The sequence below is a fragment of the Cydia pomonella genome, chromosome 7, assembly GCF_033807575.1.
Source record: "Cydia pomonella isolate Wapato2018A chromosome 7, ilCydPomo1, whole genome shotgun sequence".
NCBI classification, from domain to species: domain Eukaryota; kingdom Metazoa; phylum Arthropoda; class Insecta; order Lepidoptera; family Tortricidae; genus Cydia; species Cydia pomonella.
The window spans coordinates 6,674,420-6,962,777 of NC_084709.1; the positions used below are offsets into that span (position 1 = coordinate 6,674,420).

General features: G+C 35.5%; 8 protein-coding genes across 12 annotated transcripts; 6 read left to right on the forward strand and 2 right to left on the reverse strand.

Moving 5' to 3' along the window:
• Positions 1 to 9,297: 9,297 nt before the first annotated feature.
• LOC133519708 (cytochrome P450 4C1-like) lies at positions 9,298 to 22,889 on the reverse strand. The gene is made up of 10 exons (XM_061853767.1): positions 22,631 to 22,889; positions 21,993 to 22,082; positions 21,635 to 21,748; positions 14,123 to 14,308; positions 12,127 to 12,323; positions 11,907 to 11,961; positions 10,983 to 11,187; positions 10,251 to 10,402; positions 9,727 to 9,903; positions 9,298 to 9,530 (listed from the first exon to the last, which is right to left on the reverse strand). The coding sequence occupies exons 1-10, from the start codon at positions 22,785 to 22,787 to the stop codon at positions 9,343 to 9,345; spliced, it is 1,521 nt and encodes a 506-aa protein (XP_061709751.1). The 5' UTR covers positions 22,788 to 22,889; the 3' UTR covers positions 9,298 to 9,342.
• Positions 14,277 to 33,532, forward strand: LOC133519712 (uncharacterized). 2 transcript variants are annotated; one of them, XM_061853776.1, is made up of 2 exons: positions 14,277 to 14,333; positions 29,516 to 33,532. In XM_061853776.1, the coding sequence occupies exon 2, from the start codon at positions 29,516 to 29,518 to the stop codon at positions 30,443 to 30,445; it is 930 nt and encodes a 309-aa protein (XP_061709760.1). In that variant the 5' UTR covers positions 14,277 to 14,333; the 3' UTR covers positions 30,446 to 33,532. The 2 variants fall into 2 exon arrangements, with proteins under 2 accessions (XP_061709760.1, XP_061709759.1); XM_061853775.1 differs by lacking the exon at positions 14,277 to 14,333 and adding an exon at positions 26,992 to 27,393.
• A 5,673-nt stretch (positions 33,533 to 39,205) lies between these two features.
• LOC133519690 (uncharacterized) lies at positions 39,206 to 57,689 on the forward strand. Its single transcript, XM_061853742.1, has 7 exons — positions 39,206 to 40,097; positions 49,113 to 49,165; positions 50,933 to 52,221; positions 52,427 to 52,721; positions 53,732 to 54,134; positions 55,814 to 55,910; positions 56,931 to 57,689. The coding sequence occupies exons 1-7, from the start codon at positions 40,068 to 40,070 to the stop codon at positions 57,095 to 57,097; spliced, it is 2,334 nt and encodes a 777-aa protein (XP_061709726.1). The 5' UTR covers positions 39,206 to 40,067; the 3' UTR covers positions 57,098 to 57,689.
• Positions 57,690 to 60,752: 3,063 nt separating this feature from the next.
• LOC133519691 (uncharacterized) lies at positions 60,753 to 85,302 on the forward strand. Its single transcript, XM_061853743.1, has 9 exons — positions 60,753 to 61,085; positions 73,661 to 73,755; positions 75,436 to 75,500; positions 76,335 to 76,438; positions 81,535 to 81,614; positions 82,829 to 82,914; positions 83,311 to 83,488; positions 83,593 to 83,699; positions 84,119 to 85,302. Exons 1-9 carry the CDS (start codon positions 61,071 to 61,073, stop codon positions 84,235 to 84,237), a joined length of 849 nt encoding a protein of 282 aa, XP_061709727.1. The 5' UTR covers positions 60,753 to 61,070; the 3' UTR covers positions 84,238 to 85,302.
• Positions 85,303 to 91,909: 6,607 nt separating this feature from the next.
• On the forward strand, positions 91,910 to 94,054 carry LOC133519714 (uncharacterized). The gene is made up of 2 exons (XM_061853778.1): positions 91,910 to 92,660; positions 93,180 to 94,054. The coding sequence occupies exons 1-2, from the start codon at positions 92,410 to 92,412 to the stop codon at positions 93,754 to 93,756; spliced, it is 828 nt and encodes a 275-aa protein (XP_061709762.1). The 5' UTR covers positions 91,910 to 92,409; the 3' UTR covers positions 93,757 to 94,054.
• A 307-nt stretch (positions 94,055 to 94,361) lies between these two features.
• On the reverse strand, positions 94,362 to 115,753 carry LOC133519716 (uncharacterized). Its single transcript, XM_061853780.1, has 7 exons — positions 115,574 to 115,753; positions 98,980 to 99,120; positions 98,224 to 98,331; positions 97,165 to 97,320; positions 96,625 to 96,788; positions 95,756 to 95,999; positions 94,362 to 95,368 (listed from the first exon to the last, which is right to left on the reverse strand). The coding sequence occupies exons 1-7, from the start codon at positions 115,604 to 115,606 to the stop codon at positions 95,222 to 95,224; spliced, it is 993 nt and encodes a 330-aa protein (XP_061709764.1). The 5' UTR covers positions 115,607 to 115,753; the 3' UTR covers positions 94,362 to 95,221.
• Positions 113,181 to 127,438, forward strand: LOC133519718 (uncharacterized). The gene is made up of 5 exons (XM_061853781.1): positions 113,181 to 113,407; positions 123,783 to 123,895; positions 124,830 to 124,972; positions 125,674 to 125,837; positions 126,274 to 127,438. Exons 2-5 carry the CDS (start codon positions 123,797 to 123,799, stop codon positions 126,402 to 126,404), a joined length of 537 nt encoding a protein of 178 aa, XP_061709765.1. The 5' UTR covers positions 113,181 to 113,407; positions 123,783 to 123,796; the 3' UTR covers positions 126,405 to 127,438.
• A 51,012-nt stretch (positions 127,439 to 178,450) lies between these two features.
• LOC133519711 (uncharacterized) lies at positions 178,451 to 244,977 on the forward strand. 4 transcript variants are annotated; one of them, XM_061853770.1, is made up of 11 exons: positions 178,451 to 179,217; positions 207,785 to 207,943; positions 210,363 to 210,561; positions 226,658 to 226,796; positions 231,177 to 231,293; positions 232,779 to 233,027; positions 233,932 to 234,036; positions 235,158 to 235,382; positions 237,955 to 238,114; positions 238,428 to 238,564; positions 239,755 to 244,977. In XM_061853770.1, the coding sequence occupies exons 2-11, from the start codon at positions 207,934 to 207,936 to the stop codon at positions 239,890 to 239,892; spliced, it is 1,479 nt and encodes a 492-aa protein (XP_061709754.1). In that variant the 5' UTR covers positions 178,451 to 179,217; positions 207,785 to 207,933; the 3' UTR covers positions 239,893 to 244,977. The 4 variants fall into 4 exon arrangements, with proteins under 4 accessions (XP_061709754.1, XP_061709758.1, XP_061709756.1 ...); XM_061853772.1 differs by having other exon boundaries at positions 178,452 to 179,217; positions 238,428 to 238,581; positions 239,809 to 244,977; XM_061853771.1 differs by having other exon boundaries at positions 178,452 to 179,217; positions 239,809 to 244,977.
• The last annotated feature ends 43,381 nt before the right edge of the window (positions 244,978 to 288,358 follow it).

The following is a 288,358-nucleotide window of genomic DNA, read 5'->3' on the forward strand; positions in this document are numbered from 1 at the left end:
TGTGATTTGGTTGTATAGCCGCTGATTCAAATTTTATTACAATTTAGGCAGGTACTGCCACTAAAACAAAAATCTAGTAGCAAAATCTTAGTCGTTCTTTTGCAGTGTGAATGTCAAAAATAGCAAAAATAAAAATTAGTTAGAGCTATAATATATAGAGCTTTATTGTTTTAAAATATTATAATAATGAAGTTATGAAAGGCGATATACTCGACGCGACTGGCGACACAGTGACAACGATACGTTCCAGTTGTCACACTGTCACGCATCAAAAGGAGCGGGAGAGGGAGAATTAACAGCAGGAGTCCTTTGCCAAATCCATACGACGCCATGTGCATAAACTCTATCGTTAATTAGCTTAAATTAGTATGGTAGCTTTTTCTGTTTAAATTTAAAGATACATTAAAGATACAAAAGCAATGTAATGTCGTCGATGACCTATCTTACAATTGCTGGCACAGGATATATTCGCAACGATTCCTTGGCTTGATGACAAGTTCCAAGTATTTGAGACGAAATAAATCCTCCAGTCACCTTTCTATCCGAATCACCGAATATTTTATGCAGCCTGTGGAAAAGTATATAAGTTGGTTTAAATTATAAAATAATTAAAAAACATTGCAAAATTCGTTACGACGGTTCTAGAAAATATTCTATGAAATAGAATAATGTTCCTAAAGGTTTAATCTAGGTGACAGTTTGTGAGTATTTCTTATGCCTGACTCCATACCTACACCTACGTTTGCGCTAGAGTCCTTAATCGATTTCTACCTATCCCTTCTTCTTCTCATTCTTTAACTCTTTCTACCCACTGTTTGGTAAGTATTTCTTCATCAGCATTTTGGCATTACCTCAGCGTTGGGCTCTTTGTATCCAACATGTATTTACCGTTGCCATTTTTTTCAAGCATCTAACCAACACTACAAAAACAGCATACTTACTGCTTTTAAACAGCTTCTTGGACTTTGGGATGGCGAGCGAGCGTGAGCAACGTGTGGAACGCTCTTATGGCTGACGTGTCAGTGTGCCTGCACCTATGATCACCTTCGATTCTCCTAAAAGCTCTGTGTCGTTTGTAGCCGTCTAACTAGAGCGGTACGAGTGAATACAGGTTGAATACAGGTTCTTATAGTAAAAAAATATAATAATAACAATATTTACAATAAAATTAACTAATGTCCGGCAGTATGCGAGTCTAAACCAATAAAATATCGTCACTGGCCTTCAGGTTCTCGAATTCCAATCTTCATCGAGCCGAACGATGAATCCCAGCAGCAGGTGCTACTGCGGGCTACTCGGGCTCGCCAGGCCCAAGCAGATGATAACTTCAACAGCAAATATCAAGGAAATAAATAGCTTCAATCATGCGTCTTCAATTTTAAACCAGAAGGAAGGGCTGCGTAAGGGGCAGCCCATTAAGTAAGAAGTCATTTCTAACAATAATATAGCGTTTAAGCTTGAAGCACTTTCTACACCGTCACTGCAAACTTTGGGTAGAATTAGCTTGCTCCAACGCTATGTACGTCATAAGTTCTGTCACAATTTTGACTGATAAAATGTAATACAAATCTTTTAATAAAAAAAAGTTTACCATGATTTGAAAGCTTGTTTTATACTGATCAAAACGTAATATAAATAGTTTCAAATTTAGATCGCGTCTTTATTTACTACTGTCTTTGTTTACTTTGGGATTGTCGTTAGACGCGAATATTACAAAATGTAGTAAAAATCAGTGTTACATTAATAGAATTATTTATTCGTATGAACCTACTTTATTAGAACGCTATTTTATCACCAGCATTTAGTTCTCCGACAACTCTGTACTTCAGCTAATATCCTTCAAACTTAGGGTACTTTACAGTGACATGCTTATTTTCGACTCGTTGGAGAGTAGGTTTGGTAAAACATGTACAGTTGCAATTTTGGCATATGAATTATATATTTTAAGAACGATAAAAGATCCAGCTTTTGTTTTATGTAAGAAAAAGAAAAAATAAATAAATAGGGATCAAAATCACCTTAAACAGGTCGCATATTTTTTGCATGATTTTTTTATAACATTTTTCCGAATATTACATAGAATTTTGCAAAACTGAGACAGCAAATTGTATTAAATTATATTGTAAGTAATTTAGCATTAAATAAGCTTTCAATCCATATAAATGAATAATAAGGGATCTGTACCTATAGCTTTTTTATCAGTTTAAGCTATAACCTGACTAAGTATAATCACAGCATAGTGATGAATTCCGGTAAGATTACGAATTTTGAATTTTAATTAAACCGTTTACCACAGGAAGTACTTAAGGTATTTAATTATTATCATGCAAACGTGGATTAACCTTGCGTATACCTTGTCCCGTATACGTCCCAGACGATTTGCATTGTAATTTATAATTTCAAGGTTATTGATCGTGTCATTCACTAAGACGCGTGCCTTGACTTGTATTACTATGTTATTAAAGGTTAGATTTGACAAATCTGCGCGTCATCGTGGATGACACCAACTATACGTACTATACTATTATTAATTCAATAGCAAATTATTGACGAGGGCATACGAATTGTTAATTATTTCGTAAACAAAATGTCAGCGATTTAAACTCAATATTTTTGTCTGAATTATTACTATTAGGTATTTAAGTTTTATTAAGAGTCAGTATAATATAATCAGATTCGAAATCTGTACATACTCGTATTACTCGTATATATTAAACAAGCATAAAGCTTGTTTTGCCTTGAGCGGTAATGCTTCTATTCGCAGTGAAAATGTGTACGATGCGCATGATGTTTTCATCTTTTGACAGGCAGTTTTTTAGAAGCAAGTCCGCTACCACAGAGTCCGCAACGCCTCAGAATTTAAATTTCCAAATTATAATTAATTTTTATTTTATCTACATCTATATTGTAAATTATAACCTCCCAATAATATATTCAGAAACGATAAACTAACGGCCTATATTAACAAACCTGTATCTGTAGGAGCATTGTAATTTAAACTTTACTTTATCAATAACCATTACCTTAATTACATTCAAATTTAGAACATCTCTGAGAAACGAAGAAATATGTGTATCGAACGATATGGCAGTCGGTCCCGACTTTAGTTGAATGGATGCTTGACATGCGCGAAAAAGTTAACATTACCGCCATTTTCACGTTTAGGCAGGTATAAAATTACTTTGTTTTGTTTGTTGAAGCTTATGATATTGATTTAGATAAAGCAGTGAATGTAACTGTACATAATAAGGCATTAAAACACTCGTGTGATTCCTTTATGAACCTCATTTCATTCGGTTCATAAACCCACACTCGTATTTTAATACCTATCATTATGTACTCGTAGCAGTCACATAAACTGCTATTACGTCAAATTGCCAAGTGTCCGAGCAAAGAACTACGTATAGTCAGCAACAAAAGCGACTAAAGTCTGTAATCTATTCTTATTCTCTTCACAAGTAACTGGCACTGTAATAGTACATTACGATACAAGTGCGAAAAATAGGAAATTCGAAACGAGTGGCGATAAATTAAAACACGACCGAAGGGAGTGTTTTAAATCGACACGAGTTGCGAATTACCTATTCGCACATGTATCGTACAACGTTTTACAGTACATATGGCCCTTTAAATGTTCGACACAGTAACATAATATGCTACTTCTCGCACTAGTGCTATAAAGTAGCCCCATATGTACTGTAAAAATGATTTGTTACTCACTGCCCCCTTTGCTACTTTTGCTGCTAACTGCAGGCTGCAGGTATACAAATGTTGGATTGCAAGTATATTCTTAGGAAAATAGGGGACGACGGCTTATCCATATAAAGGTAGTTCCCATTTTCCTCTCTGGATATTGATATTATAGAAAATATTTATACATACTTTGATGATTTTTATGTGAATATAGGTACATAGCATTGTCCCTTCACTAGATTTTTATTGGATTTTTTGGATTTTATAACGATTATAAGTGAAAAACAAATTCTGTACAAATTTTCTAAAGCTCCTAACTAATACTCAAATGCTATTATAAGCATTTGAGTATTTATAAATATTTATATATTATATATATATCGTTGTCTGAGTACCCTCAACACAAGCCTTATTGAGCTTTAAATGAGCATTAAATCAACAACAGTTTCAAAATACAGCTCAGATAAATTGATTCATCCCGGCGGCTTGCACAAATAGGTGAGAAGCGCTCAAAAATACCCCAGCGGCAAAATATTAAATAGGTATTTATAAGTATACATATATTATCAATGACCACGATAAAGAATGCTTATCTCATGAAACTCCTAGAAGAGATTTGTCAGGTATGGTCAATGCGGTCAAATCTGTCTGCGGGAAAATCCGTACAAGAGCACTTTTTTCAAACTTGTACACGATTGTTAACTTCATCGACAAAACAGCGATTAATTTTAGTTTCAGTAGTCGAATGCAGGTGGGCTCTATTTCCCACGGTTGAAGAAATGGGTAACACGCTCGTGTAGGAAATTTCCCGCAGACGGATTTTGCCGCATTGTATTACTTAATTGCATCTATCTTACACGCGCTCAGTGTGCGTGGTTATTGACAATTATAATTATAACACAATTAACTTCGGACCTGTCTTTCATAATCCTAAGTTAATTAATTTCTTGCAAAAATGCATCTTTCTAGTAATAGCATGAAATGTGCTACTTCCAATAAATAACTGTAAAAAATGAAACTGAACACAATTATGAATAGTATGCTATACATTTCACACGGGTGTGTATTGTTTAATATAATTATATAATAAAAAATAAATAATAATGGTATGTCGCCGTCCCGGAGAGTCACTCAGGTATATTACTTATTTCCGGTTGTTCTCATCTTGCTAACGGCGAGTGCTTGCACAGACATAATCTTGTAGCCAGGATCATTCACCAGCAACTTGCTCTTCTATACGGCCTTGCTTAAATTATATACGGGAGTTTAAAGGTCCCTTTTAGTTTTTCATAAATAACTCATAAACGGTAGCAAAAAATGTTCTTTCACGCTAATAATTGATATAAAATTGCCTATAAGAAAGATTCATGATTAATTTAATTTATTTTATAAACAAGCTTGTACAAAAGGATTCTTAAAACTAATTTCATAAACAAACTTGTACAAAAAATTCTTAAAAATAAACCAGAAGGTCTGTATCCTAAGTAGGCAACCTGTGATTTAGGTAGATTATTTACGTTTAACAACGTTTTTTGCTAGTGGCCACCGTTTAAGAGTCATTTACGAAAATATAGAAAAATGGACCATAAAATTAGTTAACTTTCCCGCTTTAATATCTTTTTAAATATTGTTCCTAGCGAAAATGTGTACTGAATCATTCTAATTATACGCTATTTTATATAAATTATTTGCGTGACAGAACATTTTTTACTACCGTTTATGAGTTATTTAAGAAAAACTAAAATAGGGAACCATTTTGCCGCAGATCCTTCGCCTGTTTTGTTAGGCTTTCCACTTATATATTAATTAAGTAACCCTTATCCGGCATTGTATATCGCTTTAATATATTTTCATTATGTTTTTTTTAATGTGATTGAACAAATGTATTTTCTTTCTTTCTAATAGCATTGTAGTGGATTCGGGTCATTACCCCAAAACGTTTTAAGTAAATTCGAAGGCGTTAATCTCGTGCCAATGGAATAATTCTGTTAACTCCATAATTTTTTAACTGAATTCGTATTTTTAAATATTAATAATAATAATAATAATTCAGCCTATATACGTCCCACTGCTGGGCACAGGCCTCCTCTCATGCGCGAGAGGGCTCGGTCTATAGTCCCCACGCTAGCCCAATGCGGATTGGGGACTTCACATACACCTTTGAATTTCTTCGCTTTTTTTTTTTTCTTTGAATTTTTTTTTAAATATTGTGACTTGATAAATATTCAGACAATCTCTAGCGCCTACGTAATTTAGTATAGCAATGCGGCACCCATGTTAACGTTGACACATTGCTTCATTATTATTGACCGCACATTGACCGAGTATAAAAACTAGGTACTGAACTGCAGTTCCCTGAATTCGTGTAAATGTTGATTGTAGGTACAGTCGCCTTCAGATATGTCGGAGCAGCAAAAGTGCTCACAAATATCTGAACACGCCTCTATTGTCAAGGCGTTAGAGTGCGAGTTCAGATATTTTTGAGCATCTCGGCCGCTCCGATATATCTGATGGCGACTGTACCTATTTCTATTGAATTGTTACACGTTTTATTAAAGGGCAAATGCCACGAAGTATTTAACACGGAAGCGTGATCTAGTTCCAAATACAAGGTGTAACACAAATAGTGGGGATTCTTGTTTTTCTTAATCAGCGGCGGTATTATGGTCGCATTTTAGACACTTGTCATGTCATGCGTCACTTTCGCGCTTATATACTTGTTAGAACGTGACAGGCTGACAGGTATGGTGACAGATGATAAAAAACTGACCATCTTAGCCCTACAGAACATGATACGGAATATGCCCCTAAACGGATTCCCGCTTTTTTTTACACCTTGTATACAAGGACAGACAATGACCAAAACCTTATATTATTAGTCGATACGATACTATACTGGATGACAATACGAGTATGTCTAATTTAGATTTATTTACAGTACATATGGTGCTAGTTTTCCTCACTAGTGCGTAAATTAGGACATTGAGTAACTATGTCGAAAATTTAAAGGTTATGTACTGTAAAACGTTGTACGATACATGTGCGAATAGGTAATTCGCAACTCGTGTCGATTTAAAACACTCACTTCGGTCGTGTTAATATGCTAACGTACGTTGATAATATGCTAATTTTCGCACGAGTGCGGTAAAGTAGCACCATATGTACTGTAAATAACTATTTCAGTAGTGTATCGTTGCCTTGTATGTATATCATATCATAGCAGTACACTTTAGTATGACGTGGTATGACATATAGCCGAGCGACGTCACTGGCACAAATTTAAACAGTAGTATATTTTCAGAGTAATTGAGGTACAACATAAACCTCGTGCCGCTCAATGTACATTACGATGTACACTCTGTTTCAATGTTTCAACGTTCATTAAAAAAAAATTGCATTGTAACATAACACCACTTTCAATACGGATAGTTTACCCAATTGCTCGCTAGATGGCGCTAACGTCGAGTTAGATCGCGCAAGCGTTAGTCTTTCACAGTTTCATGGCATGTATGAGCCATTAATATGCAAACCGTTCGCTAGATGGCGGTGGTGTCGAAATAGAACGCGCAAGCGTTTGTCTTCCATAGAATTGTTAAGTTTGATGTTTGTTTATAAGAATGATTTGAAAGGTGGCACAGTTATGTTAAACGATGTAAATTGCTATTCTGTCTGTGTAATCTCTATTGACACACTCATAGACTGATTACTGTGGTGCTGAGGGTGTTTGCTCTTGCATACTCTTGAGGTGTTTACACCTTCACACGAACCGTGTTTTGCCAAGTTATAAAATAAACTACTTGTCGTTAACTACCGTCTTTTGCGGATAGGAACGCCCCATGGATACCGCCACTTGCAGCATTTCTTTTGCCTTATTTTCGAACAAATCAAAATAGGTATATCTAGATTAGCTTCACCTGTTCCATTCCAAAATTCAAAATAGGTGCTCCAAGTACGTGTGTCCGTTAAGCGGCATTCTCAGAAAGTGTCTATGATTTTTTTTACTATTTGCTGCAGTTTTTTCGTTAAATATATTTAAGCAGACGCCCTATTGATATTTCTGTGAATACTTATCAGATACCACGTTAGATGGGAATTTTCAGAAAATAGTGTGAATAGTTAAGAAATGATAATCGCTGTCACTTTTCTGACGACAACTAAGCATGAAAGCCTTTAATATATCCTCGTAAGGCCCAAGGTCCTACCTATAAGACTTATTCAGTTCGATGAAATTTAAATCATATTCAATTAGGACAGAGTTGCATTTGTTTTGTTTCGTGCAATTTTCAAAATCTACTGTATTCCGTGTATAGTGCACGGTTCAAATTCCAGTGGCAAATTTTGGATTTTTCATTTCTATGGCTGGGCCTTAAGAGGATATTTCTTTTTCTTATGAAATGAACACCAAAACCAAGTTTATATTCAAGTTTAATGCTTAATTTCAATAATTAAATCATATAATTGCTGTCACAAAACTAACAGTGATTAAGTTTTCTTAACAACACACACTAATTGGGTACACTATTTTCTAAAAACTCCCAGCTATATAACACATTTTGAATTACTAATGTACCTAGATACACTGGATGTCTTTGGTTCCTTGAAAATTATTGGCAATAATAGGTATTCTCAATCACGACTTGTCATTATGAGGAAAGGAGACGACGTCACGTGACTGTTTCTACATATACACGAAGTCCGTAAATAAGAACGTAGTCCCTATTTATTTCTCAGTAACTTAGTTTTTGGAGTGGTAGGCCGTCGACTTCCGAGCGATTATGTCATTTAAATTTCAAATTGGATTAATTGAAATAAAATCAAAATTCCAATAACTCAAAAACGACATATGCCACTTAAAAAATAATAGTTTTTTTTTACGGAATTTGATGTAAGTATATTAAACACAGCTACCCTTTGTTTCATTCTATTCGATTTTTTATTATTAAAAGAGATAGACGCGTTTAATAATTTTATGACATTTGTTTTATGCTCCTGACTCTTATAATTGGTAATTATAAATAAAGCCAAGCGAAGGGTCATAGCTATGGTTAATATTCCATAAACCGTGAAAAAAGCATCTACAACGATGGGGACTGTATGGGCATTATACAATGGGCAAGCGGTCTTCCACCGTCGTCCTAACAGCCATACATTTATAGGTAGTGGTAAATGATTATTACTAATTACTATTCTGTTAAGCAATTTTAATCATACACACAGTCTCCATTTCAGGATTTTTATACATATTATAATGGAAGTATCTATTTCATAATACAAATAGGCACAACCAGGAACCACGTCTCGATTAACTGAATATGTTCGGAAAAAAAAACGCTCTTAAAGGACAAAAAAATCATCATCGTTGTATGATTCATTATTCAAAAGGAATAGGGGACATCCTCCATTCCTTTTGTATAATGAATCCTACAACTAAGAAGAAAAAATTAAAGTAAAGCTACATAAAACTACTTATATGGATTATGATCGGTTAACCGGTTTTGAGTTTTCGCAAACGATTTACCGAACCCCACAATGAGCTTGGCCCGACATGCTCTTGGTTATTTTTTTAATGTTACTTCAGGATTCCTGATTCCAATAAGAGTCACACATGATAGCATATATATATATTTAAAAAAAAGAAGACAACCATGCTCAAGACATCCACACTCTTTCCTTCAAACGCACCATAAAATTGTCCACATCCATCATCATGATCTTGAATCTGACCCTAAGTGGGTCCTCGTAGTGGGCTGGATCCAAATCCGCAGGTGGGAGCACTTGGTATCTTCTCAGGATGGTGGATGTTACCGTCTTCAAAGACAGCATTGCGTATTGGTACCCTGAAACAGATGTCAGAATGCAGACACATGTTTACCTGGAATTTGATTTTTCTTCACACATTTAACAGTAAAGAAGAAACGGTTTGTTCAAAATGTGAACGGTTTTTCCAGAATCTCCAGGAATTTAAATTAATGGTCCAGCAAATGGTCGATTAAATCAACCAATCTAAATTGATAATAAAGTTAAACCCCTCACCTAGACAGTTCCTCATCCCCCAGCTAAAAGGTATGAACTGGGCCGGATGCTTGAGGGGTTCAAGGAATCGCTCGGGTCGGAAACTATCTGCGTCATCTCCCCAATAGTGAGGGTTCCGGTGCACGGCCCAGATGTACACCACTATAGCGATTCCTTTCGTAAGGGTCGTTCCGTTTGCTGCACAAAAAATTACATGTAGGTACAGATTAGTCTAGGAAAAGGACGACATGATTATAATTTTTCAATTTGGAGGCTGTTTATTTTTAAAGTTCACTGCTACATACGCTGCTATTCTTAACTCCTTTACAGCTAAATTAGCAAAATGAACCAATTGTGATGTAATTTCCCATGACAAAATCTTAATCCTTGGTGACGGCCATAGGCAATAAAATGGACTTTAATAGAAGTGCTTTCCCAATTCTTTGCGCCTCTCTAATGTGCATAAACTCTATCATAAAGTAGTATTAAACCATTGTGTAACTAAAACTTTTGCTGCTTTAATTTAGTGAAACATTGATACAAACGTAATTTAATGTCGTCGATGGGTTCTCTTACAACTGCTGGCACTGGGGGATACATTCGCAAAGATTCTTTGATGACCATTTCTAAGTATTTAAGACGAGACAAATCCTCCACAGTCGCTTGTCTATCCGAATCACCGAATACTTCATGCAGCCTGTAGACAAATACATAACTTAATTATTTGGTTTATGTTTGATGACCTGTCTGGCCTAGTGATGATGATGGTCCTGTGTTCAAATCCTGGTAAGGGCACTTATACGTGTGATAAGCACGGATATTTGTTCCTGAGTCATGAATGTTTTCTATGTATTTAAGTATTAGTAAATATGTTTATACCTACAACACAAGCTTTATTGAGCTTACCGTGGGACTTAATCAATTTGTATAATACTCCTATAAGTAGAATAATGAAAAAATATTTCAAAGTTCGTATAAGACAGGGTTCTAGAAAACAATCTGTAAATTAGAATAAAATTTCTATATTTTTATCAAGGTGAAAGCTCGTGAGTAATGCTTAGGCCTGACTCCACATGCTACCTATATCGCTCTTGATTGCTTGATGATTTCTATCACATGACCCGACTTCTTCTTATTCTTCAACTCTCTTTCACGAACTGCTTGGGATTTCTTCACCAGCACACCATTTTATTCGGTCTTGAGCTCTTTGTATCTAACCTATATATATTATAATAATTGCCATTTATCTTATTCACCTACACAAACGGTATACTTACTCCTTATAAACAGCTTCTTGGACTTTTGGATGGCGAGCGAGCATGAGTAAAGTGTTGCACGCTCCTATAGCTGACGTGTCAGTGCCTGCACTTATGATAACTTTCGATTCTTCTAGAAGCTCCAAGTCGTCAAGCTTTCTTTCATTTTCTGGTGCGTCCATTAGCAGCTCCACTAAGGTTCGTGTCTTCTTTGGTTCCATAGCATCTGAAATTTAATTGTCTATGTTTTACCGCGTCTTACAAAATATAGACCGATTTCTATAGTTAATATCGATTTTTCAATAGGGAGTACTTCTGCAATGATCTGCCGCCAGAGCGCACTAGCACCTTTCGTAAGCCATAGAGTAACTTCTACATGCTGTGCCTTAAACTGTGTTTTGACAGGTTTTCACAGATAAAAAACATGACACTGATGCATTAAGGCGGTTTGTTTACAAAGGGCCTACCGGGAAACGCGAAAATCCAGTCAAATCTAACCTTTAGTAACATGAAAGTACGAGTCAAGGCACGCGTCGTCGTGAATGACACGATCTGTATATAAGAGCGAAATGTAGGCGTGAATAATAACAAAACGACATTATTTAGATACCAAAATGTATCTTCAAATTAGCCTCTAGGATAAAGTGGTGGTACAGATAAGGGCTCTAGGAAGTTGGTGGTCTAAGCTAAAACAATTAACTTACTAAAACACACCCAACTAGTCAATAGAAAAAAAATGGGACCAACTAAGGATATATTCAAACAAAAAAAAATATATCCAAATCGGTTCAGAAATGAATGACGTAACATACATAAAAAATACGGTCGAATTGATAACCTCCTCTTTTTTTAAGGTCGGTAAAAAAGGCCCGAAATAAAAAAAATGTGGGAAGTCAACCTATCGCGCCCACATTTTTTTAATTTGCAGCATTTGCTTTCACTTACCATTTTCAATTTTTCCACGTAGTCCATTTACTGCTTTTCTTTTTTCTGAAATGGTCTGAAAAAATATGTAAAACCAGAATCTAGGAAATAAAGATGGCATACGGCCTGATTTGAACTTTAAGAGTTATACGAGTGCAATAGAGATAGCAACAGTCAATGTACGAAAATCTATCTGGAAAGAGACTCTTCTTTAATGTATTTACGGTATTAAGTCACTCGCCTTGCCCACAAATTTATCAATGTAGCTAACGCAATCTTTACACTGTCTGTAACTTGGCACCATGCGATAGATAACATTTGGATGAAGCCAGGGCGACAATATTCGGGCGCCTATAAAACTGACACATTTATCGAATGCATCCAGGTATGGATGGTCCATATTCTTCTGCGAGTTCATCTTTACGCCTAAATTGGTTTCTGAAAAATGAAATAAAATATGTAAACGTGATATTTGTCGGCAACTGCAGCTGCATTACGTTGCGGCATTATTGTTTCAACGCTTTTACTATCAATTTGATATAATATGTAATTTTATTCTTTATTCGTAATTTTGGCTTCTCTGCCACCAGGGAACTTTGCCAACATCAAGTGTATTAGATATATATAACATTAAAGCGTCGATATTCAGTCATCCGTCGAGGCGTTCACTGTTCACGATGCTGGAACAGCAATACAAATCTCAAATCATAATGGCGGCCGAGACTATGAACCGTCGAATGATGTCCAAAGAATTAGTTATTCGCATTTCCAGAAGAATTTCCTTCATTAACTGAACCCATTGCGCTTGCCTTCACTACATAATATCCTATCAAAATTATACATTAAACAGCAAAATGCTAAAAATAAATAAAAATGTCTGGAGCACGGTCCGCCATGTTCCGTGTATCATTCGAAAGTTCAATGTGTAATTGTGTAACGTTCGTGTTCGTTACTTCATCAATCGTCATTTCATAATGTCACCTTTACTTGGGTGTGTATCATAATCATCCTTGACTTTGTAAGTTTATTTTATCAGTACCCGCTTTCCTATTTCCACTTCACTTTACTTAAAATTTGGAAGTTGGCTATATGTATGTAACTCAAAGGAATTTAGGTTTTCCTCATTTATATTATTAAACCATCGTGGCTTTGGTTTAGATATATTGGTAATATGTAATAAACTTACGTATGTACAAGGTATTGTAGACATTACACAATTTCAAAAGTTTTAGGGGTCGCAGTATCAAATGAAATAAGGAAATTAGAACAATAACTGATTACATAACAGAGTATAATAGTTTTATCTTAGAAACTGATCGCCATAAGAGAATAGAATGATTAGTTTCTCACAAAGAAAAAAAAAACAGGAAATTTATTACAGTAATTAAGGATTTTCTCATCATCCTTGTAAATTCCAATAAAACATGATATCGTCTATTTATAATGTCTTTGTTATATAGTGTTTATGTTCTGTTTAGTTATTTCGTACTTCTTCATGAAAAACTAAAACCTATTAGAAGAACATAATTATTACCTACACACGTTACGTGGGTACCCAAAAGCCCAAAGTTATAATAATAATCGTAGCAACGACTTGCAACGTGATTAAGTACACATATTTCTATTAAATTCGTTGCACAGTGACACAGTCACATTGGCGTCCTAAAAGATTTGTAGAGATCGTGGATAGCAGGCAGGTACGTAGGTTTTTTAGGGACCTCATATTTTTTGCAAGCTTTATATTATTCTGATTGTTTGCGACTGTGCAAATATGCACATATTGTTACCTTGATAAAAACACAGCGTTTGGTATGTCACCTCTGCGTTGATTAGGTTATTTGATTCCGCTACCTGAGTCATAGACAATTTTTAAAATGATAATTGCTGTGTGTGTTGTGTGTTTCAATCATAAAATTAGGATTACCTAAAGCCACCTTGCCTTGGGGCATAACTTGGCGTAGGTATGCCCCCCGTTAAGGCATGAATCTAATTGCTGTGTATTATCGACTTTAGATCGAGTCTGTTTAACGTTTACGATGGGGTCAGTCAAATACTAGTTGCTCTGTGAGTTGCAGACCTCGCAAATTTCCGTGGTTTTTTGAAAAATAAAAAATAAAAAAAGAAGCGACCAACAAAAAGAAGCTTAAAATTATCGAAGATGTGAGCATAAAATTCATCCAAAATCAGTTGAGAAATACTTTCGGCCAAATAAAGTAGCCAGATAGCCAACAACTAACCTGTCACAGCGTCGAAGGTGTACGTGGCCACGTATTTCCAAATGGAGAAGTCCCCGGCCGCCACCATAGGGCGTAGAAGCTCCACCATCGTGGCACTCTGTTTCGCGAATATTTCAACGAAGGCGTTTAGGTTCCTCGGGCTGAAGATTGGTGACAGGATTTTTCGGCGTGGCCGCCAAACGTGCACTATGGAATTGTTACAAGATATTAGGTAAATTCGTGGGTAAATTCCAGAACTGCATATACACTCGAGAGCAAAAGTTCCGGGTTACTAGCATATAGAAAACGAATAAAGTAGGTGTATTATAATAAATTGATCCTTATAGAGAATATAATAATTTTTAATTACACGTATAAAAACTTATTGATTGACGTAAAGTAATGGCATGAGAAAAAAAATGATCGGTTTTTTTTACAAATTAGAATTTCTAAGTTTGGCAACTATTTTTGCTTTTCTATTTATTCTGTCATAAAAAGTATTCATAAGAGGTCTACCAGGTATCCAGTAGTCATTATTTAAGTAGTAATTATGCCACTTACACTCGAGAAATGTACGAGAATCTTCACGATGCTGGAATATGGGAGAGGCCAGCGAGAAACAGCAAGAATAGTCGGTTAATCGTTGTCAACAGTTCAGCGTGTTCGTCAGCGGTTTCTACGAACTGGTTCGAACCTACGCAGACCAACAACAGGCAGACCCAGATGTACGACGGCACAGGAGGATCGATATTTAGTCAACACAATGCTGAGAAATTTCACATGGAACTGCATTGACTCAACATTTTTTAAGGCTTGGTGTAAGCAACCCTAGTACCTGGACTGTAAGATGGCGACTTAGAGTAGGCAATTTGAAACCATTAAGACCCCCAAATGGTCCAAAACTGACAAGGTATCTTCGTACAGCACGAAAAATGTATACACGCGAAAACTTGAATTGGACGACTGAAGATTAGTCAATTGTCATCTTCTCGGACGAATCAAAATGAAGTAATCCTAAATGAGCACGTCGGTCCATTTATAGCAAGACTCGGTGAGAATGCTATTTTTATGCACGATAATGGCCGTCCCGATACTGCTCGAGTAGTGCAAACCTACGTGGATGACATGGGTATTCATCCCATGGAATGGCTAGCGCGTAGCCCCGACCTCAACCTAATCGAGCATGCCTGGAACGAGCTTGGTCGACGTGTAAGGTAACGAAATCCTTCTGCAATTAAGCTTCGTGAGTTGAAAGATGCATTGGTAGAGGAATGGGAGAACATTCCCCAACAGTATTTCAGAAACTTGGTGTACAGCATGCCGAATCGCATTGCAGCTGTGCGAGCAACTTCCGAGGGGTTAATACCAAGTACTAAAATGTGTAAAAACTACATGCAAATATAAAAAGTTCAATATTTTCAATTTTGGTTTTGCAAGCAAAGGGACGCCATTTTTACTTTATCGTTTCAAACAAAATAAATAAACTATCAGTAATAAACAGAGATCGGACAAATTTGCGTCATTGCTCGCAATAATGTGGACATGACTCCAAAATTAATCAAATATATAATCATTTAATTAATTTCTTACTTGACTTAAATTTTAATTCCTAGTCAATAAATACAAAAGTTTGTTAAAGTATAGATTTATTAAGAAAATGATCAGTATTTTTTCCAAATTTTTTGCAGTCAGTCTATTTCTTTTTACATCAAAAATATACTTAAGTGCTGAAAAACTCCGCTCGCACTCCACTGATGTTAATGGGGCAAACTTAAGTAGTTGTGAAGTGTAGTAATGGAGATGGCGCTGTTGTGCCCGCGTTCATATCGAGTCCTTGTTATTTTGCTAAGCATAAATCGAATAGTAAGAAATCCAACATAAATCAGTGTTAAAACAGTGCGTCTAATAGTGAAGTGTATGCACAATTGTGGGGAGCTCGTTTACTTTATTATTTAGAGCAAAAAAATAAAAATAACACATCATAACGGATTCTACCCTACTCTTTAAAACAAGAAGATAACGGAAGAAAACTACACAGAACCGTTGCGAAAAGGTTAGTTCCACATAATTAGATATCAGTGTGACTATTAGAAAATACTCAAAAATAAAATAAAAGAAAAAACGTCCCGAAAATAGACAAAAACACACTAGCTTAATAGCACCATCTAGCGGAGCACTGAAGAACTACATCACCAGCTACTTTACGAAACCGATCGATATCATTGTAGTTACCCTACCCGCCGCAAGAGGGCTTAAAACTCAAAAATGGAGGAGATAAAGCAAATGTTACAAGCCATACAGGTTGATTTAAACGCTCAAAAAAAATCTATGAAAGAAATGGAAGAAAATATAAAGGAATCGATAAACAAAAACATAGACGACAAGTTTAGCATAATCGAAACACGAACAAATCAACTAGAAATTAAAGTAGAACAACAACAAAAAACGATAGATTACTTGGATAGACAAATTCGAAAGAAAAATCTGGTTTTCTTCGGGTTAAAAGAGACAGAGAAACACTACGAAGACCTGCTAAGAATGATTCTGGACATCATAAATACGAAAATGAAAATCGAATGCCGAAAATGGGAAATTGACACTGTGAGTCGATTGGGTAAAAGAGGTGGGAAAATCAGACCAGTGGTCGTGACATTCACGACGACAAGCAGGAAATTAGAGCTGTTAAGGAACAAAAAGTCACTAGAAAATTCCGGTATTTATATTAAAGAAGATTTTTCCCCTAACGTACTCCAAAAACGAAGAGCCCTCCAGGAAGATTTGAAACGAGAGAAAGAAGCTGGGAAAATGGTTGCTCTACGTTACGATAAAATAGTGACCCTTAATCCACGAAAATCAGACCAAACAAATGTAAATCGAAATTCAAATAAAAGGTTACTATCGAAATCGCCAGAGACAAAAGGTACAACGGAAAGCAGAAGCAATGAGGAAATTAAACAACATATCTTCAAGAGAAATAAACCAGAAAGAATCGTTGGGTACCTACGCCCGGCACAACTAAACACAGCACAAAGTAAACCTGGCACGAGCCGCGTTTCACAAGAAAAAAACTAAATAGCGCCTCTCCCTCACCAGCATCTGCAAGTTACATGTTACATGGAAAAGAACATTTACCAATCCCCAAGCCGGCCGGTCACCGTGGGGAGCTCGACCCCAACCCTCCAGCAAGCAAAAAATCAAGCTCACGGAAACTATATATATGCACGTATAACACCCGTACACTGTCTACAACACCAAAAGCGGCCAAGTGCGAGTCGGACTCGCCCATGAAGGGTTCCGTACCATTTATGACGTATTAAAAAAACTACTTACTAGATCTGGTTCAAACCAATTTTCGTTGGAAGTTTGCATGGTAATGTATATCATATTTTTTTTTTAAATTTTTCATTCTGTTATTTTAGAAGTTACAGGGGGGGGGGCACACTTTTTTTCACTTTGGAAGTGTCTCTCGCGCAAACTATTCAGTTTAGAAAAAAATTATATTAGAAACCTAAATATCATTTTTGAAGACCTATCCATAGACACCCCACACGTATGGGTCTGATGAAAAAAAATTTTTTTTTTAATTTTATGACGTATTAAAAAAAACTACTTACTAGATCTCGTTCAAACCAATTTTCGGTGGAAGTTTGCATGGCAATGTATATCATATACTTTTTTTAGATTTTTCATTCTGGTATTTTAGAAGTTACGGGGGGGGGGGGGGACACACATTTTTCCACTTTGGAAGTATCTCTCGCGCAAACTATTCAGTTTAGAAAAAAATTATATTAGAAACCTCAATATCATTTTTAAAGACCTATCCATAGATACCCCACACGTATGGGTTTGATGAAAAAAGATTTTTTGAGTTTCAGTTCTAAGTATGGGGAACCCCCAAAATTTATTGTTTTTTTTCTATTTTTGTGTAAACATCCTAATGCGGTTCACAGAATACATCTACTTACCAAGTTTGAACAGTATAGCTCTTATAGTTTCGGAAAAAAGTGGCTGTGACAGAATCGGACAGACAGACGGACATGACGAATCTATAAGGGTTCCGTTTTTTGCCATTTGGCTACGGAACCCTAAAAATGATAGAACTTCAAAACGCTCTCTCGGAAATAAAATACGATATTATAGGTCTGTCCGAAATTCGTCGGCAAGGCTATGGAATCATAGAAGATGACAAAAACATTCTATGCTATTACGGCGAAACACAAGGTATGTACGGAGTCGGCTTTCTAATAAAAAAACAATACAAAAATAATATAATAAGTTTCGATGGAATATCCGATAGAATAGCCGTTCTAAATATACGATTTGACAACAACCCGCTTACATTGATTCAAATATATGCTCCAACATCCGAAGCTAGCGAGGACTCTATCGACGAGTTTTACTCTACCTTGGACAGCATAATCTTACCAGCTAATAGACATTTGATTCTCCTTGGAGATTTCAACGCCAAGATAGGACAAACTAAACGCGAAGAAAGCCAGATAACCGGCTCGTACGGTTATGGTATAAGGAATGAGAGAGGGCAGAGACTAATAGACTTCGCAACGAAACACAAGCTAACTATAGTAAATACATTGTACAAAAAACGTCAAGGCAAGAGGTGGACATGGTTAGCACCTAATAAAGAAACAAAAAACGAAATCGACTATGTAATGGTAGCCAAAAGGCAACGAATAATAAACTTTGAAGTCCTCAATATAAAGTTCAACTCGGACCATAGATTTTTGAGAGCAACCTACATAACTAATCAGCCAAAAAGAAGCCGAGTAATGTTCACACAAAATACAAAACTCGTGCTTACACAAGAAGATGTGAAAACTCTTCAAACTAATTTACAGAGAAATTTATCAAATCTGCTAGTATCTCAGAACGAGAAAGTTCAAGAATTCTACGACGCTGTCGAAAAGTGTATCTTAAAAAGCAAATTTGCTCCCAAATCATTGAATAAATCTAAAACCAAAATCATTTCCGAGAGTACTAAACTTCTTATAGACAAAAGATACACCCTCCAAAAACATAACCCTCTATCAAAAGAAGACAAATCAGCACTCTCTTTGTTGTATAAAAAAGTGAACAAAGAAATAAAGAAAGATTATAAACAATATCGCTTGAATGTACTTGAAACACATCTCATTTCCACAGGAAGCACAAAACAAGCCTTCAAAGAACTCGATAGAGAAAAAAAACTGGATACCTAAACTAAAATCACAATCACGATACACAAAAAATAGAGATGAAATACTAGAGCAAGCGACGAAATTCTACGCAGATTTATATGCAAAAACAGACACCCAAAACTCACCTGATATAACAACACTAATAGAGCGTAACGAAAGCCAAATTGGTGAAGTAGAGTTGTTTGATGAAACGGAAATTAGAAAAGCTCTCGAAGCATTAAAACCCAGGAAAAGCCCAGGAAATGACGGTATTACAAATGATGTTCTAAAAGCTGCCGCACCTATACTAGTTTCTCATCTTGTACATCTTTTTAACCTAGTTTTATCTCAAAGAGTGGTCCCTCAACAATGGACAGAGTCAGACATCATAATACTCTACAAAAAAGGAGACCCGGCGGACATTTCTAACTACCGACCAATAAGCCTTATGTCGAGTATTTACAAATTATTCGCATCATGTCTACAGAGAAGACTTTCTTCTACAATCGAAAAACAGATACCCATAGAACAGGCAGGCTTTCGTAAAGGATTCTCTACAATGGATCACATCCAAGTCATCGAACAGCTTATAGAGAAACATATAGAATTTAACAGCATAATGTACATAGCTTTTATTGATTTTCAGAAAGCTTTTGACACTATATCACACAAAGCCATATGGAAAGCACTATCAGAGTATAACATTCATAATACATACAAAGATATCCTAAAATACGTATATAACAACTCTACAAGCAAAATCAAACTCGAAAATACAGGTAAAAAAATTAAAATAGGAAGAGGAGTCAGACAGGGGGACCCGATATCACCAACTCTATTCATTGCTGTCCTACACAACATCACGAAATCGCTTAGCTGGAGAAGTAAAGGCATCAAAATCGACGGAAAAAGATTAAACCATCTCTGTTTTGCAGATGATATCGCAATATTTTCGAACAAGCCCGAAGATATACAAGATATGATGCAATCACTTCAAACAACCAGCAAACGTATTGGCCTCGAAATGAATATCAATAAAACTAAAATAATGACTAACGGAAATAGAGTCAAAATATATATCGACACAAAAGAAATAGAATATGTAGAGAGCTATATTTATTTAGGCAAGAGAATTTCATTTGAGAAGGACAGAGGAGTTAAAGAATTGGACAGACGAATAACAAAAACATGGTGCAAATTTTGGAGCCTAAAAGAGGTCCTAAAAAGCAATCTTTCAACAAATGTAAAGAAAAAAGTTTTAGACACTAGTTTATTGCCGTGCTTGACCTACGGCTGCCAGACTTGGACTTACACCAAAGACTAAGACACAAGATTCAAACTTGCCAAAGAGCCCAAGAACGAAGCATACTAAACCTAAAAAGACTAGACAGAGTGAGAAATACAAAAATACGAGAGAGGACGAGAGTCATCGACGCATTAGAACACTGTCTGAAAATGAAATGGCAATGGGCGGGCCAATGCAAACAATTACACACATACAATTATGTGCTGATGTGATTTTTATGTATGTTTACTGTAGGCATAGCTTCTGCACTGTCAGCATTCCGCGCGCCTACGGAAACTCCAACACATGGCTCGCTCTTTAGTTGTCCCGGTCATCCGCCACCAGTGCAGTGTCACAGTTTTTTTTTTTATTTTTATACTACGTCGGTGGCAAACAAGCATACGGCCCGCCTGATGGTAAGCAGTCTCCCTAGTCTATGTACGCCTGCAACTCCAGAGGAGTTACATGCGCGTTGCCGACCCTAAACCCGCCCCCCCCTCGTTGAGCTCTGGCAACCTTACTCACCGGCAGGAACACAACACTATGAGTAGGGTCTAGTGTTATTTGGCTGCTGTTTTCTGTAAGGTGGAGGTACTTCCCTAGTTGGGCTCTGCTCTAGATCTGGAATGACATCCACTGGCTGTGCCCTACCACACAAAGCGAGATGACATTCACAATGCCCGTACCTCTCTTATGGACGTAGTTTAAGGACATACCCGGGTCCAAAAAAGTTTGTCATAAGTCAAATTCTCTCTATCAATATCTTAACTCTATGTATGAAACTTTATATTGACAAATCAAAATTGTATTGGTCTGTGGTCGGCTAGAGGATAAAAGTATTTTTATAGTAAAATCTCACGATACGATCGCATTTCGGTAACATGAAGGATTTTTCAATTTGAATTTTTGTTTTAATTGAGTCAGTAAGCTATATTTTTGCATGTTTTATGATATTTTATTTAATCAATATTGCTTTTTGTAATATTATTATTTCATATCATATTTTAAAATCAGTGTTTTTTTATCAGACTTTAAATCTGCAAATTTTTATAAGGACATTATGTCTTTACTTACCTGGAGCAGCTAAACTTCCATTGCCAGTGAAAATGCGAATGCAGTTCATTATTTTTTCATGCTTTGTCAGACAGTTTTTTAAAATCAAGTCTGCAACCTCAGGGTCCGCAACGGCTAAAAATTAAAATATTGCACTATAATAACGTTCACGTCAAACTGCGTAGTGCACGAGCAGGGGCCAGCAAAGTGTCTAAGCGGACGCGCTTTCCTTTTGCTGCTAACTATAGGTACAACGGTATTGAATTACAACAAATATTAATTAATAAATTAAAGGGGTGGAACTTACTTTGAAAACTTACCATTTAATATTCTCTAAAATAATATAATTATTTTGGAATAATTGGAAGATAAAACGTACCGATATTTAGGTCTTGGCCTAGCCAATATCCAATGGTCCCACCCTGTCGTATAGCATCTCGTCCAAACTTTTGGAGGCCTTTCATTCTGTCTGAAATATGAATTATCTTTTAGAGGTCTTACAGTGATACGATTCATACCTATCTTTCAAAGCAAGAGTGTAAAGCTATATATTACTGAACCATTGAGCTTCACTAACAGTATTTTTCTGTTAACAATCACATCTTCATATTGGATGCGAATTCGCATGCCGCTCCGGTGCGTGAGTGGGGCATCGCTATATAATCGGGCAACGTGCGATTTCGCATCGGTGTGATAAACTCGTAAAATAACATAGGAACAAAGACTGTATTTTATTAATACCTTCGTGTTGGTAAAACAACTCCTCGAAGGATAAAAGTGCAGCAGCGATAGGTACTGCTGATGCGTTGTAGAAGCGTCTCTGTCATTGTCACATTACTGTACTTAGCGATTGGAACGATCAGTGGCTCACTCAATTTATCAATGAAATTAAAAGTGACTTTGCCCCTTTCCCGCTAAGAACTACCATGCCACAGTAGTGATTGCTGCATCACGATATGAATGTCACCTTTAGACCTCATTAAATAAATCGTATGTTTGTCAAAATAACTTCCTTACCTTCATCATTCCCCATTAATATATACGCATGTCCAACCAACGGCATCGCTGGAATAGTTGTAGGCAGCTCTTTAGCTATTTGTCTCATTCTTTTTCTATATTTATATCCAGATATCCACCAAATCCATAGTCCCAGCAGTATAAATAACCACGTCATTTTTTATAAAATTACAATTGGTTTCAAAATTACATTAAATAAAAAATACAGCCAGTGTCACTACGACTAAACAGGAGCCTTACTTCGGGGTAAATGAATTAGATTAATTTTCTGATACTATTTATGTATTAAAAGCCCTATTGTAAGGCAATAGCGTGGGAAACATATAGCCTATTGCAAAGTGCAAACTAGAAATATGTCCATGAGGAGGCAAGGAGTGGTCATTTCTCCGGAAAAACTGTTTACTCCGTGGTTTTTGAAGCTAGAGCTATTATTTTTTCAACACAGATTAATATTATCAATATCTGTGTAGGACTTTTTTCTGTTTTTCTTAGAGCTATTTATTCAATTCAATTCAATTCAATTCTTTATTACAGATAACAAATGATCCATATTACAATAAAATGTTTAAAATTAAATTTAAATCCTATACAAATAAAAAGGTACATTTTAGCGTTACATATAATCACAAAATAAATTTTAATAATGGTTAAAATTATGCCTATTAATTAATTACATGCAGATTATTCCAGTGTCTAGCTATGGGAGAGTCTAAACTGCTAGCGATCACGTCCAGAATGCTGTTGTTACTCCCCCTCGCGCGGCGCATGATGGACAATAATATATTTAAGTTAAGCGCTAGAGCCCTTCAAAAATTGCCTAAAACGGTCAAATTGATTAGGCCCAAAAGGAGCATGGTAGGTATTTAAATATTAATTATCCCAAAACTCAAAACAATCCAACACTGAATATTTGTTTATTAATTCGATTTCAACATTTCATTACGATTAGTCGATTTTTGGAGAAGGAAACAGTCGAGTACAAAACCTAGAATTTGGGATTTTTACGCAGGATTTTTCGTTTAAGCTGCAGTTGTCCTTATCGTAGTGCCAAATTTTAGGGGCGGGGTCAAGTTTCTAAATGCTTACATAGACAGAAAAGTGATGGACAATAGTCGATATTAAATGTCGATATTCTAGGATTGTATTAATCTATCGATTATACGTATAAATTAGGAGTTTAACTAGCTATTTAAATGTAATTTGCTTGCTATAATGTACTGGTGGCTCTGTGAGCTGTAGACCTCGCAGCGTTTGCAAGGTCTACAGCTCTAACATTTTGAAAAATTACAAAAACTGAATCGACAAAAAAATCTATTTCATTCTTAAACCTGCTCACACAACTAAAAAAAAAAAGGAAAAAAAAGAAGTAAGTATATTTTTTATGCCGTTTCTTTTTTTAGAAAATGTTCTAAATTTAAGACCATTGTGAGCTTGCTATGATAATGAATGACTTAACAAAGTAGGTAATATTTTTTTTTTATTTTTTTTAAGCTTATGTAGCATATCGCGAGGTCTGCAGCTCACATGCAGAGTTCTAGTTCAGAATTGCAGATGGGGACTCAAAAATGGTTTTAAAAATTGCACGAAAGGGCTGCATTCTCTTTATTATACAGTAGTAAAGAGCACTTTGCAAGTAGATTTAAAACACAAAAATTCTTTTCAGGTACCACACTACCACAGCATACAACCTGATGAATACAGAGTAGTCAAGTAAAGTTATTGACCGTGAAATAAAAGTACAGCAAAGCTTTTTTTTTTAATATTTATAAATAAATAAATAGTATAGAACATTCTTAGAAAGATTGACGAAGTCCCACGGTAAGCTCAAAAAGGCTTGTGTTGTGAATACTCAGACAACGATCTGTGTAATATACAAATATTTAAAGACATAGAAAACACCCATGACTCAGGAACAAATATATAGATATTTGACACAAATAAATGCCCTTACCGGGATTCCAACCCAGGACCGTCGGCTTCATAGGCAGTGTCACTACCCACTAGGCCAGACCGATCGTCAAATTTATTTTATCGATGATCACGATCAAGAACCGTAGCCCTAAGAAATCCGTAAGAAAATATGTCTATTACCTAATTAATTGCATAGGATGGCTAGGTTAGACGCGACTCACGCGACCAAGTCCATGGCTATTGTCAATTATAATTATTACACTTCTGACTTGTCCATCAGACCACTTTAATGATCCTAGGTAAATTAATTTCTCATAAAAACCTCTTTCTATTAATTTTAATTGTAGCAGTCCAAGAAATAAGTGTAAACAATGAAACTGAAGACAATTACGTATAAAATGCAAAATTAAACACGTGTATTTCCTGAAGTTTTTATTGTTATATTTGTTAATAACAAAGATACGAGTATACGTACTAGGGGTTTTCTATTAATTCTACATGTTACGGACATATCTCAATATAATGCAGTACCTGGGTGGATCAACTTTTTTTTTTTATTCTATCCCGTAAGCCAGGCGACAACAGTAGCATAGTTTGTTCGCCGACGCTCAAAAGACGCTAGTGTGGGGTGGACACTAGCGTCTTGAGCGTCGGCGTCTAGTCAGCGCTATGGAAAATGGCGTCGCAGAGCAGTTGCGCCAACGTTGCGTCGAGTTGCAGCCATAGAGTCAAGTAGACGACGACGTGGTTATTATGAAAAGGGCTTAAAAATGTATCATTCGTTATTTTGAATACCTTAAAACTAGGGTTTTAAGACAGAAATAACACAACTCATTTATTATATTGTTATTAGTCTGCATATTCGACATTTATAATAATAATAATTAACGGTCAAATCCAAAGAAACAGTAGGTAAGCACAATGTGAAAAATTCACCATCACTCTTTATTATTTAAACATACATTAAAAGTAAAAAACAAATCCACTTGCGTAATTCCAGTGTTTACTCTAAAAAAACTAGTATATGTTCGATCGGTATAAAAAGCGTGCATTTATGGTTCAAGCTACAGGTAGTACAGGATACTTGTGCAGCGGTTCAAGCCGTCATAGAGAAGAAATAAGAGCTAATTTGCTGTGAACTGAATGTAACGTAAGGTTAGAAACAAGAGTTTGTTTCCGGATGGGGCTTAGTTCCCGGCTGGGATAGACTATTTTCTGTTTAATCGATCCAGAGATCGCCAACCTATGCCGGTTAAAATTTTGCAAAGTTAATACAACTTTGAAATAGTTACTCGTTTTACAAGGAGGCAAAGTTGTTGCTTAACTCCTCCTTTGACAGCCAACTAAGCGAAAGGTTCCAAAATTGAACCGTAGCGAGTGGTTTCTTTTTTTCAATGATAGTTGCGTTTCGTTCGCTACGAAGCATTAACGATTGGCATATTGGCTACGCGAGCAGGTATATAAAAATTCGGTTCCGAGCCTTGATTTTAACAAATAAATGATCAACGCCTATACTATATAAACAAGCAATATTTTAGGAAAATGTAAAAATGTGACATAAAAGTGCTTAGCAGGGGAAAATGTTCAATGAATGTAGGTAGTATTTTTAGGTATAATTTGTTTGTTGGAGTGAAACTCGGGCGAATTGCACCACGCACAAGTTTTCCTGAAATCTTAGAAAAAAATTCCTAGTTGCGATTTTCCATACAAACGCTCTCGACTGTTTCCATCGTGGATTTTTATCCTAGAGCAACGATTTTTTTCAAATACGATCAATATCATCAATATATGTGACGCTATGTTTTGCTTTTTAGGATTATTTTATTATGAAGAAACTTACAGCACCTCGAAAATCGCAAAAACAGCTCAATTAAATTGGCTGCAAAAAAGATGCAGTAACTATACAAATATGACAACAGATTTCCAAAAAATCTAAACATAGCGGCATAGATTATTCCTCTTGCAGTTTCCAAAATTTCAAAATAATTGGTTGCGTTTTGGAGGAGGAAACAGTCGAAAGCGAAACCTTGATTTTTGAGTTTTTTTTGCGTAGGAATTTTAGTTCGAGCTGCAGTTGAACTTAGCGCACGCTCGCACTCCCGCCTACAATAGCGCGACAGAAACATAGCTTCAAAAATTCGAGTTTTGAAAAGTTTCTCAGCTAGGAATTGCTCTTAAATACGAGTATTGTCGATTCACTTTGTAGGGGTATCCCCCTACTACCTTTACCACCATTGCGTGTTGATTCATAATATTCACTCAAAAATAACTCAGCGACCATTGTCAGGTGAATAGTCTATGAGAAGAATATACGTAGGTACAGTCAAGTCTAAAAATATCGATGCGGACAAAGTGACAAAAATATGTAAGAATACCTACTCTATCTTAATAAATACGGGCAATAAGATCGTGTATACATATTTTTGGCACTTTATCTGTATCGATATTTTCAGACGTGACTGTACCTAATCGTGAGACCTAACCACAAGATTTTCTACTAAGTAGCACTCGCAATCTGTGATGCTATCTTAATATGATTATTGATGTGGTGACGTGCTGTCAGTGTCAGATTGTATCCAAAATTGCGATTTTTTCTGATATTTTTGTGTGGGGAACGAAATTTTCCGTTTCCAAAGCGAAATTTTCCTTAATTTCCTATGAAACATTCCTGAAATTTCCGAAAATTTCCTACTTTTGTAAACGTCCCGGAACTTGCACATACGTAAATATTATAGCCAGTCGTGTCAAGTCAGGTTTTCTACCCCTGGTTTTGTCGCTCAAGTTCAGTAAACCCTAGTTTTGCGCCCTCCCGCAGTCGATCGGCTGGCGCGAGCGCACCTGACGTCGTCAAGGTTAGTTTTATTCATTTTATTTTCTTTGATTTCATGTAAAAATCCTAATGTATGATACTGCCATAACTTGAAAACTTTAATCTTAATTTCAAGTAATATAGGTGATAAACGGTTTGCCAACGTTTGCGATTGGTATTAGGCTGTCAAACGCAAGAACATTTAATACGTTAAATGGTTCTTATGCAACTTGGAAATCTCTTGGAAGTCTATAGATTATAGCAACACTTACTTATACATTATAACTAGTATTAAAGGCCAGGTTATTGACCAATTCCGGTGTAAAATGCCCGTAACTCTCGCGGTATTACCACGATAGATAGATCACTTTTGCCAAGTCATTTGCCTATTGTCTATGGTACTTAAAAAAAGAATAGGTACAGGATTTTTCGTAAATGAACGATACTACGACGACCGTACTACATTCATTGGGATGAACTACAAAGAAATGTACAGACTTCAATCTGGCCAATATAATTTATTGCATAACGAAATATCCGTATAAATAGTGTACGTAATTTTTTCCAGGTATATATAAGAATAAATTGAATTGTGGCCAAATTAAAAACTGAATTCATGCCTTAACTAATAGAACTAAAATCTCATAGCAATTGTCAGATTATTTAATAATAACCGGGCAAGTGCGATTCAGACGCCAACTGAGGTTTCCGTACATATAAATATACGGCTTCTAGATTTTTCTGTTGTGGACTAATTAGTAAAAGTTCAAAAAATCTACAATAAGTTTTGGTCGCCCATACAATTATGACCGCGCATAACGTTGCTTAACCTCGATGATTGAGTACGTACTTTAAGTAAAGAATATTTTTTTAAGCTTTAATTACAAATTTAGTTTTCGGATTTTTTGTAGACTTTTGATATAATACCTAGATCTAGATCTAGATCACCTGCCTAGTTCTAGATCACCGGAATGTACCCTATAAATTTTGATATAAATTTTTGTGTAAAGCGGTTAAGAGTCCGCAGTAAGCTCGGTTCTCCATACAAACGTAGTTACGCTCTCATTTTAAAACGACTAGCTAGATTGCTCTGGAACGTTGTACTTGCAATCGGATATATTTTTGCCTGTAATTAGTGTATGTAGCTTCAGATACTATAGTTAAAAAAATACAGCGAATTTAAGTTTTTATTACAAAATTTGTTTTTGCTCTATTTTGTTTGTTTTATAAGCTGGAGCTATATAAACTAGTTACATATATACCTCATGTCAATGTATGTGCAAAATTTCATTACAACACAATTCGTAGTTTTAAAATGAGAACGAAACTCCGTTTGTATGGGAAATTGAAATTCGACCGAGCTTACTGCGGATTCATAAATCTTACTTTTACAATTTGCTCACAATTATAATTTCAAATAGGTGGTGGCAGATTATTCCAATACTTCGTGGCAGCGTATTGGAAGCGTGATAATAGCTCCGATAATCCAAAATACCGTGGCTCCTCCTCCTCTACTACCTTTGAACCGGGCGTGTATAATAAAAATAATTCAGGAAATAAAGATTAATAAATACTTTTCACGAAAATAATTTTCAACATCGGTTGAGCATTAATGAGTGTATTTAACTTCCAAAACCTTCTTCCTATTATACATATAAATCCTGCATGGCGACAGAACGATAAAATAAAAAATAAATTTTTAGGCCACCTCCCATACAAATGTTGTATTTTTTTTTCAAAAATTGTTTTCGCTTTAAGCCAATGGTAGGGAATATCATTGGATCGGTATCTCAAAACGAATAAAGGTCTCTAACAACCATTTTTTGATAAAGTGAATATTTTCTGAAATAATCGTTTTAAAAGAAATTGCATTTTTTTATGTCAGGACGTTTATTTCATTTATATGTATTTTAATATAAATATATGAGCTGGAAATGCTCACTGATTTACTTTTGTTTTAGTATACATTCTCATTAAGTGAAATGTAAAATTTCTTTTGAGAAAATAAAGTTCTTTAAACATGTGCTTTAAGCGCGTCCGAAAATATAAAATATAATTATATATAGTATGTAGTTACTCACATTCGACTTTCTAGAAGTAGAATTAAATCGGTATCACATTTTACTTGTCCGAATGCCGCCTTCATCTTGAATTATTAATTTCAGATGCAGTGTTTCATTTGCGTGACGTACATGTTTTTCATCTGTAGCGCCTACCCGCGCCGCGATGTCAAGTCAGAACAGCGATCTCTCTTTCATGACGTCATCGAGTCTCTAAAGATCAGAGCCCAGCTCCCAGAAGACACTAACCGGAACGATGAAAATAATCTCGGACAAATCTACGAAAGGTATGGATATGAAAACGAGGACATACACCTTCCTAATGATGCCGAATTCATACCCAGAAGAAACGACAGAATTGCATTGCCATCCCTGAAGTACAGGCTTCCTAAAAGTTTGACAGTCAATGAAACAAGCTCCATTGAAAAATCTAAGGACAATGATCTGAATGAAAAACCTAAACAAGAGGAAATCATCATCTTTATAAGCACATCTGAGCCACCACCTAAACCAACCACGCAGAAGAATAAAAGAAAGCCATCCAAACAACCCGGTAAAGAAAAAAATCCAAATCTGGGATCATTAGTTGACGATGGAAATAAAAGTCTCAAAGTGCCAATAGTTAACACAATGGCTGATGAAAGTCACATAGGAAATAAAGATTATCATATGGTCGTTACGCCAAATATTGTTGTAAATTTTCGTACCAATGAAAATTATAAACAAGGAACTGTACGAATAGAAGATGGCAAGAACGCAAGCAGTATTATTCCTGAGATAGTACCTCAGAACGTTTTCAATATACACCAAGAAGTTAAATTAGAGAAAGGAGCAATAGACGCAGAGTTTAGGAAAGGTGAAGCGGAGACGAAGAAAGTCAAGCAGGACATAAAAGTGGTGGCTAGAGATGTGAAACCGAAAATAGATGAGGACATGATGATGTGTGAGACGGCAACTGTTAATGATCAACTAGATGATGATGATCGTAGCGGACGTTCATTTAGGAATGTATTTCAAATACTGTTTTCAATCTAAAATTATGAGACATGTAATGACAGATGTCTAACATTGATTTAAGCAGTATTTGTTCAAAAGAGCAGATTTGGTTAAGCTAGGTAAGTACATTTACAGCTTGGTTAGATTAGTTTGTTAAACTGATCTACAATGTTTCATGCTTTATCTTTTAGGTAACATTTTTCGTAATTATACTTTGTATTTATGATGGTAACGTAATATACAATACAAAAAGTAACGGCCCGATTCGAACGTGTCTTCAAACAAAAACGTCACTGTTGAAACTTGACATATCCAATCCATATCGTATCTTTAGAAAATTTTCGACGTATCTTAAAGTTCGTATCGGGCAGTGATAGAAAAAAAAACTCTTCTTATGAAGCAGTGTCACACTGGTGCCATATCCAGAAACCGCATCAATGTGATTACCGTCTTCGGGTCGAAAGAGCTCGTGATGTTTAACAGAATGTAAGATATAAATATAATGAATAGAATCAGGCGTTACTTTGCGGAAATCCATACTAAAAAAATATTACTTTGCTAATCCGCGTAAAAATAATGTGCTAGTTAACCAGTGCTAATGCTAACCCGTTATACTTACTTGCGTATTTTTACATGCAATTAATGTTACCACCATCCCACTGCCAACATAAATACGCAAATACATATAACACCACCACCAAAACACTGATTGACTAACACGTTATTTTTTCGTTCTCTCGCGCGTAATATTTTTTGTTTTTATTAGATAATATGAGTACCTACGTCAAATTTAAAAAAAGTTTGAAGTACTATTTTATAGAACGGCTCGTTAAGTAATGTTAATATAAAACTTATGATAAATAAAGCTGTGCAATTTAATTAGTTTGGATAAATATAACATTACTTAAATATGTCCTAATGTAAGTGTGTGTACGTGTGTGTGTGAGTGTATTCCTGCCTATTAATCACAAGCTGTTGCATGATTTAGAATTTAAGAATACATAGTAAAGGGACTTCAAGAACATTGATTTTTATTCATTGAAGTGGATATGCAATTTTAACAAATAATGAATTAGATAAGTAGATTTTAAGTAAATTTGAACATTTGCACGCTGTTTCGGCTGAATACTGTGACAGTATTTATACCATGTACTTAACACCGTGTATCTACGTATTCTTGCCAATAAACGCTTCTATTCTAATTTGTACTAAGACATTTAAATGAAATAAGGTAGCATACTGCAAGACATATCATCATGTGTTTATGTTCGTTAATTACGATATAATAATGGCATTAGTTCTTAAGGTTTTAAATGAAGATGATTGATAGATAACTCTTTTGAACTCTAGCGTCAAGTCAAAGTTCGGGACGTTTGAGTCCGTTTTTATAGTATTGTCAATCTGACGCAGGCTTTTTGATGTTAAAATAAAGTAGCTAAGAACATTCCATTGTAGTTTTATTGAAACTTTTTGGTGTAATGACAGTAAGTAGGTAACCTCTTTTTGAAATACACCTAGTAAAATCATTATAGTGATAAATACTACTAGAGTGAACTGGAACTAGATTAATTCGATTTTATTTTATTTTTTCCTTAGTTTTAATTTGAAATAGTTATTTATATATAAGGCATCCTTAGTTTTTTAACCATAACAACTATTTAAGACAATATTTTGTTCTGAATAACTGCGTCGATAATAATCAAAATGTGTATACTGCCTTAAGGATCATCATCATTATCTTCCTAGCGTTTGTCCCGGCTTGACAATTAATCTTAAGAATTGGCACTAGTTTTTACGAAAGTGACAGCCACCTGACCCTCCAACCCAGAGGGTAGACAGAGGGTAGACTAGACAAGGGTCTTTCAAGGGATTAGTCCGGTTTCCTCACGATGTTTTCCTTAACCGAAAAGCGACTGGTAAAAATCACATGATATTTCGTTCATATAAGTTTCAAAAAACTCATTGGTACAACCCGTGGTTTCAACCCGCGACCTCCGGATTGCAACTCGCACGCTCTTAGCGCTAGGCCTCCAGCGCTCTATCTCCCTTGAGGAGGATACAATTAGTATAATAATATTATATTATCAATTAATTAATTTATATATTTCACAGCTACCTTTACTGACGTAGGAATTCTTGTGATCATGCAAGAAAACCCTAAACTAAGCTAGTGATACTATGAAAACCAAATGCAAAATCGCATAAATGAACTCATAACACCTTAAAAAGCTTGCCCCGTTCACCTACTGTCTCCGCCTTAACTTTGTTACCGTTACTGTCCTACTGGGCCTACACTATTTTTGTATATGACATTATCCTCTTTGAAATAACGGCGATTTTGCTTTATCTTGAAAGTTTGCGACAAGAGTATCTTACGGCAATTATCACATTGGTTGCGATATGTACGTCGCTCCGATGTTTGAACGAGACAACGCTATCCACGTATTATGCGCCATCCCGCTCGCACATGGAAGCGACGTGCGAATCGCATCCAGTGTAATATAATCGCCTAAATGGAATTTATTGGATTGTAAAAAGCATTTTTGGCAACAACCGCATCTAGCAATGGACTTAGATAGTAGGTAGGTTATCTGAATTAACGGTGCATTAATTTGTTATTTTGCGAACGCCTTGAGATAAAACTAGAAATGGACATACAATAAAAACTGTTACCTAACTGTCTTAGACTACTTACAAAGGTTTGTAATGTAGGTACATGGTACGGAATAAGCTTACAAATGAAAGGTACGAATTCAATTTGATTTTAAAGTATTCATATTTTAAATATATACATTTATATACGCCTTTGTATACGCGTTTTATGGGACCGCGTTTAATGGGAACGGGCATACTTTGACTTTGAATTTTAGATTACGTAAAATAGTATAGATTCAATTTTTAAATACCTCGCTCAGTAGTTACACATATAGGTACATAGAAGCTTGTAATTTAGGAATAAGTTGATCCGTCCCCAATCTTTTAGTTGCTTTTATTGATCTATTGGTTGATCTGTTGTTATTATTTATCTAAATATAAAAATAAATAAATGATTGCACAAACAGATGGTAAAAAATACACACTCAGGCATAAATTAATACCAATAATGCGGTCAGCAGCCAATTGGAATTTTAAGAGAGGTATGGGCATTGTGAATGTCATCTCGCTTTGTGTGGTAGGGCACAGCCAGTGGATGTCATTCCAGATCTAGAGCAGAGCCCAACTGGGGAAGTACCTCCACCTTACAGAAAACAGCAGCCAAATAACACTAGACCCTACTCATAGTGTTGTGTTCCTGCCGGTGAGTAAGGTTGCCAGAGCTCAACGAGGGGGGGCAGGTTTAGGGTCGGCAACGCGCATGTAACTCCTCTGGAGTTGCAGGCGTACATAGGCTACGGAGACTGCTTACCATCAGGCGGGCCGTATGCTTGTTTGCCACCGACGAAGTATATAAAAAAAAAAATGGAAACAAAACCGGGACACAGAAAATCAAATAATAACGGACGCGATAAGTACTTAGTACTTACCTATAATCCCCGTTTACTTGGCTTTTATAAAGAAGGAATCAAGTGACAAAAGGTAATTTATAGGTATTGAAAAATAAACCACAAAAAAATCACAGTCTAAAAAAATATATATTTGGGGACATTCTTATACAGATCGACCCCCAAACTAAGCAAAGCTTGTACTATGGGTACTAGGCGACATATACATTCGTATATAGATAAATACATACTTATATACATCGAAAACACCTATGACTCAGGAACTATCTGTGTTCATCAGACAAATAATTGCCCATACTTCATTTCGAATCCGGGACCATCGGCTTCATAGGCAGGGTTACTACCCACTAGGCCAGACGGTCGTCAGTCTATCTCGATATTGAAGAGTAAAAATTATCTTAGGTACTTTATTTTACGGTATTGTACTTACCATAAAAAACATAACGGCACCGCCTTTTTTTGCCTTTAGGCAATGTGTTGTGGAGACGTCGGCGTCGATAAATGATAGGTTTTTTACACACTTACTTAAACGATCCGTTCAAATTCCGTACACAAAACTGTTTTTGTACTATAATTAAGATATTAGTGTTCTTTGTTATTATAATGCGGATGTACGAGATAAGATTATCTCTTAAATCAACGTTCGATACTGTATTAAAGGTTAAAATGAACTGTATATTTGGCAAAAAAACATGTGTTCATGAGATGGTGAAGTTTATTTGATGGATATGTATATATTTATTTTCTGGACTACATTTAGAGACTAAAATGTTTCTGTAATCGGTCTTGTTTTTAGAGATAATGATAATTCTTGTAAAAAAATGTTGTCTTTAATAAGTAACTCGGTGACAAGCGCCCTTTTGGCTGCGAACTTGGTTTCCGAGATGTAATCGAAAAACCGAAAAATAGGATTTTCAAACCCCCCTCTCCCCCCGCGGCTTAAGGGCAAGGGCCAGCGGGGACTTATGATATGTTCATCTCCTAACTAGTCCAAACAAAGTTACGAAGTCAAAAATTGTGTTCCAAGCAATTCCCTATATACTTACCTTTTTTTGAGCATTCGTTGCCTGACCTACAACTGGCAGTGTATGGGTGATTATAGAATATTAGTACCTACCTATGAACATTTTTAAAAAAATATTTTTGTTTTATACATAATTTGATAATTCTAGATTCGTTAGGTATTCAATGATAATCCATTAGAAATTAATTAAAAAAAAATTAAGGGTTAATCCATTAGAAATTAATTTAATTGTCAAAAAGCTTATACCTAAAACATCTTACGGATATGATGAATTACTTATTGCCATTTAAAAAAATAACATTGACATTCTTGCTGAACCACTAGCCTATTTTTTTAATCAATGCATAGACATTGGTACCTTCCCAGATCAGTTTAAAGTGGCAAAGGTAACACCGGTGTATAAAAAGGGTTCCAAATCGGATCCTAAAAATTACAAGCGAATTTCTATACCGACAAAATTATCAAAATTGCTGGAAAGAATTATGAAGGATAGGTTAACTAAACACCTATATCTAAATAAAATACTATCTGCAAAGCAGTTTGGTTATCAAAAGAGCAGAGGTACTAAGGATGCGATAGGTACTCTGATCGAGGATATAGTTCGTAAATTGAACACCAGAAGAAAGGTTGCAGGCTTGTTTCTGGACCTAAGTTCTGACTTTGACTTAGTGGACCATAAAATCCTACTGGCCAAACTGGAATCATATGGAGTCAGAGGCAACGTGTTAGCATTGTTCCGATCTTACCTTCAGAATAGATATCAATTTATTGAAATAAAATGGACACAAGAGAACAAAGATACTCATAGATCCAAGATGACTAGACTGACAAGGGGTGTACCACAGAGTTCCATCTTGGGTCCAATCTTTTTCATCCTTTTCACTAACGATTTAATTGACTACACGAACAGTCAACTCCCTCATAACCAACTAGTGATTTTTACAGATGACACCAATGCGGTAATATCTGCTGATAGCGTCACACAACTCAACGATAAAGTAAACAAGGCTTTGGAACCTTTTCTTACCTTATTCAGTACCAATAAATTAAAACTAAACTGCAGCAAAACAAATGCATTGCTATTCAAAACTACGGCAAACAGTAAAGATAAGCTGCACTTAGTATCTAATGGATCTAACATCCAGCAAAAGTGAAATTTCTTGGCGTATTCATAGATTCTAACTTAAATTTGAAAGATGAGCTATCTCGATTGGTAAGTTCAATAAGTTCAGCTAAGAGACGAAATACAATTGGCCCAACTCATTACGGTTTACTATGCGCTAGTCAAATCGAGATTAAGATACAGCATTAAGTTCTGGGGTAATAGCTACCAATACAATTGTCATTCGTATTTTGTCGCCCAGAAAAGGGCTATTAGAATCATAGCAGGAATATCGCAGCAAATGTTCTGTAAGAATTACTTCTCTGAGTTTCGTATTCTGACTGTACCCGGCCTGTACATTCTTATAGTGCTGATTGATATAGTAAATTCGTTGAATGAAATTGAAAGTTTACGGCAATAGGAAGCAGAGCTCGTCTAGCTTCAAGAAGAAAGGACTTGCCACTGACTGTCAAATCAAACCTCAAGGTATTTCAACACTCAGCAGGTTACCAGGCTATAGTCTTATTTAATAAATTGCCAATTAAATTGAAGTCGCTCACAAATGCCAACTTGTTTAAAAATAAATTAACGGTTTTTCTACTGAAAAAATGTTTCTATTCTGTAGAGAAATATTTGTTGGATGACGATACAAGATATTAATTGATTATTCATCTGGTATTGTTTAGGATAAATACGCACTTGTATTAATAATAATTATGTATGTTGATAATTTTAATTTATGTAATTAATAGTAGTAATTTATTGAAATAGCAAACATAGATTATTATGTAATATTTTTCTGCATTATGCTAATGTAAATATGTAAATTGTTAGTTGTAAGTTATTTATAGTTAGAATTTAGACACAATGTATAATGTTATATTGAATAAATTGAGTTGAAATTGATATAAGGGGTAAGGAAATTAACATTTTTCGAAAATCGTTCATATAAATTGCACGAAAGTGAAACTATTTCACCGTACAAAAACAAACAAATACAACAATGTAATTATTGCAGCTCATCTCTTGATTTTTAAACACTTGTTTGTGATTCTGGGTAAAGCGAATTACTTACAATAACTGAAATACAGAAGATAGGATTAATATGAGCTGTTCGTCGGTTCTTGTTATCTTTCGTTTTCGAGTAGTTAAACAATGCAATCAACTTCCTTAAACGAGGTTTGTAGAACTCACGTATAATCAGCCCTCTTGGAAGATGATGCGTTAAGATATAAAATGAATAATTCATAATTAAAGTACACCAATGTAACGCATGATCATCATCAATCAGCTAAAAGTGAGTATTTATATGTATTTGCCTACCATCATAGCCAGACTCGGGACCTATTTCACTTCGGGGACAATTGAGACCTACCATAACTGACTATTTCATGTCCATCTTATAATTAATTATTGTTGACATTTATTCTAGAGCTGAGCCTAGTGTGGGGATCAATGTACTGCTGCTCTTGTAATGCCTAATTCTTGAAATACATTTATTATTTTATTCTATTCATTATAAATTATTTTTATTGTATTTATTTTAATGTGTAGTATATTGTATGCTATTAGGTCTAGGAAGCCTGAATTCAACGATATTTTATTTCTTTATTTTAATTCTGGGTCAACTAGGTAACTATCACCGATCTAAAATTTCTAGCCTTCTAAAATTTACTTGTTCGACCAGAATTGTACGGCGAATTTTCACTGCCATGTGACAATTGTCACCGTTGTGAAACAGGGGCCAGACGACGCAAGGGACCCGCAGTTGTGTCGCCGAAATGAAAATAGTGTATAGAGATATTTTTTAGTAGGTATAATATTGTATTTCGGTTAATTTGAAAGATTGATTATAGGCCTTAGATGGTTGAAAATTTTGAAAATAGTTATGTTAGAATTTCGTTACTCGAAAATTTGTGGAAAACGGCGAAATGCTATTTTTGAAATACTAGCCATAGAAATTGGGATCTAGTGACCAGTGGTAGGTATTGACTACTTGTTTTCAGTTTGTTAAAGTTGATTTGACAAAAAAATACCCTGACATATATTTTCATAAATTTCTTGATAGAACCTAATTTTAAATCAAAAGTTACCTAGTAAATAAAGGATGACTCACACTAGAACGGTCTGTGCCCGGGACGAAGCTTCCAACAATTCTTTTTCTTTGACAGGTGATCGGTGATCACGGATGCTTTCTATAGAAAACTGAAGTGTCGAGCGTCCCGGCCCGGGCTCGGACCGGTGTAGCGTGAGTTATCCTTAACAGTAGCACCGAAAGCTGTAAAGAGTTAACTGCCAGCATATACTAATTTAATTGATATACAAAGTAATAAATTTGTCAAAGATTATGATCAGAGATCTAGTTTGATCGTTATTAGTTGTAATCGCAATTATTGTTCGTAAAACTAAAGTGTTCGTAAACCTTTCAATTCGTCTATTAAATAAATTATATGAGAGCTACAATAAATGCAAATCTATCAGCACAGAGGCGACAAATTACCGCCTGTCATATAGGTATGTCTGTACCCCTAGTGTAAATTCGATAGCGAAACATAACGTACGCGTTTGCGTTAAGTCTCATTTTGTATGGGATTTCGAGTTTCCAAAAAGTCCCGCTTGGCGCGCTGTTTCTAAATCCCATACAAAATGAGACTTAACGCAAACGCGTACGTCACGTTACGCTACCGAATAAATGTATACTAGGGGTTCTGATCAGCCATTCTTTTGCTAAAATGTAGGCACGGTCAAGGAATTAATTTTTCGTAACATTTCGCACCTTGCCACAGTGACAATAACAGTATGAGGTTCCCGGCGACTTTCATTTGATTGTACATAGTCTTACACAGCTTATTAAGACATAATATATTAAAGTAAAAAAGTCACATGTTTACAATTACTACATTTTTGTCATATATTATTTTGAAGCAATTTGTGGAAATATAAATTACAAATTTAATCGTTGCAGATGCTTCATTAGGTTTAAAAAACCGGTCAAATGCGAGTTCGTTTTACATGCACACCAAGGGTTCCGTACAAACTTTGAATTATCTCGTGTGGCTATAAAGGCAAAAGACTTTTGATCAGAAGTACTTATACTAAGTTTAATTGTGTACATCGCCATCTATCGGTAAATTGTCTAATTTGCGCGATGCAATGCACGTAATTATTGTGACCAAAAACGAGTTCGTGTATTTTGGAAACTTTTCACAAAAGTATAAATATAGACCGAATTAAGTATAATGAGTTGTAAAAGCTATTAATTGCCAGGATGGTTCAACTTTCACATTATTAACCCTCCTCTTACTATGATAACTCGAATGTTTTTCACCCATGGAAAATTACTAAAACAAGGCACTTTATTTCTAGACCAATTATTGTCATCAATATTTCCCAGAAAAAAGATATATAAGTAACTGATTAGTAAATTGGCATTTAATAAATAAATAAATATTATAGAACATTCTTACACAAAAACACCAAGCCCCACAATAAGGCTTAAGTTGTGGCTAATTAGACAAGGGGCAAAGTCAAAGTTGTTGTTTAACCGCTCCTGCTAATATTGATACTCGAGCAAGCGAATCTTGAGCGCTGCGAGGGTTTCAAGGCACGAGAGGTAAACAAACTTTGCCTCCGAGTGAAACACACATTTTTAACACGAAAATAATACTAATATATAGAAGAGTGAAGTTTTTCTAGTGGTACCTTTACCCTTTTCTTACTTAGCTTGTTATTTGCACAACAATTCGTGTTACATCCATACCATTAAAAAGGCAATATAAAAAATATAAAGCTGTATTTTCACAGACACGGTGAAGTATAAGTATAAGCCCCATAAAAGCGGTCCACAGAAAACTAACTCGTCCACCGTCCACACTTTCTCAAGTGACCCGTGGTACGGGCGCCCGCGCCGCTTAGCAAAAGCTGCCGCGAAGCCTCCGAGATCCACATTCGCGAGTGGACTGCGCTCGAGTTCTGACGCCGAACCATTTTACATACATTTTTATAATTAAATATTCATTAAACTAGTTTATAATGGCGCAGTACTCATGGATCATATTTTCGGTGAGTTATTTTACAAAGTTTTAAAATTAAAACACAGATTTTAGTTAGGTTTTTTTTGTTACAGTTTAGTGACATTTATTGTTTACTATAATTTGTACTTATAATGATCCAGGACTTAAGTATAGTCGACGTCAAAGATATGTTTAATTATACTTTTGCGCGTGATGCGTAAAATGTAAAAATACTCATGACACAATTAAATTCTATTCCCAGATTCTCCATGTTACCTATATAATTTAGAAATTACAAAATGTTATGTATCTTATACCTTTAAACGAGCAATTCTTGTATATATGTATGTATACATATATTTATATATTTTGGGGATCTCGGAAACGGCTCTAACGATTTCGATGAAATTTGCTAATGCTACTAATAACCTGTCAGCGTCCTATAAGGCAAGCGACAATGTGGTACCTTTTGCTCAAGAACGTCATATATAACTAACTCCGTATAAGATAAATAAAGTCAAATCCCCTTATTCATAAACATCTACTAAAGTTAACAAGCCGCTAATAATCGTTTGGCTCTTTCCATCATACCAATACGTCGGAAAGGGACAAAAGATTATTAGCGATTTTTTAACTTTAGTAGACGTTTATGAATAAGGGGGTAAGATAAAAACGTGCCTAGTAAAATCAAGAAAAAAATATGCTGGAATAGATGGCGATATAGCTTTGGCTTATACTCGAGTAGATGGCGACACTGTTTGATATTTAACACATATCAGTGACGTTCAAATAGCCATACGTCATTAGAGTTTTAGTCCTGTGTCGAAAGATGGCAGTAAATTCAGCTGACTACAAAATTTAATTGAACAATACGCCTCTATACTAAATTCTCTATGACTGTAGAGCAATATAAAACCGGCCAAGTGCGAGTCGGACCCGCGCACTAAGGGTTCCGTATCATTATCTATTATAATCACGTTTGTTGTATGGGAGCCCCCTTAAATAATTTTTTATTCCGTTTTTTAGTATTTGTCGTTATAGCGACAACAGAAATACATCATTTGTGAAAATTTCAACTTTATAACTATAACGGTTCATGAGATACAGCCTGGTGACAGACGGACAGACAGACGGACGGACAGCGTAATAGGGTCCCGTTTTACACTTTGGGTACGAAACCCTAAAAACGGGTCATGCTACATAGAAATTTCAATGTTTATTATTCCTTTTTGGTGTACTTCTAGGTTAATTAAAGTCATAAATTAGGAATTACGATCGAGGCGATGCTAGTGCAATATTGTTGTTTATTGGACATGAACATAATATACAAACTAAGTCACGAATAGTCGAACTAATATTTATATTGCTCTTTTTAACATTTTATAATTTACACTTAAATATGACTTGTCTCTCAAGACGAAAGTGGTGGACCTGGGCGAAATTGCTCTTTCATACAAACGTTGTCCTCATTTTCCTGTCTGGATATTAACATAATTGAAAATATTTTGAAATAATTTGTTGTATATCAACCACAGCTATGTTCCTACATTTGACTCTTTTCAAATTTTTAATGATTATAAGAGTTAGGAGCATTTAAAAATTTATATGAAATCAGTTTTTCGCTCCTAATTATTACAAAAATCAAAAAATCGAAGAACGAAGAGCCAAACGTACGGGCATAGCGATGGTTAATATACATCAAATTATGCAATAATTATTTTCCATAATATCAATATCCAGAGAGGAAATTGGGGACTACGATTGTATGGAAAATCGGCCGACCGCTTTCCTCTTAATGCGAGATGCTTATTTACATACACTGAAGTGTCATTTACGTCATAATAGGTCTAGGTACGATATCGATCGGATATGACAATGTAAAAAGTGGTGCCTGTTCGCATTCACGGTACCTAATAGCGAATATCCCTTGTATATAAGGTGTATTTTTTTTAAATAATGTGGTGCTCTTTGTAAATAGTTTTGCAATAAACGTTTTTCTATTCTAAAATACTAATTAGAATTTAGGTAGAATTATAATATATTAATTATGTTTGGTAAATGACAACAAAAAAAATGTATGAAGTTTTCTTAATTTATATTTAAAGTTAATTGTTTTAGTGTAAAGTACCATCTCTAAAAATATCGGTATCTAATTTCTTTGCACCTTATACAAACTCAAATTGTTCCCCAAGCACGAAATAATGCACCTGAACCCCTAGTGTAAATTTATTCGGTAGCGTGACGTGACGTACGCGTTTGCGTTAAGTCTCATTTTGTATGGGATTTCGAAACAGCGCGCCAAGCGGGACGTTTTGGAAACTCAAAATCCCATACAAAATAAGACTTAACGCAAATGCGTACGTCACGTTTTGCTATCAATTAAAATGTACACTAGGGGTACGAAAGTTATTATAAAAATGTCGACAGTAGTTATTTTTTGACACTAGGTATATGTTTCTATTTAATAAATCAGTACCCCTAGTGTAAATATTTTCGACAGCGAAACGTGACGTCCACGTTTGCGTTAAGTGTCATTTTGTATGAGATTTTTGACTTTCCAAAACGTCCCGCTTGGCGCGCTGTTCAAAAACCCATACAAAATGAGACTTAACGCAAACGTGTACGTCACGTTTCGCTATCGACTAAAATTACACTAGGGGTACTGTACTTGTACATAAAGTCACTTGTTCTGTTTTGATAGTTCACAAAAAAGGAACTGACTAGTCAGGCAATTACCCTATAACTTTATAACTAAGACGAATTCTGAAATATGTTGTTTTTGCTCATACTCCTCATTAACTTTGAACTCACCTATAAAATGCTGACTATGGTTTTTATCAAAAATTAAAAAAAGTCAATAAATAGGTCAGACACCATTTAAGACAAGTGTATATAAATTTGTTAGAATACATCTCAACTGTTCTAAAAACAATCCAAGGTGACTATATTATTGATCAGCTGCCATTCAGCTGATAATCCTGTCTTCAACTTTCCAGATAGCAGTTTGTTGTTTTAACCGTCGTGATTGCTTTTGCCTTATTTTTAATCCACTTTAAAATTTCAATAGCAGGAGGTTCTCAGTTTGGACTTCAAATATAAAATAAGGGGAACACTTACACAAATGCATTAGAGTTAGACCAATTCAACCAAGATAAGTTGGCAACGAATTTGATAGCCCCGACGGTGCAAGTGTCAAGTAAACGTCATAATTTCATAGAAGTGTGACGTTAAAAATAAATCGTGCACCGTCTGGGATATCAACATCACTGCTAACTTATCTTCTTTGGACTCTAATAATGAGAAACAAAATTTTAGCAAGTATTGTTTTTGAACCGCTGTATTTAATGACACGCATTACGCAACAAAAAACGATGTGTTAATAACCTCTCAACAGGTAAAGAGGAAAATCTCTGAGTTCATTGCCTTAAAATATAACTGTACCGGCAATATATATCATTGGTGCTTAAGGAGCCTATTGAAATTCACTCATTTATAAATTTAGAGTATTCTACTTTTTTTCTGTTGACATATTTGTGCAAATTCTCATTCTCTTTATGGGCATGAAGTTTAATACTAGTGATTTATTAGATTATCTTATACCTTAACTATAATATAAAATTAGCTTATAAGGTGAAGTGGAAGCTAAAGTAATATCATATATTAAGAGTTACACTGTTGTGGATGGAGTGATTTCCATGCATGTCGGTCTCGTGCCTTCTCCTTGACAGCCTGATACGACACCACATTGAGTTTTTTCTTTATTTGATCCATGTAGGTTCTCCTTGGTTCTTCGCATTGCTTCAACAAGTGATGTTTTTGATAAATTCGTCATGTCGTAGCAGGTGTCCAAACATCTTCCCCCTTCTGTTTTCTATAGTTCTCAACAAACTCCTCTTCCCTCTTACCATGCGTAAAACCTCTGCATTGGTTTTCTTCTCCAACTGACCTTTTCCATTCGTTGCCACCACCACATCTCAAAAGCCTTTTCCTAAGAAGCTAAAGTATATAATTACAAAAAAAAAACAACTACACACTTGCTTTTATTAGGTACTATCAGGGGGCATTTGTTAATACACCGAATTATAACTAGGTAAAAACGTAATAATAAACTTAAATTTAAAAAGAAAAGCTTGCTAGTCATATTTATTTACTGTTTAAAATTAATAAGGCAGTAATATTTAAATCCAAATAACATGTGGGCATCTGGGCATATAACGGTCACGGTCTGTTTTACCGCGGATGATCCATAACTCCTTCACATATCTGTCAGAAAGTGACAAATATTTGTCTAAGACAATAAACATTTCCAGCTCATTTCAACCAGAACTTTTACTCAAACGGGTTTTGAAAGTGCACGCTTCTATCGTTAACCTGGGTATGGCACTGTTCTTACATGTACCTCGGTTATAAGGCCCTAGTGTCATTGGTCATTTATGTCATTATGATGGTACTTTTGACCACAATGTTTGACATATTTGACCGAGATACCTATTGTTCTTAATAGATCGTGGTATGCAGTTTAATTTCAAAAAGATTAGGGGGATTACTGACTAGTGACAAAGTATTTACAATATGAGTGCAATCTGAAGCAAACGAGGTAAAACTATAATATAGTAAAAACATGAGAAAGTTAATTTATATGTAAATCCTACACAGCTTCATATGAATTGATACATGTTGTTAACTCTCCTTAAGAGGGAAGTAAACCACGTGATCGACATACGACATACATCATACAAAAGGAGAAAACGGTTTACCACATCTAAACATGTTCCATTCTCCATGATTTTTTAGTATATTATTGACACAATGAAAAACTAAGTTTATAGGTAACCCTTTTTTTTTCAAAATTTGCAAAACGTAACATATTTTCTTTTTTTTTTTATGGAGGATAGGCAGGCGTTTGACCACGATCACACCTGATGGTAAGTGATGATGCGGTCTACGGTGGAGCACGCTTGCCTATGAGATACCTATTTACTCTAGCCTTGAAGAGATTCAGATTGTACTCATACGGAAACACAGACTCGGGCAGGGCATTCTTTCTATGTTAAGCCCCTGAAGAACCATAGATCCGTCGTCACAACTTATCTGTCTGCTCTTAAGTGGTGTCACGCACACTAAACATTATAGATAAGGAAATAGTTGTTGCCTTCCGTTGTTGACGGTACTTTTGATGTTGCGCTGATAATACTATGTGCAATTTTTTGCACGGGAAGTTTTTTTGGTGTAAAAATAAATAGATAGACTATATACCCATATTGTATGCATTTTCTTATTGAAGTTTGGGGTTACATAGGCAGCAATTCATAATAATAATAAGTATGATTAATTTTAATCCTTATGCAGCCAAAATAAGTACGATCTGAACTGGACTAAAAGGAAAAAAGAGAAATTGTCTTTAATACCTGACCAAACTCGTTTTTATTTTTTGTAACACTGGGACAGGCCCTGTTCCAATTTAGTTTCTTGAGATTAACTTAAACAACCCTAATTATATGTGGCCTTTAAGATCATACTTACCAGCGAAACCTTAGTGTGTTAAGTGGTTTCAAGTATGTCCGCACGTTGCTCTTAAATATAACAAAGGTATTGTGAGTTCGCTATTTATGTCTTTAGAGTAATATTAACAAAGTTTTTTTATTTAAAATTGGCATGTGACATGGTATGAATATTACTTATGAGTTCAAAACTTTTAATACATACCTATACATGTTATTTTACTTTGCCATTGTTCGTTAATTCTTTTAGATAAACACAATCCTTCGGAATATTTTAAAAACTAAAATTAAATCTGATTTGAACCTGTGAAATACAAAGTTACCTGTCTACAGTTATAACAGACCCAGAACTATATTTAAATACGTAGTATAATATAGAACCTATGCGTTTTCTTAGAATGGAATTTTCTATCCCACTTTTGCTTTATATTGTCAATATTTACGTTTTTTGGTTCGCCGCCAACACTTGCCAACACACAGGTTGTAGACTTGACTCGAATTGGAAGTATTTATGTTGGTCAAACAGGGTCTTGGAATACCTATATACATACATCTACAGTTGTTATACTTGTTTACTTTGGCGATTTTTATAAATTTGTTAGCCAATACGGGACCGCGTTTCTTCGGGACCATGAATGCATTGTCGACCCAATGAAGAGGCACCAGCATTGGATTAATATCAATTTTAAATTAAAACCGGCATTAGATCAATATTTTTCAATGTCTGAATCAATATATCAACATCAACACTGCTTTACCACTCATAATAACAACGGAGTTTACCGTGTTCTCATACAATAAGTTCCAATTTGAAACTAATTTACTAGACTTACGGTTTTTATTATTGATGGGATATAACACATTATGGTAGTTTTGTAAAGCTATTTAAAATACGTGCTAATCAATGATTAGTGTTTGTTAAAAACAAATATTGTATTTTAAATGTTCGTTATCGATCAGCGCAACTGTTGGCCGATTCGACTCTTCAAAATGCCATGTTTTCCGTGGCTGCCACATATCATTATTTTGTTGATTTGAAGATCTTAGTCTTGGCTTTTTTGAGAATCAAAATTAGTCATGTCCACTTCTAGTTTTTTTTGTTGAGAACGAATGACAACTGACTGTTAGCTGCCCGAGAAATTAATACTTTTGTGCAACATATGACTACTGGTGTACTTTATTTTTCGAATTATCATACTTTATTTTTATTTTTATCGAAATATGGTATTCGGTCAATAAAATAACAGGGGCTTTATAGAATAAAATTGATTAAAAATATTTATGAGAAATTAAATATTTATTTACATAAACAAGTTGTAAAGGAAAGTGGAGTGAACCACTTTTAAACATAACATCTTTATACAAATATGGTAAATATGTTTATACTAAACAACGAAGTAGTAAACATATTAATTTAGGATGCCTATGGCAAAGACTGGGTTTCACTTTCTTCGCCAAATCCAGTTCAGTGCAGACGTGAGGTGCAAAAAGTTTCACTTTGGACAAAAAATTGATCACAAAATCGACATCTCTCGAAGCTAGCACTTTCACATCTCGACATTGTATAATTAGGATCGATAACAACATATTATTTATGTATTTCTTTTAATACTCGTATAACTTGAAATAAATATTTGTAATAAATATGTTTAAAAAAAAACAGGCACATACCTAAGTGGTAACTTAAATTCTAAACATAAGAAGTTTTAATGCGGTAATACTAGAAAAGGTTCTAATATTTTCTTAGTTTGTTGGTGGAATATCACAAAGTTGAATAAATGTGGATGTGGGCAGTGCAAGATGACTTCCCGTCCTTGATAACCAAATGCAGAGAAATCGAAGCCGGTTTTCTAAATTAAGGATTCGATGTATAACCTTTTTGTCGTGGAGGTTGATGAACTTTCTTTGCGTATCTGCATTACGAAAAATGCAACAATATCAAGTGAAACTACTGGAATTGGAAAAAGTTGGCACAAAATGTTTAGTTTTATGACATGCAAGGAGAACTTAATAATAAAACACTTTTTATAACATGTATTACTAAACGTAGCTTCGTGATTCATTCAAGAGCAATGAAAACTGTTTGCTATGAATTATTCCATTAAATTGACTCGTTTACAGCTCTAAGCTCTTTAGCATAAGGGCGCCGAGTTGCCCACGATAGTAGTATCTCGCGCGTGAAATCAACTACCGAGTTTTTTTTACTTTCTATATTTTTGTTAAGAAGTCTTTAGTAAATATAATTTAATACGAGTCCATTTTTTAGGACTCTCAATTCGGTGTTAATATATCGAGTGAACTAAATCAATTAATTATGAAGCGCTCCTGGTTTTCTATATATTTGCAGTTTCCTTCATTACCCCGCTTTCGAATAAAATGTATCGTTTTCAAGCAAAAGGTACCACATTGTCGCTTGCCATAAGGATGCATTGATTGGTCATTGGTATAAAGATACAAGCAAATTTCGCTCCTATAGTAAGCGACAAAGTGTACCTATTGATTGAAAACGTCACAAATAGTACCTAATAAAATATTATACACCATAACACTAACTCAATACTTATGTAGATATAAATATCACACAAAGTTTTTATATATTTTTGACATAACAAAACGTAGAAAAAGTCTGAAAATAAAACGGTATGTTTTCTAATATCAAATTTATCTTTAGCTAAGTACTATGTATTCACGTTTAAGCAGTTATCGGTGATATTCCTTTGCATTGTTTGGGAAACTGGGCCAGGTGAAAATTTACCGAATTTGCATTAATCGCAGCTGTTTCCGAAACAATAGATTGTGTGAACTGGAACGCTTTAAAAATAGCGGTCAATAAGTAGATCAATTTATTCGCAATTTGTACTTCTATAGTTACTATATAGTAGCATATATCCATAAAATGATCGCGATTATACGAGCAACATTTGTACAGATCTAGCGCCTTGACAATAGAGGCGTGTTCAGATATTCGTGAGCACCTTGGCCGCTCCAAATATCTGATGGCGACTGTATATATAATATATACTATATTTGTAAATCAGTTCACAAAAACCTCTCGTACCGTTTCGATTGAATATTTACCTACACAATTAGCAAAAATGCAAAATACACTTGGATAAAACCGGTTTCCTGGATTTTCTAGATGTGTCCACTATTGCACACAAAATAATTAACGATTTTGCTCAAGATTTGTATTTTTTATTTTGTCAGACAACCACATATGTAGATATAAAAAAAAATGCAAAGTATTTATAAAATATGTAAAATGGATGTTACTTTGTCTGTAAACTGACTTTTCCCACTGTATCTATTATTTTAATACTCTTTAGTCTTTTACTAGTTTCGAATACTCTTAGTCGTGTTGTTTTATGTTAGTGTTCATGAGGATGCTTGCTTATTACTTAACCAATATTATTCAAAAGTCACTCTTACTTAAAATATTTCACTAGAACATTATTACAATTTATGTATTGAGTAGATTATATTATTACAACAGCAGTTTAAAACAATTACTTCTGAAATACTAAACGAATAATGAGTAATATTTGTATTATTTTAAATTCCAGGTGATGCTGACATGCTGCCTTTTAGAGGTATCTTCGCGGCCTTCTGACAGCGAGTAAGTATACTTTTAATATGCACATTCATGTTTGATACTTTCTAACGATTCACATAAATAAATATTTGAATTTAATCATGAGGTATTTTAGATATTGCACTGAAGAATAAAGTATGAGATAGTCAGTAGTAATTAATTAACTGTCTTAATTGATTAATGTTTTGGGTTAGTGGGTGATTATTTGGTTGGAGTCTTAACAATATGAAAGATTTGAACGTTTTAAAAATTAGTTCTAGAATTTGTACTTAAGAGGAGAGGGGGCGGCCACTTCTCCTTACAAACGTAGTCCCCTTTTTTTCTCTGTGTATATTGACATCATGGAAAATATTTTTATATAATTTGATGTATATTAACAACAGCTATGTCTCTACGTTTGACTTTTTCGATTTTTTGATTATTGTAAAAAATAGGAGCGAAAACAGTTTACGACATTTTTTTAAAATTAATGCTCTTAACTCTTATAACAATTATAAATTCGAAAAAAAAATCAAACCTAGGGGCATAGGTGTAGTCTATATGTATACAACAAATTGTGTCAAAATATTTTCAATAATGTTAATATCGAGAGAGGAAAATGAGGACTACCTTTGTATTAAAAGGCGATTTTGCGCGGGTCCTCCACTTTCGTCTTATGCATTTACACGCTTGAAATTTTAGTATACCTTTAATAATAATGATCGTGTTGATTTCGATCCAGGTCTGAATGACAGACAAATAGTCAAATAAAAATATCGGACTGTGCTGTACGATGTCATACATAAAATAAATGGAAAAAATTATAATGTACAATGAAATGTTGTAAAAGTGTAAAAAGGTCTTGCGCTTTTATTTGAATGGTAGATCGGAAAATGCACACCCAATAAATCAAAAGCACAACTAACCAACACAAAACGTTGAGAATGTCTGTGAAGGAGTAAGAGGAACTTAAGAATAACTTCGCCGTTTCGTGTCAAAGTCGTTAATGTCGAAGTTCCACGTCAAAATCGCAAAAGTCAATCGTTTTTTTTTAATAGGTCTTATTATTTTAATTGTAAATGTGTCTCATTTAAAAATAAGTCTCGTGCAGTGCAGGCGATAAATGGTACAAGTTGCTCATAACTTGTGTGAAACTTGTAACATTTTTCACCTGCGCTTCCTAGATTAATGTGTAGCCCTTTCCAATAGACCCATAGTTATTTGTGTCATTGATTACTCAGTCGTTGAAACATTTACTACCTGGAAAATTAATGACTGCGGCGTCTTAATTTTTAGAAGTTACAATTTTGAGAATTTATTACCGGGTTATATGGGCTGTAATCTAAGCACTTTTGAATTTTAACAACTTTGATACAAAACGCTAATGAAGCAGATTTGCCTTGGATAGTAGTTTGCCTCTCTCCGTGGTGCATCTTACTCTTACTAACTTCTCATTCCTCTGCGTTTAATATCCATGCGGTACACAATATTTAATACTAGTGGACGGAGGTACTTCACCGGGCGTTGTCATGGTTCAAGTATTTATGGTGATTTTATTAACGCTTGACACTGCTTACTAAGTACAAATATAAAATAGCAAACATTAATATCTACGTAGTTAGTTGCGTTAATCAAAATTACTAAGTTTTGAAAATATTTAGAAGAGTAGAAGATTTGTCGATGAAATTAACGCCTAAATATAGCGTATGTCTTATTTGGTTTCACGCGGAATTAATAATAAGCTTGGGCAAGGTGTTTAATAAAATAATATTTATAAACAAGTAATGACCTCAATATGTTTTTGCATTCCAGGTCAGCATCTTTGCTGCGATTCGATATACCTGATGAAGTAACGGATGACATCAACGATGATGAAGAATTGCCACGAGAACAAATCAGATACCCTGAAATTGATAATAACAATACGCAAGAGATTTTAGACAAAATAAATGCTATTAACAAAGGTCTAATAAAACCCAATAGGATGAGAAACAAAAATTCACAAACGCATACTCTTGGAGACTACGTGTTGGATGCATCCACTCTTGAAAAAATACAGCAAATCATATCAGATAGTAAACTAAATGGCTACTCAGATGTTCAAAAGAAGCAAGAGAGTAATCTTGCAAATCAAAATATTAATCAGATTCGATATGACAATTCAAGAGCATTGCATTATGGAGTACTCCCAACTGATTTATCGGCTGTTAATCAAGCGCAGGGCACTACGGCACGTGTTCCATATATCACAAGTATACCTGTCCTCGTTATGCCTTCACCATCAAATGATTTATACGATCGATATGCACAAAACAATTTTAATACCATAGAATCAGACTCTCAATACCAGACACGACAGAGACCACCAATTTCACTTCCTTTTAATATAAATTGGCCATTAGCGCCATACTTTCCTATTTTAGTCAAAGATCCATTACTTGGGTTTCTTCATGGCGGTGGATGGAATAATTTCTTTGAATATGGCCAAAACGCTGACGTGTGTAACAGAAAGCAAAAATCGATAGAAGATGGAACTGAAGACATAACTGAAGTCGAAGTAGGAAATACAAATGATAATGTAAATTTGTTCGCATCAGAAACCAAAACTAATGCTAGAGAAGCGAGGGCGATCAGAAAAAGGACTGTCTCTACGGAAGCTCCCAAAATGAAAATTCCGGATAGTTCAAAGAAATTGAAGAAATTTTTCAGCAAACCTGCTGCGGACACGATTGCTGCAAAACCTGTCAAACCCGAAACACCTGCTCAAGGCACAAAAACTGTGCCAAAAGACGATGATTTGAGATTTCACATGGGTTCATTTTCGTTATTTGGAGGTCGGCCCTCTGTGCCTGCGTATAATCCTGGGTTCTTCATAAATAAGCTTAAAGTGAGAAGAGGAGGCGTAGCTATTGCAGGTCCGGGTGGAGTAGCAACTGCCGGAAAAGGAGGAGCAGCCATAGTTGGTCCTGGCGGCCTGGCCTACACGCAGCCAGGAGGCCTTGCTGTTGCCGGACCATCCTCTCGAGTAGTGGCTCTAACCTCTGACGTAGACCTTTCAACTATCGTAACTCGTCTGCAGCAGCAGCAAGCCGCTACCGACGGTTCGATCCCAAGATTATTAGAAGCGATACCAGAAGGAAAAGTTGTTGCTATAGGGCCTACAATTTACTACCATCCTGAATCAAACTAAACGCTTTTTCTTGCTTACCTAACCTCTCATCTTAACCATGTTTCTTTTCTTCTTTCCTCTTATTAAACTTCTTTTCTTTCTTGTTAGAATTTGGGGAGTCTGGAGAAGATTCGGAGGAGGAAGAAAATACTCTGGATACGACGCGTACAGTGGATACGACCAACGACCGGAAGAGTATCAATTTGATGGATTAAACTTTGTGCAATCGCCGGCTGTTAGAGACAGTACTTTCACTTTGTTTTTGAAACCAGTTGCGCATGCCGTAAATGGCCCTAAGGGAATGGCGGTCGCAAATCCAGTTTCTCATGTGATCATAGGGTCCGGGCAGAAGGGAAATGTAGTGTTTAACCCTAGGGCGTCCGCTATAGTTGGCCCTGGAGGCATTGCTCATGCCCAATCGGATCTCTACTTGTATGAACATAATCTTATATAAATAAAATCATACATTTGACATAAAAAAGACCGAAAGAGGCTAAAAGGAACTAGTTTAGGTACACAATTGATCGAAAGTCGTACATCATTTATCATTATAATTCGTATTGTTTAAGTAAAATTCAATGATGCTTTAATAGACTGAATAACCGATTTCGAAAAACACATTCGAATGATCTCTTGAAATTGTTTTTCGAATCGAATTGAATATCTAGTAAATTTAGGAAATATGTAATTACTAAGATTTTTGTGTATTAAATTTAATGTTAATTAAATATATTCTTTAATAAAAATCTACTTGTTTTATTTCCTATTAACTTTTATAACGTTAGCAAATTTTATGTTTAAAAAAGTAGAAGGAGTAATATCCAGAAAGAGATATTAATTAAGAATCTTTTAACAAATCCGAGCACCAATATTAAATTCGGTAGTTAATAATAATATCGTTATTAGTAAAACTCTTAAAAAAGTTTTTTCTCCTACTACTACCTCCATATCATCCAATCAGAATATGTTTTCCCAGATCCAGATGTTTTCGATCTACAGACGCAACTTCTGTGAAACTTTGTGCAGGCCCTCTGTGTTTATCTATATACCTACATACCTACAATATATTTTATTTGTACGTAACTTACAAATAGCCATACTTTTGACGTGCCCCTCCCCCGCAAAGATCGGCTAACTGTTTTGTACGGTAAATTACAGACGAGGCATATCCAGTTAGGCATCTGAATAACTAATATGTATACTGAGATTGAAAAGTTATCATGCTAAAATTGTTTAGTTTATAATTAAATTTAACAATTGATTGTGCAAAAAATATCACTCGTTAAATAAAACAGGCATGTGGAATTTATTCATATTTATGTCTAATTGATACTTAACCCCTTATAAATTACAAGTATCAAAAGTATTGTTCGCTATAAGCCACATCCAAAATAAAACAGTTGAAATAAAGAATTTAAATATAAAACTCCCTTTATTTATAGGGCAACAGTCCAATACCTACCATTTTACGGCGGCGGCAAGGGCCAATATCTAGAAGTAAAGACCAACAATCGAGGAGTCGTTATCAGCGAAGTCATAGTATCCGAGGACAAAATAAGCAGCGAAAACGTAGTTAAAAACATCGACGAGAGTCTGTTATCGAAAGTATTAGCTAAGAATCTGCAAAATCTGCAGTCTCTATCTAGTGGTTTGATCAAGCTTCACAATCTTGGGAGAAAGACTGGTGCTTTGACTAACAGTGACAAGGAAAGGTTTCGGTCCCAGTTGTCATCGCTGGGAGAGGCTGCCTCAAACACTATCAAGCTGATTGATGAAGTTGGAGCAAATGTTGACGTTTTGTTCAAAAGCGGATCGAAGAGGCAGTATGAAAATGATGAGGAGGATGTAAGTATAACCAACGCATATCTGTACATTTTAAGAGTACCTAAGTAACATCACGATTCCAGTTTTGCGAGGAACTGTTTAAAATTAGGTTAAATTGGACCATTAGGGTTGAAAGATAAAAATTTTAGAAATCTTAAGCTCGTTTGAATATGTATTGTGATAAACTAGCCGTAGGTAGGGTAAGCCGAGGCGAATCAGATCTAACTAAAAAAATAATTCATAAATCTCACTTTTGACAGCTGATAGATTCAATCCATAACAGTTTAACAAGAAATAAGTATATAAGCAGTATCGGCCTCCGGAGGTGTATTTAATTTTGAATGTAATAACAGGTTATGAATTTGATCTGGATTTATTAGGGACATGATCTGTCATTTCAAAAGTGACGTTACAGGTTGGAAAAAGGTTTATTATTATATCTCTTTATTTATTAATTATTATTATTATTATTACAATTTACAAATTCACAAATCATAATTGCTGTGAGCGACTAGTTCCTCTTCCATAAACAAGAAATACCTACATATAATTATAATCTTCAATAGTTTTTTCTATACTTCTTTTTTTAATGCTTTTTTAGCGCCATCTGAACATAGCTTTGCACGTTTATCCGCATTTGCAATTTATTGCGCGAGAATACGATAAGGCGGTCTTCACATTAGATGCGGATCAACACACCGCACCAGTGTGCGAGCGGAACAGCGTTATATACGTACATAGTGCTGCCCACTGGAGTGGCGTGCGTGTCCACATCACTGTGTGGTAACCGCGAAAACAATTGATCAATGCAGCATTTCCCAAACAATGCGCGCGACTTATTAACCTGACATGCTATCTGAGTGTGAGCGATATTTTATGCCCCCTTTTTAGGACGGCTGAGGGGTGGGGTGGGTCCCGAATTGGGCAGTTTTTGTTAGGTGGGCCAGAAGAGCCCAGTCAACTGTATTAATGGATGTCACAGCTGTTAGAAGAAACCACTTTCAAGGGCCCGATTTTTTTTAAATAATTATAGTGTATAATCTAATTACAGAAAATTTTTATAGTAAAACTATGTATACGTGTACACGGGTTTGATAATAGCGCAGCGCCCCTTAGTCCCCTGACTAATCAGATACCTAACTATTTATCAAATTGGAACTTGATTCCTTTATGGGATTGAATAAATAAAGGTAAATAAATAAATAAAATATATTTGGAAACAATCGTACATAGATCAACCTAGCCCCAAACTAAGCAACTAACTAACTAACTGCTTTGGCTCAGCGATCCAAAAAGAATCATGGCCTCCGAAACGAGAGAACGCCACCTGTCCCGATCCAGCGCGCTTTCCTGCCATGAATTGGCATTCAGCCGACGCAGGTCCGCCTCCACGACATCACACCAGCGATACCTGGGGCGCCCGATCGGACACTAAACAAAGCTTTTAATATTCTGAAATATTTGCATGTTGATAGTTTTTGGTCTATGGTCTATGACAATCGCGATGTAAATTTTATAATTTTGGCTCAGGTAAATTCCTGTTTTAACTTATATCATTAAATAAAATAATCTAATCTTGTTTAATAAACCGCCATAGTAGATTTAAATATGGGAACTCCTGCTTCTTAGCCAGGGTCACTACCAATTAGGCTAGGAGGCCATAGACACTTGATAGACGAGTTAAACTAAGACTGTTTCAGGTCGGTGAAGAGGGCGTTGGTATCGACTCGCCTGACGATGACGACAACATTGGGCTTCCAATAGCGGGCATCACTATTGCCGAAGCTAAACCTGTTGGTAAGTAAAATTACTTAATTGTGCATGTATACTCCTTTCTAAAGGAAATAGAGTAGATAGCCGCTTTCCCAGTGAACTCGAATTATCCCTAACTTCCAGGGTTTGACCGACGGACCTGAAATGTATGGGAAGATCCGTGGATCCGGATCCAGATCCGGATAATTTCATACGTTTCGGATCCAGATTCCAAATCCTACTAACTACTACTTAAATACAGTTGATTTATTCGCTTCGTACATGATTGCGGCGCCGCCCTACGTAGTGGATGTGGGATATATTGCTTACTTGACAATTGGCAGCTGGCAAATAGTATGTTTATTCACATGTCGTCCCACGAAAGTTCATATTTTCACCACATCGTGCGTTGGCGTTGCTTGTACTTCAACCATCAACAACTTCTCACATAGCCATTAGCGGACTATTGTAAAGTATGGCACGGTTGGGTCACGTTAAAAGGATCTGGTTGCGGGCTCAACTATCTGACATTTTGTATTCTACAGAAAGCGTCACGTGATCACCGTTCACCCGACATAGAGGCCGAAGTGTCGGACGCTTAGGCCTCGACCCGGACCTTATCTAACTGATATGAGTCATGACTAATATTCGATGCTCTGTCGAAAGTTCACAAAAAGTCTAGTGACGGTTTGAATTAAAACAACTTTCTTTGTGACATAGTTATTAAAATGACTAAAAATCGAATAAAAATATCTATTATAGTATGAGGTATCTCATACGGTTTTCAGAATTTTATTGAGGTCCTATATTCACACGTGACGTAAAACGATACGTCGTACCAATTCTGAACCCCTAGTGTAAATTTATTCGATAGCGTGACGTGACGTACGCGTTTGCGTTAAGACTCATTTTGTATGGAATTTAGAAACAGCGCGCCAAGCGGGACGTTTTGGAAATTCAAAATCCCATACAAAATGAGACTTAACGCAAACGCGTACGTCACGTTACGATATCGAATATCTAAATTTACACTATGGCTACTGATGACGATATTGTGTCTTACAGGTCTAGCAGTGATAGGCGAGCAGGGTCTAGCAGCTTCCCGCCCTCAAGCCACCGCCGTGGCGGTGTCAGGTGTCGCGCTCGCTCGCCCCATCGCCACCGCCATCGCGGGTGTCAACCCTGCACAACTGGGCATTAACTTCCAAGTTAATAAGGAAAATAAAGCATAGGCTTTTAAGTATTGGTATATTTTCGAAGCTGAACCACGTCTTACCTTACAAACGGCACTGTCAGTTGGTGACGTGTACCTATTTCATATTTTTCACACAGTACTGCAGTGGTTACACTTTTTTAGTAAGAAGAACGGCCCGATTCGAAAATGATTAAGACACGTTTAATATTTTGAAAAGATCTTTAAAAGATCGATAACTAAACGACATGTCAAAATTGACGTTTATTTTGATTCCGCTGTGATCCCAATAAGATCTATCTACGATATTTCTAACGTCAAAGTGACATTGGTTGCCCGAATCAAGCTGCTTCTGTCAATTATACGACAAACAAACGATATCTAAATGAGAACTTATCTAAACCAAGTTATCGTTATCGTATCTCATTCTTCGAATCGGGCCGAGAGTTAGGATAGTGTCTAATTTATGAAATTGTGATGGTTAATTTTTATGTGTCATGTGATTATGTTTAGTTAGTCTTTCAAATGTGCATTTATATTTTTTAATAAATTATTACCTTAAATGTAAATTAAATCGCCTTTACTTATGTATCTGTTCAATCTGTGGGCTATGTATCAGATGATTGCAATGGATGGCAATGGATGGGACTGACAATAGATAGATGAATGATGGAAAAATTGTGTCTACACCAATTATGTATTTGAGTTGCCTAAAGCAAACCCTGGGTTCCTTTTATTACGTAACCGGGAAAGCGGAAGATAAAGAGTTAGATTAGGCACAGGATACTCTGTAAGGAATAGCATTAAAACATCATAATCCCCTTGATGCAGTTCTAATTAAAATCACAGGAAAAGTACACTTTTTCTGTGACTTTTTCAAGTACTTAAGTACAGATGTGAAGATGGGTTAGCCTATAAATGCTAGAGTAGATAAATAGACGTTGTTTTTCCGGTTCTTCACTTGTATATTTTTTATAATAAAACTCTTAGGTAGTTTGCAAAGTTTATTGTTCAAGGTCCGAATGTCTAAAGAGACACGTAGGTATCAGCTACAAGTACCTACTTCGACTAAATGCGTATTACTCAGATAAAATAGCGCAATCTAGATCTTAACTATTTGTATTAAATTGACGACTTTATTTGTATCACTTACTATACCACGTGCTTATTAAATTAACATCGAAGCGCAAATTATGACTCACTTTACCTACAAGTTTATATTGAATTCCATAACGAGATTAGTTTCAAGCCATTACTTGCCACTTGTTTACAAGTAACTATTCACCCCCGCAACTTAAGGACTAACTTAACTTAAGGACATAGATATTATAGACCTTGGCAACGTGGGAGAGGTTAGGACATGTTACTAGCTATTATTTAAACTTGTCGAATAAAATCTAGAACTCTTAATAATATAAAACTAGTGTACCTACTGTAACCGCATAACAGGTATTCTTGAGTAATGTCCAAACAGGTTCAAGGAACGGAAACAAACCGCGGCGACATTCTAAGAAAATAATTGTAAAGTGGAAGCATTTAATTCTTGAAATTATGTTTGTCACGGGAACTTCCAGTCTTTGTGTTATCTTAATGTCTTACGTTAGGAATATATATTTAATTGTGGAAGTCAAAATTCGGCACTTATTCTGTTCTTACAGAGCAAAAGAGAGCAAGGTGGCTAAACGATATCATTATAATACGATGATCAAATGCCGAAGATCGTAAAGATTGGAGGCAAAAATGTCAGAAAGCGGACTCGTACAAAGCCGATGAATCCATTGAACCATTAAGTTTGTTTGCTGATATATTCAGTTTGTGATCATTTCATGTGGTCGTTTGGCTGGCGCCTACAAAAATTAGTTTTGTGATAACTCTCCATAATTCTATTGCTCAGGCGTTTGACATGTGCATTTTTTTTAAAGATTGATTGGTCTAACTCTAAGCATCCGAATACCTATAAGCTTAATTCTATTTATTTTTAGGAATATACCTAAGTAGTTTTTTATTGAGATTTGCTCCTACTAAAAAAGTCAGTACAATACAATACAATACAAATCCTCTTTATTGCACAACCTCTGAAAATAATGTACATGGAAACACATAAAAAACATGAAGATAGAGGTAAACAACAGGCGGCCTTATCGCTACAGAGCGATCTCTTCCAGACAACCTTTAGGTAGTGGAGAACTGAAACTTAAATTAACTAATTAGGAGGTGCAAAAAAACTAAATAGCAAACTACAGTACCTACTTGTCCCTACCCATATACATATAATTTACTTAACTAGATATATATTAGATAAATAAATGGAAATATAATAGTATTTTATACAACCGTGACATAATGGAGAGCTTTTCAGTCAAATATCGTGTTTGGGCTACGAAGCTTGCTGCTTGGCGTAAGTAAGGTACGCAGGTAGTACGACATTGAAAAGCTTGAATAAGGTAAGGTGGGGTAAGACCATCACCGGGACAAGACAAACACGTTTATGGAATCCTCGTACTGTTTGTCTTGCCCCGAGCAAAATAAACTAAGGTCTTCTTATCCCACCTTACCTTACATCACTATTTTATACAATACTTTTGTGCCAACGTAAATAATGCCTTTTCTACTATACAATCTGAATAATTGAACAGAATCATATAAGTACCTACCTCAATAGATAGAAGGATAGAACAAAATAGGTACATCAATCATCATCATCATCTTTTACATTACAAAGAAGCACATTGATGTCTTTTGTTCTATCCTTTGGTTTTGTCCTCTTGGAGGCAGCGAGACGTGATTGGTAAAATTCATTGTAGTTCACTAATTCGTTTCGTAATGAAATCATAGTCGAGTCGGGAGCCCATAGTGAAAAGTATATGATTATGGTTTGGTATAAGAAGTCAACCATTAAAGTCGACGAGTTGAAAAAAATATCAACGCCACCCGGCGGCTGCCCTTTAGTAAGTATATTTTGATTACTGCGAATGTAAATTTGGAAAGGTACCTAAGTCTAATAACCTTCTGTGTAAGTATGTTGTGAGGAGGTAAGGACTGGAAAAACTACACGACCAACCATTTTATTTATCCAGAATGCATATAGGTTTGAAATGTATCTACTAAACCTTGACTGCGACTATCTATTGGATCTTCGCCAAAGCATAACTATAAACAATAAATACCTTGAAAATACCGGAATCAACGATTCTACAAGCTCTATTGGTCTCTTCTTCTTCCTTGCCACTTCCCATTATTTGGGGTCGGCTCTCCTCGTTCTAAGGCGCCTGGACGGTCTGTCCTAGATGGTCGCATCTGTAAGTTGGGCTCGCTCCAAGTCGCGGGTTAAACCAAGTGGTTTTGGATCCTCCACTGCATTTTCTGGTATACATGTTATACATGGTATTGTAAGCGCCTTCCTAACCACGTGATCTTCGGGCCGCTAGCCGTAAAAAAATCTCAATAACAGATTCAATTACCCACATTCATTCACAAAATTTAAAGATCGTTTTTAAACTCGTTAATGTTCTTGTCCTTGATTATAAAATTAAAATCACTAATTAATTTGATGAAGGATGAAGATGAATATGAGTTGAGTTTTATTGATAATGTCGACTCCATAGCTCGCTAACGCCTTGCCGTGCGATAAAACCTCCGATGCCTGAATTTATACCTATTCTCTGTAAATATTTATTTTACACTTATAGGTATAAATAATTGCTCTAGGCCCTTGAACTTCTACTCGTAAGCTATAATTTTAAATAATGGTAGTTTGTGCGTTTCGTGTTGGGCACATATTTTGGGACCGCTGCTGCGGTCAAAGGGTTAAAGCAAGATGCACAAAATGTTCATTTTCATGTTAAGGTATTTTTACATATCAATGAACTGTGATTCAGATACATTTTACGCTCAAATTCCTAAGGATGCATCGTATTGCAGAGGAAAACGTAAAAAATACGTAGCGGGAAGTCGATATAAGCGAGGTGCGGACGAGTCCCGCGCATTTCTTCACGCGTGCGCCCGGGGACAACATGACGGTCTTTATTGTGAGTTTGATTTTGTTTCTTTTTATTTAAGTAGGTTAAATATATATTATTTGGCAATTTTAATTCGTAGTGAATGAGTAAAAAACATCATTATACTTTATATTCTATGCTAGTATTTAATGTACAAATTGTTTTTTTTTTTACATAAGATGTGTTTATGATTTTTTGTTTGTTTTGATGCTTATGATTCAATATTACTACTAAAAACCCAATGTTTGAAAGTTGGAAAAAGATAATTAGCACCAATAGGATAAACTTACATTAGTAGGAAAGTACATTTATAAAAACCAAACATTAATTAAACAAGTTTTTTGTTATAACTAATAACTGTTAACCTTATTCTTAATTCTATAATATGTGAACTATAGTAACCCAACATTGGTTAAATCGGAAACCTGGTTATATTGTGATGTGATGAAGTCAAACAAATTTTGATTAAGGTTATCATTCCAACGTTTAGCCACCCAAAGGCCTATTCAATTCAATTCAATTCAATAATTTAATTCAGAAAATAATTCCATATAACATTACATTCAAAATAAAATACCTAAAATAATAATAGAAATTAAGATTAAAATTAAAATAAATAACAAAATAGGCCTCCCGTTTCATTGTATTTTGATCTTAATTTTAAAATAATAAGAAAGATGCATTTTATCCATGAGTGGCAAAGTAATCTGATGCAAATTTTGAGATGATTTTGAATGATACATATTTAATAACGCCCATTTGAATTTGATTTATAATGTTTTACCGATAGTATTTTGTGTAGTGAAAAATTGTGTGTTTTACTCGGGAGCAAAGTTTCTTTTACCTTTGTGCTTAAACCCTCGCAAGATCCCACTTTTCAATTTTGGAATATTTCGCTTCGCAGATATCAATATAGCACGATGGGTTAAACAACAATTTTGCCCCCTTGTTAAACAAATAAATATTGTCTTGGTTAAAACGACGTAGGTACAGTCAGCAAAACTTTCATTTCTATGCAAAACTACGTAAAATTCATAAGCACAAGCTGATCAAATAGCAATAGCAAATCCTGGTATGATTGACTTTTATGTGATGATCTTTAATGATAAATATTTAATAACTTTCATTTGAATTTTATTTGTAATGTCTAACTGTTAGTATTTTCTTCGCGTTGGTGTGATGAAAAATTGTGTGTTTCACTCGGGAGCAAAGTTTGTTTAACCCTCGCCTCGTGCCTAAACCCCCACAAGCCTCAAGATTCCACTTTTCAATTTTGGAATATTTCACTTGCTCAGATATCAATAGCACTAGAGTTTAAGCAACAATTTTGCCCCCTTGTTAAACAAATAATTATTGTCGTGGAGTTTTGTTTTGTAGCCGGCTAGAGGTTAAAATGACGTAGGTAGGCACGTAGACAAAACTACGAAAAGTTTGATCAGCTTGTGCTTATCATTATCAAAGTCATGTTATTACTTATATTTATTAAGTTTAGTATTAAGTACTTGCATAACATAAGTATGCACAAATGGTTAGGAATTGCAGCCAAAAGGAAATAGTAATAGAGAAGACATTTATTTTACAAAAGTACTTGCTTTTGTGTTTAAATCTGTCTCAACAATATGTAGGAATATTTCAAATCTTATTAACTGGAATTAATAATAAATAATAAATAGATATAAATAGTAAACATTTCTAATTCAATAAATCTCTCCAAATTCTTGAAACGTACTTAGTATGCTACTTCATCATTTATTCCGTTTTGACATGCTTAACTGAAGTACTGTTATTATTTTGCGTAAAATTAAACGTGTTTTATTTTCATGTGCGGAGATGTGATGTTATTGGTTGGTTTCTCTCATCTCCGCCCTTCTTCGCCTCAGTGGTATAGTAGCCTAAAATCCGGTCCGCGTTACCCAAAAAAATGGCCTAACGAAAACGACTCCAACCTCCTATCCTTACTATGCTACCAGCGCTCAGCAGCATTGCCCAAGGGGTGAAATGACACGTATCCTATTGAAATAAGTCGAATCCAGGTCGTATGCGCGAACGCAGCGACGCGCGTCCCTCGGCTGTCTGCACGATAATTATTTGCAGGCGGTTTGGAAATGAAGGGATTTCGATGCCACATGTTAAAATGCGCGTGACAACTTGTGCAATGTGACTGCAATGGTCTAAGACACCGTTGGACATTCGTGACTATTTTGTCATTTATTAGTTTATAGGTACTCTATACGGGACCGTACTGTCTTTACTTATTTTTCTCCTAGGTCATTCTCTCATTTCTGTGCATGGTGACCTTCGTCTTCCTCGCATTGTCCTGCCTGGGGTCCGCTTGACAATTAATGCCAACTTTTGGCGTAGGCACTAGTTTTTACGAAAGCGACTGCAATCTCACCTTCCAACCCAGAGGCTAAGCTAGGCCTTGTTGGGACCATGTTGCAGGCATGGTGACCATATATCAAAATATAGGGACCACTGAAGAATACTATATTTAGTAACTCTCTTCGTTGTGTCGTTATAGTGCACTTTATGTTTCCTCTAGGCGATTACTCTCTAACTTGGGTTCTCTAGACATACATACACATAGGTGACCGAATATTTTGTTATTTCCTGTCTGAACTGATCAGTTAAGATTAATTTAAGTGCAATCAATAAAAGGAGCAAAGGACATGTCATTGCACTGACCGTTCAGTCCTTTGCATCGGTGAATGATATCATGATCTGGCCCTGTTTAACCTATTCTGTACAAGCTGCAGTCCCTACATCAGCAAATCACACAAAAAAGGCCTCCTGAACTATTGAACTATAGGTACTATTATTGTTTCTGGTGATAAACATTAACTAGGCTTTGTTATTTACTTTCTTACAAATATGTATAAAATATGTACCGAACTAATGATAATGAATAACGGTAATGAAAATAGGTAATGTGCAACGGATGTTTGGTTTATGCATGTTGACAAACTTTTTCGTCACTGTCAATTTACATATATATTGTTCACAACAATATATCCATGCTACCATTTAATTGGTAAGGATATCTTATTTGTATTGAAACACTTCACGGCTTGAAATCTTTGCCGGTCATCTCTTTTTCAATCATATGCATATTTGTTGTATAATTGGCAACGTTTTCTCCAGTTCGCATGATGATTGATACTAATTCATCAATGAAATTATTAATGCCACGCCATTTTCGACAGCTTAGTGCAAAGGCAAATACTAATTCTATAAATTACTCTTGCTACCGTACTAACATAATGAATGTTAAAAACATGGCCACATAAAATACATTAAATAAGTACTTACACTCCAAATATATACAACGTAATTCATGGTTCTCCTAAAACATAAAACTCAAAGGTTTATGTATCAATGCATAGTAATAAATCTAAGTTTGGCCAATTCAATATACGCAGACGTGAATCCAACGTACGAGAATTTGAAAACTAATCGCACTTGCTTTTGGTTTATATTGGATATGATCATGCAACGGAGTGAGGTTTGAATTGCAAATAGTGGATATATCAAGGGCATTAGAGGATAGGTAGAGGACATTAAAGCATAGAACATCAAGAGCATTAGTAGGTGAGCAAGTACATGACATGATACTACTTCAGTACTAACAAACTAGAATAACTAAAGAAGTCTGAGAAGAGCTCAAAAATGACCCCACGTGTATTGTGTAGCGAGTGACTCAACTGTTGTACTATGGAAGGTAGAGGCAAGGAACAGAATCGCCACATATCAAAAAGTGTCCGACAAAACACCATAAATAGGTGGCGCTACAATACCTATAATACTTGAGAAAAAAATCTAATCAAGTAATCATAGACAGCGCACTTCACTCCATCAATAACTCCTAGGTTCTTAGCTGCTCTAGCGCTACTCTGGAGAGGTGGAACTATTATTAATAGCTGACAGCTGGACACTTTTGCAACAGTTCTGCCTAAGGAGATTCTGTTCCTTGCCTCTACCTTCCATATGTTGTACAGCACGCAGTTTGACAACTTCAAGTATCGTGATGCCGCGCAAGAGGTTTGACATATTACATAACTTTATTTTGGTAAAACAAAACTTTCTAATTGTCTGGAAGAGTCTCTTTAGCGATAAGACCACCAGTTATCTGCCTCTACATTTAATCAATTGTTTCTTTTCTTTTCATGTATCTTTATACTGAAGTGTACCAATAAAGAGTATTCTATCTATCGATATAGCTTTCAGTGACCAATCACAACTTTTTTGAATAGCGGGAAATTATGGATCGGGTTAATATTCAATGCTGCGGTCGTTGAATGTGTCAGATAAGTCTCAGTTATATGGAGCGTTTTTCGAAGTCAAAAATGTACTGAGAGCTTCGTCTGTTATTCCGTCGCTGTTCAGTACACACAATAAAACTTTTCTCAGATGTCTACACACGCGCTATCTCTCACTCACAGATCATTCTTAACTCATACTACACGCTTGCTTAGCTATTATTGCTGCTGAGTGTACAAATTTACTTCCACTAATGTTATCGCATTCCTAAAATGATTCATTATACCAATGTCGTTGAGTCCACTTTAGAAACTGTCAAAGCCTTTGTCAGTCAGTCTTTTTGTCCCGCTGTCATCGCGGGTTCGTCGGCCGCGCAGAAAGGCACATTTGCATGCAACCGGCTCTGTTTTCGGACCACGTGCTTACCGTTGTTCACGAATTATTATGTATTTAGATGACTATCTGAGGAGTTATGCGATTTCAAGTTAAATTGGACAGGGTAGAAAAAGTAAACGTAACACATTTACTCCATACATACTTTTTCTTACGTATGTTAACCGGGAAACGTATAAGAAACGTGAAATATTATCCCAATTTCATTACAACGATATTTTGTCAGAACATTATGTACACTGATTGAAGCTTTCACGATTTTTACTCATTATTATTTAGCAAAAAAGGATTTAATCGCGTATAATTAAGTCTTTAAATGTACCCCTCTTCTCACGGTCTCGGTCTGAGAGACTATGACCACGGGGACAACGCCGTCCTCGAAATGTCAGAGGGAATTAAAAATAATAATTATACGCGATTAAATGCCTTTTGCTAAATACTAAAGAATATTCTTTATTCAAGTACATTTAGACCTATGATTGACATTGACAATGTGATTGCGATATACATTGTAAATTCAACACCTGAGTTTAGAAGAGGCAAAGACATATCCCGCAATACGAGTGGACACAAGAAAACAAGATAATAACAGAGGTGTTTCTGTTTACAAAAGTTGGGTTGCGATTGTAACAGCATTACGAAGCGTTAACACGGGCGATGTCACTGTATATTTTCTTGATAAACTTCGTTTCTATTACAGTCGCGATTTAAACATTCAATCCGCCAGTCCCTTTAATCAATCAAGCATCTTTTATCAAGGAGTTTGATAAAATCATTCAACTAATGCCCAATTAATTCGTTGTTAATCCTTGTCCGCCTCAACGCCTCAGCAGTAACGCTGCAACAGCAACCGAATGCTCCTGCAGTCGCTATTCGAATATAACCTTGTATTTTTTTCAGAGCTAGAAGACGACATCATACAAGCAACTTGCTTATTTTATTGCATTTTTAGTGTAACATTCATAAATTCTTTGAAAACATCTCGACACTGTAGTAGTAGTAATCACATTTTTGTACACAACTCAGATACCTACACCGTATTTTGTCCACTGGTTTAAGTATACGTACATAAACTTTTGATGAATACTCTCAGGCATCACAGGATAATCATTAACATAAGAGACAGGTTTGTAAGCAAACAAACGGATCCTTCAGATAATGTTCACATAATTAATGTAATTTGATAACGACGGAAGGAAGCCAGTGGGGATTGTTCTCGTATTAGTATGTAGTGGTCGTAGGGCCTTCACCCACATCGGCACACCATCGTTAAAGGCCGTGTGCGTGTGACATCACTACTCCGTTCAACAGGAGTGTCTTGAACACAATGCGTTATATATGTAATTATAGATCTAGTAGGCGTGATATGGTCAAGTTGATAATCCCTACTAATCCCTATATACCTTTTAGCCGCCCACACGACAAAACCTGCCTAGACAATTCGATTTTGATTTGTCAAAATAAAGTTTCAAACAGAATGGAATGAGATACCTTTTTATAGGCGTCTGGGAGGCTAAAGGTTAAAGTTATAAATGTGAAAGTAACTCTGTCTGGCTGCCTTTCTGTTATCTCTTAACGCTTCAACCGATGAACCGGCTCAGATTAAATTTGATATTTGAGTTTCAGTCCTAGGTAAAAAAATAAAATAGTTTTTATTACGGAAATAATCATTCTACGTAGGAAAAGTCGCGGGCACAAGCTAGTATAAATAAAAAGTGTTCCCCGTCTATTGAGGACGTTGTCAAAAATTTACGTATAAGCAATCTATCAGCAAGTGAATATAAAACAAGCGACAATCTTTAATACACCTAGAGGCCAAATGACAATCGTACATCGACAAATGCAGAACGAAAAGAAATATTTTACCGGGGTGACAGACGCTACGATAAGTTACGTGACTACTTCCATACAGTATTTAAGTTTATATTGGCATTTCCGAACAGGGGCCCATTTCTCGAACGGTATTAGTCTAATATTATTAGTGTGTTGCCATGGTGACCCATACGAGTTGACAGTTCATGGACTAATAATATTAGTCTAATAGCATTCGAGACATAGGCCCCTGTATTAGACTAATATTATTAGTCCACAAGCTGTCAACACACTGATAATATTAGCGTAAGATGTTTTGAGAAATGGGCCATTGTCAAAGGGGCAACACACTAGTAATATTAGACTAATACCGTTCGAGAAATGGGCCCCTGATGGAATATGCAAGTATCATCAAGGTAGCAATTGATAAGTCAATCTCGGTATTGATTGCATAATAGGCCATCTTACGAGTAGGCGCCCCTTAGAGGAATCTATTAGTTCTAGAACTCAATTAATTACGCTCTTATCAATTGTTTTCCTCCAGTGAACCAGCTTGTGTGTGAGCTTCGATTAGACCTAGTTATTACAGAACACCAGTTCAAGTAATATTAGAACTTAATCGACAGCCAACACACAACGGTTTATATATAAGGTAACTGGGTAATTCAACAAGCTTAGGAATGACGTGCTGCGATAGCTTTAATTACCATAGTTTACCCTAGTCCGCGTCTCAAAGAATACATTAGTAGGTATTAATGTTAATTTATTTTATTTATGGCTGTGTGATGACCACTTCCGGATGCTTTAGATTACGCATTAAAGGGCAAAAAAAGATAATCACGACTGTTGACTGAACACAGTTTGATATGGAAGTAAGATAGAGTGACTAATGGCGTCTATCTGTTTATCCATTAGCACACTCAGATCAAAAGTATATAGATCATGTCATTCATGAAGACGCGTGCCTTGACTGCTATTGTCATGTTTTTAAAGGTTAGATTTGACAAATCTGCGCGTCATCGTGGATGACACGAACTGTATAAGCGAGCGAGGTGATCAATATGGTTATTGACACATGTTGCATTTTATAAATAAATCTATTTAAAAAGATAGTTAATGAGCAATTTATCACAATTAATTGGAAATTAAAAAAAGGGGAAATATTAAAAAAAAACAAGACCTCAAAGTTTTAAATTTTTTTTTAAAGCACCCAAAAAAAATAAAAAAAATGGTTCCATTTAAAAGTATTGTATACGAACTATACACGTAAACGCAATATTTCTCCGACAAAATCGCAATTTCCTTGTTTTCCATATATCGAAATGGCTCTAAGCAATAATGTCGTTACATGGTAATGTCACGATGTATTGCCATTTTGTTAGGAGCGGTTCGTCAGTAAACTGCGGGTGACAGACTTTGACTATCATTTGCGACTCTCCCATATAGACATTTGATCCTCAAAATAAACCTGATCTATTGATACCATAAATTAAAATTTGTTAACTAGTACGAGTATATTGTGTGCAGGTCACACACGATCTTATTACGAAGAGAAATTCCACCAATCTGTATAGTATAGTATAATACGAGTATGTACCTATCTAATGATAAAATACGTAATGTAACATTAAATATTTGATAGAACTGTATAACATTAGAGTGTATAATCCCATGAAAATAATACTAACAAATTTATTAGCATGTAAGGTTTATCTATAAGTGCTGGTACTATGTATAACAATAAACAATCTTAAAATATCTTAGAATATCGTATTTTTAATTACGGGTAAAATGGGGTGAGTAGGTTTGGCGGGGAGAGCTGGGTTATGAGTGGGGAGAGAAAGTAGGATGAAAGGGGGGTGGGAAGGGATTTTAAGGCTACCGCTACAAAAATAATGTATTCGAATTTAAAATGGAGCATGTGTACAAATAAAATGTTATACATGTTTGAATGTCAGTTTTGACCCTACTCAGCCCATTTTACGGTATACATTTTTATTAGTAGACTAGTCATTTTCTTTTTCAATTTCGCTATATTAATTATTTATGTATACTAATATAAGAACATTTAACAGTATTATTGTGTCATTAAATAATTAATATTTCGCTAATGAAGTAGGAAATCATGTCATGTGAGACTTAAAACTTAAAATATATAAAAAAAAAAAACAAATCTATAAATGAAATAGTCTCGTAATACAAACAAAGCATTTCACTGAGAGCAGGATCCGCAAGATACACGATACATAATCAATGAATTGATTAAATAAATATCAGGGAACATCTTACACAGGTCAACCTAGCCACAAATTAAGCAAAGCTTGTACTATGGGTACTAGGCCATAATAAACACATACTTATATACATTTAAAAAAACACCCGTGACTCAGGAACCAATATCTGTATTTATCACACAAATCAATTCCCGTACCGGGATTCGAACCCAGGACCATCGGCTTCATAAGCAGGGTTACTATCCACGGGACCTTAATAGATCTTAAATAATTTCTGATTGCCCGAAATTTGAGTGAATGGATATCGTGACAGGAAAGTTGAATCAATAAAATTTAAAGTTTTTCTTTAGTTCCTGTTCGATAACATTCGCATAATTGCGTGTAACATGATTGGGTATACTCACATATGGTTACGTATTGTGTTAATTAACCGTAACTAAAATAAATATAGGTAGTAGGTATTAATTATAAATTAAACCGAATCAAGCGAAAACTATTATTTTTACTTTCTGTAAATTTTATGTAAAAATGAATATGATGAATATTTATGTAAGAAATAGGTAGGTATACTTACTTACCTATACAGTCTTTCAAACACCGAAACAACTTTCTCCCCTACACTTTAATATTTCTTGATCTTGGCAGCTGTTCATTGGTGCATGCAATACTGTATACAAGGTGTAATAAAAGTAGTAACAATAAAAAGGAAAAGGTAGAAGAACATTTTTTTGAAGCGAAAATTTTTTTTTTCTAAGGGACTAAGTGGAACAACTGTCCATATACTTAAAGGCCAAAAATGTTTTTCCTCCACTATTTCCTAATCAGAGCGCGATACCAAATATCCCTAAAAAGGATCCCCACATTTTTTTATAGTGGAAAAAATATTTTATTCAGATAACGTAAGATACAATACTCGTATACATAAACATGAAGACTGTAAAGAGTATATAGATTAGGTAGCAAAAGAGAGGGGTCTTGGGGGACTTCTAGTATATATGATTCCTGTAAGGTACCATCTTCGCACTCAAAAGCTTTAATGTGTCGTCTTGTGCCTCTGACTCATATGGAGACTGCTATTATTGTTACACCTTGTACCTATATAATATTAATTCCTTCCAAAAACGGCATCGATTGACATTGATAGATTGATACCATTTATTAATAGATAATAAACGAATAAATATTGTGGGACAATTTTTCACAGGTCGTACTAAACCCAAAGTAAGCTCAATAAGGCTTCATTTGTGGGTACTGGACGACGATATGTATAATATATAGTTACATACAAATAAATAAAAAAAACTTCCATAATTCAGGAACAAAAATTCTTGATAAACACACAAATAAATGCCTTTACCAGGATTCGAACCTAGGACCTGCTTCGTAGGCAGGCAGGGTCACTACCAGATAGGCTATAGGAAGATTAGGAAGCTGTCTAAAACATGACATATAGCGAATATTACGATCAAGCTGGCCTTCTTAATAAAACCGAGCATCGGTCCCAGACGTCCATTGTGATTCAAACACACGGCTCACCTTGCTCCTCGGAGGCCGGGCACCGGAAAACTGTGCCTCGAAAGTTGCGAATCTTCATAGAAAATCACAGACATATATCTAACTATCTAACTGGATCACTCAAACGAACTTGCGTGAAAATAAGTCGACCGGTTCAAGTGGGTAGTGACTCCTGTCTATGATGCCGATGGTCCCGGGTTCGAATCCCGATAAGGGCATTCATATTATTATATTCGTTTGCGCTAAATTGATAGACAAACTTTGTTGCATACAGAAATCACGCAAAAAAACCTTATATATGTATTTTATCAATGTAGCACCAAAATAACGTTTTTTACATGATTTCTGTATGCAACAAAGTTTGTCTATCAATTTAGCGCAAACGAATATTTGAAAGTAGAGAGATACGCACATATTTATGTAGTAATAGTGTGGTAATGACTTCATAAAACGCAATTGTTTTTTTGTATGGAAAGCGAACCACCTTAAGTAAACTGCGATACATACATAGTCTTATTAGATATGTCTGTAGAAAACCATTCAATTTGCTATGTGTGATGCACACGACGTCGCCTAGTAGACATCGATCTTGGCAATGAGGTTTACGGCCCGATCCGAAATTTAAGATACGTCAAATATTACGTGTACATACGATATTGATCGGATATGTCAGTGTCAAAAGTGACTTTTTGTTTGAAGAAAAGTCTATATCAATCCATATCATATCTAGACCTAATATTTGACTTATTGTAAAGCTCGAATCGGGCCGTTAGATGAAGTTAAATTACCCATTACCGACACAGAATACTAATCTTAATGAACGTGAGACCCATATTCGTTGTCATCATGTTGTCATGATCAAGTTACTAAAATAGACGAAAACAACAGGTTGAAGTTAGCTTGCTACTTTTTATTGAAAATAAAAAGTATCTTTTTTTTCTAATTTTTATTTATGTCAATAAATAGTACCCAAAAATAGAGACCCTCCTTTGAAAAAAAATTCCTATTATTCATAAAACTAGCAATCTACCTAATCTATCAACAGACCTCTTAAATTTTGTCTCTTTCTATCAAAAATAAATGTCATAGTGACGGATAGGGACAAACGATATCCAACGGTTAATTTGATTTCACAAACGTTTATGAATAATGTCATAGGTATATTTCTTAGGAAACCATAGAAAACCAAAATACTATGAAATTATGTCGTTTACTTAACACTTGCACCGTCTGAGCTATCACAATTGCTGCTAACTTAGCTTGGTCTGACTAACGACGTTGCATGTCAAAAGGTTCAAAATGCTCGCTGTATGATTTTATATGGCCACATGCTAGTTTTTTCATTACAAAACATTCAATTTATCTAAATATTTATAGAAAACTATACATGTACATACAATTAACTGGCATTCTTCTATTAATGAATATATTTCACCAACTAGGACTGAAGTAAGTATAGATCGTGTTATTCACAACGACGCATGCCTTTACCCTTATTGTCATATTATTAAAGGTTAGATTTGACAAATCTGCGCACCATCATGGATGACACGAACTATATTATCTATTTGCATTGTTCTTTAGCTGTGATAATGTGGTTTAATCACAATGAATTAAGATGAAGAAGATATGATATAAAACTGCTATTTAATTATGGTATTTTTCGCAAGACTGGATTTGCTTCCTACTTGTTGCATCGTTTTTCTACTTTAGTTTTTTTAACGGTTTGTGGGTCAATCGGATTATTAAATACCTATCCAATAGAACTAAAATTATTAAAAATCATATCTCTCTGCAGCTGACTGTACCATTTCGGTAGGGTGTGTTGTGTTGGTATTAGTGGCATTAATTTAAATAACGCATTCATTCGTGCATTCATAACAGGTATCTTAATAATACCCTGTATTTTATCCTCGAATACAAAAGAGTAGATATTTCTGCTATTGATGAATAATAAATATTAATACGTTCAGGACATTCTTATACAAATACGAATGGTAGTAAACAGCCAATACCAATAAAAATGATTGTAACAAAATCAAGTCTCATTTTCGTGTCGTGGTCAGGTGCCACTACCATGACACTCAAAATGCTGGTTGCGGTACTTGTATCTCTACTAGAATTATTTTTCACACAAGTACATCGTCACATTACTACACCGAGAGGACAATTCGAAGTTACGTTTTGATGTCAAAATGATGACATTCGTTCGTGTTCGTATGTGTATTGAAGCGACCGAGACGCACGGGAGAATGATAACAAAGTGACGAATCATTTAGAAAATATAAGTTCGAATCAGCATCCGACTTAAACCAGACCTCATTAATATGATGTAGCATCTAAATGTGGACCGACTGCTTATAATTTTAATTACCTATACGGTGTATTTTCCAGTGCATCACTGCAGCTTTGCTCGCGGCTGTCTCAGCAGCGCCCCCCGACCAGCCAAGATTCTACCAGGGGCCTGGGAATCCTAACTTTCAGCCCGGGTAAGTTGTAACTACATAATTAATATCTCTCTGATGAACTCTGATAGTAAAACTGTGGTAATCTAAGTGCGCAATTTTGAGGAAAAAACGGCGCCAGATTGTAATTGCTTATTTAAGAGACTAAATACCAAGAAAGAGAAGTGAAGAAAAGATCTTTATATAAAAACAGATGGGCTGTAATCCGATACCTAACTTAAAAAAAGATAATTTCACCTTGAATATGGTAACCTGGTTACTTTCCTAATATCGACACAAAATAGGTCAATGTGGCCAAATATTCCGTATTTTTCTTTTTTTTTCAACCCTAGGAATAAGAGCAAATCTGCCTTTTTACTCCTGAAACTAAAAGCAATAACTGCTTCGTTGATGACGTTAACAATCTGCTTAAAAAAAAAAGCGCTCTTGTGCGGATTCCCGCAGACGGATTTGGCCGCATTGAGCTTAGGTATTTTTATAATAATGCAATAATGCAGACTATAGTTTGTGTCGCGCAAATGACGGGCAGATCTGTCAAATCTACCCTTTAATAACATATATGATATTACGAGACAAGACGCGCGGCTTCGTGAATGACACGATCTGTAAGCCAAAAAATTACAAAACAGACCACTAAGTTTTAAAATGTTTCTACAATATTTATTATGTAATTCGGAGATTAATGTTGGAATTACAAAGGTGTAATTTGGAGACAATCGACGGTTTCGTGTTGGGAATCAGTGGGGCGATTTTTGAATTTCGAGCGCTCGATTTCATCACTCGAAAATCTGTAGGAAACGGCGAAATGATATTTTTAAAGTAAGAGCGATAGAAATTGAGAATCCAGTGGAATTTACCACTCGTTTTCAATTCTATTAGTAGAATTTTAATGCCTAGTAGTGGACATATTAATATTAAAGGGAGAATACGAAATCGAGGGATCGAAATTGAAAAATCGGCCCCCAGGCGCGACAATATTGAGACTTTGGTGTTCAAATTTATATTATAAAATCTGCTATTACAACGTAAAATAAATAAGTGAATAAAACAGAAAAAGTGGCTCTAGAAACTACAGCCAAAAGTTGCACACCATAAAACTACCCAATTATTATAGCCCACGAGTTTCACGCGTATACATGAATATCAAAAACAAAGTTGTATTTTAGTTTTTATTTTCAAGTTTTGTTCTCACATCTATTTTCTCTTAGAACTGTGTTATTCAATTCTAATAATAATAGCACTTAAACATATTCGAGTTAGTTTTGGTACCTACAAGGTGTAACAAAAATAATGGGGATTCGTTTAAGACAATCAGTATCGTGTTGTAACGAGGAAAAAGTAGCAGATTTTTTTTTGACACGGAATTTTTTTGGCCTTGATTTCTAATCAGTACCCCTAGTGTACATTTATTCGATTGCGTGACGTGACGTAAGCGTTTGCGTTAAGACTCATTCATATGGGATTTAGAAACAGCGCGCGAAGCGGAACGTTTTTGAAATTCAAAATCCCATACAAAACGAGACTTAACGCAAACGCGTACGTCACGTTACGTCATCGAATAAATTTACACTAGGGGTACAAAATACTTTACTAAATGTGCCCTTAAACGAATCCCCACTGTATAGGTAGTTTTGAGGTTTTGTTGCTTTTTTGGCAAATCTGGATGCCATTATAATATTGAAGACTTAAACATGTTTTTTTTAGGCTGGAGCAGTATTACTTGGATAACGCGGAAGTGAACTACTACAACCAGGCGCAACAAAAGCAAGGTAACCATGACAGCACAATACTAATTGTAAAGTTTTTTTGTTAGGAACACAATTTTGGAACAATAGCAGTAAATAGGCGACAACCGGATGCGAAATGAAATTATATTTTAAATTAGTGTGACATTTGCTTCCATCACAAGATCTACAAGGCCACCAAAAAAAATTGTACTTACGTTAACATTTAAAATATGTGTGAACTACGAACAATTTTTGTGACCTCTATTTATGTTTAAAACGTATAATGTAGTAAGTACGCTGCACAAATTAAATCTTAGAGGATTTAACTACTGGAGACGCCTTATCTGTAACTTTCTGTACAAAATAGTCTGTTGATTTTTGCGGGGGAGTGGCACGTCAAATGTGTGTCAGATAATCGTCAATCCATACAGCAAATATGACCATTGGCCGAGGTTTTCGACACAGAGGTAAACTCTTAAAACATCGACTCCGGTTGATAAACCCTCCAAGACTTAAATAGGTGAAATGTTGTATGAAAAGAACACATATCTCGTTGAAATTATCTTCGCCATCGCCCTACGCGACAACATTTCCAACCTCACCACTTAGATGGTTGGCAGTCCTCAACTGTTCACTTCTCCAGAAGTTTTCTGGCTCGCACAACTAAACTATGGAATGATCTGTTGCCTGCGGTATTTTAGGACCAATACGACTTTCAAACCTTCAATAAAAGAGCGTATTCCCATCTTAAAAGCCGGCAACGCCCTTACAACCCCTCTAGTGTTGCAGGTGTCCATGAGCGGCGGTAAACGCTTACCATCAGGTGATTCGTCTGTTCGTTTGCCTTCTATATCATTAAAACTAATATCATTCCAGGTCAAGTGAACGCGAACGCTCCGGCTCGGCTGGAGAACCTCGAGCCTGATAGTGAAGTGGAGCTGGTTCCAGGAGTGCAGCAGCCGCAGCAGCCTCCTCAACAGGTCAGTATGCGCCTAAATACCAAAGGTATACAGAACATCTGTCACATTCGACGGTTACAGGCAATAATTTTAGCAAGGTAGGCAGACAATCGTTATGAAGATGATAACTCGACATTTCGTCGCTACTGTCATCCCGAGATTTCACTTTCCGATTGCAATTTGTCAATAAACGATTTTCATCATGACGGCGGCCCCAGATGACCTAAAGTGAGTTTGAACATAAATTGTAAATAATGTAAACAAACCAATTTACCTTAATTTCCGCGTAATCTCGTACTTTTTGTGGACAACCATGATTTTATCAACAGTGTATATACTTAATTACCTAAACCTTTTATTTATATCAATTACTAGTTAAAATGTAGGTTAATTATTAATATTTGAATGAAAAAAAAAACCATCGTTTAGGTCAAATGCCAACTAAATCTGTATATATTTGTTTACATTATTTTAAAATTCTATTGAACCTCACTTTAGTGTTAACGTTCTTACACTTCTAGGCCAAGATTTTCAATCCTATCTACTCTATTTAAAGTACTTCCCCTCCATGTGACAAAGTCGTGGGACGCCCTGTATAATAATAAGTAGGTATAATTTTTATACCTTTATACAAAAAATATTTATGAACTATTAAACAATATGTGTCTAGCTTTACCCCTTCACATATGTATAAGAAAGGCCTCTAGCAAACGGAAAAATATCCAACGCCGGCGTCAGGATAGTAGCAAGCAAACATAATCTTATGTTAAGAGGCCTTATTCCTACAGACGAGCGTATTTTGTAAAATGCTTCCTTTTTCATTCAAGATTACGACGTAACTATTAGTATTTATTCAAAAACTGATAACGTACTTAAATAATCGTTTCCTAAACTAGGGGCTCCAACAGTTCAAATTTTCATTTTCTCTTTTAAACCTCTTTTTTAATGAGGTTTTTTGGGAGTCTTTTCCAAATTTTGCAGTGAGATGTGGCGTTTCGGTTCTCAATTTTGCTATAAACAAGAATCATTTGGTACATGAATGACTACAATTTGATTCAACATATCTCGTACGAGGGGCTGGAATGATTAACAATCGAAGATTCATTTGAAAAAACTGATAAAATACCTTCCGAGTTTTCTTCATTTTTTTGGCGAAAACAGGGTTTTATTATATTTTATTTCCGCAAATTGTACGCATATTTTGCTTTAAAAATAATATTATAGCAAACTGTAACTTTATGTTAACCTATAAAAAAAAAATCGTAACTATGGGACCTACATTGCGGTAAATTTATATTTTTTAAAACACGTATAAATCACGCAGCAGCGACGCCCCGCTCTCAGTCCGCGCGGAGCGCGCTTAGAGGACGGACCTGTGCTCGATTGTCAGGCATTCGTTGCGATCGTAATCAGCTACGGAGTTCCGAGAAGTGCTATATACTGCGATTAGAAAATCTTAATAAAAGTTCATTTTTTACAGTATGCCTAACAGACTTGCTTATTGATGGATTTTCAGTGTTACTTTTTTTTTAATACTAAGTCGGTGGCAAACAAGCATACGGCCCGCATATGTACGCCTGCAACTCCAGAGGAGTTACATGCGCGTTGCCGACCCTAACCCCCTCCCGCCCCTCGTTGAGCTCTGGCAACCTTACTCACCGGCAGGAACACAACACTATGAGTAAGGTCTAGTGTTATTTGGCTGCGATTTTCTGAAAAACGCATTTTCACTTGAAATTACGTTAAGGTTTGCATTATTATTTTTGACCCGGATGAAGTCCAAGTTCTCATGATGGAGTCAGGAGTTGGTCACCAGAACTCCTAATCTACTAATTATAATCCCATCGTGTTTGGGCTCAAAAGATTTGCCCTGACGAACACCATCGATCTAGATGAGGTCCAGGGTCTCATGATGGAGTCAGGAGTTGGTCACTAGAACTCCTAATCTACTCATTATAATTCCATCGTGTTTGGGCTCAACAGAGTTGCCCTGACGAGCACCTTCAATCTAGATGAGGTCCAGGGTCTCATGATGGAGTCAGGAGCTGGTCACCAGAACTCCTAATCTACTCATCATAACTCCATCGTGTTTGGGTTCAATAGAGTTGCCCTGACGAGCACCATCAATCTAGATGAGGTCCAGGGTCTCATGATGGAGTCAGGAGCTGGTCACCAGAACTCCTAATCTACTCATCATAACTCCATCGTGTTTGGGCTCAATAGATTTGCCCTGATGAACACCATCGATCTAGATGAGGCCCAGGGTCTCATGATGGAGTCAGGAGTTGGTCACCAGAACTCCTAAACTACTCATCATAACCTCATCGTGTTTGGGTTCAATAGAGTTGCCCTGACGATCACCATCAATCTAGATGAGGTCCAGGGTCTCATGATGGAGTCAGGAGCTGGTCACCAGAACTCCTAATCTACTCATCATAACTCCATCGTGTTTGGGCTCAATAGATTTGCTCTGATGAACACCATCGATCTAGATGAGGCCCAGGGTCTCATGATGGAGTCAGGAGTTGGTCACCAGAACTCCTAAACTACTCATCATAACCTCATCGTGTTCGGGCTCAATAGATTTGCCCTGACGAGCATCATCAATCTAGATAAAGTCCAGGGTCTCATGATGGAGTCAGGAGTTGGTCACTAGAACTCCTAATCTACTCATTATAATTCCAACGTGTTTGGGCTCAAAAGATTTGCCCTGATGAGCACCATCGATCTAGATAAAGTCCAGGGTCTCATGATGGAGTCAGGAGTTGGTCACTAGAACTCCTAATCTACTCATTATAATTCCAACGTGTTTGGGCTCAAAAGATTTGCCCTGACGAGCACCATCGATCTAGATGAGGTCCAGGGTCTCATGATGGAGTCAGGAGTTGGTCACCAGAACTCCTAATCTACTCATCATAACTCCATCGTGTTTGGGCTCAATAGAGTTGCCCTGACGAGCACCATCAATCTAGATCAGGTCCAGGGTCTCATGATGGACTCTGGAGTTGATCACCAGAACTCCTAGTCTATTCATCATAACTCCATCGTGTTTGGGCTCAAAAGATTTGCCCTGACGAGTACCATCGATCTAGATTAAGTCGAGGGTCTCATGATGGACTCAGTAGTTGGTCACCAGAACTCCTAATCTATTCATCATAATGGTAATTTGATGGTGCTTGTCGGAGTAAATCTATTGAGCCCAAACACGATGGAGTTATGATAAATAGATTACGAGTTCTGGTGACCAACTCCTGACTCCATCATGAGACCCTGGACTTCATCTAGATCGATGGTACTCGTCAGGGCAAATCTTTTGAGCCCAAACACGATGGAATTATAATGAGTAGATTAGGAGTTCTAGTGACCAACTCCTGACTCCATCATGAGACCCTGAACATCATCTAGATTGATGGTGCTCGTGAGGGCAAATCTATTGAGCCCAAACACGATGGAGTTATGATGAGTAGATTAGGAATTATGGTGACCAACTCCTGACTCCATCATGAGACCCTGGACTTCATCTAGATCGATGGTACTCGTCAGGGCAAATCTTTTGAGCCCAAACACGATGGAATTATAATGAGTAGATTAGGAGTTCTAGTGACCAACTCCTGACTCCATCATGAGACCCTGAACATCATCTAGATTGATGGTGCTCGTGAGGGCAAATCTATTGAGCCCAAACACGATGGAGTTATGATGAGTAGATTAGGAATTATGGTGACCAACTCCTGACTCCATCATGAGACCCTGGACTTCATCTAGATCGATGGTACTCGTCAGGGCAAATCTTTTGAGCCCAAACACGACGGAATTATAATGAGTAGATTAGGAGTTCTGGTGACCAACTCCTGACTCCATCATGAGACCCTGGACTTCATTTAGATCGATGGTACTCGTCAGGGCAAATCTATTGAGCTCATATACGATGGAATTATAATGAGTAGATTCGGAGTTCTAGTGACCTACTCCTGGCTCCATCATAAGACCCTGGACTTCATCTAGATTGATGGTGCTCATCAGGGTAAATCTATTGAGCCCAAACTCGATGGAGTTATGATGAGTAAATTAGGAGTTCTGGGGAGTTCTGGTGACCAACTCCTGACTCCGTCATGAGACCCTGGACCTCATCTAGATCGATGGTGTTCGTCAGGGCAAATCTTTTGAGCCCAAGCACGATGGAATTATAATGAGTAGATTAGGAGTTCTGGTGACCAACTCCTGACTCCATCATAAGAACCTGGATGGACTTCATTCGGGTCAAAAATAATAATACAAACCCTAACGTGATTTCAAATAACACTGAAACTCTATAGCACTAATGTGCGCAAACGATTGGCATCTTGACTAGGCAGCATGGGTGCGTAGCCACCATGCCAATCGATACGACAACGAAACACTATCTGTCTCTCTCTCGTACTAATATGCACAAACGATTGGCATCTTGGCTGGGCAGCATGGGTGCGTAGCCAACATGCCAAACGTTTACGATACGACAAGGAAACACTATCTGTCTCTCTATCGCACTAATATGCGCAATCGATTGGCTTCTTGGCTAGGTATCATGGGTGCGTAGCCAACATGCCAATCGTTTACGATACGACAACGAAACACTACTCTCTCTCTATCGTACTAATATACGCAAACGATTGGTATTTTGGCTAGGCACTAAGCAAGTGTGTGGCCAACATGCCAATCGTTTACGATACGACAACGAAACACTATCTGTCTCTCTATCGCACTAATATACTTTATTTATACCTGCAGTCATTTACTAACTTCTTCATTTTCCATTGGTGTGAAAGAGACAGAATAAAGAGCAAGGGTTATAGTACACTCTGTAGTCTGTACACTTAGTAGTAGTGTACTTAAAAAAAAAACTACTGTGCATATACAATAAAATAAAGAGTGCCCATATGATATCATATGACACTAAAATTAATGTTGCTTGAAATTATATTGAAAACTATCAAGATTATTCTAGTCTGCATTGAAACGCGCGTCGCGTTGCCGGCGCTCGCGTACCGAGCGCCAACGCCATCTATCGAGCGTTATTTCGTGAAATCGGAGAACGCTCCAAGGATTAAGGGCTCTTAACATTAGGCTTTTATTTTCAGAATCCAGTGTCTCCCAACTTACCAGGTTTGGTGCCTGGACAGCGTGTGTTCATTGTGCATATGCCAGTCCCGGGATATAGGTAAAATATACATCAGTTTTACTTTTTAGAAGATATTAAAATCTCAGTAAACAATCTTGTTGTTGTCATAAGCAATCATTTATTGGTTTTATTAAATGTGTTCATTCGAATTTGACAGCTAATATAGATATTATAGATGGCGTGTGTTCATTGTGCATATGCCAGTCCCGGAATATAGGTAAAATATACATCAGTTTTACTTTTTAGAAGATATTAAAATCTCAGTAAACAATCTTGTTGTTTTCATAAGCAATCATTTATTGGTTTTATTAAATGTGTTCGTTCGAATTTGACAGCTAATATAGATATTATAGATGGCGTGTGTTCATTGTGCATATGCCAGTCCCGGAATATAGGTAAAATATACATCAGTTTTACTTTTTAGAAGATATTAAAATCTCAGTAAATAATCGTGCTGTTGCCATAAACAATCATTTATTGGTTTTATAAAATGTGTTAGTTTGAATTTGACAGCTAATATAGATATTATAGGTGGCGATGTACGTCTCCTTACAGATCACTAATCGTCAAAAGTTTTGTAGAGTGTAATTATTTTTTTATCACACTTGCTACTGGTACTGAAGGTCTGCAGCTTCGATGCCTAACCTTTTAACAATTACAATATGGCGGACAAATGGTTGAACGGTCACTGTAGTTAAGAATGATTTCGCATACAATTTAGTTTTATCATCTCATGTGTGATGAAAAACATTGTGTGTCACGGGCGGTAAAAAAAATACGAATTCGTATTAATTAAGCCCTTGCCTTCGGCTATGGGCTTAAAATTATACACTATTATTATTTTAATTATACTTATAGGTTTACCTATCTTTTAGGAAATTAAATATTTTCTTTTATGCCGTTTAGTACAGTTTTGATGTCTACCGTTCTCCAAGTCTTCCTCAATTGCTCAAAGTTTAACTGGAAGAGGTCCCTGAAAGGGATAAGTTCGCCTTTGTACAAATGATGTGTGTTCTTTCCTGTACAATAAAGTGTTTTACTACTACTACTACTACTAAAATTAACACTTATTCGTAAATTCTTGTTTATCGCCCTTAATACACAATGTAATAATACGAGTCCTTTTTCTTGCACCTCAGGTGATCTGCTGCATCATGCAGATGATCTGCATTATGCAGTAAACGCACACAAATTAACATGAAAACGATAGGTATGGTATACCTTCTATGCTCATTGTATTTCATTTATTCTAGGCCTGGCACTGTTGGAGGGTACCAGCCCCTATATATTGTAGCTGCAGCACCTCAAGGGGGCAACGCTGGAGCATATGCAGCCAATGGTGAGAATAACACTTTGTTTCGACGGCAAACTCAAACTGGCAGTAGGCCATGTCGAAGCCATGGCCAGAACGATGGCATTATGACTAAGTAAAGTTGTCGTAAAATGTTTTATCTTCCAAAAACGTTGTGTGGGCAGCTTGTCAAAAATGCCACGCGATATCTTGTCTACATTGAAAATAATAAACTCAAAAGAATTGAAAAAATATCCATTAGTTAATCAGTGATCATCGACATCATCGTTATAATTGTCAGTGACCAAAAATTACCCAATTAAAAAAAATAAAAACATTTTTCTAAACTTCACTTTGGTGTTACTGTTATTATTATTAATGTTTAGTTTAACCATTCCCATGTCTTCCCAATCACAAAATTTATATCTATCCGTGTCTTTACAGGATACCAAAATGCTATCCTTCTTGACCCCTCCGGGCAAGCAGTGTTGTCTCCAGTGAACGGATATTACAGACCCGGCTTAGGACCTCAGCAGGCTAATCCTGGGCTACTACTGGGAGCACCTATTGGCTTGCAGCGACCTTTTAATCTAGCATATCAAGATCCTAACCTTGCATTCCAGTAAGTTATTTGTCATTACAAATTACAATTTACAAGCTTACTGTGTGGAATCATTGTTTTAGTGATTATTAATAGATTAATGATGTTTACCTGTGAATTTTCAGACAAGTCAGACCCCAAGGACCGGGCCAAGAAGGTCAGCAGATTCGCCTAGCTCCCGTGCCATTCCGTCAACCTGCAGTTGCCGCTAACGCTGCTCCAAACGCAAATCGTAAGTGGAAAATTACCAGGATACACACTAAGATATTTACATACATCAAATTAGGTTGGTTGTCTTCGACTGTCAGCAGAGTTTTTTATATCATTGCCTCATTGCTGTTAAGTTATTAATAAATAATGTATATTCAAATTAAATTTAAGTTACAAGAATTATAACTGCTTATAAAATAAACTAATATAACTAAAATGTACACTCCAACCCTTGGCCTCTTGGCAGAGTGCCCATCATACAGGCAGCATTCCCGCGCTGTATCGCAATAGCGAGTCTAGGCAGCTGCCTGCACGAGGGTCTCCTGTTGCCTCCCTTAATCGCTTCCCGAGCTCCTTGTGGAGCCCACGCGCACCTTTGCCCCACGGCCCGAGTGTCTCGACTGTTAAGTTAATTTGTTATTTTTCGTGTTATATTCACAGAATCAGCAGCACCGTCAGAGCAGAAGCGTGTTGGCCAATCATCGGAGAGCAACGAGCTGAAGGAAGAACCGAGGCGCAACGCGAGACCCGGGCCTACCCAAGCCCCGCGCAAACCTTAGACTGCTAGCAATATATCTGCACAGTAGATATAGTAACCGCTTTAGGGTTTAAGTCAAATTTGTAACAATGTCTATGTAGTAAGTTTGAAGTGATGTCACGCTAGCCGATCTTCTGACTTCTTAAAATAATCTTGAAGTTTAAACGTGAATTTCCTAATTATCATCTTAAAATCAATATCAATATGTATCCATGTTATAATAGTAGGTACAGTCAGCATCAAAAGTAGCGGATCAAACAAAAAGTATCTATCATTCTGTAACAGCTTAACAAAATGTGATGGTTTTATGTATATGTAGAATAATTAAGATGGTAAAAGATATACTTTTGAATGTAAATTTTAGAGATTTATCTTTTTTTTTTTAAGTTACCCGGAATATCAGAAGCTTTTAGCGCGTTGTTTCATCCGCTACTATTGATGCTGACTGTACTAATTTGAAATTTCGGATCATTGAGTTTGTGTTTAAACTGTTGTTGGTATTTTTACAAATTTGACCAAAACAGCTGAAGCGGAAAGACTAGAACTCGTCGATTATCTTCGAAAAATATTATCGAAACATTGAAAAGTGAAGATAATGTTTAAAAAAAGAATTACATAAACCAATTCAATCTACGTATACACATGATGAAGTGTAGATAAAATGTAGACATGTGATAATTAGTAGATATATGAAGATTCTGTGATTTGGTCTGCCAAATATTTACTAACCAAACACAAGTTTAGGATGAAAAGATTCTGCCCATTTCGACATCAAGAAATATGGCTAAATATTTTCCTCTTCAATTAAATTGTTTTTTTTTTTTTTTAAATGAAGAAGATAATATATCAGATGTAACTGCATAATTCCTATGCATTTTTTGCAAATCACTTAATTAGATAAGTTATTTTATTGATTTTGCAATAAAAAACGGAAACATTTTTATATTTTATTTAAAAACTGAGGTAAAAGAACTTGTATAAACAGATCATCTTTGATAGGATCATCGATTACGTTAGGATAATATATTATCTTGTACCTGATTGACCTTATTGTAGAGCATTGAATGAAATAAAAAATATCAATAAATTGCAATTGTCTTCTTTCTCTCTGCTATTTCTAGAAAGTAATGGTGCATTTCTAATGGACAAAATTAATTTGCCAGACATTTTACATTTTTTAATTATTTAACAATAAAATTCTAGTTTACTTTTCATTATTGAGAGAATACGTACACAGTAAAATCTTAATTATTCAAATCCGTCACATATAAACAAAATTAAGTGCATACTTTATTTGTTAATTAATTATTTAAATATTATGTATCACAATTAATATGATCATTTATAAAGAGCATTTTTATTTATACATAATATTTATTAAGATTACAAAATGGACTCATGTTTATCGAAATTTGAGTAGTCAGCAAATAATTTATCTCATTCTTCTTTTGTAAAATTATTCTAACGCTTCTTAGGAGCCCCTACTTTTCTTAAAGCTACCAGTTGGTGGAACCCGTTCGATATGGAGCGATAGCGCACCCAGCCCTAAAGATTCAAGACCTAGACTAGTCAAACTTGTCGTACCGGCTCAGAAAGCTTTCTAGTGTACTCTAATTAACTCTAATCGAATTATGTCGCACGAATGTACATAAGTATAGATACTGCGCTATGGAGGGCACAAGGCAAGTTCAGTGTTCACTTTGGAAAACTTGGAAAAGGGGGTTTAATACAATTTTAATTATCGTTACTAAGGCTGAGCGATGTACAGGAAATAAGAAAACTAGGACCTAAGTATGTATTAAAGGTTTCTCTATCCGAAGATATACATTAAGTGGAGCAAAAATATTCTGTTAAATAAATGTATTATTGTAGATTAAACGGATATACGAGTAAGACAGTAAAAATAAATCGAAATTCGTAAACAATAAATAACTTGCTTAAAAATCATCGGCTTAATCAGGTGGATAATAATGCATATAAGTAATGCGCGAAAAACAGCTGACAATCTTCAAAATCAAATAAAATAAGTAGTTATATTCTGTTTTTATGTTCGAAATTTAATAGACGAAATTGTTGATATCCTTTCTGTTTTAATTGTTAGAAATAAAGGTTAAAAAGTGGCAAGTATTGAGACAGTAAAGCATTTCTTGTCAACAAATTACTGACATAAGTATCTGATTCTTAACTTGTAATGTAATAAGTAGGCTTTTATATTAAGTACCTAAATGTGGCAGTTCGGATGCTATCTAATTCTCCATTTTCACCGAAAAAGTAATTGTGTGACCGTATTAATATAATAATAAGTAAAGTGTACCCCCTTACATTTCATTAAGGTGTCTAAAGGGCCTCTACGTGTTGGCTTCGGCTTCACGCACGCCTCCCAAAGGCCCGGAACACCATTGTTCCGGGACGGGAAACACATACAAGTAATAGAGATATTAAGGTCGAATCAAATCCAAGTATTTAAGTGAAACGAGGCAGTTTTCTGATCCATCTTTTACTGGCTACCGTTACCATTCACAGCCTAGCTACTAACGGGTCTCTTCCTGCCACCCAACCCGATAAACCATAACGCAACCACGTACACAGACACGTACACACAACCAGTAACATCAGAAACCTAAACTCCATACACATAAAGACGAAGGTGGAACAGTCATCGATGACACCAGTGCAGCACTTCTGGCAGACGACCAGGCGTAGTTAAACCTTCTAGTTTATTATCCTGGCTACATATAGGACATGAAATTATGGTCAGAGAAAACTAATGACGAATAAATACATTTTAATTAGCTGATTGACTCGAAATTACGTAAACTATTACACATTTAATGCCCTCAATTTCTCTGAGTTCATTTGCCAGTTCACCAATTATGATTTAATTCATTACGTAAGCTTCCAATACAGTTATATTTATGAAATATAAAAAAGGACAACAAATATTTAAAAAAAAACATCGTGAGGAAACCTGCATACATCTGCGAAGAAATTCAAAGGTGTATGTGAAGTCCCCAATCCGCATTGGGCTAGCGTGGGGACTATAGCCCGAGTCCTCTCGCATGAGAGGAGACCTGTGCCCAGCAGTGGGACGTATATAGGCTGAATTATTTTTTTTTTTTTAATATTTTTAACTTATATATCATACCGTCGGTATACTACCAAAACATGGTAACTGAAAAAATGGTTAGAAATCACTTGTATATACAGATTTGTCACAATTTTATTGTTTTAAATATAATTTTGTCATTTTTATTATATACAAAGTTACAGAGTGTAAAAAGTACTAACAGACAAGAAATGTAATGTAATGTTCACGTAAAAAATAATAAGGGTATTTAAAACTACCTATCTCATAAAACTGATCAAGTGATCACGCAAAATATATTAAGTAACGTTTACCTATTTTTGTCTGTATGTTTCTATAATTTATTACCTAGTTATAGCAACTGCTAAAACACTATAACAATATTTATTACTATTTACCTGTAAATATTTCTTTCAAGACGCAATGTATTATACAACTAGATAGTATTAAGTTCACTCAAAACTGATTCAAATATGCTCATTCAACGCTAAAAAAATGGTTATAACATCGTGTGAGAAAATAGGTTTTTTCAGTATCATTATTTTTAATCATATACAAATAGTTGTTATACCTGCTATAATATATTCAAACTTATACACCTAAATTAGTCCCTATTTTATACAGGCAAACTATGATAACTAACACGTAAGTACGAGTACTATGTTATTGTCGATCAATATATTAATTATTCCAATTTTAATATCAAAAAATGTATAAAGTAAAACTAAATTATTTAAAACGCGGTCCTTAAGTCCCACATTTGAGGATCCAACTTTCAAATCGCGTTTTTTCGAAACTATGTTTTAGTAGTTATCACTTATCATGTTTTAGGAGTATAACGACGATACGTAGGACCAATACTATTCTAAAACCGAATTTACAGTTCTTTCAAGTCAATAAACTACTCGTAAATCGCTGACCGATGCATTCGAAATGGAAGCAAATCCTACAAACCGCATTTTGTTTATTTTCTTTGACCTGCATCCGATGATATCAAGGCCATGCATCATTACAGCGGTTTCGCCACGCGTTTCCATTTAGATGATTAATGTCTATAGACATAAATATAAAGCTAATGTGCAATAATTTGCACAAAAGCTGAATGTAGCTCTAACAACAAGAATATATCTTATCGCCTTCAAAATAAGGTGATAACGGCAGCAGTTTTGATGAACACCTCTAGATTACTATCTTTACAGTTTTTTTGTAAGTGCTGTAATAGAAAAGCAATAATCCAATCAAACTTGAGCTCTCAAATAAAAAGCCAATGAACCGAAGATAGAAGAAAACAGAATTGCAGAATCGTAAAGAAAAGATCGTTGTTAATTGGCCGTCAGATAATGATGACTCACTCAAATTAAGATGGGAGCTTTCCAAACGAAAGGTGTTGAGAAGTCAAGCTAGCTGCAATTATCCCGGGCCGTAACTCGAGGCAATTATGATCTTTTTGCCGGAGACCCGTTATCTTAGCTTAGATGCGGGGCAAAAACGCAGTCCGCGCAGTGTGGGAGCTCTCGCGGTAGCAGGCGCACGCCGTACTCGTTCCCTGTCTTCTTGCACGATGGCTCCTCGCGCGCTCCTGTTGGTGGTCGCCATCGCTTGCCTACAACAAGCTTCAGCTAGACCTGTCCGTCGGACTCTAAATTTCAACATGTTTGTGCTGCGCCCGCGCCCTGATGCACCGGATCGCCTTCTCATGAGTACAGACGGTGTCTCCAGATTCGGACCAATTTTGGAGTACCTCGTACAAAGGGTTCAAGGTCTCATGTCGGTTCGGGTACCTCCAAAACCAGAATTTTCTGATCAAGTCGATGCCCCAGAAGATTCAGTTGTAAATAAAGAAGAACTGCCGGTGGCTGATGCTGCAGAGAACGAAGTGGATGGGATCCAGGAAGCCAGAATGCCGGGAGTGGTAGTCAGGCCTTCCAGGACAAAGCCTGGCACATACGAAGTAGAAATTGATGTGGTGGTTGACGATGGGCAGCCAGAAAAGGAAGAAAACAATGTCACAAAATAATAAAAAGTGACATAAAAATCACTATAAGACTCGTTTTGTTGATCATGTCATAATTACATAAATAATTTAGGAGTTGAAATTATGTTTTTTTTATAATTTATTACGTAGTGGATATTATTTATAACGAGAATATAGTGAATCTAGTGAATGGTTATTTATAAATTTTCGACGATTTTTTGTCGCGAAATAATTAGTATTAACAATTGTCAAGTTTGCATTTATAAGGTTTCGTATGTTCTCATGTTTAGTTTGTTAACACTTGCTCGTTCTTGCCATATTGATAAGGTTATTAAAATATTTATTTTTGTATTGATTGGTTTATCTTTCACTGTTACAATGTGCCTAAGTACTCGTAAGTAAGTACAGTGTTTTATTGTCTAGGAAATGTTGAGATATTGAAAAAAAAACCTGTGGTTTAATTACTTAACTGCAGTTTTTTTTAAATACAGAACATCATTACCATATACTTAAGCATGGTAATAAAATTTCTATCTAATTACGAGATATGATCCGATAAAATGATCCATTATTAAATATTATATATTTTAGTTCATTTAAGTAAGTCGAAGCTCTGGTGGTTTAGCGGTAAGAGCGTGCGACTTACAATACGGAGGTCGCGGGTTCAAACCCCGGCTCATACCAATGAGTTTTTCGGAACTTACGTACGAAATATTCACCGGTCGCTTTTCGGTGAAGGAAAAGATCGTGAGGTAACCGGACTAATCCTAACAAGGCCTAGTTTACTCTCTGGGTTGAACGGTCAGATGGCAGTCGCTTTCGTAAAAAACTAGTGCCTACGCCAAATCTTGGGATTATTTGTCAAGCGGACCCCAGGCTCCCATGAGCCGTGGCAAAATGCCGGGACAACGCGAGGAAGAAGAAGAAGCAGGTGAGTAAAATTTTGATGTACAGTCAGATGCAGAGAAAAAAAAAGTAAACATTATTACACAAATTGACAAAATCTATCAGCCTATATGTGAAAATAACTCAAAATTTGCTTCAAATGTCTTTGCCTCTTTGTGTATAAATTGCAATTTTTTCATCTGTTTTTGAAGAATTCAGAAAGCCTTTACAATCTTGTGTGGTGAAAAATATATCATGAAGACACAGGTAACTACGGAACTAAAGGAAAATCAAGAGGTTCCGGTTTCGGCTACCTTACAACTAACTTTACTTGAGAAAATATACTTATAGGGTAAGTAAGTAATAAAGAAAAATAGGCATCTTTCCTTATTGATAATAATTGTTAGAGTATGTAATAATTATGGAAACTGCCAGGTTGTCGATCGGTTGTTGCGTTCCTTCAGCCAAAATCTCTGGAGTTGGAACTGCAGGTTACTGTCCCGGTGGCATTCCCACACTATTTTCACAAATCTCGTTTTCTTGCAGAAAAGAAGGACATCTTTAAGTTCGACATCCTTTAGTTCAGTATCTTTTAATGTATACTACCGGACGTATTATATCGCGATGCCGCATACATAATATATTCTGCTAGTAAGTGTATAAGTGTAAGCTTAGCGCACATTACTATACCGTTACTATACCGTTCCACAAGGCCATCAGCGATATTCAATATTCACAAAATCGCTGTCACTTTGTGAGCACACAATGAGGGGTTTTACTTTCCCTTATAATTGATTACTCTTGTTTTTCGTCGTCTCGCCAGGTTAAAAAGCAAAAGCGTTCGCAGCTAAAAATAAATGCCTTAAAAAGATTCCTTTAAATAAAGCGGAAGTTAAAGAGAGCGACGTCGCAAACTATCTTGAACAAAAATCCTTTGGATGCGCAAAAATTTTTACGGCTCTGTTTTTGTTATGTCAACCTTTATGTTTTTGATTTGAGTTTGATTTGGCAATTAAGTAGCTGGGATAACATAAAACAGAGCATTTTATATCTTTTGTAGAAGTACGTTGAACGTCTTTTGTTTTGTATACCTATTTCAACAGGGTCGTGTAATACCATCGTGTCCACCGTATTTACTCAAATACATGTTTTTAAATTTAATACGCCATAGAAAACGAACGATCTATTTGTTTCTTGTCAATGCCATCAAAACACAGAAAACCGCCTAGGGATTGGTCTGTGCATCAAAACATTATGCATTAGTATTAAATACCTAACCTTAAATTCGGTAATACGTAATATACCAAATAATTGAGTAGATAAACTAGAGATGCAACGAATATTCGGCAACTGTTTGGGGTTCGGCCTATTCAGCCACTTTGCGAATATTCGGTATTCGGCCGAATATCGGCTACTATTCGGCCGTTTACCGAATATCTGTTGAACCTACCTAAAATGAAAAAATACACAATAAAAATAACCTAAAATCACTTATTTATGTATTTATTTAATACCCGTTTTTTTAGCATTTGTTAATGAAAAGTATTTTATTCTAAATAAAGGAGTTTTTATACAACTCAAAGATAGTAGTTCCTATTTATTACGTACCTACATGATAGTTTTTGTTAATTACAAAAAAATATATATTTATCATGGAGATATGATTGACTCTAACCACATTCGTGCGAACATGTTGAGTCAAATTAATTATGAAAACTAAATTAATTATGAAAAGTTCGATATCTCAACATGTTCGCACGTAATGCCGATTATTCGGCCGGGTGAGGGACTAATTATTCGGTATTCGGCCAAAACTACTATTCGGGGCACCTGTAATATAAGCATATTTACACATATTGATTATATTCATATCGTAATAATATTAAATCCTTGTGATAATTTGCCAAATCGTTTCATTTTCTTAGTAGTCTTGTCACACACACACAAATCTTTAACTCGTCTTTTAAAAATTTAAAGCACAGCCAATACAATTTAAATGTTTATAAATCTTCAGTGCGTTCAACTCAGGATCTTAAAAAAGAAAGCCGAAGCAAGGTCAGGACTACGTCAGTAGGTCACTGGGCCCACAACGCATAATAATGCTCACCGGATATGTGTCCATGTCAGAACTGACGCTACTTTCAAACTATACACACCCTGTATCGTCTAACAATGAGCCATTAACGTTGTTGCCGTAGACAGTGAAGTGTTAAATTTACGAAGAGATTGTGCCAAGGAATTGTGAAACAATGAAGTGTGACTTACTGCTAGTGACGGTTTTGATAATTAGTGTAAAAGCAGCGCCGTATATATCGAAACCAGAACCTTGGAAGCAAACAAACCAGCAGTTAGATCAATCGATGTTGAACCAAATATCTCAACAGTTATTGGAGCAATGGATTCTGCAAAATCAATACAATTCAATGCAGCAACAGCTGATGGCAATGCAGCATTTGCATGCTATGAAGAAACCTCAATACGACCCAGCACCATCCTTATTGTAAGTAAAAAGTAAAGTAATTTTTATTTCAGTACATTAATTGGTATTGGGCATAAATATTAGGCATAAAAGATAAGCAGGTACTCGAATAACATAAACAAGTAATGTCATAGTATGTTTATATTTTTTTGGGTCTCTTTTACGGTCTGTATCTTTAGCATATTTATAATGTTTAATATAAGTTTACTCTTTTTTGTGCAGTATGCATCACAAAATGAAAAAAGTATGTAGAAAAAAAATGTATTACAACTGAACTGAACTGTTGTTCATACATATCAACAATACAAATATTTATTCTTATTAAAAAAGAAAAATACAGAACAGACGTTTAAATATTATCATAAAATCAAATGCCTATTTAAGACTTCTTCTTCTCAAAACTCAAACTAAAGTAAATAAAGTATTCAAAACATTCATACATTATATCTTAGTCACAGGTTTTACTTGAACTCGACTCAAACGGGCCCACTTCAATGTGTGTGTTTACTTGACGTGCTAAAAAAATGTTTTCTTTTTCAGTAATGTACCTCAGCAACCGCTTTTAATATTAGTGCCCAGTACGATTGAGAAAACTACGAATCGAGTCGAAAACCACAACGAAAATAATGAACCAGATTTCAAAATTGGAATTGGAGATGCTGACTCAGTTGTAATTAACGCTGAGAACGAAGCAAATATCCCTGAAACAAGCATATCTCCCCAAAGAGCTGTTGTAGTGTTACCGAATGGCCAACGATTAATAATAGGTAGTATAATATCTGCTATACCGTTCTTACCGTTTGAAGTTAATGTACCAGATACCATTGGCTGGATTTATAATGGTATAGCTGGTATCATTGGAGGAATAGGTCAAAGGTTACCATTCAGACCTAAACCGACAACGGAAAGTCCAGTTCAGCAAAATCAGGAATCAAGAACACAAGAATACATGACACCAAATCAAGAGTCAATACTTGCTCCAGAAACAGGGATGACTTCAACACAAGTGACCAGAATGAAGCTGATGCAGAAGCTAATGTCCAGGAGGCCGAATGTGGGTATGCCGATATTAATGTTGCCTATGACACAGACTATTCCAATACAACTGCAACTATAAATAAAGTTATAGAAGTTCGTCAAAGTATGTTTTTATCCATTTAATTATCAAGTGAGATGCATTGAACATTAAGATGTTCTAGTGTTGGTACGTATAAATGTATTTTTGCACACCCAGCAGCACTTCGGAATTTGCAAATTATTAAGTCGTTAAAATTGTTTTAGTTTTGGGAGTCAGTCACTTACTTAAAAACTGTTGCCTACGCTAATTATTGAGACCCTGAATGGCTATGAGCCGTGGCAAAAACCGGATCAACTTTATTAGTATAACAGTTAGGTTATTTAATTTTTAATTTAATTGTTGATTTTTAATTAAAATGTTTATATTATTTCACTCCTATTTATTGTTACTACGGGAGAATACTCGTATTTTATCATGAAGAATTTAACAACTGGAGTCGCCTTTAAGAGCTTACCCCTCTGACGAAAACCTCGGCCAATGGTCATACATATGTATTGTATGGACGGACGTTTTTCTGACATGGCTATTTGTATGTTAAAGCCTTTTGTAGATGAAAAGGCATTAAGCTTAAAATTTTGTAATTGGGTAAACAAGAAATGGAACAAAAAAATAGAGAATCCTAGCGAACCTAGTATAATAAAACATTATTTTTTAATGTAAGTACTTTATTTGATACTTGTAGATACATTTCAAAATATATTTTGTTTTAATTTTGTATGGGATTACTGATTACATGGTAACAGATAAAATCTTATACTAGCTCGGGTTCAAGAGTGTAACTTTTGGTCAAAAATTAAAAAGAAAATACTATTTTTTTCTAATTTGACTCATCTGCAGGACATAAATTCAATTTGCTCGCATTTACTGAGTGACTAAAAAGACTTTTTGGGTTGTCAATAAGCTATTTCCAAAAAATCTAAACATAAGTACTTGAATGTAAAACATTATATTGCACACAGTTACACTTTCAAACGCCGACTATTATCATACTAATTTCTAAATTAACCTAAATCATAAAATGGCAACGACAACCGATTTATATCGATTAAAGATACGCACGTGGACAACGCACATACAAATCGACTGATTATAATCAGTTCACGGAAGGCATTTCAATCCAAAATGATTCCAATACCAGAAATGGTAGAGCATCGTTGGATATCCTTTGTTAAAGATTGAGTTTGAAACATTGTCAAAGCCACAAAATATGGCTTAGCGCTTAGCTTAAACAGAAATAACTTGTTCATGTGACAAATATTCAAGTATCACAGACCAATTACGAGTAGAGACCTTACGTATTTATTCAAATGTAACATCTCAATGTGCGATTTTACATTGAAAATTACTACTAAAATTTCCTGTACTTATGAAATTTTATGTCGCCTTTATCCACTGCAAAAAAATAGCTCTTAGAATTTTTAATAGCTTTTTTTCTAATGTATCTCAGGGACCATTTTTCGGACCAATATTTTAATAACAGCGGCTAAAGGGACTAAGCTAAAGTTTAGCCTTGATGGGCATGGGCACTGACGCCAACGGTGTCATGGTCTAGGGGCTGTCCAGGGTTGAGGGCGCCGGGCTGCTGGCCGCTCTTAGGCACTATGATGGACACCGGGTAGTTGAAACTGTAGAAGAAACCGCGTGGCGGGCCCTGAAAGAAAAAAATAGGAACTTATGACTTAGTACGTATGCTTTGTGTACTATGTAGGACGAAAAAGAAGTTATTTATTATGAGAGGTAACTCTCTACAATGTTAAATCAAGTTTCCTGGCACTACAATGACCAATAACCACCATCATTGACAGTAATGTATTAATGCGAGTTTCGATGTCCAGCCTTTTTATCTCGGTTATTGAATGGCAGCTTTCTCGATAAAATGCGTAAAAATCGAGAACACAGATACAGTCATGTCAAATATCGTTTTTTTATCATTTCAGTAGGATTTAAAAAATGGCATTTCGTAAGCAAGATCCTCGTGGAATACCTCAAAATTAAAATTCGTTCCATCAGATAGACAGTATCATGAAATCAAACTCACAGTAGGCTCAGGCTCCTCTTGCTGTTGACCATGCTGCTGCTGACCATACTGTTGCTGCTGTCCATACTGTTGCTGTTGCCCATATTGCTGCGGCTGCTGTTGGTATTGTTGCTTCTGGCTGTACTGGTTGGACTGGAAGCTGCTCTGCGCCTGTGCGAAAGCCTTGCCTTCGCGGGCGGGGGCGACTACGTTCTGCTGTTCGGATGCAGCTTGGTTGTAGTCATAGTTGCTATTGTAGGCGCCCCTGCAGAAAGAAAATATCAATGATGTTGAGGATTCGCAGTGTAGCTTAATGTGAAAGGGAGTTGTAAGTAGGGCCTTACAGGCCCATTCGAACGTGCATAGACATCACACCGATATTAGTATGATATAGGTATCAGTGATATAATTCAAATATTATTCTAATATCGGTTTGATATCAGTACACGTTCGAATTGGCCTACTAAACTCAAAGTCAACGGGCCCATTCGACTCGGGTGATAAAGAGTCCGTCCAAGAGGTGTCAAATTTAAGAATAAAACTCATTCAATTATATATTTTCCAATGTCTTATATAGTTGTTATGCTGGGTTGCTGTCACTTTGAGCCGATTCTCAAATGCTGAGTCAATCGGCCTCTAATTTATTAACCATTATGTGATTGTTTTAAAAAAAAGGTTAGATTATTTTTTTATATTTGCTTTTAGTCGGACTACGTAAGTATTGAACATTTTACTATTTAAAATGTTAGAAAAGGCCAGTAGCGTAGCTACACTTTGAAGCCTCAATCAAAAAGACAACCCGTCAAACCGATTCCTGTAAGAGTGCTTAATTATATTACGTTCACATACTTATCTGCATAAAAATTTTCACGAATGTAGCGGTAACTTACTGAGGGTCTGGGTTCTGGGCGGCAGCAGCGGCGGCCTCCTGCCAGGCCTTCTCGTGAGCCAGACGAGCCTCTCGGACGTCAGGGGCCTCCTCCACAGGCTTAAGCTCTACCTTTGGCAGGTTGTCTTCTTGGTGGAAGCCTTCGTTGTCAGCCCAGTAGCGAACCTGTACAGATATGGTTATGGGCTTATAAGAAAAAAGTTTGACCAGGTTCATCATGTTTTTCAATTTTAATTTGTTGTAAATTTTAAGAAAGAAAAAAATAATCACTGAGTTCCCTTAAAAAATAAAATTGCGCATATTTAGAAGTAATTTTCATATTACTAAGGATAATTAGCCTGGGACCGGGCCGGGGCGTCTGACACTTCATTTTCTGTGACGGGTGATTGGTGATAACGTGGAGCTTTCTATAGAAAATTAGCATTCCCCCCCCCCCCCCCCATTTCGATTCCTTCTAATTCTAGCGAGGGTACTACAGCCAAAGGTTATCCTCGTATATATGTAGTTACAACATTAAAAGTAATATATAGAATCTAGTTACCTTGATGAGTTCATTGTTGCCATCCTTGTAGGTGTAAGAGCCAGTGACATCACCGGACCTGGCTCGGTTCTCTACCTTCGAGGATTCAGGGGCCTGGTAGCCGTAAGCGTAGCCGCCGAGACCGTCTTGTCCGTGGAATTGAGACGCGTCGTATACCTGGAACATGACATTAATGTCATGGTTCATGTAAATTTTAATAGCCTATTTCAGACGAAAAAATCTACTTATACTTATATTCTAATCCTTACCTATTTATTTACTTAATATGATAACTACCTTAATGCGAAAGTATCTCATTTTAGATAAAAAGAGATACTTTACAGATAGATATCTGCCGTGCCCCGCCAAGTCGAGCAAAAAAGCGGCACGCCCGTACCATTCCTTTTCTTGAAGCAGTTCAGACCATTTTTCGACCGCCTTATAAATTTGTTGTGAATTTTTAGTAACCAAGCAGGCATTGTATGAACACAGTATATTTCAAATATCATTCAATTTGAACCAATAGTTTAAGAGTTATAACAAGTCAAAATTTCTTAATTTTGTCACTCACTGGTCAGTCAGTGAGTGATCATCAAAACTCTAAGGCACTTCTAGCAAATATAGAAGCTTCAAATTTAGAATACAATTAGTATTACATAGATCTCACTACTTTTTACGGTAAAAGAACTGAGTTGCAAGACTTGGCTTTTTTACAAGTTATTTTTTTGATGGCATCTGCCTGTAAGGTACATCTTCACGCTTAAACGATGACTCGTTAGACCGGGCCGGGCCCGGGCCGTAGCTTTCGGCGGCGGCGCTTCGTCTTCTATGCAAAGCATCACGTGATCACCGGTCATCTGTCACAGAAAAGTAACCGCCGGAAGCTACGTCCCGGACCCGTCCGATCTAATGAGAGTCATCCTTAAACTGTTATACCGATTCCAATGAAATTTGGTACGAAGATAGTTTGAGGCATACGGATTGAATTAGAATAGTTTATATCAATTATCATCGTCATTTCATGCAGCTAGTTACTTATGAGCTAATTAACTAAAATAATTTAATAATTGAGTAAAATACCTCTTCAACATAGTCATCGGTATTTTCAATCTCACGGCCATTTTTCCAGTAGTGGCCTAGAGTGGGGCCAGCCTCCGCTGCGCGAAATCTCGGGTCGTTCCATCTTACCTGAAAGTAACAAAAACAGTAAAAGTTATGCTCTTATTGGATTCATTACGCTTCTCTTCTTCCTAACGTTTGTCCGGACTAATCCCAAGAATTGGCGTAGGCACTAGTTTTTTCGAAAGCTACTACCATCTGATCTTCAAATCCAGAGGGGAAACTACACCTTATTGGGATTAGTCCGATTTTTTAATGATGTTTTATTTCACCGAAAAGTGACTGGTGTAAGTGTAAAAACTCATTGGTAAGAGCCGGCTTTCTGCTAGGCTACCAAATCTTCATTCAGTGTCTATGGCTGATTCAAGTTACAGATAAAATATATGACGAGCAAGGGCGATAAAGCTTGTGAAAACCATTCGCCTTTTAACTTACCTATTTAAAATAGTCTTATCTTATATTGAAAACCTTTCGCTCTATGTAGGTATTATATTAAAATAAACAGACATTTAAATATTTACTGGATATAGTGATTTGTTCATGCACGTAATCATTTCGATTTTCGATACATGGGCTAGTCGAATATTGTGGTAAAGTACGCAAATATGTCTGACACAACATTATTTGCAAAATCTGAAGCCCTTCTTTCAATAAGCTTTTATTGCAGGTATCATGTTTCGATTCTTCAAATGAGGTAGGTACAAAAGAAAAACTGACCAGAGGGAGAACGCCAGTGCGTCCAGAAAGTTGGGGCGCTGTGAACGGCGGGCTGTTCAGGTACTTCGCCGCCTCTTCGGGCGAGATGTCGATCTCAAACACGTTGGAGACTGGATTGGGAGCTGCCGATGACAGCGCCACCTGTAAAAACATACACCATTTAAAGTAATCTATAAGGTATTTCTTATATATGCTTCCAACTATGCATCTATTGTCAGCCTCGGGCACTGGAGACTTGGTAACTTTTTTCATAAATGTAAAGGTTTTTCGGGATTAGCTCGATGGGTTTCGAAAATATAATAAACATTTGTTTTATTCTAATGCTATTATACCAAAGATAGTACAAACATTACGTCATTTTCCATTATAAGTACCTATTTTTAGTATTACATCATAATCGTAGCAGCAAACCGAGACCATCTAAAGTCGTCAATATAGGTGTTGACTCCTTAACTTTGATTTTTTGATTTGATTAATGAATCAGGTTACTAAATATTTAAAAACAAAAGAATAATTTCAAAAAAATACCTGTCATTGTCAATTTCATAAGATAACTTCTATTTCATCTGTATTATCATACGTATACAGATAAAAAAATGTTAATATGGTGCATCTTCAGACTGAATATAAAATAAATGGTTAGAAATATAAAAGACGCAAATAAGAAACACATCCTCTTCGCACGAGATTTACGTTAGCATAATCAGCATAAAACTACCATAACAATGACCAATAGTAAAAACAGCTTGATAGATGATCCATCGAAATTAAGTAATAATAGAGACGAATCAAACAAATGGCGGATACGAAAACATTCATTCAAGAACCGGATAGTTCACATGACGTATCGACCTTAGTTAAGTACTGCGTTGCTGATTACCATATGAGTATGTGCGTATCACTGCGGATAATATTGACTTTGCCGATACATATCCAAGACGGTAGTACATAAAACTAATCGTACAACAATAATATGTCGAGAGCTTTATTAAGATCGTACTGATTAGGATGAAAATAGAAAAATATGAAAAAATTTGAATAAAGATGCCTAGTAAACAACTTAAATGCATTGGCCGGAGTATAAGTTTGCCTATATTTATGTTATTTTTTAAATAATACTGTCATATCAATTGCGCTATTTACAACACAAATAAATATAAGCAACTTGCAGAAAATGCAAAAACTATAAGATAATATAATCCGTCGAACGTTTTTAATATTAGTATATTGCGAGAAAGCTCGATGGATTAATAGATATATTTTTAAAAACTTTTATTTCTTGCCCTGTTAGTATATATATCTGTGTGGATCAAATCTTAGAAGCTAAATTTGACCGACTTCCCGGTTTCCAATTGAGCTGAAATTTTGCATATTTGTAAGTCAGGTGACAATGCAATATTATGGTATCAGCGAGTTGATCTGATGATGGAGACAGGAGGTGGCCATCGGAACTCTATGATAAACCAACGCAACTCCATGGGTATAAATTGCCTGCGGAAAGAAAAGTACAGTCAGCGATAAAAGCTTGCACCATAAATTAAATTTTTGCCAAAACTTATTTCAAGAGCTATTCAAACTACTAACTTATACTGCGTAAATCTTATCGCAAATACTTAAGGTAATTCAATGATCAGTTAAGATTTGCTAGTGCACAGTTAAATTTCACATAAATCGGCCCAAACCATCAACAAAAAACAGCAATTCTTTAAATTCATATGCCGTACCGTCCAGACTCAAACTAGGTTTCTGAACCGTCGCCAAAATGAACACCCAAAACAAATCTGAGGCATTCACATGCAAACTATTGTGGGAACTAGAATTGAGTTCTACATTTTCTATTGTTAATAGGTATTGTAGGCGCTTAGTAACTGGGAGACATAATACTCTTTTACTCACGAAGTACCCACATACTCCGATCTTCGTAATACATATCTCGTTTTATTTAAAACATTGAAACCTCAATTTCAAACAAAGGCTCAATGCACATTAGACTTTAGAAAAACGTGGCAGGCTATGTATGTCTATATATAAAAAAGTAAAAAAATAATGCCATTAATGCTGTAAATCAATCAGTTCATTGCCCTTGAAATTCCCAAAGAATAATTTATTTGTAGTTTTTGCATTCGTCGTCGAAGACGAATGGCTGGTAATCAAATGATGCATAATGCTCAATCTAAAACAATTTGCTACGGTATTCAGATAAGTAATTTTGCTTATTATTTATGACCCGTGTATCCCATTTTTTGTGAATGTTAGCATAAATATTAAATAACTTAGGCCTATTTCGACTATGTACATTTTGGTGGCTTTTGGGAGTCAGAGGATTCAATAACATTGTTTTTTTTTTTCAAATAGATTTACCAACGCAATTATATACCTCTACATAGAAAGTTTTCTTCGCGTCCCATAGCATCATCATGCATAATTCATGCGGTAAGCTGTGCTGGAGGATCAAGAGTAGCATATATTTAAGCTTAAGTATTTCTACCGAAAAGAGCCCTAAATTTCAGCTCAGTTGAAAGATCCTTTACTAACACCATTACATTACATACGCCATACAAACGTTATTCATGTATTCCGTCTCCAATCGGTCACTTGAATATTTTATGATTATGTATGCTTGTTTGGATCTATTAAAATATACCTAGTTAAACTTGGTTTTACCCACTGCTGAACGTACAACAATGTATTCCATGGTATAAAAGATAGGTTATAAATACATACATAAGTAAGAGTTGGCGGAGTTGTTATATACTCGTAGTACGGTGTGTAAATCTAATACGGGCGATAAATTAAACGAGATATACCCCCTTATTCATAAACGTCTACTAATTAGCGGCTTGTCAACTTTAGTAGACGTTTATGAATAAGGGGGTTAGAATTTACCCGTTTAATCGTATTTTTTTAAGTAACATTTAATTATGACCCCGTAATTATTTTTTGAAAATTTATCGAGCAGCGATGTACTGTAAACATTCCGAGACACATAACTAGACATGGCATTACGAGATATGAGCTTTTTATAGTAACTCCCAAGCGTTGACAGTTGTTTTAAAAAGCTCGTATCTCGTGACTTTTGTTGTTTTACATTGCGAACACGAATTATTTTTATGGTTAATATTTTCATTGTATTCATTTTATCTCGATATACTTATATATATACAGTTTATAACGTTAATTCCGTCACTCATTTTACCTATCAAGGAAATTGGGAGATACGGTAATGCATCTGTAGTTGAAATCCGAACGTCACCTCTAAGAAACATTTTGCCACAAACCTTACGACTCGTTTTGTCACCTTCACATCATAGACACGGTTAGGTGACGCGTTGACAGATAAGTGCTAATAAACACCAAGTTATGTCAATGTTATTAGGCTACTGCATACATGCCGGCACGTGCACGTAAAAACAATGGTATTTTAATTCATTTAATGATGTGAAAATTGGCAATAAACGTATGTAATTATTTGTTAACGAGACTGTTTTCTTGGAAAATCCCTAGCAATAAAAAATACCTAAGTATTCGAATTTTATTCAAATAATAATTCTGTGCAGATGCACCTTTTAACACTATATCATTGTCCAATACCTGCAACCTATAAACTTTATTGAGTTTAACTTGGGCTATCGGTCGATTTGTGATTTAAGTAATTCATTTTATGCAGATGTGTATATCTATTATATATTATGTTATACAATATGTTGGTTTATGCGTACTCTAATAAGATCTAAAATTTTGCTCTCTTGAGAAGATCTAAAGCTTATTGGAGCAATACATCATCGACATAACGAATCCGGATCCGAAATTAAAATAAATTATTTGTGATGCCATCCTATGAATCATTATATAAGCCATTAAGGATATTTTTGAATTAATATACATATTATATTAAAGTCCTTGAACTGGCTTAAGTACGAAGAAAAGCAATAAACTACTGTTTTTTTTAATCATTAGCTCATTTAGATCTTTTAGATGAGAATATCTAATATATACTTAAATTCGTCTAATAAAATCGGAACGTTTGATAAAAAAGATAGATATACCTACTTACGTAGTTGAGCTAATATCTTTTACACATCCGTATGAATAGTGTATGTTGGACTCTACCATATAACCTTTACCTACTACCTTATTAGTAATAGTTATCTACCTAGTGAAATACTGCGTATTGATTTATTTTGATAGTTACATCCCGACCCTTCCAGGTTAAACCAAGGAAAAAAATGAGTTTGCGGATACATTAACTAAATAAAACGAAACTATGACTACTTATAAAATATTACTAAAACTAAACCTACCTAGAAAAAATAAGAATACCTAAAACAAACCCTGCCCTCTTGGCAGGGTGTTCATCACGCAGCATTCCCGCGCTGTATCGCGGCTGTATCGCGATGGCAAGCCTTTGTGCGAGAAAACTGCCTGCGCGAGGATCTCCCGTTCAGTTATTGATAAGTGAATGTTTTGAAAAGACAATCCTTTTCTGATAAAGATCTTAGTTGATGACTCACATTAAATAAGCTTATTTTCTGCAACGACTTCATATAGTGGACTTTGAACTGTGACGAACGCAAAGTACCTGGTGCGAAATAGAACTTGAACAAATAACGACCACTACACTCGATAATGTGTGGTAAGAAACTTAATTGTTAGTATGTAGTAAATAGGTTGTAGTATTAAGGTGTTCAAAAGTAATGATAAATTTTGGAATCCACTGAGAATCTAGTAGTGCGTACACATTTGTGACGCCTGTATAAATCCTGTTCGCTGTATAAATAGGTATACATAGTCAAGTAAACATTCCAAAAAATGGATAAAAATGCATTTTTTCATTATATAAGTAGACTTACTTAATAGGAGTCCCGTACAAAATATTGACAGGTATAGACAAAAAACTTTTGATGATAAATATGGGACAAGTCCACAAGCGAATCGTGTTTTTGAATATACCTACCTACTGATAAACCATTTTAGTGACCCAATAAACATGTATCCCTGACTTAAATAGGTATTGGTAATCCGCAAAATGAATATCAAATTTGATTACTAATTGGCAATAAATTATTCGATTTTTTTTCTCATAAAAATATCCACCTGCATCACATCAGTGCTATCAGTGTAGATATCTGACATCTACCTACGGCTATGGACAGAATTCATATTATGTAAGATGGCGTCAGGGGCAGGTTCTTGAGGGGCTAGAAATAATCTACATCCGTATGAATAGTGCATGTTGGAACCCTATACGTAAGATTTTGTATACTTACATATATTACGTAACAATTTAAATACGTTACGTTTAATAAAATTACATACTTGTACTTTCCTGACCAGTTTTTAATTGTAGCCAGTAAATAAAACATAATAAAAAAACTCAAATTAAAAACTTATAAAAAAATAAAAATTCCCTAAATCTTGGTCCCTCGGGTGCTCAAAAGGCTGGCCTCATTGCCCATTGCTCTGTAAATCTTAACTCCTTGCCATCGGTTGTCGCACAGGCCTAAGTGGGTCAAAATTATTTCCGTTGTCTTGATTCTAACAACTCTGTCATGCTTGTATTGGTGTTTTCTATCACATAAATAAAAAAAGTCGAGTGATATTGCACGTCTTTTTAGTTGTATATTGTATTTTACTTGAGAAAAACACAATTTTTTGGGGACAAAAAACAAGACAACGAAAAAAAATTTTACCCAAGTAACTATGTAAAATTGAAAATATTGTAAATTTTTAGATAAGCACACCGAATAATAATTAGGAACAAAAAGTAATAGTCAAGTCTTTGTCGACTTCCCACAAAACATTGTAAGATTTTTATTAAATGTATTATTTATGCTGATGGTCAATACGAGTATCGAGTAGTACTAGCTCCATTAGTAGCGCTTAATTAATAGGGACTAGTCTTCTTCACTTAATTCCACGTGAATATGGTATTTATTGCGTTCGCTTGCAAATTAATGAATAATAATTTATATCATGTTCTGAAAATGCTCACCGCGTAGAACCAGAAAATTCTCTCATTGACCAGCAGCAACATAAACACATAGCAGAAACCCTCGCAATGCTCAAGTATTCACTTTTCGAATTATGATTAATCGCCACTCGTTGCGAATTTCCTATTTTTCGAACTAACTTGTATCGAAATGTTTAATCAACGAACTCTAGGTACACATAGGTATGATATTATAACAGTTTACTTATGTATGTTATATACCGTCTGTTAAGTGACGATACAACTCGAGATGACCACAAAGGTCGCGATCAGGAATTTATTATTGTTTTATAGCAATTATTTATGAGTGGACAATTCTTTAAAGGATAACGTAACATTAATTAAAATAATGTTTCTTATATCTGTTCAATAAGTAGAAGCTTAAGTAATTAAAACAATTAATTTGTACAGGATGTACAAGCCCATGCGTCTACCAAACAAGGTGATGACCTGTACGTAGGTACTTATGTTTTTCCTACAAGGCATAAAAAAGCTTTGTGTGCTTTATTGCAACGAACGCACGCAGGTTTTAATTCGAAAATTTAACCAAACCACGGGCCCAGTCCACCGTTCAATAAATCTATTTCTTTATTTTTAGAAATTAACAATTTTGCTGGCAGATTACTGTTGTTAAAATTAAAAGCCTTCAAAATACATAATATAACTAATGAATCTTAAAAAAAAACATTCAAAGTCCTATTTTAAAACCTAATACCCACTGATGATGTCATACTGAACGTTAATCCAATAATTTTCCAATTTCTAGTCCAAACCGACTTGGGACTAACAAATGATTAATATACCTACTTCTTAACATGCAGTGCAACATTAGAATTTAGATGATTCTATGTAAACCAACTTCGCAACAGCATAATTATTTCGTTTTCTAGACCGTTCAAATATAGTCCTAATATATATGCAATAATGGAGAAATTACAAGAACTGCAAACTTTTTGCGAAGCCATTAAGATTGTTAAATCTAAGAATGTACCAGAATTGAATACCTAATTTCTGAGATCGACCTTGACTTTGGACTTTTTATAGAAGCCACGCTGTATAATGACTATGCAAATAAACCGAACAGCCGAAGACGTCTATCCTGCGTGTAAGATGTCATCTATTTAATGACCGGAGTTACTTATACGAGTACTGCCATTTTGTAATCTCTACTTATAGTTTTTGCAGCTGAAGTAATTGATACTGCTAGTTTAGCACCTCCACTGCGGCATGGGGTGGAAAGACTAAAGTGCAAATTATGCGTAGTAACGAGTTAACTTTTTGGCGCAGCGAATGTGGTAACCATAGAAAACGAATTGCTTAAAAAACTGTAACGTGGAACCGCTCAAATACCGCCCATCCCATAGTAACCCTACTCAAATTTGTTTAATAACGTGAAACTTATAGTATATTGAAGTTAAAATAAGCTAGAGACTTTTACTTTACCATTTATAAAGAGATTTTTTTATTCAGTATAGAGCCAAGATGCTTTTAATATGATTTAGTAATACTGCTTCTCGGTAAACATTGTGTAATTATTTATTTCCCACATTTTTCGATGCATACGCATTGAACTATTATAGAACCAGCACAAAGAACCAGTTTTTTGCGCCATGAGTTGTTGTTATTTTGACAACAAACCATAGAAGCGGAGCGTGAATCTAGCGATCTAAACTCGTGAGCGCCATGAATTTTATGGCGCTTGCGACATTTTGGTCGAATGGTAACAGGTTGCGATTACGACAATTTCATTGTTTGGTTATGGCTTATTTATAAGTAATATTAAACCAATGTACATACTTCAGACTATTCCAGGCCAAAACTCAGGAGTTATGCCTAATATTTCTGTAATTAATCTATTTTCTTATTTTTTCTTATTAATTTATTTTCGCTGTGTTATATTATGTATGTATGTATATTTAGATATGTATCTAATATTTATTTATTTTAATATAGGTATGTATTGTTATATTTATATGTTTATTTAAATTGTAAATGTACTGTATGTACTGTCTGCTTGATGTATGTCTAATTTTCCTATTCCTCTAATTCATTCGTGCACTACCTGTTCTAAAAACTTACTGTTCTTTATATCCTGCTACCCTAAGGTTGTCTGGAAGAGATCGCTTACAGCGATAAGACCGCCTGTTGCTACCTTTCTTTACATTGTAAATCTGTTTTTTAAATTTGTCTTCTTTGTGGTGCAATAAAGAATATTTACTTTACTTTACTTTCTTCTCGTAATGAAACAAGAGAAGTAAGATGTTCATTTTATATATTAATTATACCAGAAGTAGTGCATAAAGTGTAACTAGTATTGCGTAATAATGTACCGAAATAAATTAATTTTCGAAACACTTCATCTAATTACCTAGTGCATGTCATGTAATCTTAGTTGACATTACATTTGAGCTAGATTATGATGCAACTGTTGAAAACGGACTTGAGAATAAAGTTAATGTGTGAAAATCATTAAAAAATATAACGTTGTATTATAACTAGTTACAAAATACGACTACTAGTAGTAGGTTTAAAAATGGAACAGTGGCTTGGTAAAAAAAGCCAGGAACTGTGGCTCACTCAACCTAATTTCAACACGAGAGAGGCGATATTTGGGCCACTGAGCCACTGTTCGAGCTGAGCCACTGTTTCCGCTTTGACCCTACTTGTAACATGATTACAAACTCGAAATTATACAAATAAAAGCTAGTTACTTTTGTGTAGTAAATATACAAGTAGAAAATATATAGATGGACACAGGAAAATACAGTTGATCATGAGTTGCAATAAGTAAATAAATAATGAAGAATGGAAAGTAAAATGAATAACTAATTGCATCATAAATTAGCTACGTGTGTTTTAAGGAAACTAATACTAAAATATTAGTAGTTTTTTTCTATGATATAGGGGGCATACAAGCAGTCTCTCATCTCATCGCCTTGGTGCGTAGCCAACGTGCCAATCATTAGACGCTCCATAGCGAACAAAATGCAACTGTCACTCTCGCATTAATATGGAGGAGCGATAGAGAGAGATTACAGTACGGAGTGTTAACGATTGGCACGTTGGCTAAGCACCCTGATGGTAAGCGATTACTGTCGTATTACGTCAGAGAGGTTGTAAGTGCGTTGCCAACATTTAATATGGGAGCTCTACTTTAATTACACACAACAAAAAAAGAATCAACAAGGCGATTGTCATAAAAAACATGAATTAACAAATGAGACAAAATTCAACGTTCTAACTTTATATCAGATATGGCCTGAAATATAGATAATCTAGAATTGTCAACGTGACATTTTTCCATCCAAAAACGTCACTTTTAACACGAACAGATCATATAGGAAACAGATCGAATAACTAAAACTCGAATTGGCCTATCGTTTACATCCCATTTCTTAAAAGTAGATCCTTATGAAATGAGGGCACGGTTATTGTTGTAAAATGAGGTTATTTTTAAACCTCATATGTGAACAATTGACATAACTGAGTAAAGCACCCATAACGGCCAAGGTCCATAGGCTCGTACAAACAGACTGGTCAGTCAATATGAATATGTATGACAAATAATGAAAACGTACCGTGCACCGTGCGTATTTGGACAAGTCGTTATTACAAAGTATTATAAAATGAAATGCGTAAACAATAATTGTTGCGGCTTAAAATGTTTATTGACGGCACCTAGTGTAAAAATACTTCCTGATCAAGGCAAAATTATCTGTAATTAATACTTTGCGATAGTTACACTTTATTTTACCCTGAAACATTTCTACGGTTGCATCTTACTGCCGTGATTTGTTTACAGGCAGACCGGTTCGAACTTTGACATACGTCAAATATTAGGTAAATATCGTTTTTGTTTGAAGAAACGTCACTTTTGACACTGACCTAATATTTGACGTATCTTAAAGTAAAGTATAAAAGTCTTAAAGTAAGTAAAGTATCGTAAAGTTCGAATTTGGCCAACATACACAAATGGAGTCGTGAATTAGATCCATAGTTAAGGTGGTTTCAGACCAGCGTTTATTTTTTCTGCGCGTGTTCGGTCGTTTCGGGCTTATATGCGCGCTATGTTTCGCTACATTTGGTCTATACGCGTCTATATGCGGTCCCAAAAACGAGCTTGTAGACGCGTATAGTCTGAAGTCATTCGTGACTGGCTTAAATGGCTATCAAAATGATGCGGAAGCTGGTACATACATCGAATAAATAGAGATGCCTTGCAGGATTTTTTCAGGTATTCGATATAAATAGTTTTATAAATAGGCCTTGTTGAAGGCTATTTTAACGCAATCAGTAGGGCTAAGATGGTCGGCTCTTTATCATTTGTCACCATACCCGTCACGTTCTAACAAGTATGTAAGTGCGAAAGTGACGGGCATAGTGACAGGTGATAAAAATGGAACCATGCTGCCACTGCTGATCCATTTTGAATCCACATCAGTCGCCACAAACATCAGTATCTAACAAAAACTATGACTCACTCAATGTTACTACTAGCTTTGATTTTGTCATCTTCACTTTATTTTTAGTGTTCGACCTCATCGCAGCAGTTATATTCGTATTTTTTTGCGACTTAAATACGAATATGGGTGATTTTGAATACCTAAGGCACGCCTGATCCGGGTCTCGCCACGCCCTGCTGCGGCTGGATATTTTGCTATATGAATTTATGAATCTACACTTGAATTAGATTTGAACATTTCATGTCAATTTTATTTTATTTTTACAGACATATTTGCTTAAAACAGGTTCATGTTGCCTTTGAAATTAGGCATGTTTGTTTTATAAGGGGGCAAAGTTGTTTATGTTTAACCGCTCGTACTAATGTTAATAAACGACACCGCGAAAGTCCAAAATTGAACTACGTGCTAAGCGAGTGGAATGGTAGAATTATGGTCGTTGCTAGGGTTTCAAAACTACTACGAGCTAGTGGTGAATAATGAAAAAATATATTATATATACTATTGTATCTATACCTACGCTGCTGCAGTATAAGTATGTATACTTCCTTTATCTTAACATAAACAAAGCAATTCACATTTGGCCAATGATTGATGCCTTATTATAAGATCATTAATAATAGTTTTGCGCTGTTTTCAAGAGAATCGTGCCCGAACCATAAGCTACGTTGTTTTTACCTTTTTTTTTTTCAAGTTCCGATATGTTAATAATAGTGATGACCTGTTTGATGCGCAGCTGATTTTGATGTTTTTTATAGAATGTAATGGAAATCTTAGGTGTTATTATTTTTGATTTTATAATTCCGTATGCATATTATATTGAGATTTCAAGTTATATGATTATCAAGAATCCTGGTTCAATAAAATTGCAGGTCTTCCAGGCCTTTTTAATACAAGCATTTATAGTGAGAGTCAATTTATGTTTTTGACTGATCATGATGAAAATTGATATATAAGGATGGAGAGGATCCAAACGGCCTAAAACCAGCCGAAATCTTGAATATCTTAATTTTTGGTTTGATCATAATGAGAGATGACTTCTGGCGATCGAAAAGACGCTTTTAAAATTATTCATTACAAAATTTAGCTTGTCAAAATTTTCAGAAGTAAATGACAGCATTCTAATGAGATTATCTGATATTATTCAGCACACAATTAATTGCAACATAATCCTGGATACACTTTAAATAATGCCCTTTGCACGGATCATCATAGACAATTAGATTTTAATCAGTGCGCGATTAGAACAAGCAGTATTTAAGCTGCATGCACACTTCCGCATTCCAAGTAAAGATGAAGATACACCGGCGGGTAGCAATTTTACCGACCCAAGACGTGTTCCGGTAGAAAATGCAAAAACGTGCAGCTTGCCTTGACTGAACGACGGAGAATATAAGGTATATCCTCATATTCTCCGTGGACAATGATAATATAGTAGTATTGTACAATGTAAAATTATACTTGTAGAATAATTGATATTTACTGGATTAATATTTTCGGTTCAGAGTCAAGTGTTCTGAAAGACTAGAATGCTTAATGGATTAAATTTAGTTGTAAAGTAAATTAGGTGTCTACATTTAAAATATTTTTCTTGACGAATTTATATTTACTGGACTAATATTTTCGGCCAAGAGTTAGGTATATTGTGTGCCTTTATATAATAGTTCCAATTAGGCAGCTTTTTCCACATACATTTAATTTATCTGTAAACTATCTCTGTCGCCAAAACAAAAAATAAGTACTTACTTCTGATTCTGAGTATTAATACCACAAAATATAATATAAATTAAATATAACGTAATAAGGCCATAGTTATACTAATTAAGTTAGTATATAAAGTAATAACATTTTTTTATCGAAGTTCGTAATGAATCCAAATTTAAGCCATACATAAGCCATTGATTACCATTAAAGAACCAAATATGTATGTTTACCAAAAGACAATAGGTACATAAGGAAAAAAATATTGACCGTTTTTTGCAATTCCAGTCATTATTTTTAACGACTCTGCACTCTTGGCGGTAAAAACTCGCTTCACAGGCTATACAACTGTGTTGTTTTCGCTATATATACGACGTATTGTCACATTAAATACCATATACGAGTAAGTTACAGAAAACAACTTTGTTTAAGCAATAATAGCCTTTTTGTGAATGAGATAAGAGTCTCGAGATGGCGCTGATAAATTTGCAAACTTGAAAGAACCCTTTCAGAATCAGAATCAGAACATTTATTTGCTTTGACGTATAAATACATGCAAATACAATTGTAAAATATACTCTAAAGTACTTACATGCTAAAACTGATTATTCTAAGGTTAGGTATGTACATACCTAACCTTATAATAAGGGAGTTATGCATTTTAAAATTAAGGGGTACGTACACGTCATTCAATAGGACTAAGTAAAAATAATATGCCAAGCGCGCGTATGCATTTCTTGCTCTTTTTTATCTAGAGCTTCTCCTAGCAGAGAAGAAACAACCATTTTCCAAATAGGTGATGTGAAAATATTATTGTGTTTGATCCAAAGTGATACTTTTTTTCGCTGCTGGCTGGGATCAAAGTGGTACTTTTCTGTTCTAGGACACAATCTTTTTAGCTTAAATAATAGGTATTTTTAAATACACGGTGTTTTTTAAACTAAGTTAACTTCGAGGTATGGCTAAGTAGATTTAAGGAAACTGAATGTTATTGTATTTATTATTTTTATATTTTTTACTTTTTTCATAAAAAGTAATTAATAGCGTTGTCGCAACACGGACATAATTATTTAAATCCACCAAACAATTGAAAACTATGATAATATAACAATGACATTTCAAATATCGATCGTAATAATAATCTCAATGTGAAAAGCATTTATCCACAAGAGTAGCAAAGTAAACTGATGCAAATTTTGAGTTGTTTCTTCATGTTGTCTAGTACAATTGACTTTTAAGTAATGATTTTGAATGTTAATATATATGAAAATATATAATATATCCAATGCATTGTGCAATGGTCAGCCGTTTATAGTCAGACCAAGACAAGTATGCAGCGATTTTGATAGCACACGCAATGCAAGTGTTATTGTTAAATGTTTATGTTAATGTTTAATTGTCAAACTTCTATGACATTATGACGTATAAATAAAATAACACTTGCACCGCGTGTGCTATTAAGATCTATGGAAGGTGGAGGTAAGGAATGAAATCTCCATGTACCAAAGAGCGTCATCAAAAAACCTAAAATAGATGGCGCTACAATATCTAGAAAACTTGAACAAAATAATCAAATCATAGACAGCGCACTTCACTCCGTCAATAACACCTAGGTTCTAAATTACTATAGCGCTACTTTGGAGAGATTTGGAACTATTATTTATAGCTGACAGCTGGACACTTTTGCAACAGTTCTACCATAAGAGATTTCACTCCTTTTAATTCCACACTCCAGACCAAGATCGTTGCAGATATTGAAGGTAGAGGCAAGGAACAGAATCTCCTTAGGCAGAACTGTAGCAAAAGTGTCCAGCTGTCAGCTATAAATAATAGTTCCAAATCTCTCCAGAGTAGCGCTAGAGAGCTAAGAACCTAGGCGTTATTGACGGAATGAAGTGCGCTGTCTATGATTAGATTTTTTTTCTAAAGTATTCTAGGTATTGTAGCGCCACGTAGTTATAGTTTTTTGTCGGACATTTTTTGGTATATGGAGATTCTGTTCCATGCCTCTACCTTCCATAGTTGCAGACTTGTCTTGGTCTGACAGTAGTCACTTGAACATGAACTACAACCTTCTAATAAACCTTCTTAACATTTTGTCATTTTTATATCAGACCATTATCAGACTTTGGCAACAATGTGACAACAGTGACGTTTGTAAATTTTTGTAATATTTAGTAAGAAAATGTAATATTTATGTTTAAATTGATTATGTTTTATGACAAATACTGACCGTATAAGATATTTCAGAGAAGAGTTTCGTTCGAAATTAGATTAGGTAAGTCTTAGTTTTTATATATTATTGTACATCATTTACTTCGCTGGCCCAGTGACCCCAAAGGCGAACTTGATCTCAGACACAAGATAACGCTAAAGTTAGACCAAGATAAGTTGGCAGCGATTTTGACAGTCCAGTCGGTGCAAGTCTTATTTTGCACGTCAAACTTCTATGAAATTATGACGTTTACTTAACACCGTCTGGGCTATCAAAATCGCTGCCAAGTTAGCTTGGTCTGACTCTACTTTGCTCTATTCAGTGCCCCTTCACGCCAGTTGTGTAATTCTGGAAAGTGTCGGGTACGTGACGCTATTTTTTAACAATGCTGATAAAGTTAAGAAGCCGATATTTGGCATGATAGCGTTTGATATTTTAGCTTTAAATTCAACGCTATATGATAAAGATTTATGCATGTTATTGAAATAGCTGCCATACAATGTCACGTCCCCGAAGTAGCCTTTTTTGTGAAATCCCCCGCGAGGAGTCAGATCTTTTAGGGCTATTGATAATGAATGACCTGTAGTAGCATATAATAGTAACCGTTATACGTCACTTATATATTTGAAAGCGATCCGTAAAAGGGTATTCCGTATTAGACGCAATTTTTGTATTGATAAAGGGCAAACACGCATTTCCTTTACATGTCGAGCTTTATAATAAAAGGCCTTGCGTGAGCTTTCTGTTGCCGAGACCATATACCAAGAAATGCACGCGGAATAAAAAATGAGCATCCTTTGATTTGAATGATTGCTCCGAAGATGAATATAAATAAGATAATTCTCGCTAATTTGTCTGCGGGGAAAGTACTTTTAGGGTTCCGTTTTAAGAATGCAGTTCACAGAACCATCACAATGACAGATTAAAATCGGTTATTGTCGGATCGAATGTGGTACGAGAAAACACTTAAAGAATTGTTATACGTTCTTAATCTAATATCGTCTTTACCATAAGGGCACACGGGGCCCGTGCCCAAGGCCCCCATCCTCAGGTGGCCCCGAAGGACAGACAGTAACAGTATATTTGATTACCCATAAAGTAGACAAATATTAGTTTAATTCGCTTTCTTTACTTTCCAAAAGGGCCCCAAATTGTTGTGCCTAAGTTCCCAAGGGCACCAGCATAGTTTAAAACGGCCCTGTCTTAAATAGTTAACATGAATCAATTTAAGCATTTGATTATTCAGATCAACGCTGATTAAATTGTCATCAACATACCTAATCTCACTTGACAAAATCTTAATTATAATAAGGCTTAGTATATCTGGGTTGATAGTTCAAACAGCAAAACTAGAACCTAAACTTCCTTTCGAACAAAATCAGGAGGGTTAAGAAATAATTATACAGTCAATCTGCCTATAAAAATGCCTGGAATGAATCACTTTGTTATACGTCCAGGTATTCTAAGGACACAATTCTGTCCTTTTGACGTTTAGAAACCTGTTGTGGAGATGGAGTCATTAAATTCTGCTTCTTTGTCGGGTGTTTTAAAGCTTACTTTGAATATTTTAATGACAATGAAATAAATTAAACACTGAATGCTCATTATACATTAGACGTGCTCATTATATATACGAGTACGTATATGAAGATTAAAATAATATGTGAATATACTTATTTTTATATAATTTTGTTAATTTAACAATGCTTAAGACGCATTTAACTTTAAATTATTTGTTGAATAAATGTTGTATAATTTTAAAAAAGAGATATATACGTAAATATTTATAATTAATTACTTGTTAAATTATAGATATACGTTTACGACATAGTTTCTAGCACTTTAAACTCTTTATAATTTGTTATTATATGTGGCTTTCCATCAGAGTATGCACATGAAGCATAAGGCCCTTTAGGCATGGAGCGACACATGTTATGGGTAGGATTATTTTATATTATGTGGAAAATAATTATAATAATCTTGGCAACTATAGATAAATTGCAGCCAACACACATTGTCTAATAATACACTTTATGAATAGATAGTAAATTGCAAGATTTTCAAGTGAAATCTATACATATAAGTAGCCTTACTAACCACTCATATGCTTCATATTTTTCAGTGACTTCTATTATTATAATAAAATAAGGGTGACAGCTTGTAACCACAGTTACCAAAAGCAAGTGAGTGGACAAATATTACAAAAAGGTTTCAAAAATGGTTACTTACCGCAACCGCACAAAGTGTCACAAATCGTAGCATGGTCGGTTCACTGGTCTCACTCGAGTCACAGAAAGGATTGAGGATCCACCTGTGCGCATCTCGTATATACCGCGCGCAGCCTCCGCTGACGTCAGCGCGCCGGTAGACGGCGTGGCCGGTTGGAAATAAACGCGCAGTTTTTCGGGGCTAGAATTTTTAGAACGTAGATTTCTACGTACTAAGCTACGTAATCACCCTTGTCTACTTTTATAAGACGTTAATAAACGGTAGTAATACCCGAAATGTTTTATAATTTTTATAAATGCTTCATTACGAGTACTCTTCTTTAAATTTGTTTTCATTCTAATCTTATCTTTGATCGAATTCGTAAATTCAATGAACATAACCACTTTACAAAGCATGATACAAGGTGCGAAAATTATGATCCTCATGTAAACGGCTCAGTTTTCAAGCAGGGTCCTTTCTTAAGAAGCAACATTGCAAATTGCATTACTACAAGCAACAACACTTCTAAATACATCCATTTCTATTTGTATTGATTGTAAGTACTGTCAATAATATATCTGTTTTATTTTGTTATGGGACTGCGCAGTGGCAGCGAAGTATTTAAAATTTTATAAGCGTGCGTTTTTCATTAAAGTCTAACCGCTGTCTATTCGCTGTACGCCTCAAACCAGTTCTGCGCATCTTTACACTTGACCTTAGTTCGCAGTACATTGACAATCGTTCTAAAGGCTCATGTTGTGTTAGTTGTGTAAAGCGGCAGTGGACGCGACATTTTTATTTGGGTACTGTTTTACGTGAACATAAGATTAATTACAACTAAATTATTTTATTCAAGTTACTTGTCTTCTTAGGTAGCCGTGAGTAGTTTTAACCCTTTACCAGGCTGATAGTTCAAAAATGACAATCGAATGTCAGTCTTACTCATCGAAAATAGAACACATGTTTAAAGAGCCGCATGTGGGAAATATATATTCCTTAGCCTGGTAAAGGGTTAAATCGGAGTATTTAAGTCACGACTAGGTTTTATTTCAAAATTGCTCTATTATTCGAAATATTTAGTTGCCAAGTAGATCCCAGGTTCTCATGAGCCGTGGCAAAACTCCGGGATAACGGGAAGATGTTGATTCGAGAATAAAAAAAATTTTTTTTTTTTTTTAATAAGTTGAAACTTTATTTATGTTCTAAGAACTAGGCGTTCTGACAAACATCTGCGGTTGGCACGTATTTAATTATTTTTATTAGCTACGCAGTTTTGCGTGCGTAAAACATATATTTTTTATCCTTGTGACGTACGCTGGGCCGAATGACTTACTTATAGAAGATTCAAAACTCAAAAAAATGATTGGCTCTGAATCCAGAGCCCCTCGTATAAATTTATTCGATTCGATTTCGTGACGTGACGTACGTGTTTGCGTTAAGTTTCATTTTGTATGGGATTTAGAAACAGCGCGCCAAGCGGAACGTTTAGGAAACTCAAAATCCCATACAAAATGAGACTTAACGCAAACGCGTACGTCACGTTACGCCATCGAATAAATTTACACTAGGGGTACAGGAGACAAAATATGAGCCTAACCATACAATCGTAATTCTTCTCGCTTCTTCAGCGGTTTCATAAAAAAACGCGTCACCAGTAAGAAACGGATTCCTTCAAACAGAAACGTCACTTTTGACAATGACAGATCATAACCATAAAAATTATAATAATCCTCCAATGCATATTGCAGAATGCAGATGCGTATTAAGCCACGGCTGAGACTCCCTAACTGTCCCTAACGTAATGCGTGGAGCACGCAACGCAAACTATGGCAGCTGACATTATAATGCCATATATTACAAACGGCGGCTGTACGCGCGATTTTATACAGCGACCTGCAGCAGCAGCATTATGTATTTGGTGTACTTCGGCTTTAATGCAATTAAGTAGGGTAGGGTAAGATGCGGGTTCAAATCCTGGTTCGTACCAATTTTTGATATTTACCACTAGCTTTTCGATGAAGGAAAACATCGTGAGGAAACCCACGAAGGAATTGAAGGGTGTGAAGTCTCCGACCAGTATTGGACTAGCGTGGGGACTATAGCCCAAACCCTATCGCGCATGAGAGGAGGCTTGTGCCCAACAGTGGGACGTATATCGGTCAAATTATTATTATATAGGTAGGGTTTATATTTAATTTGTTGTCGAACTGTAATATTTTACGTAAAGGTGAACAGGAGAACTTAATTACTTATCCAATTAAACTTCGTTATTCAGGAACAGTTAACCTCTCCTGTAATATATACCCCTACATATTCCTCACAGTACCAACGACCTAACAAATTAACGGATTCTCGTTATTCACTCGCGGCATCTTTTTACTAAAGTTTTTACTACATTTCTGCATATTTATTAAAATACTTGTCATTATTCATGTTCAACAATTTTAACGAGACAACATTTTACCGATTAACTTTTAATTTTAGGCTTCCTAATTTAGACTTCCCGGTAAGTTGTACAGAATGCATGCGACACAATGATTGGTACAGAAACACTAGGTACTGTATTTTGTTGTAATAATTGGCATCCTTATTTGACAAAACAAGCGAGGTATGTTTGAAAAAGCATAATCTGCAATCAGTACTCATACGATTCGTTGGAGAGCTTTAACCTCTCGCCTGTAAATGATAAATAAATAAATAAATATTGGCCATTCTTACACAAATTGACTAAGCCCATATTAAGTTCAAAAAAGCCTGTGTTGTGGGTACTCAGACAACGATATATATAATATATAAATACTTAAATTCATAGAAAACACTCATGACTCAGGAACAAAAATATATGTGCTCATCACACAAATAAATGCCCTTACCGGAATTTTAACCCAGAACCGTCGGCTTCATAGGCACGGTCCCCACTAAGCCAAACCGGTCGTCAAAACATTTTTTATTTATTTTACTTGTAGGAAAATCACCACGGCTGCCTCAAAATAAAATTTATAATATCAGTCTCTGATGAAGCCCCGAGAATGGGGTAGTTTACCTCAACTAGTTTTCTCGACACGCCTGCATTATATCATTTGATATTTTAAGGTGTGAAATGACTTATTTATCTCAAAATATACCACTTTCACTTAAAATTACCCATGCTAAACTTTTAAAAAATTATATTGTGATCATCAGTTTGTATTATTACTAGATATATAGTAAAAAAGAATCAACAATAATATGTCAGCAACTTCGTAATAATATAAAAAAAAAACAATTATCAAAGAAATACAATCACCAATAATTTAAGCTCGTCGGTCTTAAGGATCGTTATTCATGTCTCAAAAATAAGGTCACATAAGCTACCGTCTTTTCATGAGTCACGCATGCGGGTGTATATTGGACATTACACCATGTTTATTTTAGCGTTACGATATGTGGCCTTTAAATATATCGGAAAAGGATTGCGATTCGCGAAAATGATGCTAAGTAGCTCTAACAAATAAAATAAAACAGAATCGTATTTTAGGAGCTGAACGAACTAACACGTAAATATATCACATGAACACTTTATCATAAAATGTACTTACACGTAAAACCTTCATATAAAAAGAATCACACAATATAAATCATTTATATTAACGTCTTAGTACAGTCGTTATATTCAAAAAACCGACCCTACCCGTGAATAATCAGTTCTTGGATTTTTTTTCGTAGGTCCCTCGGTGGGGTCACTGGGAGAGTAAATTCAAAAAGTAGACTGAATCAGGCTCCTGTGTATATTCGAAAAACGGTTTTTCTTGAATAACTCGGCCATTTTTGATTTTACAGTAAAACCGCGAGGATAAAAATTGTAGGAAATTTGATTTTCTACAAGTTTGGTCCTCACAATTTTTCTTCTAGGATCGATATTTTGGAAATTAAACCTGAAAACCGCGACATATTCAAAATATTATCATTATCTCCTATGTTCCGTGTAGCGTTTCTCCAGAAACTTCCTGCCTCGGAGAGTAGGATGAACTGTCGCCCGCGGTATTTCCGAACCGATACCTCCAATATAGTTGTGCCGTTCTCGAGAACGTTCCCCGTCGTTATGTATGGGGAATATTCTCATGCGAGAACATTACCCATATTAAACGGAGAACTTTCTCGAGAACGTTACGGAACGAGAAAGTATGGATTCAGTAAGTATTTTCCATAAGAAGATTTAATTTTTCCGCAAAGGTTTATAGGACCTTTTGCGTAGAATTTAATAAGCTTCAATGTTGCCTATTTTCAGGACTGATTTCGAGGTTTGTCCTATTTCGATTGTACTACGTCATACCTTCTAGTTAACAAAATCGCGCACTTAAAAGTTGTGAATCATACAAATCAGGAAGAAAAAATAATAACAATCTTAACGATATTAATTGTGTATTCTGTGGCATCAATCAAGTATAATCGCCTATTATGGTGTCATGTCAGGTCGTGTTCTAATGTAAACTATTAGTTATGGTGAGGTTAAAGGGTCTGTTTAAAAATAGTTTTTACGTAATAGGCTTCTCCGCATCTACAAATTAAGTAAACATCTTGAACTTAAACATCTAGTAAATTTCATTAATTGAAGTATACAGTTTTATTAAATTACCACATCTATGTTAATGTAAAGGATTGGTGTAAGCAATATTAAATAGACTAAACACACACATGTATCAGATAAAAATACAGATCTTTTTAGATTAATGGGCTAATAAAATAAATGTTATTTTAAATTGTTCATCATAACAATTATCGACCAGTGATTGATTGAGTGTTAAAGGCGTAGATGATAACTTTAGGAATTAATTTTAAAAGACAAGATTACGTACGAGAAGAAGGAATCCTATTTAGACTTAAATACATTAAAAATAAAAATATAAATAAAAACCACATCCGTCATTTTCCCCATACCTTTAAATTGAAAGAAGCCTATGTCTCGATAAGGTTCTACGTCAAAACGTCACTTATATAAACAGTAAAAAACGTAAGCCATTTTAGTCATGCTAATAATATGCCATGCTCTGTGGCTTACGATACCGATCACTGATACCGTGCTAGATTACAGTTCCCACCGCTTGCAAGCCGTGCTCACTGCTCAGGCGCATCAGTGTTTGTAATGATGAATTACTTTGATTTAACCAAAAACACGGGAATACTGGGAATGCAGGAATACATTACTGTAGCTACATACTTGCAATTGATGATTGATAATATTCTGTTCTGCAAGTGACATATGCAAGAAATTGTACTTATGTTGTTGTTGTTGATATACCATCAATTCCCATGCATATGAGTATTATGGTTACAAAACGTTCGAAACATTTTTTGGCCGAAGTTTCATTTGCCAAATTTTCATTTGAAAGCGTTTTTTTTTTTCAAAACCGTTAGTATTTCAAAAGGGTCACAACACAAATCTAATTTGACCTAACCTAATGGTTTCTACTGAATGCCTAATTCAAAGGTTTAGAATAATTAGACGGTTTTTGAAAAACGCGTTTCGGTCAAATGAAAATTTGACAAATGTAGAATAACATCGGACAAACATTTTTCAAAGTTGCGATAGGATACCCATTCTGTAAAGCGAGTAAATTGCAAACTGCCTTTTACATTTGAATAATCGCCTTAGGGTTCTTACGCTAGCTAACCTATCCTATAGGTCTCGGTCAAGATCGGTGAACTCCAATAGGCTAATTATTATCACATTCCCTAGCCATAACAATTAACGTTGTTGAGAGATTCGCAGCGCATCCAACGGTTTTCTGCAATCTTAACCAGATCACAGGATTTTGTTGATGGATGCTTATCTTTATATACGCTGCCTTGTGTGGTTTTCCAGTCACATATTTTACCAATAAAGTTTTCAATCTCCTTGACTCTTCTATAATTACTGAAGAAATAAATCCAATACTATTGCGTAATATTTATATTGGCATACTTGAGGCGATTCTCACAGTTAGCAGTAGGAATAATATATTTGTAACGCAATAAGTTTATGAGAACTATTGTTGGTAGATATGGCTTTGGTTAGCATCGAAGCGATAGTATCGGGGCATCGTCACGAAAAGTTCAAGGTAGCGGGGACCCAAACGGACATGCTTACTCATATTTGCATAATTCTATGAGGCATCTTCGTTCATCAATTGTACAGTTGATATATGTATAAGTATACTCCGCAATGTCGTCGGGCTGTCAAGATGATCGGGTGGGTTGGGGAGTGAAAGAACGGGTTAAAACTAGTATGAAAATAAAATATACAACTGAAATAAAATAAATCATTTTCAACCGAACATAAAGGAAGTTAATTACTTGGTATCAGCATTCAGATTTTAATTACCTATCGTCAACAGACTTTGCGACCTACATACTTACAACCGCATTAATAATATATGATTCAAACTGATATTTTTAATATATATATATTTTTTTTATACTACGTCGGTGGCAAGCAAGCATACGGCCCGCCTGATGGTAAGCAGCCTCCGTAGCCTATGTACGCCTGCAACTCCAGAGGAGTTACATGCGCGTTGCCGACCCTAAACCCGCCCCCCCTCATTGAGCTCTGGCAACCTTACTCACCGGCAGGAACACGACACTATGAGTAGGGTCTACTGTTATTTGGCTGCTGTTTTCTGTAAGGTGGAGGTACTTCTCCAGTTGGGCTCTGCTCTAGATCTGGAATGGCATCCACTGGCTGTGCCCTACCACACAAAGCGAGATGACATTCACAATGCCCATACCTCTCTTTTGGACGTAGTTTAAGGACGTACCCGGGTCATAGAAGATTATATAAGGAAAAACGTAACAGTTGATAATGAGATTTTGTAAAAATTATAATAGAGTACTAGTATTCAATACATTACTGTAATTTAAATTATTTATATTTGAAGTAATGTGTATTCGTGTAATTTATGAAAATTGAGTAATCCCGAAAATCATTTTAAAATCACTCATATTCCGTTGTAATAAATAATAATAGTCCCTTTTTGGAATTATCCGCCACTTTTTGAGTGTTTTTAGGATTCCGTACCTCGAAAGGAAAAAACGGAACCCTTATAGGATCACTTTGTTGTCTGTCCGTCCGTCTGTCTGCCTGCCAAAACCCTTTTTCTCAAGAAAGCGTGGAGGTATCAAGCTGGAATTTATATCAAATACTCAGGTCTACTGTTCCTTGGAGCTGTGAAAAAATCAAACTTCTAAGCCAACGCAATCAAAAGATACAGCCGTTTATGCCGCAAATTTTCGACACTCTTAAGGCAATCAAAACCGTGAACTCAGAATCTTGAAATTTGGTATGAAGCGACGTCTTACTCGTATAGCACAGATAAAGGAAAAATTGCGAAAACCGTACATTTTTAGTTACATCATAAAATAATATATACCTACAGGTTTGTACGGAACTCTCGGTGCGCGATTCCGACTCGCACTTGGCCAGTTTTTTTTCCTTTTAGAATTACGCGGTATAATTTATTTTAAGATATTATTATTCTTATTTAAATATAGAAACATACCCATTCAAGTTGATAACACGACGAGAGTATCTGAGCTTGATAAATCAAATTGTTATTGCACTAAGCACAATACATGACGAAATTCAAACTTTGTCGGTTATGTGTCGATTAGACAAAGTTTTTGTGACTTTATGAGTAATGAAGAGATGATGTAAGACAGTAAACCCCCGGAGACTTTTAACAACAATAGTAATCAAGTATTAATTAACTAAAGAAGTGTAGTTTTTTCATAAGTCTTGTATTCGTATAATTCAAATGGACTATTATTTTTCCAGTATCATTAGTACTTATTTTAATGACAAATTAAACCATAAACAAACGTCGTTAACACAGGAGCAAAAGCGCTTAAGCTTAGGAATATTAGAAGTGATATTCGTATCGAGAATCGTACCTACATAGTAAATAACTAGGATTTCAAAAGATTTCTTTCAAATTAGAGCCCGTTCTTACGTGTCGGATGTCGGGCCCGGATTCTAATCGGATGTTCCAGTGGCAGAACATTTTATATGACTATTCACACTTGTCCGACACCGATTTTCTTTGTCACTGGTATATCTGATTAAAACCCTGGCCCGACATCCGACAAGTGGAAACGGGGTCTTAGCTACCCAAATGACCGATTTTGAATCTTATTCCACAGTATTAGAGTTGAGAATTGGCAGTGAGTTTGCATTCTATCCATGTGTAGTTAATCAATAAAGAACCTTATTCCACAGTATTAGAGTCCACAATGGGCAGCGGGCAGTCCGTCCGCGCCTCGCACTTTTCCCGACAGCAAGCACCACCAACGGACGAACAGGACCCCCACATCAGCATATCCAACAAAATGGTGAGAACAAGTTTCGTGTTTTTTACAAGCTTTTATTTAACTTGCCCTGTAGGGCTACGATGGTCGGCTCTTTATCATTTGTCTTCATGCTGGTCACGTTCTAACAAGTATAAAAGCGTAAAAGTGACGGGCATAGTGACAAATGATAAAAATAGAACCATGCTGCCACCGCTGTTAGTATGTAATGTATGATAGTTAGTTAGTGTGGCCAAATCTTGGAAACTAAATTTGACCCCTTCTTGATTTCCGATTTAGCTGAAATTTTGGATACATATGTAGCATTAGTCCGTCAATTAGATAAAAAAAAAAATGAGTTATACGGGGTTTGTTTAGGGTTTTTATTTTGCAATATTAAGCATGTCGAAGTTTGGAAGTGAGGCCGTCACGTCACGCCATACAGACAGTGCGGCACGGCGTGACGTTGCGCTAAACTAAAACGGGCTAAACATATATTTTCATACTATATGTATCCAATATTTTTATAATCTTACTGATGGACGAATTTTTTTTAGCACACTAGCCTATTTTAACTAAGTAACGAAGAAGTGTTTCTAGTCCAGTGCATGTATTGTAGTTACGCTCTACGTCTACGGCCCAACGTGTTTTTACGTACAACGCGTCATCAAAGCCATGCAGAATCATTTTCAATATTTCTTATAACGTTACGTGAATATAAGTAATTGGAGATTAGATTGACTCTCTCTGAGACTGAGTAATTTTTAAAAGAACCAAAGTTTTAAATAACACCTCAGCTTGCACCGAATCGATATGACCGATATAAGAAAAATCACACACACAGCTTTTCCCAGAATTATTTTTCGTTGATTTCCCCCACAGGGTGTAAATGCGTACCTTAATGCGTTTAGGATATAGGAATACATGCCTTGTATTTTCCAAGGTCTCGCCTTCTATGTAATAAACCATTCGTTTTTAGGTAGAACGGCTTGTAGAAGACGCTGCACTCGCTGGAGGAGCGGCGGCAGTGCCGGTGACGCGCAAGCCCCGGGAAGATCTCAAGGACAAGATACTCACGGAGAAGATGAAGTGCCTGGATGAGACGCACTCGGAGAGGAGCAAGTGAGACAGCAATATTAGACTCGTAATTCAAAATTGTTATCAATGCCATTCATCCCAATGAATTAAATAGGTACTTTACCCTTAAATTAATATCATTATTGGGATATCTTCAAATTTAAAAACGAAAAAGGCGCTGCCTGGTTCTGTGACATCGTCTCAGAACTGACGATTCGTAAACCTCATTGCAAATACATAATAATTATTTTAATATACACATACTGCCATCTAGTGGCGTTTGTTTGTAGCTTTGTGTTTAAGTTTGAGCCATTCTTACGTTCCTTGCTGTTCACGGTAAGGTTGGAAGATGTCGCTGTAGTTCTTATATGTAATCATAGATGGCAGCTAAATTTGATGTGTCATAAGAATCAATTAAAATATGTGTTTGTAATTTATGAAGTCAAATATCAAATAATCTATTGACTGTTAAATTCAGCCTTTTAAGATTGTTTACCGCGTTTTGGAATTAGCTATAGTAGAGTCAATGTTTGTTTTTAATTAGATGAAAATATAACATAAAGATTATAAATTACAGGACTTATCTTAAATATTGTTGCCATTTCTTCAACTTAAGTAAGGATTAGTGTGGAATTGTAGATATGAAGGCAATGGAAAATCATTTAATTATTGCTTGTAAGAATTTACGATATACACGCGCGACTTTCAATAATAGGCATATATTTACTTAATTAATCACCTTCCAGAATAACAGTGGATGACATCAACTCTCTGGTGCGCCGCATAGAGATGCGGTCCTCTAATTTGCCAAGTGTCGAGCCCGTGTGCCCCGATTACCAGCAGCGCATTATCGACTGCTATAATGAGGGGGAGGAAGGAGGAGATGTGGTGCAATGTTGGAATACCATTGGTAAGTGTTTTTTTTTAAATATAATACGTGGTATATAAGGTAATAATAGCATTGATGTATTTTCTTATCTAGAAATATTACAGTCTTTCTATTCTAACTTTGCACCGATTTGAACAGAACAAAAGGAAATATGACGTTTATAGTGACACAAACGGTGTCATTATAAACGTCATATTTTATTTTTCATATTTACGAAATTATTGATGAGTATGATGACATTGGTACACTTTGTCATTGCAAGCGTAATGCAAACTTCATTTGATCCGACTCAAAAAGCCTTTGGGTCGTTTGTGTCGAAATCGAAATATTTTATTTGAATTCGAAATCTAATCTTCATTCAAAGCGACCGCAATCAAAATGCACGTGTGTGCGTTTTTATTGCAGCTAGCGCTCGACTGAGCTTTATTATACTTCGTAGTGCTCATCTTCTTCACAGGTGAGTTTTCCCAGTGTGTAGCGGCGGTGGGCGCGGCGCGGCTGCAAGCGCAGTCACGGCTCGCACCTGCACAGGCGCGGCGACACAATCTGCTTTCCGTGCGGGGTGATGGCCGCGGCTTGTCACCATAACCAGTCTTCCAGGTCAGGCATCCGTGATATAACATGTCTCACTAGACTGCAGTTCATCTGGGTGTCCAACCAACCGCGAAGTACTAGTCGACATACAAAAACGACCACGGGCCTAGCCAAGTTGTCAACCTTACATCGACAAATGACAAACGACGAAAAGTCTCGTGATCATTACCATTTCACTTTCGATTGGCGTTTTTTATCAATGGTAGTCACTTGGCTAGGCCCCCTGGTGTTATCGTCATTCGCGGACAGTAGCTTAGCTCTATTATTTAATCTTAAATTAGTCCATAACAGTGTGCTTTTCTTTTAAATCAAGCTGAAACGTCACTAGAGTTAGATCAAGATAAGTCTGCAATGATTTTGATAGCACACGTGGTGCAAGTGTTAATTTAAAAGTCAAACTTCTATGAAATAATGACGTATAAATTACACTTGCCCTGCGCTTGCTATCAAAATCAATCAATCAATAGATACGTTTATTTGTAAACACGGGTACATAATAGGTCTTATATAGTAGCATATCACCATGTTTTGCCATTAGGCATACAAATATTTATGTCAAGATGGAGCATGCAATTATTATAGCTTAGCTATTGTAATTTATAATTATAAAATAAACTAACAACAATTTGTGAATATATTTTGTTACCCCAACGAGCACTATGAATAGCAGAAAATTGGTTGATATTGTTTTTAACATTCATCGCTAGTTCATAAATATAGAGACAAGGTAAAGTTAAAATGTTCAGTCTAATGAAATGCGGTTAACAGTTTTCTAAACGTGGAATTCTAAGTGCTGAACGCAAACAGTTTTTTGTGTTGTGCCTTAAAAGCCATTTCTCGATCTGTGGAATTGCCCCAGGAAATGACGCTGCAGACTTATCTTAGTCTAACTCTACATAGTTACTCTTATACTGAAAATAGAAGCATCAAACCGTTATCGTAATTTTGATTCTTTTTTTATACAATCTGTTATATTTTATTAATCGAGGTATGTTAATTAAATAAATATAATATTTATTCAGAAAAAATCTTGTTTGTAACGCTTACTTTAATATCCATCTCGCTTCCAATCCATATTACGATATCGGGTCAGCAAGTATTTATTATTTAATATATTATCCTTCACGAATAAACAACTAGTAAATTTAAAATGATCCCGAAGTCGCGAGACACTCATTGGTATAAGGCGGGGGTTGAACCTGCAATATCTTACACGAGGAAGCGCGCAAAAATATCTAAAGAAAAAATTGTGTCACATATTTATGAGCGCTTATTTGAGTAAGATATTTTTGGAAGTGTCTGTACGAACGCCAGTTTTGTCCGTACTCTGTTATAGATTGTGTCATTCACGACGACGCTGCCTTCACTCGTATTAAAATGTTATTAAAGGTTAGATTTGGCAAACTTTCATCGTGGATGACACGAACTATATGCCGCTTACAACTCGATTCTGATTTAACAAGTCACGTTTTTGAACTAGTTAGGGTTCCGTACCTCGAAAAGAAAAAACGGATCCCTAATAGGATCACTTTGTTGTCCGTCCGTCCGGCTGTCTGTCGGTCTGTCAAGACCCTTTTTCTAAGGAATTCGTGGAGGTATTAAGCTGGAATTTATATCAAATACTCAGGTCTACTGTCCCTTGGAGCTGTAAAAAATTCAAACTTCTAAACCAACGCAATCAAAAGAAACAGCCGTTTATGCCGCGAATTTCCGCAAATTTTCGACACTCGTAGTTTCCGTGAACTTAAAATCTTGAAATTTGGTACGAAGTAACGTCTTATAGCACAGATGAAGAATTGCGAAAACTGTAAATTTTTTGTTACATCATATAATAAAAATATTTTTAATAATTGATATGACTCGATTGTCGTGATGGGTGAACTTTGACTTATACCTACAGGTTTGTACGGAACCCTCGGGGCGCGAGTCCGAATCGCACTTACCCGGGCCCAGACCCGGGTACGTCCTTAAGTAACTACGGCCAAAAGAGAGGTATGGGCATTGTGAATGTCATTCGCTTTGTGTGGTGGGGCAAAGCACAGCGGATGTCATTCCAGATCTGGAGCGGAGCCCAACTGGGGAGGTGCCTCCACCTTGCAGAGAACTGCAGCCAAATAGCACTAGACCCTACTCATAGTGTTGTGTTCCTGCCGGTGAGTAAGGTTGCCAGAGCTCAACGAGGGGGAGAACTCCTCTGGAATTGCAGGCGTACATAGGCTACGGAGACTGCTTACCATCAGGCGGGCCGTATGCTTGTTTGCCACCGACGTAGTATAAAAAAAAACTTAGCCGGTTTTTTTATACTACCTTGACAATCGTCTTGGTGAATGGCACGCATCTCACGCACGACTTTCATTTTGCATGCATCAATCAGCGTAAGGCTGAGGCTCGCAGAACAGCGGACGGAGTAACGCAAGCGCGTCGAGGAGGGTCACAAGTTTTTTTATGAGATCTGAGGGCTTACCGCGAACCACGTTCGACGTGTTGCCTCCCTGTCACACTTATGTACGAATTTACAAGTGCGACAGAGAGGTAACTCGTCGAACGTGGTTTGCAGTAGGCCCTCTGGTTCGCTGCACTCGCTGACAAGAGGCAAAAACGACGACAAAGCATCTCAGTGCCATTTTACGCAAATTTTTGTTGTCAGGCCTGTGGTAGACCATGGCAGTCTCGCATCGGTCTAATTAGCCAAAATTGCCATAAACGGCGTCTCTCGCTCGGCTCCGGCGTTACACCATAAATCGTCTGCAATAGACGCAAAGGCTAATGATATATTTATATGTGTATATATTTATTGTATTTGTATGTATATATGACTTTAAAGTTTATACAAATATTAGTGTCTTCGGTTTGTTGATTCGGCATTATTGGCGTAGTCATTAAGTAGGTACCTACTTTACTTTCCTGATACCCAAAGGTTGTCTTGAGGAGATTGCTTTTAGCGATATGACCGCCCGTTGTTACCTAGTCTTAACTTGTATTTCGTTTTCTGTGTATTTTTAACTTCATGGTGCACAGTAAATAATATTTAAGACGACCGATTTATTTATTTGACGACCGGTTTGGCCTAGTGGGTAGCAACCCTGCCTAAGAAGCTGATGGTCCCGGGTTCAAATCCTGGTAAGGGCATATAATTCGTGTGATGAGCATGGATATTTGTTTCTGAGTCATGGGTGTTTTCTATTATATTTAAGTATTTATATATTATATATGTATATCGTTGTCTAAGTACCCTCAACACAAGCCTTATTGAGCTTACTGTGGGACTTAGTCAATTTGTGTAATAATGTCTTATAATATTTATTTATTATTTACTTACTAAATCTGAATCAGGGTCCTATATTATGTCACCATTCTTGCACGGGTCGCGGCTCTACAATAAACATGGCCTAAAAGTCCCCTTTCGTGCTCAGGTCAAAGACTTGCCTTCGGCCGTAAGCCAGTAGGACAAAGCTAGTCATTAAAATTCGTAATCGCGCCTTTGAAATCTAGAGCAAAGAAAGTTTGAAAAAAGTCAGCATAAATGAATCAGCATGATGAATAAAAATACAAGTGTTTGGAGGCAAACTTAACATGTTTTAGCATTCCATGAAAAACATAAGTAAGACAGGAACCACGGTAAAATCGTAAAGTTATGATTTATCTCATTTTTGAACATTTGCAAAGTTTCAAATTGCATAGATATAGTGAATATTTATTATTTTGTGCATTAAACTAATTTATCACATTAATCATCATCACATTTCCTATTCAGATGCTTGCACATGACACTGCCAAAATGATTAAAAGCGGAATTGTGCCAATTATTGTAGATTGCCGCTAATGAAACGCGGCCAATGTAAACCAATGGCGATTAATCAACACTACTAATTAGTCAATCTAATGACTACTGCTTGTCGTATATATTTACGTTTTACAGTTAATATGATTCTGCATAATTGTTATTATTATCATACTAAGGAACAAGCTGCACATCAATATTAAGACGGTAAGTTTATAAAAACGTTCATTCTTAAGTCTTGTCAAGGTATCTTAAGATTCAGAATTTTTACACCATGATGGTATATAAGATTTATAATTAATTACAAATATACCTTATTATCGGTTTTCTTTCCACTAAACTTGACCCTACTAATTGATAAAGTTTTCAACTGAAATATCTTCGAAATAATGACTTTTGGGTTATTTTTTATTAATAAGAATTTTCATCTTGCTAACATTTCCAAAATTTTAAAGAGTGATCAGTGTATGTACGGTCACGTCTGAAAATACCGATACAAAAAAGTGCCAAAATTATGTATACACGACTTAATTGCCCATATATTAAGGTAGTATATATATACATATTTTTGGCATAGTTTTGGTATCGATATTTTCAGACGTGACTGAACTTTTAACTCGTTCAAAAAACAACCAGCAAAACAATTGCTTCTGGGTCTCAGGAGGCTAAACCTTTATATACAATCCCTATAAATATTTTAATAGAGCGATGTAGAAATCACCGCTACCGATACAGCGCCATCTCGCGTGATATTTGGTAAAGTATTAAAGTACTCGTACTCTACGGAAATACGGACGCGAACATTCAGCTTAGTAGGCTAGTATTTAGTCGATTTTGATATTGCTGCAATATATCACTACGAGATGGTAACGATATTTTTTTTCGTTTTAGATCCAGACCAAGGAGAACAACTAGTTAGGTAGGTACTAGAATACAATGCTAACATAACGTAGTTATCAAACGATTGAAACAATTGCTAAAATAAATGAATTTAGTTGAGCTAATTACCGTATGGCACCGAATTAACGTTTCAAATCAAATACAAAATATTTTAGTTGCTGAATCAAAGCATTTAAATTCCAGTCAAATTGAATAATAGAAGAGATTTGTTTTGGAAATGAGCTAAATTATTTAATTGCGGTTAGGCGCAGGTGCCAAATGACGCTACTATTAATTTTCCAATCGTGACTTAATTCAATTGAATGGTCGTATGTGTAATACAATTCTGTTGCACTAAAACCTTTTTTATGTGGCTGAATAAAATTACTAGCAAAGCTAGCTGTACCCTTTCCGGATATTTAATGAATTTTAGTCCAAATGGCATTAATGCGGTTTAGTTTAATGGTTATTTATACATGGTTATTTATACATACAAATAAGCCAGAATATTACGCGAGAATTTGTAAATTGAAAATTATGGTTGAAACTCAATAGACTTTGCGGACTTTGTATTCCACATTTACAGACAGGATGACTAGCATGTAATTATTTAAATTTTCGTGTACATACAAGGGGTAACAAAGGTAAGGTATCGTGCTCAGTAGAGCTAAGATGGTCGGCTCTTTATCATTTGTCACCATGCCTGTCACCTTCTAACAAGTATGGTAGCGCGAAAGTGACGGGCATAGTGACAAGTGATAAAAATGAAACCATGATGCCGCCGCTGATTAGGAAAAAGTAGAAGATTATTATTTGACGCGTCATCCGTCAAACGATGAGTGTGACATCACTGGTGCGTTGCGTTGCGTTGCGTCGCGGATTTTCGTCGCAGGCGTCCTCACAGCATCGACGCTGCATCGTTTTACATTTTTTTTTTATGACATGCTACATTAAATGCGTTGTGACAACTTGACACAACGCAACTTAACGTACCAGTGTCGTCTGGCCCTATAGAGTATACTCTGAGCACACGCACTTTCTTAATCGTGTGTCTAATTCTTTGGCACGCTTTATAGAGCGACACACATAACATACGCCTGAAAAACCCAACCCTCCCTAGGCAGTTGGCCAAAAAAGTAAAGAGTCGTCAGATGTAATCCGTAATGCTGTAGGCAATTCATTAAACACGACTAAAACCAAGCCCAGCCTTCATAAAACGAACCATTTAACGACGCTGGTTGGAAGCCTTCAATGGTATAAATTGAGTTTGTTGAGCCTTTGCCCTGGCTATAAAAATAACAGCCAATTGCATGAAGAAACACGCGTAGTGGAGGGTTCCGTTTCGTTCCGTACTACCTTTCTGTCTCCGTGAGGCCCTTATCATATATGTTGTTATAGCGGCAATAATACTCTATTAAAGATGTAGGTGTTCTAATCTATAACGTTGCAAGACATACAAACACGATAAACAAAATAGGCTAAATACAGTATGTATCAGTACCCCTAGTGTAAATAAATTCGATTACGAAACGTGACGTACGCGTTTGCGTTTAGTCTCAATTTGTATTGGATTTATAAAGAGCGCGCCAAGCGGGACGTTTTGGAAACTCAAAATCCTATACAAAATGAGACTTAACGCAAACGCGTTCGTCACGTTATGATGTCTATTAAATTTACACTAGGGGTACTGAACGCTGAACGTAAAGCAATTACTCAAACCCGTTAACATTTAGGTCATACTGAGCAACTTTTACTATGGGACCTCTAAAACGCAAAAAAAATTTACATTCCCATAGAAAATTTCAACATCAGTCCAGCAAAATGTATGAAACAGACAAAGTCTCCATTTCAGGGTTGGTCCCATAGTAAAAGTTGTTCAGTATGACGTATGACCTAAACATTATCGAATTTAATTGATTTATTTACGTTAAAATATATAGCTACTGTATAATTGCAACATAAATAAGTATTCTGTAAAGATTTAGGGCCAGTTACACCAACCACAATTGACGGACTGACGCAGCCTTTCAACAGTGCGATATGAAATTTATACAACTTTGATAGACGGCCTGATTTAATAGACCCTTATACTCGCTGACATTCAGACAGATGAACAGTTGCATAGTAAGAAGGTTTCATCTGACGGAACCCTGAAGAACAAACTGTTCGTATTGAGCTATTTAAAAGACCAATTTTCAGTTTAGGCAACCTTTTGTGGGCACATAAAAAAACGTCCCGTTTAGACAGTTAAACTACAAAAACGATAAAATGGCGGCAAAAAGTATTTGCGTTGGATTGTCATTTAGATTCAAATTTAAGTAAATTTGGTGGAACAATTTCACGGAGTTTCGTGAAATTATCATAATAATACTATAAACGTGAATGATTTTGCCGACGCCAATCGCAAAAATTTATGAATGGATTTCTGTGAAAATTTCCAGCGATTGACATGGCATTTCTAGGCTTGTTTAATGTAATTGGAGCATTCAAAGTTTTTAATATGCATTGTGCCTATTTAAACTTTCAAAACGTACTGACAATAGTTATTTGTTTTACAAGGGGGCAAAGTTGTTGTTTAACCTCTCGTGCCATAATGAAACCAGAGCAAGCGAAAGATGCGCGTTGTGAGGATTTCAAGGCACGAGGGTTAAACAAACTTTGACACCGAGTGAAACAACATTTTACACGACACTAACTCGAGAAAAAATCACATCCAAATGAAAACTATTAAATATTTATTTATTATTCAAAAGCATCACTTCCGCCAGCCAAAATGAGGAAACAACTAGAGATTTGCATGTAATTACTTTACCACTCTTGTGGATAAAACGCAACTTTCTCGTCCGTTTTTGAAGTATCGAGGCCTTTACGAGCTGGTATGGTGAAGAAATCATTACTTGTCTCTTCCTTAGTGTGCCGCGGTGTATATTTATATGATTATGTATGTATATTTATATTATCACTACGAGTATATGTATTTTACTATTGTAATATGTTTATATCATTATATATGTACATTCTGCTTAACGTATGTAATTTTCTTATTCCTATAATTCTTACCCTCCGTAGCGAACGAAACGCAACTGTCTCTGTCGCACTAATATAGAACTGACAGAGAGAGAGAGAGAGAGAGAGAGAGAGATAGATTACCGTATCGTTCGCTATGGAGCGAACGATCAGCAACTTAGCTAGGCTAAAGTATAATAAAAATATTGTCATTAAACACGTAATTTTTTACATGCAGGCATGTTTAACTAAAACCTCCAGGGAGCTCGCACTTGACCTGTTTAAAACAACACCGACCGTCTGGTGTGTGAATTTCGCGTGAATTCAGTTGATGCAGTAAAAATATTTACGACCGACGATGTATTAACTGGCAGGATTAATATGCGTTGAAGAATAGAAATATAAACTTAAGATTTTAACGATTTATAGTAATAAAACCGTTATAATATGTGCATAGGTACCTATGTGCATGTGACATATATGTGCATATAAGGTGTTCTCAGTAAAATGTATATGTAAGTGAACCTCCGAATATTTATATTTTATTTACGGGCTTCATGATTCATGATGAATAACGGAACATCTCAAATATACAATTCACACGCATAGTGATTTGAGTTTTTATCTTTTCAGACCAGTCTCAAATCCTGGATTACTATCCAGGAGAGCTAACCGCGGATATCTAAAATCGAAACTTCGTTGTCTCTCTATCGTTCGCATATGCAAGGGCGGAAGAGAAACAGTTAACGTAATTATTTGATGTTTGTGGTAACCCTAAGTTCGGACAGAATCGAATCGGGCGGCGTTGAATCATTGAGTTATCCCATGTCCAGTCTGCATTAAAAGGGAACAGCCAGTAAATTGCCATGGTTTCAGGAACTATGGTATCTTCATCCTAGTAAAAAAAACCGGACAAGTGCGAGTCGGACTAGCGCACCGAGGGTTCTGTACAAACCTGTAGGTATATAAGTAAAAGTTCACCCATCACGACAATCGAGTCATATCAGTTATTAAAAATATTTTTATTATATGTAACAAAAAATCAATCAAAAAAAAAAAAAATCAATTCGGTTCTCGCAATTTTTGCTGTATCTGTGCTCTAACTATTGATCCTAATAGGAAGGAAAATCGGCCAAGTGCGAGTCGGACTCGCACAGTTAGGGTTCCGTACCATTATCTATTTGACGATCTGTTTGGCCTAGTGGGTAGTGACCCCGCCTACGAAGCCGATGGTCCCGGGTTCAAATCCTGGTAAGGGCATCTATTCGTGTGATGAGCATAGATATTTGTTCCTGAGTCATGGGTGTTTTCTATGTATTTAAGTATTTAATAAATATTTATATATTATATATATCGTTGTCTAAGTACCCTCAACACAAGCCTTATTGAGCTTACTGTGGGACTTAGTCAATTTGTGTAATAATGTCCTATAATATTTATTTATTTATTTATTTAAAAGACGGTCACCCATCCAATTTCAGCTGGCTATCTACCACAGTTCATGAGATACAGCCTGGTGACAGACGGACGGACGGACGGACGGACGGACGGACGGACAGACGGACAGACGGACAGACGGACAGACGGACAGACGGACAGACGGACAGACGGACAGACGGACAGACGGACGGACAGCGGAGTCTCAGTAATAGGGTCCCGTTTGACCCTTTGGGCACGGAACCCAAAAAAAAAACTATCCCAAAATATTCGTAGAATATTCGTTCCTTCCATTCCATTACCGTCACGCAATGCTATGAAAATTGTAACGGAATGGAAATAAAGATCTTGGGACATTTTTTTCTCCTATTGGGGTCGAAAGAGCTCATGATTCTGAGTAAATATAACATAAAAAAAATCAAATTATATGTAAAAAAAATGTGCAGAGTATTACTTCAAATAAAATGGCTCAACTGTCTATGTATGTACAGGATGGGCAAATAAGAGTGATTTTTATGTTTTTAAATTTTAATTATATTAAGTGCAAAATGTATTAAATATTTTTTTAATAAATATATTATTCAGGGTTGTCAATTGTATACGGAAGATAATTTTGGAAATATTTAGAGGTATGTAAAGCATTTTTTTCTGAAATATTTGTGTTGTTTAAAACACGTTGTTTGCTCCATTAATTTCGAGATAAAGTTACAGTGTTTGGCACCTAAATACCCCAAATTTTGCAGCTCCTTACTTTCTGTGGGGATATCTAAAATAACGTGTCTATGCTAACAAGCTGATAAAATTTAAACAGTTAAACCGACTATCCAACACAAATTTACTAAGATAACGCCGAAAATGTGCGAAGAGATGCTAAAAATTGCGATGATAAGGGCTTAAATTTGCCTGCGGTTAGAGGTGAACATTATGTTCCGCATGCATTTGCCAACCCTGAATATATTTTTCAAACAAGACTTAATAATCTTTGGACTTAATATAGTTAAAATTTAAAAAAAAAATTATACTTCTTATTTGCCCACCCTATACTTACCAACTACAAAATACGTAAAATATAGTATTTTGAAGTGCATAATAAAGTAGAATCAAAGAGTACCGCCTGTGGTGCGGTGGTTCCTGAAGTATTTTAATCTAACTTCCAAGTGAAGTTGATAAACTATTTATTGCTCGAACTTCGTAGACTGATCGCAGTTGCCGAATCCTAAAAATAACGACGATATTGCAAGCTACGACTGTTTACTTTGAAAATATTTTCTAAGATACATTGTGTGGTATTGTCATATTTTATTTGGCACACGCGGCATGAAGAGTAAAGTTTGTTATTTTCAATTAGTAGTTCTGGCTGGAGTTTATTCCCTTTGATACTTTTTTATACCTCTATATTTCGCTGATTGCTCACTTATTATTTGAAATAAGAGTAGGTGAAAAGTATTCATACGTAACAATACTGGTATTATATAAATTTTCTAATTATTGAAAACCGCTTTAAGTTTTAACAAACTTCATTATTTTCTTTTTTATGACAGTTATCTATCAAAATTCTTTGAATACAGCCAGACATTCCAAAACATAATATACCCATTTCAGCTTCTGCTATTCAACAATTCTAAAAAAATAATCTAAGCTTGATTTTAACAAATATTTTAGCCCGAATGTTGTTGATAATTTTCACGAAATTGTGCGTTTTATCTTTTTTTTGGATCTTTCTGCAGCAATCTCATTCCCCTGGCTATACCTGTTTGCAAATTCCCAGGAGATTACGCTCAGCAGTTATAGTTGTAGATGGAACTTGGCACGGGTTACAGTCACCAAAAATTAGATACTAATAAAGCGGCATCTCCTGGAAATTAGTGAATAGGTATGTCCAGGGGAATGAGATTTTTGTAGAAGGAAGTTTAAGTAATAGATTTAATTAGATGTCATTTTTTAAAAGACATAAGTAAGAAGTAAATAGAAAAATCTAAAAATGGTTTGGCAACTTAATTTTGGACTATATTGTTTATATTATCAATAAGCTTTTGTGCTCAATTTTTATATTGTGCCTAACGCGATTAAAATCTAACATAGAAGAGTGATAGAGAGAGATTAATACGATACACTTCGGAGCGTTAACGATCGACACGTTGGTTACGCGCCCTGGGTTAATTATTTTAATTGATAGTAAATCGAAATTGTTTAAAATCTTATTTTATTTATTATTTCTATTAAAAGTGATGTAACTGTCAAACACAATCTGCGTAGCCGTTTTATGAAATTCTATTCAAGTGCAAACCTTTTGTTCCGAACCAACAGACTTTCGTTACATGCACAATGAATGATGTTTACACATTCTGTTTGAAATACTGAACATTTGTTCTGGTTAGAGCTGAATGAGTTCTAAGTTTGTTGAAATTGGATTTTTTATTAAGCTTTGTTAGGGTTTAAGCCTACGAATATCGTGATCGTTGTTCATGCCCTGTTAGTGCTTGAAAATGGAGACCTAGACTCTCCGAAACAGCAGAATGAAAATTTATTGGTAACAATCGTTACAAGTCGTCTCGTTACGCGTTAAGCCTACATACACAAGGTAAGTTTAGTGTTTTTTAAGCAGCTTTAATGATTGTAATGGCAATTATACATATGTACAACACATATAATAAATTAAATAATATAAAATAAAATCGAGGCAATCTAGATGCACCATTTCTCAACAACTTCAACAGCAACATGCAAACTATTCCAATGCTTGAGTAATGGTTGTCACCATCACTCAAGCATTGGACATTCATTTATACCTTTATAATTCATAATTAAAATTTAAACAATAAGGTGTCATGTCAAGCTAGTGACTAAAAATACGTAAGTTTGAAATGTAAAATTAGCTCAATTATAGCATACTATCACAGGAAGCATACTTCACGACAGCTATTTTTTTTAAATTAAAGAATAACAAGTTACTTAATACCAACTTTATCATCAGGCGCGATGTACGGTTTCACCGATTAAAATATTTGGTAAATAAAACTTACCTGCTTAATGGAAAAGTGTTGGTAATCTGAAAACGGACAATAGTTAGATTAGACTGTTTAGATATTTATTATTTCAAAGTATTTGCAGGAATGATAATCATTTTACCTGCTCTAAAAGTGTAGGCAAAAGTCTATTGACAAGAGAAAATGGCCTTATAGGTACGAGTATGTTCAGCTATCTATTCTCGCAGTTGCACTGTTGTATTGTACAAAAGAATTCGCACAATACAGCTCTAAGTCACGTAAAACTTATTGAAGAACATCTTATAAGAACTCCGACTATTTTCTTTGTTAGATCGAACGTGAAAGGTGATCGCTATTGAATGTTTTTGGAAACCAGCACTATAATTATAATAAATAGGTACCTATGCAATAATGTTGCACGGGGATTAGCTTCTAAAACTGTGATTTCATCAAGGAATATAATAAAATCACGCAGGAGTGGATGTTGAAATGGCGGCCCCATTTTGTTAATTGTCCTAAAAAAATCCGTGGTTTGATATATTCAATGAAATTGGCCAAATCAGTCAACTCGTTACATCATTACACCCGACTGGTTTGTTGTTTTGATCAAATCCCTAAGCCCCCTAAACCATGTCAGTGAGTTAATGAAATGAGTTCGATAAGTAATACAACTAGTTTTTCCATTTCTCTGTACATCTTTAAGGAAAGGATAAAATCTCAACTCGTCTATCTGTCAACTGATCTATTCCAGTGAAAAAACTCTTTAAATACACAAATAATTTGAAATCGCTTTGTTTTTGTTGAAAAAGCAAATATATGCAACTCATAGATATATTCTCATGATTAGACGAGACAATAAAATTCACTATGGAATGCCGCCACTTCACACACAGCTGGTTCAAATGATTTAAAGCAATGGCGATCTCACGTATTCATGAGGGCCATCTTGGAGCCGCATGCATGATAAGGAGACCATCAAAACGTGCCGCCAATAAAACTTAGTGACAGCAACTATGTCTCTTAGATAACCTAGATTTATTGGGGAGATACTGAATAAGAATCTAATGTCGTGGTTTACTAGAATCAAACCGTCTTAATTTATTTTGAACTGACTTTAAAAAGAGTTATTTTATGGGATCGTACATCCTTGATTTTTAGATTAGATTAGATTAGATTAGATTAGATATTTATTTGTAAAGTCATGTACATAAGATGCTATTACAGTTATACAGTAAGCTTCCATGACACCCTGTCAGGGCACACAAATTGTCTTATATCTAGCTTAATACTAAATTACAGGCTATGCATGCTATTATTATGTAGTATTTGAATTAATGTAGGTAAAATTAAAAATGAGTCAAAGCAAAAGTTAAATTGAATGGCAATGTTTGGTTAATGACAAATTTTGATAGTGACCTTCTCTTATAATGCGACTAGGTTTCATCATTTAGGAACTCCTCCACTGAGTAGTAGCATTTATGTATGAGAAAAGTTTTTAATTTTTTGTGAAACTGTTTTTCATTTGGTTCCAATTTGATCGCATCGGGTATTTTGTTTACGACTCGGATACATACGAAATGGGGCCCGTTTCTATACATGGCTAATTTGGCGTTTGGTATTTTTAGTTTGTTTCTATACTGGCTCCTAGTTTTGTATGTATCTAGTTTAGCTTCAAATAGATCGGGGTTTTTCCTAGCAAAGATAACGGCCTCCATTATGTATATTGCTGGAAGTGTAAGTAGCTCATATTGCCTGAAAAAGGGACGGCAACTATTTGGGATCCGTATATTTGCCAAAATTCGTATACATTTCTTTTGCAGAACAAAAAGGTCGTGTGCATCAGTGCTGGCTCCCCATAAGATCACACCATATCGGAGACTGGAATATATGTACGCGTAGTATACGGATAGTGCAGATTCAAAATCCGCATTTAACTTTATCACGTTAAGTGCATAGATAAACTTTGTTAGTTTTGTCTTCGTGTTTTGTACGTGGGCCTTCCAGTCTACTCCGGAATCAATGAATACTCCTAGTAATTTAAATTCTGTGACTTCTTCTATCTGGGTGTTATTTATGTATAAGTTTAACTCTAGAGGTTTTTTCTGCTTAGGTTTAAATTGTATGATTTTCGTTTTTTTTTATATTTACTTCAAGGTTGTGGTATTCTAGCCATGTTCTAACTGTGTCGAAGGTAGAAATAAGTTGGGAGTTACATTCTGTGCTATTAGTAGCGCTGAATAAAAGGGAGACGTCGTCGGCAAATATTACACAAGTTATATTAGGTTCTAAAACTTTTGGCAAATCGTTTATGTACGCTAGAAATAGGGTACATGCTAAAATACTTCCTTGTGGCAGGGAACAAGTGGTACGGCGTCTCTGTGAGGCGATATCAGTCACTTCTCGGGCTTCGTGATTATAGTGGTCTATGTGTACATATTGTTCACGATTTTTTAGGTAGGATTTGAACCAGCTGTGAGTCGTACCGCGTATTCCCATTTCATACAGCTTTGAGAGGAGTATTTCGTGGGACACTTTATCGTATGCTTTGGTCATATCCAGAAGTAATCCAATACTGTATTTCTTTTCATCAATGTGCTCTAAAATCTTTCTAATGTATTTAAATATTGCTAAAGTTGTTGAGTGATGTTTTCTGAATCCGTGCTGATTTTTATCCAATATTTTGTATTTTTCGAGGAACCTATATACACGATTGAACATTGCTTTTTCAAAAATTTTTGAAATAGCCGGTAGTAGTGCGATGGGACGGTATTGATTCGGATTTGTTGCCCTGCCACCTGGTTTTAAAATTGGTATTATTTTAGAAATTTTTAGCTGGTCTGGGAATGTGCCATTTTCGAACGACTGATTTATTAATTGTGTTAAGGGCGATGCTAATTCATTTGCGCACAGTTTTATTAACGCCGGCGGTAATTCGTCTGTACCGAAACTCCTTTTGTTCTTAAGCTGTTTAATTAATTTTAGTGTTTCGTATTCGGTAATTGGACTGAGGAATATAGAGTTAGTGACAAAGGTGAGGGCAGGACGGGTGGGTGGCGGCGCGGGCGCGTCTATGCAACCCGCGCATACGGCGTCGAGCGGCGATGATTCACCCACCGATGCAAAGTGCTCGTTAATAGCATCGGCTACTAAATTGGGCGATTCTAAAATTCTATCGTCAATTTGTAAAGACATGTTTTTGTATCGTCGTTCGTTATTTTTTCGCGTGATGTTATTTATTATGCTCCACATGGTTTTTGTTTTGTTATTCGTTTTTTTAATTTGTTTTGCGTAATTAATTTTACTGGATTTTCTTATACACCTTTTCAGCATTTTTTCATATTTTTTATAGAAATCATGAATAATCTCGTTTTTTGTCGTGTTAACGAAAATTTTTAGGTGTCTTTTATGTTTGCACGATATTTTTAAGCCTTTAGTTAGCCAAGTTTTAGTATGTGACGACGTGTATAGTCTTATTCTTTTTTTAGGTATATGTGAGTTTAAGATGTTCTGTAGTTTATCACTAAATGACTGATAATTTTGATGAATATTGTTTTCATCTGATATTATAGTACCCCAATCGACGCATTGACATGCTTGCATGAAAGAAGACATATTTTTGTCACTAAATATCCTACTTTCCTTGTGCCAGGGTTTATGTGTGGTCTGCAAGGTGTGGCTTTGGACTATGAAAGTAACGCCTTTGTGGTCCGATATGCCGTGGTCCTTTACTTCGAGAACATATTCTTTCTGATTTGTAAATATTAGATCGATACAGGAGTTGGAACCGTTAACCTGCCTAGTTGAGTTTTTAACGATTTGAACTAGGTTGTGACATAACATAGTATCATTGAGTGTCCTAGAGTTGCCAGAGAGTCTAAACATATTAATATTAAAATCACCTACGATAACAATTCGTTTTTTTTGCTCTTTGAGTTGTAATTTACATAGTAATCTATTCAAGCCATCAAAGAAATCGTCTATTTCTCGATCGGGTCGGTAGATATTTATCAGGATCATATTTTCTCTAGGTATTTCTACCCCACAACACTCAAAAACACATTCAATTGACAGTTTCGCTACGTCCCTTATTTCCACGAAGTGTATGCCTTTTTGTAGTAGAATAGCCACACCGCCTCCTTGGTGCTGTTTACGGTAGAATGCCGCTGCGAACTCGTAGCCGTCGATTTTGACTAGGTTAATCTGATTTTCGGATATCCATGTTTCTGAGATGCATAGTGCTGGGATTTTGTTTTGTAGCAAAAATGTTTCAAACGTTGGGATTTTATTTTTGAGACTTTGTACATTCTGCACGAAGATTTTAAAATCATTCACGAAAGGACTGGTTCGAACATGTATCTTTCTGATTTATCATCGAGATTGAGGTAGTGTTTGTTAGTGGTTGTGATGCATCCTGTGTATTTGTTGTTGAGGTGGTAGGGGGTTGCGTCTTGTCCTGTTGAATCGAAAGATCTATGCTTGTGGGTGGTTGTTGTGAGGATTGTACTTGTTTTGGCGTATGTACTGATGGAACGTATTGTTTTCCGTCTATAAAAAGTTTATTGTTTCTTATCGCCGCATGTTTACCTTCTTGGCGCGCTCTGACTAATGTCTCTCTAAGTAGTTTCCTTTCTTCCAGGGCCTTTCCATCTAGATAGTGTGACACCGCGAGACCTGTGTTTTTAAAACATTGAGCGTTTTGGAGTATGTAATTTGCCATCCTTTTATTTAAAAGTTCTATACGAAGCGGGCGACGGTATCCAATACGACCGATTCGTGAGACCCCTTCTATAAATCCGTTAATGCTTATATTAAGGATGTCGTAGAATATGTTGTCTAATCTTTGACAGAGCTCAGGTTCCTTTTCCGGGCGATGTTCATCCAAACCGTATAAAATTTTATTAGGTGCATGGACCGATTTAATATATAATAATTCAATGATTATCATTTATCATTAGGTAAATTTTGAGATCCCGGAGCAATTGAAGGAATCCATTAAATGTATATGAATCAAGAATTTCAGTATATTTTTGTAATAAAAATTGTAGGAAAGCACGTTCAAGAAAAATGCGTAATAATATGACTTTACATCTCATGCGCACATATCAATAAAAAGACATATAACGACTTTCAAATTAGAAACCGCTCTTTTTATAACTAGCTACAAAACCGTATAAATAACGTGACTTGGGCTTCACACGAATTTACCCTGATAAAAAGGTTCGACATCGAATCATGTAAGATATCAAACATCTGACGCGTGTGATCTTGGTTGCGGTTCTCTCGGGCCGGGCCCTTTGAGTACGTGACTGAGTGAAGTGTCGGCGTGGCACATGCTACACTGTAATCTTGCGTTAAATTCTTATTCTTGAAACACTGGCTTGGTCAGCATGCGCCAGTGACATACTTACATAACGAGCCATATATTAAGTTCTTATATGTATGTCTACCCATCAGGGAACAATGGTGTTTCGGACATTTGGGACGCGTGCGCAGAGCCAAAGCCGATACGTATAGGCCCTTTTGATACTTGAATGAAATGTAAAGGGTACACCAAGCGGATGCACCCCTTGCCCGTGTCATGGGATGTACGCAGAGGCAGCACCCACCAGGTTGTAAGGATTGAGAGTTGATGGAATCTACTCCCCAACAGCTCGCCACAAGCTGCCCTGCGTTGACTGCACTGGTAAAACCAGCGGGCGGGTCGTCACATGATGTCTACGCCTAGTTCTTTTTTTATTATTTTTTGAAGTGAAAATTTCTTTAGGCGCGTTGGCCATTTTTTGAGATCCATCCAATAAAACCATCGCGGCACTGTTACCGTTACCGCAACCTCACATATAAGTACTCGTATGTACATATATTTTTCACTTATGTTTTTTTCACTCACTGTTTTTTTTGTTCCCCAACTAACTAATTCTTTAAGTTATGTTGAAAGAAACGTTTTTGTTAGTAAATGATCAACGTAATTATTACCCTTTTTAAACAAAAAATGTTACTTAAATAGAGGTCACCTTTGGTTTTTGCAAGGAGAGTGACATAATAATACGAAGTATAAGATGAACAAGTATGTAGAAGTATAGGTATTTACTTGATTCGGTTTAATGCCATTTTATCAAATGATTATTTTAACACGTCTGTAAAAATTTAGGTTAAAAACCTGGTTTCGGTCGGACACTAGCTTTAACCCTGTTAATGCAATTTACTAAAAATCAAAATTTGATAACAAGATCACAAATCATACCCATCCATGAAAGTATTGTATAAACCTATGTAAGCAGTGTACCAACGCCTGTGTGGCATCCATTAGACCGCACGCCTGCTTCTGAAGTTATCTCAAATTCGTGATTGGCCCGGCCTCCGAAATCACCAACTCGTTCCTTATTCTTAAAGCTAAGTGGTAGATGGCTTACATTTGTATTAAATTGAATTACTTACTTGAAAAACCTATTCCTGAAGCTTTTATTTGCTATCGTTCCGTCGTGTATGAGCACGAGTTGTGAATTACCTATTTGCACGTGTATCGTACAACGTTTACTGTAAATATATATCTCATGCTCTGGAAGCGGTTCATTCTTGTTCTATGATGTGCGCAGAAAGTGATACGTTTCTGGACTAGAGCGTTTACTTTCCAAATACATTTTTTTCATGATAACAATTGAAATATGATTCTAAACGGATTTGTTTTATAATTTACATTCAGTACCCCTAGTGTAAATAATTTCGATTTCGAAACGTGACGTACGCGTTTGCGTTTAGTTTCATTTTGTATTGGATTTAGAAAGAGCGCGCCAAGCGGGACGTTTTGGAAACTCAAAATCCTATACAAAATGAGACTTAACGCAAACGCGTTCGTCACGTTATGATGTCGATTAAATTTACACTAGGGGTACTGATATTTAACTCCCATTTCCATAAGTAACGATTCTTTTGCCTAAATAGTTTACTGAAAATACACTCAAGAAATACTAGGAAAGTTTATACTTAGGCATATAGTTTTTAAACACATGTAGGTATTTTACTTTCCTCGTATTCTAATTAAGGAAACTGTAAGTCTGATTACCCTATATTGTAATAATTTATTACTATAGGAGATAGGAGACCGTTTGTTTCTAAATAAAGAAAAAATAGAGTGTTTAACTCGGGTGACAGGTATCATTTCAGTCGAGGTACTTTTGCGCTCGAACGTAGTGAGAATATAAAATAGGCTTCAAGCCTGAAATAAAACATTGAATTGAACTGAATTAACTACATCCAAGGACTCACAATCGTCAATACGCTATGACAGTTATTTTACATGTTTTGATGGACGTATCTCTTTTTTGGTATTTAAAAAGATTTAGTCACATTCAAAAATCCATACACCCGATTATGTATATGATAGGTCTTGCAAATCCCAAAACTCTGGTACTGCTAGTTTTGCCCAGGTGATCCTGAGCGACTAACTTGAAACGTGATTACAACGATGAAATCACGATTAGACAAAATAATCACCTTATTAACTTTTCTCTGGATCCATAGGTTTTTGTACTTTGGTTCGTTTTCGTTACTTACCTCGTGTTCCTTAAAGCGGAAACAGAAATTCCACGAGGCTTCGTTGAAGTTTACGTCAAATGACTGACTGCAGCTGCTGGTTTTCAATTTGGTCGTTTTGTGTTTTGGGATTTGGCTACTGATCATTACTAGATTGACAAGGCAAGCCCACGTGAGCCCATACTTCGGTGTTTGCCTATAATATTATGTACAAAAGCAAAACTGCGAACAATATAATGGACCAACGATACCCGTGTTCCTGAATAGTTTGCCGGCGCATCTGTTACCAACCATTAGAGGCACAATAACCGTATTTCATGACATTATTAACACGACCTATAATAGTCATATTGTTTTGTTTATTTGCTAGAATTTGTTTCGCGAATAAAGGACCTTGTGGCAACAAGAAGTAAATTAATTAATTGTACAAGTGCGAACTAGTGTGAAGTTAGTTATGCATTTATGAGTCATTCTTGCTTTATGCCCCCGATAATAACAAGAAAGAAAATACTTTTTTATATATTTATTTATTTAATCTTTCACAAAAGAAAACCTTATAGTACAAAAGGCGGACTTAATGACATGAGGCATTCTCTACCAATCAACCTTTAGGCAAAGCAGAAAGATTGTGTATTTTTTGAAGAAAGACGTATTTTTTGAATTGTTAATGATATTATAAGAAAAGCAGCCGTTCCTGTTCTTTTTTAAAGCAAATGCGAACATTTTAGTGCTTGTATACCTGTATCTGTAATTGCTTCTTATAGATTCCTTTCAGGGCTTAGATCCAATAAATACAGGCTACTACATAATTTGCTACAAATCATTAGCAAAATATCTGAAATCGTTATCCTTTTGAAATTCTTGAATTTTACTTGAAGTAAGGCTTAGAACTTTCTATACTTTAAGTCAAAGTTTTTAGAAGTAAGGATAGGGGCTCATTATTAATATACGCTGTAGGTTAGGCAGGTACAAAAATAAATCTCGTATTGGGTAATTGAAGAATTTCTTAATAACATTTCAGACATTGAAAGGTTACCACTGTAAGAAACTCGTAGGTTGGGTTTATTAAAGTTAGTTCTACACGGTCCTATAATTTCAAAGGTACATTTCTAAGCTTAAATTAAGTTACTTTCTCAAAAAAACCGGTATTTTTATTAATTCCACTTGTCTGTCTCAACATTTAATCAATTGTTTCTTTTCTTGTATCTTTTTACTAAGGTGTGCCAATAAAGAGTATTCTATCTATCTATCTATCTCCATTCTAGATAATCAATGTTTTTTTTTCTAATAAACCTCTACGAGCGTGTACACTTGCCTCAGGGCCCGTTGATTAGTGTTTAGTACGAGTTGAGTTCATAATTATTTGCTATAGGTACTAAACGCAAGTACTAATGTCAGCCGATCGATATTCGAAATGTCATTGATAATTGATGTATCGTACTTTTTAATTGTTTGGTGCATTTAAACATAAAGTCTGCGTTACAATAACACTTATAATCAGTTTTTATGGATAATACAACAAATTATTTAGATTTAGCCATACCCCGACATTAACGGAGTTTGAAAAAAAAACACCGTGTATTGTAGGAGTCTACTTTGGAGTTGCAGGCGAACATAGGCTACGAAGACTGCTTTCCATTTGGCGGGCCGTATGCTTGTTTGCAACCGACGTAGTATTAAAAAAATGCTTGAAATTGTTCAGGAAATAAAATGTAGCCAAAAACTAACAGATTTTAAGTACAAATATTTTTAGCATTAAAAATCTTGTTCGCAATTTTCTTCGATTCATATATATTTTGAGTAATAGAAGTAAGCTTTAAGTTTTACCACCATTCTTGTACATGATTTTACTGGTTTTCAGAAAAATCATAGGAAATCATACTAGATCCTTTTATAAATCAATATTATAATTTAAAATGTACAATTTGTCGAAGAACAATGTCTGTACATCCCTTAATTAATATGCTTTTTTAATAGTCTATGGTTAACTCTAGTTGTTGATCTATGGCCGTTGCGATGGTTCATGTAAGAACATAGTTTTTGTTTCTCGGAGATAAAAAATGTAAAACTATTGATGTGTAAGAAGATTAAATAAAATAAAAATAAAGATAATGGTGTATATTTCAATTAAATAATTAACAGTGGTAGCAGAGGTCCGTGGTTTTAACGTGGGTTCGACGTAGTCCGAAAACGATTTGGGTTGTCGAGAAAATGGCGTCGTCAGAAGCAAGTTTTAATTCGATTAAAATAAAACAATTTGCCGGAGAAGATTTTGCAATATGGAAGTTTAGAATATGCAGCATTTTACGAGCATATGACTGCATAAAAGCAATTGAGACAGCGGGTTTCGCGAGCGTGACGGAAAACAAGAGTGCAGAGGCGAAAGCACAAAGTATCATTATAAATGGCGTGGCCGACAGTCACATTGATTATATACAGGAGGAAGAGACGGCGTACAATATGATGCAGAAACTAGAGCAACAATTTATGAAGAAAAGTACACGTAGTAAACTGTTTTTAAGGCGGCAACTTAACGACATAAAATACAAAGAAGGTACACCATTGTCAGAACATTTTGTGACATTGTCGAAAATATTTGGACAATTAAAGGATGCCGGGAGTGCGCTATCAGATGAGGAGAAGATAAACTTTATTTTGTTATCTATGCCAGAAACCTATGAAATGATAGTAACAGCAATTGAGTCACTACCTAACCTTACAGTTGAGATTGTTAAAGATAGATTGCTGGGTGAAGAAGAGAAAAGAAACAAGTGTGTGCCACGCGCGCCTGAGTACAATAAATCGGCTTTTTTATGTTATAACTGTGGCAAAGAAGGACACAAAAAATACGAATGCACAATAAGACAAAATTACCATAGTGCCCGACCTGCACACCAGATGCAGCACAGATCATCAAATGGACGAGGTATCCCATCTCGAGGACGGGGCTTTTCAAACCGAGGACGAGGATCTCATAGGACCTTTGAATATGGACGTGGACATTCATATGTAGCATCAAATGTTAATGAACTTGATCATGCTTTTCTTGCAGAAAATGAAACCCATGGATATGACAAAGAAGATAAGTGCGACTTAATGTGGTATATAGACTCAGGGTGTTCGGACCATTATGTTAATGATAAAAGTTATTATTCAGAATATATTGAACTCGGCCAACCAAAGTCTATCTCAGTAGCAAAGAAGGAAGTGAATTTAATGGCCATTGGTGTTGGCAACATTCGGGCAAAGGCATTCATAGGTAAGAGGCCAGTTATCTTAACTATTAAAAATGTATTCTATGTGCCTGATTTAAAGAAAAATTTATTGTCAGTTTCAAAGATTGAAGATAATGGTTACAAAATTGAATTTAATTCAGGAAAAGTCAGAATTTACAAACACAATTGTTTGAGCATGATAGGCAATCGAGTAGGTTCTTTGTATACAATTAGAATGGAAACAATAATGGAAAATGAATGTAATTACAGTAATAACAGTGACAAAAATGTGAGACAGCTGTGGCACCGTCGGTATGCTCATCTAGGTATAAAAAATTTAACCTTATTGTCATCACAACAAATGGTTAATGGTATGGATGACTTAACTAAATTTAAAAATATTTTTTCTGTTTGTGAGCCATGCTTGTTAGGTAAGATGACAAGACAACCTTTTAACAGACTTGGACGTAGAGCAACTAGACCACTTGAATTAGTACACACTGACGTCTGCGGACCAATTACCCCACTGACTGAAGAAGGATATAAGTATTTTGTGACATTTATTGATGACTATACTCATTTTGTATGGGTATACCTACTTTCTAATAAGAGTGAAGTTTTTGACAAATTTAAACAGTACTATTTCTATGCGACAAACCATTTTAATGCAAATATATTGAAGTTAAGATCAGATAACGGGGGAGAGTATATTTCTAAAGAATTTCAAAACTTTTGTTATAGTAAAGGGATACAGATGCAGTATACAGTGCCATATAATCCGGAAATGAATGGAGTTTCAGAATGTATGAATCGCACCTTAATAGAAAAGGCTAAAACAGTTTTAATTGATTCACAGCTTAAGAAAGAGTTTTGGGGACATGCAGTGTTATTTTCAGCGTATGTGACTAATAGAAGCCCAACTGAAGGAAAAAGTCAGACACCATCAGAGCTATGGGAAGGTAGGAAACCTAACGTCTCAAATATGCGAGTGTTTGGATGCACAGCATATAACCATGTACCCAAAGAGTTAAGACAAAAACTGGACAACTCTGGTAAAAAACTGATTTTCATTGGATATTATACAACAGGATATAAACTTTATGATCCCGACACAAAGAAAATTATAGTGGCACGGAATGTGATTTTTGATGAGACAAAACCAGAAAAACCAGATTGTGACAAATATACAATATATGTACTGGACAAGACAGAAGAGACAGAAAAGGAAATGAGTAAAGATGAACAAGAAATTGAAAAGGAAATTGAAGAAGAAAATGTATCAATGTATGAGGAAGAAAAAATAGAGAAGATACAGAACAAAGAAAACGAAGAAAGTAAAAATAAAGATGGCAAACACCAGATAAAAACTGTAACAGAGAAGACGGAAAGCTTGGAAAGAGGGAGAGCAAAGAGAGAAGTAAGAAAACCAGTATGGCAACGGGACTATGAAATGGACCTTGACAAGGATGATTCAGCATTATATGCCTTACTAACAGGTTATCAGGATGTTCCTACAAATTATGATGACATTAAAGGAAGAAGAGATGAAAACGGGTGGAAGAAGGCAATCAATGAAGAACTAAAGACTTTAAAAGAAAATGAAACATGGAAACTTGTACCTGTACCAAAGAATGAAAAATTACTGGATAGCAGATGGGTCTTTACAAAGAAGAATGTAGGAGAAGAAGCAATATGTAAAGCAAGATTAGTTGTGAAGGGTTACCAACAAAAAGAAAACTTAGAAAATACATACTCACCGGTTTTGAAGTTACAAACATTAAGAGTTCTTTTATCAGTTGCAGCTCAGAAAGATTATGAAATACACCAAATGGATGTCAAAGGTGCTTTCTTATATGGAAGAATTGATGAAGCAGTATACTTAAAATCCCCACAAGGTCTAACGGTTCCCGAAGGTCATGTTTTAAAACTACAAAAATCTTTATATGGTTTAAAAAAGAGTCCTAAGTATTGGTATGAGAAATTCACAGAAGTTATCACTGAATATGGATTTACCCGTTCGCAAAATGACTACTGTCTTTATAGTAAAGGGGAATTATACTTGATTTTGTATGTTGATGACATGTTGATTGTAGGGCCTAGTGTGACTGAAATAGAGAGTGTTAAGAAATTTCTAAATTCAAAATTTCATATGAAAGACTTAGGAGATGAAAAACTAATGTATTTAGACATTGATATTCAAAGAAAACATGACGGTATTTATCTTAACCAGACAAAGTATTTGCAGAAGGTAGTTCAATCTTATAATATGGAAAATTGTAGAGGTGCCAATTCACCTATGGATCCAAATTTTAAACTGGACTTTGACTTGAGTGAAATTGACTTGACATTGGAACACAAGTGTAGATCACTTATTGGCTCTTTAATGTATGCTATGGTAAGCACAAGACCAGACTTAGCAACAGCTGTGTCATATTTGAGTAGATTTCAAACACAGCCAACTTTAAAGTTATGGCAAGCCTTAAAGCGTGTATTGAGATATGTAAAACAAACTGTTGATTATAGTCTAATATATTGTAAATGTAAAAATGAAAGCCTAATAGGTTTTGCAGATGCAGATTTTGCACGTGATAGTGACAGAAAATCCACAAGTGGATATTTGTTTCAATTGTTTGGTAATACTGTGACATAGAAATCAAAGAAGCAGAGTACAGTCGCTTTGAGTACTACGGAGGCTGAACTTGTTGCCTTATGTGAAGCATCTGTAGAAGCTTGTTGGCTAATTAAGTTAATGTCAGATTTTAACATTAAAATTAATAATGTTGTTATTTTTGAAGATAATCAGAGTACTATAAAAGTTGTTCAAAATCCTGATCAAAAACGCTTGAAACATGTAGATGTAAAATGTAATTTTATAAGAGAAAAGGTTGAGGAAGGCTTAATTACAGTTGAATATGTAACTACAACAGACCAGATAGCTGATATACTAACTAAGCCTTTATCAGGTGAAAAATTTGTAACAATGTGTAACTTACTTAATTTGTTCAAATGTTAAAATGATGTACAAACATTGAGGGAGAGTGTCGAAGAACAATGTCTGTACATCCCTTAATTAATATGCTTTTTTAATAGTCTATGGTTAACTCTAGTTGTTGATCTATGGCCGTTGCGATGGTTCATGTAAGAACATAGTTTTTGTTTCTCGGAGATAAAAAATGTAAAACTATTGATGTGTAAGAAGATTAAATAAAATAAAAATAAAGATAATGGTGTATATTTCAATTAAATAATTAACACAATTAAGTCTAATACATCAGAAGTAATAGCTCCTACGAATATTGCAACCTGTAACAATTACTTACCCTAGAAATAAAAATAACTACTCAATAAAAAACCTCATTTTCCGAGTTTACTCGGCTTCTTAAACCTTAGTAGCCCTGCCTAAAATCTCAGCCACTGTCTCCGAGCTGCCTAATAAATATTCCGAAATCTATTTGCATTTGCCTTATCCACTCATTTGCATTTCATTCGACTCGTCCAATTTTTTTATTGAATTTCGATCAAAAGATGGAAGGTGCCAGACATTATGCAAAGAGGATATCCAATATTTATTTGATTTGGACATATTAATTTTGGGCTTAGAAGTGTTGTTCTTGGTGCATTCTCACCTCAGTTATTGTAAAGTTATATAACATGTAGTGTAATATAGTGTATTTTTGTGTAATAGGGCACAGTACAGCAGATGTTATTCCAGATCTAGAGCAGAGCCCAGAAAACCGCAACCAAATAATACTAGGCCCTACTCATAGTGTTGTGTTCCTGCCGGTGCATGCCGGCAACGTGCATGTAACTCCTCCGGAGTTGCAGGCGTACACAGGTTACGGAGACTACTTACCATCAGGCGGGCCGTATGCTTATTGATAACATTGTAACAGGTATCGATTAAAATGTTGAAGTTACAGTATATGTTATTTAAATATTCACGTTATGTTATTATTCTACCAATACTATAGAAAATATTCTAATCAGATTATAAATGAAACTTTGTTAAAAAATATTCGAACCAAGCGAAAACTGATTTCTATCAAATTCCTCACCTTCCTTTAATACGGAGTTATGGTTGTAACCTTTTTTCTACGTCTCCCATAGACATAAGATAGGGTTGGCGAAAGTTCCACAACGAACACTCCGTTGAATACCCCCACGTCTCCACCAGATGTGAGGAATGGCCTAGTGGTGGAGCGCTTTGCTCAATAAATAACACTCATTCCTATCAGATCGGATAGTTTTCCCTGAATGTAGCCAAGATGCTTTATAGAGACATATGTACCTAACGACAATTTATCGTGAGTAATTTATCTGAATGGATTAAGTCTGGCTGTTTTATTGTTACTATAAAAATTATTACATTTGATATATATTTAGATTTACGTGTCTACCACAGCTCCGAAAATAAATTATATAGGTAGTAGGTACATGCCTTTGCATGACAAAATGTTAATTACTTAAGTAGCCAGAGGTTGGCACAAAAAGGAAGAGTATCCAATTTCTTCTTAAGTACTTATTCGTATAGTAGGTATTTACTACATTCGTGTGACTGTTAACTGAAGTTTTCTAAGGGGCCTCTGGTTTATAATCCGGGTTCTGAGTCGGGTTTTAGGTCATGTTGGGGTGACCAGGGACGTTGTTGTGGTGACTGTTGAACAAGTTGATTGTGACAGATGGACAGACCAGACATCCAGTGATCCTATAAGGGTTCCGTTTTTGTCCTTTTGAGGTACGGAACTCTAAAAAGTTCTATAAATAGGTCAACTACTAATCTTAGGCAGTTGGTGTTAGTAAAGAAGTTTTGCGATAATTTTCTATAAGTTTTAGTAGAAGGTAGTTGAGTGTTAGGTCCAACACAACTCAGCTTCATGCAGCATGCATATCTTCTTATTAACTTGGTCCCTTTCTGTTTTAACTCTTAACTACTTGTTACTTACAGTAATTTGACTTCTGAATCCGATATTTTTTTTCTTGAGACGACCCTTAGCTAATTGAGTGAGGATACGAATGAGGTCACAAGTAATTTGGCCTGATCGTTAAACTTTATACGACGTAGGGCTGCCACCACAGAATTACCTACTCGGTGGAGAGTAATTGCTGTCTGAATAAACATGAGCAATTTCAGAAATTCTTGTATAAAAGAAAGCAAGTTCATGTAGGTTCACCTAAGATATTACAAAAATACGCATATGTATTTTAAAAGAACAATTTAATATTCTACAAAAATAAAACGATAGTTTACATTACTTATTTCATATCAATATTTTTTTACAATTTCGTTTTCTATTTGTTCTCTTAATGATGTCAAATTCTGTAATAGTTTCTTTTATACGAATTGTTCCATTAATTCATATTAATAGTGTAACAAAACAAACATTCTTTTAATGTTATTTTTTATTAATTATTTTATTTAAATTTTAATATTTTTAATCTCGTAACCTGGAACGGTTTCCCTGCCAAGGTTTCCTCAAAAAACCACAGTATGATCTTGAAAAAAAAAGGGACCATGCAGGGTTGCCAATGGGCATATGCCAACCATGGAGTGACTTGCAAGCGTCCATATACTATTTTTAATGAACTGAACCAATAGGCAGACTGTATACTGTGTATACTTCCTTGTTGCTGTGTTGTAAGGTCAATACGGGTCAATAAATAAATAAATAAATATTATAGGAGCATCCTTACACAAAATGAATTAAATCCCACGGTAAGCCAAGAAGGCTTGTGTTGTGAGTACTCAAACAACTATAGGTATATATAATATACAAATACTTAAATACATAGAAAACATCCATGACTACCGAACAACAAATAATTGCCTCACCGGGATCCGAGCCCAGGACCATCGGCTTCATAGGCAGAGTCACTACCCACTAGGCTAGACCGTTGTCAATGTGGCTGGCCTTCATATTGGGGCCTGTTTTCACATTTATTTGTGTTTATTAGCTACTAAACGCAAGTATCTAGTAACAAATGTATGGGCTCAGGATCACTTCGGCCTCAGTCACCTTCTTAAATCGTCCGCAGTGCCATGTCGCCAGCCTACAATTCCTTCCTAACTCGTCCACTTTCTGATATCGTCAATACCCGATTTTGTCTACATTCCTATTTTGATCACAGTGCCAACTCGTCCACGATCTTTTATCGACCTCGATACTCCTTGGTCAGCAATGCCAACTCGTTCGCGTTCCTTTATCGACCACAGTGCTACGATAAAAGTCTATTAAAAGGCAGTGTTTCTTTGAAAATCTTATAAGTCGATAATGGGTAATACGCGAGTAATACTATAGTAGTCTAATTACGAATGTAAACGAGTTGGTACAGTGGCCACCTAAGAAAGCGGATGAAATAGGAAAGTGACGATATAGGAATGCTGGCGAATCGGAACAGTAGACCAAATGCGAATGAGAACGACTTAAGAAGGTGACGAAATGGAACTGAGGCCGAAGTGATCCAAACTCAATGTATAAACTCATAATAAACACAAAACAGGCTTCAATGTGAAGGCCCAGTCACTCTTATCCGTATTGACTAACTTAAAAGATTGTTATAAAACGGCATTGTTAGAAATATTTCATAATGTAAAACTCATTATTTTCGGTAAACACAGCTCCTTAAATTATTACTCCACATTACATCCACGTCCATAATTTACCATGCCTACTTAAAGATTCTTTTTTTCCTGTACTAGACACGTTAATATATCGCCGAGCGTCCCGGAAGTTCCTTAGCGGCGTTTATTGCTTGAGAAATTTATCGCATGGAATAGATGGGCGTTGTTCTATGCGTAAACGCTGTTCATTTTGTGACGCGAAAATTCGTTTAATCGCCATTGCTTTACGGGGACACAGTGTTGCGGTGGATGGTAATATTCGAACTAATAAACGTCCATTATAATGGACGTTTATTTTTGCAAATAAATAAATGATACAACACATTTAATAAATAGACGTAATGTATTTACTAGATCTGGCCGCGTAGCCAACGTTACAATCGTTCACGCTCCGTAGCGTATCGTAGCTATCTCTCTACCACTCTTCCATATTAGTGCGACTGTGACAGTTGCGTTTCGTTCGCCTCGGAGCGTAAACGATATGCACGTTGGCTACGCGGCCTGAACGGATTATGCGCACGCCATTATACGTTCTGATATTTAATTCTGATTAATATTGCCTTCTAACAATTCCTTACTGTTGCCATGCTTCAACGATAATTACAAATCTTATTCATTGGTATGAGCGCAATGCACAGAGGGTGATATAATGTTAAGACCAAATCAATAACGTTTTTTTAACAAATTTGAATACTCATATGAGCAACATCGGTTATATTTTTTCATAGCGCCACATCAACTGTAGTTTAGCGCTACAATATAAAACGAAAATATGAAGTTGTAAGAGGTAAATGTATTTCTTCTCCTTATTTTTTATGTTTAGGTTATCGAATAACAGTTTACGTAGATGACGCTTAGTTCTTAGAATATACTTCCTGATAACAAACAACATAGTTAACCAACTAAGAAGATAATTAGGAACATGTATGATTTTTTTAAGAGGTTAATCGATTCTACTTCATGTGAAATACAGTTGTTTCTAATAAACCTGCTATATTATTGTACACAGCTGCGCCAAAATTAATGGATGAAATCATGAAAAGAAGTAAGTGTTTCTTAATTTTTCCGTATAAAACTCCGTTTAAGTAGGTTAATATGCCATACGAACCGAATATACGAACGTAAAGCAATTAGTCAAATCCGTTAACGTTTAGGTCATATTGAGCAACTTTTACTATGGGACCAACCCCGAAATTGCGAAAAAAAAAATTACTCTCCCATAGGAAAATTCAACATCAGAGCAGCTAAATGTATGAAATAGCCAATTTTTTGTTCGATTTCAGGGTTGGTCCAATAGTAAAAGTTGCTCAGTATGACCTAAACATTAACGTGTTTAACTAATTGCTTTACGTTCAGATACATACTGTATACATATATTATGTATGTATACACTGTGATAATGAAAAATATATGTCAAATGAAATCAACGTTATTTAAGTTGAAATTGAAGTAATGATAAAAAATCTAAATAATTTCGGATTTCACATTTTTGCAGTTTTCGTACGTGAACGTGCTTCTAAAGAAATACAACAGAATAGTTTTCATGCATGTTCTCACATTAAATATATAAGTAATATAGGTAGGTACAGTAAGCTGCAGAAATAGTTGACCCCCTGCAAGCAAATTTCTATGCAGGAGGAGTCAGTTATGTCTGCACTATTTAAAAACATTCTACGACTGGGATTGCTGTGTGTAACATGCGTTAATTAGAATAAGAATAGGCTCCTGAATTTGTGATGGTACTTAGAATTTCTTCCGCTTGGAGTTTGGTTGTATAAAATTCTTACACGGATCTTATTATATTAAATTAGGCCTCGGATTCGGTACTGGTAATTTATGTTCTGGTTTCACGTGTAAAAAGATAAAAAGTTCAGTTATTTGTTTTAATTACCGAAGGCTGACAAAAGTAGGAGATTCTCAGTTCGGTTGTATGTTTTTTCAAGAACATATATTTAGCATAGGGTGACTCATAAAAATCAAGGCACAATTCCCTCTCCACAGAGTTCTTTTGTTTCCAAAACGCATAAACAATTTGTCTAAGTACCTATAAGTAGGTACGTGTAACAATTTTGCAATACAGTGAGAAAATACAACCAGTTTTTATTCAATTTGATTAGCAGGTAAACTTCGTTATCCCTTATATTACAGTATAATCTTAAAACATTTTTCTACTCCAGTACTTATTTATTGGTCAATTAAATGACTGCCTGTGATATCTAAATGAACTTTATAGCACAGCGTAATAAATAAATATTATAGGACATTATTACACAAATTGACTAAGTCCCACAGTAAGCTCAATAAGGCTTGTGTTGAGGGTACTTAAACAACGATATAATTATATAATTTATAAATACTTAAATACATAGAAAACACCCATGACTCAGGAACAAATATCCATGCTCATCACACGAATAAATGCCCTGACTAGGATTTGAACCCGGGACCATCAGCTTCGTAGGCAGGGTCACTACCCACTAGGCCAAACCGGTCGTCAAAAGTTCTCTATAGGATAATAATAGCAGTGTTTTTATGAATATTCATATAATACAGTACAGCTGTTGTTTATTTTTTTAATGCTAACTTTTTTAAGATTTACGGACCAAATCAATTTATTCTTGTATAGATATTTAGTTAGACTTTATTTGTCATTTTAGGTGTTTGCTGCTGTCTTAGAAATAAATACAATCGTGTATTGTTTAATGAAATAAAATAAAAAATAATAATAATAATATTGTGTGCATCGGTCGGTACATAATTAGGTAAAAACCTTATCCTCAGAGTATTCTCGGAGACTCTTGACTGCCCTATAGCTAAATACTGGATCGAAGTGGCTATCGGCAGGGCCAAATAGGATGAGTCAGCGACCAATCCCGGGCCAACTTTCCGTGTTTCTCATTCTTGTATATTTTCTGTACCTATTAACTTAGTTATTAAGTCAAAATTGTTGCTAACAATGGATCATTGATCTGCAATAAATGTTTTTTTATTATGTATGCACCTAATGCACAAAATACTATTGTCTATTTATTTGGTAACAAATTCATATCGTCTAGTAAACGATCAGGAAATAATTTGAAATTATTAGGTGGTATATTAGTCAAAATACTAAATAGACGTAAAGGAAGTAAAGACATAAAATACTTAAAAATATTAAATAAATATCTTTTTTCTTTATTATCTGCTGATATATAAAGTAGGTGACATATTTACATTTTGACATAGAATGTAGTAAGGAAGATATAAAACGCAACGGAGCACATGAAACATGTGTGTACACAATCCGCTTTATTTAAGCTCAAGCACCATACAATTGACGCGATTACATTTGCTTAATCTGGACGACACAACGCTCACACTCACATGGTGACTATTAATCTGCTTAGCATGTTGTTAAGGAATGTTATAGCCTACAAAATACGGTACATTTATTATTTGACGTGAAATTCTGTAGGCTTATTAGTACACATGTAGTACCTACACATCCTTTTCAGAGGTCGCACCGTCGACCAACCACAATTGATTCTGTGTGGAGACATCCAGGTTGTTAAGCTCTTAAAGTTCTTGGGTTTCCAACTTCATAACACGCTTTCATGGAAGCCTCATGTCGAGCTAGTGTGTAACAAGTTGGCTACCTCGATATATGCACTGAGCGAGCTTGGTAAACTAGTGTCGTCAAAAACTCTCCTACAGGGCTATTATGCCTATATGCATTCCATCATATCCTACGTCGCTGTCCTTTGGGGTAACTCAACGGATAGTAAAAGAGTGCAAATTTACAAAAAAAAGGTTTTCGTATCGTGGCGGGTGTACCCAGAAATTCATCTTGCCAAGATTTATTTAAATCAATTAGAATATTAACTGTATGCTTGATATATACATCATACACATGAATGACACGATACATGAATGTGAAGCGAAACTTAAAAACATTTAAACGAGTCAATGATGTCCACAATTATAACACACCAAAATCCTCATCGTCTCATGAACATTCGTAAAAGGCTGGTCCTGAAATGAAATTATGTCTGATAAAAGGCAGACATAATTCAAAAATATACCTATTAGGTACGAGTAAAACAGGAGGTAAGTATATTTCATAAGGGTTTGGAACATGGTGAACTAATAATTCATATGTTGTTCGATTTGTAGCGAATTTCAGCAAACCGAACCTCAAACATAAAATTCGACTTTCAAATGTAGCTCAAATTGCGGTACACTTATATTCCGCACAAATATCAAGAAAACGTTAAAGTTATTTTGCAATTTCTTTCACGTATTTTTGTTAGGAAAGCTAGCTGTAACGTTTCGATAAGTTTCGAACTTCGCCATTTGGGAGACGGCCGGCCGGTCTGCTTTGCATAGCCATTTCAACTTTGCCCTCCTTCACAAAAGGTCACATTGTAACATGAAAAGCATGTCAGTTGAGACTATCACCTAATGAAGATCAGAACTTGTTTATTTAAGGATCACTTAACGCCTTTCGACTAGGTAACATACTATGAAAGAGTTTGAATTTGATGTTTTTTATATGATGTACAGTCAGCGTCAAATACTCTGTAGCAGTCAAAGTGGCCAAATAGTTCGGTACATCATACTAAATATATGGTGTACCGAACTATTTGGCTACTTTGGTTGCTATAAAGTATTTGACGCTGACTGTAGGAGGCAAATAAGTAAACGGATCGCCTGATGTTAAGCGAGTACCACCGCCCATGGACACCCGCAACACTAGAGTGGATGTAAGTGCGTTGCCGGCTTTTAAGATGGGAGTACGCTTCTTGAAGGTTTGAAGGTCGTATCGGCCCGGAAATGCCGCAGTATATTCATATATTCATAGTATCTGAAGAAAACATTAGATAATACAGGGTAGGATAAGACCGAATTGGATAAAAGAGCTGTTGATTTTTTGAGCACTCTTTGTAAGATATTATTAATGTTAATCGTGGTCAGATATTGAACCATCTGATCTGACATATTCCTACTATATTTATGTATTTCTGTATTTGTTTTTGTGTTTTATTTGTGGGCTTAAGGTGATATAATTACTTCTATTTATTTAGGTAGATAAATAAATATAAGCAATGTGTTTTTACATTTTTGGGTACCTATTGAAACATTTATCAGTTAACCGACTATGTAGAAAACTGCTTCGATCTGTCTGTCCCTCATCGTTCGGGTGTAGCTTATTCCATTTAATTGTGTAATGTTTTCATTTACCCTTAAATGGCTAAATACTCCGTCTCGTTTTAGGTTCTTTACTATTAGTAATAGCAAATATTACAAAACTACATTACTTAATCAAATAATCACGTTATATTCCTATTAGCAAAATAGTACGATTATAGCAGCTTCATTGTTACGTTGAGTAAGTAATATATCGTAGTAAAACTTCCATAAATTTTGTGACACATCTCTTCTTTATCCTCGCCTCATCCCGTTACGCGCGGTCGGCTTTCCTAATCTTGAGGCGCCACTTTGTCGCTGATAAGCGGCTTCACTGGACAGGCCCAACTCCTTCATATCTCTTCGGATATTCGTCAGCCAGGTAGTTACTGGCCTGCCCCTTTCTCCCTTTGCTGCAGCCATGGAGAGGCACTTCTTCACTACGTAATTTTCGGTCCTATGTTGAAACATCGAGTTATATTAACTGACTTGAAGAATATTTTTGCCTAATAAAATACCTTATAGTGGTTTATTTACATTTTGTTAAATACCTAAAAAATATACTATAGTAATAGATGCATGCCCAAATAGTACCTCGACCGCTCCGATATATTTTATAGCGACTGCAATATACTTTAGAATTTCTTTTCTGCGTGTAAACATTGTTGGAAAACGATTTCATTAACAATGAAACCTAACAGAAGTCAATAATAGTGTATTCTAAGTGTAGCTGAAGTCATTTTCATGTCAACAATTTTATTATTCATCGTTCCTTTGGTTTCTGGGGCCGGATTTAGGGGAGGGCAACCGGGGCTACTGCCCCGGGGCCTCCACAAAAGAGGGGCCCCCACAATAGAGAATTCGGAAAATTTACCATTTTATTTGGAAAAAATTTGGGGCCAGGGGGCCTCCACTCCTTTATTGCCCGAGGCCTCCAGACCTCTAAATCCGGCATTGTTTCTAAAGTACCTATGTTTAGTGTACACAACTATTATGTAAGCGCACTGTTGACAAATTTAATTGAAAATAAGTAAATATGATACAAGTTGTTTCTCCCAAAATACTATATATTCTCTAATATCTAATTCTAGATATCTAAATAATGCCATGTCTACACTACTAATCGAAATCAATTTGCAGTTGCGCCGTGGAATAGTATTTGCTTAACCTAAAGTAAAGCTGGTTTAGTTGCTTAACTACTGTGACATTTAATATGTGGACACAGCTCTTAGCCCGATGTATTATTTGTCGTTTGCTTTGAATTTATTCATTTCTTTGGGTTTTTAGTATAGTCAAGTTAACGAAAAGTATGGAAGTAAGTCGTGTAGTCGTGCTTTTTTTGGATTCGTTAGATGGCGCAACTAGATTATTTCCCCCGAGTTGCACCGTTTCTATTATGTACGGAAGACCGTTAAATTTTAGGTATAAACTATAAAGTGCCGTAATTTTGGAGTAAATTAAAAGCTATTGGGTTCAAGCTAAGTAGTGTATAGAGAACACCTTGGTGCATAGTATATCTTAATTAAAAAGATGTGCAATGTATAAAACCCTAAAAAAATTTTTTTTTTCGATTGCGGCTCGAGGATAAGTCAGTCGGTTGGTGCAATCTCAAGTTAAGCTTTTTAAAGCATTATAAACATTCAGTTAACTTTGCACGCCTGGGCAAATTATGGAACATGTATTTTTAATTATTTTGTACATTGTGCTTCGGGGGAAATTAAGAGAGACGTGAAAATTTTAAAAACGGTACTTATCTAAAGACACTACATTTGCACTAAATAAAAAATAGATTTTTTTTACCGGAAGTTTGTCAAAAAGTAAATAGAATTAATCGCAACGAACTGCAAGCGAAGGTGGTTGGCCGCACGCGGCGCGGGGCGCGCGGGGCGGGGAGATAGCGCAGCGCGCAGCTAGGGTTTGCAACATCCGACAATTTTTCGGATCCGGATACATAGAAATAGGATATCAAGAACGACTATCAAACTTCAAAAGTGCGACCAAAAATGAAATGCAAGTTTGTGCGTAAATTGTCTACGTGAGATCAAAAATAGTGATGTCATGTTACAACATATTAATAATCTATCGGTGTTTGACCGCTTTATCGACTACTTATTCAAATGTGTTTGATTGTATAAAAAAATGTTATACGAGTAGGTATGAAGTCGCTTCCCTTAGGTCATATAGGGCCCAAAAGGTGCCTTTGATGAAACCAGCACCATATTTTAGTATGTTGTTAAGCATGTTATTTTGACAAAAAAACCATCGGGAGACAGTTTCTAACGTGGTTAAGTCACCAGTTATGACGTCATCAAAATGGCCGGTGCCGTGTTCAGAATATTGCGTATACCACAGAAAGTATATGACATGTAAGCTTGTGTGGGGTGTCATAAAAAGCAAAATTAAATGCGCTACAATATCGTTCATACATTTGACCTTGTAAATACCATAGTTTGCGAGAAATTTTAAGTTTTATTTAAATTTTCTCGAAAAAAAAATCCGTTTTTTTTTCATCAACTTTACTAGTAACTTTACAGGAAAACATTGTATCATGATATGAATGCTACATTAGTAAGTTATAAAATTCCATTAGAATTTTGAAAATCGGTTTGTAAACAAGCAAATTACACTATTTTTGTTTCATACCGGATGACACCACCAAGAGTCGGATGGCTGTTTCAATACAATTTGCAAGGCAAATGATGTTTAAGTAAAGGTAACTTGCTGAACGATATTTATAGTAAAGTAATATTTTCGATAAAAGTATTATTATCAAAATTAAGAATACTGAGATCGTTTTATTGTAATTTACTCCGGATCTAGCTAATTAAAGTTACACACTAATTAAATAAAAATATGTATTTTTTTACGTATTATTTTGGCCCAGAGCATGCACCTTCGCATGCGCAAAGCATAGTGTATTTAAATCCGTGTTTTACTCACCCACACCCTGTACAGCGTTCTTTGCACTTGCAAGACAATAGCTCCTTGCAGCTGAGACTAGCATCAGGAAGGGTTTTCTACAAAGAGGTGTACGCTGGTCCATCATTTTTCCTTCGCCAAGCCTAGTTGCAAGAATCTAGCATTTGTGGGTCGCTATTCAGGTAAATTGGTCCCAATGTGGGTCTGTTAAGCCCTTTTTATATGCTGTAGGAGAGCATCCTGTTGAAGGAATATACTCGATCGCTCTGTTTTTAGGGTTCCGTAGCCAAATGGCAAAAAACGGAAGCCTTATAGATTCGTCATGTCCGTCTGTCTGTCCGATTATTTCCTAAACAAAGTCAAAGTCAAAGTCAAAATATTCTTTATTCAAATAGGCCTAGCAACAAGCACTTTTAAATCGTCCAATTTTACAAATATCATCTTAATCTAAATATCAGAGCAATTTATTGATGCAGTTATTATTGTTCTAAAAAAACATTGAACTATTATAGATATGGTAAACTTAATAATAAGAATTTCACAAAAGGATCGTCAAACATCAAAATTGTATAAAATTACTAGTCTAGAACCTTTCTAGAATAAAATCTAAATGTCAAAAAATACGGTATATATATAAGGTGCTAACAAATTAGTCACGGATATTTTTACAGCTGATAGTACTCGGTTCTCGGAGTACATTTAAGTATGAAACAGCATTGGTTATGTTATGTTTTTTTGGAGAAAACTAGGAAACAAATTTGCTACGTTAAAACACCCTGTTAATAAGATAATTAAATGAGACCTCTTTAGACATTCTAGAACCTCTTTAAACTATCATTCAAGTGGCCTCTTAAAGTTGATAAATAAAATACTTGGATGTCAGTGTCATGCAATTTGCTGTCTGATTGTGTCGGTTGCAAAGAAATTTAATTAATTTACCATTATGCCTTACCGCTACACACTTAACGAGTACTTAAACATGGTAACATGTTATCGCGACTCAAACTACAGTGCGGCGGGAGCTTCAAGACTTTATGCACAAAGATACAATACGATTGTGAATCCTCAGACTATCTACCGGGCACATCAAAGATTTCATGCCGGAAACCTCATGCCAATAGGTGAAGCCGGTAGGCCTAGGTACCCAGTTCGTCTAGAAGTAGCAATTTTGGATTTTTTTGACCGCCATCCCATGAGCAGTACCCGGGACGCAGCGAATGTATTTAATGTCAGTGACGTCTACGTATGGAAAATTCTAAAACGTGAGGGAAGGCATCCTTACCATTTCACACGTGTTCAAGAACTGCAACTACAGGATTATGAACCACGTGTATTTTTCAGTCAGTGGCTTATTAGAAACGCAAGACGTAACATACTGTGGACCGACGAATGTACATTTGCGAGGGTAGGATTATTTAATATTCACAATGCACACTTTTGGTCGGAACAGAATCCCCATTTAGCACGTCCTGACCACTTTCAGACTCGCTTCAGCGTTAACGTGTGGGCAGGATTACTTGGCGATTATTTGTTGGGCCCTGTTTTTCTCAACCGCCTCAATGGTAGGACGTATCTTCAATTCCTACAAGAAACCCTACCAGAATTGCTAGACGAAGTACCAGTCGATCTCCGTAGGAGAATGTACTTTCAACATGATGGTGCCCCAGCCCATTACGATCGTAACGTAAGAAGGTATTTAACGGAGCGATTCCAATTACGATGGATTGGCCGGGGTGGGGTTCAAGCAGGTGCAGTGAACTGGCCAGCCCGCTCACCAGATTTAACACCGCTTGATTTCCACGTATGGGGACGAGCCAAAGACTTGGTTTATGGAAACGACGGGCACACAATCAGAACATCAGAAGAATTACAAACACGGATTACCGACGCCTTTGAGGTTATGAAAAGGGAAAGAGAGATCTTAATGCGTGTTAATGAAAATATCCGAAAGCGAGCACTATTGTGCATTGAAAACCATGGTCACCATTTTCAACAATTTTTATAAACAGTTTATGTTAATAAAAGTTTTCTTATGTCCGTGCTTGCTTTTTAAATTACTTAGACTAGTTAATTAGGTAGGTTAGCATTCGTTAAATATCTAACCTAATTATTATTCAATGGGAAAGTTTTTATGGGTAGATGGATGTTTGTTACATCAGGATGAAATTAGGCACAGAGATAGGTTATTAGTATGGAATAGCATACTACTTTTTTCACACTACTTGTTCGCATGGGACAGTTTTTTTTTTCCACGCGGGCAGAGCCGTGAGCAGACGCTAGTATTTAATAACCTACAGTTTTCCCGCCGAATCATAATGACATTGAAGGAAAACAACTTTTGACGTGACATGACAGACAATGTTAAACATCTTGACAGGTACATAATAGGGTGATTATTTTACAAAATAATTATAATATCTTTTTTTGTTCGGTAAATGAAAACAAAAAAATGATATACAAAGGTTCCATAATTACAGTTAAAAGTTAATTGTTTTAATGTAATGTATTATCTCTTAAAATATCCGTGACTAATTCGTTAGCACCTTGTATATACATTGAATTATCAATTTCATCATTAATAACAACAAGATCCTCCTCGCAGTATTTACATTACCTATTTGTGTCACTACTGGGAAGTTATATGTAGGGTTTGCAATTAGAATATTGTGATATTCTAATTATTCGAATATCCACCAAAATAAATATCCGAATAAACGGATTTAGATAACACAGAAATAACGTTTTTAACTATTTTTTAATACAATGATATTACCCCAACCAATTTTAAATGATTACTTGATTACTATAATAGCTAACATAATGTTATCTCTAAAACCGTACTTAATAAGGAAGGTTTATATCTGGATTAGCTGGTGCATAGTTGGAAATACATCCAATGCCTCACCTCGTGTTCATTCGTCATGAAATACTAACTATGAAAGCAATACTTACTTACTTCACTGGAACAGTGACCCAAAAAGAATCTTGGCCTTTGACACAAGAACAACGTCACTCTGCTCTATTCTACGCTACGCTAGTTGGATACTCCGAGGGCGTTTTAGGGCTACATCGCTCCTATCTTCTCACAGCCCGATTCTCTCCCGTCCACTCCAAGTGACCAAGCCTGCGAAGTCGTGCGGCTATAATCTCGCTAATTATATTGGGTGCCGCAACTAGCTACTCTAGCTCCCTATTTTTCCTACGCTTTCATCTTCTCTATCTTCATCTCTGATAGGTCCCAGAATTTCGTCTTCTTAACTAAGAACTTGTTCTTTTTTTTCTGATTCAGAGTCCAAGTGTAATACTTACAAGTGCCATTCATCAAAATCTAATTATTGTCTTATAGACTTGAATCATGGACAGTCTACTGATCAGCTTGGATACTAGAACTCGGTGAAGCGCTGCTGAGCATCTTAGGGCATTTTGGATTCGAACATCTATCTCCTCTTCCCGATTACTTTAGGTAGGTCTTTTCTTTTCGATCTGCGGTGGCAGCATGGTTCTATTTTTATCACTTGTCACTATGCCCTTCATGACAAATGATAAAGAGCCGACCATCTTAGCCCTATTCATTTGGAGATATTCTAGTGGTTGATTATCAGACCATTTTTCTCTCCTTCCTACTCTACTATCCTAGCCTTGGCCTCCAGGTCGCTTTTGTTTTGAGCCTATAGCCCCAAGTCATCAGGATATCCAATGATCTAATGTTTGCATTAAGCAACATTCGCATTCATTGTATAAAGTTACTGCGTGACATGATGTACCTATCAATATTGATGTGCTGCTAGTATTTGAATTGATTTATATATGAAAATACTATATTTAAATGACAAAATGGTATGAAATTATTCATAAATTTCATTAGAAAATTGTGTTGGTTATAGGTCAATAACCATATTTAACGGATCCGTAATATCCGGATCTTATGACCCGCTAGATCCGGATCTTATAGTTGACGGATATCCGGATATTTCGGATATCCGGATCTCAAACCCTACGCGCAGCGATTGTTCCGAGACAGTTTGTTTGACACTTTTGACGGGCAACGAGCACAAATCTTTCTTCTGGCATTAAAACGGAACTATTGTTTTAAACAATCATTGAGTGAACTAAGTAGTCTAACGTTTTCGTAAGTATATGGAAAAACGCGATTTTTCGAATTTAACAAACATTGAGCGTACCTGTATTTAATTTGTTGACTGTCTGTCTGCATACTCAGAAACCCTACTATTTTTGCAGTACATGCCACTACTCGTGCCTCAAGAGCCGTGCTTCGTCGGTGCATCTACGCGCGTTCCTTCTCTTGCCAATAATCACGCGCTTGTCGCTTCTGTGTATTTATTGATCTACGTTTTTGGTACTTGATTACAAAACTGCATGTTCCGTATAAAAATGCCAATTTTTCATGGGGTGCGAATGTAAACAAGATCAAATGAATATGATTGCATCAATTTCCAATAGTATTAAAATTTCCCCCGAAGTACAACGACAGTAAAACATGAAAAACTACTTTCCGGGTGTCGCACCCTGGTGCGAATTTGACATTGGATTTAGATATTTTTTCTAATTATTTACTCAATTTGCACCGAGTACATTACTTTCCCCAGACCCGCAATGGCCAAAATAGATTTTTTTGTATGTTGTTTTTTTTTTACCTGTTCCGTAGCTTAAATTAACATAAATAACACGTGCGAATTTAGATATAAGTGTTGTAAAACGTACGCCAAATTGCACCGAGTACACCTTTTTTCTCTTCTTAGTTATAACCATTACATTATTTTCAGCCGATTTCACCCCTTTCCGGGGGGGTGAATTTAGTAACGATTGTATAAAGTTCGATTTTTAGCCCATACAAAACAATCCGTAGTGATTTTATTAGTCCTTAGAATTAGTTCCTGACTTTTGTGAAATTTGACTTAATTTGACCGTACTATTTGTGATTTCAATAAGTCTTATCATTTAATTCCACTACGATTTTCGTTCATTCATTTTTTTAAAGATTTTATTTATAATAACAATATACATAATAAATATGTACAGAGGTATTACTATAACTAGGCTAACTTGAAGCATTGTATCAAGAATGCTGGGGGCATTTCCTCGTTGTATCGCAATACTGATACGTTGTGCGAGGAAGCCGCCAGCTCTTCGGTAACCAGTTACGTCAACAAGACGCTTCGCGATTTCTGCAAAAAACTTAGATTTTTAAATAGAATTACAGATTCTTCAAATTGATATGAATGAAGCGACCTTTTTTAGAAATAAAATGTTACAAACTCGCAAACTTTGGGAGTAAATACTTAAAATACAATCCAATTACAAGTTTCAAGCTTAGCTCGTTAGATTCGTAAGAAATTGGCAACAACTTTGTATCACGTCAGGCCGAGAGACACTCAGAGTTAAAGGTCCAAAAAGCCCAAGCCTAAATCCTACTATGAACTGAAAATACAGAATAGATAATAGTACCTACTTGCAGAACTTTCACTTTCTAACAAAACCAACGTTTGACAGCGAATAACACGAATCATGTTGTCATTAATTACCTAGCTCATGGCACCGATGACGCGCTCTTTTTCTCGATCACTAGACTGTGCTTTTGATAACTGCTCGCAGCAGTTGTGAGCAGCAGGCATAGCATATTATCTTACGGCAATAAAGCTGCCTTTTATGCAACATTACACGTTTTAGACTTTGCAAGACCTGAATTTTTATCCTCTGGTATACATATAGTTAAATACAAGTTATAGCTGTTTAGAGACTATATATATACGTGATACAACCACAAAACTTTGTGTAGTGTGAACGTTGCCGGATCTAAAAATAGTGACGCTCATCAGCATAGTAGGAAAACAAGAAACTAATGAGAGTTTGTTGGCCTCTGACCTCAGTTTGTTCCAGCACAATTAACCTAAGAATAAGTATCAGATTGAGAAACATTAGGCTTTAGGCTTATAAGATGTAGGGTTTACTTTTTGGGTTTAGTTGCTTTGTTTAAGTAACTGCGGTATATTTAATAACGATGATTCTAAGTTTGACAGTATTTTATTGGATCTGCTTATAGATAATATTGAAGACAAAAACCGTTGTTACTCATTAGAGACATAATTTAATGGTTTAGACTTTGAAAATGACCCATTTTGGAATGTTACAATACCAATGATACTTTTGTTACAAGAATGTAAAATTTAGATATATCTTAACTATAATTTTGTAAAATGTAGACCACTCTATGTATAGGTAACCCTTACAAATTTAGCAGGTTGTCAGTAAGACGCGAAAATGTTTGTAGAAGCAATTTTAATCACGAGGTAATTAAAATCTTTGTTCTATCGGTATCTCGTTAATCTCCTAAAGCTTCATTTACTTAAATCCTAAAAACCTTATGGACCAGTTAGATCGACTGACTTTCCACCTTATTCAAACTGGAATAAGGTTTTTTTTTAAAACTTTAAGGGTGATCACGTAAATCAACTTAACGGTTAAGTCTAGCGTGTGTTTGAAGCCTCGGGTACACGTTAATTGACGCTAATTTATTTATTCAGGATTGATTTTCCAGGTAATGGTTTAACGCTGGGTAAAATCTTGTGGTTATATGAGAAATCCTTATCACTAAAGATAAATTATCAATTCCCGTCTATTTCTTATTACCGTACCGCTGCACCAGTACTTAACGTTTCTGCAGTCACAATCTGAACGTGACATTTGCATAACAGCTGCAGCTGCATTACTGTTCGACATTTCTGCGGCAACGTTTCTTCTTCTTATGGTGGCATTTATGTCACTGCTATTTCTTTTGCCGCCAATTATGACGCTCAATCGATCACTCATTTTATCAAGGAAATTGACAGGCACAGCGGCGGTATCAACACCGCCACAATAATGTCACCGTAATATAATGTCAGTAATTAAAGTAATGTCTTAAACCTACAAACAATACCTATTTTTATATGAATCATCCAAATTATTAATTACATTGGCCTCAAGCAAAATTGCGATACATACCCTTAAATACTTAAGCCAATATACCGTACATACTTGCCAAAGTTATTAAGTCAATTAGTACAACCACGGTACAGGGTGCTGTCTACCCCATCGCATTAGCCAAGCCCTTGACTCGCTTACCGCGACACAACTAACAACTACATGTTCACTATTAGTTTAGTAGTTTACCAAATTCCCTTACTAATTTTCATGTTTCGAAGTAATTACCTATTTTCACAGGCTTTTGCTGCTATATGTTATGTAGGTAAATGTAAGGTTTTTAAGGATAGTAAATGGAACGAATGACAAATGGAATGTAGTCAGCGAACGAAAAAAACATAGAAGACTAATCTCAAACAAAATATCAGCGTAAAAGTGGCCCCACTATTAAAACACGCAGTACTCATAACGGACCAATTGCAACTCGTCGATGTTGACGTCTTGTTTTCAACGACGAAACTGCGTTTGACCATGATTAGTCAATTTAAACCACCCAAACTACGATTGGTGTATTATAAAATAAGGCGCTGTGATTGGCTGTAGCATTGGCACTTGAAAATACATGACAATGGAAACCAACTCCACGTAGACGGTTTCATGCGATATAGAAAGTTTTAAATGCTATATTTTGTATGATAATTTGTTATTTTATTTTAAAGAGTAAATATATATAGGCTTATTATTTGTTCGTTTGTCGCACGTGTTTAAAGGCAATTAAGCCTCCGAACCAATTAATACATTGTATCGTTCATGAAGAAATTCGTATTGAACACGTCGTCGTAGGAACAGTTTGTATGGGAATGGGAAAATATCATTATTGTTTTTACTATTTTCTTTGTGGGGCCTACTCCACATCAAAGTACGCAAACAAAACAGAGTCACAAAACCTTTTTCGGGTGGACCCACTCACGACAGCCGACAACATGGCGGCGCGCGGGCTGGCAACCGTTGCTAGACCGTCGGTAACGCGTGCGCCGCGCCGCCCGCGTCTGTCATCAGTGTTACTTACGTCACGGAATCGATCGCTCGCACATCGTCAACGCCAGTTAAATCCTATCCGCGTACTTGACTAGTAGCTTATCGTGATACTAACCTATGGATTCACGGACTAATATAAATGGTATGGTGCATGAACCTAACTAGTGTTTCGGTGAACTGTATGTGCCTGTGCTAACCGCTTGAGTTTAATACTAACTTAAATAATAATAACTTTTTAACTGTATTTCGAACATTACATATTGTTTATTAAGTGCGTGCATTATTATTTACGATCCACGTAGGTTTAACACCCACACTTGCATTCTTTCCATATTTTTTCACCATTCAAACCGTCCCTGGACCTAGAAATTTTGCAATACCAAAATTAGCCAAATCGGTCCAGCCTTCCGCGAATTTAACGAAAAGTTGTAAATAGCAGCGAGATCTTTACTTTACTTAGTGAAAATGTACCAACACATAAAAAAGCGCCACCTACAACGACGATTCGTATTTACTATCACGAATTTAAATTGTCAAAATAACAACCTGAACAAACTTAAAATGAAAGTTTCTTAATATCAACGATTGTTTAAAATGCATAACATCATCCCCATATAAAGCCTGTTGTGATCAAGAGAAATCAAAATAATATGATCCTAGCTAAACTATACGTGAAAAGTAATCCTATATTGTTTCCAGTGTTTGTTGGAACGACTAGCACATCATTTATCCGCACAATAAGGCATATTTCTTTTATTAAAGATATAATTTTAATACTTCTTACTACGACTGTGACAACGGGCCGCCATTTGCGAACTAAATAGCTCCGCGGCACAAAGTTGACGCCCCGCCCGCTTCGGCACAATATGTGTGGGGTCATTTTGCAGAGCTAGTTCGTCATCTATGTTTATTATCAATCGCTGAATGTAGTATATACATAGTTACTTTACCATTTTTTTATAGAGATTAGGAATTCTAAATTGAAAATAGGGCTGACTTTTTCCAAAGATTTATTAATTGTACAGAGTGACTTTGTTATCTTTGTTAATATTTTTCCAGGCACTAGGTAACTACCATCAACCGTAAAAGTACATGGCGACTTTATCAATAAATTCATTCATCATTTCTCCATGCAATTCCGCTGCTCACTGACCTATTTCCGGAATAAAATAGGCAGCAATTATTTTTCTTTCTCAGAAACACGACACCCAGAAGCCAGAAGGCCAGAAGTCGGCGCACTCGATAGTTCCCTAAAGCGCAACAGTTGCGGCACACGCACCACAAAAAAGTTGTAGTGCACGTAGTGGCGCGATCGAAGCTGGAACACTCAGTGTGTAACCGGTCTACTGGTGTATACATAATATAGCATAGCCATTATAATATAACATGCCTGTCCCATACTTTTCAACACTCGTACAGTCAGCATCGAATAGTAGCGTATGAACGTGCGAAAAATATCTGCCAACCTGCAGGCTGAGCACGGTCGCATTGTTATCACCTGTCACCATGCCTGTCGAGTTCTAATAAGGATTTGATTGTGAAAGTGATAGGCATAGCGACAGATGATAAAAGAGCTTTTTGGAATTTGCACGTAATGGAACGAACCTTTTATTTTTGTAGGATGGAGAACGCTAACGATTCTGAGTAAAATGAGCCCAAGAGTGTCCAGATATGTACGAATCAGGTTTTCAATATTTATTTTAGAAAACGCCCAAAAATGCTTACGTCACGATTTAGTGTGAAAAAAATCACTTCTATGAGCATGACGTAGTAACTACAATTTCCATACAAATTTTTGGGACATTTTTTAGCATTAAGATTGAATAAGATTTGAAGGAACTCAAAAACAGCAGGATGTGTTAGAATCTGGTCATATTTTTTTTAGAAAAAGCTCTTATATCACCTGTCACTTTCACAATCAAATCCTTATTAACATCTGTATGTTAGGTATGAATTGGTCTACATATAGTGACTTTTCTTTTGCTACTAAATAATGGTAGATATATATATGCTTTTAACGCATCGTTTGATAAACAGTTAACTGGAACATCTGCAGCTAGCAGTGCTCTACTTCAAGTCTGCGGCCAAGAACTAAGTAGGACTGAAGCTTCGAGATATCCTATTCATATAGGATTTAATTAATAATTCATTAAATCCCTGTAAACACTGTTCGGACGTGGATAAAAGCCACTTAGGCGAGAACAGTATCCGTTTGGCGAATCCTATAACAGACCCATCTATTACATCTATCCTTCTACTATTTAGCCAAGGCGGTTGGTATAGGCGCGATCAGATATATCGGTGCGGCCAAAGTGCTCACAAATATCTGAACACGCCTCTATTGTCAAGGCGTTACAGTTCGTGTTCAGATATTTGTGAGCATCTTGGTCGGTCCGATATCTCATGGCGACTGTAGTATTAAGTTGATTTGTATTATGTTAAAAAGTAAAAATGTTATTATACCTTCAACTAGAAACTCACCGTCACTTCTTAACCAACCGCTAACATAACCTATACCTAGTGGTACCTATTTATGAACATTGAAGATAAGATATATTAAAAAGATGAATCAAATTACGGACATACAGCTCTATTGGATTCCCAACATCTAACACAACCAAAGTGTATCAGATTTTATGCAGTCGCTTTGCAACATAGTTCGTGCACACTGGTGTTCGCGAATTTACTTATGTTATTTTAAGTATTTTTCGTTTTAAGACCATTTTTAGAGTCAGAGCAAGATAATCGCTGTAAAGTTATCTTGGTCTTACTCTTTTCTTAAGTTTGACAGATTAGTTAACGTTGTTACTATAAACATAGACTTCCTCTGTTTTGTTATGATTATACAAGTTGTAACAAAAATATTGGGGATCCATTAAGGAGCATATTCGGTATCGAGTTCTAATTAGGAAAAAGAAAAAAATATTGTAAAAAGTAATGAAATAAACATTCTTGTATTTGTATTTGTAAATGTTTTTGACGCGTAAAATGTTTGTGCGTTTGGATGGAGGGATGGCCGACTTGGACGACCTGTCCCATTTTTTTTTCGCCTCAAGAATTTTTATCTTCTACTTTTTAACCGGATTCAAGATTTCAAAAGGAGGAGGTTATCAATTCGGTGTGTTTTTTTTTCATGTTTGTTACTTCATAACTCCATCATTCTGAACCGATTTTGAAAATTATTTCTTTGCTTGATTCTATATATATATGCAGATTGTTCCCGTTTTTATCAAAACTCAGTTCTGATGATGGGATCCATGAGGAATCGAGGAAACTTCAAATGTGAAGCGCATACATATAGTGATTTTTGTATTTTCATCAACAAATCAAGCATTGACATTTAAAAAATGTCATTTTATGAAGTGGAACTGCTGATGATGATCAGTATGGAACTCTTCAACGACGCATTTTTCGCGTTTGGCGATTTGCTTGTGAAGCAAATTAGATTTTTAAGACAAATTTTGTCAAGTTTGAGTTCTGACGATGCACGATGGGGTCCATAAGGCATCGAGGGAACTCCTCAAATGTTAAACGCATATATATAGTGATCTTAGTATTTTTATCATCAAATCAAGCATTTACATTTGCAGATGTGTCATTTGATGAAGCGGAACTGCTGATGATGAACAGAATGGAACTCTTAACTGAATATGCCCTTAAACTGATCTCCACTAAATTTGTTACAGCCTAATCGTATCGTATAACGTAGACGACCACGATAAAGTGTAAGAGCGCGCAATAGCCCACAGAACAAGAATTTAGTAGCTGTCCGACGAGAGTTAACAATGCTGGAGCAGTAAATAACTAATGTAGGTAAGCTAGCTGACTGACAGTTTTCTACACTAATTCGTATTTACTATAGTTACCGTAAACATACTCGCTACTTAAACTGCATTGCAATTTTATAGTAGTAGCTTTATTTGAAGTTCATTATCGCACTGTACGAGTAATATGCCTACTGGGCATTGAACTGAATTAATATTAGTCAATCTCAATTCATCTTGGTTGATATTTTCAGCATTAGGCCACGGACTGGACGCACGCGGCGCGAATGTATAGACTTGAATGAATCGGTTTTGGACGAAAACGGCGTCCGCTTGCCGCGCCGCCCGTCGCCTCGGTCGCCGCTTCGTCCAGTCCGCGACCTCACGAAGCTAAACAGCCGTACGTCATAAAGCGCATTATGATGCGAAAATCCAGAGAGTAAAATGTATTGTTGAATAGAACATACCTACATTAGAGTAGGACCAACCTAGCTCACCACAGAAATTCCTATAAAAGATTGTGGATGTGTGACCATAAACATCAAATTTATATGAAAATATAATTTTCTTGTGGCCCTCGTATATAATAGCATAGATCAATGGATGATGATGCGGCCCATGTTAATGGAATGCTTCTATTTTTCTTCATACGACGTTAAATCAAATTCCAAATTTCACTCTTCGAGCTCGTGATTGCGTTCTTTAAACTTGATCAATTTCACATCAACCGCGTTTTACATCAATTGCTTTATTTATTATCCTCATCACTGAGAAGTATCGAACTTTGAGGATTTATTTCGTCTGAAAACACTTCAAAGCATTCTCTTCAATGTTTGCAAACCAAAAGTATAAAACGTTACTTTCTCCCGTTTCTGGTAAATTATGTCTATAGGAATTTATTCGCGTACTTATCTTGAGCCCAGAGCTTATAGCCGGCAATTACCCTCAATGTGTTTTTGATTCACACATTTGGCACGAAATAGCGAAAGCATAAGGATACTTAGATGGAATAGGCGTTCTTTCTTACACTGTCCAAGTGTCCAATCTATTATATCCTAGTGGTCCTAAACGTTATGACAGCGACGTGACGCGATGCAACCCATTTATGTCAAGTATATTTTGGATAGGTAGACTAGTAACGCCTTAGCCTAGGTGTAATTAATACTGTTAGTGAGAGAAGGACAGTCTAGCTCGCATGCGAAACTTATCATGCATAGATAATATTCATAAACGTTAATCTTTGACGATGACGATAATTGATAATCTTTGACGTCCACTGTACCAGGAAACTGTTAAACAATGACTGTGAGTAGTAGTAACTTATAAACAGACATAGGAATCCGCGGGGCAAAATTGTTTGACAGTAGGGAGTTCCTGTATCGACAAACTCAACGATCGATGCTAGTTCTATATACTAGTGATGACTCAAGGGTTTGCTGGTAAAAATATGTTTTTATTAAGAGTAAAAAAAAAAAAATTTATATCATTTATTAAGAAAATTTCCAAGTGTTGTTGAATATTTTATTTTTATTATAAAAAATTATGTGCGTAAAAAACTTCGTTGAATGCCGAAAAGTTGGTCTACCGTTATATATTATATTGCTTGAAAATAGCGGAAAGCTTAAGAAATGGCCTGCAGGGTCACTGGGTCAACAATTTTCTATTTGCTATTTTTATTTTTATTGTCATCTTCATTCGAGTATGTATCGTTGTAATGCACATCAACTAGAGCCACTGGATCGTCAATATTATGTAGGTTCAGCCTCGATATCACTCTCAAGAAATAATTATTACACTTACTAAACCTTAGTAAACGATTTTTGCTTCTTTGGCTTGTGAAATTCGGCAGATTTATATTTATTTCGTTATTCATACATTATAAAAGTGTTAAATTTACACATTGAGAAATTTAAAACATGATAATTTTATTATTTAAAAGTGTTTTGTTACATTACCATTTATAAATCGTTATTTGTTAAATAATAGTCAATATATTCGATACTATTAATGAAAATGAAAAATGAAAATATTTATTTCAGACATATTTTTGTCTACAAGACTAGGTAAGCATATTATGTAGTAACAAAACAAAAAAATATATAAAACACTATATAAATATTTTTTTTCCGAAATGATTGTATTGGACGTTAAATAATTTACTAGGTATATGAAATTATTTTGATGTATGTAGTCCATAAATCTATCACAGAAATAGCTCTCCGTAATTCCGAACTTTCTTTCCATCATTTTTCCTTTTCATTAATCCTCGTCGGCCCGTCAAATCGTGATCTTACTTTATCGGGCCACCTATACATAAAACCCGGACGAAATGCCCTTCACAAGTTCACCGTTTCAGAATTTTATGTGATAATTCGCACTTGTTTATTTAGGTCCGAAGTTGTATATGGGGGGATTCGTCAATATGAGATATCCTAAAAGTTTAAAGTATTCGAAACTTTTATAATGTATTAAAACTATTCAAAATGGTATCAAAAATAGATTAAAACTGCGCGTTCGTTCTCTCAGAATTTATACGTGACTAAATTAAATTATTATCACTTGGATTTTTAATTTAGATTAAACTCCCGCTCTTCGTGTTTTACATTTTGGGATGCTAATATTTGGTTCGGTAATCGTAGGTATTCTCAAAAATGATGATTAATAATATTGTCGTTTATAGTCTATTAGTACCTAATTTCAGTATCAGCTATACAGTTTACATCTAATAGCATATATAACAATATAAATATATATTTTTAATTTTTTAAATTAAAGTAGTACAATCAACATCATTAGCGTATGAAAATACAAGCTTAAAGTATAATACTTTTCACAATAGAAATATATCACGACAATTCGTGTCTAAAAGTATGTATATACGTACATTAGTTTAATTTTTCTGTATATAGGAACATTTATCTTTCTGGTAAACTATCAGAGAATGGTAATACGCATAGTCTGAGACGCTACTTTCAAGAATGTACATAATCCCTGCTTCATCAAAACCAATTCCAAAACGGATATTATAAAGGGCTACACAAGCTTCGTTAAGCCGCCCCATCTGCAACTGAGTGCCAAATCCAAATCTCAGGGAGCAAAAAGAAATCACATCCTCGAAAATAGATCGGTCTTCATGTGAGCTCATCATTCGCGAGAAGCGTCAGCGTCACGACTGTAATTAATTAGGGTCCCGCAAAAAGGTGTCGAGGTCCAGCGACTGTGACGCAGGCTCCTGCGGCATGGCAGTATCCGCCCAAATGCCGACCTGGCCGCCCGCGTCTTTGGCCGGGCGCGCCGCCTAACCGGCGCGAGCTTACAAAAAATAACGTTCCTCTTTTAAAATTCGCTTTTAATTTTGGAAGACTTTATAGTGCCAGTTACATTTCATAGACAATTTTTTTGTTTTTCGATAAAGTTAAATCGTGGTTGACTTTAGAGTTTGCTTAAGTTTACATTTATAATTGTTGCATACCAGTTTTAAAACTTTAGAAATCGAAGTTCAATTTTCAATCATAATATTATTTTAATTTAATAGCAGCAATTAGGTAGGTACAATAAAATTCGTAAATTTGTATTTATTTTATAACATTAAATAGGGTTCCTTTTTGTGTTCCCATTAATCAAAACTCCACTTTCTAAGTACAGTTACGCGTTAATTTTACAGTGTACAATTTTATGGCAAGTAATGATTTATAGAATTCACAAATATGTATTATCTTAGGAACCCACAGACTGTAAATATTCCATATCCTGAAAGACGCTTCATTTTCTCATAATTACCTACTTCGTATATGACGTAAGACGTTTCCAGCGAAATCCAATAACAGAAAAATCTACAACCCATCCTTGAGCTAAAAATGTTTATGATTGTTATGTTATCTATCGACTAGAAGTCTAAAAAAAATTATTTTATTTAGTACTTTGTCATTTTTAAACCATAATGGCTTCGAACATCTAATAAAGTTTTCCCATAATTAACTTTTAAGAGTTGATCCTGCTGCTAATATTAATGTTGGAGATAAGCAGCGTAAACAACACTTTATAACGTTAAGAAGTTAATGAGATTTTGTCCTGATATTTATTTGAGTTAGATAAGTTACACCACAGGAACTTAGCTTCGTTATGTCAGCATAACTTCAGCTGTTCTCGTGTAAAGTTTCTACTTAGTCAACAAGTTTATGCCAAGAACATACATCTCAATATATAAAAGATATATGTATCCCATCAACTAACTAACAAAGTAGCTTCATGTCATTTAAAGAAACATGTACCAGGCGTATATTTTGAAATCATGCTTTAATTTAATGGTAATATTCGTTTTCATAATTATGGTGTGATATAACTTACTAATGGATTATTCATCCATCTAAATTATAAATATATCTACACTGTTTTTTGTTCGATCTTCAATATACCAATGATGCATTTGTTAAAAGGTAGGTATCATATATTTTCTGGCTAGACATACATAAAACAATGACAACTAACAAGCTACGACTCGGAGAGCAAGTTAGGCTTATATACCATACAGCTTACAGCAAATGATGAGTCAGGCCTATAAAACGAAACGTCTTTTTAGTGATGTGTAAGCTTCCTGGATAAAAGGGTGGAGTAATGTCCCTGGTTACGGCACGGATCAACAATGTAGAGTTTATGTCGCAGGTTTCGTATCAGAATTGAAATCTACGTAGACGTCTTTAACGTGAGCGGCAATATTTCATACAAACTCTGCGTTCTGCTGTATCATTATGTATTTTACCAAACTTACAAGTAAAATATTAATTAAAAATATTAACTTAGCAATAAATTAATAGTCTTTGTCTTTTTAAATAGCTATACATACAAAAATAATAATACATAATATGCTAACCAAAATATTAGTCTTGTTTTCCTGTTTATTGTAATTTATCATGTGCTTTTATACTGTTTGTTATATAAGCAAGCAACAATAAGACGCTTTTGAATAAAATTATCATCAATTCCGACCTAGATCATTTCACCCCTAAATAATTCACAGACAATGCTTTAGTTATAAAGTCAATGAGGTTTTAGGTAAATAATAGCAAAAGGTAGTAGTATTGTCTTCCATAAAACAATATTGAATAAAAAAAAATTATAATATTTGAAAAAGGTACGTTTCAATTAGACATTAAATGGAAAAATCTTTGCTTTGCGTCAATTTTAATTATTACAATAACTTAAGTAAAAATGAAAAGCATATTCAATTAAAAACATTAAAATCTGTAGCAGTACAGAGAGGTTTTAAAAAATATAACTACTTACATACCTACAAATTTGGGTATCAGGCAAATCCGTCCATCCAAACTTTATAATTTCAAAGATCAGTAATGGCGCACTTGTCCCATACAACAACAATACAGAATTCAAATCCAATATAGTCCAATGGTGCTATAAGAATAATCCTAAACCAATAACGGCAGCCAAAACTTAGGCAGATGTTTACGATGGCGTCGCGGGCTCGATTTCAGTAAGTGCCTCTCCGGAGGAGTCACGCCTAGGTGGAAGCGATGGGGCGTTGATGCTTTTTCCGCGTCGTAAGTTCTCATTTTTAAACAACTGTTGGTTTTACTAGACCAGGATCTCTAGAACTGTGTTGTATGCATAATTATTAGACCGCAGTTTGACTTCAGATCCCTGTAGTGGTGCTCGTAGGCTTCTAGAAACCCGATGGTGCCAGGCTGAAAACTGGTGCCGTTGGTGGTGCTGGTGGTAACAAGCCCTTTGAATTCTGCCCTTACAATTATCATACATTCGCCATTTGCCAGAAAAAATCACACTTTTTTCACAAATCCGAGTCTAGCTCTTAGTGTAATTGTAAATGAAATTATATCTCACTCGCGCTTTACATTTGTAAGTGTATTTATTATCTGTACACTTATACATTTTCCATAATTTCACTATTTACTGATTTTAGGAAAAAAATGTCGTTTTACAATGCAAATAATAATAAAAGTTTCGTACAAAACAAACGGCTGGACAGAAATGCAGGCGGTCTTTGATGTCGGAGGTCAAGATCTACTTCGGGTCACTGCGCCACATACTGAATTTACTACGTGTTCTACCTAATCAAAAATAATGTGTTAAAACCGCAGCAGTTATTTTATAATTATTTATTTTGGAGAGGACACTGAGAAATTTTGTAAAAAAATAACGAAACTGAAGCTAATGAATCTTAATCACCTTAAAATTCTGTTCTGTTGACCGATAAAAGTTAAGTCAATTATAAAAGCTTGTTAATAAAATGTGAGATTTTGACAGAAACATTCAATACCAAAGTTTCAGATCGGCCTAATTCCCGCTAAACCCATTTCTAGTCTTAACTGCCAACTGTTACATTTTTTGACTGCGATGTATAACATTTTTTTACTATTTTGGAGAGTATGGAATTAAAGAGAAGACAGGCTGATTTTTTAATTTCGAGCGCTCGAATTCGTCACTCGAAAATCTGTGGAAAACGGTGAATTGATATTTTAGAAATACGAGCAATAGAAATTGTATTAATTATATTAGTAGAATTGCCAATTAAATGCTTAGTAGTAGAGATAAATTGAACGGAATTACAAGAAATCGCGCACTCGAAATTCAAAAATCGGCCCCCTGTTATAAATTCTGTAAAAGAAAAAAAGTAACCTCATCTTGCTTCTGCTCTTTATAATTGTACTGTATAATGAATGAATATAATAGTTACACGTCCCGCTTATCGTCGCTAAACAGACGTAGCCTAACATGCCTACAGAGGGCGATTGAACAAAACCTTGGCAAGAGTTTGAGCGCGTCTTGCCTTCACCGGCAACGCCCTCTCGCCTAATTACCACAATCCATACCTCACCTTTCTCTCCTTCACAATCAACATTTTAATTACAATTTCCATAATGTTTAATTAAAATAAAAACAGAATATGACTGAATTTAACCTCCAATTTAACCTCGCTTTGTCTTGTTCAAAGCTTTTGATAAATTTGGAAAACGAAAGGCATTCTTTGATGTTTTGCTTTACGCTTGGGTAAAACAGGAATGTTTTAATTTTTAATTTCAATGTCACCCATTTTGCGTATTTCTTTTTATACTTAATTTGTTTAACATTAAATTTTACTTAAGAATATTCTTGTTTTTTAAAGCGAATGAAAATGAAGATAATATAGGTAATAAATAAATAATAATAAATATTATAGGGGTCATTCTTACACAAATTGACTAAGTCCCACGGTAAGCTCAAGAAGGCTTGTGTTGTGGGTACTCAGACAACGATGTATATAATATACAAATACTTAAATACATAGAAAACATCCATGACTCAGGAACAAATATCTGTGCTCATCACACAACTACATGAACCGAACCCAGGACCATCGGCTAAATAGGCATTAGGACCACTATCCACTAGGCCAAACCGGTCGTCTTCTGTAATGATAAGCCGTACGTAATCTTTAGAATACCTAAATTATTTTTGATGTAGAACTGATATACTTAACTGCACTAGCTATTACATAACTTTTTATCGCTATTGCCAACGCTAGGCTAGAATGGTAATGTTTTTATACCCTTACATACCGGCTACCGCAGAGCAGCTGCATTTCAATTGCTTACCGAACACGGACTTTGAATTACATGAATTACAGGCGTCTAGTATAAAATGGCCTCGCCGATGACATATATTGCTGTCAAGAAATAAGAAAATTGGACTGGTATAGAGGAAAACTCTACTCGTGCGTTCACACGACCAATGGGAGTAAGCGGCCTGATTCATAAACTTGGTTGTAATATAATCGTTACAAAATAAACAACAAGTAGTTAAATAGTTTTTGAGTAGTGTGTGATGACTGTAGGTACGCATTATGATACATAAAACTTTAAATATACATTGTCGTCACACTGTTATGGGTACACTTAAAACTTTAAATTGTTCTCAAACCTTAATAGAGGTTTTAATTACAGTAACTGTATAGTTACTATAATTAAAACCGCGGTTTAACGTGTATGCGTTAAATTTAAAAATACTGGCATAGTGCCATTAAAACGTTAATTGTGCAATAAACCAACTTAATCCGATTTTCTGTGATTTTGTATTTTACTAGGGTTTGCAATCCGGATCCGAAATGTATGAAATTATCGGGATTTGGATCCAAAGATCTTCCCAAATATTTCAGATCCCTCGTGCAAACTAACCTCCACCCATGACTTCTTTTGCCTGGAAGTGTTGAAAACTATGAACCCCATTTACACCCCTCTAGGGGTTGAATTTCACAAAGTCCTAAACTGGTTAGACTGACTGTTGTCTCACACTATCAATAATTATAAACATCTATCATTATCTATGGGCCTCTAGTTGCCTGAAATAAAGGTTTTCAATTCATTTCATAAACAAATAAAAAATAGTCGACAATAATTATACATACTGTTATTTACTTTCATCGGTACAAATATTGGTGGTAAACACGCAAAAAACGGAAATGCGTAAGCAACCCGGTCACTACCGGCTAAGCTAGGAGGCCGAAACGAAATTCTTTTGGATTGAAGTGCATTTGTCCATTTTGGAGGCAGATTATGGTGAAACTGTTTTCCCAAACATGACATTTTACTATTGCAAATAAAAAGCACATGATGTAGTATGCATGGAAGTTACAGGCTTTCACAGGCTTTTGACTTAAATATTTCGTTCACAAATGAAGTGAATAAGGGCCAGTTCCTTATGTGAGCTTTTATAATTATGAACTTTCATAATCATGCCTGTCTAATATTATTCTTGCATTTTATAGAACAATTCAGATGGTTATATAGAAAACGATCTTAAAAATCGAGATACTAAATATCGGCAAATGTTGTTATATTTATAAGAACACTCACATATATTCACATATGCTCTCCCACATATATTTGATGATGTTTTACTCTTGATCTGAGAACGGAATGTTCGTTTGGAAATGAACGGAATACGGTGTTTAGTGATTTGGGAATTCTGTTAAACATACTATGTAGTAGTATGCGCCGTATAAAATCCTGTTCAATAAAAAAGTCAATAAAGAGTACTCTGTTTACTGACATTTTTAATGGCACTCCATTTTTAATGGCAGTCCATTGTCTAAAACATCAAATATTTATAAAAGGTATTTAAGCTTGAAAGTTTTACGATAATATTTTCTAAAAACCAATTAAGATTCCTCATTTTATCCGAATATTATTAAAATCCTTTCAAGCTTAATTACAGATACCTATACTTTTTATTATATAAGAATGTAAAATAAAAGCTTTATTGCAGACAGCACTGTCTATCTTACGTGGCACTTAATTGAATTACGTTTCCTAACGTCCTTGTATTTTTGCGAACAAAGAAACACATGTGCCTTTGTATGGAGTTTAATTACTTATTAGCCTTGGAGACAATCCACCGTACCGGAATAAATACAGCTTCTGCAAATACAATTATTATTCATATTAAACGATCTGTTGTTAGAATCCTATAAAAAAAGAATAGCAATCCTATAAAAAAACTTTACCTTAGCACAGGGGCCATTAAATGGGGGACCTGGGTACGGATCCGGACTGCCGCCCTTTTTTGTGTTGTACATTACATTTGCTTGTTTAAATCGCAATGGTCATTTTATTAAAAAAAAACTAGCAAAAGAACGAGCAGCTGGCTGTAATTTATCATATAGAAGCCTTTATCCTTTTTTAAATCACGTATTTTAAGTGGACAAACCTGGTCACACACAAATACTACACACACTTGGAAGAAATTCCAATCATATTTCTGGAAAACCTTTATATGATCTTGATCTCCAAAACTAATTGAAATATAACTGACAAAACAGCCCCAAACAATTTAAATTTAAAAGTTTAAGAAGTTTATAATCTGGGAGTGATTTTTGAATTTCGAGCGCTCGATTTCTTGTGATTCCTTTCAATATATCTCCACTACTAGGCATTTAGATTCCACTAGATTCCTTATTTATATTGCTCGTATTTCAAGAGTATCAATTTGCCGTTTTCCACAGATTTTTGAGTGACGAAATCGAGTACTCGAAATAAAAAAATCGGCCCCCTGAACATTACTGTAAAACTAAAACTATATCAAATATCTACGACAAAATACGTTGTCGCGTATTTTATTTACCACATCCTAACATAAATTCTGCAGTCTGTTCTCACTTGTGTAAAAGCTCAACTCAAACAACGTCTTAAAACCTCTGCCGGTACATGTAAACTCAATTAAAGTTGCGTTGAAACTGCACCTACAAATTGTACTTAAAACTAGTACCGTCTGAGTTTGTGATCCTAGCAAGTTGAGGCTTAGACTTATCTGCGGTTGACCAGTACACGCTGCTTTGTCCTTGGGCCGCATTCAGAATCAAATATTCAATATTTAATACAAGTAGTAGTCGTTTTCGATTTCTTTTTAAGTCACCAAAATATTCATTTAATATAGCCCCTTCAAATAACTACAAATACAAAGTAGTAACGTGTTATCGGTTTAGCTTATATTTGAATAAAACATAAACTTTCGTAATTTGTAAATTTTTAATAAAGGTATAGTTCTACACATCGATATAATAATGCAACATATCACACCAATAACTCTGTCGTATTTCAAAATTATTAATTGTATACGAAATTATGCTTAATAAGCTATTTACAAATGTAATCAACATTTTTCAATAAATACCAGAGATAACTATATTACGAAATAAAAACTTGTAAGTAATTAATAAGTAAATTTCAAATTATTAGCCTTTGCCTTATACCACTGCCTTTCCAGCTCATGAGTAAGTGCATTTTCCTGTGAATTGTAGCATCATCTTCAGGAAGAGATATTTTCCGGGATCTTTGCGAGCTATCGGACAGGTTTTATTTTCAGTGCCTATTGCTAGGAGCTCCAGTTTTTTTTTAAGTGGCTTTATTGAATGATACTACACAATTATTACAGCTCTTATACGAATTGAGATTAATTTTTATTAGATTTAGAAAGCGACATGATAGCGACCTGGGGAGCATTTTTTATTTATAAATTAATTTTTAAGTCAATTTTAAGTTTTATAAACAAGGTATAAGCAGTTTAGTTTTAGTCATTAGTTTATTTAATTTTTATTTAAGCTTTATTCACTGTATACTGTCGTCTAATAATTTTTTTGTTCTGTGTCCAGCACAAGGTGTATTTTAAAATTCGAGGTGTGCATAAATTTAGTACTCGTAGGCAAGTGTATTTTGAGACTTACATTTTGATTCGAATTTATTTTATATTAACCTCTGCTCTTTGCCCGTATAAAACTCGTTTAACTGACATCAAATACCTACAAATCGCATGTATTGTGACGCTTGGTTTTCCTAAGGGGACATTACTGAAGGTGACTGCAGCTGCATTACTGTTGCGACATTGACGCGGGCGTTGTCGCTCTCAATGTCCTGGATAAAATGAGTGACGTTCTTAACCGCATTATAGTTCTTGTCATCCACGATGACGCGCAGATTTGTCAAATCTAACCTTCAATAACCTGACAATACGAGTTACGGCACGCGTTTTCGTGAATGACACGATCTATAGGTACTGTTGCGATTAGAACGTTCAATCTGTCACTCATTTTATCAAGAAAATTGACAGTGACAGCGCCCACGTTGCCACAGCAGTAATGCCGCAACAGTAACGCAGCTGTGTTGCAAAAATCCAACACGAAGTCACCTTAAAAATCAGAGTACCTGCATGCAGCGCCAATTTAGCCATTCGTCTGCGGATGCACCAACCCGAATTTCAAATCACAAAAGCAATTTTGGGCAGTTTAGTTATAATATTACCGTCAAAGCCTCCAAGAAACTAAGCTATTCCCACGGAAATTTTATGAGAAATTAAACTTAATTGTTACTTGAGACAGCATTTTTACAACCCCATTAAAACCGAAACCTTATTAACGATGTAATTGTGCCCTTGTTATTTCGTATAAAAGTGTTTAACATTTGTAAATAAGGGTTTCTTTTTCGTGTGGAAATTATATTGAGTGGATTATTTCTAGAAGTTTTCTGTCATTATTATACGTATTTTTTTTAGATTTAGATCATAAAAGTGACAATGTTTCATTTGATACCTATTGATAACATTAAATTTCCTCGTACTGGAAGCGCAATATTTCTCCAAAATGTTAAATATTTTTAACTAAGAAACAAAAATATTTTGCAAGAATGGCCAGCAGCCACCTGGGAACTTATTGTGCTGACTTGACATTCCCCAAAGAGATTGAGTACTTATTATGCTTTTCTCGTGTTCAACTGTTGTAAATGTAACTTCAGCTGTTTTCCATTCTTATAGCTTTTTAAGTAAGAAAGTAATAAACACTTTATTGTACGAGAAAAATAAATATTGATTTCATCGGATAGAAAATAATAAATAAATTAGTTTATGTCAATATTCATATCGGAGGTGGAAATGCAGAACCTTTAGTAGAAATTGAGTTAGATATATCGTTGGACTTGGCGTTTATTTCTGTGTCGATTGAGCTGACGTTCACGGCGATCTGACGAATTTAATGCTTGTTAAACCAAAATGAAACTATGCATCAGTTATAGAATCAGTCACAATAAAATAATACTTAAATATACCTGCAATGTCCGTTGCTTAAATCAATAACCCAGGAGAAGCTCAAAAACGATGAGCATGTTAATAAATTTTAAAATTTTATTTGTTTTAACTTTAAAGAATAATAATATTAACCCGAGAATAAGAAATGATACGTTCACAGGACGCTTCGTACTAAATAAACTTGTAAAAAGTTATAATATTTATTTCAAGAATAACACTTTAATATGCTCTCCAGTAAAATTCACAAAATGTCAGGTCAGTCAAAAATACAGTTTGAGATCTTTCAAATTACTTTAGAATTTATTTTCAGATTGATTCAAGGTTACACTATCATACGTATACGAGTACCATTAATATAAAATGGTCGTAGTTAGATGTTATTAATTAATATTAAAGTTACTATCCATGGTTTGATCTCAAAGTTGATGATGATGTCAAACCGCTCGGTGGTGAGGCCGTTATCCGATTACTCAAATTGCCTGTCTAAGTTTGTCGAGAGACGTGACAAGGAAACATGCTATTAATTACGAAATTGGTTATGTTCTTAGCTAATAAATCCTTTATAATTAATTGTTTAGGTTTGATTATTATTTAGCTAAAGATAACAGTTCCAATTGTTTGTACATGTGATTAAACTATTAAATTGCTTATATAGTGTGTGACGAAGAGGTTTTACGCATGGTAGGAGAGAAGAGAAGTTTGTTGAGAACCATAGAAAATAGAAGAGAAAAGATGCTTGGACACCTGCTACGACACGACGAATATATCAAGAACATAATTGAAGGGAGAGTTGAGGCAAGGAGACGGTGGGGGAGACCAAGGAGAACCTACATCGATCAAGTAAAGGAAAAACTCAACGTCGTGTCGTATCAGGCTGTCAAGGAGAAGGCAGAGGACCGACACACATGGAAATCGCTCCACCGACACGAGTGTAACTCTTAAATATATGATGATGATGGTGTGTGATAGTGTTCTCTCGTCGTCTAGTCTAACCTAACCTTACTATGTTAGCTGAAAGTTACGATTGGTGTAATTTTACAAAACCTATTTAACTAGATCAATCTGTAGAGAACCAAGTGAAGAACCATTTCTCGACCGTTTTTCGTGAATTTTGTGAGCAGGTTCTATAATTAAGGTTTTTGTACTTTTTACTTGATTCAGTTATTGCCAATTTTTCAAAAAGGGGGAAATTATTATGATTCGCGAGGTCTACAGCTCATAGTCACTAGTATTAATATTAACCACAAAAACCTTTCTAAATATAAAATAAGTTTTTTGTCAATAAAATATGTTTTGATACAAACTTTGACTGGTTATTGTATTTTCCTTTCAACAGGCAACTAATAATCATTGCGTTGTTTTATCACAGAATTCTGTGATTACCTCCGGTCTATCATCAGATCAGCTCGATGGTACCATAATATTTCACTCTATCCACCAGAGACTTGTCATACGCTTCGCTTGACAGACAGATGAAGTGTGCGAAAGGGAAGCCATCACGTATATGAACAAGCCACGAGTGTGAAAGAGGCAGACTACATATGAGAAAACGTAACCATTTTTTGAATTCGAAGGCGGCCGAGGCGGCCAAGATCATATTGCCGTATTTTTTAACGTTAAAAATATACGAGAATCAAAAACAAAAATAAATATTAAGTAATTTAGTGACGATGGTGTCATGTTGTGTGCCGGGTTGTAGTGTTTCAGGGCCAAAATCCCAGGGAAATACTCATTTCACAGGTAATTATGATAATCGTAGCGAAATTTTCGTAACGATATTTTATCAAATTAACAGCATAAAAAGTGTAAAAAGCCAATTTATACAGTTCATTATAAGTTTGTCTTCAATTGTGTGTTAATATTTCATGATATTAGTCAATAATTTAGAATATTTTGTGTAAAAACCTAAAGTGTTACTTTACGCTAGGGCTTGACAAAATGTTCATATGACTGTATCGATAACTTGTCGGTATAGGTATGGAATTAGTTGTTCACAAGACATCATTAAGATATTAACCTTTATAACCTGATACTGATACTGATAATTGGGGTAACTACAGCCAGCAGATCCTGCAGCAAGGACTAGGAAGGGGAGACTACAAGGGGGACGCGATGTTGATACAAAATAGCACTGTAAGGTCGCATGACTCTGCTGATTCAACCTAAGAGGCAGCGAGTCGGTGGATTATGTCAGCGTCACATGCCACCGGCTAAGCCTCAAACGCGAAATCAAACAAAGTACGCTCGCACACCGGCTCATTACGCAACAACCCCTGCCACTCCGCCGTAGGCACCCGCAGCCTGCCCGAGACAGGAAAGTAGGAGAGACAGGAAAGTTTTAGCCGACCCGAATACAAGGCATCGTTAAGTCAGCATGGGGTAGATAGATACTATACTTGGTGTGTAATAGATACTTGGTATAAGGAATGTGAGGGTATGTGACTGCTGTATTTTTATTTTTATGAAGTCCCCCCCCCCCCCTCTTGTTTCTTACAACTTTAAGAGCCTGGATAATCTTATCCTTAATTCGTAATGTCATTTCTTCTTCATTCGTGATGCTAATCAAAGCGTGGTAGGTCACCTAGGGCTGGCTCCTTATTACATGTCCTACCGCTAGTGCCGCCATCGCTTTCGGCTTCCTCTGGCTCTGATTCCTTCCATTTCCGGTTGTTTATATATTCTTTCCACTTGTTTCTTTAGGCTGCTTCTGATTTCGGATATGTGTTCCCAATAGGGTCAGGGTAATAGTGCCGAATATCGTGGTTCAGTGAGTCCTCCCGCGTATAGGTATATTGGGCGTCCCTGTCATGACCTGAGGTGATATAAGTGCCAAGATATTTAATTTTATTTAATGGTTGTATAGGTGCAGGAGTATCTAAGAGGACCGTTAGCTTTCTTACTATACGGTCGAGGACAAGCTCCACTATGCACTGTGTTACTGATGATAAACCAAAAGTAATAGCACTTATTAAGCAAGGCTGGCAGGCTCGTATATAATAGAATAGCACTCGATCCAATAAAAATGGTAGTTTATATAAAATAATAGTAAAAAATAAACAACGCTGTCATTAGCACGGAAGAAATATTTACATTTCTTCCTTATTCATAAATATCAAACTTATATATAGGTATATAGTAATTTAAGCGCACCAAAACTAAGCACTTCTAGCGAGGTGCCATCAGGTCACTTTTAGACATGGCAGTGTTAAAACAAGTAAATCAAGTTGCTTGAGTTGCGCTATAGATTTCTTATGTATTTATTACCTTTTTCGTTTTTTTTTATACCACAATGGTGGCAAACAAGCATACGGCCCTCCAGATGCGTTACTTGCGCGTTTAAATTTCGATAGTAGTTTAGACAATCACGACGGGGTTGGTTGCTCAGCGGACATACAAATCTGGATTATATCACTGCACAACACAGACACTTCTAGCACAAGGAAAACACAAAAACAGATATAATTTGCACACCGACATAATTACTTTGAGCATAATAGAACTGCACTATCACTTAACTTAAAGAAAACACACACACATTCAATAATAAAAACACAAAACTATTAGTAGAATTCCACTTCCATTGACTGTTAAACTTGAATGTTATTAGGTAGTTTGGTCTACCAGAGACCCCTGACACCCTCTTCCATTCCGGTAGGTATCTAATCTATTTCGTAATGCAAAGATTCCTTTTACTGATCCTACTTGGTATCTTTTAGTTTGCAATTCAGTCTGGTATTTATTTTGAAGTCTCTAGACCAGCATCTCTATTAGGTATATTTCTGACGCTCCGGCACCGTGTGGTCATCATTAAGATATTAACCTTTATAACCGACTTAAAATAATAACGATTGTTATAATACCTTTTTTGAAGGTGCACATGTTTAGCGATAAATTTAAACTTCACTTTCCAACACATTACTTACATTTTAACCACTTTTCCACGGCTTTGCCGCCAACACAAGGAAACACAAGACAGCGTATACTTGTACACAGCGTATACACACCCAACCCAACTTGTCAGGCGGAAAAGGCGCGAAATTCAAATTTTCTTTGGTAAGTCAACTATTTGCGCCTACTGTTAACACTTAGCATGTGTTTGTTTTAACGACATTGCACATGTTACACCACTCACACCCGTATACGACAGAAACCCTTTATCAACGCGAGTCACCTGCTTTACCGACAGCGCCGCGTTCCTTAATGCTTGTTCGGACTTCGTTAGTAATTTAGTCAAGTAGCGAGTGTTTTAGTTACTAAACGTCCCAGAACACCAAACCAGGTGAGAAAAATAAAAAATCGCAATGAGTGGCGATACGATTTTAAGTCGACACGAGTTTCGAATTAACTATTCGCAAATGTATTACAATACATATGGCCCTTAAAATTTTCGATATAGTTACGTAATGTGCTAATTGTAATGTGCATATGTACTGTAAAATAAGTAACAATATATATTTGACCATTGTGACACATGTGTACCTATATATTTGACCATTTTGATGCTGACTGTAACGACTGTAACTGTAGCCTCGGTTATCACTATCAGTATTGTCATTTACTATGCGTCCGCTGTAAAAGAAAATTAAAGGTACTAAAGGCGCTAATAAGGTCTAATAGTAGTAATAATACTCATACCTATTACATTTTTTATAAAAACAAACACATTTGAAAAAGTAGTCGATAAAGCAGTTAAACATCGATAGATTATTAATATGTTGTAACATGACATCGCTATTTTTGTTCGCACATAGACAATTTACGCACACACTTGCATTTCATTTTTGGTCACACTTTTGAAGTTTGACAGTCGTTCTATATTATCCTATTTCTATGCTATCCACATATGTATTATAACATTGTCACCCAACTTACATATATGAAGTTTCAACTCAATTGAATTATGAGAAGCTAATTAGCTTTGAAAGATTTGACCGGAACATACATACATACGTTGCAAGTTAAATAAAAGCTTGTAAAAAATGCCTTTAAGTACTGTAAAAAGTTTAATGTAACAAACATTTACGAACCACTACATCAAACCAGACGTCACATGGGTGAAACATGTAAAACCCCGTGGTTTGAAATATGTTAGACACGCGACGCCTGTGAAATTATAATGAGCCGCCTTTCTCTCACTTCAGCGCAGGAATTGTACGAACTCTGGGACTTAGCACGAGCGCCTATGATAGGCAATCCTTCGCGAGTGACATACAGCGTGTATTTTTGATACGACCACATAATCAAAGGGTAGTAGACGCGATGTCACAACTGTCGCAAATGATCACGATGTACGAAATACATTACCGCTCAAAAAAAAACAAATATTAATTATGGCAGTGAAGACTAAACTAAAAAAACCTTTAAAAATTGTTTTATAGCACTAAAACCTACGTCTAGTTTAAGTTTTGAGGTTATATCAAAAATACACACTGTATAACGATTACGATTATATCAAAGACAGTACAGTACGATGTACTGATCGTACTGTACGTCAGGGTACGATCAGCGCTTGATGAGGCAAGAATATATTGTCGCTGTAGATACTGAATTTTTTACATGTATAAGTGTTTTTAATTTATACTTCTATCTCTGTACCTTGTCTCTCTTTGCGTTAATGCGTAAAAGTCGCTTTCTTCGCTCAATAAGGACAACGAATAAAGATTCTTTTATTCCCATCTTTTACAGCTTTTGTTGGGACCGCGCTGGGACGTTTCCAACGAAGGTCAGAAATAAAAACTTTGCCTATCACGTTTGATTTTATTGCAGTTGGTTAAAAGTTGACATTGTTTCAGGTTTTGTGCATACTTGATCTTGTAATAACTCTGGTTAGAATCCGATTTAGACTACTACTCTGGTTAGAGTTCAAAACTTTTAACCTTTAACGCAGCACCTCTATTTGCGGCAGGAATGTCGCAACAGTAATGAATCTGTAATTGTCATACGAATATCATCTTAACAAAAAAATAAGTGTTTTCTGTTTCTTGTTGCATAGTTAAATAAGCAAACGATCGGGTCGCCACTTTCCCGAATGAAGGTTGAGGGAGGCGATGGCTGAGATACACGTCATACTCGTGAACGGGTGCTGTTTGTGGAGACCGGTCTGTTTAAGCTTACATGGGCTACATGTTATGTTATAAACATGTAACTTTACTTTTGAGTGGCATTAACGTGAGACACTTCATTCGGTTCTTGTCTCATTTAATTTTTTGTCTTTTAGTTATTTATATAAGAATTCAAGCCTTGGAGACCCTCTACATCTCTAAGGATAATTTAATATCTTTTTTATATTTTATCTCTGACACTTAGAGACTTATACATCTCTAAAGAATTTTAATATTTGTTGGTTTTATTTTTTTATCATAGTTTTTTTTTGTGTAATTTGACATTTAGAGACAGTATACATCTCTAATAAAGTATTTATTATTTCATCGATTCCATATTTGTAATTGTTTTTTGTAATTTTTATTGTTTGTAAAAATGGACATGTAAAAGTGCAGACAACAGACAATCATTCTTCGAATCGGGCCGTTATTAGGTGTTGCTTACAAAACATATTTGACCTTAGACACATTTGAAAAAAGTCTGAGTACCTATACAAAAAAGCTCGATATTTGGGAGCAACGCGAGCTCACTGAAAGAAACCTAATGAATCGTATATGGTGTTATCCACACGCATTTTTAGCCACACAGCAAAAATTTAGAAAGCTTGGTTGGAAAGCATTCATGCATCCGCCATATAGCCCTGACCACGCAACCTCAGACTTCCTTCCACCTTTCTTTCGAATGTTTTTTTTTTTCATTAATCAGTTGTAATTGAAAAAGATTGTGGTTGTGGTTGGTATGTTTCGTTCCTTCTACTTCTTTATTTTATTACATTATGTGAACGACCAATAAAAGCTATCGCGTATAATTTAACTAGCACATTTCGAACGCTACATTAAGCTCAATGACTCTTCGTCGAAGATCTAAATGTGGTTTCCAAGTAGTCTCACAATCTCGTCGTTAAAAATTTATTTCCATCTTTCTAATATGCACAGGGTGTTAGAGATTTGATATTTAGATAATGTTTTTTGGTTATTTATTTCAATAATACAATTTACACACTTCAAGAAGCAAGTGTCTAAGGAAATTAAAATTCATAGAGGTATCTAATTTTTATCATTTTCATGGCAATTTCCCCCCTTTTTGCCTCGGCTCGTGGGAGCCTGGGGTCCACTTAGCATCAAATGTTTACATGGACCTATACGAAAATCAAGTTTAGAAATGTATGGCCTTTAAGTAAAAATAGTACTAAGTCAGGAGTAGCGTTTGAAATGTATGTACTGGTAATGTTGGATCAATCTCATTACAATGTAGCATTGCTTTTAACGCACACGCCGAAGTTTAGACAAGAGAAAGGATGGAGTTTCAAATAAACATGTACATAGCGTCAATTCTCGAGGAGTCGATGTGGTGTTGATATAAGATTTTGTGTTTTTGAATGGAATCGAAAGTAAGCATATGGGTACTAAGACAGATATTACAGGTTGCGTTTGAGAGGTTACGTATCCGTATCCGTTGAAATTGATATTATTGTGTCAGCAATAACTGAGGAACATATTTGTATTTAATTATATTTTTTTTGTATTCGCCTGCATTAATAAAATAAACGTATATGTTTTAGGTACAAGGACTACTTAGATTCTTATTTTACCTCATATTCAACATTTTATGAAAGATATAAATATTCTTTGCACATCAAGCTTGCCTTCATTGCTTGCGTATATACAATTATATTTTGTTTCAAAATCTTTCACCACTATGCGCATTCATATATGGCATTCAATATGCATGAGCTGAAACACACCTGCTCGATATTTATTTACTGTATATCGTTGAATGTCCGCACCGTGCGCGTTGAAAGGCTGACTGCCATCTTTATTTCTGGATATAGGTAATATGTATATCCAAAACTGTCTAATAAATATGTCCTCCAGAGGCTTGTCATATCCGTGCAACGTAGTACATATTATATCATCTATTCAGACAGATGGTTGTTTACGGAAACCACATGGGAAGAACACATTATTCCGTTATTTATGTTCGTTTTTTCTTACGCAAAAGCGTGAAATGTGTTACGGAAATTTTGCACCTAAGTACATTTGAGTCACCGTTCTTTTCTTAGGTTGTAACTTATGATACTGAGATAGCGTGCGCTACGCTGATGTGCTTCAGAACTAAAAGTAAAGCTGCAGTGACCACACTTCCATAGTTTCAGAAACTTAATGGAAAATGATTACAAGAAATAATAATTTCTCTCTACGAACCCGAAATAGATTTTTTTGCACTTCTAACTACCTAAGCATTAAGGTTTCGTAAAAGTAAAATTATTCTCATTTATTCCCCAATAGGCACTTATCTGAGCAAGTCTATTCACGCAATGGCACTGAGCTTACACCTGGGCGCCGATTTTAAAACTTCGAGCGCTCGATTCTTTCACTTAAAAATGTGCGGAAAACGGCGAAATGCTCTAAAAAAACGAGCAATAGAAATTAAAAATATCTTGATATTGACTACTCTTTGTTTTCATTTCTAGTAGAATTTAAATGCGTAGTAGTGAAGGTAGTATTGAAGGAAGCCACATAAATTCGAGCGCTCGAAATTCAAAAATCGGCCCCCAGGTGTAATACATTTTCGCGGTAAATTGTAAGCCCATTCTTAGTCCTTTTATTGCGCCTCATGGGCCGCTATATATTCAGGAGAGAGCCACTTAATAACGTCTGGCGGGACAAGCCACGATACCATCAACCTCTCAACGTCAAGTAGACCTGTTATGTTGCAAAACGGAAATATGGAGGACGGAACGGAAATATCCTTATTAAATTTGCATTAAACTCTAAGCTACATATATTACCTAAATAATGTTACGATATATATAAAAAAATACATAAACATGCCAAACCTTGACGTGTAACGCAGCCAGGTAGAACCAATGAAAACGAATAGTCATACATAACTTTGCATATCCCTAAGGGATAAGCAAAAATCACGTATTTCCCTGGCTTCGACCCTGACCCCTTTCGCTTCATTTACTTTCATAACTTGCTTGTGGGTTTAGGATACTCTTGACCGGCCATAAGTATATACATAACATACATAACTAAATATACATTTTGTAGCGAAAGGACTCGCCTTTGTAGATCTGAAAATGTATTGGCTGGCAAGTTTGATGGATTTTTTGTACGTTATGATATCGGTGCGCTGGTCAAAGTACAGGTAATTTTTAAGTATTTTTTATGTATCTTGTATAGTTACATACAAGTATAAGTACATACGTAGTAGTCAGACCGCGAAAACCAAGTAAAAGATTCAAATCATAAATCATAATTATATAATTTTAAACTGATCTAGTCTCTATATCGTCTTGAAAAACTATCTTACTCGTACAATCAATCATCTTTGTATGATGTTAAATTGTGTTTTTAACGAATGATGTTTAAAATAAATAAAAGAAAAAACATAGGATGAATTATAACATTATTCATTATAAATAATTACACTTATGAAAATAAATTACCATCGACATTTTGCACAATACAGACCAGTCCGTTAAATCGTATAAATTAAGCTTAATTCAAACCGCTGTTTCATAGCATTGCGTCCAAAAATACACAATTCCGCCAGCCCAATCGAAAACTAAGAGCTGAGCGTTACAATCCTATTTCTTATTAAGGCGGGATTACATTTGTTGTGTTCCTTATTCCAGCACTGGCGTAACGGCAGAGATTATATAGTACTCTTGAAGATACTACACTTTTAAATAAACTCGTTGTCATTTGGTCCCTCTCAAAATACGTGAGCAGTCACTACGAGTACCTACAGTACAGGTAGGCATAGAACATACTACTGATGGCTGATCAAACGGCTCGATTCGAATAATGAGATACGATAACGATAAGTTCTAGTTTAGATAAGCTCTCATTTAGATATTATTTGTATGTCGTTATCGATCTTTCCAAGATCTTAAACGTGTCTTAATCATTCTTCGAATCGGGCTGAAAGTTAAATTCCATCTAAAAGCTCCAGCTTTAGGCTACCCTTCTCATTTAATCGGTACCCTGCTTCTTAACCAGATAGTTTTTGCAATTTTTTGGTGGCATTTTTACTCTGTAGAAGATTTTAATAAAGATTTCAAATCTCCTTACTTTTGTGGACACATTTTCAACGACAACAGACAGGCTAATTTTACTAAACTCTATTAATTTCATAACAGTGTCAACGAAGCCTCATTCAGTATCTGCACCATGGCTATGTAATCTACGGTAGTGGGAATTGCAATGTATTTTCCGCAGTTGGAATAAATGAGCGCAGTCAAAATAGGTGATCGCGGTGGTTACCGGCAAGCGAGGGATTATAGCGGGATGAATCGTAAGTAGATACTTGGCTGGCGTTGGGGGCATTTGGAGAGCGACGATAAGTACTTTAGAGCTATTTGTGTGGTAATGATTATTAGGGCAAGTAGAAGCAGAATCCATTTTTATAACGCAGTGGCTTACGTGAGCGAATAACTCGCGATGCGACGCGGCGTGGCGCGGCGCGGCGGCCCAACGGCATTCGCGTTCACAACGACATCGCCCACGTAGGACACTTCTATACGTATCAAAGGATTGAATTCACCCGCGCCGCGCTGTGCCGCTTCGCGTTCGTGAGTCATTCGCTCACGTAAGGCGCTGCGTAACAAGCCTGGTTATCTAGCCAAGGTGACAATCGCTTGCGCTACGACAACGAAACGCATTGTGTCTCTCTTTCACTCTTCCATATTAGTGCAAGAGTGACAGTTGCGTTTCGTTCGTTACCTCTTGTTTAAAGATTAGAAGTTAGCAAAGCTTATGAACGCTTGTGATGACAGAAGTGTTGACGACCCTTTGAAAACTTACATTAGAATTTTATTCAGAACTGTGGTCCCTCGAGAGAACCTCGTCCATCTTGTATGTACTATCAAATGACCAACAAAATAAACTTATTTTTTGATAGTGAAGCTAGGCGAGATTTAGTGTAATATAGATGTATAGTATACATTGTATATTGTATACACGATGTAACACAAGGAACCCGAAAGATTTTAACAGCATATTCCCGATCAAGTGATCACGTTTAAAGACTAAAATTTCATACATTTTTTTAGGGTTCCGTACCCAAAGGGTAAAACCGGATCTTCAGTACCTTTAGTACCTAATTAACATTAATTCAAAACGAATCCTTTAAATCAAAATGATAATTAAACTCGACGTGAACAAAGTGACTATTTCTTTCCCGAGATGTCCTATGAAACAGTTCCTAGTTCGAAAGCTAAACTACGAGTAAGCATACCTATAACTATCGGATGTGCATTTAGAAATCATTCAATTGTATACCCTACTCTTCCGCAATAAAGTACAAGATCTAGTACCTAAATGCACATACGGCTGTGCTGCAGAAATGTGAATAAGCTTTATAGTCGGGTATACTCGTAAACATCTCGAAACGACTTCACATCGTTCGATTATTGGCAGAGGTGCAAACTGCGCGTGTCCAATTTGAATACTTTTAGAACGGTTCGTAGCGTTGTTTTGAAGGGATATTTGCGAAATGCCTTTTCTAATTTGCTACCACATAAATATCGTTACGTCTACACTTTTTGATATAACTAGACTCATATCTTCTATCTGTCTACTCTTCATGAAGCCTGTATGATTATATAAAAAGCATTAAGTATTTAGAGACATAATTCATCTTATTAAACTAACCACCTACTTAATAACTTTCTACCAAGTTATGGGTGACAAACTTAAGGGCGTTCCAATCATAACATCAATTTAAATATCACAGACAAAGTAAAAAATATCTATAAAATATAAATACTTATATCGTCTATTTCAACCCCATTCTTGTTACACTTTTTCAGCAGCAGCAGCTCACGGGCAAAATGATGAATAGCCTACAGTACAGGCTCGAGATATACTGTTATGATAGTCCACTTGGGGTTATTGCCAATCGCATTCAGTCGTATATTTTCGTGATATTCACCCCATCTTGAATAACATTATCGGTAGGATCTAACTTATGATTTGTTTAACGCTTCTTTATTTTATGGGATGCTGTTGAGATTTTATAGGTATTTACAAATATTCAAATTAATATTAAAGTCTGCAAAAATAATTAAGTTATGACATGTCTAGTATAGTAAAGTCAGCAACAAAGATACTTCATACCAGCTCCATAAATGGACATAGACCTGCCCGAAGGATCCTTAATTATCAGTCTTGCAATATAATGATTCCATGTGGCCTTAACCAGTCGGACTACCGTGTGATCTACCATTTTATGATTCTGTTCAATTCCATTTTAATTTAAATTACAGGTTTTAATGTAATGCATGTTAGTTATAAGATGTTATGTTGACGACCGGTTTGGCCTAGTGGGTAGTGACCCTGCCTACCAAGCTGATGGTCCCGGGTTCAAACCCTGGTAAGGGCATTTATTTGTGTGATGAGCATGGATATTTGTTCCTGAGTCATGGGTGTTTTCTATGTATTTAAGTATTTGTAAATATTTATATATTATATATACCTATATCGTTGTCTAAGTACCCTCAACACAAGCCATATTGAGCTTACTGTGGGACTTAGTAAATTTGTGTAATAATGTCCTTTAATATAAAAAAAATGTACTCGTATTTAAAATATGTGTCTCGCCGAGTTTCTTGCCGGTCCCATATTAGGATACCCTCCTACAATTTAGGAGGGATTTAAATCATAATCATAATCATAATCATATCGGGTCAGAGGTGTAGGGATAAAGCCGGCGTAGCTTTATTTGACGTTCATAAGCGCACTGTAATATGCCTACTTGCCTACTTGAATAATAAACTATCTTTATCTTTAAGGGCCTTCTTGCTACGTTCGCCTAAGAATAGCTATCGTTTTGTTTTCTTACCAAAACGCGAACATGTCTGGGACTATGATAAAACTTACACATAAGTATCCATGTGATTCGTTTGCAAGATTAAACATCGCAACATTCCAAGTTTAGAGATTTCAACTCCAAAGTGTCTATCAACATTTGTATACAACAAGACTTAATCTCTTATACTTTTGAGATACTAATGTTGTGCCTCTGGGCCTTGCTCGAGACTTTTGGGTTCTTTCACCGGATCCCTTCATTTCCTGAGATAAATCTCCCTCCCATTTATCTTCAGCTAAACAGTTAAGTTATGGCTACTTAAGTACGTAACTTTGATTAAACGATGATTTTGTAATGCTACTAAGGTTATAAGATGAAATAGTGCTTTAAAATACCGGCCAAGAGCATATCGAACAATGCTTAGTGTAAGCATCCGTAGCCACTAGATTTTTATCAATTACCAGTTTCCTAGTTAGTACTAAATGTCTCCGAGTTAAACTGCGAACGGACAAACGGGAAACCTACAAATACACTGTGACAACGGAACCTTAAAAAAACCTCATTTATATTAATATAAACATGATACACGTTCCATTAATTTCATATTTAATACACTTTTCAGACATTCTATATACACTTTATACCACCAGGCCATATATACATATTAGATAATATCCCTTGGCATTTAACCGGATTCACAAATGATAGTAAGTACCAGCTTCATTTTAAGAGATCTCAGGCAGCAATGATAAGACGAACTATGTTGATTTTAGGTAAAATGACGCTGACTAAAAATACTAAGAATATCCGTAAAAAATAGACGACTTACGATTGATTGCTTTTCCACCTGTATGTCCGAGAATACTACCTAAAATTACAGTTGAAAGAAGTAGCCGCTAGTAAAATTCAGTACAAACTATAGGTTAAAAACACTTAGCCTTTCATCTTGACCCCGATTGTCTCAGTCAAGAGTCTTGACACGTTCACGCAAGGCATTTGCCGTTCATGTCGGCTAAAGTCGCAAACCTCTTATCTCCTCCAAATGAGTTAAGAGGTTTGGAACTTTAGGTTTTAATTTAATGTCTCAATGGAACTTTAGATTTTGCTGCCCAATGTTGCAAATCTTGACGTCCTTGAATAGGTGATACAAGTTTTGCCAGGCGCGGATACAAGATTTGGCTTAGGGGGGGGGCCATTTTGAGAAAATCATATATTTTTGCACAGAAAATAAGGTAAAAAAAAATGTTACTCAATTTAGTAATGTGAGAGCCAGGGTTTTAGGGGGGGGCCATTGCCCCTATGGCCCCCCCCTTGTATCCGCGCCTGAGTTTTGCTATTTTAGCTGAGGTTATATACATAATTTGTAAACGTCCCAAAATCTAACGATTATATGTTAGGTTATTGATTGACTCCCTTGTATGTTCAAATGATTTTATTAGTAGTTAAGTATTTATATTTATGATTTAAGTAAAGTTTTTTCTTTAATAATTGTCTTATGATCTTATTCCGTCAGGTTCCGTGACTATTATTATTTCATATTTTTCCGTAGGATGGAAGCAGCTAGTTAGCAGTTAAGACCAAAGGGGCGAAATCGCTGCTTCATACAAACGAAGTCCTCTTTTTTCTCTCAAACATTAACATTATTGAAAATATTATGACATAGTTTGTTATATATTAACCACAGCTATGTCCCTACGTTTGGTTTTTTTTTTTCGAATTTTTAATTATTATAATAGTTAAGAGCATTCAAAAGATGTAATCTAGTTTTCGCTCCTATTTTTATTAATAATCACAAAATCAAATAAAGTTAATAAACATCAAATTACGTAAAAATATTTTCCATAGTGTATTCCAGAGAGGAAAATGGGGACTAAGTTTGTTTGTTTGTATGGAACGCCGTCCCCTTTCCTCTCAAGGTCATATGATGTGTGGTTACGAATGCCATTTGTTTTATATACAATTGTACAATATAAAAAAGAAATGGACATACATACGAGTACGCTCGAAAAAAAGAAGATTTTCAGCAATAAAATTTATTATATTGCTGAAATTTTATAACAAATTAGGTACGAAAAATACTATTATATTAATTTTATAACTTGCAAATAACCAAAATCAGATATTAAAATAATTGAAGGATTGGATTCCAATCAATGAAAATTGCAATTCGTGAAGTTTGACACAACACGAGAAATGTCGTTCGATTCAGCAAAAAACTAGTTACTCAAGCAATTTATCTAGGGTATATTTGCCAAACTATCGAGAGAGCAAATTTGTTCAGTACCCCTAGTGTAACTTTGATCGACATCATAACGTGACGAACGCGTTTGCGTTAAGTCTCATTTTGTATAGGATTTTGAGGTTCTAAAACGTCCCGCTTGGCGCGCTCTTCCTAAATCCAATACAAAATGAGACTAAACGCAAACGCGTACGTCAAGTTTCAAAATCGAATTTAGTTACACTAGGGGTACTGTCCGATATCAAGTTGCTGACTGACAGGTTAAGTAACAGTTCCGTTTACTATTTTTAATATAAAAAAATCGCGTATGCTGTAGTTGTTGAAATGAACTGTGGTATAATTTAGATAGTATACATTATACATATATTTTCGATAGCCACATAAGTTTCGTAATTTACCGCTCGGCGCATTCATCGTCATCTTTCTCGCGCTGTTCCGGCATTTTTTGCCACGGCTCCTGGGAGCCTGGGGTCCGCTTAGCAACTAATACATGAAATTGTCGTAGGTACTAGTTTTTACGAAAGCGACTGCCATTTGACCTTCCAACCCGGAGGGTAAACTAGGCCTTATTGGGATTAGTCCGGTTTCCTCACGACGTTTTCCTTCACCGAACAGCGACTGGTAAATGTCAAATGATATTTCGTACATACGTTCCAAAAAACTCATTGGTACGAGCCGGAGTTTGAACCCGCGAGCTCCGGATTGCAAGTCGCACGCTCTTACCGCTATCGCTAGGCCACCAGCGCTTTTTTTCGCATTATACATTGATAATATATATTATGTACGTAGTAGTAAATAATTAAAGCTAGCTAAGCTTAAAGCTATATACAATTTACAGATCATTTCAGATACATTAAAACAAATAGACGTTACTAAATAGAGCATTAGTATCTTAGATTGTTCCATTTATGACAGGAAAAATTAAAATCTAAAATGTTCTTGAATTCAGTACCCCTAGTGTTAATTTAGTCGATAGCGAAACGTGACGTACGCGTTTGCGTTAAGTCTCATTTTGTATGGGTTTTTGAACAGCGCGCCAAGCGGGACGTTTTGGAAAGTCAAAAATCTCATACAAAATGTCACTTAACGCAAACGCGTACGTCACGTTTCGCTGTCGAAAATATTTACACTAGGGGTACAGTATATCATATCCCTAATTTTTGACACCATGCTGTCAGAAAGAGTCCAAATTTAAGAAAGTTCCTTTTGTTTTAGTTACTTTCATTTTGCTTTGTTTTAAGTTTCGTGTTAGAAAGCTGAAATTTGGTATGGATATATAAATCAGTTATAAAGTCGTAAAATAAAAATTCATTCAAGAAAAGTGAGGATGATTTTTTTTTTCGCTTCGTGTGGGGTGTCGTTGAATAGGTATTTTAAAGCGAATACGGGATTTTAAGAATAATTTCTTGATAAACATAATACTTTCGAAAATAACCGCTCTTAAATTGTGTCACCTCCCCCCTCTAACTTAGAGGGAGGTCTCTAACTTTTGAAGTTTAGGCCCAAAAAAAAAATGGGAAATTAAATCATAGTAATTACTTTCAAGCAAAACTGTAACAAATCTGATCGGTTAAACCGTTTTTGAGTTTCTGCAAAAAGTCTATTTTGACGGACAAGTCACTACTGAACCCTACACACAGCATGGCCAAACATGCTCTTGGCTAGTTTTTTGTTAAACCGCTTTAAAATAAATTGTACCCGAGTTTCGTAAATTATACGCCATCATTCCGCAGCTTAATTGAATTTGGCGCCCGAACTATTACTAGGATTCCCATTCAATCAATTAGGATTTTCATTCGGTCACAAAAAGCTAAGTCCTTTATATTGAGTTACCGCAAAACAAGGGCTTTTGTGCTTGTTTGGCTAAAACTTTTTACGCTCAACTACAAAAAAAGGAAATATAAATTAGCAGTTGAAGATCTGTGCTAGAACTCTTTCGGTTTTCACGTAAGCTGGGTTACTAGGTCAAAGTGAGTGGAAGTCGGTGAAAATTTATTTAAGTTACCTGAAAAGTTGTACATTTTAATGTCGTTTATTTTAATTAAACGTTGTTCCCGTTTGTGGCAGTTGATAACCGCATTAAGCCGCAATGGATTGAATTAATAATCCCGAAATTGTGTTTATTTTCTTGCAGGTTTTAATTGAATTGGTGTGTCGTTGAGTTTTTAATGCAGTAGACATGCGACAATAACAATGTTTTCAAATATGTTTAACTAACAAACAGCCAGTGTGTTTAGGTAGCCCTTATGTTTGAATTTAGTTAGCCCTTATATTGAAAAAGTTCTCCAAAAGTTTGCTTGCTTTTATAAGCGGGCAAGGAGGGATCAAGAAGGGACGCAATTGTTAAACCCTTATCAAAGTATCATATAAGATGTCACCGAGAGTTTATGAGTCCCATATTCTTAAGACGAAGCTTCTAGAAGAATAAGAATAAAAGTTGAGATTGTTTGCCAATCCAATCTACATTCAGGTTTTCTATTCTTATTCATGGATTGAAGACACTTAGACCTTTTTAAGGTCACTTTATTGGAAATATAAAAGTTAGGCCTTAGTTTGCTTTTTCTAAAATAACATCTCTATCGACAGACTTATTTATAACAAGTACGAATAAAATAATAAGTGTATTTATGAAGTACGATATACATTTATCCAAAGGGATAGATACCCCACTCGTATCGCTTAACATGATGTTATGTACGTAAATTTCAGATTAAATGCTATTGTAATTTTATTGACTTCACCTCTTTAAATGCCTAAAGGTCTTGCCCATTAGTTACAGAATGCTGTGTAAATAATTTTCATTTATAACTATACTTATATCAAGTTCCTATTTTGCCGTTCAGAATAGTAGCAATGTTTGAGATGCGAATAGGTATGTCTTTCCTTATGAGCCCGGTAACGATTTTAGAGCAATAATAATAGTTTTAGTTGATAGTTTTAGTCGTTGAAATTGTACACCTTTTGTTAAGTAATATCTATATAACAAATATTGGTTTCTATTAGCACGTTATTAAATATCATCTTGCCTTTTAATAATGAGGTCGCAAGCGTGCGTCTCCGGTAATATGTGACGAGAAGGGACAGTTTTTAAAAATTCATCAAAATATTATGGTAGTAAATTATACAAAATGATGTATAATAACAGTTTTAGCAAATGTTGTAGATTGTTTAAGTATCAAAATTACGTTGAAATTAAGTCGATTTTCAGAGAAATTGTAACTTTTTTTAAAGTAATTTCTGGAGAAAATTGATTTTGTCTAACTTTTATTTACACTACTTCAAATTTATAATAACAAAAATGTAGTTTATTAAAGTTGAAGTACAGGATAGGTGTAATACAAAATTACAATTTTTAGCTGTCTAAACTTTACGAAATTTACAAATAAGATCGACAAAATCACTGCTTTACGCGCGTTTACCGTAAACGTCCATCAGAAAAAAAAACATTACTAATTAACTGAGTCTGTTTTCAAAAAATTGATTTATTCAATAAAATGAAAGATAACAAGACGTGCTAATAGAAACCAGTACTTGTTATTTCTAATAGTTAACAAAAGGTGTACAATTTCATGCGCTAAATCTATCAATTTGATATTTTTGCGACTAAAATCGTTAACGGCCCCTTAATATCAAGATAAAAATATAAGGTATTTATTTAACTTTGATAACAATGCACGACATACAATTATTGTGCCGGTCACGCATCGCGCATTCAGTCTAAAATTAATTCGCTACTAAAAGAGAACCTTTAAATTCAAACTAAATTCACTCTATCCTACTTAGAATTCAGTTGGCTTAAACATTACCTTTATATAAATAACTAGACCCCTTTGTCTAAGTGGTGAGAATAAATACAACCAGGGGTCTGAAATGTAGTGATAAACAGGTATTCAATGATGAACTTTACGTTTATATGCCTATTCATCTTCGTAGGTACGTCTATACGTACATAACTAAATTAATCGAGCCCTTATTTTGAAAGCTAAACTAGATACTCAAATTGCCAACTAGCTTATTTTACATCAACTCGGTAACTACGTCTAATACCTAGTATAATACACTTAGTCTTTAATCTCCAGTATGTACTTGAAACAACATCATCTCGATGCGAGTATCGTATAGCAGATTTTAAACTGACTTATTGTTTTACTAGTGACCCGAAAAGTTCCCAGCTAGATATGAAAAATAACTATAATAATAATAATATGACTATATATCACAACCAAAATTAGTTGCACTTTTAATATCATTTATTCTTCGTTTTCGTTCGGAACCTAGTCTACAGATAATCTACAAAAGTCCTAATGAATTAATTCCTGCGAGATCTACTAACAGATTTCAACAAACTAAATCCTTTCCTTCCTTTACAGTGCAAAAAGTGACTGAAACAAAGTGTCGGATTGAAAGAGTGCAATGTCAGTGAAGAATTACGTGATTTGTTATAAAGTGCAGTGGGCCGGAGGGGGGATGCAGCTGACGGTTCGACAGTGAGTGATCTGCGACCAGTGACGCCAGCAACATGTCCGCAGGTAGGTTACAACAGTTAAAGAATAGATTTTTCAACAGCACGATTCAAGCACTAGGTACTAAAATTTTGTAGGGCGAATGTCTTGCGGTCGCAGCATGTTTCCATTTTTGTCGCCTGTCACTATGCCCATCACTTTGGAACTTACAAACTTGTTAGAACGTGACAGGCCTGAGGCAAGACGTGGGCTTGTAGGGCTAAAATGGTCGTTTTTTTACATCTGTGATTATGCCTGTCACATGTTAACAAGTATTATTATTTTAAGACGCATGACATGACCATGATACCGCCGGACGTAAAATGTCACAAAGTCACAAGTTTCACAACCTATCCTATCCAAGTTAAAATAAGTGACAAATAAAAGTCTACTGAAATTAAGGAATTTAAAAATGACATTCTAAGTAATAGAAACACAGAACTTAAATATTAATAATTCTCTCGCTTTCCAGCCGTCGATAAGTCATACCTTCGTTATATTTTTAAGTGAAAAATCGTGTTCTTTTACTTACCTACATCTCATTAAAACAATATTACGGCCCTGAAATGTACCTGTACGTCTGTTCACATTGCTGTTCTTTTTTTTTGTATTCGACAGTCGTTCTTACAAATTAATCTTTCAAGTCATTTGTTTCTGTCGAAGAATCAAGTTATAAACGTCTTTTCCGAACATAGTTATTAATTTTATTCAGGTTGTATAAAAGTATGTTAATTATGAATTGTAATGCCATCTGCAGGAGGTATAAACAAGTATAAAAGGACAACAATGTATTAGTATACTTACTTCATTTAGGCCTATTTTTTATTTATACATTTAAAATAAATCATAAAGATAAGATATATGAATAATTTGTTATTTTCTTAATCAAGCAGAAGTAGTGAAGTTTTTAGCAAGAGAAGGATAAAATAGACATTTCAGTCCTATTTGCCAACCAGCCGGAGGGCTTTGTCATTTTTGCTTTAGTCAACCTGGTCTATCAGCGTTTTGTTCAGTTAAAATAAAACAGAACCAAAGAGTCATCCTTATATTACTTGAATGTTTGTAAATAACAGCAACGTCGTTTATTATGAATTTTAATTCTAAGTTTAAATGTACATTTTTTTATTTAAGTTTAGTGAACTCCACTTCTCATTTGTTTTTTCTTAAAATTTCGTGTATAAGTTATTTCATTGACATTTTCTTCTAGATTCGGGCTGTCATTAAATAGTATTTATAAGTAGAACTGCGTCTGTGGGTCCTTTTATGACTCCAAAACGCTGATCGCGGTTCTCATTATGTCTCAATTGACCAGTGCCAAATAAACTTTTCTAAAGTTCTATATAGTGTTAGCGATTAAAATTGAATCGAGTTCTAAGTCCTGTTGAGCCAAACAGGCCTAAGAGAGGTTGCTGGCCTCTAACACGACGCCATCGGATTAAGAGCTCGCCCCGTCATCTGTCAAGCCTAAATCGTCTACATTAGATCGCCGCCCGCATTGACACGTCCATCCCCGCTGGACGGACTGGGGAAACCACACAAAAGGAATCATCAATTCTTGCTTTAAATATGGGCTTTAATAGAATATGTTCCGTAAATGACCTGTCAGATTTATAGTCTGTGACAATATTTTGATAAATGCGACCTTCTTGGAAAGTTTGTGGGAAATCTATTCACATGCGGGCTATACACTGTAGCTACATATATGCTTTCATTTGGCAAAATGTTTAAAGTACATTAATTATTAAATTTATGTGAGATAAAAACTTGAGGCATGATCTTAAACAAGAAGAATTTAGAATATAATATATCATAATAATTTATTGCAACAGAACGTACGTACATAAATCCAATATGCCGAGTAATAATTTTCCATATCATAAAAAGCACACAGTACATTATACCGGCACGATATCCAATCCAGAGGCTCGATTTTAATCAGAGCGAGTCCCACTCGCCAACAAACCGCCGACAAAAAGCGAAGGTTCGCCGAAGGGACAATTAACTGCTCCACTGCATTGCAGCATCTCTTGAAGTTCATCGTTGAGATTATGGTTGAGGATTTGGTCGCGTTTAAGCTAAAACTCTCACCCGTTCAGGCCTTATCCTAAAAGTGACGTGACATTCATTTTTGCAAATAGGGGGCGTATTTTAACGAAGGTTGTGAAACTGCCACTTTATGGAAAAAAATGTAAGCCACATCATAATGTCACATATATTATTTTGACGCATCGAATAGCAAGCAAATGTGACCGCAGTATGCTATTGTATCGTGACACGTTGAGATAATATGTGATATTTTGTGATTAAGTGGCAAAAAATGCCTTTATTTTCTAATGTCGATGTTTCCCGGTAGTGAAAATAACAGGTTATATTTATGATAAAGACCCAAAAACGTGTAGCATTAAATCAAAACATTTGCAATAAATATCCATGTATTTTGCCTCAGGATCGGCAGTGGCCATGATCGGCGCAAACCTGCGTTTCGGGTCAGCCGGTGCGACCAACTCATCCATTCTCAATCACACGCGGCACTGCCCGCCAGGCGGCGCCGCCAGCGCAGCGGCGTTGCTGGCGCTGTCGGGGCTGGGAATGTCTGCGAATCTAGCGCTGATGACCGTCATATTGAGCAAGAAGCAGTTAAGGAGGTCAGTACGCCTTTGGTACCTATTATTAGCAAATATACATTGATTGAATTGAGTAAGATGTGTAAGTAACATCTAAGACAATTTCGAGCTTGGAATTTGACAGGTAAACAAGTTGGCGCTGTACAGCTCCATAAATTTTACGGTAGCTCTGATTGTCAAAGGTAGACTTTTGACAATCCAGTCACCGCAAAACTTATGGCTTATGGCGCAGTACAGCACCATCTGTTTTGGATGTCACTTTACCTCTCCATTACAATCAATTCTCTTTGATTTTAGTAACACTTTAGCAAACATAACCAACAAAACTTAAATTAATTAAGCACACGCGGCAATGCCCGTAAAGCTTCAGACTCCAGATCTGTTTAAATTAGTAGCAACTCATCTGTCTTCAACTACATGTGGAACTGCCATGTGGCAGCGACGCTGGCGCTGATAGGGTTGGGATATCTGTGAATCTACGCCAGAATACGGTTATATTGAGCAAGAAGCAGTTAAGAAGGTCAGCCGGGCTAGCACAGGAGTGGCGCGACAGTATCTCGCCCGCGAGAAAGACTACCCGTTTCTTCTCGCGGGCGAGATACTGTCGCGCCCATCCAGTTCGAGGCCTACAGTGTGCCTTTGGCATTATTACCCACATTTCAGATCTGGTGAAACCACTATGAACTTTACTCATCCTTCTTCAAGTGGAACTGCCATGCGGTGGCATTTCTGTCTGGGCTATGAATGTGGAAATTTGGGCATAGCGTTTGCTTGGAATACCAGCTGAAATATAAATTCTAAATTCCCAAATTTTAATTAATTTAATTATTTGTTTCAAGGTATGTATGTCTGGGGAAATCAATTAATTTAGCAAGAAGTTATAGTATGTAAACGTAATGTAATATAAACTATATCTCCAGTATTTATTTTTGGAATCGATCGTTGTCTATATATTTTTTTAATTTTATGACCAATTCTATTTAAGTTATTAGGTTAACTAAAAAAAGTAAATACGACATTTATATGACAGCTAAGAACAGTCAATCTCTATTCTGCTATAGCCAATTTTGTTCACCTTCTCCTTGGTATTTGACCACGATATAAATATGGGTAAAGAGCCGATATGAATGAAATGAACAATAAAATTTATGCACTGTAATCAGTTTTACTAATCAATCAACTGTGTCTCAAGGGATGAGGGAACTTTGTTATGCTCCTGTATGATTTCACAAACTTACCTAAGTATAGGTACGTTAACCTGCCTGCACAGTAGACACTAAATGGGCATATAAAATGCGAAGCAGATAACCGTGAAAGCTTAATTTCTCACCTCATCCTCGATTTTATCGGTCTTGGTTTGACGACAAAAAAAAGCGCATACTTTGCTATTAAGGAAAAAACTAATATCGATCCGTATTGGTAACATTTGCGCGCGATTCGCGCAATAAATTATAGCAAGCCTTTAGGCTTAGTTAGCACTGCTATTAATTTCTTGCGGTTTCAGAACCGCATAAAGTGTAACGTACGGCATGCTTGATAAGCGCACGCACTTGAAATACTGAAGCAGTAAGAAATGAGTTTGAAACCGCAAGAAATTAATCACAGTGCGTGCTAAGCCTTACATAGTTTCGTAGATAAGTTATCGCTCAGATTATCCCACTGAATATTGAAAACGGCAAGTTATAATAGGCTTATAATAGGATCGGAGATAGATTAGAATTCTAAATAGTATTAGGTATTGGGTTTGTAATACACAACTATACCTATTAAATATTTCTTGAAATTTATTACTAGAGTCATTTAGACGCTTTTCCAGTAATTTTTTGGTCTTGTTTAAATATCGGTTTTAACCTTTTGAACGCCAAGAACACCTGAAGACGTCGTATGTAGGTGGTCGTGCCCACAGCGCCACGCACAACTATAAGGCTGCGTTCCGGCCAAAGCTGTGCGAGGCAGCTGAGCGGTGCGAGGATGCGTAACGAAGACGTGGAACTATGTGAATGTTTCCACCGCTCACGTCGGTACCTCGTAAAAATTCCTAAGGGTTCAAGACACCATCACCAGCTTTCACTTACACGTCGCTTTAATACCTGCCATTTTAAGATTCTGTAAATTAAAAACAACACCGTCCCAAAATTAATTAAAAAACAACATCGTAACTAATTTAAATATATGCGTAAGAAAAACAAAATCAACGCGTTATTTTGAGCATACTGTTCATACGAGTAAGCTTTTGAAAAAGCTGCGCAATTAATATCGCGAGGCGGCGCGGCGGTTGCAATTTGCTCTCTGCCATATTTAACTATGCTGGAGACGCATTGAAATCACGAACACTGAAAAGTCATGATCGTTGAGGATTTTGCGCTTTATTATTAGAATATAATAGAATAGAATTTTTTAATTATTAAAATATTTACACAGACAATCAATCAACATAAGAATAACACACAAATACATATAAGAATAACACAGAAAGAATAAAGTGCCACGAAATGGCCTCATCTCAGCATGTTGCTGGTGATTTCCAGCGCTGATCTTCCGGTAAGACCATTATAGGTGAAAAAAATCACGGAAGGTTAACGGTCAAAAAAAGAAAAGAAACTAAAATAATCCGAAATAAGTTACATACAGTTGACAAATGGTTCGATAAGGTAGCTTTTACAGAAAGGAGTTACACTATGACAACATACATATATATATATATATATATATATATATATATATTAGCACGTTGTGCTCGATGTTAGTTATAAGGGTTACTAGCCTCATAATTTCGCCATGTCTTTCTGTCTGTCCGTCAGCGGGTTATATCTGTGATTGTTAGTTCTAGAAAGTTCCAATTTGGTGCAAGTTATATGAAGCAATCTCGCGCGAGAACATTCCCCATAGTAAACGGAGAACGTTCTTGAGAACGCACATGCTTTATTGGCAATGGGCTATTTGAAAGTATATACCTATTTATAATTATTTGTTTGTTTTGTTGTAAATGTTCATAAAATTGTAATCGCGCAGGAAAATATATAAGGTGCTATCAAATTAGTTACGGATATTTTAAGAGATTGTACTTTACATGAAAACAATTGACTTCAAATAGAAATAAAGAAAACTTTTCATATATTCTTTTGTTTTTTCGTACAAAAAAATATATATTTCTATCTAAAAACAATCACGTATGCATTTAACTGACAAAATGTTTCTTAACACTTTATTTCATGTCAACAATTGTTTATCTTAAATGTCATTATTATCAACGTGAAGTGGCCAGTGGTAAAAGAGGTTTTAGAATTTTTTCAATGAGGTCTTATTTAATTATCTCATTAATAGAATATTTTTGTACAGCAAATATGTTTTCCAATTTTCTGCAATAAAACACAATAATATATTTATATGTTTTTGTATTGTTTTTGTACGTGTTTTTTTATTTTACTTTTATATTCATGTAGTAAAAAGCCTAACATAAGAAGGAAAATGTAGGCATAATTTTCTATTCTATGTGATGTGAACTCAGTGCATCTGCAACTTAATGGAACACACCTTGACGTGTTACATTGTAACTCGCCAAATACGCTTCAGTAACAAATATATCTACTTATATACAGAGTGATTCAGGAGACGTGAGCAGGATCAAGCTTGAGTATTCAGTAAGTTATAAGGAACTGTTTTGTACCAGTATTTGTGAGATTAACGTTCATTTATTTTTTACTGTTCAAAAAAAATGTTTTAATTTATTTACGCCATGTATGGTCACCCTCTTTGTTTTATCCATAACAAGTGACAAATTGAATGTCATCGGAGTCTGGTTACTTTTGAAAAATCGTATCTCACTCAATTGTGACATTTTGTTTTCTTCATAATCAAACTGCTGTCATAACGGTTAAAGAGGTTTTATCTTTCTTAATTAAGTGTTGTAGGGTGTCCATGATTGTAGATTATCAAATTCGTCCTTCCCAAAAAGTTAAATAACAGAAATAAAGCGAGATTGTTTTATTTAAATATTATGATGAACGGTTCATTAACATTAACTGATTGTGTAGGCTTAGTCCTGCTCACGTCTCATGAATCACCCTGTATATACATATGAGCTCTCTACCAAAATCTCTAAATCGCGTTTTGAATTGCATTTCACCTAAGGTAGAAGGTGAAATTATTTTATGTTTAATAAATTATCATAAGCGTTAATTAATATTCCACACTGGTAAAAAATAACATATTTTTGTCACACAAAATTTGAATAAGTACCTTTTTGCTGATAACAAAATAATATAAAGATAACCCAGCTCGACGAGTCGTATAATAAATGCCTATGTTCAAAAACATTACCTTTATGCAAATATAATTCGCAACGAAAAAGCCAAAAGCAAACAAAATGAACACTTCCAAAACCGAGCGCAATATTAAAGGAGGTACCATAAATCGTATTTGATAACTCCGATTGAATGGAAGGTCTTTAGAGGCTTTCAAAGAAGTGAAGGCTTTCAGAATTCATAAGCCGCTTCAAAAGGGAATACATTTATTTAAAAACCTTTTAATCTTAGATTTTACAGCATATTCAAAGTAGCATCAGACATGTCGAGCGTTTTTCAACTTACTCGTAAAATATGTGAGTGAACCGTTTTTAATATATTTAATATAGCATCAGGGATTTGAACAAAATTGGGACCACCGTTCATATAGTCAGAATAAGTATAATAGCAGCGCGTGGCTTTATACCAAAATAATATTACCAATATTATTCAATGCAATTCTTACAAAATAGATACTCTTACATAAACTTTCGTTTCCATACTTAAATTGCTCAGGGTCCTAGCCATAGCCAGCCACCTTCATTCTAAGATGAAAATCATTGATAGAAAATGCTAATCGAAACTTTTAAATCGAGAGTGAATAGACATCTTTTAGGTAAGCATGTTCCATCCTAGACTGCATCGGGACTTACCATCAGGTGATATTGTGGTCAAATGCTTACCTTTTCCTGATAAAAATAAAATAAAATTAAAACTTAAATATTGCATGGAAATAGTCACGTGATTTTTCGTAGCATCTGTCATCACGATACAATTTTACTTTTCGTTTCGCGTTTCTTGGTTTACAATTATCATCTTGACTAGGCCCTCAGAACTAGCTAAGTCGAATGTTTGGATTTTTTTGTTATCCAGGCACAATATTTGTAGAGAATTACTAGAATTAAAAACATCGTTCATTAATATCCTGCCGAAATAAAGTGGCGGATAAAAATACGTAAACAATTACCTACCTAATTTCTAGAAGTTATAGGTAAGTAGGCGCAATTGAATACGCAGTTGTCTAAAGGTTAGAACTTCTTGTTTTTGTTGGATTATGTATTATGTACCTAAAGAAAACACAATATTTCTTACTGTACGGAATACAAATCTTGCAAACGAGTCACTAAATGCCCTAACCTTTCTTCCAAGGATTTGGGGCGAAAGTGAATAAAAAGAACGGGTACGAAACAAATGACATAATTTATTTCACTTAGGTTACCTACATTTCTTTTATGTTGTGTGAACAATTGAACATAAATAATACTATAGTTACATATACGCTCATTTTAAATTATATAATATATATTAGCCAGATAATATTGTTTAAACATGATATTTGACATAATATTTAAAAAAAATCAGTATTTATCATTCACATACAACCTTCATTTTGTCCACTTTTTAGGGCTACCAGTCCAATGTTAAGAGAATCATGTTGCCTTCGGGTTACAAGTTTTAACCCATCATAATGTTTATCCACGCTTCAGACAACTGAAACTGCGACGTATGTACACTATATTAGAATCATTTCAGCTTAGACTCAGCATGAGTTACAACACTTTAGAATTCGGATGCTAGCTCGCTTCTATCCTGGCTTAGGATTGACACCTCCGCACTTTTTATGTGTGAATAACAAAGGAAAGCAAAGCGTTTTGCCCCGTAACAAAGAAAATGAGCTAAAGTCACAAGGTTTTCATATTTTTATCTTAAGGTCTGTACTCGTAAGCAAAATATGATACAAACAGTACTTATAACATCATAATAATATATATTTAGTAATTATTAGAAATTTAATGATCGTTACTAATTCCGTAAGTAATTCCTAAACAACTACTAAAATGTATGCACCGTCAAAATTTTCGTCATGTAAGTATACGATAAAACCGTTATTATTTCTGTAGACCTGAATGCACGTAGCCCACGTACTCTTTGTGCTGTCAGAGCTTTGTTGTCAAGGAGTTCCGTGTGCAGTGCATTGAATTAGGATTAAAGAGCTGGAGTAGAGTTGATTAAACCGGGGTAGCGGTACAATTCCGCGTTTCTGACTTCTTATTCCTTAGCAAAATACAATACAATACAATATACAAACACTCTTTATTACACACCTCATTAAAAGAAAACAATACAAAAGAAATCAGAAACCTAAGCATAGTTAAACAGCAGGCGGTCTTATCACTAAAAAGCGATCTCTTCCAGAAAAACTTCAGGTAGCGGAAATTAATAAATGTACATAAATGTCAGTCAGTGTTGCAAATGCAATGAAAGAAATCTTTCACTAAATACACAGAAAACAGACAAATTACCATAGTTTATTTATTTTACCATATTTACCATAATTACCATAGTTTATTAGCAATAGTTTATGAGTACTAATGGCAATGCAGAATACATTGGCAATGGAAAATGCACGGTAATCAGCTCCTAACAGGTCTAATTATGGTAGTTTACGTATGAGTGCCATAGCAAAGTTCTACACGGATGAAGTTTCTAGTTGCTTTCAATTATGAATGTTACATTCTCAGCTGATAGAGTCAGATATTACATGTCTTTCCCATCACGGAACAATGGTATTCCGGACCTTTGGGAGGTCTGCTAGGAGTACACCGAGCGGATGCTGTTCTTGCCCGTGTCGTGGGAAACATGCAGAGACGGCATCCGCCAGGGTGTAAAGGCTATTGGAATGTAATCTAAAATGAACTAGGCTATTGAGAGTATCGCGTGCTGGATTAATATCATACCTCCTTACGGCACTATTCTGCACTCAAAGCAATGAAATCCGATTACATTGTATGGGAATTTTCATTATGATACTCGCTTCGATCGCCCGTGATGGCAAAAGTGTTCTGGATTGCAATCATGTAAGGAATACACAAAAGACCCACAATAAGGTAATCAGACAACCAAAGGCTAGTTTCTCAAAAGCTTGTAGCTTGAAATACAAGTTAAAGTACCTTTCTAACAAAAGCTGTCAAAAAGTGACATCCGCTTGTATTACAAGTTATAAGCTTTTGAGAAACGGGCCCCTGGTCTAGGTCCCAGGAAATTAACTATTAGATAAGGACATCTCAATAACTTTCTTCACTTACCTAGTATGATAAAATTAATAAATGACTAAATGTAATGCCTCTCTAAGGACTTACATAAGGTATGTCAGCCCGTCCATTTATGAACTGATGGATAAACACGCCAACTGAGAAATTATGAACAAACAAAACGAAAAAAAAAACAATTGTAAAATAAATACGAATTCATCGTTGATTACTATTTCTTATAAAAATACACAGTCCTATTTTACTTTTTTCGTCTATTCTTCCTTCAATTATAGACTTTATTTACCTACATATGTACGTGCCGTATCAGGTGGCCCAACAAGAGAGGCAGGGGAAGACCGAGAAATGCGTTTTAGGACCAAGCCAAAGAGAGATTCAACGTAGTGACGTATCAAGAGCTCAAAACAGTGGCAGAGAGAAGAACATAATGGCAGTTACTCCACCGGCAAGAGCCAGGTTCTTAAAAATTATGATGAATTTACTCTTGGTATTTACTCGTACACCCCAGAACAAAGCTAGACGATTTCACAGATCTAAAAGTTGTTATGAACCAACTGGTAGAATTTTAGAGATTTCTAAAGCCAAGCCCAGAACCTATAACCAAAATATTTACCAAATAATCATGCAAACCAAACAGCACTTAGACTGGAACCAGGCCAGCTGAAATTAATTAAGCCCTAAGAAAGTGATTGAGAAGCTCAGTCAATTGCCTATTATTTACGAGCATAGTAATATCAATATGTATGTCGATGTAAGTGTTCCAACATCGTAAAACTCTGTAATATCGTATCGTATGAATATGTCATAACAACACTGTAACAGTTCATGATACGGAATAATTGCAAAAATCAATATATCTTATAAAATTTATAATAACATATATATATATATTATTAATGTTATTCTATTATATTATTGATTTTTGCGCGGGGTACCTATTTTTGCGTAGTTTGCCCTTCGGCTTTTGGTCTTTGCCCTAGCCTGCCCTATCTAAAGTGCCCTAAAATAGCTTACCTACTATTTTAATATATCTATGATTAGTTTCTTTTATAAAACCATTTCTCCTACTGGAAGGGGCTCCTCGCCTTCGATTTCCTCTTTTATACGGTCTTTGTGTGGTTATGATTATGACTTTAGTAATATTTGCTTCATAGGTTGCTCACAACCACACATATTTATTATTCATGCTTTGTAAAATTTATGAAAAAAAAACATATTTTTACCATTAAATACAGGACTTAATTTTTATGTCTAAGATATTTATTAATACTGCAACTACAATACTTCGAACGAATACAATCATGAATATCAAGCATATGACTTAAAATGTTATGCGATTTAAATTAATGACTATAAAAATTATAACATAACACATTTATGACAAAAACCCAGTTATACTCAGGAATAATTCAGACTAAAGATTTTTATGACTTACAACTGTATGCATAAAGTGTTATGACAAAAGTTGTTATGCGACCAGAGGGAGTCCCGTTTTAAAGACAAAAAAAAGATAATCGAATTTAAAACCAACCGGACAATTAATTACATACGAATAAACATGACATACAATAAAGATTCTCATTTATTTTTTCAAACGCAATATAGTAATTAAAACCTTATGCGCTTGAAACAAGATTGTTTTTGATAATAACACATATGCTAATTGAATATGCCTTGAAATTACATAAATCTATTCGTACAGCTCGAAGATCGGAAAACGCGATTGGTCACGATTCTATTTGGGAACACTGAATTCAACTGTTTGAATTACTCCTAAGGCTCTTATTGAAGCCCAGCTAAACTAATGATATTAAACGATATGCGCTTCTGTTCTTATTGCCTTAATCTCGTCCCATTCAATCTGGTCATCAAACATCACACTGTGTTTGTACACCAATCATATAATAAGCACATTGTTATGAAATAATGGGTTGGCAGAAACTCCAACATACGACTGCAAAGTTAGATTAACCAGTTTTTCCTTCACAAGCTGTTCGGTTAGGCATCTATTTATTACGGCTTGCAGTTCGTAAAGTTTTATTAATTTGGTAGGAAATATATATTCATCATATAATCTTATTTCGGCGTCTACGAATATCTTAAAGGTACAAGAAAGTGTAATTAAAATTGCAACGCCATATTTACTAAATTACTTTTACTTAGAGATTAGAATATAATGGCAGCTCAAAGGATCTTAAATTTAAGCATATATACACAATCAGTGAATTTACCACTGAATGCGTAGGTACCTAGAATAATTAGGTACCCGTTTCCAATCATCTACCTGCTTTTCGACATGGAAAATTAAACTTTTAGTTAAAGTGGTAACAAGTTTGTTGGTAACTAAAATAGGTGAGATCATAACCTAAAATTATCAGCAATAGCTAATGAAAAAAGGCCTCTTCGAAATAAAATGTAATAAAGCCAACAGTATGTACAGTCAGCGTCAAATACTTTGTAGCAGTCAAAGTGGCCAAATAGTTCGGTTCACCATACTAAATATATGGTGTACCGAACTATTTGGCTACTTTGGTTGCTACGAAGTATTTGACGCTGACTGTACCGCCATCATATCAAATAATATAACCCTATAAAACTTTTTATTATACCTAAGACTTGGCCGGCTGTCCATTTTAAACTGGACGCAGATAATTTCAGTATGAAGTTAGTTAACAAACTAGCAAACTTTTTTTAGTTTCATGCCAACTCTGTGCTATTAAGGCAGACCACGGAATAAAAGTTTATGAACTGAAAGATAACATTTATCTTTCATTTTAACGATCGACCGCGAACGGCAGCGGCGAAAGACCTAAAACTACCCCTTTGAGTTTACTGTTAGTGCGACAAAAGAGTGGAAATACATATTTAAAAAACATAAGGTTGACTGACCAAACTTATGACAGGCAAATTAACAACATAAACCCGTTTTTTTTTAAATTATGATAAACGCGTTTTTAGGGTTCCGTAGCCAAATGGCAAAAAACGGAACCCTTATAGATTCGTCATGTCCGTCTGTCTGTCCGATTATGTCACAGCCACTTTTTTTGTTATATAGGACATAAGTTGACTAAGTCCCACAGTAAGCTCAATAAGGCTTCTGTTGTAGATACTTAGACAACGATTTACATAATATATAAATACTTAATACATAGAAAACAACCATGACTCAGGAACAAATCAGGGAAATATCCATGCTCATCCCAAAAAATCATTGCCCTTACCAGGATTTGAACCCGGGAGGCCGGGACCATCGGCTTCATGGGCAGTCACTAGCAACTAAGCCAGACCGATCGTCATATAATTTGCTATTTACCTTTAAATAAAAGGGTTATTCAGTCTATTTATGCACACAATGGAGACATAAAGATAATTACACTTAATATGCGTAACGCGTAGCAATGCTAACTAAGCCGTACATAAGAGGAATATTTTAGTGCTTTCGTAGAATACTGATTGGATAAGGGTCAGGTTTATTATTCGGTATAAACAGTTTTGAACGCTAATATGATACAACAACAAGATAGTTAGTTAAAGGTTTATTAACATTTGAATGAACAATAAATAATTTAATGCAGATACTTTAATTGCTCTTACCGCAGTATGTCCAGTATGTACGAAACATTTGACCGGCCTAATCTAAAACATTTAAATTTGTTGTTCATAGTACAGCGTTTATATTTTTTTCAGATATGTAAATTTATATTTTTACTATTTTTCAAACACGATGGGTATTTTTTTAGGCGTCCGTACCCAAGGGGTAAAACGGGACCATATTACTGAGACTCCGCGCTGTATCTCATGAACCGTGATAGCTAGACAGTTTAAATTTTCACAGATGATTTATTTCTGTTGCCGTTATAACAACAAATACTAAAAAGTACGGAACCCTCGATGGGCGAGTCTGACTCGTAATTGTTCGGTTTTTTTTAATAAAAAATTTTATATAACACAAAAAAGTGACTGCAAGCAGTCACAATCCTACAATACAATTTTATTATTATGCAACACAATATCATTATGTGACAGCTGTTATCTCCATATGAATAAGAAAAAGCATACCTACAGAGAAGAAAATTAAATGAATAATATCATTTTGAGTTCATTAGATGATTTTATGCGAAGAGGTAGAAAGAAATTATTTTTTAATGATCGCCAACGCTAACTTTTCTCACATTCAGTTATTTTTGCTTATTTTCTGTCTAGAGTACTTATTTAAAAGGGTGTCCGTACAATTTCACAATTACATCGCTGATGTATAGTAAGCAGTAGTGTGGTTCAGCGGGCTGATTGTCCAAAATGATCTGAACACGCTTTCATATTTCTAACATCGCACTTGTGTTCAGATCATTTTGAAGACCACGTCCGTTTAGCTACTTTTTCTGGTTAATATACAACAGGATGATTTATGCTCTGTGCAACTCGACTGTGTCACTCCTCTGGAGGCTAGGATCACATTACTTATTTGAAACTTTGACAACTGTACCTAGTACTTAGTAAATTCCGATAAAGTACCAAACAAAAAAATTAATTATTGAACAACATCAGGAAAGCAATGAAAAAAACCATAGAATTAACATAATAAGAATAGATAAATTACGTGTTGTATTTATGTCATCTGTATTATGTAAGTACAAGTCCAATCAAAAATTTTATATCTTGAAAACAACCTGGTCCTTCTTAATATTTTTTTTAAGTTAAATATATATCCATGAGTCACGCTGTGTACATTTTCAAAACGTTTCCTCTTACTTGCTTACTATGAAACTATTGAGCCGAAGACACAGGAACTATTAAAGTACCAAATTTTAGTGAACGCCCTGACCTATTTTCTGGCGAAGACAGTGAAATCGAAGATTGACAACACAAAAGGTATCAATTTGGGAGCTCGTTATTTTCGTCTTTTATCTCCAAAGGGTATCGGGCTACATGAAAACAGAATTGGAACAGATTTTCAGATTGCTCTTTTCAATCCAATTCCTTTTTATTACTTGAAAAAGTAGATAAGATACCTTATATTAAATAAATAATAAATATAGGGAGCAATTTTGACCCGTGAGCGACCAGTTTTAATATAAGTATAACATCTTTCTGAGGCTCATGGAAGTTATTAAATACCGCATTGTCTGATACCGATTCGAGGGGTTATTTGGAACTATAACAGGAACCATCGGATTCCCTCAATAAACATAACTCTCAAAGTACAATAGGCAGGCATCTTCGCATGCTTTAACGTCATTATCATTAAGATTGAACGAGAAAACTATTATCGTGCCTAAAGAGCTTACAAAAAACCATTTGATGGTTATCTGAAAGGCATTAGGGAACTTGTGCCGTGTAATCCTTAGGAAGAAAAAAAGAATAGAACTAATCCTATTAAAGCTACTAGGACTCGGTTTCTTGACAATAATAAAAAAAATACCGAAAAGAGAATCTGGAAGACCAAGCTTTGCTCGAAAAACATATAAAAACTTAAATATACTCGTTTTTCCAGAGATAAGATAGCTAGATTGAATTGTCGCCCCCAAAAACCCCATATAGCAAATTTCATCGAAATCGTTAAAGCCGTTTCCGAGATCCCCAAAATATAAAAAATATACAAGAATTGCGTGCTGTTTGAATGAGTATGACTACAAAGTTTCTGAAATCTTGGCTTTAAAAAATCATTGACCATAAGAAAAAGTGAAAAGATTCTAACTTACAAGAACCTAAGAGGGCATTTTAGTGCAATTTTTCCATACTAAACGTTCTCATCATTTTCTGCTCTGGATTTTGGACCTAGATATTTTTATTTAAATATGATTTCAATATTATCTGTATCTGTACGTTTTGCTTTTTTATATTCTTGTTTTTATAAGAACAAGGTTAAGTACCTATTTTAAAAAGCGCTAAAAAACAGACGCATACAAAATCGGCTACATTAAACACAAAATTCAAAACGGTTAGACACAGATAACTTCTTTCTCATTCTGTTCCCATAATTTCGTTACGATTAATTAACTTTTGGGTGAGGAAAAAATCGAGAACCAAACCTCAATTTCTGAGATTTTACCTCTAAGCTGCAGTTGTCCTTATCGCACTAATTTTAGGAGCGGGGGAAAATTTTATAATTTCAAAAGCCGCCCCCGTCAGCGCGACGAAGATATTTACTTAAATTTCTCAAGTCTGAGAAGGAATTCAGTTTGTATTTCCTCTTAAAAAAGGTCTGACATCTGACAAAACTAATAAAACGCTCGATCGCGACCATCGTGTCAAGGTAACTTAATATTTAGCACCGCAAGTGAAGCATCATAAGATCCCTAATAGCAAAAAACATTTCTCCGGGCACTTTCCTCGTCAATCACGAGGGACGATGATTGATGGATTGAGCGATAAAGTATTTCTTCTTTTAACCACTTTCGTGACGCAATGATAGCAGGGATGACGGTAATTGGAGAGTCGTGGGCGGCTCGCAGGTTGATGTCACCGCTATTTTCTCTTGAGTTTGTCAAAGTTCCTCGAAAACTGGTGTAATTATTTATTTAGATCGATTTTAATGAATGAATTAAAGGAAATATAATAATGAAATACTGGCTGTTTTTCCATACTAAATTGTTTTGGGAAGTGGCAATATTACAACAAATAATATACATGTAGGTATAATCAAAGTGTGTAAATGGCATTTTGTGTTATCACATAACACCTGCAGTCGTGCTACGAGCATCATTTATTCATTTTTCCAGGCATGTGGGAGTCAGGTTACAATTACTTGTCATGCTTATTCAGCTCGACTTGAAAGTGATAAGTCACGCGTGATTACATATCATATTATAAGTTTGACATTATAATTTGCGCAATGTATAGCATTGTGGATATTATAGACGGCATAAACAAATAGTCTCGTGTGTTTCAGTGAATCAACCTGCATACTTTATGACAACAAAATATCACAGCACCTATTTTTCGGAGATCTGTCAGCTGATTATATGGCTCCAGCAGTATCGACGCTACTACTGCTGCTGTACGCTAATCACTCCATCATCTTCCTCGCGTTGTCCTGGCATTTTGCCACTCTCATAGGAGCCTGGGGTCCGCTTGGCAACTAAACCCGCCCCGCCCAAGAATTGACGTAGGCACTAGTTTTTACGAAAGCGACTGCCATCTGACCTTCCAACCCAGAGGGTAAACCAGTCCTTATTGGGGTTAGTCCGGTTTGAATCCGCGACCTCACCGTTAGGCCACCAGCCCCTCTTTCGCTTACGTAAGCTTATCACTCCGACTGTGTTAAATGCGATTTTCTGAGCTAACGTCCGGCGAAACTAATTATTTAATGATAAATTTTAATAGTCCTAAAAAAGCGAAAAACTACAAAACTCGATCTAATGTTTTTTTTATATTTTTTAATAAATTAGTTATACTCGTAATAATACATTTCATAACCCTTGCATAAAACTTTCTGTGTTATGCATTCAGCCTTTTATATTTACCTGTATAAAATACCTTCACATCTTTTCTCATTTCCCGTCCACTTAAATTCGCCTTAAACCTTCCTATTGTTGTCGAAAAATGGAGGTCATCACTCATGTCACCCGCCACGATGTAGGTACCTAAACTCAAGGTTCATTTTTGCTTCGATTGACGTATTTAACAGACCACTGAAGGTTAATTGTTTAAGCACTTAAACTAACCAAGTTCCCAACTGCTCTATTATTCCACGTATTGAGGAATTACAACTTCGGATCTATTTTATTGCTTGGATATGAACCTTAACGTATTAATATTAAGGCAGCTTTTCCGTTATTAAATAGATAATTACAATGGGTATTTGCTAAGATGCTATTAAGTACATGTCGGTAGGGTGCGATAGGGCTATTAATATCTACTTCAGAACTAGTGAAGTACCTATTTCAACTTTGAATACCTATATAACAGTTATCAATAGCTTCGTAAGTGCCTTAAAATGGAGCCATTCCTACTAAAGCATCTATTTTTTAGATAGCTGCATTAACCGTACTCGAAAGTTAAGGCACTAACGGATTTTCTTTTTTGGAAATAATTTTTAAACTTGTCTCTGCATCTGTTTTTTTTTTTTTGAATTCTATATTAATATTATAGTCATAAACTCGCAACAACATTACACTTTAGCGAGGATCGGTACATTATACTTGTACAAGTTGTACAATGAACTTTCAAGTATGGTCCCGTATACTAGATTTTAGCTGGCTACAAATTAATGGAATGGACTAATCAGAGACTGAATGAATTGTAACGTGTGTGCGATGGCGGACTCGTATTGCTTGAAGTGATATTATGGCTCGCGGCTTAAGTTTTAATTCTCAGTTCTAATATAAAGCGACTTACAAAACAACTGCATTATTTAAATGACCGCTACGTATGACTTTGTTACCGTATGCATGCGGCGATGTCCACTAATTTGCGTACGTGAACTGCCAGTGAACGCGACATCTCAAAGTCACTACGTGCATGTAGAAGTGATTTTGTAAAGCTCTTTGCAAGGTTAGTTTACTCCACTTTAGCTTTTGACAATATCTGTAGCTCCTGGTAGGTGCTTAGTTGTTACTACTTCTATAAATACCAAAAATAAGTGGGCATGATGCTTGTTTCTCTTAAAAATGTAGAATTAGCCTACTTCCAAACTTTAGTATCCCCAACAAACCGTGAGAAAGAGGAAGACCACTCGCCACCTGGTGGTCAGACATGCAATCGAAGGGATAATTGCCGATTAGGCTAGGAGGCCATTAAATGAGCGGCATATTAAGTGGTTTAACTTATTGTTTCTTGTTGCAGGTGGTCACACGGGCTTCTATTCCATCAGGCAATAGTCGACTGCGCCCGCGCCGCCATTTTGCTGCCGCTCGGCATCGCCGTCTTCCGTTGCCAGCCAGTCTACAAATGCTCGCTGGTCGAAACTGCGTTTCTACTGTTGGTATGTACGATAAAGATTATTTACGTTTTTCAAATGATTTAAATGAAACAGCTCGACGTAGCTGTACGGAGACAGGCCTTTCGTGTAGTGTGATTAAGTTAAGGTTGAAATGTACCAATCATGTGAAATTCGTAAAAAATATATCACTATAAACCAATAAATACTTAGGTTAATTATTTTAATCCATCTGTGTAGTAGTTTAATTATTAATTGGGCAAAGCGGAGGAAAGCGCCAAATATTTGAAACGTAATTAATATAACAGCCTCGGTAGAGAGTACCATTTGGCGTTGAAAGTCCGCGTAGGTCCTTGGGGTCCCAGCGCACACCAATTTCTTTACAGAAATCGCGGAGCATCAGGTTGATGTAATTGGTGACCGCAGAGCTGGCGGCTTCCTTGCACAACGTATCAGCATTTCGATACAACAAGGAAATGTCGCCAGCATCCTTGGTACAATGCCTCAAGGGCCTATTCTAGATGTAGGTTAGTTTATAGTAAAACCACTGTATACCTCTAGGTATACTGATATTGTAAATAAAATATATTTAAAAAATTATACTACACAGAATCGTTTAAACTTTAATAGATTCTTGGAATTAAAATTATCACATAGAAGATACGCCTCCAACACGTAACATGTTCAACGCAGCGCGTAGCCTGGTATGAATTTATTAAACCGTATAAAAACTCAAATTAAGTTGGAATAAAACTCAAACCTGAGAGTAGGTAAAAACAAAAATGCACATAAAACTTAAATCCCATAGCGTGCAAGAGACTTAGGTGATATTTCCAATACATATACAATATAAATCCGTGAAAAATATTCATAGCCACAAACCAAGGCTTAATTCCTTTTTGGAGCGCTTGAAACTAATCCCTCCATCAATCGATCGTTCGCATCGAGTTTTCCTGGTTTTGAAATTCGGTGAACAATGTTGCGAAATCTCTTTAAAAATATGTATAGGTATTTATCGCATAGAAAAAGTTAGTTTACTTAAAAAAATATTGTGTGAAAATGATTTTTCCAAATTATATAGCTATATTTGATATGTTTTACGTATATTTTACCTTGAATCTGAAAGGATAACGATTATAGTATAGTGAAATAAATATCCGTACTTAACCTATAGATATGGGAAAAACTTATTTCAAAAGATCGTTTATTGGAGTGCTACGTAATCCTTCGTCCTTTTATTTATGTAAATATTTTATTTTATTCAAAATATTTTTTCTTGCGTCTTTAACAATATTTTAGGCATTTTGTGGTAAAATACTTTACGATTGCGAAATTACACAATCTTTTCTCCTTGTTGCTGTCGGTGACATTCGAAAACTTTCAATGTTTGTCAAAGTCAGTAAAATAAATTAATACCACTGAAAATCCTCAACATGGCAAAAGTCTAATAAAATCTTGTCATCATGTTATGCAATCAAAGGGATGTTTGACTATATTTTTTAGACTATACTATTAAATAAACATTTAATAACCTAACCTTAACTTGCCTTACTCGGAGCGAGACTATGTCCTCCACAAGGTTTAAGACATTAACTTAATTACATACATTAGCAAGCTGAAAGTCTAGGCGCGCCAAATCCTTAATAGTTCTTACCTATTTAATAATGGAATGGCATTTTTGATGTAACAATATTGCTGAGCATAAGGTTTTTGCACTCTGCCTGCCCAAGCCACAAAATTCAACGCCAACGATTCTAGCTAAGTAGAGTTAGACCAAGATAAATCTGCAATAATTTTGATAGCACACGTGTGCTATCAAAATTAGTGCTATGTGCTATCTAGTTCTGACTCTACCTACCTAATTATTACACGCTTCGTAAAGAAACAATTATTTTACCACTGCAATTTCCACATTCACCGATGTTGATGTAGCCACGGTGAAACGATTGTAAATGCTAAATATAATTATATATGTATTTAACGAACAATTTAGAATCGTTTAAGGTATACTAAGTTGGGTTATTACCTCAATAACAAAGAATGCCTTAAAGTTGAACACAATAGCAGCAATTTCCCTGTCTCTGCCGCGATGAAAGAACCTTGTAGCAATTTGATATCATCAATAATTCCGAGGTTACAAAAGTTCTATGCGCCATCAAAATTAAGCCAGGAATTATTCCAAGCCTGGAGTTAAGTGCTCTTAATGTGTCCACTTATAACTTCTTACCATAAAAGCGAATTCAGCGTTTGTCTTTTGTCTTCGTCTTTAACTATTGTCCGACGTCATTCGTTTTAGACTAAATCATGCGAAAAGTAATAAGCTCATTCCATTTTATCGAGCTCAACTTCAGGGTATTAAATTAAATTCTATTGTTCAAATCATAAATGAGTAAGTATGAAATCAATTCAACATACTCTATTATAGTCATATCATACGATGTTATGAATTTTAACTGGTATACATTCACCAGATTTGGTGGGCCGCCATCGCTATTTGAAAAAAAATATTTTACAAGTTATTACATAATTTTTCTCGTTTCACATTTTTTTACTAAAATAACCACTAGGTCTACATTTTTTGTATTATCTGCTTAATAGAGTCATTTGACAACTAAATAAAATAATGTTTTGTGCACTGAGCTTTGGGTTTAATGAAAAATTCTAAGCGTAGTTACTTTTTTCATTACATTTCTGTTGACTTAAATTATAATGTTTGTGAATAGGAGACCCCAGTTAATTACAAACGACTTAAAGACTTACAATAAAATTGCTTCGACACGATAAAATACTCTTATTTGATAAATTTGAGCATATTTAATAATACCACACCATATTTCCACAAAAATCTCATTTATATTTGTGGCCGAAACATAACACCAGAGGATAATCAGTAATCACTTATTCAGAAATGTAAAATACGGTACAGATTTAAATAACTGAACATTATTATTTTTTGACCGTTCCCTTTCATCATACGGTTCATTAACGCGTTCCCAAGTCAACAGTAAACCCCACCTCCATTGTTGACAGAGTGATCAAGCTATCAAAAGCACCTAATTACAAGCTACATTCAAAGAAGATCCGTAAAGAACTGTCAGCACTTAAAAGCACTCTCGCCAATAGGCCCGTGCAAGTTTCTTTGGTGAAGAATCCAGCAGGGTCAGGGCCCTGAACAATGGTCTTCCCCAGGGCTCGGTTCTGGCTCCCCTGCTTTTTAACCTCTACATTCACGACCTCCCTTCGCTACAACTTCGTGCTAGTTTGGATGTGCCAACGACCTGGCCCTTATCACTCAACACCAATGCATGGAAGCCACCGAGCCAATCATAGAAAGGGACCTGTCCGTTTTGGATTACTTCTTTTCGCGATGGCGCCTGCGCCCAAACGCAACAAAGACAGAATCGTGCTTCTTTCACCTCAATAACAAGGTAGCGGATAAGACACTGACAGTATCGTTTAAGGGTTCTATTATAACACACAACGCAAACCCTAAGTACCTGGGAGGCACACTAATAGAAGCCTAACGTACAAAAACTATCTTCAGAAAGTAGCAGCAAAACTAAGGACTAGAAATAACCTCGTCCAGAGGCTTACAGGAACCAGTTGAGAAGCTCCCGCCTCTTATCTCCGAACCACAGTGCTAGCACTAGTGTATTCAACAGCCAAGTATTGCGCTCCGGTGTGGATGAATAGTGCTCACGTCTGATCCGTGGATACGCAGCTTAACCACACCCTCCGATTCATATCTGGATGTCTCAAACCCACCCCCTCTCACTGGCTTCCTGTCCTCAGCCACATGGCTCCAGCTCATTTAAGAAGAGAAAGGTGCCTTCACTGAAAAAGAAGCATCTAAAACTTACGACAGCAAAAACCTGCCTATTCACAGAGACCTTGTAGACTTCGGACATAAAAGGCTTAACTCCAGGAATCAACCCGCACTGGAGATGTCTGGCAAGCAGGACTTGGAGCCTTGAAGAGGCATGGCAGGAGGAATGGTTATCACTACAAGTTTCTTCCAACCATTTCACATTCACACCTCAGAAACCGCCTGCTGGATTCAAAGAACCACGCCGACTCTGGACTGCCCTAAACCGACTTAGCACGGGAGTAGGAAAATGTGCCTACCAATGGCACAAATGGGGCTGAAGTATTTCTCCTGCTTGCGATTGCGGTCACACCAAGCAGACGATTGACCACGTGGTATTGGAGTACCCCCTCACTAAATAGACGAAGACGCACGCAGAAGACTTGAAGACCATCTCCTGTGCAGCAGCTGCCTACCTGAAGCGGGCAAAAATTTAAAACACTACCTGATCTGTATTTATTTATATTTTTTATTAATTTTGACCATTTTTGTATCCAGCAATGTAGAATATGCCATACGATAAAATTAGCACGTTACTTCTTATCCTTTGTTTGTTTCAGGTAACAGTATCAACGGTGAATATGCTAACTACGGTGTTAAACGACAGCCCCATATTTCCGGAAAACGAAGAAGAACAAGCCGATTTATCTGCTCCCCTGCTAATGGACAGCCCGCAGGTACTATTACATTAAATACTGAATATAAAATACATTAGGTGCTAAACATTAAGCTCAAATGGAATCGGGTAAGAGATAGCGAAAGCCAACGTGATTGGAATGTGTATATTTATTAAAAACGAGTGACTTTAAGGTTCAGCCAGATGAGTTTTTGAAAAATCGTTGTGCTTTTTTAGATAACAATACGATTGCCAAACTTGAGGCCTGATCTTGAAGCCTTTCTCTAGTAACTTCATCGATACGAAACCTGATTTCTTGAAGAAGAAGAAGATTGTTAAAACATACAAAATATTGAAATTCAAAAACATGATATCTGCGATCCCGGGCACTTACAGCCATCTCGCTCACGGCTCACACTCACGCTCAGTGAAAGTGAGAGAATAACCTGAACACACGAGGCCTTAATTCGCTTAAACTTATTCCTTATTCCTCCTCATAACCTCAAAGAATGAGGAGAAGGAAAATATTTTAGCCCAGCCCAAGCAGCTAATGGACACCCTCGAGTAATGACCAACTCCGGGATGAGCTATTAAGCTTCATAATGAGAGAATTTAAACGTACGACCGTTTCATAAAGGCACAGAGCATAACACGGATCATAATGCATCGTTAAGGTACAAAATGTCAGAAATCAACATTGCTGAAACAGAAATCCAGGTACTTTCCATTTAAGTATAAAAAGTACAGAGATGAGAAATCTAAGTTTAAAATGACACTTACTGACACGACTTTACACGACATAAATATCGTGTCATTACGTTACGCCTGTCTTGACTCGTACTGTCATGTTATTAAAGGGTAGATTTGACAAACCTGCGCGTCATCGTGGATGACACGAAAATATTGCGGTCTCTTTGAACAGCATGAGCTACCATAAAATTAGTAGTTAAAAACCATTTTAAATTTGGGAATATAAAATGTCACCCATAAATATTCTAAGATTTTACAGTGTTTCTCTTGCGGCTTAGCGCAGTAAAAATAATAATCGTCAACAGAAAACCTTGCCTAAACTCGGAACATTAAAACCTTTTGTGTAATTGAATTTGTTTTGTTTTCTGTTTACTTTGTGGACAAACGATGAAGGGCCATTGAGATTGTAATAATAATAATTACTGAAAAAAATAAAAATTTAGACAGCCTTAAATACAAATATGTATTTATTTGAGAGCTCGAAAAACTTTCCAATAACCCAATACTACTAAATAAAACAAAACTAGTATTACAAGCGCATAGGAACTTTTTATATTACATATGTTATATTTTATTACCGACCGCAAGTAGCCACTGCACTTTCCACCATATCCAAAATGTGTATGCACAATTTAATTTAAAATGTTAAAATGCCAAAACGCCATGCGACGTCTTCATTTCTACTGTCACTTTAAATTGAAATTTAATTGTGAGCGCAGCGGCGCGCCATCGTTTCCCATCGTCTGGAATTAAAAAAACACTTTAATTCTCACAATTTTTTTCTTTACTTGTTTAGTGCGTCCTCTTCGGCACATTCATGATCTGGTTCGCATCCATCACGATCAACCTCGGCCCAACGTTTCTGTCGGGCGCACTAGCAGCCAGCGCCGGGCACTACGGATCCTACGGGGCATCACCCTCTTGCCCTCTAGTCCGAGGGCCTTTCCGACACTACGTCCTCAACGCTCTCTGGATTGGCGTAAATGCCGTATGCGTAGGCCTCACGCTGTTCCATCTCAAGAAACTGCACAGAGACCTCACTAAGGTTTGATGATACTAGTTAATTTAGGTTTGAAGATACTTGAGCAACGGACACAATGGCATGGAGAAGTGCTACTGTATTAGCAGGATAGTCGCTTAGTATATTTCATTTGCGTTATCATGGTCATTATCATTGTCGATGTAGACTTCTCCATGATCATTTGACCATATCACTTGTTGATCATAGTGTCATTCACAGCTTTTAATGAATTAGTGATAGTTTTTGTTTCAGTGACACGAAAAACGGTGTAATAGTAATATATTTTCTTGGAAATGTTAAGCAGAATGTATCGTGTATAAAATGCACTATCCATTTAAACCATATTGGAGACATCAACATGGTTTAAATCGTTTTGCAACTAAACTTACCTCTTCCATCATGCGATAGTCGACAAACGCCAACGCTGGAGTTAGGAGTTTTTGGTAGTTTGCCAATACGCCTCGCACCACAAATAAGATTTAAATTCTCACGAGTCAGCTTATACTAAATAGATGCAAAATCCGGTGGTCAAGAGGAGTTTTCCCAGTAAAGTTTTGGCTGTGCGAGATATAGCATACGAAGTTTATAGACTCGTCTATTTTTTGAAGATATAATTGTAGCCGGCACTTTTTTGATATCTTGGGTGCTGAACTTTCCCATTCAGATACAATAAATCAACGAATCCAGGCTACCTATCGAGTCTAAATGTAACAAATCTTATGAATAAAAGCTCTTTTTATCTTGAACTTGTTCTTGCATTTAATCAAGTCAAATATATCCATACGTACAATTTTCAAAGCATCTAAGCAAATAATACTCATTAAAACTATCACACGTTAAAATTATTCAAGTAACAGACGTTAAGTATGCCTATAACTTCTACGGGATCTTCACACAGGGGGGATAATTTAAATGTTATCGCATGCAGGCTAACGTAGAGGCAGTGCGAGTAGCTGGTCTAGTGACCACGCTTGTCAGCATGGCTGGAGACAACAGGCGCATGGACTCGCTGCCTAACAGCGTCGGACCGAGGGTAAGTACTAAATTGGGCATGCTCCATGATTGCAAGATTCTCACGATCACTTTGCGAGGTAATCGAAACACATTTGGTTAGTTGTTTTTTTTTGGCGCACGTTTTGAAGTGCCTCAAGTGTTTTTACCTGCAAAAAGCTCTTGAAGCATTCTTGCAGAAAGTTTTTTTTTTTTAGGAGTACTAGATACTTAGATACTTCGGAAATCCTCCTATTATACCAAACAGCATTTTTGTGGCTCGACTATATGGAAATTATCTATATTAGCGTCACGTTGCCACGTGTATTTATAAAGTAAGGAAATGAATCGTGAAATATCAATGTAAGTAGGTGACGCTGATGATTTGTCTCTTAGTTCCCGTGAGGGTCTTGCGGATTGTCTGGAAGCCTTCTTGTTGCATGCGCACACCTATCACATAAACCTATTGCTGCAACCGTAGACTATTGACTGCACTGTAGAAATTGTATAACCTTTATATTAACGTCTAGCCGCGTGAAGTTTTTTGTTTGAAAACACAATTCAGCGAATCCAAAATTAAGGTATTTAAGAAACCCGTTTTGCGCTTCTGGTGGCTTCAAGCTAATGACAGAATCGATAAGCCTCTAAATATTTCAAGCAGTTGATTAATCAAACCTTGCCCGAGGTTCTGAACTTTTTAATTTTTCCGGTATAAAAATAAAAATAATAATTCAGCCTATAAACGTCCCACTGCTGGCCACAGGCCTCCTCTCATGTGCGAGAGGGCTCGGGCTATAGTCCCCAAAAAAACAAGAAAGAAATAGAATAGGGAATAGAATAGGGAAGAAATATTATAGTGCTTAATAAATAGTGATCGAAAACTCACGCGGCTGGATCACTACAACTTAAATAAACTTTTTGAATTTAAACTATCAAACGTTAAATAAAGCTTGACTTTTATAGTATCCGCTTTACTTAATCTCTCCTAACTTAAAAAAGTAACCTTACTTTACCACATGTAATTAAACTATTTTCCTACTTTAACATTTACATTAAATAAAATTTAAACTGAGTAGCTTATCCGCTTTAAAAGAAATTTTAAAATAAAAATAATACAATTCATTTTGTAATTTGGCGGGGTTCTAAAATAAATATTTTTTACAGACTGTAGATGGAGCATTAGCGGACGGCCAGCGCATGCAAAGCTCAAATCTGCCGCTGGGCGGCGGGCGTCGCCTGCGGGGGTACCTGGCGCGGGTGGAGCGGGAGGGAGTGCGCCGAGTGCGCATGTTCGTCGTCATTACCGCCGCGTACGTGTTGTTCTGGGGGCCGCTGTTCATCGTGACGCTGCTACACCACCCGGCGCTTACGTCGCATATAGCGTATGAGGTACTTACAAATGATCCATTCCATCTTTTGAAATCAGAAATGTTTTTTGATGAGTATCAACAGTTAACCCTTTTCGGGCATACAATTTCTTTTATCTTAAACAAGTTTTAATATACATTTAGGTTTACATAGTTATAAAATTATTATAAGTTATAGAAGACTTTGTCTATAAAAACCAGCGAACGAAAAAAACATAGAAGACTAATCTCAACTAAAATATCAGCGTAAAACTATTAAAACACGCAGTACTCATAACGGACCAATCAATGTTGAGGTCTTGTTTTTTTCGACGAAACTTCGTTTGACCATGATTAGTCAATTTAAACCACCCAAACTACGATTGGTGTATTATAAAATAAGGCGCTGTGATTGGCTGTAGCATTGACACTTGAAAATACACGACAATGGACGTAGACGGTTTCATGCGATATAGAACGTTTTAAATGCTATATTTTTGTATGATAATTTGTTATTTTATTTTAAAGAGTATTAATATATAGGCTTATTATTTGTTCGTTTGTCGCACGTGTTTAAAGGCAATTAAGCCTCCGAACCAATTAATACATTGTATCGTTCATGCAGAAATTCGTATTGAACACGTTGTCGTAGGAAGTTTGTATGGAAATGGAAAAATATCATTGTTGTTTTTACTATTTTCTTTGTGTGGCCTACTCCACATCAAAGTACGCAAACAAAACAGAGGGCCTACCGCGAACCACGTTCGACGTGTTGCCTGTTGCCCTGTCATGCTTACGTACGAATTTACAAGTGCGACAGAGAGGCAACACGTCGAACGTGGTTCGCGGTAGGCCCTCAGTCACAAAACCTTTTTCGTGTGGACCCACTCACGACAGCCGACAACATGGCGGCGCGCGGGCTGGCAACCATTGCTACCGCTTGCGCCGGTAATGCGTGCGCCCCGCCTCCCGCGTCCTTCATCAGTGTTACCTACGTCACGGGATCGATCGCTCGCGCATCGTCAGCGCCAGTTAAATCCTATCCGCGTACTTGACTAGTAGCTTATCGTGATACTAGCCTATGGATTCACGGACTAATATAAACGGTATGGTGCATGAACCTAACTAGTGTTTCGGTGAACTGTGTGTGCCTGTGCTAACCGCTTGTGTTTAATACTAACTTAAATAATAATAAATTTTTAACTGTATTTCGAACATTACATATTGTTTATTAAGTGCGTGCATTATTATTTACGATCCTCGTAGGTTTAACACCCACACTTGCATTCTTTCCATATTTTTCACCGTACAAACCGTCCCTGGACCTAGAAATATTCCAATACCGAAATTAGCCAAATCGGTCCAGCCTTCCGCCAATTTAACGAAAAGTTATAAATAGCAGCGAGATCTTTACTTAGTAAAAATGTACCTACACATAAAAAAGCGCCACCTACAACGACGATTCGTATTTACTATCACGAATTTAAATTATTAAAATGACAACCTGAACAAATTTAAAATGAAAGTTTCTTAATATCAACGATTGTTTAAAATGCATAACATCATCCCCATATGAAATCTGTTTTGATCAAGAGAAATCAAAATAATATGATCCTAGCTAAATTATACGTGAAAGGTAATGCCATATTGTTTCCGGTGTTTGTTGGAACGACTAGCACATCATTTATCCGCACAATAAGGCATATTTCTTTTATTAAAGATATAATTTTAATACTTCTTACTACGACTGTGACAACGAGCCGCCATTTGCGAACTAAATAGCTCCGCGGCACAAAGTTGACGCCCCGCCCGCTTCGGCACAATGTGTGTGGGGTCATTTTGCAGAGCTAGTTCGTCATCTATGTTTATTATCAATCGCTGATAAAAACTTCTTTAAGCATCTTTAAAAAGTATTTAGTAAGCACGTAAGTAGTGGGTAGACTGTTCCATAATATGCACTGACTACATTTTTTTCTCAACAAGATTCTGATAATATCGATAAAGTATAGCATCTATTAGAAATCTTTTTAATTTCTTATTTATATGAGCCTTTCAATTTAAAATTAAATTTAAAAAATTTCAATGCCGAGAAAACTAACATGGCTTACGTCATCTATTGACGTGTTCGCATTTGACACTACAACAAATTCAGGTACAGTTTTATAGTTTCTAAATTGTATAAGTTTTAGTTTTATCCAGGTTGACATGGAGGTTAAGGCTGTTTAGCAATTTTAAAATTGTTGTTAGTAAACATGTTTATACGTGGCATTGCGTTTTCAAAATCAACTGCCATTTTAAAACCTCCTAAGCCACTCGTTGAAATCTGGTGCGAAGGACCAAAAGTGAGACCGCACTTTACTGCACAAGTACCAATGCTAAGTTATATTGTTCTTGGGTTGTAAAAGTTACCGATTGAGCAGATATTAAGTAAAACATGTGAATGAACCCTTTAAGTAAAAAAGTAGTGTAGGCACCATTTTGTAAAAAAATACATAAGTAATATGTATCAAAGGTGTATCATATGATGTGTCTCTTGATGGTTTTCTACCAGCTACCCTTTCTACTACCATCTTGCTAGGCTTATCAATAAGTACCAACCAGTCGTATTTTCCCAGATGTACTTCCAAATCTCGCTGCACATCTCGTACGTGCACGCCGCAGTGAACCCGCTGCTGTTCATGGCCCTGCATCGCGCGCTACGTCGAGCGGCCCTGCAACTGTGCTGCGGGTGCTGTGTGCATTGGAGCCAGTTTGTTCTGGCACTTACAGCTGCTGGTAATTTATATCAATAAAATATGTAACAATACATGTATTTGTAGGTAATTAATGAGGCTAAAGGATTCTGGAATTGAAAATAGCGCATTGATTTTAAGAAGGCAGAGTCAGTTTGATGAGGAAAGCATTGACCATACTAGTAATATAGTCTTTGGGCCGTTGTGGTGTTGAAGAGTTAGCATTATGCTGGGTTCTGGAATTGAAAATAGCGCATTGATTTTAAGAAGGCAGAGTCATTTTGATGAGGAAAGAATCTTTGTATTTTGAATCTTTTTCAAGAACCAATCATCCACACTTTTTTTCTTACTTACAGCCCAGTCACCACTGGCACCAGCCTCCTTCTCCCCAGCAGCAGCATCGCCCGAGCCGCCCCCTGCACCGCCCCCACCTATGGCGCCCCCCGCGCCGCCAGCGCCCGCGCACTCGGTCCCCGCGCCTCACACGATGATGGTAATTACTTCTTATATGTAAGTGTTGACACCGTAATACGTGGTTTACTCACTCGCACTGCCCCGCACGAACCCTTAGGTGGAATCCCATTAGTGTGCGCCATTGTGCCTGGTACTTACCAGGCACAATAGACAATAAGAGGAAAAATCCAAGGTAGAATACTTATTCTACCTTGGATTTTTCCTCTTATTGTCTATTTTATTGGCTAAAACATGTATTGTGAAACATTGGTATGCAGCTTTTAAAATCAAAGCCCTCAAACCAAAAGCCGGGTTGGGTTTAAAGTTGCCAATATCAAATAAGTTCAAAAGGGAGACATTCATCAGTAGAATTGCGATTTTCCTTGGTGCTCGTACAGTCACATGCAGAGAGGGGTACCCTGCATAGACTGAGTGTATGTAGTGGGGGTGCCCTGTCTCTGCATCTGACTGTACATCCGCAAGCTCAATTACACCGTTTTCATAGGTGTGCAAGCTTAAAAATTTCCGAGCCTTATTCTCGGTTCTAGCCATCAGTTGATTCTCTTTTGTGAGAGCCCGTAAGCTACATAGCTGAAATCTGTTCCTTTTCTCTGTTTTTGAACGTCAATATTGTATTTTTTTATTAAGATACTACAATCACTCATGCAAATGCAATTATTTCTATTATATGCCTTTAAGTACTACATACGTTTGAATAGTACAATAGCGCACAATACGAATGGGATTCCTCGCGTAGTTCCCTCGCGAGTTAGACACGGAATATCCGCGGTGTTTTTGGTCCCTTAGGCTTCTTGCCAGGGGATAAAAACTTGTCTACGAAACCTTAAGACGAATATATCATCAATACCAATAGCATCGGAAAAATCGATAGCACATCAGTTATTACTATAGCAAACTTATTTCTAATTTATTGTCGAAGTGATGAACTAATCGCCTCATGTTCATGTTAGCTGTACCTGTTAAAGAAGTTTATTGGACCAATAACTTTTTATAATTATGAAAAAAACTGCATGAATACTTTTGGATACTTAATCCGAGGTATACCTAACGAAAAAAGAAGAATGGTAGGGTTACCAAGCAATTCCAAGAATGATAACTCTCGGATTGATCCGACTGTGAGCTTCAATTCTTCTGTGATAGTGGCGTTCCTATTAGACATCCTGTAGCTACCCTACTCTAAGTTAAATGATCTCAAAATCTCGATCTCAGAGTTGGGAAGTTGAGGAGTGTGACGCTGAGAGTATGTCGAGTGCGCGTGTGCAGGGAGACGAGGATATGATGGGGGAGCCATGGAGCAGCGTGCGCCGGCCCCCGCGCTCCCCGAGCCCCCTGCTGCCCGCGATCTAAGCGGCCTCGGCCTTCGACGCAGCCATTCTGCATCATGCCGCGTCCTCGTAAGCCGGCGCCCGCGCCGCGGTCGCCACACATATCCGCGCTGCATTTACTATCATCCGTGTCCAAATATCTATGTAAATATACGTGAAACTTCAACGAATTATATGTATATAGTTAGTAAATTAGCGAAACATTTATGTACGAAGAAGTTTCTGGTTTACATATAAATGGTAAATTACAACGGTTTTCTACCAGATACTTGCAACCTTAGTAATGGAGAAAAAAGTGCAAAGTTCTTTAGTTAAGGTAAAAACTATTACGGGACTAATTGGCTATTGATAAGTGAACCTGAACCTGGAATTAAACTTGTTATAAGGTTGTATAATGGAATAAGAATTATTCTGAGGCTATACTATCAGAATGGATCTAATTTTATTATATTTATTCGGACTAAGTATTTAAAGCACAGAGTAAATCAAGTACTTTAAAATAATGAATGTTTATGGTGTATTCGATTAATGGGTGTTCTAATTCTATAAATTAAGCACTTAGAGAAAATTTATAGAGATCTTATTGTATCATAAACGTATGTAGGTATTTTAAATATTATACACTTGTAACATTTTATGGGAAGCTCAAATTCTAAACATGAGGACATAGCATACATCTCAATCATATGCACTAGAAAATGTACCGACTGGAATCGGTCATAGTCTAAATAAAGATTCTATTTTTGTTAGTAAAAATGCAATCTCCTATGTACTTAAGCAATATGTTCTCAAGACACCAATTAGATAGGAAAAGTAGTACTTATAAAATAAAGAAATATATTTATGAAAATTATGTGTCTCCTATCACATTGTTTTAACTTGTTGTTTTGTAAATACTAAAACGTACGATTTCCACAATTTATAATCTTAAACAATTAATTTATAAATTTAAACTGTTATCCGTTTTCAAATTATTTTTTGTGTGTATTTCCTGTTAATGTGATTATCACCAAAACTTTGTTGATTGTTAACATTTCTCTACTCAATGTAATTTTTATGCATAAAGACTGACTAATTTTATTTTTCTGTTTAACTGTCCTGTGTGTATTCCTATGAACTTATGTAAGTATACTATCTTAGTTTTAAATATCAACTATATGACTCGATAAATGTATCACTCTTAGAATTAAGTTACATGTGAATATTAATTTTCACTTATAAGATTATATGTAAGTATGTCTTATCTAGGTTATATTTTTTTTAGTCAACCGTTCTTTTACACAAAAAATCCTGTGAACTGAAGATATTTGATTTTGATTTGATTGAACTTGGTGACAATCTTACACAAGTCAACCTAGTCCGAAACTGAGAGATATATTCTTTTACATTATAAGTAAGTCATCACTTACTAGTGTCAGTCAATTGATTGTCCTCGTTAAAGAATTAATTTCATAACAAATATGTCTTTAGGCTAGATTAACACACGCCAACATGATTGGTATAATCTAGCAAATACGAGTATAAACCATATTTGAAAATCCGAATGTTACTTCGACAGATTTTTCCTCCGCCGCCGCCGAAACATATTATATACATTATTGGCGCTATGGATGCGAAAACAGACACCTTCAAGATTCAAGGGTGGAAAAAGCTTAACAATAATGTCACCTATCCATATAACCAAAAAACATTTAATTATTAACTAAATGGATTACCTGTCTTTAAATGGAATGAAATAGACGAAACATGAAAAACAGTAGAGAAAAATATAATTTAACTGAATAGAAATACTTTATAAAAATCATTGTACATAGTAATGAAGAGACAAATCGTCCTGTTTACATTTTCGTATTCATTATACAATTTTTTCTATAGTTTAATGTACTATGTTAAATGTGTCGCAGTGGTGTATAATATAAGGACCTATGTCTAAAATAAAATGCCAAATTAAGAGAATATTATAAAATCGTGGTCTTCACGTAATTATTAAAATGAGACTATAAAAGGAAAAAATAAAATGATTTGACTAAAAATGGTTTTTGTCTTGAATTTTTAGGCCTTTATTAGTTTCAATTGTCAAAGTAGCCCTTTTTATTTTCGTTATGATGATGTAATCCTGGGTGGACAACACACTGGGTGGAAAAAATGTGATATTTCATTGGAAAAAAATTTAATACTCTTCGACAGATGTTAATTATCAGATAATTAATTAATTGGGCAACCAGGGCGGCATTACAGTCATGTACAGTGAAAATGTCTCTCCCTACTACCCATCCATTTAAACGGTGTGCAAATTCCTTTACTAAGTACTGAGTATCTAATCTACGGTCGATATGCTTTAAGTTATGTTTGCTCCTAAAAAAAACAGCACAAACACGACGTTGTAAGGACGCAAGTAAATATCGTTTTCTCAAACTTGCTATGAAATGATGACATGACTTACGTCAAATTAGGTCCGGAAATACTACATATCAGGTGCGATGAGTGAAGATGATATGTAAAGGAATTTCATACTGCCTTACACACCTAGGACTGTAAAGCAAGCTTCTTTTGTTTTTAACGTCAAATTGTGACACAACGTCTTGGCATCCAACCATCAACTAGCTTCAGTAAGCTTGGTAGTTGGTACGGTGATTTGTTGTGCATATTCGTTGCTAAGCAACGGCAGTGGCGCATCGCGCAGGCGCGCGGACTAACGCGCGTGAGGTTGTACACCGCCGCTAGTAGAGTGGCGAGCCGAGTAGGTCGCCACAAAACAAATTGACTACAATTTTTTGTTTTAATTGCAAGTTTGAGAAAAGCACTATACATGTCTCGGCGAGAAACGGGGTTGCCGGCCGCGTATCTCTATCCGGCTTCGCTACGCTCAGCCGTATATATCTACTTGGCCTGCAACCCTACGTTTCCCGGCCTCTATAGTAATGTACTATTACCACAAATTGTATCTTAGTCTAGTCAAAAGTCCCACTTTGTCGCTTACCATAAGGACGAGAGTCGCTTGTATCTTTATACGAATAATCTGGCAAGGGGTAAACGAAAAATTGGGACGTTTTGCCAGCCGCGGACATAATTAAACAATAATACGAGTAATGTCAATGTTTGTGATCAATGACAGCGCAAAGAACAGTGCGGCATGCAGTCGCAATTGGAACCTAAACTTTACCCAAGTAATTAGGCTACCTACTTAAGTACCCTAAGGGGTGCTTTGGAATTTCTCATTATGATAACACTAACAGTATAATTTCGATGCTTCCGTTGAGCACAATTTTAATCATACATTAATTAAAGCTGTTCCAAAAGCTTTCGCAAAATAATGCGATTATGTGCTTAATTGGCCCACGTTCGAAACAGCGCTAGCTGACTACACAGTTAAACATAACAATAACAGTATTTTAAGTTTTAGTATTTTTATGTCAATACATAAAAGTACTACGTACTAGACACGCTATCGAGAACAAGTTGTGTCCGCCATTTTCGGCGTTTGACGTCTGTCACTACGTTTAAGAATAATAGCTATTCAGAGTAAAAACTGTTATGACAACTGTTCGTTTTCTGCCTAAATACGTACTATAAAAAATCTAGATAAATGTATTTATTTCCATTAAAGTGTTATTAATGATTTTTGTTTCTTTTGTGACATTGCCGATATTAAAATTTATAAAAATAATCTTAAAACCTTAGGTGTTTGGCTCTCGAACTCGTAGCAATTTTGATCAAATCGCACTTATAACATGATATATTCTTTAAATATAATAATAAAAACACTTCAAAAAATTACAAGATAACAAATTTATATATCATTTTTGTGTATATATTCTACAAACAATAAGGTACATTATCATTAGTACCTCCGTGTTACATCTGCGAAATGAAATTTATGCGCCAAAGAAAATGGCGTACCACCGCGAGTGTTTAAAGTGACGTTTCAAAATAATCTATATGGCTAAGCTTAAAACAAAACATTTTTCGCGTGTATTGTTATTATATTGCTTTTATTATGTTTCTGGATATTATTAGAATACATTTTCATAACGCATAAAGAAATATCGTCTCTGCAAAGTTGCATAAAGTCAAAGTGAAATGAAAAACTAGATCGTGATGGACCTCATTCCTTAATACGCTATTTATACATAATATATACGTACAGGCGCCATCAGATATATCGTGTCGATACTATAATGATCGTGATCGTGAGTTATTGGTGTGGTTGGAAGTTCGGCGTTTGATGAAACTGGTTTGTATTGAGCTCAGTAAGTAAATTCTAAAATTATTAGACTTTTATCCTAACGCATAATAAATACAAAACATTTGAAAATCTTTAAATCAGTTTAATCGTGAAATTTCTTGTGCTTAAATACGGAATACAGTTAAATGAGTTTTCGTATTGAGCATCACCTTTGGTCGTTATGCATGGCGTATACCTTCCCTCCTTTTCCAAACTAAAATACCTTTTGTTAGAAGACAAACCATCTCAGTGTTAGGACCTATGTACTATAAATAATGACAATATACTGCCTAATTAGATTATCTGTGCTACCGAGTTCCTTCTAGGCGATAACTAGATTTACTTCTACTAAGCACGTACGAACCCGCCAAGCTCAAGCAAACAATAAATCAAGCAATTATGAACTTTATATTTATGTGTTAAGAACCTTCACAAGTTTACCACATGAAGTGGTTGGCACGTATGGCGAACGACGGCGAACGTGACGATTCACTCTCGTTTCGTGGCCGCTATTGAATTCAGAACATTCTTTTGGGTTTGACGTCACGGTGTAGTGCAGTTTCATATTATCAGTAACATGGCCATTTTTAGGGTTCCGTACTAAAAAGGTACAAAAGGAACCCTTATGGTGCGACTCTATCCGTCCGTCCGTCTGTCTGTCTGTCTGTCACATCGCTAAATATCTCGAGAACTACTTATTTTTAATAACTATGGGAAATGCCCAATATGAAGAGGGGGCAAAAATTTCAAAGTCTAGTGACTAGGTCATGTGGGGTATCATTTGAAAGAGTTTAAATTGACTATTCCAAACAATTTTTATAATTTTTTAGTAGTGGAAAAAAAAATATTTATGAAGGAAGATGTGAAATAAATACTTCCCCCCCCCCCCCCCCTCCCCCCTTATCTCCGAAATTTAGCGAAGAAAAATTATGATTTTTAACATAATATTAACATTACTATATATTCTACAGGAAAAATATAATCAGACCTCTATCTTACATCGTGCAAATTAGTTACAAATTTGCCGATAGATGGCTTCAACCTCATTTCATTGTCATTATTTCAGTTATGAAATAACTACTGGATTCTTCTATAGCCTCCTGAGTCCCGGAGGCCTTTCCCAAAACGTAATTTTCACTTTGATTAAATAAGTCAAGGTTCCAAATTCAAAACGAATCTAAACGATTTTGGGAATTAGGAGATTATTTCCATTTTATTTCATGTATTTACATCTTTGATAACAGTCCCTAACCTTTTATTAATTCATTCTATAAATTCATTCTCGATATCGACTGGCCTAATATCTCAATTAATATATTTATTTAAGGTCAAGCAGTACCTTCCTCGTTTACAGTCAGGTAAAAACTATTGGAGGTTGCATATGTGTAAATTGTATATGCTGGTAATCCTATTATGAGACATGTGGGACGCCGATACAAATAAATATAATTAACTGTTTTTGTACTGCTGTATATTGTCAATTGCAATATATTATTCACTACGTAAACTAGTATTTTATCAATCAAATCAACAAGCTCGCTCCAGCAGCTAGCTACCTTATGAAATTCTTATTATAGTTATTATCAAAGAGGACCGGGAAGATATTATGTTTAACAAACAATTTAATTTAAATCTTTTGTTTCTAAAGAGAAAATTGCCTTTTCGTTCAATTTCGTATCCAATTTGTTAGCAATTACGGACTTCAAAACTAAATTGAATATAACAAGGAAACACCTCGGTTCTCCATAGTTTTATTGGAAATTTGTACCTAAGCTGTCTACGTCACAGCCAAAAAGTTCATAACCTCAAGCAATTTTAATAAAGTTTGCAATTGTGGAAATTTAAGCAACTTAAATCAGATTTATTTCATGCTAGGGCATGCTTCGCACGGGTTAACAAGTTATACAACTAAACCTTCCTCAAGAATCACTCTATTAATAGGTGTAAACCGCATGAAAATCCGTTCAGTAGTTTTAGGGTTTATCGCGAACAAGCAGGCATACAGAGCGACAAACGCGGCGGGAGACTTTTTTATAAGGTGTAGTGATAGTAATTAAATAGATACTTTGCGAATACCTACAGTCATTGATGCGAACAATTTTGCATAAATACTTATGTAAAATACAATATTATTAGCACGTTCTCCGCTAACACAGTCGATTCAGTCCTAATGCAAATATGGCTAATTGTGATGAACTAAATTGCAAATTGGTTGCATTAATATTTAGACTGTGCTGTAGATACTCTTAACACAGAGTTCAATTAAACACGTAAAAGATGATAATGATACCAATAATACCAGTGCTAGTTTTAGAGAGAATGTACACATTCACTTGTCTACCTACGAGTGCTAGGCATTAATAATGTATCATTTGTATCACATACCTGACAAACTTCCCTGTCATTGTCTTCGACAGAAAAGAAGAATATACAGGTACACCCAGCCTTATACATACAGTAGGTATGCACTTTTGCAGCTTATAGTACTTTAATTAGTTCGCAACCAGTAGTTACCAGTCATCATTCACTTTATCGAGCGTATTAGGATCTCGTGTTCATTGGAGTAGTTAATCAAGCCAGATGTGGTTATAAATCACTTTCAGTGCGTAACGGTGCCTCGAGTAGGCTAGGCAACGCTTTATAGAATAGAATAGAACAGAATAGAAATCATTTATTCCGACAACACAACAATAAAAATAACACATATTAGCAAATACAAGGCAAAGATAAACAAAACAGTAGAAATAGAGAACTGAAACCGAAATGGTCCCCATCAGCAATGCAGCTGGTTTTTATGTACCTAATATGATTCGCAAACTTGATAACCCTAAAGAGAATGTGCTATGCGTTAGAGATAATCAGATACTTGAGCTGTTAAATATTAGCAAACAGGGTGACTTCTTCACGAACTCCTATTCTATACCTCCACCTTATCATTTGACACAAAATGAATAGCTAACGTCTTGCATACGTAACAGATCCTGCTGCAAAGTACGACCATTAATTATAAGAAGCAAAGTGCTCAGGAAGTTTTGAAAGAGCCAGCAATTTATTTTAGACGCTCAGCAGCCTAGAGCCGGATGGAATTACCGGAGCTTTTGTTGTTTACTTGTTATTAATAATGCATTTAGAACTTTGTCGTGGACGAAAAACAAATTAATGTATAACTATATAGTTTAGAAGGTATAACTAGCTATGTTAGATTTACGAAATAAAGCATGTAAATGTTGGTCAACAAACTGGGTCCCAAAAACCTCAAATTTGCCATCTTTCCTAGGTCAAGTCAACCGGGTTTATTTCATAAATTGGGGTAAATTAGCTATTACTATAATTTCAGAAAAAAATGGTAGGTGGATTTTTAACAAAGACGAATTTAGGCTCCCTGACTGAAAAATGTTTGCATTACTACCATTGTAAAACTTATTGAAGATAAGTTATTTTTGTTATCTTTAAGGAAGTGCATTCAGCCCTATTGAAGCAATCATCCTGGTTAACCTTTTTTTTTTGAAGCACAGGAGTAATAGTCTGCGATTTTTTACAACCAAGGATGTCAGATTGTCGGTCACTTTCACTCGACATTAAATGTACTTACAACACCCACGACAGCTTCAAAGTCGAACGAAGGCTGTTTGAAGTGGACAGACATTACAAATTTGACAATACTATTCTACTTACCAAATTATCATAAACGGCCCCATATTCTTGTTTTACAACTGTTTTAGTCTAATAGGTGATGTTTATACGGTTTAGGTATGAGATAAGTGTGAAACTTTAGCGAACTTGAACAGTTGGCGCTCGAAACTTGCTGAAAGCTCGGTTTAGCCAAGAATTATGAATAAGCTAAGTCGGGGGCGGTGGCCGCATTATCGTGTTTGCAAATTTTTATTTTACACACGTTTCCTCTTAAAATTGTTCAATATACTAACATAAGTAGATAAAAACTTCAATCTTTCTTTATAAATATTACAGTCATGTATAAATATGGGTGCAAACATCTTAATCAAAAATATGTCCCATAACTCAATTAAGAACCTAATAAGTATGGAACATATTTTTGAGTGTATGCACCCATATAATTTTATATTTGACAACTCATTTTATATTGACCTAAGGATAGCAATCTCCAGATAAAATTGTATTAGAGGGGACAATCGCGCATCAATCACTTAGTCAGTTTGACTACGTCAACTCTTATGTTGTGCGCGTGCTGCGACCGCTGCAGACGAGTCTTCAGAAGGAGAGAGTCTTTCGAAGGCAAACTGCCGAATCCGACACAAGAGCAGACGATTCGACGAATCAACGGAGCCACGCCGTTTTTGTCGCCTAAAAGGTGTTTAGTAATTGAGTTTAATAAATGCATAGGTATGTGTTAGTCATCGATGGAGACCCAAAGATTGATTGATTGATGTGTTAGTTTATAAGGTATTTCTAATATAGGCTTTGTTGCCCGATTAAAACAATAATAAATTAATAAATAATAAAACTCCAACAACTTATTTATAGAAGCCAAACTTATTTATTTATATTAAGGAGAACAGTTTAAAACTTACAATAGGACAACAAGACTAAAACAGAAAGCAAATTACAGGGACTCACAGGTACTTAATTACAAAGTATTCTAAAAAATAGTAATTCTAGCGCTTACGGTAAATAGAAGCCTTAAAAATAGACCCTAGATTCCAAACAACTTAGTTCATTAGCGCCCAGAATAACTGAGGTCTCGGAGTTCAAAAGAGGAAAACAACAAATATCAGATGTTAATGCTGATAAAGCATATTTTAAAGTTATCAAGGCGCTGATAAAGCATATTTAAAACTTCATATCAAAAACTTGTCAAATACGAGTATATTTAGAATTATACTATAAAGTTATCTATAACTGCTACTAAACTGCTTATTACAGAAATATCTGAATCTGTCCTATATCCAGTGTAATGTAAATGCAAGCCGCCAACTGAGATCACGCAGATCACGCCCTAAATTTCATAATCACATCTTTATGTCGCACATAAAAAAATCCATCGCAATGCAGTGAAATTATCCGCCTTATCGCATTTACGCGTTCAGTTCCTGTAATAATAATGAGGCGAAATTACTATGGATTATAAACCTTCTTCCCAAGTCATAAGGGTAAGTAAGAATTTTATAAGAAAAAACTCGTCAGATTTTATGAGAAACATGATTGAACTGACGCCCACGCAAAATTAATGCTGGAAATAAGACCGGATTGCTGCATCAGTTTTTATTACAGTACCCAGTAAAAACGAGGTTCCTTAATTTCATTACGCGACCCGCCAACTTGTGAATTGTGTGAATTCATCAGTTCCATTCGTGTTTGCATTCATAATGAATTTCGTGTTTGTAGCATCCAATTTAGTGTTACACTATATGATTTTTTTTAATGACAATGTTTGTATAAGTTACTTAGGTGTGCATATATATAAAGATAAAGATAGTTTATTTTCCAAGTAGGCATATTACAATGCGCTTATGAACGTCAAATAAAGCTATATTAAATTCACCGCGATACCTATTACTTACATTTATTGTCCTTTTTTAATGCATTCAAAAAAATCATACCTACGCATACAAAACAATCTTACATACAATTTGATAATTATGAGTGCATGGGGGCAAGAGTATCATTGCTGTATAAGTTATTATTTAAATTCGATTTAGCTGTGCGACACTAAAGTCGGTTTTTGCCTAACAGCATAAAAGCAAATGTGTTCATAAATCCTCCATTTCGCATTCGCAAAATGGTGCATACACATATTACACATTCAATGAACAGCCGAGTCGACTAAAACCAGTCCGTTTATTATTCCGGGCCAAATAGTTGACTGGAGAAAGTGATTGGTGACATGTGACCTCTAAAGTACTATAGCCCCTATTATATCACTTTTTTTTTGTAAAAAGTGGTCATTTCTCAGCCGGACTGAAATATTCTGCAAAACGCAGATTATGAGGGGACTTGTCTGAAAATTTTACACTTCGACTAGTTACGACATTGCCATTTAGAATATTGTCACATAAAGTACCTTTTGATATGGTAGGAGTACATTCTCCTTCTTTTTTGTGTTCAAGTTGTAATATGTATGTCATATAGGCAGATGCAGAGGTTATTAATAGGGAAATGAAATAGGTCATAAATTGAAATTTAAAATCCTTTCTCATTGAAGCTCTATTTACAACTTTTGAGAAATGTATGTTTCGGAAAGAAAAGTTTGTACCTGAAACGGTTTCGGCTGTGCAAATCGAGTATTAAAGGCCGACAGAGAGAAGACTATACCACTGTTAATTGCCTGTAAACAAAATACTTTGATATAGATTTCTAAACTGTTCAAACTACGACGACAGACTTGTCACGAAGGTTTCTTACGCCACAAGGGACCCAACTAAGCGCAGGACGCAAACTTGACCTACATGTTACCCGAATAGTTCAATCACGAACCACAACTCCGCAACTCTACAACCTCGAAGATATTTATGGTGTAAATGTTGTTTTAGTAGACAGGGAAAAGTGAAGAATCTTATTTCTTGGTTTGAAATGTACTGAGTTATTGAAATAACGTGGGACATTACGTTTCCGCAGGCTTTGTAAGAAGCTCGGTTTGTATTAAAGCTATACTTACATAACTTTAAGTAGATATGAAGTAAAATACCTAAGATTTGCACGACGGATCTGAATTGTATGGGAAGATCCGCGGATTCGGATAATTTCATACATTTCGGATCCGGATTGCAAACCAGCCTGCAAGCATACGACAAGCCTGCTTACTATCCGCCGATATATATATATTTGCCACCGACGTAGTATAAAAATAAATAAAAAAGAAACCCTAAAAATGCCGTATACCTATGTTTTATTTTAGTTTGACAAGACTCCCGGACATTGTCAAGACTCCCAGACTTCCTGTCGTTGTTTTTCTAAACACCGTAGTTTCATCATTGCCGCCACAGAGGGAATAGAATGCTCGGTTAATCTCAATGATATACACCGGCCCGTCACTATGTTCTGTCCGTACTGTCTGCCAACAGACATGATAACTCTTATCAACAAAAGAGCCTAAGAGCAAACACACCTCCATCTTATGTGACGTTTTGGTTTTATACACATCGGATACAAGAGGAAACTAACAGGCCAATTCGAGTTTTAGTTATTCGATCTGTTTCCAATATATATCTATCAGATACTGATCTGTCAGTGTCAAACATAACATTTCTTCAACCAATAACGTCACTTGATCAGTATCATGTCGGAAACAGATCGTATTATTGTTAGTTTGTTGAAGGTTCATACTGTCTCTCTCACGTCTGTACTTAGACCATTCATCTGTAAAATACAGCACGATTTTGGCAACGAAATTCAATCTTAGATTTAGAATTTATTGGCAGTTTAACAAGAGTATTTATCGCCTCTTGGTTTGGTACTAAATTTAGCACAGATTAGCATAATATTAATTATTAATACACTTGCCACCGTAATTTAAGGGTGGGTCGGTAATTCCGGGGCAAAATATAGACTCCGTCACCGGGACAAGCGACGCACCGAGGGTAACTGTGTATTATCTTTATTTTAGTTTGTATATACATATTTAAATGTATGCAGAACATAGATTTCTGGCGCTTTAATAAAATTCAAATGATTGGTCTCCCTTATAGGTTTTTGTGTAAAGAAGTATTTACATATCGAACTACTCCTGCTTAGTTTGCAGTGCTTTTGTACAGTCAGCTGCATACAAACTTCTATGCAGGAGAGTCCAACTATTTCTGCAATTTATTGTAACTTTGGCACGGTAGGTACCTAAGTATTGCTTTGTGAAAGTAGGTTTACTAGACGATTATAAATGGCCTGGAAAATAAATGGTAAATGTGGCATAAATTATATATAAAAAAAAATAATAATAATAATAAAAATCATTTATTTCAGACCGATAGGATCCATAAATTTTGTTAGTAACAGCAAAAAAATTCTTACACCCTACGTTAGTACCAATTAATTTACATAAAACTAAATTAAAATTAAATCATCCAGCTCATTTAGCCTTGCCTAGTATATATAGTCTCTTTATAACTTCGATCATTTTGTTGTGCGAAATATATGAAAACAAAAAACCCATTTAATAATGAAAAGCGTTAATGTCAACACCATTTGTCAAAGAAGCATCCGCCCACTATCTGCACAAATTCATTTGTCATTATTACGCCTGACAGATTTATGCATCACAGCACTCTTCCATAATATTTTAACTTTGCTGGTATCATGATTTGATAAAATCTGGGCGTGTGTGTCACTAAAGTATATTCGTTGTTTTAAAAAATGTCTCAATGCTCGTGTTAATGCATTGAGTGACAGCGCAAGCTTCGCACTACGCGCTGCGTTCGTATTAGCCCATAATATTTTTGCTTCAAAGCAAAAAGAGCCTTCGAACAGAGAACCCGCCTAGTGACTCACTGGCAGTCAAATAGGGGTCACAAAACCGGTTTCACCGAAACCGAAAAAACCGGGTTTTTCGTCGATTGAGAAAACCGGCTTTCAAATTTGAAAAAACCGGTTTTTCGAGTTTTTCGGTTTTACACTTAAATACTTGATAGTTGTAAGTATTACTTTGATTATCAGTTTATTACTATTTATAACTTCTTCTATTTGTAATTTCTACTTTTTAGTTTATCAGTAAATATAGAATAGAACATATAATTGAATTAATAAAAATTAGCTAATTGCCCTTCCCTACGTATAGTTTGTTTTTCAATACAAAACCTCTGTTCTTAAATCTCTGTTCTTCCGTTGGAAACTTAGAATCATTTTAGTGAAACCACGGCATGTAATGTAACATACACCAAATGAATAGACGGTAAATAAAAATAAAGAACAATATCTATAAGTTAATTAACATGACAAAAGATTATTTTAAAACAAAGTGTGTGCGGGTTTAAAATAAACATACCGAACGAGATATTTTTTAACAATTGCAACACAATCACATCAAAATGGCAACCATGATCGGAGTGTTACTTGCCTAATCTGGGCGGCTACCGGGAAAATTGAAGTTCGTCAATTGCGGGCATTTTTCTCTGTCACTCTAATTACGTCTTAGTGAAAGTAAAAGAGAAAGATCTCCGCAATTGACGAACTTCGGGAACTTCGGTTTTCGCGGTAGGCCCCCTGTAATCCTAGAAAATATTCACTCACTTCACTCACTCGTTCCGTTCCGTTCTGACACTTCTGACGGAATGAGCTGTGTAGTGTCGTTCATGACATTCACTTCTGATACTTGTGGCAGGCGTGTGTTAGTGTTCCTATTTTATCTTTTTTCGGTCTTTAAATCCGCCATTTCGCAGCCTAAATTTAATAGTTGACACGAACATTACAATGGAGGTTATTATTTTAGTTATTTTGTTTTTAATTTTTGTTCCTAATAATTATAAGATATAAAAAAGGTTTTATATCCATTGTTAAATGTCTGAATATTAAAGTTTAAATTCATAAAATGCAGTTTTTTTCACTTTTTATATATAAAACCGAAAAATCACCGAAAAACCGGAAAACCCGGTTTTGTAATGTACAAAAACCGAAAAACCGGTTTTCAAAAATACTAGCGGTTTTGTGACCCCTACAGTCAAAGTATTTAAGATAAAATGAAACTTTTGGACACATTGAACGAATATTATATTTTTATAGACTCTACAAGTATTTTGGGGCATATTGTAGACATTTTTAAACGCTTTCTAAACAAAAATATTAAGGTGGCATTTTCATATAGTTCAGAAATAAGTCCAGTCACGGCAAAAAAATAGTAGGCAAAAGTATAAATAGGACTACATATATAAAATGCATTTCTGTTATAACATTACATTTGATTATCATACGTGTATCGCGTGTGCACTTATAATATCAGCCCGCGTAGCCAACGTGCCTATCGTTCACTATTATATTAAACTATTATATTAAAAAAATTGAATATACCTCATGGGACTTGTTTAAGGGCCAGTTAGAACCACACGTTGCAACGGGCCTAACGTCGGGCCCGAGCTAGTTGTTTTCCGTTTCACAAAAATACCAGAACATCTTGAACAATATTTGACATGTAAAAAATACTTTGTCTAAGTGCCAAAAATGTTAAAATGTTTGATATTATTGCACTTGTACAATTTTTTCACATTTCAAATATTGTTACCGATGTGATGATATTACGTGAAACGGAAAAGAACTCTATCTCGGGCTCGTTGCACCGTGTGGATCTAATTGGCCCTTTTAACGTGTCAACTGACATTTTGAAATAACACTGTAGTCCCGTTTATATTTACGAGCAGCTTTGAACTCGCTTTAGTCCCAAAACCAATATAGGTATATTTGACACAAGACCGGAGGAAGCACAAAATCGGGAGTTATGGGATACCAGGGGAGAGGCCTTTGCCCAGCAATAATGGGACACTCAAATAACCTAAGAAAAAAAGAAGAATATGAGGTATTTTATTATATTTTGAATACCTACCCAAGTCCAAACGCATCCTACCCGCATAAAATGCAAATATTATACATACATATGTCTATAGTTCCCAAGCCCGCATAGTGAAACAATAAAGTGTTGACTATCTTTTTCCCGAAACGCGTCATGCGTGCCGGCTGCGAGACTAAAAGCGTAAAATCACGGCAACATAACAAAAACTGGGTAGGAGTTATCCAGACTCGCGCTCAGAGGGCTCCGTATCATTATTTTTTTACAAGCTTTTGTTTAACTTGCAATGTATGTGTGTAGAGATCGCTTTAGCGATAAGACCGCCTGTTGTTTACCTCTTCTTTATGTGTTGTATTATTTGTACTGTTTCTGTATTGAGGTGTGCAATAAAGAGTATTTGTATTGTATTGTATTATATGTAATTATGTATGTAACTTTGCATATAATTTTTTGACACGTTTTGGTTTTGTCGATTGAGCTGAAATTTGGCTTAAGTAAAAATTGGCTTGGCAAGAATAAAATCGTCTCGGTGAGTAGTAAAAGTAATGTGACGAGTTAAATAAAAGTACAACCGGTGATAAAAGGTGGTATCAGATAACAAATTTGGTCAAGAAACTTATATTATTTTTAGGGTTCCGTACCAAAAAGGTACAAAAGGGTCTGTCCGTCCGTCCGTCCATCTGTCACAACGCTAAATATCTCGAGAACCACTTAAGCTATTAATTTGAAATTTGAATAAGTTATGAACAACACTAACCCACACATTGAAAATATTATTTTGTTATTTTATTTTTATTAACTATGGAAAATGCCCAATATGAAGAGGGGGCAAAATTTCAAAGTCTAGTGACTAGGTCAAGTGGGGAATCATTTGAAAGAACTGAAATTGTACATTCCAAAACATTTTTTATTTTTTTCGTGTTGAAAGGATGAAAATATGAGGTGATGATTTATGGAGGAAAATATGAAAAAAATACCATTCCCTCCCCCTTTATCTCCAAAGTTTAATAAAGAAAAATTAAGAATTTTTTACATAATATTAACATTATTATAAATTTTACAGGAAAAATATAATCAAACCTCTATCTTGGTAACTTTATTTTAATTAACAAAAAACATTTCCGAATTATTTTTGCAATTTAACCATCTTTACGTGTGTTTATTACACTTGAAACGATGCCTTTTTTCAAACATAAGAACAATTAGTTCACATGATAAGGAATTATCCTCGAAAAACCAACATACGTGCATTACATCGCGGAAGTTAGTTAGATCTGTCTTACCTACAAAATTTTACAATATGAATTGTAATGTAAGGTTTAAAGCAATAAAGATATTATTTATTTATTTTATTTATTTATTTAGATAATTTGCCGATAGATGGCGCTGTACACAATTATACTTAGTCTTCTTTCTCTTCTGATCAAAAATATTTCGCCTTTATAGTTACACGAGATAATTCATTGTTTGTACGGAACCCTCGGTGCGCGAGTAAAACGAACTCGCACTTGACCGGTTTTTATTACAATGATAATAGATATGTAGGTTTAGTAGCATACGGCTGGCGGTTGATTGTTTTATTTATTTGTTTTATCTTTATTGCCCATAAAAAGAGTACAACAGACGGACTTAATGCCATAATATAGGCATTCTCTACCAGTCAAACATAAGGCAAAACAGAAAAGCGTCGGGGTGGGTGCAGTGAGAAATGAACAAAAAACCGTAACCTTTGAGCGAAGTAAACTTTCTATATAAATACTATATATAATACCTATGTTTAATTATACCTTATGCCTATTGAGAACTCTAAATATATACATAATATATCTTGTTTATTCATATATATGTATGAATAAACAAGAATTAATACATATACATACTCGTACAAGTGCACACGCGTTAAGGGTTACCTAGCTACCAACTAATTCCTACTACGCCTGCCGCCTGCCTTAGCGCCACGCAGGTGGTTAAAAAGCAAACGTTTTACAAATTCCGTTTCTTTTTTTTTCTGTGTGCAGGACCCTAATAGCGATGTAATAATAACGAACGAGATTTTTCACCGAAGCACCGGTCCATAAACATTACAGCGATGGAAACAACTGCGTGCTTCAATCGCGCTGTCGTTAGGTCTAAAGCTTAGACCGCCTGTTGTTACCTGGTTCTATTTTCCTTTAAAATTAATTTGTAGTTTTACATGTATGTAAAAGGTATAATAAAATTGTTGGTGCAATAAAGAATATTTACTTACTTACTTATTCGAAAAATCGCAAAGTAATGTACTATGATTGAAATTATATTCCGATTCTTTTGTGCGTGCACAACGCCGCCCTGATGGTTATGGCACACATTAGTTATCTGACAGTGGAACGCTGTCCAATACTATGATGGTATACCGTCACAAGAATTTTACATAATTGATACAATGGCAAAGCAAACATTTAGTTTCCTTATGTAGTTATTAAACATATTTAGTATTAAGAGATGACATATTTCTAGTATAACATTCATTTCAGTCACCCCGTTCGCTTCGTTATTCATTAATATTTCGCGATCGTTTTGGAATGTAATATAAAATCAGGCACTCGCTTCACTTATTGGTTTCATATGAGACATTCGTCAGACGTCGATAAATCAAATAACGATGCCTAAAAGGCCTGGTACACTGGATGTCCCATCATCGTTCTTTTCTATCCGGTTTCGGCCTTGGCGACTACGGTAGCGTGACGTACTTGCTGGAGAGAGCGTCATTCGTGAGCTATCGGGTTGCTGACATGAGCATATTATGTTGGCAGTATAAGTATATAACGGCACACTCAACTGATGTCCTACATATAGGAGGTTCATGTTAGGATGTGTAGAATTACAAGCTTGGCTCTCCTTGAGATCTGGGGGGCAATTTTTGAATTTCGAGCGCTCGATTGCGTCACTCGAAAATCTGTGGAAAACGGCGAAATAACATTTTTGAAATACGAGCGATAGAGGTTGGAAATCCTGTGGTATTGACCACTCGTTTTTAATTCTATTAGTGGAATTGAAATGCCTAGTAATGGAGATATTATTAATGGTAGAACACGAAATCGAGCGATCGAAATTAAAAAATCGGCCCCCTGATAACTTTTTGACAGTGCAAGCTATATGGTCTCCAGTTTTGCAAACATTTTACATGAAACAACATTTTGCTTTTTTGGTGGGATACTCTTTTCATCTAATACTACAAAATATATTTTTCATATAATACTTGAGTATTAAATTATACTCTTTACTTTCGGATGCCGACTGCAGCAGCGTAACTATTGTAGTGTTACTCGGACGATGTCACAATCATCTTTATATGTACAATTTAAATAGTATTTTGGGAAAAATGCGCTTGTGTAGAAGCTTCTTTATACCTACTGCTCACTCTACTGCGCACAACATAAAATGTGTATATGATATATTATATCTTGGCGAGTACATTTTTAAAAGGACTAATTTATGGTTTGGCAGTAAATCCGGGCTTCAACCTTTTTGCTCCCCGCATTAAAGAACTCCCAAAACGTCTAGACCTACGAGCAAATTGGAATCGCTCTCATTAATCTTCAGAGACAAATTATTTGCAATAGAATTACTGGATATATTCTTATTTTTTAATAGATAATACAATTTTTTCTCGTTTCATATTGTTGAAGATACTCGTACCATTGATGTTTATGTAAAAAGGGATTATAATATTAATACGTTTGTTATATTTTTTAAATAATCTTGAATTATTGGGTTGAATAGACATAAGTAAGTGATAAGGCGAATAAACATGTATAATGTTATACCTGATTATAACATTGACGAACATTTACTTGTGTTACAAATTACAATGTGTCGTAATGATATTTATTTACTTAAAGGTACCTACTTCATAGAAGGTATTAATTTGTGTCAATATTAACATTTAATTTACCAACAGTATTTATTTACACTAAATATAACAAGTTATAGGAGAACCCTTAGAAGGTACTACTGTATACATAGGTAGAAATGTTAAACATGTGTACTCGTATTTTGGATTCGCTTACTTAATTCAATCATATGAATAAGGAAAACGCTTTTAATTTATAATTATTCTTGACTACTGATAATAATAATTGGTTTGTAAATCTCCAGTATTTGAACTAAAACCGTATTGTATTTGGTTCGTAAAGATTTTAAGCATTTGATCAACGATTGTCGACTACACGATACATAATATGTAAATAAAATAACTGAAAAATATTTTCATGTAAACACTTTGCAAGTTAGTAGAACAAAAAAGTGTTCATACTTAGGTTTTGATTATAGCTTTTAAACTGGTAGAACAAAAATATCGGTGATAAGCTATGTTCAGACTCTAAATATAAGTCCGAATTCAACACTATGTATGGGAGGGTGAAGGTTCCATTTACTTATGAATAAAAATATAAGGCACCTACAAATAATGACAAAGGGAAGAGAAAAGATGAAAGTGTAATTGGGAAACAAATATGTGCTTCTGTAATAGTCACAAAATAGCTCTCATATGAACAACTTCATTGCATTTTTGTCTGGATTGCCGATCTGTTTTTGATTTTAAATATACAATTATGACAATCTAAAAACACCGACATCCCAGTGGGAACAGTATAATGTCCCTAATAGCGTTCTACTTAAATGGTCCTAATTCAAGTAGCGGCAATCGGAGATAACACGTTTGGGTAATGTAGTACGACAGATAAGAATATTCGGAGGAAACAAAAAACGTTTACATAAATTTGAGCCATATGTGTAGAACGCTAAAATTGCCTTATAAACGAGCTTGACCCTTGTCACTAATGAGGAATTAGGTACTAGGTATTCACCGCGGTGCACAAAAGAATTTATGCCTTTTATGTAACAGCTTAGGATTTGAGGCCAAAAATAATTTCAGATAATACATACTATAAGACTCGACGTCCAAAAATCAGAATATTCAACTCGAACTCGGTTGCGAAACACGGATTATAAGGAAGCACATCACCAATCGTCTGCAGATGTTTATCAACAAGTGCCGTAACCATTCTGGCTTAACCAAAACCTTGCATTCTAGGGATATACCGGCCACGTACCATATCAAAACTGTGACAGACTGTGGCAGATGACTAACCAGGCCCTAATCCTTGCAAGGAAATGACGTTGGATCGAATACGCACTCTGTGGACCGGACAGCCACCAGGCCAAGCAAGGTCTCTGCTGCTGCTGGCAATCGGTTGACTTTGAGGGATAACTAGATTTCAGCATCGTCATCGCCAACATCATCACGATCATCATCATTGATTCTACAAACCATATATGTATAATTCTTGTACCTATTTAAAGAGGTGTCATTTATCGAATAATTCACCCCACATGCATTGTCTGTGAACTTCATGTGCCAGATGTACAAAATATTACATAATGTAGAACTAACCCAAAAACTAACGATTCCAAGAAGTAGATAAGCAACGAGGTACGAAGCTCTTTTATAAATAAATATATATAATATTTTCTACATATACTAAAGATAACCTTTTTAGTTACCTTGCTTTGCATTCTACCTACCCAGTGAAATATAGTTTTTCGTCGACCAGTGACCAATGCCAATTGCGGAATATTAGCCAATAATTAGCCAATATTTACCCGCCACGCTCGATAGATTTATGGAAGGCTAACATACGACACAAATCACTATTGTGGTGAAAGATAAATAATGAGATCCGTTCCCAATAATGTTTAATTAGTGGTTATTGAAAAACATTATGATCCAAAATAACTGATACCTAGGTAATGTTTTTGAATGTCAGAATAGTATTTTATACAATCGTGATATAATAGAGAACTTTTTAGTCGAGTACCGTGTTTAGCCAACAAAGCTTGCTGAATTGCCTAAGTAAGGCACGAGATTGAAAAGCTTGATTTTATCACTATTGGATACAATACTTTTTATACGAATCATCTAAAATGATACATTTTTTACTATAAAACCTAATAAATAAATAATTAAAATTGAAGGGTATCTCACTAGACATAAATGCGCGACTCCCGCCCCGCTCCCGTTTATTTTTTTCTATGGAAGCGCGGCGGCACGTGATTGGCATTTTTTTCCAGTTGACTACAGCGTATTGATATGAATTTTATACATAGCTGGGCAGAAGTCCGTCAATCCGTTAATTAACGAAGTTTGGTTTTCGAGTAATGGATTAACTTTTAAATTAAGTTTAAAAACATGTAACGGACTATTTAACTTCCGTTAACTTTACTTAAGTCCGTTAATCGTTAATATATAAGTACCTACTCACACCAAGGCCGCGCGATGCAGCGCTACGCCAATCACGATCCGACTACATTGCGTTAGGTTTGTATGCAGTGCAACTTTACATAGCGCAAATTGTCGCGCGCTTGTATTACTGACTATGAGTCTAATATTGCTTACCCCGTGCGCCGTATTAATTTTGTTATTACGAGAGTATGACAGAGTCGATCGCGGCAACCTGAGCAGTTGCCATATAAGATACACTGGTGCGAGCGAGACAAATATAACAACTTTAATAAAAATCAAAATTTATGATTATGTTTACTAGTTTTATTTCCAATGCGTATGTTTATGATTTCGAGTTAACGATTAACTTCCGTTAAAACTTTTGAATAGTAACCCTTAACGAAGTTAAGTTTTTATTTAACGAATTAACGATTAACTAAGTTAACTTTATGATTAACGGTGCCCAGCTCTTATACGAAATCTTCATTCAACGAACCAACCATTATAGTCGACGAGTAGAAAAACTCATTTATGATGGAGTCATAATCATTTTTTTGATGAGTATTCATAATATTATGTATATTACAGAGATGAGCGTAATAGGGTGTAGGAAAAACTTTTTTAATTCATTGCCCATGAGAACTATGTGCATTTACCATAAACGTAAAACAACCCCAAGAGCGCATTAAATATTTACGCTTTATCCAACAACATAACATTTTATTAGAACACTGGAGTAATTAAACCGATATATTTGCAATTTTGGTTGTTCAAAAAGTCACAACAGGATATAAAATACCCAATACCCGAACCGAACGCAGAAGCCGAAATCAGTCGGCGACCACGACCAGCAACGAAAAAGTAATATGAACAAGCATTTCGGTAAAGAAATTCATTTTTTTTCATATAATAACGCCATTCATTTCAAATTAAAATTAGTTTTTCAATAGTAGTATGATATAAAATATATGCCACGTATTTATGGCAAGAAGCAGTGAAGAAGGCGCAGAATACTCGCATCATATATAAATATTGTATGTATGTATGTACGTATGTAACTTTATTGCACATAAACAGGTTAACATACAACAGACAAAACAAAACAAAAAAAACTGTTATGTACAAATGCGAACTTATCCCTAAAAGGGATCTCTTCCAGCTAACCTAATATTATCAATAAATAAAATTTCTAAATGTTATACCACAGCACAGCAGATTTTTTGTCGCCGTTTGATAATTCATTTGTTATATAACTATTTTATTTTGTAAAGTAGAATTGGATAGGGGGTAGTGGGATGGGTGGGGGTCAGTCTTTACTCAAAGCACCCGATTAATATTCGTATTGACTACTTTAGGTGAGTAAAAGCGATTGCTAATAAAATATTAAAATAGGCAAGATTTAAGAACTAAATTGTTTTTTATTGAAGAGTGTTAACGTATATTAACAAGAAGTGATTTTAATAAGAAGGTATTTACTTTAAAGTATAATATTATTATTAAGGTAAGGGCACTCAAGGTCTATAACACATTGCTTATTATTACATTATTTTTTGTATAAGACTGTTTGTTGCCTAAATAAATTGAAAAAAAATAGCCCATGGAATTGGTACATTTTACCTAACATCAAATGAGGTAGTTCTGTTTTTTTTAATATGTTGGTAGGACTCAAATGCTCAGCTGTTTGCCGTAGATGTGTGCCGACATTGAAAAACCATTCATTGATAATCCACCATCAAATGACAATTTCGACCAGCCTGATCAGGTTGACGTAGAAATGCTACCACACACGCTGGCCCCAAAAGGAGTACTGTGGATCCAAAGGACAAGCCTGGTCCATCAAAGATATACAACAGATACGAGTTATAACAATTCGCTGTACTGTATATTATACACACAATGATCCGAAGGGCTTTCGAGGTGGAAAACTTGGATTTGTCATTACTATTTCGTCACTACCAATGTATATATAAAACAGAACTACCTCATTTAATGTAAGGCAACGCCTCTTTTTTGGTATGATTTCCATGTATTATATGTACTTACACACTTACAAATACACATACCATTAAGGGTTTTAAAACAAAACTCAGAAATGGCTTAACCAATCATGTTCAAAGTATTTTTTTTGTACTCTATTCTATGGCTAATCTCCCGATATATTTTTTTTCTTTGGTTTGAAATTTAAAGGAGGGATAAATATTATTTCGGCCATTAGAAACGGGTTTTTTCCTAAAGTATTCAATTTATCCAAAAAAGTTTTTAGAAATATTCAAGTTATTTGGTGGTTTCTGTTTTTTTTCATGTATGGAGTGCCCCCTTTAAAAAATATATCTTACAATTTTGAGTAACTTAAACTTAATCCAGTAGCGGCTTACAAAATACATCTATATTTCAAATTTATATACCCCTTTCAGCACTCTAAATATTTTATACCCACCAATTTGGGTATACACGAGTAAATACTGCTAAATTGAGTATACTGGGGATTTACTCGGTATTTACTCGTGAATATTTACTCACTACCCATCTCTAGATAAAAGATAGAGAGAGTAACAAACTTCATTAAAAGTAGGTACACCTATTTACAAAATTATAGAGAGAGAAAAAGAGAGAGCGCGGTGATAAAACAATAATTGAAATAATTGACATCAGGGGGCTTACCGCGAAAACCGAAATTCGCAAATTGCGGGGATCTTTCTCTTTTACTCTTACTAAGACGTAATTAGAGTGACAGAGAAAAATGCCCGCAATTGACGACCTTCGATTTTCCCGGTAGGAGCCCAGGTACGACGTGTAAGTACAGTCTGCATCAAAAGTAACTATGCGTCAAAAGATATCATCTCTCATAGCTTATCATTCTCATCATTCTCTGATAGCTTAACAAGAAAATATAAGACCTTGTATGTAGAACTTAGACCGTGAAAGATACTTTAGGACGCGAACTGTAGAGATCTCTCTTTGGAAAATAATCCCGGATGGCAGATACTTTTGGAGCGCTCTTCCATCCGCTACTATTGATGTTGACTGCACACTTAGAACGTGTGTACTTACCCGCGTCGTTCATATGTACAGTTGATGTCAATGGTTCAGTATAAGGATCAATACGTTATTGCCAGCATGTGTACGCAACGACGCTTATCTGACTGTTTAGAATGGGAATCGTCCTAACAGTGCGTTTACGTGCATGCCATTCTGCTTGCTGCTGCGTTACCTATGGCGGCCGTATCTACAATTGAAAACGCATACAGTTTTATACCTAGTTCTCACACAATAAGTTACAAGATCGAGCGTATTTAGAAATGCAAACATATTTTATGTATATGTTAAGGTGGTAGTTTGATCCCGGCTTTGTCTCCGCGATAAGCGATAATTGTTAGAGACTTAACAATGATGTTTGGCAAGTAATACACGATCTGCATTCAAAGATAACTGATTCAATTCTATTGAAAACGTAGGTATTGGAAGTTTACGATTCTATAATACTCGTGCTAAAAGGAAATCAAAACTACTAAGGTCAATTTAAATTTATTCCAAAAAACTTGTGGTCACTTTAGTTTTGTTACTATCACTATATATACCTGCATTAAAAAAAAATCGGAAAGATTATCTGTTTCTGTTTTATGGGCATTCAGCAAACAACATTGGAAAATAAACGGATAGGCTTTCAAATAGGGTCACGATCGTTAACAATGAGGCGGCCGATTCCGATTAAATACTAACACGAGAATATTCCTGTGTACCGTAAAATACTTTCCATTTTGACACCAAACCACGTAGTTACAACCTTTGAATTATTCAAACATTCCGTACCGAAACTAGGTACTCGTAAAACTTTTAGCCGCGAGCAAAAACAGGTTGGAGAATTATTTGCTACGATTACATTTTTGGCAGGGAAAGTAAGAATATGGTAAGTTTATTTTGATTATTAATCACACATATATAAACACGTAGCCAAATACTAAATGAGATAAATTTCCATTTGTTGTTAAGGTAAAGTACTTCTGTAAAGGTTTTTCATTCAAGGTAAACATATAAACAGCAGATCCATCCAACCATAGACGACTTAAGATTTACGTCCATCTCGGCTTTAGTTGACTAGGCCACAATGTACTCGCAGAACTTTTAGCCGCGAGAAAAAACAGGTTGGAGAAATATTTGGTACAATAGCATTTTTTGCATGGGTAAGTAAGAATATGGTGACTTTATTTTGATTATTAATCACTAATATCCCATATAAATATGCCAAAGTTGTTGTTAAAGTACTTCAGTAAACGTTTTTCATTCAAGATGAACATATAAACAGCAGATCCAACCGCAGACGACTTAGATCTACGTCCATCTCAGCTTTAGTTGACTAGACCACAATAGACTCCAATTACAAAGCGGTAAGTGGTAACAATGAAAGGTATAAACCAAAGGCTTGCCTTTCCTGTGTAGGTTTAATGCTTCAATAGCTAGAAGATTTGAATAGTATATTAGAGGAATGGATATTACTTAAATATCCGTTGCCATGAGAAGTATGAAAATAATTTATAGAACAAATAAGCAAAATGTACGAAAAGATAACAGTATATCTTTATATAGGTACAATAAGCTTTGTGTAAGTATTCCCTTTGTGCGACTAAAATTATTATGTCTAGAAAATGAATACTGAAGTGCCTAGGTAAGGTAAGGTAGTACCTAGGTAGAAATAATTTTAATCTCCCTTACGTGGTTTATGGTTTAAATTATAATTTTTTCATCACACTTGCTCGAAAACATCTTATTTCACCTAAAGTTGTCGTTGCTAGTCGTGCCTACAGCGCCAAGGACAACTATAATAGGTGTCCTGGAGTCATTCGAGTAAGGTTAGGTATTAGCTTCCTTGCGCCCGAGATCTTGGCGTTTGAGTGCTATGTTTGTTTACGACATAAAGCGTTCAAAGTGTTAAACTTTAATAATTATTTTAACAGTACATATGGTGCTACTTTACCCCACTAGTGCGATAATTACCACATTATGTAACTATGTAGAAATTTCAAAGGGTCATATGCACTGTAAAATGTTGTACGATACATGTGCGAATAGGCAATTCCAAATTCGTGTCGACTCGGTCGTGTTTTAAATTATCTCCATTCATTGCGAATATACTATTTTTCGCACTTGTATCGTAATGTACTATTATACAGCACAGTGATCTTACACTTACATAACTTACTTTTAGGTGCTTTTAGTAACTCCTTGTATCCCTCACAGTTAACTTTAATTAAAAACACGTAATATTTTTGCTTTCCATAAATACTTCTTGAGACACCTCCCGTTCTTGAAAAGTTTTAAACTTTTCAAGATTGTAATAAATAAAAAGAGATAGCGTTGAAATGAAGTTTGCTCATTTTCTTTTAGATTTTAGATTAAAGTATAAAAGATTACTTCAGCTAGAAATACTTTTAAATTAAATCCTACCAAAAACATTTTCATGTAAAATGTTGCCAAGGCGAAACCATAAGTCTCGCACTGACAAAAAATTATCAGATCTCTTGTAGAGCCAAGCTTCTAACTCTACAAGCCCCAACTTCACAAACTCTATACCTTAGTCAAAATATCAGGGTTGGCCATTTCGTGGCCGTTATAACAGAAAAGTTATGACCAGTGAATACATTTTTCACGTTACGCTCATGATGGTAGCGAAACGGCCAAGCCACATATTTTGACTAAGGTGTAGAGTTTGTGAAGTTAACATCTTGGCTCTACATGAGATCTGATAACTTTTTGACAGTGCGACCCTTATGGTTTCGTCTTGGTTCGTGGTTGCTTTTGACAATCTTCCATCCCCTAATTTAAAGGGTGGGGGGTGATGTACTGAAAGTCCTGAAATATGTATTTTATTATTTAAAACAAAGAGTCCATGTATCAATTTTCAGACCTCTAGCATCACAATTTGGAACCCTCATACAAATTTTCATCCCCTAGTATAAGGGGTTGGGAGGTAAAAGTTCCAAGTTTTTGAATTTTTTTGTTGTTTATGTACTAATTCTTACACCATCATCATTACTAGAACCATCACGGAGTTTTTCAATCAGGTCACGTGTCCATCTTACGAATTTTCTATCTGTCGAATCTATCGGTCACGTGCCCGGTCGCGAGTTTAACATGTTTTCTCCATTACAAAAAGAGCACAGTGCCGCTAAAGAAGTTTTCACTTCAAAAATCTTTATCATTTCTAAATACAATTTTCGAATGATACGTAGTAACTGTCAAGTAAAGTCAAGATACAGCTGATAGCACTGAAGTGATCTAATAACGTGGCTCGACAGAGCGACAGATTGGGCCAGTAACGCGGGATTAAGTATTGGAAAAAGTTCGCATCGAGCGATGGAGCGATAATAACCGAGCCCACTTATCCGTCGCAAAAACTCTTGGAGTGCTCCATCAAGTTCATTGATTAGGAGTACTTAGATTTTGTAAAGTTAGTACAGGGGATATAAAGAATTAAAAAAAAAAACGTATCATAAAAAAAATATTATGTCACTTTGACCAACGAGACGATATTGTCCCCCTTAGGGTCATGGGATAAAAAAAAACCTATTATATTCTAGGTCAGAACTATTACAAGTAATATTAAATTACTTATATTTTTGCCTAGTAGGTACCCATAGTATAAGCTTTGCTTAGTTTGGGGCTAGTTCGATCTGTGTAAGATTGTCCCCAAATATTTAATAATAATAATAATATAAGGCGTAGGGATGTGACGACCCCATCGCCCGCTGGTTTTACCAGTGCAATCAGTCAACGCAGGGCAGCTTGTGGCGAGCTGTTGGGGAGTAGCGACCTCACGTACCCGAGTGCTCCTGGGGAGTTCTGTTAGCCGCAAGGAGGGTGGGTGGGACAGGATTCTCTGCCTCTGGCTTGCCTTAGCCGGCCGGCCAGAGTGGAGTCGTTAGAGCTATAAGCTCCAGGGGTGGAAGTGAAAAATTGCATAAGACGCGAGTTGGCACAGTGGCTGCTCGCAGCTACTGGGTAGAAAGCGGCGTACACCTCTCAACACCCCTGAGCCGCTCACACCGGTGTTGCCCTTGAGCCATCCTAGATGTCGCTTTTTGTGGGGGCCCATCTTTGGGGGCGAGTCACCGTCTGCCGGAAATAAAATTGAATACCGTTTTATTAGGCAGGCGTCCGGTTTTTTATCCCATAGCCCAGTATTTGGTCCATCGCTTTCACCCAATAGCCCAGTTCATTTTAGATTCCATCAACTCTCAAATAGTCCTTACACCCTGGCGGGTGCTGCCTCTGCGTGCGTCCCATGACACGGGCAAGGGCAACATCCGCTAGGTGTACCCCTTACATTTCATTAAAGTGTCAAAAGGGCTTCTACGTGTTGGCTTCGGCTCCGCGCACGCCTCCCAAAGGTCCGGAACACCATTGTTCCGTGATGGGAAAGACATACAAATAATAATATATTCTTTATTGTGCCCCAAGTTTAAAGTAAAAAATTACACGGTAAACGAAATACAAGTTTTAGACTAGGTAAGTAACAACAGGCAGTCTTATCGCTAAAAAGCGATCTCTTCCAGACAAACTTTGGGAAGCAGGAAAGTTATGTAAGTACTTACAACTTTGAACGGGTAGTGCCGATATACATACACATAGCATCAGCTAATTTTACGTGAATGAGAAACAAACACACCAAACATAAACATTGACATTTTATAAACGAATAGAGCCGGACCAAGATTACTATGCATCACATTTGCAATGACAAAGTGAGGCAATTTCATCATGAATGTTAAATTTCTATAAAAATATGACATTTATAATGAAACTCCCTCACGTTGTTAGGACACTCTACTACAGTGTTGGCCGAACGTTAATTAGAATTGAAAATATTGAAAAATAACCATTACAAATTGATCCGTAAACCGTAACGGACGGTTACAGTTAACGGTTTAATTTGTAACGGTTGATTTTCAATATTTTCAATTTTAAGTAACGTTCGGCCAACACTGCTCTACTAGATCTCCGTATAAAACAGATAAGGTCCATGTCATTAGTGTAAGTTGGCAAGACGCATTAATCAAGAACTAACGCGACGGCCTCGCGCCATGACTCGTCGCTTATCATAGGGGTTGAGCCGCTTTGTATGTGAATACTTAATTGTAGGCCTAACGTGTGAAGACGCAAGGACAAGCCATAAAGACGTCTATCCACGCGCTGAAGTAATTAATGGAGATTACAAGTATATTACTAACGATGATTGCTTGGCGCGACCCATTCATTTCAACCTTTTATTTAACTTATTTTACAGTACATATGGCGCTACTTTACCGCACTAGTGCGAAGATTAGCAGATTACGTAACTATGTCGGAAATTTAAAGAGCCATATGTACTGTAAAACGTTGTACGATACATGTGCGAATAGGTAATTCGCAACTCGTGTCGATTTAAAACACTCCCTTCGGTCGTGTTTTAATTTATCGCCAGTCGTTTCGAATTTCCTATTTTTCGCACTTGTATCGTAATGTACTATTTCAGTTTGTATCTGAGGAGAAACATTTATTGTGACTAGATAACGAGATAAGATAATAGTACATTACTATACAAGTACGAAAAATAGGAAATTCGCAATAAGGGGCGATAAATTAAAACACTCCCTGTGTTTTAAATCGACACGAGTTGCGAATTACCTATTCGCAAATGTATCGTACAACATTTTACAGTACACATAGCCGTTTAAATTTGCGACATACTCACGTAATGTGCTAATTATCGCACTAATGTGGGAAAGTACCACCATATGTACTGCAAAGATAAATTATATTACTCAGCTCATTGTTGCTCAGCTATTACTCAGTTATTATATATGTACAATTTAGTAACCCTACGAAATATGACATTATGTGACCCTCATAGGCATACAGTTTACCAAAATTTCAAAAAAAGTATTGCAATCAACTGTCTCGTTTTATTTCATAGCTATGATTTTTAGAACTGGTTACTATTTAGATTAATGTCGCCGCGGTCAAGAAACGAAGCGGTAAGTAGATTTAGACTTTCCTCGCAAATAAGATAACGAATAAGACCCAAATAAGTACTATTCTGCCAGTTAATGGTTGGTAACGTAGTTGCGCAGTGGTTTTCTTAGAAAGTAGCCTAGTTTAGGAAGTATATATTATCTACTAGTTCAAACATATTTGAACTCGTCTCCTTTGTTACCATAATGCATACGAATCAGCTGAGCTGTATACAGCCTTTAACCATACCTAATAATTTTTCACCAACCGCCCGAGTTAGCTGGCAAATCTATAGGCTCAAAGATTTGCAAGTAATGCCTACCAATTTTGTTCCACACCAAGTTCCTAATCAGATTTGAAAGTAATTTTAATAACCTTATCACCGCTCCGGAGGCTTTGTTTGAAATAACAATGTGTCGCAAACGAAGTTGACGCCTGCTGTAATGAGATTTTCGGTGTTAGCTTTGTGAGACGAGTTCATTTGTAATGTGCAAATTGGAATTACACAAATTACCGTACAATATGCCTCGTTATTATAAACGTTATCGCGCTTTGCTTTGTTTTTTTTTTGGTGTCAACATAGGCTGAAACCTGAAACAACAAACGAAACTTTGAAATATTGCTTCGTGGAGGTTAAATATGTTTCATGTTGCGTCTACATTACGATACTATTATCGGACAGAAAACTACCATTTCTTATACGCATTATGTCTACAGAATCTAACAAAAGTACATATTAAGTATCATGTATTTGACACGAAAATATTTTTGGCCTTTGTATGGAGAGTTGACCGACTTGGACGACCTGTCCCATAGATTGTTTTTTATTTTCCACATCAAAATTTTTTTTTTCTACTTTTTCCTAATCAAACACGATACCGAATATGCCCTTTAATAGTTCCCCACTATTTTTGTTACATCCTGGTATAATATTTATAACGCATAGTTTTCTTTGTGCAAACTATAATAACATTAATTTTGTAATACCCTACTTTAGACAGGACCTACTTTAGACCTACATGAGTAATAAGAATAACTGCAGTTTCAAAAACCGCAAAGTGCCGACTCGTACTTATAACATGAAAAGTCGTTTAAATTCCGGGCTTGTGCTGGTAAAAACTGTAATTGCCTGGGACACGAAGCGTTAACACAAAGTCACACGTTCCGAGTTGGGACATGGGACAACATGTCCGGCAAGGTCTCGGACAATAGCACTTAGAATATGACCACCCCACACACCGACACGACACATACAGGCCAATTCGAACGTACGCTTATATCAAACTGATGTCATTCAAATATCGTGCATTTCGCTCGTATTTACTTGTCCGTACGTACATGTATTGGCGCGGGCGAGAAGCACGATACCTAAAATATGATTCAAATATCATTTTGATGTCAGTGTACGTTCGAATTGGTCTCTCTATCAGGCCAGATACAGATAGAGTTATTATGTTCAATTAACAACATTTCAGTTTTATAAAACCTGAAATTTTACATATGATTTAGAAGTATGTTGCTTCCTGCACACTGCAATATATTAATATAAATTTAATATGACTTATTACAAAAAATACAAAAGAATAAAAAAAATGTGTATTTACTAATTCTACGACAATTTAGGTGAAATGCCATTGCCATTCATCACGAAAAAAAATTTGCTGTCATAATATTGGATTTGACATTGTGAATTAAATACAACGTATTGATTGAAATTCAAAACAAAGAGAAATTTATTTATATAATTAGGTTACTATCTACTAATCATTTTTAAAATGTACAAAGCCGTATAGATCGTTGAGGTATATACTCCTCCAAAGTGTACCAAATACTGTTTAGTCGCTTACCTACTGCAAAAATGATTCGTCGAATACATCGAACAAACATTTAATTGCATTACATTCGTTAGTGTTTATCCGTCGGTCCGTTGTATCCGTATGAAATGAAAGCCTGGTGTCGTACTCATGCATCAGTATCCGTTTTAATATCCAAATCGTCATAGAGATCTGATATTTTATCGAAATTGTTTTAAAACAACAATGGACCAGTTTAAAACATTGAACATGACAGACAACGTCAGATTAATTAAGTCATGTTTTTTTTCTATCGTGATGAGACCTAGCTTCTAGCGTAGAACTGGAGTTACGCCGTTTTAGAATAAGTACACATTAAAAAATTAATAATAAATTAAATACAAAGCATAGTGAAAAAAATAAACTATGAGCGTATTCCTCGTTTCAATTAAAATGTAGAGAACCAATAAAATTATAGGGCCAGAAATATGAAATTTTGTCAATTTAAGTGGAAACACAAAGGCTTTATACGTAAGTATTTATTTTGTCCCGTATATAAAGTTTAGTATTGAATGCCCTACTAGCATGTTTTTATACTTTATCTCGGTTTAAAAAAAAAAAAACAAGATTATGCTATCAAACGATTAATTTATACTGATATACCGCATTCTTGTTTGTTTATATAATAATGTACTTTTCCAAGACCACCCCTGTTAAAGTACTTACATTTTACCAAAACACATCTCATTCTCGCGATATGGGATGGAAGGTATTTTGTGCCTAAAATAACACTCGGATAAATGGATGAATATGTATTTTAATTGTCATGCTTGATGGTGTGGAAATCCAAATTAATTTGCAAATTGAGTCTGCCTGTGAAAACAATGTCGTAGAGATGTGAGAGGTTTTGTGTAGGTGTAGAAATGTACAAACATTAGGAGTATTTTGCGCATCTTGTATAATAATAATACCTAGCAACAAATACGGGCATTATTTCAAAAGTAACCTTACTTATACGTAAGTATTAATTTTTACTTTATTATATCTATCTTATAGTTCTTTGTCATGATCTATCGTCAGACGATACGTTTGTTTTAATGACAAGTACATTGATATGTTGAACATTTGTATGCCAGCTTCTTTGCATCTTCAGTGTGAATGGCAGCCCTGTTTAAAGAAGCACAAAGCCAGGACACCGCGTAAATGTCAAAGGGCGGCGTAGAAAGCTAATTAGTCAACGAAATGGTTATCAAAAGTAGCGGGGAGGGCGCCATTTTTAACCCAAGATGGCGACAGAACACGTATAGGTACAAAGGAAATGTATATCTATTAACGTAAATAATTAATATTTGGGTGGGCGACGAAACGAGAAAATGATTACAAAAATGAACTCATTTATATATTTATTTCGCGAAATCATAGGAGCTCTTTAAGAACTGATTTATAATATGTGTACAAATCAATGTAATACCAAAGAAAGCGAATCAATCCAAATCCAACTCACCCCATCTCTGCAGAGCGAACATTGGGATCGGTATCGACACTCTTCATTGATGAGCTGATGCTGGAGCGGCCGCGGCGAAGGTTTTGAGCATACAAATCGAGCTTGCGCATACGGCGATGAGCAGACATCGAATCGATCTACCTTCAACTGGCTTTTATAAACGTCAAAAAAATCTAAAAAACTACCCTACCTACTGTTGCCAATAATTGCGTTCCATTTAACGATATATATAGAAATTACATGTTTAAAAAAATAACAAATAAAACCAAACTAGATATATATATCTGGAACCATCAATATGGTTATGTGGAAAGTCGGGCAATCGGGAGGTAATGAATTTTCCCAATAATGAAACAGCTAGATTATCAACATACCTTGTAAACTATTAGAACTATCTTCAAATAATTAGTCTCATAGGCATTGATATATCTACAAATTGTAATAATAAAAACATCTTTGACTCGAAGTGAGTAATCGCAATCTTGATAAATCAAAATGGAACTAGTCCTATTCAAACATGTTATACTCGTATGAATATTGAATTCAGAATCAGAATCAGAATCAGAATAGCCATTTATTAAATTAATACTTGCGTAGGTACATTGTTTACAGTATTTACATTCATTGATTATATATTTATATTTAACGAAATAATTTTTATATTAAAATGGCCTCTCCTTCAGGGAGTACGAAGGAGGCGTGGTAATAAAACTCCATGGGTTACCAGCCCTGCTAGGAGTTTTTTTTTTTTTTTTTTGACTTACAATGGAATTTACATTTATTTATTTTACGTTTTTCTTTTCTTTTCTTTTGTTTTTATTATTTCATTTAGGTGAACGCGTTTTTCCAAAACGAGCTCGTTCCATGCTTCCCGATCCCGGGCCGCGCGCCGCCAGAGCGGAAATCGTGCGCGCAGTTCGTCGTCCCAGCGCGCGCGTGGGTGGCCCGATCCACGATCACCATCTCTCGGTCTCCATTCAGTAGTCCGTATCGTCCATCTATTGTCGTTGAGACGCATTATATGTCCAGCCCATTGCCATTTGTTTTTGCTTACGTGCTCAAGGATATCGATAACGCCGGTTTCTTTTCGTATCTCCGAGCACCTGATTTTGTCTTTCAGCCTTATGTTGAGCATACTTCTTTCCATGCTACGTTCACAGGTTCGAAGTTTACGTTTTAGTGTCTCCGTGAGTATCCATGTTTGTGAGCCGTATGTGAGTGTTGGTATTATGACCATGTTAAAGACTTTGCTTTTTAGAGTGATGCTAAAATCTCCTTTAAATATATGTTTCATACTCCAGTATTTTTTCCAGCCGAGGGCAACTCTCCTTTCAACTTCCCTTGTCATTTTGTCTTCAAATGAGAATAGTTGTCCAAGGTAGGTGTACTCTTTCACTTGTTCCAAATTTGTACCATTTATTGTTACTGATGCTACGGGTCTGTTCGACATTATTTTTGTTTTGCTTTCGTTAATTGTAAGCCCCGTTGTCTCCAGATGATCTTGAAAAACTCGTAACATTATTTGCAACTCTGAGTTTGATTCCGCTAGGAAAACTAAATCATCTGCAAATCTCAATACATTCAGCTTTTCACCAGCGATATTTAAACCATATTTGTCTAAGTCTATAGATCTAAATATTTGTTCGAGAACGCACAGAAACAACAATGGTGACAAAGGGTCCCCCTGCTTGACCCCACGTTGTATGTTAAATTTTCTATATAATATTGAATTACGATATATCAAATCCAAATTAAAACCACGGAGATGTTTACCGACATGTTTGAAAGGAACGCCAGAGGCAGTAAAATGCCTAAAGCCATATTCAAAGAAAATGTTCTTGCAAGAAATTGAAAAGAAATCCGGGGTCTTGGCCACGACACGAATCTAGTTGGTAAATTGAATTTGAGTCTGAACATTTAACTTACTTATTAAGAGACATAAATTTAACTTTATAGGTATAATATTGGCACAATTATTTCTAACTACGAAAGGCCACTATGTAGGTACCTAACTCTTTAGGTAATTAAATATTGCTACTGATAGCCAAATAGCTTACACATTATAAAACTTGTTGAGTAGTTAAAGTTTTGAATCAAAACCTTACACAATTAATATTTATATATTTATATTTAAGTTCAGATAAATTTAGGTTTAGTGACTAAGTTTGGTTTTTAATTAGTTTTATGTTTAGATATATTTTAGTCTGTATTTTCATAAAATATATAAAATAAAAAATTTATTGGTCTTCCTAGACATATAACAATGAACTTTCAGTTTTATTGCTGAATAGTTTTATGAACCGAACATAAAGAAGCCTTACGTTTATTTAAATAGAGTTTTGTAAGACATATAGTCATTTGGAGGTGTCGCAGTGAATCGGTTTTATAGAATTGTGCACCACATAACGGTATCAATGACTACGCCAGAGTAAATAATAATAACAATATAAATACCTGCCAAGCTATTAAATACTCCGTAAAAGCAATCTCCTGGCCGCGTAGCCAACGTTACAATCGTTAACGCTCCGTAGCGTAGCGTAGTCATCTCTCTCTATCACTCTTCTAAATTAGTACGACTGTGATAGGTGCATTTCATTCGCCACGGAGAGTAAAGGATAGGCACGTTGGCTACGCGGGCGGTCACGCTCCCGGCCAAACGGTAAATTGTCGTAATCATAAGCGGGTCGGGCTGTTTGTATTCATATTTAATTCCGACAGAAGAATACTCGTATCTTAATTAGGTCCCATAAATGAAGCGTCACGCATATTGTGGATAAACGAGAAACATGGAAAAGTATTAAAATTTCAATCACGTGGGTGCAGAAATAGAGAAATAAGTAAGCACAGAGTGCTCTCTCCATACATCAGTTTTCTTACCAAAACGCTTATTATTTTCGTTGTATACATTTACCGTCAAGTAGCAGATTTATCTACCGCTACTTGACACTAGACGTGAAGAGTGTCGCAACTGACGAAAAATATATGTCCCAACAAATTACAACTAATATTACTAGCAGATGGAGTTGAAAATAGACTTCCAGTTAATCTGGTTATAATATTAGCTGAAAATCGTTAAGATTAGACTTTTCGTTCTCGCGACATCTAATTGTCAAGTAGCAGTACTGATAAATCCGCTACTTCGCATGATGTCGACTATAAAAATAATAAGCGTTTTGCTGAGAAAACTGATGTACGGAGTGAGCACTCTATGCTTACTTCTAATTCCGCTATGGTTATGATTAAGTACAATACTCGTAACACAAATGCAATAAATACCATCAAATACACTGATATATGAAGTATTTTGTCTTTCCGTGGCCCTATTTGACTCAACATATCTGACTAGTCAATAATCTGAAACTAATTGAGTACTTATCTTACTTGTCTTACGGACATAAACATTGCTACCTATATACATTTGAGTCACCTAATCTAACTTTTTCAAGTCAGATTGGGCCCCTATGTTAAATTTGTTTATGCTCAACATAAAGAAACAGTAGCTACAAGTTTCTAGGGAGTACCAGTCATGACAGTTAAAAACTTTAGCAACTTTAGTTTTGGTACAAAGTTAAACTTGTGGTTAAACAACAAGTAGCGCTTTACGTTCACGGATCTGTACCCCTGGTGTAAATTTGTTCAACAGCGAAACTTGACGTACGCGTTTGCGTAAACTCTCATTTTGTATGGGATTTTAAGTTTCCAAAACGTCCCACTTGGCGCGCTGTTTCTAAATCCCATACAAAATAAGACTTAACGCAAACGTGTACGTCACGTCACGCTATTTATCGAATAAATTTACACTAGGGGTTCTGATTCATACTAAAAAAGGATTCGAATAAAAAATATGACTGTATAAATATCATGTTTTTAACTAGAAAATGTTCTTAAAATGAGCTTAAATTTAAAAAAAAAATGGTTATTTGTTACTTGGGTGGTAATGACTGATTCGGCCCGATTCGAAGAATGAGATACGATTACGATAAGTTCTCATTTAGATATCGATTGTATGTCGTATATTAGAATAGAATAGATAACAACCAATGTAACTTTGACGTTAGTAATATCGTAGATAGATCTTATTGGGATCACAACGGAATCGAAATAAACGTCAATTTTGACATGTCGTTTAGTTATTGATCTTTTAAAGATCTTTCCAAGATCATAAACGTGTCTTAATCATTCTTCGAATCGGGCCGATTGTATAAATACTTACAATAATTTAACAATTTGTGTTCTAAGTGCAATACCTATTTAAATTTGTTAGACTCAAGCGGTCTAATGCGATGAATTATTTGCACTCATAAAACGTGCAGCTTGCTTTTGCTTGCTTTACTTTCTTATTGAGTTAATGCTACTTCTATACGTTTTGAGAACCCATCATAAATTACAACTAAAAAACTTATAATACTTGGGTTGAAAATGCTACAGTGAAAACATAAACTTTTGCGAATTGGGATTACGTCCCCGACGTAGGATTACCGGGATGTCGTGCGCGGTGCGAGTTGCGAATTCGTAAAGTTTTAAAGGTCGCGTTGAACATTTCAGTTTTTATAATGCGGCGGCTATATTTGGAAACGGGTCAGGTGTTCTTGTGATTAACGCGACCGCAGTTTAAATATATTTTTGCTTAAATTGAATGAAATATCGTAAGTGAAATCGTAAACTTGAAATATGTATAATTATATTTTGCTTAATATTGCCTACGTTTTATCTATACTTCGCTTTTTAACATTAGGTAAAGACTACACGATCTCGAGGTGTCTCTTTATTGAAAAACTATTTTGATAAATTCACAGCTAATATGTAACAATTATCTAAATATATAAAAGAAGAAACTGACTGACTGACATATCAACGCACAGCCTAAACTGCTGGTTCTAGAGATTCCAAATTTGGCACGTAGGTTCTTTCCAAGGTCTAGGAGTGCACTAACAAAGTATTTTTAAAAAATTCATCCCCTAAGGGGGTGAAATGGGGATCCAAAGTTTGTATGGGGAAACAAGATTAGTTTGAATATTTTATTCGAAACTTTACAAGAGTATTCCTAACGATAAATGAGTAAACACGTGTTTGTTCAGGTTTTTTGAGAATTCAACCCTTAAAAGGGTGAAATATGGTGACAATGTCTAAAAATCAACAAGGGTATTATTTCTATGGTTTATCAGGTCGCTGATTACGAAAATAATAACGATTGTAAAATCTAACGAGGTGGACGTGAAATACAAATCTCCTATTGTAGTGCGATGGGATTGAAATGACAAAATATCAATATAGGTGTCGTTTTATGGTTTTTTGGGACTTTATTTACGAAAATGGCATTGAATGATTTTATATTATGAACATAAAAAATGTTGAAAGTATTTTTGCAAATTCAATCGGTCCAGTAGTTTCGGAGCAAATCGGTTGTAACAGATGGTTGTCATGACAACCACACGTGATCCTATAAGGGTTCTATTTTAGCTTTTGAGGTATGAAACGAGACCCGCGTTATCCTAATAGATAGAATTTGTATTTGGTGCCATCTCGATCGTCGTCAATCGGTACCTAACCTATTAAGGCGGTCTTGTTTCGCGGTAGACCCTTAGATGTTGATGGATTGTAGTGGGGTGCCCCCTGCGCAGAGTTTCACGTAATATTCCCTATTCTTTCTTTTTTCTTAGTAGATTTACATTTTCTTAGTACGTATACCTAAAGTAGGTAAGTTTGTGTAGGTAGGTGTGATAGTTTAGTTCAGTTTGTTATTTATACTGTAGGTATTAGGTACCTTCCGTTAGCAGGGACAATTGTAAGTATATAACTAGATAATGTACACACAGTGGTATTGAGGATTTTACTTCATATTTGTGCGCATGAAGTCGCGAAGAAAGGCTAGATAAATATAACCGCCGTCTAACCAAATATTACACTTTAGATAAGTATTAGACATGAACACATATTTGTAATCCCACACCTTCGTATGAAGTAAGGAAGTAAAATAATATTTAATATCCAGTGAAGTTATGCCATAGAAAAACTATTTCAATTTATTGGCAATAAATGTTAATAGAAAGCTCTACGCTCCGGGTGGAGTGTAGGCACTCTGGCAAATTGCAATCAGTTTAGCGAACGTTTCATTCGATAACTAATTACAAGTATTAGGTATTATTTACGCGATATTTCATTGATAATGTGTGTAAGTAAATATTACATAATTTAGTAAACGGGTATGGACGATTGATATTTCCGTGAAACAATCGTGAACGAAGTTGGAGGTGATGGTACCCCGGTCATGGCATTTATTAGTATGTTTACCCCACAACCTGAAGACCCTGAGTTATGAATGTGTCCTTTGTTTTTGTACCAATATATTAAATAGAGCGCAATTTTTAGGATGTCGTTCAATAAGTAACATTTCTTCATTTATACGCTCCAAACCAAACCGAATATTAAATAAAATATCGAAGAGGTAAATATTTCCACCCAATTTATTATATTTAGCTATGTACGGATAAGTTTTGTCCAGAAGTATCTCAAGTAAATAAAAAATTACCATAAGAATTATTTATTTATTTATATATAAATCGTACCGTACAAATGGCGGACTTAATGCCTAACGGCATTCTCCACCAGTCAACCTTAAGGGAAAGCAGAGAAATATAATAATATAGGTATGTAACTAAGTATATATCTTTTTTTATTTTAATAGGTATGGTTCTGTTTTATCCCCAACAGTTATGACCCACGGAAATATTCTTCGTCGTAATTTTCATATACAGCGGAAACCTACTTTCAGGATTATTAAATTTGTCACGGTGGTAGTTTAAATCTCGTCGCATTTCCTCGGAAGTCATTCCCTAAAGGGCGGAAACTATATGTTAGGTACATGTGTTTGCAAATCGTAAACTTTACAATTGGATGAGTGTGCGACTGTGCGTTATATGTGGCAAGATCAAAAGACGGTGATATCTACACGAAATCAGAATTATAATTTAAAAAGTTCGTCAATGACATACATACTTATAATACACAGGCTGAAATTTTTGTCACCTGCCATACTCTGCGTAGTGAATTTATAGGTCATACTGAACAACTTTTATTATGGTACCAATGGTGAAATCGCGAAAAAAATGAGGCTGTTCCATACATTCCGGCTGATATGATGCCGCTGATTTCTATGAGACAGCCAAATTTTTTTTCGTGGTTTAGGCATTGTTCCGCTTCCGATACTAAATGTGGTTCAGTCAGTTCAGTTCAGTCACGTATAAGTTCACTCCGCAGAATGTGGCCGGTGGAAAAAATTTCAACCTGTATTAGGATTTTACTATAAATATTTGACTATACGGAACGCTTAGCTGCTCGTATAAAAGTTCAATCTCTGCTCAAGTTATGCAGTTATTTATCGTACTTACTGAACTACGCGTCAAGGATTCTATTTCTTATTTCATGGCCCGGAGGTAGCGGGTTCACGCTCCGGAAAGTAGCGATGATAAAACAACACTATGAGCATTATGAGCAAATATTGTTTTTGTCACGACGGCTTCTACACGACTGCTGAACACAGACAGATTGATGGTATCTTTTTATACATGTAACCTTGAGACATTCTTATTTTGCCTTTTATGGATATTTGGATAATATATGCAGGATGAAATTTTGTCCGGAGCACAAATTTCAATGTCTGGTTCAATATGGTCATCGACCACATCGTTATCTAAGAAACTTTACAGCATTTTCTCCTGGATTTGACTGCTATACTAAGTAAGAAGGTTGGTTGGTGTTTACAAAAATAATATTTAAGTTATAGTAATCATCTGTATATATCCATTATGTATATTGTTCTTGTCAATAAAAAAAATTTCATAATATTTAAGTTAAAGAAATTAAAACTGTAAATTCGGCTCTCATTGACATAGAAACCGAAGTTGTTATTTTTATATTTTTTTGATATAGATTTTGCTCAGCATTGTTATGGTAACCTATGAGTTTCAGCCCACAGTGCGGCGGCCACCGTGGTAGTGGCAGGGCTGTAAGTTTGGTTTTCCCATTGGCCATAGATAGATGCTTTTTTTACTGATTTTAAATCCCGATTGAATGTATAGTTTTGTAAAGATCTTTAAATGCAGTTATATCTTAAATACGGCTCGTGATTTCTTTTTAAGAATAACTTTATTTTTTTTTATAGTTTCACTTGATTTGATAGTTACTTAGACTGGGTCTCACTGCCCCTTTTACATTAAACACGTATACATAAAAATTTACCTAAGTATATAGATGTTTTCAGTTATATAGAAAATGGGCCTTTTAGCTGAAAAGACCAAACACATTGTACAATAAGCTCTACTTTTATTGGTAGATATCGTCATTTATTTAGAAAAGGGGCCACTTCCGGAAATATTATTATTGTACAGGCCAGAAAGCGGTCATGTCCGCTCCCCGCAGTGACAGATGAACGGATTACCCTGACTTATAAGGGCCAGGGAAGCACTACGGGCTTAAACGGTTTAGGCGACAGCGCTGCAACTCGGGGAGGCCTATTAGAAGTATCAAATCGCAACTAAGTTAATTAATAATCTGATACGAACACGCCGCGACCAGCAGCGCTTCAATGGTATTACAATTTTACTTTTGTTGATGTTTGTTACAATAACGATCTTGTCACGTCACAACAATCGGCGCGAGCCGTCGTATCATAATAATACTTAAACTTTACCATTCTTTTAAATCAGAATACCGCTCTATCGGGCGCGAACATGACATGAATCGTAGTACGTCTCGATTTCGGGCGCCAAATTTCAAATTCAAAAAAAAAAAAAAACAAAAATTTATTCTGCAAGTAGGCCTCAAGGGCTCTTTTACAAGTCAATACAACATTTATAGTAACATCATATAGTGACATGAAAAATACATAACAACATTTATAAATACAACAGCCAATACCTGGGTAAACATTACATTATAATAATCTTAAAATAAATAATTAATACAATACAATAGAGATGTATAGTCTCTATGGTTAAAAACACATTAAATCTGGAGATGTAAAAGGTCCCCAATGTCAGAGTACTAATACTAATAAAATTTGGAAGTGTAAAGTCTCTCCAAGTGTCAAAATAAAATTTATAGGTACTAAATAAATAAACCGCGTCTGGACTGTTAAACTAGCAGTCTCATAAACTAATGCTACATTCTGTACATAACTAGTATGTACCAAGTCAAGTATATTATACAATATGACAGAGACGTATAGTCTCCACGGTTAATACATTAAGTTTGGAGATGTATAATATATACAATAAGCGCCAGTAAATAATTGCTATCAAGTTCATGACATAAAAATAACAAATCAAGTTGAGATTTCTACTCTTCGAATAAGCATCCTAATGTAGGTCAATAAAGTGCCCCCGCTGACTACAGCCGAACTTTGCCTAAAGCTTGTTGCCGTTTTGGGACCCTGAGAGGAATTCAGATTTTAGAAATCTGTTAATTAATTTTATTTGATATTAAAATGATATTACTCTCTATCATGTCGTGCCTCTACCAAAAAAACAGGCCAAGTGCGAGTCGGACTCGCGCACCGAGGGTTCTGTACAAACCTGTAGATATATATTATTATATGATTGAACAAAAAAATTTTTTGAACCAAATTTCAAGATTCTGTATTCATTCATTTTTTGACTGCGTTGGCTTAGAAGCTTATTTTTTACAGCTCCAAGGGACAATAGACCCTGAGTATTTGGTATAAATTCCAGCTTGATACCTCCACGCGTTCCTGAGAAAAAGGGTCTTGACAGACAGACAGACGGACGGACGGACAACAAAGTGATCCTATAAGGGTTCCGTTTTTTCCTTTCAAGGTACGGAACCTTAAAAATAAGCGTAATGTACTAACAATAACAACATACCAATATCAAATCAATTCCAAACCTATTTTTTAAAGAATAGTAAATACTTTTAATGCGTAATCTGATACGCTACTTTTGAGCCTGGCTGTACCAAAAAACTGTCAATCTATAAGTAAAATCTCGTGCACGTAAATAAATAAATAGTATCCAATCCCGAAATCAAGGTTAATGCAAAGTCGAGGATACAAGTAATATACGATTTATTTATAAAGTTAATAAACAGAAGTTCACTCTTCTTCCTTATTGTATCTATTGGATTTGTTTGCCTCCCCTCCGAAACACAATTTCTATTCACATCAGCTAATACCTAATATAACTTGACCTGTACATGTGTGCCTTCAATGTATATTTAGAGATCAATTTTTTGTTTATTCCGGTAAGACTGAGATGACGAATCTGTCAGCGTTATTAATAAACTTAGGCTTGAGGCTCATTCAGATTTGAAAAATAAAATATTTATTTTGTATTAATCTTGTATAGTCCTTCTCGCACAAGCAGAAATAAGTATGAACAGAGCATTTGAATACTTTGACGGGAATCCTCTGAAAATCGATCTAACTAACAGACAATCAAGTCATATAACATCCGTTTCTTTAACCACTATTTGATATACTTTAAATGTTTGTTTTATATACTTGTATGTTTTCGGTTTAATAATAATATGTTATGAGTGTACGATGCACTGATTTGAATATCGGTATCGTATTTTAAAAATCGGAATGTGCCTCCTTGTCGCTGCGATTGAGCCGTCCCAATATTCCGACGGTTCGAAGACAGTGAATCATAAACCGGTATCATCAATATTTATGGGTGTCAATATTTCTTTGTCAATATGTCTAGTATAGCGCATAAAAATATACATGTAGTAAAAACATTGGAAAAAGAAGAATTGGGTCGTTAAACTCGAAAAGGGGTTGAAACAGCTGGCCCAAACATATAAACACAATTTAATTGATCCGTGTGTGTATGTCTTTCTACTCTTTACCCGACAGCGTGACGGAAAGGAGGGTACTGTGTTTATAAACAAAATGGCGACCATCAGACGCCATATTTTGAAAACAAAATGAAAATCGACTATGTCGAGTGGGGTATAATTTTAGAGGGATTTAAAAATCATTTGTAGGTTTCTTTGGTCATTTTCAAATTTTACTGATACTATGACTTATGACTTTAAGGTTCGCTGTCGAGTATTTTATTTATTTTTTTAATCGACTTGTTTGCTTAACGTTCTTCACTGAAGTAGAAGCGTAAAAAAAAACATTTTGCCTAAAATGTTTTTAATGAGAGGATCAAATGTTTCATACGTCCACTATTTTGAACGTTCCTAGATTAAGGGTCTCCCCAAACTAGTCGACGCCGTTTCGGCAAATCGCGTACGGAAAAAGCTTTATGTCAACACAATAAGAGCGAATAAGTCGTAAATCGGCTCGGCCCACGCGAAACGACGTCTTTCGACGGGAAAACGGCGTTTTGCCGTAAAGCTGTTCGCATTCGTACGACGCTGCTTGCAGCCTACCGCACACGTTCGCATTCATAAACCTCCTTATACCGCCGTACGGTGCCGGAAAGAGTTGAACGGCTCCGATCACGGCCGAGTACCTACGATAAGGACCGGTCAGAGCTGGCGGAAGCCGTTCAGCGTCTTCGACGGCCGAACATAGCTGACGACGGCCGAACAGAGCCGATGACGGCCGAAGTAGCTACTGATGCGTTTGTATTTGTTCATTTGAATTATTACCCACATTAAAATCTGCAATAGATCTGACAACACGGAAGTAATAATGACGGAGGAACATTTAATAATATTAGTCGGTAAATATAAGTGTTTATATGACGTGTCTGACTCTAAGTAGGTATAGTGATCAAGTGTGCAAGTAAAATATCCATCATCACAGGTTATTATATAATATGTAACAATTACCAAGGAAAATAATCTTACAGGTCTGATCAATTTCAAACTCAGGTTGTTACTAACAACCAGTCTCCAAAAATGAGATTTACGATTGCCGATCACCCGCTGTCCGACATCTGTTCGTCGGACTCAACGGCTGTACGTGTGCTGTCTGACGTCTCGACGGCAGGACGGAGCACGGGAGAGCCGACCGACGCTTTACAACTGTTGCGATAGCAAGTCGCAGGCGATCAGGCGTCTCTACGGCCTCAAGGAGGATGAGACTGCTAAACGCAGGTGTCCAACCGCGGAGACGGCCGATCGGCTAAATGCGAATAGTGTGGTGTAAAACACTCGGCGAAAGCCGACTCCGCGTCGACTGGTTTGGGGAGACCCTAAGGGTTCATATGTATGTCTCCGATTTCCAATTGAGCTGAAATTTTGCATACATATATAAATTAGATGACGATACAATATTATGACAATATTATGAAGACATTTAAAAGTTCACGTATTACACGAAAACACAAAAATATGTTAGACTCAACATGTTGCGGGGCCAGGTATCAATAATAAACTACCCGACAACATTAAAAATACTGATAATGATCAGACATTCTTTGTTTAATTAAAAAAATGGCTGACTACAAATGCGTTTTATGACATGTCGGAATATAATAATTCAATTTAATTTTAATGTAATGTTTTATATTTGGCTACGTAAATTGTATTGATTTTTTATTATATTTTACTCTTTTATTGATGATAATTATTTTAATGAAATGTATTTTAACTGACATGCTTACTTATTAATATTAAACCTATGACATGTAAAATTTCTATTTTATAAATAAATGATTATGAATATGAAATATGATGACATGGAGCTGATCTGATGTTGTAGACAGGAGATGGCCATGGGAACTTTGTGATAAAACAACGCAAACTAATTGCATTTGGGTTGTTAGAATTGTCTCGATGAGTGTTAGTTACCTGTGCACATAAGAAAAGTACAGTCAGCTATAAAAGCTTGTACCAAAAATGAAATTTTTGCTAAAACTGATTTCCGGTTTAAATACATTTTATTTCTCATAACTTCATATGAAAACACATTTCGCTTACACGAGAAATATGTATAGCTGACTTAATATTATTTTTATATGTATAAAAACAGTGAGCTCGGAATTGGGTACATACCAGTTTGAATAACATTTTTTTCACTTTCCTGAACTTTACTTATTTACATAGATGTATAATTTGGCTGTTTCTGTTGTGAATTGAATAATTGACACACATAATTTTTCGACAACTCTACATTATTTATGGAAAAATATAAACTAGTTTGACCTTATCTGAATTAACAGTCAGATTCACCGTTGGCGTTGCTACTTTTTGCATAAATAGCCACACGGTTGTCATGTATCATAATTGTATAATTTATCTCCAATGTTTACTCCAGGCTTTATTGAGTAAATATAAATGAAATATATTCATAAACACGGCTCACAGCAACAACATACACAAGAATCCCATTAAGATCCATACTACTCGCTTAATAACAACGCCTTATTTATTTAGGCGCTCTCGATATAAGTGTGTCATTGTATATTGCATAACTACTTACCTACTTCTGTATATTCTTGCTTACGTATTTATATAGTTATTTTTCTATCTATTACTTTTTTCTTCTTGGATTTTTTGTAACAAAACTGGGCTCGTTTCTTCTATTTTAATAATTATTTGTTTTCCAAGGGGGCAAAGTTGTTGTTTAACCGTTCGTGCTAATATTGACATCCGATCAAACGAAAGATCCCAAAATTGAACCACGAGCGTAGCAAGTGGTTCGAAAAGTAGAATCTTGGGCGTTGCTTCAACTCACGAAGGTTAAACAAACTGCCTACGAGTGAAACACAAAATTTCACCACACCAACGCGAGGTAAATACCAACTATGAAATACCAAAAATATCAAACCAAATCAAATCCAAATGAACGTAATAATAAATTTATCATTCAAAATCATCATTTAAAAGTCAACTCTACCAGCCAACATAAGGAAACAACTCAAAATTTGCATCTGATTACTTTGCTCCACATGTGGATAAAATGCAACTTTCTCATTCGTTTTTGAACAATCAAGAGGGTCTTTACGAATTGGAATGGTGAAAAGATTTTTATTATATAGGTACATGTAACATAAAATACTATCAACGCATAATTCATAATCCTTTATTTGCACATAAAAAGGGTTTACATAAAAGGTGTAACAAAAGTTACATGTCCTAGCCTTTTTAGCCGTTTTTCAGTCAGTATGCAAATGGGTCCTTATAATACATAAAATTGTACTACATAAGACTACCTTAAATTAATTAATTACTAAACTACATTAACTTAAATTAAACTAAAATAGAATAAACAATAATTCAATTTAAATTGTCATGGTATAAAGTTTTTATAATATATAAATTTGACTAATATGAATTTTATACATTACTATACGCAATAAACTCATTAATAGAGTAGATTTTTTTGCCAGTAGCCATTTTATCTCATCAAATCATCCCAAATGAACCCATGGAAGTTGATCACTATATTTATTTGTATGTTCCCAATTCAATATTAAGAAATATTGTGCCTAAATGATAAATTAAGTTAAATATTTCCTATTTATTTCAGACCAAGTTGATCCATAGCTTGTTAGTTACAGAGTATAATTAACAAATTAAAAGTGTTTTTTTTTTATGTTTTGTTCCAAGCAAAATTATGCATTAGTATGCGCCTTTTTTTCAACACGTAACTTACATATACGAGTAGATAATAATATTAATAATGTAATTAAAGATTATAATATTTTGCATTGCATTCACTGCGCACGTTGTATTATAAATAATAAAGTATAAGTGTAGATGAAAACTAATCAATATCATACGGAAATGAATAAGCTCAGAGTGCTCACTCCATGCCCATTTATAATAAGTTTTAAAATAAATAATAAACTTACTTAGAAAAGGATTTAAGCTTAATACGGCCCGATTCGAAGAATGATTAAGAAACGTTTAAGATCTTGGAAAGATATTTAATAGATCGATATCTTAAATAATCATAATTTATATGTAACCTCTATATGTTTTGTCGTTATTTATGTATATATTATTTGAATTCAGAACTATCGCCCTGCTGAAGGAATAAAGACTTGCAGGCGATTCATTCTGAAAGAGGCAAGCATCTGAGTTAGTCGATATTGCTGTTATTCGTTTTGAAGAGAAAAAGATCATTATATATTATCAGAAATCTACCTCGAGTGTTTACATTTCCCACCTCAGATAGGCCGTATCTCTTTTACACTACTTACTTATAGAACCATCTGTTTACTAGTTTTCCAGGTATATTTAAGCTCCGTAGCAGTAGAATATTCACCAAATAGGATTGCTTATTACCCTGAATTAGTTTAACTTAGAACTTAGCACCTGTATAAAATGTATTT

Coding starts and splice junctions, on each gene's coding strand:
- LOC133519691 (XM_061853743.1), top strand. Junction 81,615..82,828: donor ATGCCAGTCCCGGGATATAG/GTAAAATATACA, acceptor CATTTATTCTAG/GCCTGGCACTGTTGGAGGGT. Junction 83,700..84,118: donor CGCTGCTCCAAACGCAAATC/GTAAGTGGAAAA, acceptor TTATATTCACAG/AATCAGCAGCACCGTCAGAG.
- LOC133519712 (XM_061853776.1), top strand. CDS start 29,516: ATGCAGTGTTTCATTTGCGTGACGTACATGTTTTTCATCTGTAGCGCC.
- LOC133519718 (XM_061853781.1), top strand. CDS start 123,797: ATGGGCAGCGGGCAGTCCGTCCGCGCCTCGCACTTTTCCCGACAGCAA. Junction 123,896..124,829: donor TCAGCATATCCAACAAAATG/GTGAGAACAAGT, acceptor ATTCGTTTTTAG/GTAGAACGGCTTGTAGAAGA. Junction 125,838..126,273: donor GCAATGTTGGAATACCATTG/GTAAGTGTTTTT, acceptor TCTTCTTCACAG/GTGAGTTTTCCCAGTGTGTA.
- LOC133519711 (XM_061853770.1), top strand. Junction 231,294..232,778: donor TGCTAATGGACAGCCCGCAG/GTACTATTACAT, acceptor TTACTTGTTTAG/TGCGTCCTCTTCGGCACATT. Junction 238,115..238,427: donor TCTGGCACTTACAGCTGCTG/GTAATTTATATC, acceptor TCTTACTTACAG/CCCAGTCACCACTGGCACCA.
- LOC133519708 (XM_061853767.1), bottom strand. CDS start 22,787: ATGACGTGGTTATTTATACTGCTGGGACTATGGATTTGGTGGATATCT. Junction 21,749..21,992: donor AGGCCAAGACCTAAATATCG/GTACGTTTTATC, acceptor TTTAATTTTTAG/CCGTTGCGGACCCTGAGGTT. Junction 11,188..11,906: donor ACGTGGAAAAATTGAAAATG/GTAAGTGAAAGC, acceptor ATTAAATTTCAG/ATGCTATGGAACCAAAGAAG.
- LOC133519716 (XM_061853780.1), bottom strand. CDS start 115,606: ATGCTACGATTTGTGACACTTTGTGCGGTTGCG. Junction 96,789..97,164: donor GCAACAATGAACTCATCAAG/GTAACTAGATTC, acceptor ATATCTGTACAG/GTTCGCTACTGGGCTGACAA. Junction 95,369..95,755: donor AAGAGGAGCCTGAGCCTACT/GTGAGTTTGATT, acceptor TTTTTCTTTCAG/GGCCCGCCACGCGGTTTCTT.
- LOC133519714 (XM_061853778.1), top strand. CDS start 92,410: ATGAAGTGTGACTTACTGCTAGTGACGGTTTTGATAATTAGTGTAAAA. Junction 92,661..93,179: donor GACCCAGCACCATCCTTATT/GTAAGTAAAAAG, acceptor TTTCTTTTTCAG/TAATGTACCTCAGCAACCGC.
- LOC133519690 (XM_061853742.1), top strand. CDS start 40,068: ATGGCGCAGTACTCATGGATCATATTTTCG. Junction 52,222..52,426: donor GCAGCAAGCCGCTACCGACG/GTTCGATCCCAA, acceptor GAAGATTCGGAG/GAGGAAGAAAATACTCTGGA. Junction 55,911..56,930: donor TGCCGAAGCTAAACCTGTTG/GTAAGTAAAATT, acceptor TGTGTCTTACAG/GTCTAGCAGTGATAGGCGAG.